Genomic DNA, 286,482 nt, shown 5'->3' on the forward strand with positions numbered 1-286,482 from the left:
AGCAATGCATGGGTGACCAAACAGAACAGAGAAGGTGGGATTCCTGCTTGGTGGTGGCTGGGAAACGCTCAGAAACAGGAGCACCAGATGCTCCACAACACGGAAGAAAATTAAAGCCGAAGTTTTTGCTTTCAGTCAATGTGGTTTTAAATAAAGCACATGGTTTGGGAGGCTCAGCTGGTGTGTTCAGAGTGTTTGAGGTTAGCACTACTGGCAAATCAAGCAGCAGTTTGATACAAAATACTTGTCAAGTTCTTATTTCAGTTTGTTTTGGGGCAAGAGCAGCACAAAGCACCTGCAAAGCATCCTGTCTTGTTGGCATCTCGGGATCAGCTGCTGCCAGGGCACCACAAACAGCTCAGCATGCCCAGGCACAGGCACACAGGTACCCTGGCAATAGAGGGATCATGAGCCTGCCAGAGTCTCCCCCTCTGCAGCCCTCAGATGCTGCAGTACCCACACGAACAATTGACTTCAAGGCTTGTAAGTGTTGCAGCTAATCCCGTATCAGCACGGGAAGTTCTTGTGGTTGTACAAAATTCCATCTTTCCCGTGCTGAAAAGGATTTCACTGACTAGCTTTAAAACAAAACCATAAAATACTTTTAGTTCCTTCTGGTTTTTCTCTGCTGTAAAAAAATCTGAGCCCCTGGACTTCTCTTCCCACAATGATGCTTCACACCCTTATTCATGAGGATGGACATTCAGATAAATAACTCAGCGAGTCCTTGTTTAGGTGCTTCCTCCACGACATCTGAGCATGCAAAGCCCACGAGATGCCCGGGTGTGTGCACGGAGCTCCAGCCCTGCTGCGGAGCATGCCGGGACCTGGCGCTCCCGGGTGCCCTTGCCTGGGTACACCTCACCCCCTGCACACTCCAGCACATCAATCATTTCCTTCCTGTTCAGGCCAGCATTTCCACCAGCCCAAAACGCTGATGCCAGAGGATGCTCAGGAGCTGAACCTGCAGCTGCTGGCAGGAGAATTTATTCCGTTCTGTGCTAGATCTTGCTTTTATTTTCATTTCAGCGGAGCCCAAGGCTGCTGTATCAATCAGAAAAAGCCTGACAGTGCCAAATTCCATCCTCACCAGCGTCCAGCCTGCTCCTCACAGGTTTCAAGCTCTCTAGTTGCCTTGTGCACTCAACACCAGGGCTGCTGGGCTGAAAATGGGGGATTAAGACGCGGAAAGGTCCTTGGGAGTCAGGTGGAGCATGTTTCCGTATTTCTGGTTGGGGGATGAGGGTATGCACAGGTTACAGTGTCTCAGCACGATCCTGTGATACCCTCACCCCTCCCTGCCTCTCATCCCGATCCCGGAGCATATGGCCACAGCCTCCCAAGTCTGCCTGCTCCCTGGGGAGAGCTCAGGGGAGCTAATGCACAGCCCTGCCCTGCACAGCACATTTCCCATGCCAGATGTACACTCGTTAGTCATTGTACACCTCGGTGGCTTTGCTTTTGCCTGCACAAACACTGAAAAACGGGCTCAGCCTCACAAGGAACATTCAGCAGGAGCTGCTCAGCAGCCCCAACATCTCCATTATCTGAGGGATATGCCCATCCTGCGACCCAGAGATCACACATACCCGTGCACCAGTGTCACAGGAAGGTCTCCGTGCAGCTGCACTCCCTCCCTGATCTGATGTGTTTAGGGGGCTGCAGAGACCCCCCCATCCCAGTGGCACCTGTACACCCACTGAATCGGGCAGATGGCTGTTTTCCCTCAGGAGCTGCTCAAGGGAGGGTGCATTCCCCAAAAGAGAATCTTTCTCCATCACTATGACTATCTAGGAACTCCAGCCCGAGTGTCAAGGACCAGGGCTGTCCACGCTGCGCAGGGACACGCAGGGACACACAGGGCTGCCCATCCGTCTGCGCCGGAGGAGAGACAGGATGAGCCTTGGGTAATGTCGTTAGCCAAGAGTTATGCTTTCTCCTTCCCAAAGATAAATATCATTAAAGCTCAGGCTTGAGTATTTTACATCCAGAGCTGCAGTGATGTTCCCCCGGGGTGGGGGTTTACAGCTTTGGGCTATGATTAGGCAGCAGGGTAGTATTAACCCCTCACACTCCCAGAGCATCAGCCTGGGAGCAAGAGCTGCTTCCCTCCTTCAGCTGGCTCAGTCTCCCCATCCCAGGGGCATGGGAAGAAGCTCGAGAGTCCAGGGGGATCAAGGCACGGGATTTAAAGTTGTGGAGGGCAAATCTGGGTAGCCCATGGGGTGCTTTATCCCTGTGCTCCTAGACCCTGCCAGGAGCTGTGGATGCACTCTACCTCACCTTGAGATAGTTCAGATGTGGGGAAAATATCCCATATTCCATTTTGGACTGTTCAGTCAGAACCTGGGATGTTTGCCCTGAGCTGAGTAAACACATCCCTCCAGGTTCTTCCTCCCCAGGAGACACAGAGGGAGCCACACAAAGGAAACAGGCTCCCTCGTGTGGGGTCCGGGCAAGTTTGGGATAAAAAAGGGGAAAGGGACAACACCACCAGCTGTATGCACTGGGACAGCTACGAGAATGGTGGTGCCCGTGGAAAACTTGGAGAAATTAAAAAACCTGTTGATTTTCACCCTCCTTGCCCAGCACATGTGAGGAGGCAGGGTTTTTCCCAGCCAACACAGGGATCTCACAGGGAAAGTGCTGGCACCCTTTCCATCACCAGTGGATACAGCTCTGGCATGAGACACCTTTCCTTTTGCCCACCCACAAACGTGAAACCTAAATACTTGATGGATCTGAGCCGCTTTTCCTGGCTCCAGGAAGGAAATGCCCCACCTTGTGAGCAACCTGGGGCTCTCCAGCAAGGAAGTTTTACCCTGCTCCAGTGCTCCTGGAAGAGCCCCTGGTTAGGGGTGCTGCCAGTCGGCTCTCACCAGAGCCAGGGATTTCCTTGGTGCATCGATCGCTGAGGGGTCTCTGTGCCTGCCAAGCCACAGCCCTGCTTGTCTTGGCAGAGGCCCAGCGATCACTGTGGGCACTGGTAGGGAAAACATGCCCAGTGGGATTTGTGGTTCATGTGGCTCCAAGCAGAGCCAACAGCAGGCACAGGGAAAAGCCCATCCCAGCCCCAGAGGGGAGCTTGGGTGATGCTCAGGGGAGTGGGGAGGACAGACAGAGCAGCAAATTAACTCCTTCCAGCCAAGCATGACCTTTGCACACATATACCGACCACCTCTCCAGGCTCATGGTAACACAAGCTCCGTGGGGGCAAACCCACAGCGAAGAAGTCAGGCTCATCTGCTGACAAGCTTCAGGAGCCATCAGCGAGGAGCAAGGGGTGCAGTGGTGCTACCCCAACCCAAAGCAGCACCCCTAAGCCCCAGCACAGGGCTGGGCTACGACCTCCACTGGAAGGTTTTCTCCCCTCTTTCTTTAGGGAGCAGAGCCCTCTCCAACCTTCCTGGCTGCACAGGAGCCTTTCAAAGTCACATTCTGGCCACAATCAAGACAGCAGTGCCTGCCCAAACCCTGGCACTGGCTGCTCCTGGCCGTTGGCAGAGAAGCCTGGCTCTACTCTCCTTCAGCATAGGTGAGAGGGAGATCAGGGAAGATTGAGACATAACCCCAGTGACCACCCAGCCAGCCCCCAGGAGCCTGTAGGGCTCTGGCTCTCTGTATTCCCACCTTCCCTGCCCATCCTCATGCTCTTGTCATATGTCCTTTTCAGGTAACTGCAAGCCCATGGGCAGACAGAGCTTCAAAACTGCTGTGAACACGCCCAGAAGAGCAAGGATGAGCCGGGCTGGTCCTAGGGCAGCCTCCCTGCAGCGTATGGGCCTGGAAATCCAGGCAGCTACTCATGGGGCATCGGTGGCCAGGACAGGGATGAGCGACAGCAGCTTACCCTCGCACTGCCGAGCCGTGCAGCCCACTTCGTGCGGCCGGCCAGGACGCTGAGCCCCGCTTTCGGGCCCGTTAGCTTCCCTTCCCTTCCCGCAGCCCCCCGCTCCGGCCGCCGAGGAGCCGCATGCGGCAGCAGGGAGGGATGCCCGGCTCCGCACGCAGCCCGGCCACGGCCACACGTGTGCGGAGGAGCGCGGGGAGGGCGGCCCCGGGGCACCCGAATGCGGCTGGAGCAGCGCGTGGGCTGAGGCTGCGGCGCCGGCAGGTTTCCAGGCACCTTCAGTGCCCGGGGAGTGGCTCTTGCCGGGATCCCAGCTCCTCTCCATCCTGCTCCCGAAGCGGCCAGGCCACCAAAATGAGCTGGTCTCACACTTCTTGCAGCCCGTCTCAACGTCTGGAAGTGCTGGGGAGAGCAGTGGGGGCAGCCAGGGCCCCGAAAGCATCCCTGCCTCGCCGGCCCCTGCCCGCTCCAGCGTAGCCCAGACTTGTCCTCATTTCAGGCTGGGCAAACGGCGGCCCGGCCCCGGAGGTAGTGAGATGATGCCAAACCTCCTAATGGAGCTTGACAGCAGTGGGATTAAAAGCACAAGTGAGATCGCAACCCCTCTGCAATCAGCTTCTGCCCTGGAAGAGCTGAATCAGAAGAGAAACCTCCTGGCAGCAGGGAGGGGATGAGGAGCCCGCTCACACGCAGGGTGAGCGCAGCAGGGGCCAGGGGAGCCTCGTCCATCGAGAGCCCTCCCCACTTGCCCTGCCAGCTCACTGTCAGCAGGAAGAAGCCAATCTTCACCTCCTGCGCCAGGGAAGGGTTTCACCAGCAGCAGTCCCAATTCCAACTGGTCCTAAACTTTGGATGCAGAACAGCCCACGCCATCTGCCCCCCTTCTTCTTGCTGCCTGCGAGGTGAAGGCATTCCATAGCATCCACAAGGAGCTCCCTCCTTTCTCCCTCGCCTTCGAACGCTGTGCTTGGAGTGGTGCCACTGATGCTGGAAACAACGCCTGAGCAGCTAGGTCCAAGATGGAGAGAAGACGGGAGAACTCACTGGGATGCAAGGGGTGCTCAGGAGGACACCCACAGCCCCCGTTTCTGTGGGACGGGGCGCGCACAGATCCTTGCAGCCAGCACCAAGCCCCAGAGGACAGCCCTGGTTCAGCTAAAAGGCAGCACTGACCCACTTCCCGCCTGAGGGATGCTCCAGCAGCCTTGCTGCCCCACGTTTCCTTCACATTCCTTCCTGCCAGCAGGAGTACATTGGCATTTCCCCCAAAGTCACCCAAAGGGGCCTTAGCAAAGATGCAGTGGTGGCCAGCTGGCACAAACCATCCCAGGGATGTCCCCCAAAAAGCCAGCAAGGCACAAGCACCATCCTGATCCCTGCTCATCTGAAACCCAGCGGCCAGAGGCTGCTCTCCTGCCTGGCAGTCATTTTCTCCCAGCAAAATGCAAGGCAAAACCAGGGCTTTTTACTGCAAGAAAAAGGGAGCCACTCCAGGGACTGGTGGGCAGAGCTGATGGGTCTTGGCACAGCGCTCAGGCTGAAGAGCTCCAGCTCCAGACCTTGTTTTGCAGTGACCTGTACCAAGATTTGGCTTTTCCCTTTTTCTTGCCAAATGGAAAGAAAAAGAAAGCCTTCCAGGTCAGAGGAAAGAAAAGCATTTACTCATGGGTCAAGGGAAACAATCTGATGCAGGGTTGAGTGCACTCTTATCCTCCCCAAACAAGGAAAAGATTCAATTTCCATCTCAAAAAAAGCCCATCTAAAAATAAAAAAGACAAATGTTTTTAGGGTCAGAAGCACTCAGTTTTGGTTTTCAAGCCCAAATGATTTGCTCAACTGAACCCCATGTTGCAAAGCATGGCTTGACTCAAAAGTGTAGAGGGGTGGGGAGCGATGGGCTGATGCACTGATCTGGAAAATGTCCCCCTTGCTGAGATGGCGCAGCCACAGTGACCACTGCAGGGCCAGCCCAGGCCCACCCGTGTCCCCAGTGACCATCCGTGTCTCCCCAGTGACCACCCGTGTCTCCCCAGTGACCACCCGTGTCCCCAGCTTGCAGCCTGGAAACCCCGAGCTCCGCTCCTGCCTGGCCACAGTGCCAGGAGGGAGGGAGGGAGGGAGGGAGGTGTTTGGCCACCTCTGCAGCACGCTGCTCATCCAGAGTGAGCTGAGCTGTCACTTTCCATCCTCCTCACCAGCCAAATCCTTCCTGACATCCCGTTTAAAACCCAAAGCACCTGATTACCGCCGGGGCCAGGCAGCTGGGAGAAACCCTTCCATAAAGACACCCCCCAGAACAAAATCCCTGCCCAGAGCACTGCTCCTCACCCTTCCCAGACCCACCCACGTGCCAGGGGCACCAGGATCCCTCTCAAGGCAGTCCAGGTGTGGCTCTGCTCTTACGTGTGTGGCCCCAGCCACAGGGACATCACGTTTCCAGCACCTGCTTCCCCCCACCCCAGCAGGGAAGAGGCACCTGCCCCAGCTCCATCCACCTGCCAGGGCTGAGCCCAGACCCCCCACCACCCCCAGTCCATTAGCAAATCCCTGCAGCACAACACATTGCTGGTGTTCTGCTTAACCCCGGCTTTTAGGGAGAGCTGCAGAGCTACAGAACCTTTCAATTTTTAATTTCCTCTAAACATTTTGGTCCTCTCCCCCAGGGACTCCAAGTTGATTGCCTCTGCTGGCAGCAGGGCTGCCCCACAGCTGTGGGGCAGGGGGAAACCAGGGCAAGGGAAGGGAAAGCAGCTCCACGCAAAGCTCCTTTGGAGGAGCAGAACCCCTTTACATGCACAGCCTGGGATGAGGGGCATCCACACTGGGCTCCCCAGTGCCCCATGGAGATGCTCCACAAGGAGGGGGGGGATGACTCCGGACCCCTCTGGGAGGGACATGCCACCTGCAGGGACAGGGCTGTTGCAGAGCAGAGCACCCTCCTCCTTCCATCAGACACATCTGTGGGTCTGGGTTCCCCCAAAATTGACGAGAAGGTTTATCCCAATGCCTGGCACAGCCACCTCTCCTTCCCCACCACCCGGCACTGGCACACAGCAATGCCCCAGAGCAAGGACATGAACACAGCATCACTTTCCAGTCCCTGAGGCATCTTTCTCTTTTTTCCACTGCCTTAGGCAGCAAATGTACAAACAGAGACCTGCTGGGCATGAGGAATGTGAGCTGAGCTGCTCTGGGAAGGGAGATGCCATCACAGAGCCGGGAAGAGTAGCTCAGATCAACCTGGAGCAGGGGAGCAGCTCCAGGCAGGTTTTCCATCCCTCAGGTGCTAGTGGGGGGTCCAGACTCAGGGTAAAGGTTCAGTTCTTCACTTTTTATCTTGATTGAAAGTGCATGGAAAACTAACCAAGCACTTGCACACAACATGTGAACGGCAAAACCTCAAAGAAAAAAGAAATCCTGATCAGTGAAGCACGAGGAAAGGTACATGGGACTGCAGCAGGGCCCTGTAGCCCACCTTCAACAGGTACCCAGGGTGCAAAGAGTGATGTGCCCAGAATACGCTCCCTCCATCCCCAAACTGGCAGATGTGGGAGTTCCCAAAACACAGGGATACTGTTTTAACACTTGCTGGCTCCCTCCCACAGATTTGCTGCTACCCTTCTGCACACATGTAAGCTCCCAGTACCCACACAGCACCTTCCAGACCCCATAGCATCTCCGCATTCCCAATTTCTTGAAACAGCAGTGGGACCCATCCCCGAAGCTCCCAGTCACATGCCCAGGCAGCCTGGGGACCTGCTGCAGCCCAGGCAGGGAGCAGGACAGAGGCAGCTCCTGCTGGGCACAGGGCCTGCCCACTCAGCAGGATGTTCTCCAGCTCCTCACCTGCCCGCCCTCCCAGGCACCCAGAGGAGTTTCAGGCTGCAGGGAGCTGAGCTGCTGAGCGCTGGCCTCGGCTGCCATCTAGCAGTGACCCAGCAGCAGCAGGGACACAATGACAGCTCTTCCAGGCCCAGGCCCCTGCTGCAGCCCAGGGAGGGGTAGAAGAGGATTTGGGGGTCTTCTCAGGACACCCCACCCGCCACCTCCCTGAAACCAAAAACTCTGCAGCAGAGGGTGAGCTCCGAGCAAGCTCAGCCCCGTTGCAGTGATGGATGACAAAAATGTGCAGTGAGTGCCCCAACCCAAACGTGGCACCAGAGAAATCAGGAAACCTCTGAATCTCCCCACAGGGTTGGACAGCCCCTGCTCCTCAGCATTCTCCATCTCCTTCATTAGCTTTCCCAGCAGCTGCTTTCAAACCAGCCACAGATTTTCAGTTTTTAGCTGTTTGACATCCCAAACCACCTTTAAATACTGAAATTAAAAGTGAAATAATCATACAACAGTTTGGGTTGGAAGAAAGCTTTAAAGATCAACTAGTCCAATCAACAAACATCTTATGCTGGGCTTTTACCCATTCCAGTATTACTGCTAATATTACTGAGCTTTTCTTGGTGGTTTGCAATGAAAGATACCTCTGGTGTTGCTGCAGGTGGGCACAGAATGGCCCTTGAAGCCCCTGAAGATCTGAGGAACACTCCAGGCACCAGGATGCCAGCATTCCTAACCAGGACACTTGTTTTCACAGCTTTACTCTGCATTAACACCCATTAGGATCACTTGCCACAGGCAAGAGGCTACATTAACACAGTCAAGCTTCAGGCTCTCTCTCACTGGATTCCTAACAGATTTTATTCCGTATCTTTAAGATGAGATTCCTGACACTTTGTATAGAAGACAAACAAATCACAGCATGTTCTTCTTGGGGAAGGAGGTTTCTTTGGCTCTCCTCACAGCAAGGAGTGGGTAGAGCAGCCACTGCATTAAAAACCAAAATCACATCCCCACATGATGTCAAAACAGCTCATGCACTGAAAGAGGGAGGGACAGGCAGCCAGTTTCCCTCTCCTAAACTTAAAGGATATGTAACACAACATGACACTTGGATGTTCTCCTGAACCATTTTATTGAAGAGAAGTAACTCAGTAACACAACTGGTACAACAAAACCGAACTATTTTCCTGAAAGGAAAACTAACATTTATCACACATGCTGGGCACACCTGAGACGTCACACTCCAGGATTTTTCAAGGGATTAAACATTTCTGAACAAAAAAAACCCTAACAGCATGGTCAAACAGAGTTTGTGCTGCTCCAGACAGCCTTCCTTGGCAGCAGCTCCAGCTTCTCCCCTCTTATCCCACCTTCCTTCTCAGGCTGCGGAGCCACTGGAAGTAGGCATGGGAAGTGGCCAAAAGAGCAGCGCAGGAGGACACATGGCTCCTGAGGTGGCCCTTGGTCACACAGCCCAGAGCACCACAGAGGCCAACCATGAGACTCCCAAGAAGGTCTTGGTCTTCGTATTTTCTTCATCTGCATAAAGAAGGACACAAAAAAGAAAGATCAAATCTACACTGGCAAATCCAAGAGCTCCAGTTTAGATTGAAATCAGTTTTTCCTAGACCTCACCAGGCCATGGAAAGAAGACTTCCTACTGCACACCTATTTGGTAAGTCTGACATGGTATAATGCAAGGACCTCTCTCCCTCTCCTCCACCTCCACTTCCCCAGAGGCAGGGAATCAGATGTGAATTCAGTAGCTCGTGTCTAGGGAACTCCAGGGAGAGGGCTCCAAGGCACAGACAGCCACTGCCTTTGGCAAGTCACTTAATGCACCTTGCACATTGAGCAACTCTTGTATGGGTGTTGTAAATGCTTCCATTGTTTGGAAGATGGAAGACAAGCACCCACACAGGGACCTCATAGGGTTTACAAAATCCTTAGTTCCTTATGGTTGAGAGACTGGGAGACTCAGTATGAAATGAACACTGGAGTGGAGAAACAAATACTTCTGCATGCAAGCAGCAGAAAGGCTAGAAAAGAGAACAAAACCCAACATTGAGAGAACTAACCCTCAATTAATTTCTTCCCATTAAACCATTAGAAATCCATTTCGCTGCACGAAGGTCACCTGATGCATTGCATCCAGCTATTTACTGCTCCAGCCCGCAGAAACACCAGCATGTCCACCTGTTCCAGCAGCACCAGCCCTCAGACACACCCAGGAGGGACTGCACAACTCACAGCACAGTAACACACTGCTCAGCTTTCTGTCAGTCAGTTTTGACTGACAGATCTGTTCACACTGTCAAGGGGGCCCAGCATGAACGGTACTGCCCTGAGTACAGCACTGGGATGTACGGCTTCGCAAAGCTGGGCCTTGCTGGAAAAACTTCCCATCTGATCTGGGCCACCTTGCCTCATTTCTGCTGGTTGCCTGGGGTAAATAAAGGAGGTGTAAAGGTCTTCTGCTGACTTGACTGAGACAGTAGGCACTGAGGACTCTCCCAGAGAATGAGATGTCTGCAAATGTGTGTAAATAAACTGAGAGGGTCCAATTAGTGCACACTTAGCTCATTAGCTGCCCTGATCTTAATTATCTCTCAAAATTTACAAAGAAGTGGAAGGTCAGCAAATTGATAATTAAAAAACCACAACAAGAAGACTACACAACAACAATAATCCCTTAGTGTAGCAGCTTTTCCTGCACAGCAAGCTGGAAAGAGCCATAGATTATTACAAGACACAAGGCACCCTCTCTTAGCAAAGAATTAACAGCTGTCTCATCTCTCAGCAGCCCCACGCAGAACCAGTGATGGCAATGACAGAGGGAATTTCTGCAAGGAGGCAAGAGCTGAGTCAGAGGAAGCCCCTCTGCATTTTTGCTTATGAATTCAAATTAAATTTAGGTTTCAGGGATGTTCACTCATGTCTCAGCCACAGACTAGAGCTGATGTTTGTATTTTTTAACTCAGCACGGAAGAGAAAACTAGTGAAATGACAGACAAGCAGCAATTCAACCACAGCTGTTCAAAAACTGAGTACTTGCTCTCGAAGCTGCTTCTGCTGTCAGGGCACAAGGGGACTGAGGCACCCCTGCAGCAGCAAGGACAGCCACATGGCTGGGCAGCAGGAATTCAGTGCTGACAGGATGCCAAGACAGGCATCACTAGAGCCCAATTAGCCAACTACTCAGCTGGATACCAGCAGCCCACTGAAAGCCTCTGCTTAACATGCAGTAAAAAATACAAGTGCTAGGACAAGAACAAGGTTACAAGGGGATTTTTATCTCTTCTTGCCACCCACGCCATTCTCACTGAGGGACAGGATGCATTTATATTCCTCCAGTCTTCAAATCACCAGCTATGTCTGACATTTATGGATCTTGCTTTAGTCAACTAGGTGAGGAACTCTCCAGATTCCTGCATTTGAAACACAAACTCAGATTTGCAGTCTTCCCCACATTACCTTCTTCCAAATACATACAATAGGATGATAGTTTATGTCTTTCAGTTCATTTGATAAACTGACAGAGCAAGGACATTAATATCCAAGCCACACAGCTCACACAGTTTCTCTAGCACAGAAACCTAAGTTGGATAGACAAAAACCTAGAGAAAATGACTACTTTACAGTGAAGTGACTAGCATTACACTCACTTTGACTCTTATTTCAGAGCAATGTCAGAAACACAGCCCCAGAGCAGGCCCCCTGCTGAGCACTTCAACAGCTGACATTTGCCTGAAAGGTGCTTTGGTCCCTGCAGTAAAACACCTCATGAAAATACAACAACTTAAATCATAGAAAAGGGGAGAGCATCACCTGCAGACAAGTGTTCCTGGTGTTCCTAATGGTACTACCCTAGACTGCACCCAAGACCTGGGGCTTCCTCCCTCCTTAACCTCTCTGTTCAGCAACTAATCAAACTGTTAAATAGCCAAGGGCTTCTCTTTTACCATGCTCTGAAACCCAAGGTGTAAAGCATACACATATGCTCTACATGTACCCTTAAGAGTTATAAACCTGTAGTTGTACACAACCTCATCCCCAGCAACAACCAGGACTGCAAATCACTTCCTTTCTGGTCAGTTTAGGATGAGCAAGACCCTTTAATGCAACTATTCACCACCAGTACTTCTGGTCTTTTCCTGCATTTACAGGCTGCCCCAAGTTATTACACATCCTTTGCCAGACCCAGAGATCTAAGAGGAAAACACACACTTCCTGGCTCCCAGGGGTGCAAAACCATGGAGTGCCAAGTCAAACTCATCACAGGTGAGTTTGCCACACATCTGGCACAGGTCTGAGCTCTCAGAGCGCATTCTCAGACTGAAACATTGTGGTGCACCTACGGGAGGTTGGAGAGACCACAGAGACTCCCTGAAGTTTAAAATGGGATCAGAGGACAGGCAGCTAGGAAGGTATTTATGGTCCACATAAACAATAGTTTTCATATTATGTTTCTGCTCGCTTTTGATGAAAGAAGAAAACCAACTCCACAGAAAATGAGACATCTGCTGAGCCCTGGAACTGATTTCATGGAATGACAGCTGTGCCAAACCCTCACCTGGTCACAGGTTGGCCCCATCCAGCTTCGAGGTTGCTGTTTCACTGTCTGCATCTCGAGATTCCTGCTGGAAGCGAAGGTCTGGCTCCACCACTTCAGCATTCCCCTGCTTTCCACTGGGCTGAATATACAAGGCTAAAGGATTCAGTTCCTCAAATTCCTAGAACAAATAAAAACCACACCAGTATAGTAAAAAACCCCTACACTGTAACTACCACGAAGAATAAAAAGGATTCAGCAAATCTCTAACAGGTTTTGTGAAGGTGTACAACACCCAAGAGTTAGCTCCAAATTCCTGCAGGAACAGCCTTATTATGAAAACCAACTCCTCTTCTGCCAACAGCAAAATTTCTCAGCAATGCCCCTGTCCCCCAAAACTGGGCCTACACATGCAAAAATACCATCATAGGATCTAATCCTGACAAAACATGCAATTCTGCATCTGCTGAGTAAAACAACAGATAGAAGGCCTCCAGGCTGTCAAACTCAGCTTTCTGCCGAAATATAAAATCATGGCAGTACCTTTCCAAGGGTTTGCATAATCCACACAGTTCTTACTGAAACTGAGTTGAGACACACAAATAATGGCACAGGTAAGCTTAAAGCACAAATGCTCTGGCTTTCAACTGGTGTGTCTATCCAAAGACAACAGGCAATCTACCATGGTCATGCCATCCAGCACTGTACATTTCACTGGCAAAGTATAAGAGCTGTTAAACCAAGATCATTTCCATATCAACTTTTAATTCATTGCTAGAAGACAGGCTGAAAGTAGCTTGTTCTACTAAACAGAACATCTCTGTTGTATCATCAGATTCCACCTTAAGGAACAAGCAAGCTCTCACCACAGAGTTAGACGCTCTGGGATGCAGTCACAAAATGACAGGCTACAGGAAAGCAGGGAATACCAGTTTTGCTCTTCACAAAACCACTTGCTTCAAGGGAAGAATCTTCCCATTACAGGCACCCGAACAGGGATCCTTCCCTTCCCCTTCCTTTCAGCAGCACACGCCTCCCTCCTGACCTGGGAAGGAATGTTCTCTCCACAGACATCAGCATATCCCATATCGCTCAAGACGGAGTGGAAGTAGACATCGTCCTTGGTGGATGTGTCACACAGGAAGAGGTACAGAATACCATTCACATATTCATCCACGATGCCCACAAGTTCCTTGAAGCGACAGAGATCCTTGAACAGGAGAATTGCAGCACTGGACCATGTACCCTGAAGAAGAAACAACATAAAGTTACTATAAACAGACCAATATCCACCCACCCAAGACTTTTCCTTCTGGTGGGCCCTTGCCAAAAGCCAGCTGAGCTAGGCCAGGCTAGTGATAAACACAGGAAAGTCAGGCAGACAAGCTTCCCAGCATGAAACTGAACCAAACTACCCCAAAGCCTGCAATTCTCATTACACTCAGAATGCCCTTTCACCCCAAGTACCTACTTCCAAATGTAGTTCAATGGCATCCACCAGTGATTTTATCCCGATTGCCTAAAACACAGCTGTTTGTTGGTTTTGGGTTTTTTTTTAATTCCTGGAATCACAAGACTTTACAAACATCAGAAGTATCAAAAGTTGTTAAGGAAAACTGTGATTAACCCTCAAAACTCAGGGGAAATAACTTTTTAAAAGCAACATCTTTAAAAACACAGAGGCAGCAACTCTGGTCACATGCTTTCCTTCAGAGATTGTACTTCTCAGGCTTCTTTGAGCAAGAGGATTCCCATCACAGAGAAACTTTCTTATGACCTCTGTAACTCTCTCGCTGGGCTAACTGCATCAAACCAACTCACTCAAAGCTCTGTCACAGAAGAATGTTTTGAAACAGAGGGTTGGAGCTACTAATGCTTCAGAAGAACATTGGGGAACTACTGGCAGGGAAAGGAACAAGTTTGCTGCGTTGCTTAACAGCAGTCATCTGTTTTCTGCAAGAATATAAAGCAAGAATGCGCTGATGGTAAGGAAAGCAGTGGAAGGGTGATTGCTTGTAGAGCACAGGCTTACCCAGCACACTCTGCTGAACATAACAGCACCAGTTCTGCTGTAAGTATCAACAGGACCCGACTTCATCCAAATGTCTGCCCTTAGCAGGAGAACAAATCTCTACTTGGTAACTCCTGTGCATATGTCAGTAAACAAAACTGCATGTGGACACATACCTCCACGGGTTTTACCCATGCCAAGGAACACGGGATGGCCTGAGCAGGGAGCTTCGAGTAGCACCACCTAAAACACACAGCAAAGCCATTACAGCAAAAACAGGGATAAATCAGCAGGAGTGCAGAACTTCCTCCTCTTCCAGGCTTTAGGATCAGTTTAGGAATACAGAAGCATACATTGGATCGTGCACTTATGACTAAAACCCAACAGCAGCTTCAGAAAACACTCCATATCCAGAGAATGGGCACAGCAGAAACAGCAGTAAAAACCGGTCCCTTATGCACCCCCTGACCCAAGCACCTTCCCATCAAAACCCCTTGTGCAGACTGAGTTACAGAGAGCCATGGCTTTTGAACCAAAGAATGCCAACGACCAGGCACAAGGAGAGGCAAACAAGAGGGAAGACACAAACATGGAAAATGTGCTGAACTGCAGAGAACAAGCACCTCTGACACTGCAAATACATCCCACTTGGACTGATGTGCCTTCAGGAGAATGTGTATATCCATTCATGCAACCCAGGAAGGAGGAATAGGGAGCTTGCCCCGAGGGGACAGAAAGCAGCAGGAGGACAGACTGAGGAGTGAAGGCAGACACAGGAAAGGATTTAGCAGTGTACCCCAGGGGACAGTGCTGGGTCCAGTATTGTTCAATGTCTTCGTTATCAACCTGGGTGACAGGGGAGAGTCTACCCTCAGTCTGCGGATGACACAAAACTGGCAGGAGTGGCTGATGCCCTAGAGGGTCAGGTTGCCATCCAGATGGATCCTGACAGGATAGAGAAATGGGCAGACAGGAACCTCACAAAATTCAACAAAGTCCTGCACTTGGGGAAGAACAACACCATCCATCAGCACAGTGTGGACAGCTGGAAAGCGTCATTTTTACCAGGAGGGTGACCAAGCACTGGAATGGGTTGCCCAGACAGGTCATGGGATCTTCATCCTTGGAAACATTCAAAAACCATTTCAGCATGGTCCTAGGCAGCCTGTTCTACACAGCCCCACCTATGACAGCAGGGAACTTGGACAGGATGAGCTCCAGAAGCCTAATCCAACCTCGACTGTTCTGCGATTCTGCCGCCCACGTGTAATTTACTTACTTGAGGAATCTCAGCTGAGACTTCTGGACAATTTGGAGCTGTCCATAGTCTGCGCAGAACACCTCTACTTCCTGGTCATTGATCACACGGTGGATGACCACACGGTACCACCACTGGGAGATCATGACGCAGCAGAGCTGCCCAGGCCGCACTGCAGACTCAGGCATGATGTATTTATCAGAAGCAACTTTATATGAGTAAACGTGTCTGTAAAAGATCAGAGTGAGGAACTGCACTCAGTAGGATGCAGGAGATGAACCAGGAGAAATATATGAGACATCAAAAGAATCCTGACTTTTCAAAGTCCCCATGACATGAATTTTCAGGAGTTGTTTTAATAGGCCCTTTATATCTCTGTTCTGCCACACTTAAACTGAAATGGCAATAAAATTGCAAACACAAACTTTTAACATTTGAATGATACTCTTAGGGTCTGACAAAAAGTTAAGTAATGGGGACTGATCAGAGGCTAAACACAATCATCATAATCATTACTTTTTTACCATTACCTTGACATACCAGCATTTCTCATGAACCAGGTTCTGCAGTACTGGCCCAGGTGCAGTGTTGGAGGTGGAAGTAAAAGCATGAACTGAGCCCATTAGCAACAGCTGCACCAGACATGACAAAGGAACCCTTCAAGCTCCTTTCCAGGCTTATGAAGTTCAGAACTGCTAGGACAAACTACAGGAACTGCTGGTGACCACACCTACTGCTTGTTAGTTAAAAGGAACAGATAAGCGTTTTGAGTAGTAAGTGTTTCAGGACAGCACCAGCATCTCTGTACCAAGCAATGAAGCCAGCAGGGGCCATCGCCAAGAGCTGGGTGCCCTGTTCCCTCAGCACACACACACACTGCCCTGCTGTAGCATGCTCCCACCTCATCTCAATCATCATATCCTGCAGTTCATAGGATGGTTCTGCGCGGCAGATGTGGATGTAGAACTGGCTAGGAGAGACGACAAAGTCCACAGCGACTCCCACCAAGGACCTTCTCTTCAGAGGTGGCAAACCACAAAGGCTTTTGTCCTGAACAGCATCTGGAGGGATTGCTGGAGTTGGTGGTAACTGCTTAAAACGTTGAAGCTACAAAGGGTAAGTGGGAGGTCTCGTCATGCACTGAACACACAGAATTGGCCTTTCCATTAATTTAAAAAACAGCTCCGCTTTCCTGGGGACTTGTGAATTACTGAATATCAGAGAACCCCAACAAATTGGATGAACTTGGATGAAAACTCTCCCTGTGAGGGAAACAATCATTTTTACACTTTCTTTCTTCCCTCCAGTGTTAAGAGGGGTTAAGCTACAAAAATACCGTGCTCATATTCCTGCAAGGAATAAAGGAGAGGAATTGAAGTCACATCACATATTTAGACAAAAGTAGTGAATGGCTATTGCCAAAAAAGCAAAACAAAACCAAACCCAACCCACCTCTTTGCTGGATAAGGAATTATTTCTATGTTTCACGACCATGAAAAAGTACATGACTGAACCAGCAAAACTCTCTGAAAATGATTCAGAAATGACAGAAGATGTGAATGCAACCCACCTTCACACTAGAGCTACTTCCCAGAGACAAAACCAGTCAAAATCTACAAATTCTGTTCTTTTCTCACTTAAGACAAATTTGTACAAGTGAGCTGTTAGCACAGCTTTCGGTTTTTCCTTATTCTAACTGCTGAAAATATTATTTCACTAGAAGTGGTACAGACAGGAGACTTAATCAGACATCAGCTACTTTCACTGCCTCAAGAGCTTTCTTTTGTGCCAGCAGACAGCGCTTCTCCAATGATCAGAAATCAGAAATACTTCAGTTTTACTCACTGTGAACACACTGCAAGTTATCACTGCATCACACATCAGGCAAGGTGCGGGCAGCTCATATTCCAGCACACTCCCCATTGCTTATATGGCTAAATTCAACTGCAAACAATGGGGTTTTGCAACAGTGGCTCTCTTAATCCCTTTGTAAAGGTGCAGATCATAGAATCATGGAATATTCTGAGTTTGAAGGCACCCACAAGGATCATCATAGTTCAACTCCTAGACCTGCAAAGGACCACCCCAAGAATCCCACCACGTGCCTGAGAGCACATGTCCAAATGTTTCTTGAATTCTGGCAGGCTTGGTGCTGTGACCACTTCCCTGGTCCCTCTTTCTGCAGACTGAGTAAAGCCAAATGCCCTTCAATTTTTTGGAGCTAAAAATTTTGACTAAAACATTTGAGTTAAATAGTGAGTTAACATTTTTGAGTCTAAAAGCAACTAGTGGAATTCTGGCCTGAGCAGCAGCATCACCTCTACAAAACCCTTACAATTTCACAAATTTCCTCTGTGCAGCGCCTGTGAATGGTGGTGTTTCTGAGGGACAATTTTGCTCTGAGAATGCTCCTCCTATGAGACTGTTAAGGGCACACAATAGCTTTATAGTCTAGCTCACATGTTGTTAGTGACAACAGACACTTCTTTGAAAGACTTACAGGACGTGTACTCGAAAACATGCTCCCAAAATACAACAAAGTTATAAAACAATAAAGCAAGAGAACACAGGGTAAGACCAGGCTTTATAAGAGGTATAGCTTGCAAGAGTGGCTGACTCCTTGCCCCAAGCTGGACTGGCAGCTCCCAAGAGTGGTGTGGGTGACACTTTTCCTTCTGTCAGGGCAGCAAGAAAAAGCTCCTGAGAGCAGCAGCTCTGTATTCTTTCTCCTTCTTGCAACTGGACAGATGGACTCAGCCCTTGTGCCCCATCTGACCCTGAAAACACTTCCAGGATTAGTCTCGGGATACCAGGCAGCAGGGCAGGGATCAGGTTGCATCTTTCCTCTCTACTTGCAGCATCCTGATGAACAAATTGTCCATTGCACATCCAAACTAACAAATTTCAAACTGCTTTCCTCCTCTTTAGAGCATTTTTAAAACAGAACAGCAAACTTGGTGGTTCACGACAAACAGGAGTTGTACAAACATCCTCCAAGTCTTGTCGGGATCTTTAAATGGGTTCCCTCTGCAATTCCTAGGAGCAAAATCTGGGGCTACCTAGACCATATCCCCCCTTTTAGAGCCTTCACACAAGCAGACTTGTGGTTTCACCTAGGGGAATTCCCTGTGGACCTCATCACACCAAAGTAAAATTTCTTTAAAGGAACAGCACAGGCTGCCAAAAATCTCTCAGGGGTATGCTTTATCAAGTGCTACATGAAATCCAACTCGCAGTTCCAGGCTTTCAAGCTCATTAGTAGACAAAACACCGAAGGGTAGAACCCTCGGGATTCTTTCCGTGCCTGTAAGCTCCAGTTGTACAGCTGGGTACAGCCATAAGACAAGCTTGGCAGAGGAAACAACTCTAAGAAGAAGGATTTTCCTGAGACAAAGAAGGCCTAAAGATGCTCAAAAGAAAAAAATAAAGGAGGGACAGATTTCTGAAAGAAAGATTTAGCAGTTCAGAGCTTTTGCACTGCTATTCTCCATCCCTGTCTAAAAATACACTGTTAAACAAAACAAAATAATGATAATTTCCTACCAAATAGCAGACTTGAGACTGCAGGAATCAAGGTCACTGAGGAACATTCCCCAGCTCTGTCAAAATGGTTGACACTGAAGCCCTGTCAACAACAGCAGGGGAAATTTCACACAACTTGTCTCACAACAAAGTTATTAAACTCCAGTTACAACTAACTATAGCAAAAGGTTATCACCACTGCTGTAAGCAAGCACGATAACACTTAACCAGCCTTGGATGATCTGACAGACCTCAAGACCAGAAGGAGACAAGAAAAAGACTGACTTTGGATGTCACATAAAGCTGTACACCAGGTCAGTATGAGTCTGGTCGCCCCCAGAGTCATCTAAAACAGGTACAAAAACGTTTGAAAGCAGCAGTGCGTCAGCAGTGCAAACTCAACAGAAACAAGGATAGTAAAAAGAGTACCACCCCTTGGAATATGACATGAAAATTCTACAGATTGTTTGTCCAGCCACTTACTTTTTTGAGGTAAGCACTCAAAATGGCTGCTTTTGATTGCACTGGCTGCGAATCCATCGGAAGTGCTGCCTGGTAGGAGCTCTCCGTCTCACAGGTGGGTTCCACAGGAGGCATCTCAGCTGCAGATGCTGCTGCAAAGACAATTTAATTTGCCTGTTATTCTTTGTTGGACTGATGCAGTGTTGCATATTAAGCAGTAAGGGAAAACATCAAAAAATGGAAGTCTGAAAGCACTGGTGTTGTTCTCCTCACTACCTGCAGCATTCACAGCCACCACATTCATGAGGATTCACTGCGTCAGTAAGTTAAAACAAAACAAGAATCACCTGCTCTTGTAAGCAAGCTAGAATAATGTTAAAATGAATTTTCCCTGGAAAAGCTATGAATTTGGCAGGAACTCTACGTGATTATCCATCCTCTCCCACAGGTTTTAAGGGAATGCTGAGGGCATCTGCAGTGGAACACTGCAGCCGTGCCTTTCAGGCCAGTGTAAAATCTGCAGTCTCAGAAAGCGTATGGCAAAGGCTTTACCAGCCTGCACAGCAGACATTCAGAAGATCCTTCTAGTTTTTTCACCTGTTGCCTGGAGTGACTGGAAATTCCAGTCCTACACTCACATTCAGCAAGTCCATACTCTGAATGGGCTGATCATCCCTTCTTTCACCTCCCCCCAAAAAAAATGGTGGCAACATGATGAAACCTTCCAGTTAAATTCTCTGCTACCAAGACAACTGCCTTGTGACAGCTGCTCCTGCAGCACACAACAGCCCTTCTGTGCTAAACCCCAGGGGAATCAGGACTTCCACAGCAACTGGAAACGCAGCAACAGACACTTGAAAGCAGTTGCTTGGCCACAGAGCTTGCAAGAGCTTTCAGTTAAACACACCACCTCACCTTGCAGCATCTCTTCTTCCTGTGCTTTATCTTGAGGCATCTCTTCTTCCTCAGCCTCACCTTGCACCATCTCTTCTTCCTGTGCCTTATCTTGCAGCATCTCTTTTTCCTCAGCCTCATCTTGAGGCACCTCTTCCTGTTCGATGTTGCTTGCCAAGTACTTCCTCAGGAGTAGCAAGGAACCCGCCTTTGTCTGCTCAATGGCAATGGAATCAGACACGCTTCTGAGGACCTCAAAGATGGACGAAAATCCGTACTGCCTGTACTGGAACGCCCGGCCAAAGCGCCTGAGGAAGGCCCTGTGGAAATCCCTGAGCAGAAGTGGTGAGGAACTCAGCAGGTCCTGCAGCTCAGCCTTCACCGTTGCTGGCAGGACAGGGGTCCTGGCACTCAGAGCTTGGAAACCCTGTGGACTCTTGGAATTCTTAGTGGGAGAAGTAGCATTCGCCTTCGTAACAGTTTTCTTTGATGCCTTACTATGTGTGTTTACTTTCTGGCTGGCAACCAGCTTGGCAATCCCTCTGGTGGAGTCATCGACAATGGCTACAACAGAAAGAAATAAAACAGACAACCAGAACAATGAACCATTAAAAGCTCTACACTGGCAAAGCTCCTCTTAGTTCCTTTCCTTCCACACCCTTTCCAGAAGCAGTTGTCTCCTCCAAAAGCAACTACACTAAATCATGGCTGATTTCCAGCAACCTCTTCCTTTGCAAACTGGACTGAACTATTTTTAAAAGCCAGCAACCAGTTTCCATCCTCATCCCTAGAAATTCAGACCAGGTAGGAAGGCAGGTCAAATTCTTGGATGCAGGATCACAAACAAAACCCAAGCTGCTGAGAGTTTTGCTGGGAAAGCAGAATCACTGTAAACTCTCATTACAGAGCACCCCCTGCCCAGGAAAGGTCTCCCTGGAGAACAGCTCAGGTCTTTTCCAAGCTTCTAAGCAACTTTTTCTTGTATTACTGCAGCACTCAAAAAGCCCCCAACCATTTCACCGTTCCCAATCAACTCTTTGCAACTGCCATTTGTTTTCACGACTCTTCCCCGTCGCTGTTATTCCGCAGAGAATGGCGAAATCACCACACCAAGTCCACGTTGCAAGGTATGGCCGAAGCCCTCGTTTTATCACCCATAACCTTTATAGCATGGTTTGTAAAAGAGAAATTACACGATTGGCCTATTGGCCCGCCACCTTCAGAGGTGACAGGTTGAGCAGTAAGACTCCCATTTCCAAATATTATTCTCACAAGACTGAAAACAATTCCAGTGTTCTCACAACAACCTGCAGGTGCAGAAATGGTTTACATTCTTACAAACTGCTGTCCATCCAGTTCTCATGGGAACGAAAGCTTTCACAGAGAAGCTGTGAGAAGCTGGATTTCTCTAACTGCTTTCTTATGAGAAGGGAAAGTTTCACAGGAAAATTCCTCTGTCAGTCCCTGCTAGCATCCACACTTCCCCAAAGAAAAAGAAAATGGAAAAGGCTCTTTGATACAGGCTGAACTTCCTATGGGGTCAGGTAGGGAAACCTTCACAGCTTCTCTCGAGAGGCCCTATCCCTGGTTTTGGCTCCTGCTCTAGTCTGCATTTACAGGAAAAGTGATGCTTACCAGTTCTAGCGTACTCATAAGGAAATGCTACCTCAGCTTCTAAACAAAGTGTACAAAAATAATTAGAAGCCTGGGCAACTTTTTCAGGAGGGAAGAGCACAAAGGTGTTAGAAGGCAGATCAAAATACAAGAAGAAATACCAAAGACAGAAACTTAACCAGTCGTATGAAAAACACATGGACAGATATGTGACACACAGCTCTGCACATCTGCAGAACGCTTCACACCAGTATGACGTTCCAAACAACTCCTCCACCCATTTGGAAACAAAACCTCACCTTTGAGGATTACGGTGCCAGTCTTAGAAGAAGAACAGACTCGGACAACGTCAGGCATTTGTGTCACCAGCTCCAAGGTGGACTGGAAGCCCAGCTCGCGCAGAGGGAGAGGTTTGCAGACCATGGCCATGTACTGCTCCTCCAGCTGCTCCGGCGTCAAGCCCGCTTTGGCAGCTATCAGCAGCGCCCTCACCTCCTTCTTCAGCACCTCCATAAGCCGCGCCTGCTTCGACGCCTCTGTACTAAAGGGGAACACGCGCAAGCAGATGACAACTTATACCACAGCTGCTCAGAATCACGTGGAATTTCGACCTTGTCCCGCTTAGCGGCTGAAAGCTGGGAGGGGGAGCTGGCAGCAGCTTCACCAACAACCCCTGTACTCACTTGCCAGCACCCCCGCAGTTTAGTGCACGCCTAAACCTCTGCCCTCTACAACCCCTGGCACTCGGAACACCCTGCGCGTCCCTACCGCTGCCCGAGGACGGCCCACCCAGCCCCGCGGCTCCGTGCTCCTCGCAGAGCCCCAGCGCGGGGGTTCGCCCCTCGGAGCCCGGCAGGGTCACAGGGCGGTAAAGCGGCGCGCAATGGCTGTTCCCTAATGCTGTAAACGAGGCTGAGACTTTTAAAGGAAAAGTCAACTCGTTTATTTGTTCACCGCTGAGAGCGGGAACCCAGGATAAGCCCAGGCTCCGCGCGACAAGCCAGAACAAAACAAAACACAAAAAAAGACAGCGAGACTCACTGGGCGCCGCCTCAGACGCCACGTTCCGCAGGAGCATTTCCCCCGCCCCACCGCGGCTGCAGGTGGCTTTTTAAAGCCGCGGGTGCCACCGGACTGGGGCCCTTTTCAATCCTCGCGCTGATTGGCGCCTTCCCTGTTCGCTGGTTGGTCTGTCCCTCCGTGCATTCCTCACCAATCATTTCCAAACAGGTCCGCTTCATTGGTTGGCTCGGTCTCCAATCCCAGTCCAGGGCCTCGTCCTCATCCCTCGTACACTATGAGGTAACGTACTAGAAAGTTCCTTCCACTAAACCCATTGGGTCCCTGTTACATCCCCATCCAGTGGTCACATTCCACCATTACACCCGTGACAGTCTCGCAATAACAATTAACTCGTTAACTGCATATCCCCCCCCCCCCCCCCCCCAAAAAGAAAACTAAAAAACTTTTGACCATTTATTACACTAAGGGCTCACAGATACCTGCGAACCCCCCTCAACTGCACAGCTGATTTCCACGCAGGAGTACTTTTCGGATTCAAACAGGAGCTGAACCTGTCAATTTTGGGACACCAAAGGTTGCTCTTAAAAAAATCTCGTTCCAAAAGTTGGCAGCCAAACACATCTCCCAGGCGCGGTGGAGTCAGGACCCGCTGGTTGAATAAAACACCAGACAAAACCAGCATATTGCAGGTTTGGAGGTGTTAAATATGTCATGGTGCTTTTGACAAGACACCAACTGGAATCCAAAACCAGACCTGAGCTGCCTTTTGCTGTTGCTGCTTAGAACACCACCTGCTTTTTCAGCAGCTGGGGACCATCTCTGCCAGTCCCATGTTGGCCAAGTGATAAACACCAAGTGGAAAAGGTTTCTGGAGCAGTTCCAAAGAATATACACTAAAAATTTATTCGTTACATCCCTTTTACACCCAGCTTTTCTCTGCCTTTAGCCCTCTCCATCCATCACTTCCCTGGTGAGCGGCTGACAGGGCACCCAGCACAGCAGAGAAAGCAGGCACCTGGTGCTCCTGCCCTCCCTGCCTGCAATATCCTGAGTCTGGGTGGAGCACAAGTCTCCAATAAAACAGGAATCTGTGAAAAAACAAGATCAGCACCTCCCCAGCTGTCTTCCCAGCTCCCTCCAGCCCGTCCTCCGCATCAGGGACTGGAATCCCTGAGCTCAGCCCTGCCCTGCTTTATGTCCCAGCTGTGTCTTGCTGAAGTGCAATTTCTAGCCAGGTGCTGATTTCTTTAATACAGTTGGTGACTTTAAAAGTGTTTCTTCCACAGGTTTTTGCAGATGACAACACAGGCTGAGCAGCATGAGAGAGAAAGCTCCTATGTTTGCTCTGCCATGCTCCTGCTGTGGAAAACTAGGAGGCATTTAGGCACAAACTCTTCTGGCAATTTAGATTCAACAGTTCTAACTCTGTGATAGCTGTCGTATTAACATCCATTCAGGAAAGTTGGGACCCGTTGCTTTCCCTCCTGGCTAAAAGGTGACCCTAGAGAGAAGGGGGTTGCTGCCAATGTTCCTTCACCGTGCCAGTCAAAGGGCTTGTGGGGAGCAGAGCAGTGTGAGATGGTACTCGCCCAGACATTCACCGCAACACCCCCTCCAAACACTCCTGAGTAAGCCACTGGTCTCACCAGCAAAGCTTTTTCACCCTGGTGTCTATTCTGGGCCACTCTCACCTTTTGATATCTTTGGGGCCACATGCCTGACAGCTGCTTTTAGGTTGCTTTTCAACAGCTTTGCAGAAACAATCTACTAAAAATCACTGGAGTGCTTCTGATTGTATTTTATTTCCAAAAGTAGGAAGACGCAAATAGAATATCCTCCCAGGGCCCACCCTGTCCAGGTCTAATTTTCCTTCTCATCTCCACAGCAGTGCATGATGAGAGCAGAGCAGCTGGAAGCAGCTTGCTCACTTCACTGTCCATTATGCCTGACAAGCGTGTGATGAACTTGAAACGAGCCTCCTTGATGTCACACCTCCCCTTCTCTCCTCCCCTGCCTGCTTTTCCTGCCTGCAGCAATAAATTCAAGCACGTACTCATTCTGCTCCCCAGGCAGCTGCGTGCTCCTCGGCACAGATGAGGATGGATAAGAGGTCTCGGAGCTCTTCCAGGGAGTCTCATAGGAGACGCAGAGAGTCCCCGGCTACGCAGAGCAAACGAGAGAAGAGGGATAGCAGCAGAGAAGCTGGCAAAGGAAAGGGAGATATAAAGCAGGAGAAAGCCAAGGAGACCAAGAGCACTGCGGGGACTGATGGTAGGGTGCATACCTCCACGGTGGTGGACGTGGATGATGTGGTGTCTGATGAAGAAATGGAGGCAATGGCATTGCTGGATAGTGAGCAGCAAGAGGAAGGTATGGCTTAAAGATGGGAAGGGGTTGGAAAACTGTGGGCTCTTTGATGCTGCGTGGGTCGCAGTGTGACTGCTCTCTGCATGGTGTCATCACACCCACCTTGCACAAGCGTGGTTATCCTCAAGATAGGATATGGGAGACTCCAGCCAGCCTCCCAGCCAGCTTCTGCAGGCTTATCAGCACCATCCAGCAAAGCAGTGAACCTGGGTACAAGCAGTTACATTCACAGCATCCTTCATGCTTCAGCTTGCTACTCCCCAGTTCTGTTCATGCTCTTCCTTTTCTTGCTTGGCCTCCTTTAGGTGGATGGCATTGGCCTTACTGCCAGTTCCTAGCCCAAAGGACCTCGCTTCAGGGATGAACTGCTCTTGAGGTGCACACTTGCAGCTCACTGGTTTGATGACCTCTAAGAGCAGCTCCTCACCAGGTGTTTATTAGGCACATTCCCAGCCTGCTAGGAGCTGGGAGGAAGGGAGCATCGTGGTCCTTTTGGCAATACACCTGGGCCTGTTTGGACCCAGCACCACCACAGGCATGGCAGATGTGTATTACAAGAGCCAGCACCACTTGTGCCCTTCCATGCTAGCACCTCTGCTGCCCCAGAGTGACACCAAGGTTCAGACTTGCTCCTGACTCTCTGGGAACTAGTTTTTCACAGCTTCCACTTTCTGCCTCCATTACAGGAATTACAGCTGTTGAGCAGTGCTTAGGAGCTCTAGTGACCACACAGGTTCTTGGGATCTGAAGCTCCCTCAGGACCTGGTGGTTCTGCAAAGAATCCCAAAGGCAGAGGGACAGGGATGGAAGGGTTGGAAGGGATTAAAAATGGGAGGGATGCTAAATTCACAGTTGAAAATCATGGTCTACTCTCTGGCTCCATTTATTTTCATGCCATACCTGCTGATTTTTCCCTCAGACAGGAGCACAACAAAGGGCAGCCAAAGCAAGATGACCCACACTCAGTTTGGGGAGATGTAGAAAGTAATATTCATCTGGACTGACTGCCTCAGTCAGCCTCCAGCACCTTGGGGTGACTTCTTAGAACACAGGAAGATTTCACTGGCACCAGAGGCTTCATCCCACTGCATTAGGGAGCTAGGATGCAATTAAAATCCTATTCCAAAACAACCTGAAATACTCTGATAGAGAAGGGCACTTCAGGCTGTGCATGTTTAAAGCTCTCTCTTATTTACAATCTTTGTCTTTAGCTCATCTTTCCAGATAAACTTCAGGGACCCCAGCTCAGCAAAGTTGCCCACTCCAAGCCTTTCAACCCTGCTTGGTAGCCCCAATTCTTCAAGATAAAGTCTGCTCTCTAGTCAAGCAACCATGGAGAGGCATGGCTCAATTTTTGTCAGTAAAGCAGAGACAAAATCTATCCATCCATCCTTGCAGCTCCTGGCAATCTGGAGCAGGGAGTGTTCCTTAACTCACCTCCAGAGAGAGCCAAGTGGTTCAGTTATACTGAGTCCAGGCAAAGCACAACAGTGAAGGCTGTTGTCAGTGCGGGCACTTGTCAGGCTATCAGTATTTTGGGAGCAGTCCTTGACTAACACGTCCTGTTGGGTTCCTCCCTAGGTGTAAAGACTCCTGGCCTGGGTGTCTGTGAGTGGCTTTTGACCATCTTGTCTTTCCTGTTCATCATAATGACCTTCCCCATTTCTGTCTGGTTCTGCATGAAGGTGAGAATAGCCATGGGGCCTCTCAGTATTTGTTGTCTGATCTGGGTGTCACATACTGGTTCACCATGTGCTGGACATGAGCATAAAGCTTTTTTGGTCTAAGGCCGTATTTATACCTCTTCAACTCATCCTTAATTTTGTTTTCTCCTTTATCACATGTTGCTACAGCACAGGGGTCCAACCATTGCCTATCAAATGCTTCTGCTGAAATACCAGCATGCAGAAACTAAGGTTTTTCTTTCTTAAAACAAATTGCAAGTCTGTTCACTTTCAGACACATCCCTCAGCCTACCTAGCCCAGAGATGGCTGCATTACAGCAGCAGGGTAAATAGGCTTTGAATTAAAAAATTTAAGAGAGATTGAGCTCTCAGTTAATAGAAGATTTCCCCTCTTCCTCTCATTTTTATTCAGATTTATAGCATGGCTACATAGAGGCATGTTTTGATTCCCACTTCTCAGGAAATTTCACATTCATATTGTTATCAACAAGAATGCCAGTATTACAGCTCAGCTCTTGGGGTGAGCACGTTTGCCTTGGAGGGAAATGAGCAACATAGAAAATTTTAACTTGGGTTATTTAAGTTTGGCCAGGCTATAAGGAAACAAAATGCTGGGTCATCTTGGGAAACCCTGGGTGGGTCTAACATGGGCTGCTCTCACCAAATCCCTGTCTGTCACAGGGCTCCTCATATACAAGGCTGGCCAGCCATTCTAGGCAAAGGGTACAGTGACTCAGTGACAGGTGATGCCACAACCTGCTGAAATCCTCCCTTTGCAGGGCTTTTCCAGAATAAACTTCCTCCTCTGCCAGCAAGGCTGCTTTTCCCAGTCCTACTTCCTTCACTCCAGCCTAGCTTTTGTTTCCCTCTGCAGGTAGTGCGGGAGTATGAGAGAGCCATCGTTTTCCGACTTGGGCATCTCCTTCCTGGCAGAGCCAAAGGACCTGGTGAGGTGTTTACTGAGCTCCCCCCAGCCACACTGCTCCTCTTCTGCATGCCTTACCAAAGCTCACATGCTGGTGCCCTCCAAGCAGGCATGGCCAGACAGGAGATGGGATGGTTTTTGTTCCCTTCCTTTCAAGGGCCAGTAGTTCCTAATGTCTTTTCCATCACAGAAGCAGCCTGAGAGTTTGAGCCTGTGTATTGCTGTTCTTTTGTAGTTCTGCATGCTAAACCCTTCCTTGTTCTCCAAAACAGAAGAGGTAATTTCTGTAGTTCTGATGATTACCAGCTGTCTCTCGCTTCCTCCCACAGGCCTTTTCTTTTTCCTTCCCTGTTTGGACACCTATCACAAGATAGACCTCCGCCTCAAAACCCTAGAGATCCCCTTCCATCAGGTATGGCTGACACCCCCTCTCTATATTAATTTTGGGATCTATTTAATGTTAAATCTGATGCTTTCTACCTTCATCCTTGCAGAGAAAATTTTAAAAAACCATCTCAAAGTAACCTCTAGTTTGCCCAAGATCCATCAGTAGCAGAGGTGGAAGCTACAAAGACTTGACCATCCAGCTCATCTTCATCATTCTCTCAGTTGTGTGCTTTTCTGTGCTACCTTAGAGTTGCCAGAACCAGCTCCATCTCCCCTAATATCTTCCGCTTAGGTAGTGACCAAAGACATGGTTACTTTGGAGATAGATGCTGTCTGCTACTACCGGTTGGAAAATGCCTCTCTCCTCCTCACCACCCTGACCAGCATCTCCAGTGCCATCCAGCTGCTGGTGCAGACCACCACGAAGCGCCTCCTGGCACATCAAGCCTTCTCTGAGCTTCTGCTGGAGAGGAAGAACATCAGCCAGGAGATAAAGGTGCTTCCATGGGGAGGGAGACAGCAAAGCGAGGGGTGAATTAAGACTCTGCAAAGAAGCCCAGGTGGCCAGTCCCTCAGAGTCACAGACACTGGTTTGAAGAAGGCTTCTGCACTTGGAATAAGTGTAGACTCTAGTTAAGTCACCCTAAACCCCTGGGGTAAACGCAAATGGGAAGGAAGGGCAGTAATTTTATTTCTGAGGGGCCTTGCCCAGTAGCACACTGAACCTGATAAATCTGCCTTACAATCCTGCAGTTAAAGTCCCTGCCCTGTCTTGCTCCCCGTGAGGGGGCTTGGCCAGTGCTGCTGTTCTCCCATGCTCTAAACATATTCCTCTTCATAGGTGGCTTTGGATGCGGTCACAGGCTCCTGGGGGATCAAAGTGGAGAGAATAGAAATGTAGGTAGGAAATGCTGGTAGAAGGGAATTCTCTGTCCCTTTGCAAGGACCTGTCCTGTGCTGCTCGCTGTGGCCTGCTCCTCTTCCTGCTTTGCCTCTGGCCCTCTCCCTGCAGGTGTTCTGCAGAAGGTAGAGCCTTTCACCTTCCTATTTTCTCTGCCCCTTTCAGCCTCTGCCTCATGTAAAATTTCCACCTGTTAGAAGTTCTTTCTCCTGCCCTGACAGCCAGAGCAGGATCCTTGGCTGGGATCTAATCACCATTTCACTGCTGCTGCAGGCAGTTTGCACCCAGTTCTGGTAGCCCAAAAGGCACAGCAGGCACTGAACTCTCCATGTCCTGTTCTGCATCAAAGGCCCTGGGGTCTCAGCACTGGTAGGGGTGGGCTCATCACTCAAGTCTGTGCAGGAAGGTGGGACTCACTCGTCACATAGAGGGACATGGGAGAGAGCCAAGCAGTGAATGAATACAGAACATTCCTGTGCCTGTCTTGAGAGCAGTCTCCTAGGGGAGTCTCTGCTGTCTCACAAAGACTGAGCTTACCCTATAAGCCTCAGAGGCACAAAGAGGTCTCCCTGCTGCCTGGTGATCATGCAAGCCTGGTCACTAGAAAACCAGGCTGAAAGAGAAGGATGGGAATCGAGGTAGAGGACTAAAGTGAGACACGCAAAGAGGGACACCCAGGGGGCGAAGAATATGAATGAGCAGCTCTGCAGAGATCGACTGAGCCCATCCCAAGCCTCAGGCTGAGCATCCAGTGCTGCCAGGAGAGCCAAGAGCCCAGCTAATGCCTGTCTTTACTCCCACAGCAACAACGTGCAGCTGCCTGCTGAACTCCGGCAGTCCCTGGCTGTGGAAGCGGAGGCCCAGAGACAGGCCAAAGTGCGGGTATGCCAACATCTGACTACTCATCTCCTTCCAGAGCATTCCTCCTTCCTTTCCCACCTCTGGTTTGAGGTCTCTGGGACATGCCACACAGGCACACAGCTCTGGGTTGACATGTTTCCTTTAATTCCAGAACAAGAGCTGAGTCTAACAAGGGGAGCTCAGTTGCCGAGCTCTGATGGGCCTAGTAAAAGCATGCTAGCCATGAGCTTCCAAATTTCTGGCAACACCTAGAGGCCTAGTACATGCTGTGATCTTCGAGGAGCAGGAATGTTAGAATCACACTGACCCTGAAAATTTCACCAACCTGCCTCCGTAACAAACAGTCCGTGCCCCCTCACTCCCAGCCTCACAGAACCTTCCTTCTTCCCCTGCTTGGTAGGTGATCGCTGCTGAGGGGGAAAAGGCTGCTTCCGAGTCCCTGCGAATGGCAGCTGAGATCCTGTCCAGTGCTCCAGCTGCCGCTCAGCTCCGTTATCTCCATGCACTGCACTCCCTTACCACAGAGAAACCTGCTGCTTTCATCTTGCCCTTGCCTCTGGATGCCATGAACCTGGTCTCTCCGGCTGCCCACAGCCCTCCCGCTGTGAGCAGCCTCCTCACAGGCACCACAAAGCTGCCAGAAAATCCAAAAGACAAGAAGGACTCCCCCATGCTCTGAGAGAAATGGTTCCCACATTGCTCCTGCTCAGAAAGGAGCAAGAAGGCTGGCCCACCATCAGGTTCTGACCTGGAGGCAGGAGGGAAAGCAGCCCAGGCCTGCAATATAAAGTGGATTGTACATGGAAAAAGCCTCTACTTGTTTTGGAAAGGAAAAAATGTGGAGTACAAGGAGCAGGCCTGGCAGGTGTGTGAGCAGGGGGTTGAGGGAAGTGGGGTGTCACTCCTTCTCCTTCACAGAGCCAGATGCACCTTGACACCTTACAGCCCAGCTCCCAGGGTCTGATCCATCTTGGCCCACGACCTTGGAAGGAAGGACAGACCCTCCTCTATGCCCTTCCATGGCCCCCATCCGCAAACCAAACAGCTGGGCAGGTGGGAGTGGGAGTACGACAATCCGTGGGGGAACAGCAAGGGGCTCGGCACGCAGGCAGGATGGTGGGTGCTGCAGGGAGGGAAAGAGCTGGGTCCTGTGGTGTCCTGGATGTGGGATTTCAGTAACCACCCACATACATCCACACAGCCTAGTTTAGCCCTAGTTCTGAAGCAGGAGGAAAAGGGAGAGGAGGCGAGGGCAGCCTTTAAGGCTTGTGCTTCCCTGCTGAGCACATCTGTGGCGCGGAGGAAAGGCTGTGCTGCTGCCCGCGTCCACAGGGTGGTGAGGCAGGACAACGTCTGAGCTCGGGGGCGCTTAAAAACATCGAGGTGCCCCGTTTAACCAGCGCCTACTGAGCTGACGGGGGGGATCCGGCACCGCTGGCCCAGAGCCTCGGAACAGGAACACTTTCGCCCACCTGCAGCTGCCTTGGTAATTTTCACACTCAGAGAACGAACAGAGTGAGTTCTCAAAAATCCTAGAAGCCACAAGCTCCTATGTATCTTTCCTGCCTACAGCTGTTTGAAATGGCCAGGAACCTACAGGTATTGCAGTCCTTTCCCTTGGTAAAGGTCTGGAGCACTGTCAAAGGAAATATCCCTGCACTCAGATTCTGTGGTCCTGGTGCCCTTTGTGTGGATGTCAGCTCTGCTCCTGCCCTTTTACTTGACCTACAGCATCTCCCCTTGCTTCAAAGCAAGATCTCCCTGCACAGCCATTCCCAGCACCTCTGTTCTGCTGTTGGTGTCCTGTAGAGGTCAAATAGAGGGCACTTTGTGGCCCTTCTCTCAATTGCCCCCACACTGCTGGTCATGATGCCCGTGCCTAGGAGGGGTTGCCCAGCCAGTCTCACTCTTGAATTTTCACTTATTCACAGCTCTTTGCCTGCTGGTAACACTAACTGCTCCCATGATACTCAGTCTACAAGTATTTGCCAGCATCTTTACAGCAAGGACACCTGGCCAACCAGCCCCCTTACAAGTGGCTGGGAAGTGGTAAAAATCCACCTCTGAACTTGCTGGTGACCACACAAGCACCTGAGCTCCAGGTGTAGCCTCCCATCTACATCATTGGCCACTGTAACCTTCCCAGGGGAGGGGGCAGCAGGATCACTGTGGCTCTTGCTGGTGAGCCTGTGATAGATCTCAGCAGTGATCTGCTCATGGAAAACTAGCTCTGGGAAGTTGAACAGCTCTGTCATCTTCCACTGGGGAACGTCAGCTGTGCACTTACTCCTCTAAAGCTGGTTCTGGTTATTTCTCATGCTGCTGGAATAGGCCCTTCTTTCCCAACCTCAAGAGCATAAGGACAAAAGGGCATAATACTACTTAATGAGCTGCAGCTGATTCTTTCTCTGAACATTTCTCTGGCTGCATTTCTAACTCCATGTAAAATGATCCATCCCCACCAAGATTCTTGGCACACAAAGGACCAACAGCTTTACAGATAATGTCTCAAAGGAACAACACTTAGCCCAAGAACTGACTGTCGGGAGACACGCAGCACTACGTCAGGGCACACCCATTTCCCTGTGTGCACTTGTATCTGCAGAAGCCAGGCATAGGTTTTTCAAACACGTAACTTTCTTACAGGAAGGCAAATTATAGCTAAGAGCATCCTCAGCTCCAAAAAGCATGCCTTGTTCCAGCAGGATCTTCTCTCTTTTACATGTACAGAGCCAGGATCTTCTCTCTTTTACATGTACAGAGCCAGCAGAAACTTGCCATTTTACCATCAGGAAATATTATGTTCAAAAGCCTTGCAGAAGGAAAACACAGTTAAGAAATGTACTTAAGGATTAGTGGTAGAAGAAGTTTCCAAGAGAGAATTTACTCTGAAGGAGTGGGCAGGTGTTGTCTGAGCTGATGTAATTCCGGACAGTTTCACTGGCTGCTCTTCCAAGCTGAGAATGGGTCAATTTGCAGAGTCATCCTGATTTTTGTACATTTTCCTCCTAATCAGTCAGACAGCTGGTAGCTGGATCATCTGAAGCTCAGAGGATGAAGAGGGTACCCATTATCAGATACATAACCAGCCCATGCTGGCACTGAGGTAAAAATCTCTTGATATGCGAGGGAAGAGGTGCAAACAACTTGCTTGCATGATCCAATAGGGATGAGGCAGAAGGAAATAAAGCAGCAGGAAGATATCGATGAGTGCGAACAGGAGGGGCACAGGCAAGAGAGATGTGTTGTGCAGAAAGCTGAGGTAGCAGTAGTTTTACAAGGATGACAAAACTGCATACTGATACTAGAACTGTGGGAGGAGGCAGAGGACAAGCAAGACACACGTGGAAGTGGTGGAGGCAGGAAGAAGAACAGCATAAATGCTGAAATGGCACAGAGATTAGGGGTAGTAGGTAAGGAGTAATGACAGCGGATCAGGGGGAAGTGCTGCTGGGAATGGGCACTAAGACGCTACTCAGCCATTGCTGTTATTCAGTGTTTGCTTTTTCTGGATCCCTTGGGCTGGCCAGAGGTAGAAGCTTTGGGAGTTGAGCAGGCCATGGCTTCTGAGATACTTTCTTGGAAAATTTTTCTGAAAGAAAAAACAGCAAGCCAAAGCCATTAAAAATACCACGGAGTTAAAATGTGCCCAAGGTATCATCACGTCCTTAACTAACAAGTTAGCCCCTCCTCCCATTTTGAAGTCAAAGAGATAAGATATGCTGGGAAGAAATTTTAATTCCTATTCTTTTTCCTTCTCCACATTTAAATCTTGTGGATCTAGTTGGGAAAGAGCACAAGGAGAGTCTTTCGTACCCAATAAGCTTATGACCTAAGGAACTCACTGCCACACCATATGGGCAAGAACAGTAGGTAATCCGTGTTCAAATACCTCCTGGAGAAAGCAAGGGCATCCTGTGTTATAAACACAAAAGGTCTGTGGCCTCTGGAACATAATTGCTTTTCTAATCCAAAATCAGTGATCCTAAACAGATCTTCTTGACTGTAACAGGGAGTACTCGCTCACAAGGAACATGATGCCAGTTACAGTGACCTCCTAGATACAGACCCTGTTACATGTCAAAATCAGAATTAGTTTCTCTCAAAACCAGACCATGTTCAGCAGTTTTTTCTGCCCTGATCTAGAATCACGTTAAAAGCCTCTTTGCTTGACCACTGACAGAGTCGAGACAAAACCCCCGGATGTGTCCAGTAGGGGAGGGTTCTGCATTAAACAGGTGAGTGAGGTGTCCTCAAAGACTGCTTCAGTCTCCAAATCTGGAAAAAGGTTCAGAATATTGATTATCCTGACTTTGCCTTTCCTTGTCTGTTGCTTCTTGGATGACTTTCTCATTTTTCTCCAGGTCACATTCTAGCTCTTGATTCCCTGCAGAGCTTCTTCCTGCTTCTCTTCAAGACCTTCAAATCTTTCCTCTACATTCTGAGCACGGCTCTCTGTTTCTTTGAAACACAGAAGCAAAGTTAATGCAAAAACCTGAAATCTAAGGAGCTGCTGGCAGGAGACCCAAGAGAAAGATATAGAGAGCTGAAGAGCCCGGGGGGATTGGCTGACTCTGTAAAACATGCTTATGGTTTCAGAGAAGGGCACTGTTAAAAGATCTACAAAGGATTTCATGGCACATCTATGGAAACGTTGCAAATTTAATTAATTTTAAAATTCAGTGTTTGCTAGCAAAGGGTGAGATGCTGATCTTTGCTGTGAGAGGATAAAAACAGAGCAGAGTCAATTCTGTTAGAAGAGCTAATGAGATGGGGTTTCCCTGGATAATGCAAGCTCTCAGACAAAACAAGTATGAGGGAACATAATTCAGAGTGCCCGAGCCTGCTTAGGCATGGAAGAAGTCACTACCAAACACAAACCTCGGCGTGATTCTGCACGTGGGTGTCCCTTCACTGTGTTCCCCACACTGAGGCACAATATTGTATGGCTGCACCTACCAAGCTTCAGGGGACTGGCAGGCCGTGGAAAAGCTCAGCTGCATTCATACAGCACTCTGCAAGTGCAAACAGGACCTGTAGAAATAGAAGTCTTGCAGAAAACGATCATGAATACCTCTCAAGTGTCCCAAGACATTCTGAATGAAAGGAAACACAAAATTAAGCCATCAGATATTGGATGAAGCAGAACCTTATCAGAGAGCAGAACCAGCACCTGCCTGAAATGAAACCCTGCCCTGCTCAGGCCTCCAGTACAGGACCAGTACTCAGAGCAGCTGCACTTGCAGACATTCCAGTGCTGCCAGAACTTCAAACTCTTCCTGAGAAAAGGGAGGGGAGGACTTGTTGGTGGTCACCTCCCTCTGGTTGGAAAGGGGAAAACCTTTGTTTAAGTGAACATGAAACCAACAATGCCAGATTTCATCAGCAGTGTGGGCCTGGCTTGATTCTGGTGTCTCAGTTCACAGTACCAACCCAGGCAAGAGCTCTGTGTCAGCAAAACATGCAAAACCAGAGGCGAGTTTAGGCACTGAACACATCCTGGCATCAAAAACAGACTGCAGTCCTTTTCTGATGCAGATGTGAAACTCTCACTGGCTCGTAGTCTTGGATTGCTGGTGCAATCACTGGGTTACAGAGGTTGGACATGGCTGTAGCTCGACCAGGAGCGAAAAAACCCCAAAACACACACCAAAATGCTCAGAGAACAGAAAGAAGCAGCTCCTCACAGGGTCCAACAGGCATAAGTCAGCTTTCAACCGTGATTTTTTGGTAAAAGTAACTGTTGAGAGGCTCCTGCTCTAAGCCTTGGAAGGTAATTGTGATTTCCATGGATTTATCTCTGTAAAACAAATCAAAGTCTGTAAAGAAATGCTCCTGCATCTTCCACTGTCACTCAGAACTAGCTGCACACCTCTAAAGCATGAAGGGCAAGGCATGCTAGGAATGCAGTGTGCGTAAGGAGTGGGACTGCCCAGTGACAGTTTGCTAAACATCCACAGTTCCTGTACCTCTTGGCTTCACTCTGGATGACTGACTGGCCAGGGAATGACTGCAAAAGGCAGGCCCTATGGCTTCTGGAGAGTAACTTTATCAAAGAGCACTGTCCTGAAGGCTAATGGACAAAACAAGACCTTAGGAGGCTGCAACAACTTAAGCTTCTGCTTCCCTGTGTTGTGGGATCCCTCTGAACCTCTAAATCCTCTCCAGCTCCTCCCATGTGCTCAGCACCAAACCATTTTCACCCTCCCAGCCTCTGCAGACTACACACATTGCCCATTCCTGGTCCCACGACAGACCTGGTCCCACGACAGTGATGTGTGGGTCAGGAGGACGACTTGCAGCTGTGGTAACTGTGCTAAGATTATTGAAAGTTGCAAGAAGAGAGGAATCAGAGAGAACACCAGCACCTTGCACTGACTGGTGCAGGTCTGACACGAGTGTTAAATGGGGTCTCATAACTGAGTCTGAGTAGACAGATAAAACCCAGCACCAAGGCTCTGCCAACAGGCTAAAACCATCGGTGTGGTGGAGACTCCTACCCCTGTGACCAAAACGACATCTGATTTCAGAGACTTCAGGTCGACGTTGGAGTCATGCCCTGCATATCTGATCATGTCTGCAAAGGCTTTGCTGTCCTCGGTCAGACAATTCATACCAGCACCTGGCTGCTGCTGAGAGAGAAAAGGAAATAGGAGAAAAGGAGAAAAGAAAAGAAGTCGGAGATACCGCTGGCCTAGTGGCATTCATGGCAGCTGTAGGGCCACGTGTCACATCACACACTATGAGTAACAAATAGAAAGGTCCTGCTGGAAAGTGTCACATTGCAGCTACTATAGTCACCTGCATAATAGCAACTTCCTCTTTTACTTCTAATCTTGAGCTCTTCTTGAGTTGAAGGAATTACAGCGTCCTTAAACTTAAGCTTTAGTTGCACTTCCCCTAAGGCACCCTCAGGATCAGGTTACAGATGTGCTCCATTTGTCCATCCAAATAACCTAGGCAAAGCCAGCTGGTCTCTGACTTTCTCTTGCATGTATTTAGACTTAAACTCCAGCCACCTCAGGAGTCCTGAGTAGAGATATTTCTAAACACTAATGAACATGCTAATTACTTAATATTACATCAGCAGCAAAAAAAAGGCAGGATGAGAGCTGCAGCACTGGCTGTATACTGCAGTCATGAACAACATCACTCTGCCTTGGGATTGAGTCAGAACCAATGGGAACAAATTGTCCAAGACAATAAATCCAAATCCATTTCCTTGTCACCTGAATGTAACCTGCTTTTTCATGAAAGCAGGCTAATGCCAGGCCAACCATCTATAAAGTGCATCTCACTGTCACAGGCGGTCTCAAACATCCTCCCACCGAAGGAATTAAATCAGAAGCTCAACCTGATCTTCTGGGCAAGGCAGCCACCAGAACTGTGGCAAAAGTCCAGCTCAGTGGGTGAAGCAAAAGCCATCATGCACCATGGGGAACTGATCTGCCAGGGGGGTAAAACTGAGACACTCACAGGACAAGCAGTTCTGCTGTCACATCCCAGCAAATCCACCAGCCACAGGACCAGTTTTCTGTGCAGCTCAGTCACCTGCACAAAGCATCAGAGCAAACCTAAACCACTAATGAATGAAATGACCGGTCTTGCCAAGTGATCTGAAGTCGGTGTATTTCCCGTAAGTCAGTGTCCCACCTCATCCAATTTGCAAACTGATCTAATGACAGAAATGTTTGTTTTTACCAATTTTTTCTTCTATATTCATTACAAACATATCTTTTCCTACTAGGGATTTATCCTTCTCCCAGTTCTTGTTTAGGATCATATGCTGCTTATCAGCCATGCAGTGCGTTCTCACGTCCAGAATTCAGCAACAAACCAAAAATCACACACCACACTGCAACCCTAGGAGAAAGACTCCCTAGGAATCTACAACCCTAGGAGAAGGAAGTAAAACCACAGAGCCAGCAGGCACAGCTGCTCTCTGAACAGGAAACATCAGTGTTATTTCAGAGGAAATGCTTGCTGAGGGTGAAACAATAAATTTGTGCTCATGCACTGTACTGGAGACCTCGCAGCTATTTTTAGAGGAGTTCTCCTCTGCTCCTTTGGCTGGCAGACAAAAACCACAGCTCAAACAGAAAAGAAAGTATCGAAAGAGAAACAAGTATTCTTCACAACTGTGCTCTGGCCAGAGGGAGACAAAAAGAAAGAGTGGATACTTGATAGAATGCTCTTATCCATAGCAACTGCAGTCTTGCACTTCCTTTTTTGTTAAGAACGTCATTATTGCTGAATCATCTGAAAAAAATCCCTAGGTACCACCGAAGAAAGCCCCAAATCCAGAAGCAAAGTGACCTCTAGAGCACCAGACCCTGAGGATCTCCTGTCTCAAAGGTATCTTTTGCTTCCCAGCTCAAAACCCCCCAGTATATTTAAGAACACCAGATGCTGGAAACCTGACACAGGCTTTTTTGTTAATGCTCTAGTTGTGGGCAAACCTGGCATTCACAGGGAATCTTGCACATGCACATTATCTATCTGTTCTGCAAATGATTTATTTCTTGATGATATTTACTAAAGACAATGGAGCACCATGGAGAGGAATATGCCCCCACATATCTATATGACTCTATATGAATCACTCATTTTGTTTGGTTTTTTTTCAGATGTCAAGATTTCCAAAGCAGGTGGCAGTTCTGAGGGAGATGGGGGTGTTCCAGGAAGGATATTGAAATCTCCAGCTGTATCCACAGGTATTGCCAAACCAAAGCAAATGAAAGGCAGTCACCAATCATTTTAACACTTCAGCTGATCACGTTTATCCCACTGCCACTTTCCTGCACCAGGGTCCCCAGAGAAGGACATTTTTCAAGTGTAGGTTGAAAAGGCCAGTCCGGATCCAGTTAGCTCCTCTGTCCTTACAGGAAGGGTGGTTTATCATCACTCTCAGCTTCATGCAATGGGCTGGAGCCTGTACAGCTCCTCACTGCATCCACCTGGGCCAGTCAGGCAGGAATCTTGTGATGAAATGCTGGGAGCTTGGCTTCGTGCATGCCAGGACCTCACTTCAGCTTTCACACCTTGAGCACTTCTCCCCAGTGCTGTCAAAAACCTAGCTGTGCCTGTGGGGGAAGAAAATATGATTTTTAATTATGATTCCTTCAGCCAACAAAAATAAAGCTGGTTTCTGTGAGGGATGCCAAGAGGGATGAACAGCCTATGTGGGAACAGGCTACACTTAGGATTAAGAATGAGCTGTTTAATAAACACTGAATACAAAGCAAGCTGAAAGAAAATAGGCTTGATGTAAAGCCCTGACGTCTTGGCAGATTTGGCTCCCTCATTGCATAAAGGCTTAATATAATTCTTTTTAAAACAGCTTTGCAGTTATAATCACATTCTTCAAAGATGCAGGTGATACAGTATGAACAGATGTGCAAAATGCCTGGACAAGGCAGTGAATTCCTTGTTCATTCACTTACCTGGCACATGCTGATGGCAATTCCCTGTTCCTTGGGGAATATGCCTGAGATGTAACAATGCTTGCTCTTGATAGTCAGTGTTTAACCTTAGTGAAAATCCTGGGGAGGTCCTGGTCTCCATGACACCTTGCAGCAAAGTTGGCATGTTAAGCACATGGTGGCAATGGCAGTTTTTTTGTATTTCAATGATTTTGATGCATGGCTTGGTTTCCCCACTGCACAGCTGTGGAGTAGGGCTGCTTAACTTCTCTGGTTTGGGAGAAGCACAGTGAAGCAGAGTTGGGATGTGCGGACTGGTGGGAAATGGAGTCATTTACCCTCTGTAGGATGGAACTTTTTAGAATGCACAGTGGGAACTCCACAACCAGGCATTAGTTTTAAACAATCAGGAGGCCAAAGAGAAGCAGCTGGAATGGTAATTGTTTAAGTTTTCCTGCTGTGCAGCATCAGCTTAAGGGGCAAGAAAAGGTGGGTCCCAGGAGGGCATGGGAGGAGGCAGAACAGTCACTTGGGAACACTTCCATGGGGGTTGGCCATATTAGCCCTTACAAGTATTTCGTTGTCCTTACTAAACAGCAGCTTGCTTTGGGAAGGCTGTCTGTGTCATTGCATTGATCTTAAAACTTAACTTGATGCCGTGATGATTTTTTTGCCTTTTCTTTTATAGTCCTGTTACACCTTTTTACAGCTTCTGTATTCTCAGTGCTTTTTGCCTACCTTCTTGGACTTGTTTGTCAAGCTGGAAACTCAACATCTTAGAAGCTTCATAGTTAGGGATCAGTGTGCCCCAGACCCCAAGAACACATTCTGTAAATGAAGATAGAACCATCCAGGGAAAGGTTCCTTGGGGAGGGGGGCTCACTCGTGCCTCTCATTGGGGAAATTTTGATAGATATGCTAATTAGTAAGACCTATGACATACCAGATCTTTTGTGGGGTGTGCATTGTGGTGTGCATTGAGGTGTATTCGACCTGGACGTGTGCACCTGAGGATCCTTAAAATTAATACCAAGGTAAAATCCCTTTTTCCCTTCTAACCGTGTGTGACTCTTGATTTTAAGACCAGGAAAAAGCATCAAACTAAAACCCAACAAAAGAGACACCTAAATGGAGCTCACTGGAGAGGTCACTCTAGTCCCAAGTGCAAATTTCAGAGTAAAGACACACCTTATTCTCACGATGAAGGTACTCTCTGAAGGCTTTAAGAAGTGATTAAGGAAGACTGAATAAAGCTAAGTCCTCAAGCCAAACCTTATTAATTTACAGGAAGTACTTTCTTACAGGAAAAACTGCTTTCCAAAACAATCTCATCTGTCATTGTTCTCTCTCCCTCTCTCATCCTTGTCATCGAAACCTTTGTATTTCTGTCACATGCTGCTTGAGACCAGGTAATTAGGTCATAGAAAATAATAAATACTTCAGGTAACTGAGTGCCCTTGCCTTACAGGACAAAATTACCACGTTCTCAGTATTGTCTCTTACCCATTCTTTATAATCTCTCTCATTTTCACTGTTTCTTACCAAAGAGCCAGTGTAAAGAGAAGGGATACCTTGTGTTTTCTGCTGAAAGGCCATTCATTACATTACAATGCAAAAATGAATCCAAGCCTTGTATGGATCAAGAGAACACCTTTCCCATGGCCCTGTTCCCAAAGTCTTTGTGAAAATGAACTAAGATTGCTTTTCCTGGACTCTGCTGTCTGAAGCAGTTTTGGATCAGATGTCCATGCTGTGCCTGTGCTCAGACCATGGCTAACCATGGAGGCTTCTGACAATCTGCTATTAACCTTTTGCTATGCTGGTGTCTGGCCAATTCTGGCCCCATTCCTTCATCTTGCTTTCCCCTTTCTTAGGACAACTACTTATTTCTTTCCTTTAGCCTTCTCAGCTCCTTTTGTAGGCTGAAATATGGCATGTGGCATAAGACAATGTAGGGAAAAGGACAGGGTAACCCTGAGTGAAAGAATAAGATGGCAGTATGAGAAGCAGCTCAGCAAACCTCAGTAGCATATGTGCAGTTTGGTTTTAGTCTGAATAAAGGAAATAGGATGGTTAAAAAACCAGCAGAGATGAAGAACTTTTGAAATCAGGAACGAGTCAAGGTCTTGCAGAGGCAAAGGTTGAGAAGGTTAGTTGCAAATTACTCAACAATTGTTTGTTATCTCACACAGGAGATGATGATTTTATATCAACAAAGAAAACATTTATTTACATACTTTATTATCAGGATAATTCAGTATCTAGATGAAGATAACTTGGCATTACTGATAAGGTAAAAAAAACTATTACCCTCAGAGAGTGCTATCTGGTTAATGATCTTCAAAGTGATGTTTTACTTTACATTTGAAATATCCATCCTTTCCTTTTATTTTCCTTTCCCTAAATCCTCCCCATAATCACAAACCACCCACTCTCCCACTGAACATATGACTTCCCTGTGTCATATCTGCACTGTGTGTTCTCTGCACTGTATCACACTTAAAATTACAGAAATTCTTTTCACCTGTGACTGCGAGTCAAGTTCCTTGGAGTTTACCCCTTGAATGCTCTTGATTCCCAGCACATATCTGGGGGTCATACTTTAGCTTTGGAAAAGGCCAGTACATGTTATGCCAACATGTCCTTTATTACCTGCTACTTTCCTGACATCCCCAAGTAAAGGCTGAGCTACAAAATGGGTCATTCCTCACCATTCCCCCACTTTTCCTTACGTTGGAATCCCAGTAGAGTTTACACGCCCTTTGGTTTATTTCTTCCAGGGCAGGCTGCCATGGAGACAATGCCTCCCTACTGCTCTAGGTCTGCTTTTAGCACCTGAAAGAGGAGCACAAGCCTGCCGTGCCCCCAAAAGCTGGACCACCCTTTGGCAATGCCAGAAAGGTGATGGAAATCAGGCAAGAGATCTTGTGAGGAATCCACGAGCATAAAGATGCCACAGTGAGTAGGTCACACAATGAATTGAAAATCTACTGGTGACAGTGCTGAGCATTTCTACCAATTAGTGTAATTGATCAGTCACCAGAGCTGTTGATCAGATAGTGCTGACTTTAATGCACTGGCTGAACTATGGCACTGGTCAATCATAAATTCTCATGTGTGGACTCTTGAGCTTCAGCACAAAAGGTTTGAGCTGAAGTGGTTTTGTTCACACTTGTGATGGACTTAGATGCTCCCTAGGGCTCAGCTAACACAGGGTTGTTTGCTGAGCAAACACTGCTCGGTAATACATTCAACCTCCCAAAATCTTGCATTTATCAACTTCTTGATGTCTTGTAGGTCTTCATCATCAGAGAGTAGCTAAAGCAGAGGGAAAGAAGGGATGAGAGCTGAGGAGAATCTCCGTTAGTAGTCAAGGACTCTTCGAGGATGGGGCAGCCACAGCTTCTCTGGGCATCCTGTGCCAGTGCCCCACCACCCTCAGAGGGAAGAATTTCCTTCTAATATCTAACCTGAACCTGCTCTCTTTCAGTTTGAAGCCATTCCCCCTTGTCCTGTCACTACCTGCCCTTGTGAAAACATGAATGATGTGCACATACTCCTGGTTCCATCCCACAGAGGACGCAGGTTTGGCAGCTGGGAGAGGGAAGCTCAGATAATGGCTTTTCATACTGCTTTTACCTTTCCCACTGCATGATTCAGAACCCGACAGAAACAATCTACATCTGAAAGCAGATGGAAACAGCCAACCCTGAATTGTGCTAGGGAAGCTGATGAGTTTTAGGATCAGGGTAGCACAGGGATGCATGTACAAAGATGTCCCTTCTCCCAGCTAGTGATACACCCAGAGAAACAGCTGAGTGACAGCACTCATGTGTGACTTTTTCTGTGCTCAGAAAAAGAGCTTCTGCCAGTCATTGCTTCCTTAGATTCTTGACAAGTCGCAGTGTCACACACTGATAAGAGACACCCTGAAATGGAGGGGAAGATCTTGTTCTCCAACCCACCCCACAGCAGCCCACCACTCCCTCACTGCAGCCTAAACCACACACCAGTCTGTCCTGCTCAGCCTGAGCCTTACAGCCAAGGCTCCCTCCCTTGGGTCAAAAAAGATGGATGAGATCATGGTTTTTAGGCAGATTAAGCTTGCATTGCCTGTGGTTGGCCAAAGACCATTTTTCAGTCTGCTGCCAATGCCCTGTTGCCTCCAAACCAAAACATTCCTCACTGCCGAGCACCGCTAAGCGTTGCTTATGCACAAAGAAGTGTAAAGCTATTCCCTGCTAAGTCTATTAAAGCCAGGAGAGCTTCTTTTCTTAATCATGGATCACAGAGCATCCCTGCCAGCCTGGCATCCTTTGGAAGGATGGTTCTCAGAAGTACTCCCAAAACATCTTTCCCTCAAGTCTCTCAGCTCTCACTCCGACAGGACTGCTGGCCCATTCCTCCAGCCAGACCAGGCAGCACAGCCACCTGCCATAAGAGACCGAGGGAGAGACCTTGCTGTGTGTTCCCAGCTCTATCTTTCCATTGCCCCGGGCTCCTTATCCCTTCTTTGCCTGCCTTCCAGCACCCATCAAACTGACAGGGTGATCTGTCAGGTGTCTGAATTTGCTCCAGCGATTAGGATAATGCCAAAGCCGATCTGGCATTTGCAGGCAGCTCTGCAGACAAGGCACACGTGGCTGTCACTATTGAGCAAGAAACGTGTCAAGGAGTGGGAGAGGTCAGGGTGACCATCTAAACAAGCTCTGTGTTGTTATTTCTTGGGGATAAAGAAACCAGTGCGGGCAAAACAGCCTTGGCAAGGGATTGACACCAGCACCAGGGCGTTTCTGAGCACGTTTGCAGGGACTGGAAGGTGGCACTTCAGATCTGTGTCAAATGGTGTGGCTAGCAAAGTGATGCCATATAGGATAAATTTATCTTAGGAGGTCAGCAAACCTTTTGCCCAGGGAAGAAACACATGCCCTAGAGAAGACTATTCTCCACAGAAAAAGACAGGAACTGGAAATGCTCCCCCAAAGCCCCCTGGGGCTCTGGTGGTTTGTGGGGACTGTAGGTACCCCAGGCTGTGGAGAGAAGCGCTGGCACAGGTCAGGCTTTGGAAACCTCCTCTGGAACAAAACTACTCTCCAGGAAGAACGAAACAGGCCTGGTGTGGTCAAGCAGCCTGGAGGTATCCCTCAGCTCGGGGATCTCTGGAGAACAGCACATCAGAACTACTTCAGCAGCATTTACTCCGCTGGTGAAAGAGAAAGCAAAGCTGAGGATAAAATATGGGCTGAGAAAATCTGTGACAAAATTCCTGGTCCCTTACCCTGAAGCAGGATCTAAACCACAGGAAGCTAATCCTGTGTTTAGTGGTTGTTGGATCTTTGGTGAAGCCTAGGACAAGTTACCTGCTACCTGTAGGAGATAAAGCATGGACACCAAGGGATGCTCTACATCAACTTCTGTCCCTGTGTTCCTGTAAAGCCATTTTCCTTCTGGTGGACTGCTAGCAGTCAGCTTCCTGCAGAGTTGGGAGTGCCCTAAAACACCAGCAGTTGCATAAAGAAAGGCAAAATGTAATGCAGGGAAAGATCCTGGGATTAAAGGGAAGCTGGAAGGATGGAAAGTCAGATGTAGAACCCCACAGCCTCCAGCCCAGACCCACCTGACGAGTCCTGACCAACTGAGCCTTCCCAAGAGGCTCCTCTAAGCTTCCTTCCACTGCCTTTTGGTCCAGGAACAGGCACTCCAATTGTAGGCATGGTGAGTGGGGCTTTTTTAATGCTTCACCAAGAAAATTTGCAGTAATGAATGGTCCAGTAGCAGAATTAAACCCACATTTGTACTGCAGAGGGTTAAAGGGGGTTTTTGCTATTATTTATTGTGGAAAGCCCCTGACACCTGGCAGACACTCTGTGCAGCTGTTCAGGAGCCTCCGGTGCTTTGCTGCACCCTCCAAAGGGGCACTTGGTTTCCACCTACAAACTGCATGAAGCACAGCTGCTTCTTTCACAGATCTGACTGGGCCAGAGATTTAATGGCATTTGTCACCAATTATTAATCTTGCCACTCTTTCTTCTTGGAGGTGTTATCTTCCTAACGAAAAAAATATCTTTCCATTAATCTCGTCATCCCCATGAATTCTCTTCCGAAGCCTTTCTCCCCTACCAACCTTGCCAAATGTGTAATTTTTTATAAATGCTTCTGGTACGAAGACTTTTTGACCTCCTTATCAGCTCTGTCCTTGTACTGTGGGTTTTAATTACAATTACTACATTTCTCTGCCTTCAGATATGTGTTTGTGGGTATAGGTATAATCTGGAGTAACCCTGACAGGCAGTTTCTTGTCTTGCTGCACAAATGGTTGCTTGGAAAGAAAATACAAAAATATTGCTAAAAACTTTTGACAGAAGTTTTGTTTTCCATCTCACACCTCTTAGGCAGTACTTGATATTCCCCCCAGAAAGAGTGAGAAGATTAATGGCCTTGTTCTGTAGCTGTTACAGCTTAAGGACACAGACAGGACTTGGGAACATGTGGTACACAGCTGGAAAAGCATCACATTAAGTTCTTGGCTCACAAACCCTTTTCAGGCCCAAAATAAAGGCAGAAGTCACCAACACGATATACATTTCACAGCTGCTCCAATTGGAGGTGCATTAAATCAGGAGAGGTGAAAAACTCTGGTCTGTTCCACCACCTCCTTCCCTGTGCTCCTGTCCCGCACCTCAAGGATGTCCTTTCCCCTCTCGGGGATACTGTGGCTGATACAAAGCTTAGGGAACCCCAGCTTCCCTTCTCACCTGGTCTTTACCTTGGACATTTCATGCTCCTTTCCAGGACCTAAAGAAGGGCTTGTGTAAAAGTTTCTCCCCACACACCCAGCCAAGATCTCTCCTCTACCATCCCATGATCCTGCCTGGTGCCTCTACGCCAGGGTCTGCCACAGCATGAATGTCTCCATCCCTCTCCCCTCCCTGTCCTTGGAAAATGAGAAGCCACTTGCAGCCCCACAGGAGGCAGCTGTGGGCACAAGCAGCTTCAGGCTTCCCTTCTTCCACAGGGCTCTCTTCCCAACATCTCCCCACAGCAGCCACCTTTCCCAGGAGAGGAACCCCGCATGTCTTACTCCACTCCCAGTCCCATCCTCTGTCCCCCCAAACCAGGAGCCTCAGAGAAAAAACAGGCCAAGGCAATTTGTTTTCCTCCCCTAATAGCAAAATATATTTTAACTGCTGTAATACAGTAGATTATAAACAGCTCCTGTGTGTGACAGGACGTGGACAGGTTGCATTGTGGGATGGCCAGGGCCAGGGCTGGGGTGTCCCCTGCCACAGCCAGGGAAGGGGCACCGCGGCTGGGGGCACCGGGAGAAGGGAGAGCCGAGGCTGGCTCGGGGGTGCCGGGGAGCACCTGAACTCCTGGAACCCGCTGTCCCTCGGGCACAGCTGCAGTCGGGAGCAGGAGCTCCAACAGCTCAGTTTGGGCAGGCCAGGTGCAACCCGGGCCACGTCAGATTGAACAAATCCATCAGGATTTCCCCCAGCTCCCAGCCTGTGCTCGGAGGCTGTCACAGGAGAGCACAGAGCTCACAGACACAGGACTGCTTCACCCCCCAGGCTGGCAGCCACACACCCCAACAGGAAGGATGGATTTGGCATGAGGGTTCCACAGAGCTTTGGTCTTCCCAGGAAGAGATCGTTTTCTGCATGAAAACCAGGATGCGCTTTGCTGTACCAATGGTGATTGTCGTGAGCTTGTCGAGCAAGGAGCTGCAGCTGTACTGGCTGCCATTCCAAAGCTGGAGGATTCCCACCTCACGACTGAGGGAGTTACCATGGAAGCAAGCTGCACAGTTCTTGTGTTGGAAGGAACCATAGAAAACAGGATATATTATATTACATTATATTAAGAGCTCGTAATGGGCAGGTTGGGAACCTTCACATCCTCACCGCTGACCAGAACACCGCACTGCTAGCTCTGGCACTTGCAGTCTAAGGAACTCAAACAAGGTATAATTGACTCTTAATTAAACAAGCAATGTGCAAAAGACTTAGTATTTCCCCCCCAGCACGCTTGAGAAAACTGAAAGTAAGCCCAGGTTCAAAAGCAATTTAAAAAACCCACAAAATGGAAAGTAATCCAAATTGTTAACGCCCTGACAGCACGCTTGCCAGACGCCTTGATCTACAAGGCTGAAAACCTCAACTTGTCAAAAACTAAGGCTAGTTCCAACAGCTGAGCATCCCTTTGTGGTTGCCTTTTGCTTGCCAGATGCTCAAGCCCTCAGGCTTCGAACAGTGATGATGCTGACGTGGTAAATGCTGATATTCCTTTTGGGCATACAACAGTGCCAGGTGTGAGGGAAACACCAAAACAGGGCACAAAGTGCCATCCTTTGGTCTCTTTTTGAAAACACTGAGACTGTATCAAGACCTGCTACAGGTATCAAGATGGCAAACCAAGTCCCTAATCCATCCCACCCTCTCTGAGGGCAGTTAGCTCTGTAAGTGTTTTGAGCACCAAACAAAAAGGAATTGGAGTGAATCTCATCCTATATCAAGGAGGTGACAAAGCTGTTTGGCCAAAGGGTGTTTTTTTGTCTTTTTGTCCGTTTTTTCAGTAAGGAAGCTTAGTTGTTCCAGAACGTCTGTTCTTTCCTCCCACGATAAGTATGATAAAAGATTTCAGATTACTCAAGCTGAATGAGGATAAAGTAATCAATTTAATGCTCAATTTGATTTAATACTGCCAAATTTGAGTATATACATGAACCCCTTCCTCTGAAATTACTTCAACTATTTCATCAAACAGTTTCTAGCAGGAGATGTTTCCAAAAGAGAACCTCACACAGAAACACTATTTGGCAAATTTGACCCGGTACAATGTCTTTTCTCCAGAGCATGATTCCTTCTTACAGAAGACTGAAAACTTGGAAGAGTTAAAGTATTCCCTAGCTTTCATGAACTTACTTCTGACTTAGGTTAGTGAAAACAGAAGCCCAAAGGAGAGTCTGAAGTGGCTTGGGAGACAAGTCCATCAATGGTCCCAATACTGCTGGTATGAAACACCCAGGGCTGTAGGCAGTAAGGAAATGCTGTTCTCTACTGGCAGTTTCTGGCAGCATTTGAGTAATTCTAAAATCTTTGTCACCAAAGGTCTGGATTCTCTGTCAGGTGGCCCTTTTCACCAAAGTTAGGGTATGTCCATCAGGTGGCCCTGTCTCCAGTAACAGGAGCTGCAGTTCCAGTAAAACTGGAGCGATCTGTACCCAGACACACTGGAAGTTCCCTGTTCTGTTTAGCACCTGAGAACAAGGGAACTGAAGGGACTCTGACTGATTGTTCTGGAAACCCCAAACTCACACACAGCCCCTGCCCTTACTGGTGTGTATGGGAGGATGTCCTCCCTCTGCACCAAGAGGACAGTACCCAGGAAGCTGATCTCCACCTGCAGCCCCCTCTGATGCCAGGGCAGACACAGGCAGGTGACAAATCAGCTGTGGGCCAGTCCTCCTTTCCTCAGCAGCATTAGAAGCTGCTCCAACACACATGGGCACACTGGACTGCACGTGGCCATTTCAAACGAGATCATGCTCTGTACCTGTAAAGCTGATCCCATTTTCTTATGGTTGGGTCAGAGTATTTCAAGTTTTTCTTAATAAAGAAACCCTTAGCAACCTGTATACCTTAAAGCACCTGCCAAATTAAAGCAAAAGCTCTTTTACAAGTTTATCATGTTAAAAAATTGATTATCTAGAGCAGGAGAAAGGAAGAGCAAGAAGAAAAAGTATTCCTCAACTCACAAGGGCCTTCAGAGAACAAAAATGGTGTAAGGCAGTTGGGAACTAAATGAATACAGAGAAAACAAACTTTTGGTGTAAAAAGTCATATAAAGCCTGCACACACCACACCCTGCTTCTGAACCTGACTCTGCAATGCAGCCACAAGCACAGTGACAACCCCTCTTCCTCTGCCCATTTTATATCTGTTGGCAGCCAACATACACAGGATACAGTTTGAAGCAGCCAGGAAAACTTTGGCCATCTTCAGAGCAAGGAGGCAAATACCCTGTTGCTCTGCCATCTGTCCACGTCTCAGTGGCAGGCAGGATCATGAAGAACACAAGTTTTGTAGACATCCCATTACAAAAAAGGAGAAAAAAACTGCAAAGGGATGGCTAAGAAAGATGGACGGATACCAACAATGAGCTACCAGCAAATCTGACTAGCTTGCCTCTTGTCCAGAAAAGCAGCAACTTGGGGGGACCCCTGGATGAGTAGGATTCCAGTAGACTCCACCTTCAGCTCAATGTTTTACTGGCATGGAAATGGCTCAAAGTGGGACAGCATGTAATAGATGCTGCCTTTGAAGTCTGTTGCAATCCAGGTCAACTGGTTTGCTCCAGCAATGTTTTAAAAAATTACAGTTTCTCCCCAATAATCAGGAGGCACAACTTCCCTTAGAAAAAGTCTGTAGTGAGTTAGATCATTGGTCCAAATACTTGGAGGACACCTCTGTTTTTCTGTGATGACATGGCCAGAGCACCCCATTTTCACATCTTCATATGACACGACCACGAGCGTGGCTTTAAGTAGTCCAGGAATGTGGGCTGCAAAACATGGAGAGGCAGTAAATTAGTCACATGCCAACAGCACCAGCTGTGCTACGAGCTGCTGAAGTCAAACTTCTCTAACAGGAAAGATCAAACCACATTTCTGCACCCTACAACCCTGTTCTTGCCCTCACTGAACAGTGCCTGGAGGGTGGCTCCAGCCACAAGTTCTGTTACATCAGGTAAACACTGTGCCTAGTAGCCCATTATATCAAGAAGCCAAGTAATTTATGATGGCAAACTCTTAATTGAGGAGAATCGAACTTAAAATAGAGGCTGCCAAAGATACCTTTGGTTAAAACTGAAATCAATTAGGACAGCAGGAAGTTTTATCTAGAACGGAATCTGGTACCAAGAAAACGAGTTCCAGAAAACACCACCAAAACCCCAGACTATCTACAGGTCACCACTTCTCACCACCACCCACTCTAGCCCGGGAGAGGCACAACAGGCGCAGTTTTTGTGGGCCTCCCCCAGAAGTTTCTCCTGACTTCACTGGCCAAGTGCTGCAGTTGCATTGCCACAGCCTAAACGAGGTCTAGCGTATCCTGAGAAATGTGCTAACACCACCCTTGGTTTCAAGTAGTGAAATACCACCAGCACAGAAGGAGCACTGCTGAAAGCACTTCTGTTAGGCAGCCTCTAGGCCAACTCACTCTAAAGGAAGGGATGTAGCACGCTGCCAGAAAGGCTCACGCCATTTAACTTCCACTCTTCCTGCACAGCAAGGCAGGACAGGCACTCCCACAGCAGCTTATCCCACAGGAAGGGCCAGGCACTCACGTTTTCTGTGGGGCAGTACTGGCGGGCATACCACTCCTGGCTGTAGAGGCAGATGATGACACCTTGGCCCAGGAAGAGGGAAGTCCACATGATCACATTCCAGAAGGGCCCTTTCCGACGGTCATTAAGGGTGAAGTTGAAGACCACTGGAAAGAGGTGACATGAGAAGCATTACTCAAAACAAGCTTAAGATTCAAGAATTAAAGATCAACCAATTTTACTGGATCTTCCCCTCCTTTCACTTCATCTCTGGAGCAACAAGGCTACTCCATGAAAATCCAATGATGCTTGGCAATAGAGCAAATACTCTGAGCTGGTTCTGACATTACTTCCAGTAAGCTTGCCAACAAGCTGGCCTGGCTGTGTGCCTCTGGGAATCAACAAAGTAGCACTCTTTGTGCTATTCTGGTCACCAAGGCATGGCAGGAGTGGCCTAGAGTTTATTAGAGCCCTCTAACTCAAAACCCAAAAAGAAATGCAAGAGCTCTGACTTTTAAATGGGCTCTTCCTCACTGCAGTAGTGAAGTAATACTTGCCTTCCACTATGACTTTAAAGAGGAAGACTGACAAGCTGCTGACACACAGTGATTCAACCCCCATCTTGGCAAAGAAGAAGCAGTGCTGTTAAACTCTGTGCAGTGTCACAGGAACAGCAGTATATCGTACTCTCTTCCTCTCCACCAAGCCCCAAGCTTCCAAATCCTCTGTGTATAGATAGGTGTGTGTCGACTGAGCTGCAAAAATCCATTCACAAAGCTTGGACTCATACCCCTTGGACAACACCACTGTGCATTAGTGCTCATGGAACAGCTGGTGTCATTGCCAAAAGCACCAAGCATGCTTCTCTAAAAAAAAGCCACAAACCCCCTCCCATGCTCTCTTCCTTGGAACTTACCTCCAAAGCACGTAAACAAGCAGAAGAGAACCGGATAGAAGAAGCCAAAGCAGATGCTGAGGACGTACTCGTGCACAGCAGCTGACACGGTGAAGACAGACAGCATGGCTGCTGCTCTGAACTTCTTTCCAAAAAACTGGGAGAGAGGAGAATGCCAAGTATTAGGAGCTACTCTGCTGTGGTTTTTGTTTGGTTGTTGCAACGCACTAGATTTTCTTCCCCGAGCTAAGAAGGCTCTCCTCCAGCCGAGAGGCACATGTGAAATGCTAAGTGCCTCCCAGAGCACCTTGGGGTTTAGATGCTTTTGTTCAGGTGTATTTGTGGTTCCCTGCCTAAGTACTTGTGCTGAGCACACTCATTAAATGCCTACCACAGCTCACAGAAACAGTGCACCCTGAGTTCTGACTGCTGAGCCAATCCCTGCACTCCCACATCTCAGGCCCACGTTTTGCACACTTCAAGGACTTGGCACTGAGCACTGGATCTCTCTAAAAGCACAGTGGCTCCCCACAACAGCTGATGTGAAACATTTCTGTGCTTCTAAACAGACGGGGATGCTGCATCTTGACAAATGTACCATTTTGCCCAGTAGTTAAATGTTTAATTACCAAATGAATACATCTGCTTGCTACTCACCCAAAGGAAGTCCCTGTAGGCATAGTAATAGAGCCAGTCATGTACTACCACGTTCCAGGTTCTGTAGTAGTTTGCATAGGACGTGGAATTCCACCAGTCCTGAAAGCACAGTTGAAAGACTATAAATCTAATTAACTATAAAACCTTCTAGAGGGCTTTTCTAGGACACAATAATACCAAGCTAACATAACAATTTGACCAAGCTTTCCATTACGCTTTCAGCATTCCACTTGGTATATTAAGGTTTGGTTTTACCCCAAACTGCAGTGGCTGACGTGATAAAGGAACATGAAGAGGGTAATGGAACTGCCAGGTAGGTCTGGTGGCTGCTTCTGTTTGTGCACAGGGCGTTTCACCTTTAGCAACTCAGACTGCCAAGTAGAAATCAAAGCTGTTCCACAGCACAGCAACAAACTTACGCCTTAACAGCATAAACCAAGCACAATCCCACGGCTGCTTTGTTTGGTAAAACAATCTTCAGTTTCCTCCTCTTTTTTTTTTTCATGATGACAATGACTTTCAGAAGCTTTATGAACTACAGCTCCTGCTTCTTACCTTGTAGAACATCCTGTCTGCGAAGCGCAGCATCTCGGCAAACGCGTTGAGCCAACAGTGAAGGAATGCAAAGAACACCAGGAAGAGAATCAGCACACCTGGGAACAAGGGACATCCACACCAGTTCTGTAGTGTTTTCTCTCAGCCACAAGCCAGAGCACCTAACACAGTCAAAACTGGTCTCACAGACACTGACACAGATGAGCTTTACTGTTTTGTACAGGTAGCACAACAGCATTTCAGTTTCTCACCACGCCAGGCCCTGCTCGCCCCAGAGGGCAACAGCAAGGCTGCCCCAGAGCTGCAACTTGATTGGAAGACAGTTAAATTCAAACCCAGCTTTTATTTTGTATTGCTGATTTTGAAGTTTTACCCCTCAATGCTGACGTCTGCCCACAAGATCTCCTTTGCTGATCTCTGCCTGTCACAAACACATCTCAGATGAAGCACTTCTCCCTTCCACGTCTTGCACCAAGATAAAAGTCACTCGTGGATCTGGGCCCTACCTGGCAGGATGGAGTTGAAGATGCAGAGAACCAGCCCTCGGAGGTTGAAGGTTTCCTGACTGCTGTTGCGAAACTGAGGAATGCAGAGTCGCACAAAGATGTAGTAGGCATAGAAAAGTGAACCAAGCACCTGGAACAAAAATACCCCAAAACCTGACTTCATAACAGAAACACACAATTAAAATATCACCACTTGCCAGCTCTAGGAGAGAACAGCAGCTGCCAACACAAGCCAAAAGAATTTATTTTACACTGCTGCCAATAAACCTCCCTAAGGATCCAGGCAGAAAGCAAGCCACAGCAACCCCTGGAGCATGCTGACAGCCAGCAGCAAAATCAGCTTCTCTTTTCTATTACAGCAGCTGTCAGTTTTTCCCAGTCCTATCAACTCAAAAGTCTTGACACAAAAAATCCATGCCACTGCCAAAGTGGGAAAAGTACCCTTGATATACATCCAGGATAAGGGCAGAAATAATTGAGAAATACTTACTGTAGTTAAATCCAATATTACAGTTTATTTTTCTTTTATCCCAAAGAAGACGTTTACAGGCCAAAGCACCTCAGGCTTTCTCTGGCTCATGAACCCACGTTGTGGATGTTGAGGTCAAAATACAAGTCACTGTTTAAGTACCTTGATGTAAGGCAGGTGTGTGCTCTGTCATCCTCTGCCCAACAGCAAGCAGCCAAAGGCCTGTCCATGCTGCCTTTTTTTAAAAAATTGTTTTGCTCTTTAAACCATAAATGCATTGTGTGACAGTGAAGGTTTCAGTCACACAAATCCATTACTTGGAAACACATCCACAAGAAGCTATGGAGCTCACGGCCACAAATGTGAAGAACCAGTCAACCTTGAACTCAAACGGGCACTGAGGATTTGGACTCCAGGCCTCATTATTTCAGAACTGCTCTGAATATCTGCAGAGAGGAAGCTGTGCCAGAGCACTACAATCAGGGTGAAGAGGGCATGGGTGTTGCTCTACACATAGAGAGGTTTTTCCATCTGGAGGCTCATTTAAGCAAAGATTTTAAATGTTTTAATCTTTGGCACAACCATCAGCGCAGCAAGATCACAGTTTATTTGTTAGTCACTGAAAAGTATTCTTTACTGGTAAGCCCACGCCAAGCAGGGTGATTCAATGCCAAAGAGAGAGCTGTTGAGCAATGCATCTGAGATGATCTCCAAGAGTGTATTCTGCAGAAAGCTGCACTACTCACCTGTGCAAACTTGGTGGCCACATAGCCCCATCTTATCGTGGGATTCCTAGGAAAAAGAACAGGGTATCCCAGCTGAACAGGACCTCAAAGCAGCAAACCCCTCCCTTCCATTACTTGAGGGAATTTACAATTTTACTGACGTATTCTCTGACAAAAAAATGGCTTTTGGATTCCAGAATTCTTAATCTCCTGCCGTCCAAGGGATGTCTGCCCAAATTGCTGGTTCCTCACTTTCAACTGCAGCAATTCCATAAATGGGAAGGCATCTGGAGGGCAGCACTGTGCAGTTCCGCAGGAGGTGGGGAGCTGCCGACAGTCATGTAAAGGACTGCTGACTTCATACTGCCAAAGTGCAACCCAGCCATGGACACAAGAGTTTGGGAGCTCCCACTTTGAAAGGCTTCAGCCTCAAACTCAGGGACAGGGCTACTTATTAGCACCACATAAAACACTTGGGTTCCTATTGCAGGAACTGTCTATCACTACATAATCTGTAGCAAGCTCTTAATTTGTTGAACTTCAAGTGAGTTTCCCAAAGAAATAAAAGCAGAACTCCATGAGCAAGTCTCACCCTTGCCAGCTTAACCACATCTTTATGAAAGCTCTAATGCATAAATTGATCACACCCAGGGGTGCCTAATGTTGGCTTCAGTTTTCAGACTACTTTAATGTTGTGTTGCTGCTCACATTACCTGGGATAGTTGTCTCTGTAGATGAGGGTGGGAGCAAAGAGGAAGTACAGGTACTGAGAAATTCTGGGAATATGTACTGTGCCTGGGAAGAGGGGGAAATAAAAGAACACTCTGCAATCTGTTTACTGACAATTCAGTTTCCCCAGTACCCTTTCACAAAACAGAACCCTTCTCACCTCAGAAACCTCAGTCTGGAACTAAAGGTATGGCATTTGCAGAGAATAAAACAAACTCAACCTTTCAGATGGAATGCATGAAGCACAGTTCACAAGTGAGGGTAACTAACTGTCTGCTAACACCTAACGTTTCCTTTCCTCCTGGGGAAGATAAAGCTGCAAGGCCTGTATCAAAACATCCAGCCAGCTCTAGCATGCCTTGCTTAGAAGGCCTTTTGTTCTGTGATTGCTGTCACTTCATCTAGAGCACTGAGCTGCAGGTGTGCAGGCAGCACCTTTCACTCCTAAAAGCAGAAATAAGGAACCCTGGAGAACAAAGACTTACGATCCAGAGAGGACTTGGACCTGAACAACAGTCTAGCTTGTTGTCTAATACAACTGAATACAAATGAAAAGGTTCAGGCTGAAATTATGATGCAAAACCTTTGACCTCCCCATCCACAGACACCTATTGAAGTCCCACCTCTCCAGCTGATGAGGGCAGCTCAAAGCAATGGGGGGAAAACTAGAGCTGGCTATGCCAAGTGAAGCAGTCACTCACCAGACTTGTCCTTTACCGAGGACAGCACTCTGGGTACGTTCTCCCGGATGAAGGAATGACCCTTCATGACAAGACGAACCTGTAAGGCCAAGAGAAGAGCAGCTTAGTGCTCTCTTTTTCCCAGCTTTCCAGTGAAGACTGGATCAAGCATTTTACAGCAACACCTTCAGCATCTTGGTTTCTTTCCAATTTAGCCCTTCTACAAGGAAAGGGCTGCTTCCTCTGCCCACAAGCCTGTTTAACTGGCACGAATTTCAAACTCTGCAAGGGGAAACATGCAGCAGCAATCACAGCTCAGGAGAGTCAAACACATCTCATCTACACTTGCAGGACCACCACATACACAGGGACTCTGAATAACACCAGCAAGTCACTAATCAGCTAACATTAACTTAAAATTGAAGGGAACCCCTCTCCATTTCAGCAGGCCTGGATGTTTCAAAGTCTAGATGACTCCTTGAAATTACATGTGTTGTACAGCACTTATCACTACCTGTGTATAAGGTGGTGCCCCACATAAAAAGTCCACAGCTGTTGAGCAGGTTTTTAAAAAAAATTTGTTTTAATACTGAAGAACCAAAAGTAGGGCCAGTCCAAAGTTAATTCTTAAAACTACACTCATCCCTGACCATCCTTGTTTTAACCTGATGGTCTGACCAGACCTCCACTCTTGCACTCTTCCCCTGCTCCCTGCCACAAAAACCAGTTCCACTTCCAAATAAGTTCTGACTACAGAGCCAAGAGACTGACTTCTTGGGAACAGAAATGCAAACAGGAACCACTTCTTGACTATGTACTTGCTTTTTTGGGTTTGTTTTTTAAAGAGGAATGTTACAGCTTCCTTGTGCACTGTGGCACAACATGTTCTTAAAATTGGTTTTGAACATTTAGCATCCACAGGACAACCAGAAACAAATGGAATTTCAGCCTTGAAGTAAAAGCCCACAGTAAAATCTTAAATACAGGGTAAAAACCCACAAGTGGTTTCCAGGTCAAAATTAAGTTTATTCTCTACTCTTATTAGATTTGCTGCATGTGACTGTCCTCAAGTCTCAAGAGATACTGCATCCACAGCCCTGGCTTAATTTAATGAATAAAAGTAACATTTGACTCCTTTAGGAAGAAGGACCCTTCCCACTTTTCTTTGAAAAGAAAAGTCAGTGTGTCCTAGGACACAGAGGATACAGGGTAGGGACTCACCTGTTCCAGTATTACAATGAAGCGGGAAGCTGGAGGCAGGGCATAGGACACAGCAACATAGGTTGGTCCAAACCCAAGCCCAGCTATTTGGAAGAGTGTGAACAGCATCCCGTAGAAGAAAGAGTGGATTGCACGATGGGAGGAACTGGAGTAGCCTTGGGCCCACCAGACAAAAAGGTTGTATGGAACAACTACTGTGGCACCGAACATGCACAGCCAAGTACAGAAGACAATGGGGAACTTTCCAAAAACAAAGACCAGGAGATCAAATCCAAGGACCAGCCTAGAAGGCACAAGGAAAGAGACAATTTTCAGTGTCCATTGTTTGATTAGAAATACTTTTGCTCCACTAAGTGGCTACAAAACACAAAGCTCCCAGATCATAGTTGTCTGACAGTCTGGACAGAAGTGACCATGGCAATTTGAGCTCAGAAACAGAGGGCTGTCTGTGGCAGCACCAAGTGGCCACCCTCAAGTATCCCAGAAAATAAGAGAAGGACTGATGCCACGAGTGCTGTCAGGCACAGCTTACCTTCAAATCCCATAGGGCTTAAGCACATCTCTAAGATCAGCATGTGCTTTAAGAGTGGGCTCAAGCTCATCCCTGCTAAGAACAAGCACGTGACTCAACAATCCACTGCCGAACCAGGGTCTGCCAGAGATTTTGGGGAACTCTCCCAGGACACCACCACTACTGCACTGAAACTCAGTTCCTCCCAGGGCTTTAAGCCTAAAGAGGCTTTTTCCCTGCCTCTATAGGCATGGGGTATTTTAACAACCAGCACTCAAACCTAGTTTAATCCTTCTTTGTGGGCATTCCACATGGGCTCAGTTTGGAAGTTCCCCAAAAGGCTCAGGGTCATTAGAAGGTCAGGCCAAATATGACCAACTGGTGTGCACCAGGTACTTTAGTCCATTAATCAAGCTTAAAACATGAGGACATCAACAAAAGGCCGATAAACTTTACTGCCTCTCACACTCATCAGAGCTTACTCTTGCAATAAGCAACTCTTCTAAACTAAGGTCAGAGAAGATGACAGTACAGAGTACACCAGCAGAAGTTTTTTCTTCTCAGGTGGAGGCTCAATTGCAAACTGGATCCAAGTTATCAGATCTGGCTAAAACCACAGATACCATTTTTAAAATTATTTTAAAAGTAACTGGGGAATCCAGCCCTAGTTGACTGTAAGGTAAATACCCATTCTCCCCCAATGTCCATGCACTAGTAAGTTAGGATCAGCTAAAAAACATTCAGCAGCACATGAGCCTGTTCTTATACCCAGACCAAAGGGACAGTGATTATAATCAAGATACAGCTCTGGTTTTGTACACTGAAGAGCCAACAATCAGCAAGATAAACATGTAATCCTACTTGTGTACATGAGATAGAGCTTGCCAAAATACTACTTAAGCAACAAGTCAGTGTGAGGAAAGCAGTCTTTCACAATCTTGTTCACAACTGGCTACCTGCAAAGCACTATCTCAGCAGAGGCTGTGCCAACATCCTTGAGATTTTTCCCCAGGAAAAACAAAGTTCTATTTTTATTTAAGTACAAGTAGAGTGCTTCAGAACTGTCATTTTTAAATAGAGGAAGGACTGCTGAAGTATTTAAAGTTTTTCTAAGCAGAGTCCTTCTTCGAGCAACACAAGCAGCTGAAAGCTACTGTCTCATTGAAGATATTCAACTAAAGTATTCCACATTCCCTTTTGCCAGCCTCGTGATGAACTAAGCACATTGGGCTGAACTCTGCTGGCCACAGTTCTTGTGTAACACATCAGTTAGCAGTGTTTTCCTAATACCCAGCTATCTGATTTGAAATGGTCATAGCCTCTCAACAGGAGTTCCAGCATATATTCTAAGTATGCCAAGTTGAAACCCACACTTCCAACAACATCCCAAGAAGGATTCCCCCTTTCTTCTGCACTGTTCTGCAGTTTCGTGTACATCTGGCACTCTGGAAGAGCTATTCCCAGCCCTTATCCCTGTCTTCCCAAAGCATTCTTACCTTCCTTCATCAATGAAGTCTACTAGAAGTGTACTGAGGATGAAGACAATAAGAAGAGCGATGAACATGTGGTAGATTGTCCTGATGTGACTCACTTCAAACAGCTCACTGAGGGAGAGACCAGAGTTAAGGTACAGTTGGGGTGCCACAGACACAGACACTTCCTCAGCTTATCCTCAGACAAAGGATAATTAGCCATGATCCCAGTGGTACTGAGAGGGCTGTAATTAAGGTTTATATTTGCAAGATGTAGTACAGATATTGTAGAAAGAGAGAAGGTTGAACAGATTAGTCCCTACGGATTTGAACACAAGACCATGGGTAGTGGCAGGAAAAGAACCTCAAAGCAAAGGCTCATTACTTTGCTATCAAGGGCATTCTCAGTCAATTTGATGAAATTAATTTGATGAAGTTACTCACTCCAAGAGAGACCTCCTGGCAGTAAAGATTTTCCCATGTTCTGGAGGGGCCCTCGAATTCCTGCAAAGAAATAAGAGAACATTTGAGACAAAAAAGGAAATAAAGCTTCCAGGAAACATAACCTTGTTATAGCAACAGCTTAAAAGGGACTTACTTGGCTTTGTGCAGTTCCTTCTCGGCACAGGAAGCTGGGAAAAGGGAGGCTGGAGATGAGGAGTCCAGGAGTGCTGATTTTGCCACCAAACTGTTCACAAACTCTGTGAAGTGACTGTCCACCTCCTTCATGAAAGCTGGCTTCAGTTGCTGAGAGAGTAAAAACACAGCAGTAAACTGTTTAACTTGCTGGGTACTTTTTCATGCAATAATTATATTCCTTTTTCTCTGGAGCAGGAAAGAGCAAGGCATCAAGAAAACATTTCTGTACCATCTGCCAACAGTTGGAGCTTACTTGGATAAGACTGAGGTTCACAAGCCCTCAGGCCAGAGGGCTTTGAATAACATTTATCTTCTCCATCAGATTCAACACAGAATCGTTCTGGCCTTTTAGAAGACTTATCAGACTTGTGAGAACTCAGTTCCTTAATGTTTAGCCCTCAAACACCAAATGGGACCAGCCTAGTGATGAAGCGCAGCTGAGAGCCAACCCCCGAGCTCCTGAACAGTCTGCCAGACAGCCATCACCTTCAGCAAAAGGCAAGCTTCAAGAAATTACTTAAAATCTAATTGCATATTTTGCTTTGTTTTCTTTATGCAAGTGTTTACTAGCCATATTCGTCTGACCATCCTTTGCCTGGGTTCCAGTTTGCCTCCAGAGTCGAGGTGCGAGTCTTCCTACGTGATAACTACGTATCATCCTTTCATCTGGTCTTGCTACTGATCAGCTGCTCAAGAAACACATGTTTCCCTGATCACCTCCAGAATTCCCAACTCCTATCTACTGTCTCATCTTGAAGGCTGAAAAGGAAAAAAAGCCTGTTTTCAAGGAGGTTTCTGAAGAAAAGAGGGTTGTGTGGAGACCTCACAGCACCTGCCAGTGTCTGAAGGGGACCTACAGGGAAGTCAGAGAGGGACCTGTCATGAGGAACTGTACTGACAGGACCAGGGGCAATGGCTTCAAACTGGCAGAGGGCAGGTTTAAATCAGATGTTAGGAAAAAATTCCTTCCTGTGAGGGTGGGGAGGCCCTGGTAGAGGCTGCCCCATCCCTAGAAGTGTTCAAGGCCAGCTTGGACAGGGTTCTGAGCAATCTGGTCTAGTGGAAGGTGTCCCTGCCCATGGCAGGGGATGGAAATGGATGATCTTTAAGGTCCTTTCCAACCCAAACTATTCCATGATCCTATGAAATACATGAACAGATGATGTATTCTTACAAAATGCTCCTGTTTAATGTGACAACAGCCAAGCAAGTTTAACTCTCTGGCAGGAAATACAAGACTATCTGAAGTGAGACCACATCCAAGGAGAAGACCCTGAAGTCAAGATGGACCAGAACTCTACATTCCTCCTGTTTTACAGTGGTCATATCCAGAGAGATCTCTTGAAACAAAAGCTGCAGTAGGAAAAGGAGCACATTAATATTTAACTTGAAAAAACATTTCCCCCCCTATTTAGCAGCTTCTAGAATAGACTAAATAAGCTTCCCCAGTGCTTAACAAAGTTCTTAGGATCTGGCTACTCTTAGATTATGCTTTTCTGGGAGGCAGAGGATTGTCTCTGCAAGAGATAGGAACTTGCTCCTTTTAAAACAGGAAAAAAAAATAAACAACAAATATTGACTACTTGTGAACACAACCTGTAACAGAAGACACTGGTGCTCCCTGGTACGGCCTAATTTTACAGCACACATGCACATATCCCTACCAAAAAGTCAAATAGAAATTCCTGTTTCTCTTGGACTGCTCAAATTTCCATGCCAAACAAAGCACTATTCATTCCCGAATTTTTTTTTTTTAAATAGTGTCTTCCCTTTTTTAGCCTAACTCTCCTGAGGCTTAGCAGGTGATATTTCCTTAAAATACCTCTTCCCTTTGGCTGGCACTCTGCTGAGATTGCCTCCTCCTAACACAGCCCTCCAGGGCTGATACCAACACGTGCACATGCTTGGATTGGGAGAGGAGGCCATGAGTTCTTAATAGACTAAATAAAATACAAATCAGAGTACAGACCCTACAGTAATTGTAACTAACTGCAATTACAAACCAAAAACCATTAAAAGAATGCTATGCTGTCAAAAGCAGAAGCTGGCCAATACTAAGAATTGATGACAAGTCAGGGATTGAGGGAAGTGACCCTTCCTTATAAAGTTGCAACAGTTCCCCAGAGCTTTACTCATTCTACCAGATTCGGTAATTTTGGTCACTGACACGTGACAACACCCAGCCCTGACCTAGAGACAGAACACACCATTCTCAGCTCTGCTTAGCATGGACAAAGGACTGCACTTCTAGAGTGCAGGTGCTTGAAGGCCTCCTCTGCATGAGCAACACCCAGCTCCTACAAATCCCATTTACACCTGCAGGAGCTGCCAGTGACCAGGCTTTCCACAAGTCAAGCATCTGCCTAGAATTCAGATACCTATCACAGAAAAGATAAACTGCAGTCCAAGCCTCTGTTCAGGGGTTCCCACAACAAAAGGGCCCAGCACTCCAGAAATTCTCAGGTATTTTGCAGTAGAGTGGTTTTTTTTTTTTCTCAGCCTTGAAGCACCTTAAACAAATCTGCAAGCTGCATGGCTCAGGACTTAGAATCTGAACTCCCTATGTTTTGGGAGAAACTTCAGCAATTAAAACACCAGTGACCTACTGGTTTTCTAGGATTCTCTTTGTGGGTAAGAAATCACTTTGTCTACAAACTGTGTCTCAAAGCTGGTGACCAGGAAAAAAAATAAGGAACAAGAGACACTCCTGAAAAAAAGAAATCCAAGGTCAAGTTGTCCCCTTGCAACCAGCTAGTGCTCCCTGGAACTTCCAAAGCTACTTGTGCTTTTTCTCCTGCAAACACCCACTGCCACCACAGTGATTAACAGTGGCTGTTTTGTCTGCAGAGAAGTTACCAGGCTTGATCTCCTGTTCTCAGCAAGGATAAACAGGATAAGACAACACCCAAAATAAAATTCTGAGCTGGCTATCCTTCTGATGGGCTGAATTTTAGGAGTTTCAGCAAAAAAAAGCAGCACATGCTTTGTGGAAGACATTTAAATACACTTTAGTTATATCTGTTACAAATTACACACCCCCTATAGGGGTGGGGGGGGGAACCAGGAAAATATCTCAAAGGTGCAAGGTATTTTTCTCTGTCTTCTAAGTATCCACTCCCTACTATACATGTCAAGCTGGCACAATTAGATCACTTCAGATTTACCACGGAATTTTCTGCAATAAAATTATGCAAGGGTGCAGGGTGATTCGCCCTGGAGAACACAGGTGCCACAAAACAATGGTTAACAAGGAGGGTGCAGCTCATCCTTAGCCAATTTAATGTAATTTGGGCATAAATCACCTTAATGTGATCTAAGAAAACGGCAGCCCACACAGATGCAGATGATGCCAGAAACACCCAGTGCTATTTTCTCTGAGGATATTGTTCACTGACAGAAAGAATGAGACCAAAGTTCAGGAAGGTCATCTCCTTACTGTGAGCTGTGGGATAGAGGCTCCATGCTGCCCTTTATTCAGTGGACAGCAGGACACAGAGCATTTTAAAGGCTCAATATGCAAGCAGGCTGGCTAATCATGACACTGCCCAAAGTCAGTGGTAAGGCAATTTCCATTTTATTTACAGGTCTCAAAGTTCATTCTTATCTTTGGACTTCAACCTATTGGGGTCGAGTAAGACAGAACCTCATTATATAACACTACCCCTCTTGTGCAAAGTGGGAGAGAGAGAGAGAGGGCTGTGGAAAAGTCACTGCACTCAAGCTAGGACTGAATAGGGCTGTTTGTGTTCCAGGGCTAGTGACTCTCCAGATGACATCCAGGGTCAATTGTCCTGCTCCCCACCACAAGCAAGTATTGTATTTACCTCAGCTTCTGCTATTAGCTGCATTTTCCTCGTTATCACGTGGTCAACATCAACCCAGCCTAAGGAAGGAAAGCAAACATTGAACATTTTTAGTTGCTCATCTGAAAACACAGAAAGCACAGCATACAGTAGCTCAGACAATAATTTTTCAATAGCATTTCTGACTTCTAATAGGTTCCCACTAAACTCAAATCAAAGCTGCAGGAAGTTCATAAACTATGACCACGTATTTTAGGATCACAGCACTGTAAGGCAGTCAACAGCTGATAACATGCTGGATTTTATTTTTCATCAGTAACTCTGCAAATCTTTCCAAGGTCCCTAAACATATTCAGCCTTGAAGCAGCAATCAGAACGACCCTTAGAAGGTCATATCCAAGTGTGCTGGTTTTTTATCAGAGTTTTATCTTACCCAGATGCAAGGTTAGTTTGTCTGGAGGTCTCTCCATTGCCAATAGACAAGGCAGTCAGTACAGCTGTCAGTAAAACACCATGATCAGCTCTAAGACGGGCTGAATGGCAAGCTGGGCAGTTATCCTGTGGTCAGATCTGGCTATTCCCACTCCTTTAATCCCCCAGAAGTGCTAGATATCAGTGTGACTGTATTCCTGTGTGTTTCACAGTTTAAGTAAACAGTCAGGCTAATACGCCATCAATATAATCTGACTTTTGTCATTACTAACACCACTGGCCAATAGGTGAAGCCTGAAATGCCACCTTTCTTCCGCATTAAAAACCACACATCTGAGATGCCTCTTGACATCGAGGGGAACAACACCCACAGGTCAGACACTTCGGACCAGTTGAGTTTTAGGACAAGCACCAGCTGGTGTTTCACTTCTCCAAAAAGAACAGAAGATAAAGTTACTTAAAACACAGAGTCTTGCACATGAAGGAAAATCAAGATTGAAGCAGCAGCAGCATCCACCCCCCTAAAATACTAGTCAGAGTGAAAAGATAGCAACAAACCTTGCCTTCTGCATATCCTTTGGCATTTATAGCTACAGCACCACCTTACACACTGACACACAGCCAGAATTACAACTTGCATGTTTGGTGTCTCAGACAACATTACCACTTTTAGAAAAAGAAGGTACTGAACTGATTCCCTAATAAGATTCCAGGGAAGCATGAGCTAACAGATTTGCTGTAGAGGTGCCAAAGTTGTGCTGCTGTGAGACAAGAAGGCAGACTGATAGCACTACCACGGTGCATAACGTGGCCTCCTTGCATGAGAACAGCCTCCACACAAAATGCAGTTTCGTTTTCAGAGAAGGAAGTGCTTCTGTAATGCTCAGGAGTCTCAGTCAACCTGTTTGAGCAACTGGTTGTAAGTGTTTTAGGTAGCCCTGCTTCAGAGGTGACTCCTGTTCCAGTACTGGAGAAGACTACAACAACACAAGAAACTTTACCTTTGGTGCAGCTATGCTCAGTTGTTAGCATTAATTCCCCTTCCCACCAATCAAGCAGGAATTTTGATTTTTGTCTGTCTGGAGGGATTTTGGTTTTTGCCCACCTGCTACACAGGCTGTAGGATTAAGGACAGACCAGCAACAACTGCCTATTACTTAGCAGACTTCTAATGTTAACAACAAACAAGGAAACTGCTTAACACCATTGATTTTGGCTGCACGCAAAGATCCATTTTTACAAAAATAGAACTCCTGGTTGCTAAGCATCTCACCTCCAAGACAAAAAAAACCACCAACCCCAAACTTCAGTATTTAAGCTCATGGTGCTGTTACATTTGCCGAACAACAGCAGTCTGGGAAACAATTTGAGAAGAATGTAACATACCCTTGACCCATTCAGCTCAGGCACTTTGCTGGTCTCAAACAGACACTCCCCCAATACATTAAAAAAATAAACAAAGTTGTTCCACAAGCAGCAGAACTGTGCCCCTTCATGTATTCTCAGTGGCTCTACTCCCTCACTGTGCCACTCCACAACTGTATTCCCAGCCCCCTCCTTCCATTACTACTCTGGGAAGAACCACCTTGTGCTGACCTGCTAGAAAGCAGAACAGAGGAGCTCAAAGAACAACTAACCTTTCCCTTCAAAAAACTAAGAATTTGTGTCTCTTACCCAGCTGCCAGTCTTCAAGATGATATCAAGTTTGCTTGAAGCCACCCAACACAGCCAAAGAGAACAGGACACATGGGACTTAAGGAATTGCATTATTTCCTTTTTAAGATAAGCTAAAAATAAAATAACCAGTTCTTTGTCCATATATTTCCTGTCAGATCTTGCCTTTGAAGCCTCAGTCATTAAAAACTCACATTAAAAACTACCCAGGAAATAAAACACTCTTTTAGACTACAGGACCTTAAAACTGGGTATAGGTTACATACAGCAAATGTCCAGCTTTAATGGTTGTACAAGAAATGAGGCCAGTCTCTGACCTGCTGATGCTGTAATTGCTAAATTGTATGCAGTGTCCTCCTGTCACTTTATTTGCCCTCATCCTAGTGTGCATGCACAGAAAAGATTAGAAACACAGCATCTTTTAATAGGTTTTAAAATCAACATCTCCGTGGCTTCGGTATAAGCATCTCACATGACAAAGTCAACTCACCTGTGAGCTTGTCTTTTTCAACACAAAACCTTGTGCAGAAGAAAACTCACCCCGAACCAACCCATTCTGCTGGATTGCATCACCCCATAAAGCCAGCTGTGTCACAAGGCAGATAGCAGAGAACAAGCACATCATCTTTAATCATTCATCTTCCCTTGCGCAAGACACCACTTCTGTTCTGTCAAGTCACTGGAGAAGAGATTCAGCACACGATTTTCAGTCTAAAAGGAAACGTGCACTGCCGAGAAGTCCAAATCTTCCCTTTCCTTTCACCCTGCAAATGAAGTCTGCATCCCTCTGTATCACTTTGGGATTGCAACAGTATTATATAAAAATGGACTCAAGGCTGCACTATACAAGCAGGCACATCTTTGCATTTAAAAGAAGTTGAGATTCTGCCTTAAGAAGGCAGAAAATATATTTAAAGTCATGAGAAAGTTGTCTTGAAGACGAATATGAAATAGTGGGCACTTTCAGAGAAGACTTAAGCAGGGCTTGCTTCGGAAAAGCTTTGTTCGTAGGAAGAAGTTTTTACTCAATGGCATTGGGTTCCTTTCCCATCAGCAAGGACATTAACAAGATCTTTAAAGGACCACTTGTCTTGAGCTTGATCCTTTCAGAATGTGACTCCTCTATGCAGACCAAATTCCAAGCAGGCTCAAAAGCCAGAAGAAAAAATGCACGAGCAATTTAATTGTAAGTTTTCTTTCCCTATGAAAACCAAGCTAATAAAAAAATCACCTGAAGATTGAGAAAGCTTCTTAATTGTTGAAAAGTTGAGCAATTCAAGTTTCACAAGATTGACAGCGTACCTTTTCTAAAGGATCTTGTTGTCCCTTTTTCAACCCACTCTTGCACATGTTACAGATAAGTGACATTTGAGATGGGTAGAGAATCACTCATATGATGTTGGTGCTGCAGCTTGGGATCCAAAAAAAACCAGCTTTGTTATTTCTTGATAAGACAACTTCCCATCCAAGAGGTTAAAGCAACACAGGCAGAAGGACTTCATCACTGTCAGTGACCTGGATTTAAAGGCTCCCTCTCCAAAAACACCGAAGATGTTATCAGAAGCAAAGCAATATTAAAGCCAATCTAGTGCAAGGCTACTGTAAAAGAGGGGAGGAGTTCCATATTGCTACAATACAACACACGTTAATAATTTGATGCTAATGAATGTTATTCTTACTCAGGATAATTTATTTGGCCACTCAGCAAATAGAGGCAAGTTATGACTAGACTCAGCTGATCTGTTTAAAGAATTCACAGGCCATAGGTCACTGCACTGCAGCTGGGTGAGTATGTAGCTTAAAAAATCAGTGCTGCAGGGACATGGAACCCAAACAGCGTCTTCACCAGCAGGAAGGAACACCAGCATTCTCCACATTATGCTACCATGTCCGCAGGCTCTTCACAAGAGACTGCTGAGCCTCCACCTAACCCACAGGTTCCAAAACGTGACAGCCCCTAGAATTGCCAGAATCCACCTAGACAAAACAGCTTTTTGATCTATCCCTCAGAAACACATCCCAGATACTCAATTCAAGCAACTTAATCTGCAAGAACAGCCTGTTGAAACCCTGAACACTCACTGCTGTGAGTCACACAGCAAAGGCTAAATCTTTCCAAATTGCTCCCTGCTGGAGAGCTCTCTCCTCCTCCATCTCTCTGTAGGCACACACAGTTTGTGCATCACCATGAACTTCTGCACCAGGGATGATCGATAGTAACCTCTCCACTGGAAGATAACAGCCCCTTTCTAAGATCAGCATTACCAAACAGGCTTACTCACACCAAACAGATATGCCACACAGCTTGTTTGCAGATCAGCCTCCAGAGACACTTCAGGCCTTTCCTGATTTCTGGGGAAACAAGAACAGACTCCAAACCCACCATTTTACTGCTCTGAACGGACTAATCTGAGCATTTTAGAGGCATTCATATGCACACTTATGACCCATGTCCTCTCTAGCCTTTTAAGATCTGTCCATGCAGTTTCTATTACGCTCACTCCAGGTGAGTTTTCTTGCAACCAATACTGTCTAATACCAATATCCCATTAAGCAGAACAGTTTCATATTTCTCTTCGTATCTCCTGCTGAAAACATATAAGACTTATCTTATTAAGGAAGCCTGGCTTTTGACAGGGGATTATTGCCACCTAGATCATCTGCTGACTCTGAGCCAGGACCAAATTAGTTGTTTAATTACAACACTGGAGCCAATTCAAGGAGGAGAAATGATGTGTAAGACTGAAGTTCAGCTACTCTATCAAAGTGAAATTACAGGCTGAATAGTCACAAGATAGAAATAAATCAAGGCACAGAAGATTCCTTCTGGCAATCTCAAAAGTGTATTTCCACACTTCTGTAAAATTGGGTGTACCTGAGTAAAAACTATTTCATCTTAGAAACCAAGCAATGAGACAGTCTTCAGAAGCATTTGAAGAGCCAAGAAAAAAAATAACCTCAACTGTACAAATGGAAGAGTCAGACCTACTGTAGCTCTAAAGCCAATACATGTATTAAAGGTATTCCTCTAAGCAATTTCAGATCAGCCAATGCATCCGAGTTTTAATGAAGAAAGGATTAAGGGCCCAAAAGTTTCTGTAGAAAGTTCACACACTTCTGGAAACAAGTCAGTTGGCCCTGCCACATCAACTCTTACCGCAGAAAGCAGGCTGTGTTTGCCGTCATCAGAGAAGATCAAGGGTGGGTCATCCTCATGGTTTCGTTTTTCTACAGCAATAACTGCCACAAACATGCTACAATATTTACTTCCACACACTCTTGACCTGGCTAGAATCCCTCGACTGCAACAAAACATGCATCTTGTCTGAAACTCTTCACAACACCCAGCATTAAGCTGTTAGAGTACAAAAAGGCTGTTGCCAGACAGCAGATCATTAGCCTCACACTGCCGTTGTTGCACATCAGCACTAATGCCTTAGAAACAGCTATTCAGGAGTGAATAGCCAGGACAAAAGAAAGAAAAAACATCTATGGCTACTTCTTTTGAGAAGTTCTGACACCTCAGCCTTGAAAGCCCTCCCTAGTTACAAAGGCACCCTGGGCTACATGAAGGGGCCGCTCTCTGCAACTCATGAACACTTCAGCTCCATAGATCTTCAACCTTTGGGTCACAGAGCTGCTGATTTAACTCCCCTGTACACAAGAATTCCTGACCAGAGGGATGCATCTTTCTCCCATGCCTCAGGGCATCAGATTCATGCCTCTTACCTCCCTGTGTTATTCCTGTTGTCACCAACACTGAGCTGAGCAAAAGAACACTTTGTGACACCTCTGCTCAATTGGCAGCAACCTTGGCAGGTTAAGATGCACTTAGTCTTGACTAACCAGGATTCCTCCCTGCTGTCCTTCACTGCAGTTTGTACGGGATTAAAACCACACTGCACTGTTCCAAGCCAACACACCAGGCACATAGACACCGTCAAGAGATCTATCCCTGGATGTTTATTTGCTACACACTCACAGTATCCCACCTGCAGTGGTGTTTTGCCACATCTCAGAGGTGTTAAAATGAACGGCCTTTAAAGACACACCCACCCATCAAGTCCTAATTATCACTGCTCGATTTATTACTTACCCTTCACTCATAGCAGTTAAGGAGTTTCCACACATGAAAAGGTTAAAACGGTACAAGTCTACTCCCAAGCCCAGCATCACTGGATTCCAGTAGACACCAACTCCCTGCAATTTCCTAATACAGTCACATCTGATCCAATTAAAATTACTGTGCCACCAACATCTTAAAATCCCAGTTCTCCAAACAGCTTGTGGGATGGCTTTCTCTTCAATGTATTTTATTTTCAATAAGAAATCTGACTTGTCCTAAACTTAAACTTGCTCCAGCTTCCATTTCAGTTGAAAGGAGTACTATGAAATAGTGATGATGTCCAGAAGTGTATCAGTGAGAATTATCTCCTTGAGTCACTGGCACCAGGGTTTAGGATCTTGTACTCACATGGCACCTTGTGATAAAATACTTCAGCTTTTTGCTTAATGTGTCTCACAAAGGGAAAGGAAACAAGCTGCAGTTACATCTCTAACCTTCTTATCACCGGGCTGGAATGTGGTACAGCATAACCAGGAATTACAGAGTCCACAGGCAAAACCACTCATAGTGCCACACAACTGTCCCTGCAATCCAAGGGACAGGGCACGGCAGCAGCGACCCTTCCACAAAGCCAACTCTAGGCCACAAGACTTTTAGGGTGACCACAAAACAAATGCACACAAACACAACTGTTTATTGTTCTGTATTCTGGCAGCCAAGGTTAAGTCTGAATAAAAGGGAGCTGTCCTGACATGAACAGAATCCCAGAGCAGCAGAGAATCATTCTCTGTGGCATCCCACCTCCACCTGTCTGTCAGGTGGATACACCGCCTTAGCCTGGTGTGTTAAAGACCATTTTCTTCCATCTTGACAAGTCACATACTTACAGGTTGTAAAGCAAGTGAGATGAAGTCCCAGAAAAAGCATTTACCAGGATTACTCAAAAGTGTTGCCAAGGAGGCATTTGCACCGTTTACAGCATTGATGCATCTCTTCCTCCTGTGACAATTAATCCCTGTTTTAGACCCCTGCAAGCACTGCAGTACACAGCTCCTGAGGGAAAGCTCTGCAGGACAGCACCTCAAACAACCCACACCTGCTGAAGGGGTGCAGCTGGTACACAGGGAGCTCCACCTTCTTTCCAGAGACAGAAAAACAGAAATGAAAGAGTGAAGAGGCAGAGCCATGAGTAGAAAAGGCACTTCAGAGGAGATCACATGCCAGAGATGCAACCAGTGCCGAGCCAGTGAGTCTCACCATTGCTTGAGTTTTGAAAGGACCTCTCGCTCTCAGGTCTCCTCTGTGTCTCTTCATTCTCAGGGGTCTTGCAGGTTGCAGTGGAGCCAGACTGGCGTTTCCTTACACAGTCATCACCTGCCATGGTTACCTAGCTAGATCAGAAAAGGAGAGCAAATATTTAATGACAAAAACCTCATTTATTTTTCAATAATATATTTACATAGCCTTTTTTACATTGAAGTTAGACTTTTTTCCCTTCATCATGAATTCAGAGCAAGGATAGAGAAAATTCAGCACACAATTGAATTAGTCATTTACTGTTGAACACACTTCCTTTCCCTTCCTACAAGCAGTACAAGAACAAAGTAACCAAGTACATTCCCACAACCAAAACATCTCCCCGCACCTCCCACTTTTCCCTATAGACTTTGTAACTACCTAAAATAACTTAAGCTTTTGCAAAATCTTTACAAGGCCAAAAAGCCCTTGCAAACCTTTCTGACAGACAGGTTGGCATCAAGACTTGTGTTCCACGAGATGTGGCAGGTTTATTTTGCAGAATCACCAGCAGTATTCGGCCTGAGCCAAGCCCCTTCCTTGTCAAGTTCTCAGTTGTTACAGCAGGAACAGCTTCCTCAATGGATCCTTGAGTTCTGCTTGCCAGACAATGGTTGCAGTGCAAACCAAGGAAAAACAGGAAGAGAATCAGGTTTGAACTACACCAGTTCCTGTGACAAAGGTCACTGCTGGGGACAGAGCTGCCAGTAGGGAACACCTGAAGCACCACATACAGGATGAAAACAAAACTCTCAGTTAATGAAAAGCAGATGAGGAGATTCTAACTTGGTCACAAAGTGATATCCCAGAACACTCTCCATGAAATTCAGCCCAAGAATCTCTTGGAGATGTAGCTACAACAATGTGCAGATTTTTTCCAGAAAACCTCACAGGCATGTATGCAACCACGTTTTCAAACCTGATATATTTTTTCATCTCGACACAAACTCTGCAGCAGATGTGTTTAGCTGCTAGTGAACAACATCCGTGCACCAGCACAGATGAGCTGTTACAGGCAGGCCAGGAAAACTCATGCACTGGTGAAAAAACTAGTTAAGGAGAGATTTCCTCAGAATAAGGAGGCTGGCACATCTGCAAAAGGGAAATAAAACTATAACCAGAGGTTTCCAGAACTCAGCTTCCTGTGTTTGTCCCGCTAGTAGGACAGTCTCCTATTCTCATTTCAGGCTTCACAGCATACAGGGGAGAAACACCACCCACCACCAAACAACAAATCACTAACTGGGTGAGTTTTCCAGCTCTAACAGAGAACCACAAGTTTAATTCTTGTCTCAGTACACTTTTCACCTTCCTCAAGAGGTTAAGAAGGCACTCCTTCCTCACCAGTGCAGAGTGGTTATAGTATCTCACTGAAAGGTTAACAGAAAGGAGTTTAAAATAACCAGTCTTGGGATGGGGGAAGGAAAAGTCACGTGTGGGGTGAAATAAAAATGAAAACAATTAACCTAGAGAGTTAATAATTCAGATAGGCTATGTTATCACAGCACAGCCTTTTTCACATGGAAACATGAAGCCTGCTAAAGAAAATCTATGAAAACAAACATTTTCCTAGTCAGGTTCCCATATGAACAGAGGTGCAGCATTACAGTACCTAAGCAATTATCAGCACATCAGAGCCTAAAGAGGGCATCGGCCCTTCCCTCCAACCCCTGCTAGAACCGAATCACTCCTGACACAATGCCAGGATAACTTCAAGATGTTCACCACCCCCTTCACAAGAGGAAATCGCTCCTCACGATTGGTAAACAGTCACTCCTTTCACCCCACTCTGAGGGCATCCACAACTGCAGATGTATGTTTGTAGAGCCACAAACCCATTAACAGATTCGCTAGCAGGAACTCCCTGCTTTCACTGGGACCTGATTTACGGTACTCGGAAAGGGCTCAGAGACCTTGAGCTTCTCCGTCTTCCCTTTCGACACCCTGGTAATTAATTAGAAGATGCCTTGGGAGAAAAGCAACACTTTATAGGAAGTTCATCTCTGCATTTCAAAAGACTCGGTGAAGAACAGCTAAGAATCACGGAATAGTTTAGGCTGGAAGGGACCTTAAAGACCACCTAGTTCCAACCCCCTGCCTGCAACACCAATCACAGTAAATAACAACCTTGCCCCAAAGACTTTCAGCTCTCTAAAGTTTTCCTGCGACTCTCGGCCCTCGGGCATAGCATCACCTCGCGGACCCGGACCCTCAGGATCTGCAGAGCGAACCAGACAGGGACCAAAACAAAGTTAAGGTCACTCCGCAAACCAAAGTTAAGGTCACTCCACAGCCCATCCGCAACGCGCAGAACACTCGCCACGAAAGGTTTTTTTATCCGAACCCTGCGGACGCCGCTAGGAGCTGCCCAAAGCGCTGCCGAGGCTCTGAGCCAGCCCCTGCCCCGCTACCTCCCCGCACACCCCCGCGCCTCCGCCGAGCCCCAGCCCCGAGCGGCGGCGGGAGCCGCTTCCCCGGGGACGGGGCGGGACGGCGCGGACACGTTCCCGCCGCCGGTGCCGCGGCCAGGGCGGCCGCCACCCCGCGGAGCGTCACCTCAGGGGCTGCCGAGCCGCTGCCGCCGCCGCCGCCGCCGCCGCTCCGCTCTGCCCCGCTCCCGCCCGCTGCTCTCCTCGCGCCGCGCGCGCGGCCTCTGCCGGGGCTCGCGCACGTCACGGCGCAGGGGGCGGGGCGAGCGGCGGCACCGCCCATTGGCCGAGGAGGCGGCTCCGCGGGGGCGGGGCGGGGCGCGCGCGCCCGGGGTGGGGGGGGCGGCACGTGAGGCGCACGTGGGGCGCGCCCCCCCCCCCCCGCACCCCCCCTCGCCCCCCCCTCGCCCCCCCCCTCGCCCCCCCCCCTCGCCCCTCAGTTTCCCGCCTCCCCCCGCGGCCCCCCCACACCCCCTCTGCTGCCGCCGCCTCCTCCCGGCGCGCCTGAGGCGGCAAGGCGAGCGAGGGAAGAGAGGCGCCACAAATGTGATGACCCTCCGTTGAGGGTAAGGGAGCACCCAAGGTTGGTAAATGCTCGGAAGTCAGAGGGGCCGCGAGCAATGGAAGGTTTATCAGGAAGTCACATACTCGGCATGGAAATTGGTATGCTGATCTACTGTAAGAACACGGCAGTGGGCTTCGGATAAACGGGTAGGGGGAAAGGAAAGAGAGAGAGAAAGAGATTAATTAAAGAGGGAGAGAGAGAGAAAGAGAAACAGGGAGAGAAAGAGAGGAAAAAAGAAGGAAAAAGAGATCACGAATCCTGGTTCCAGCCTCAATCCAGCTGAGGGAATGTCAGTCCTGGTTCAAGGGTGTCGATCCCAGCTGTGACCACCCAGTCCAAGGTCCGGGTGGGCTCAGTCACCCCTGCGGGCCCTGAGGACCCCCCTCCACATCCCCGGCACAAGGAAATCTTACTTAAAGGAACTGGGAGGGCACCGAATTCAAGGCCCGGAGGGCCCAGCGGCGTTATCTATCTTCGTCCTTCAGTGGGAACACACGGGTTGCTCAACAATGCTTCCCGCGGCACTCAGGCTCAGCACAAATGTGTGTCCTACCCCCTGAGGTTCTTCCAAACGGTAGCCAGGGTAGGTGTTTTTAGGGAAGTAAAAATGGAGCGTCCCCCAACTCGAGTAGTCCCCCAAGAAGTGGTGTTTTGTGTCAAGGGAGTGTTCTCCCTCACAAATGTTACCCTGAGGAGTGGGAGCTCAGATCACCCGTTCGGGGGAGCTGAGAACGGGCCCGGCTGGCGGGCTCTCCTTTTAGTCCCAGCTGTGCTCCACAGGGACAAAAACTGGGACAAAAGCTGCTCCAGAGGGCTGAAGATGGGACAAAGGCTGGGGTTTGTACCTTGCCTTCTCTCTCTCTCCCCAGACAGACACAGGCTCGTGATGGAGGCTGAGTCACAGAACACGTCACCAGCAAACAAACTCTAGTAACCTCCTGTGAGCTGCATTTCACACTGTAAACGGGAAAGGAGAATTTACCCACTAATCTCGTACCGGCAAGTACAGGTCTCTCATCCTCCTCACGACATCAGGGCTGTGCTATGCACAATATGTCCCCAGGTGCAGCTTGGAAGGTCACCCCAAACCAAGGTACAAAGTTACAATGGGGTAATAAAATATTTCTGTCACTTCTCACCTATCAGACCTGTTACTAAAATTTATTTTGACCAACACACACCCCAGACACACATTTAAATTGTAACTGCTGGAACTTTCAGAAGTTGTTTTAAATATCTCTGGGGACTCTGAGCAGAGCCACTGAGTGAAAAAGTCCGAAACGGATTTATTTTGCAATGTGTGTTCACGCTATTATCCCATCACTCATCTTTCGTGATGCTTAATAAAAAACTTGTAAAAATGAAAAGAAAAAATGAAAAGCTTTATCACTGCTGGAATGCAACGGGTGAGAGCAGCAGGAATTTTCACATAAACTTGTCCCTGTTCTTAAGAAGTTGACTTTAACACAGTGCTGCTTAGAGATACTCTCAGGTCAGCCTGTATGTGATCTGTGGTGCCCTCACGCCCAGGGCAGCTATTTACAATGAAGTTGTGGGGCCAGCACTGGCTGGGCGAGCAAGTGTAAAAAAAATAAAAATCAAAAACCAGCAAAATACTCAATGCACAATGTACAAAAATATCCCAAAGTTCAACTTCTTGTTGAAACTGTTTCATCCAATCAGTAAAAGCCCGACTCTGGGTGGTAGGAAAATGAGATTACTCTAATAGAAAGAAAAGTGCAGCTAACCTTCAGAACAAGTTTGCTTTGCTTATTTTGCCCTAAAGAGGCTGCACAGAGGTGCCACCAGATTTTGTTAGCAGCTCTTGACAAATCTCTCAGGCCAAAGCAGCGCAGTGTGACAAGCACTGAGCTCCCTCCCTGGTCTCTGGGTTTTTCCCTGGCAGAGCTTTTTCACAGCCTTCCTTCCCCTTCTCTTTAGAGGCTGTTTACCTGCAGCCCACTGAAAAACAAAGTGGCTGCTCTCATTACCTTCCTTCCCATTATTTACAAGCAACTGGGAGAAGGCACTGCCGCCTCTGCTTCCTGCCACTCACGCCCATTGTCTTTCCCACTCTAAATTGCTGCACTGTTTCATCACCAGCGTCGTTTATCCTGCTTGTCACCACGGTGCTTGTAATCCTGATTTTCTGGAGTGTTGTACATTAATCCTACGGTTGCATTGCTCAATGATTGCCCAACCACAGCTGTTCCTGAGCACTCCTGGCTGAATCACCGCGTGGCCATTCCCATTGTTGACGTGGGAACCTTGGCCCCATACCCAATTTCATGCCTCAGCTTCACTGGCTTTCACCTTCCCAGCGCCAGGCAGCAACTTGACTTTAGCAGCACTGCTTGTTTCCCTCCTTTCTCTTTCTTTCTTTCTTTCTTTGGACAATGCTCTCAGGCACAAGGGGTGGTTTTTGGGGGTCTCCTGTGCATGTCCAGGAGCTGGACTTGATGATTCTTGAGGGTCCCTTCCAACTCAGGACATTCTATGATTCTTTCTTTCCTTCTCTTTATTTCTGTGCTGGGTCCTGTTCCTGCCTGTCATTTTTGGCACTGCTGTAAAATAGATGTGATTAACACTGCCTACTTCTAATTCTGTGTAACTAATTTATTTTCTGTTTTAAGATTTTTGATATCAGGCAGCCTAGGGAATGAGCAGCCGTCGCTCTTTCTGATGCCCACATTTATTGACCAGGATGATTAATTCCTTTAAAACTTCTATCTTAGCTTTAAAGTCAGTCACTTGAGAGCCTCAATGCTTTCACATATGTCAGCAGATCCTACAATTAACTGTTTAAAAGTGTGGTTTAGAATTTCCCTATGTGCAGGCGCAATGGGAACAGTCTGATGGATAAATGAAGGAGCTCCCTCAAGTGGTGAAAAATATTGTTATATGTTCCACGTTAATTTTTCCTCTTAAAAACGTTAAGAAAAGGACAGCAATGTCAGATTTAGAATGTAAAGCAAGTTATAAATGTAGCAGTGAATGAGCTTCCATTTCTGCATAACCAGAAATAATGGCCTGCATGTAAGACTGAGGCCAAAACTCAGTCAGGCAAGTGCTACAGTTAAAAAGGAAATAATTGAAGAAACTGTGGAGGACTTAGGCCTGATCTGATAATGCATGACTGAATTTTGGCAGGAAAGCCAAAAACAGGCTCCAGCAGATATCACATTGTTGAGGATGCCTGAAGTGTTTATAAATCATAAAGTTTGCTTTTTAAAAACTCCGGCTCAAGCTTTCACAGTTTCTGCTATCATCATGTCAAGATTTTGTGCATAAATACCCTTGCTCCTTTTTTACTCTGCATGAGGCATAGAGTTTTCAGAATATTTGGTGTGAGAGACTCAGATCATTAAGCTTTGGAGAAAAGGCAGAAGCAGCAGCAGTTACAGTCCCTTTCTGAGCCGTGAAGCCGCTGGTTTTGCTGGCAGATGAAAGAAATGCCCCCATCCCTCTCGGCAGAGGGCAGTGGTAACCTTACTCAGACATCACATCGCTCTTTGCTACTGAACTGAAATCGTCCTTGAAACAGAAAAGTGAAGCCCTACTGCCAACCAGCGAGTTCCTGGCTTCCTCCCCCAGCTCAGAAACTGTGATGAACTCAGAAAAAGTGATGAACTTCTTGCCACAACGAAGCAGGAGGTGCAACAGCCAATTTAATTGCTGTGATTCCATTGCTGAAAGGGAAACTTGCATTATTTTTTTTGAGGAGTAATTAATTTTGCCTTTCCCTACCATTTTAGGTAATAGAATGGATCTTGCCAGCTGGGATGGTGTAATAGTTGGAGTTTTATTTGTTTAAGTTGAGGAGGTTATTTCTTCAGTATGTTTGAAAAGGAGGAGATCCTTCTAGTCTGGCTAAACATCAAACCAGGAGAGGTATTGAACCTGTACAAATACTGCCTCACCCCACTAAGCTGAACGGTGTTTTCTGAAGCTGTTCTTTACCCTCTCTGACACATCATCTTTCTCTTTCTGTAGGGCTCGGAAACAACTTCACCTGGGTCCCAACCACATTATATAATACCACTGTTCTCCTTGTGACACCAGCTCAAACCAACCTCAGATTTATTCTGCAGCATACTCTGCTGCTTATTAAAAATGCATGAAAATACTGAACTGCCTCAATGAGAGGGTCTCTGAAGTTGTTTCAGCAGGAATACATGGAATTAAATGTGCAGTCAACCCTGGAAGAGTGACTTCAGAGAGATGCCTTCCAGAACAAACAGATCCAATTACCAGTATTGGCTCTCCTGCATATAATGACTTTCCAAATATTTTTGTGGAAACACAGCACTGAACTTGCCAGCATCTCCTTCCCACTCCTACAGTAGCAACTGTACATGTTCCTTGTGACTCCACAGACTGCCAGCTGTGTTACACACCTGGGACCCTTCCTTGTGAAGGTAAGAAACAGCAGGTGGAAGGGCACACATTTTATGCCTAATTTAATGATGGCTCACTCCTCTTGTGGTAATATCTGCCTCTCCCTATTTCAAAAGCATGTGTATCCTTTCTCTTTTTCCTAAATAAATACAAACCAGTTTGCTATTGCTCTCCTCACAGCTGCTGAGGGGGAGAAAACAGTGTATGCCAGTATTTTCTACCAGTTCCTTGTCTCCCATTTATTTGCTACAGTACAGATGTGCTGACTGCCGATGGACATGGAAGAGAATTAGTGCTTATGGAATGACAGATCCAGGATGATTCCCAAGACAGCTGTTTGCAGGTAATCATGCAGTTCTACCTGTTCTGTACTTCGCAAAGTGCAGGTCCTGGGGACTAATAACTTTCTGTGTGCAGTAATCAAGTGGGAAAGATGTGAGAAAAAAACCCCTGAGGTGCTATGGTGAGAACAGATCAGCCTCTTTGGAGAAGTATGAGATCCTTGGGGTCATCAAGGAGAGATCTTGCAGAGAAATGTCCTGTGGGGCATATGGGGAACACCATGGAAAAGTCCAAGAACATTGAAAGGGCAGCTAGAATCAGTATGCCAGAAGTGATTGATGGAAGACCCCAAAAAGTATGAGGACAGGGGGAAAAAATAATCCCCATCAAAACCAGGATATATTTCTCAGAGGAGAACAAATATCTCCATTAAGCCACAAAAGATTGACTCTCTGCTGTAAACTAAGAACGAAAACAGGTTTTTACTCTCAGTGTCAGACATTTCCTCTTTTCCACCTTGTTTTAATCTCTGCAGAAATAGATGACATGTACCAGAAGCCATCCCAAGCCAGAGACATTTCTAAATCTGCCCAGCCAGCTCTTTGGCTGTCTCCATGGCAATGAGGCAGCACATCCTGCTGCTCTCCCTTCTGTGAGCACCTTTCCCAAGTTTGACATGGACTGACAACGACGTTTGTAGCTCCCCTGCCAAAAACTTCCCTTTTCTCTGCTCAAGGCCAGTCCCATCTGTTCCTTCTTGCTTCTCCCTGGTTTTGGAAACACCTGGCCTGACAGGGAATCTATCCATTGCTTCTCTACTGCAATGATTCAGGCCAAGGAGGGACTGCTGCTGGTTGTACAAGTGGAGGGACTGGAGAGGGCAGTGCTTTCCTGTTTGGGAAGGAGTTTTGGATGATGGTAAGGGAGAATACTGCAGGGGCCAGGAGCATAAACAAAGCAGAAAGAAAGAAAATCCAGAGTTCTGTCTAGCCTCCCAAAAGAATCACACTGAAACTTGGCACCACTGGCCATAGCAACAAATAGAGCAGTAAAGAATGTACAGACTTGGTACAATGCAGTGCTTATTGAAGGAGATGGCAAACGTGAAGGAATACTTCCAAACCTCTGAATTCAGATAGATCTGTGTCACAGCTGAGTCTCTGGCAACTCTCAACAGCATTTCACTGAAAGTGGAGAAAATAGAAATCAGAGTTACAAAGCTGAAAGAGGCATTTTTGCTATCAGCTGAGGACTAGCAGAAATGGGAGGTTCTAATGGAACTACACTGGGAGGTGAAGCAATCTGCAGGGTTTGCTGCAGTTGATCTGCCTTGGGCTGAGTTGATGTGGTTACAAAAACATCTTTGTGCTCAGCACTGTTCCGTTGTTGGCCTAGTGCCTTGAGGCTTACATGCTTTGGAAATATGGATGAGGAGATGAAAACTTGAGCTTGTTTAAAGGATTTAAATCTGAAGATGGCAGGCCCAGGAGAGGGATTCTGAGTTCAGGCATGTAGGTCATGCAAGAGAGGTCTTGTCTTCACCAGCAAGTTAATGTGAAATATAGTAAAAGTGTTCCTGCTAGTTCAACCCTTGCCCACACAAAAAAATCCCTCATTGCAAAAAGTGGCTGGAGAAACATAAATTGACAAAGTAACCAGAGAACAAGGTAAACCTTGAGTGAATTCACTGCATCCTTTGCCACTGCTGTTTCTCTACAGTAGGGACCCACACTAGGGACCACCATCAAAACATCCAGCAGTGCTCACTCCACACAGTTTTTCCACTTGTGCTTTCCTTAGTGGCTGCTGATTCTGCTTTCTTTTTGGGAGCTTATTCCCCCAGGTGCAAAAGGCTCCCAATGCCCCCCAACACTAATCACCCATCTTCAGCATGGAAGTCTTGGGTTTATTATTTTGCAACTGTGTCTAGCAAGACCTCAGTTTCCTGTTGCCTGCTGATCAGACACCAAGTTATGGAAGAATCTCTGGCATGATGCTACTGCAGTCTATGATTTTTGGAGGAAGGATCCAGGCTGAAAGCTTTCTGGTGACATTCCAAGTAAGCTGTCATGAGAAGAGAATCCAACACCCAAGACCTCAGTGCTGAGGGAAAATCAGAGGGTTTCATCTGCTCAGAGGAAAAGAGTAGAACTATAAATGCTAACTCAGTAACTCCCCAGGAATGAGCATGTGCCATGCTGAGACTGAATGCATCATTAGCAATTCCCTGGGGCCGGATGTCTATTTCAGACTGCACAGTATAACAGCTCCAGGGAACGTACAACCAGAGGATGCTGATAATTTCACAGTTTCTGCTTCCCTGTGAGGCAGAAAATAGAAGTGCTCTGAGGCTCTTTCCCAGGAACACAGAAGTAACGTTTTCCAAAGCCATCAAAAGCAGAGGAAGATAGGTGTGTTCTCTGCAATCTGGGAGAAAGGGAAACAGAATAATCTGCTGCTGTGGCTGCTAAAGGAGGCTCTGGGTTGATCAGCAAGCTGTGTGGACAGAAGCTATGGAACCTGTCCCTTGCAGGAAAGATTTTGGGGAGACACGTGACATTGGCTCAGGTAGGCGGAAATCCCAGAAGCACGTAGGGTCCGCAGTGGGTTCACACCACACCAGTGCCTCCCCTCACAGCACAGATTAAAATGCTCCTAGTACCTCCACCCTTTATCACAGGCAACCCACGGGAAAAACTCCCAGGACAGATGACTCAAGGTAATTTGGTAGTGTGACTGCATCCTCAGAAAGAGCAGACAAAAAGGGAAAGGCAGACAGCCAGGCGGTCTCTAGCACGCTGAGGTCAAATTCCCCTTTCTGTCACTCTCGGCTACGGGAAAGTTGAGGACGACAGAGAGGTACCAGACACGCTCCCGTGTCTGCTGGCAGAGATGGGCGAGGCACCAGGCAGGCTGAAACACACGCTCGTGTGAGCACAACCACGTAATCTCTGCCATCAGAAAGACCATGCCCGGGTTTCACTCCTGAATGTCTCAACTTCTCTGCATAGTTCGGATTGCACAGTAAATGCCTCGCCTGCATGAGATGTGCTGTTGGCTCTGGGAAGACATTATTTCAGGTTGGCTGCAGCTGGGAGTATGTAGCATGACTTCAGGACTCATTAGATGCACACTTGACAAGTTTTCTGCACTAACATAAAGGGAAGAAAGGTTTTCTTAACAAAACAAGGCTTATACAGTTGTCCTCTGTGTGTGAGGAAGGGAGTGTCTGTGTCTGCCCCAGCTGTCTTTTTTCTCCCAGTAACTTTTGAACCTCTTGGCCAGTTTTATGCAAATCGGATGGAGAGGCGAAGGTTCAAGAAATACTCGGTTCCAATGGCTTTTGTGAAAAATTCAGCCTAGTTAGAGGACAGAGTCTTAATTAATGTCCCGAATGGAGGAAACTTTTTTTGGAATAAGAATTTAAGTTGGCAGCAGTCGCTAGTCCAGTCTCCTGCTGAAAGCACAGCCAGCTTCAAAGTCAGATGAGGCTGCTCAGGACCTCATTTTGAAAACCTCCGAGGTGTCAGGAATCTACTCTGGACCTCAGCTGCACAAAACAAATATACTGAGCGCAACACCTTTGGCTCTGCTGATCAGAGAATTCATTTCCCCCTCTTTTAAAGGAGGTTTAGAAGCGGAAGCCCATGGTAAAGCCTGTGACAATCCCCACACCAGGGAGTCCATAAGGCTCTGCTTATGTTAAATATATTTAACCAGCAGCTAGTTACTTTATTTTGGCATGCTGTGGTAGTTAATGATTCCTAGTACAGAGGTCAGACTCAGAGACACAAGGCTTTGTGTATCCCATTGTTTGATTTACCAGAAGCTACAAGGGAAGGAGTGCTGCTCTGTATGAGTGGGAACTACAAGCTACACATCCAGCCTGACAAGCTAATGAGAACAAGTAATTCATTAACAGGAGACTTGCTGCTAGGCAAACACACACAGCTGGTATGGGAGAAGAATTTGGATGTGAAATGAGACAGTGTAGTTGGGTTTTTTATAAGACATTTCCTATTTCAGCAAGTTTACAGTCTAAATAAAGACCACACAGAACACATTAAGAGCTTGATCAGAGGAAGATTTGGGCTTATGTCTTTTCTGAAAGGTTTGGTAATGAGCAGAGAGGCAGAATTTGCAAAGAGAATGGAAATATTTGCATGTTTAACAGAAGGAACAAGTTTTAAATTTAATTGAGATCTGATTACAAACATACATGCTGCTCTCTTGAGTACCAGTCTATTCTGTACACACACACACAAATGCGTTCACAGGAACATCTTACAAAACTCTGGTGCTCTCTCCTGCTTCAGTTGTACTATTACTTTTTTTTTAGTTTCACACTAGTAAGCATTTTGTACAGGATTAACATTAAAGCTGGAAACTGCAGAGCATGGCTATTTAATAACTGTGTGAGGAAGGAACACAGTGTCATTTGAAGGATAAAGTCAGCATTTAGAATTCTTGCATAATCAAATAAAAAAGCCTGTCAAGGAAGAATCTCTCCAGACTTTGTAGAATGAAACAATAACAATATTTTAGACCAAACTCTGGCTTTTAAAGTGATTTAACTGTTCAGGAACATTTCATAGAGCATGACACCATCCGTGACTGGGGCACAAGTGGTCCAGAGCAAGGCTGGATCCCTACCAGCCTAAACTTTATGTAACATAGAGCAGCAATCCTGCAAGAAGCTGTATCCTCAGGCTTCCTTATGAGATCAAAGATTATATTCAGGAGTGTGTACGACTGAAAACAATACTAGGAGTGCAGTTACTGTGGGATTCATTATTGTAACAAAGGCATCTTCTGAAGACACAGTTTTCAGCATGATTTAGAAAAGGGAAGTGCAGGTGCTGGGGAAGATGGAGGGGAAGGAGATATTAGGGGAGAAACAAGAAGCAAAGAACATGGAGAGGAAGCACTGCTGATTCCAGAGTCTAATGATCTTTTCCAGCCTAAGTAGCCTATGATTCTAATTCCATCTTATTTTAGCTTCACATCTTGTTTTTAATGTAGCTTTATTTTGTTTTGGACTGTCACAGAGGTTGTGCTAATTCACGCACAGCACAGCAGTCATCAGAGGAATCTGCACTGGGACGAGGCTGCTCTCCGAGGCACTGGTGGAGGAACTGCAGTACAGCGTTGTGCTCTGAAGCATTTGCTATCACTTAACTAAATGTCAGCTCTCTGGATACAAATCTCTCAGGGAGAGGAAACAGAAAACACATGAAGAAAAGCTTCCATCTGCAAATTGAGAGAACCCCCTCACTATCCAATGAGCTACTAAGATTTTAAATTAGGAATCATAAAAATTAGGCTCCTAAACATAAATTAAGGCAACCCTGGAACTTTGGTGGCAAAACATTCCTATTGACCCACCTGCAGCTGAATGCCTAAAAGCCTGAATCATCACCAGCACTGTCGAGGGACCTCATATTACCTCAGCAAATGTACTTTATCAGTGATCATTGTGCAAGCTTAGTACTAATTTGCAATTCCCAGCAGATGCAGAGACTTGTCATCATTTTTGTTTGGTAGAGGCAACATTTTCCACAGAAAAAGGCAAACAAACAATATTCTTAATGTTCTTACTAGCATACTGTTCTACAGCCTTTGGTGCCTGGAACAGATGCTTGGGAAGGGTGGTGCAGCTGTAGTACTTAGAAAAATATATTGGACAGGAAAGAAATTCCCAAAGAAGTCCCATAATCTCCTTAATTCCATTTCTCCCCACCTCTGGCTTCACTCGGCTGGAGGCTGTGCAAGGTTATGTGTTATACCCTGATGGGTACAGCTCCTGCAGAACCTCAGCACAGTTAATGTGCTGCTGCTGACAGTTGACAGATATGTGCACAAGCTACACAGCTCTGATCCGTGAGGGTGCTTAGTTACACAGCATACCTAACCCCAAAACACAGGGCCAAATAAGAGAAGAATGGGGATGCCTGAGATGCTGTGGTGAGCTGGCTGTCTCTACACACTCATCTTTTCCACTACAACACTCTGTGCCCAGTCCCTTTTCCCCCATGCATGGAGCCCTTCGTTTGCTGGCTCTCCTGGCTGGCGTCAGTATTTAGACTTGTGGCAGCATCAGGAGAGTGGTTTGGGTGAGGACAATGCTGAAGCAGAAGAAAAGACAGAGCAAAAGGCTGCTTGCACGGAAGAAAAGGATGATTTGGGTGGTGGGATGCAACATTTGTGGGAGTGTGTATGTATAGGATTTTTTTTTATCTATGGTGGAAGACAGAAGAGTTATTGACAGAGGAAATTTCATCTGCCAAGGGCTGCATGTGAATCCTTCTGTGCTGTTGGGCAAAAACTGTTACTTCCCCAGAAAGCTTTTACCTTCATGGACTCTCACTGAACAGGCATGAAAGTACCCCAAGCTATCCTGCATGCACTGTACATGAATTCTAATTTAAATCATAGTAATGATTCAAAATAACTTTTAAGGCAACACTGAACACTACCTATTGTGCCCTGACAGATCCGTGCAGACATTTGAAGAGCTGTCAGTCAGAGATGAAAGGCTCAGCGTTGGAACATGTTACACCAAGAAATAACGTCCTCCTTTGATACGGCTCAGCGCTTAAAAGCTTTCAACATTTTCTGCAGAGTAACTAACCTTGTGTCACAAAGCCTTCCTAAATCTATCTTTTTTTGTTTTAAAGCCTTTCCCAGAACCCCTGGGTGGCTGAACCCCCAAAACCAGGTGGCTGCCTGGTATCAGGCAGGTGCAGCCTGGAGTGGTGGAGGGACACAGCCCCGGGCCATGTGGTGGGCAGTACCCATTGCCTTGCGGACATCCCAGGGGAGCTACAGCTGTCCTGAGCTCCACAACTTGTTCTGGCACTGCGATAAAGGCACAAAAATCCCAACATTCACACAGGTATCCCTCCAAATGCCTCAATCGGGCTTCCGCTGTTCTCCACACTTAGCAAATACCTTAACTAATACATTTGTGTCCTAAATACCAGTCAAATATTTCACAAACATCTGTTTCTCTGTATAGCTTTGGTATACAGAAGGTATATGATCTGGAAGAAGAGCAAAGATTACTGCTAGAATTATTTTTTAAGCTGCCAGCAGCATACTGCTACCTAATTTTTCCTAAATTACAAATAGAAACTGCCCAGTTAACACTCAGGATCAGGAGTCCCCAGCTTGTCCACAGGCTGCTTCTGGCACAGAACCCATACTTCAGGCAGACGACAGTGAGACTGTCATGCACAGTATGACGTAAGACTGCTCAGCCAGCAATTTATTGAGTGTGTGATTTTTGGAGCATGCTGTGGATGGGGAGCAAATTGCCAGTGCTTATAAGAAGCTTCAAGAAATGGATATACCATTAATATTTAAAGTCAGTTCAGAAGTGTTTCTAGAAATATCACATTTCTTGTCAGACACATGACTGTAACCTCAGTGCTGCCTGAGTTCCTTGGTCCTTTTTATCCTTTGCTTGAACAGCCCATGAATGGCAGATTGACTGGAAACGCAAAATCGCCAGGACAGTAAGTGTTACTGATGGCTCATTAACGCACGGTACCAGACTTCTTCACGAGAAATTACCCTTGAGAAACAACCTGTTCCTGATGCTTCATGAGGCTGATAACATCACAGTGACAAAAATAGATAGCATTGGTGCAGGTTTTACCTCTTGGCTTTGCATGGTTAATAACCATGAAGCTCTGTGAAGTAAATACTTACTAGCTTCCATTTTAACAGTATGGAACTGTTAAAGGCTCAGAGCACAGAGTCCTTTTCAGTTTGGGGAGTTTCCTGCTTATATCCCCATTGCTGTTCTAGCAGGGACTCTAGAAGAGCTGTCACCAACAGGGCATCCCCTATTTATATGGCACCAGAAAAATGATGTTGCTGAGGGGACCAGGTGGGGCACAGTCTGAGGGTCTGGCTTGTTTAGTACACAACAAGCAGTGGCTGGGGCTCTGGGTTTGAAGCTTTTTTTACAGAGTACAGCATGATCTTAAAAAACTATTATAGAACAGCAAAAACCCCATGCTGCTGCCCTCTTCTCCTTGAAACAGGCCTTCTTAGAAAGCCCCTGCCTGACCCCATCTCCAGGAAAGATGGTTTTGTGTGTCAGACAAGTTTCCTGCAGTTGGACATTAATGTAACCCACAGTGAGCTGTTCTATGTGCAGAGGTGCTGGGAGAGAAAACGAGAGATTTCATGAGATCTGAGGAATAAGAACAGTGTTTAAATCCAATTCTCCTTGGTGCACTTGCATATAACAGTCTCTTGATACTTGCATCTTCTTTTAAAATACTAATGGCCTTCCTCTGGATAGCTCTTCATGATCAGCAAGTAAAAGGCATTAGGAAAGAAAAATAGTATTTCTGTTGATTTTTAAAGAGTGGCTCTACGCTACGTGGCAACTGCAAATGGCACGAGGGAGTTCTGTGTTTGTTGTCTCTACAGTCTCCAGAGAACATTTATTTTGTTTACAAGGCAAACCATTTATAAATGCCAAATCCTGCAAATTCTAGCTGGAACGAGACCAGGAAATAGCTCCACTGCAGAGTTTACCATGGGCTGGTTCTGCCCGAGACTGTCCATTCTGCAGGAACACCCTCTGCTCACATCCACATAACCATGTCTGTACAAGGTCCCGGACTTGGCACCACGTACCCCATGCTGCACCCTGGATGTTCCCAGCGCTATTTTAAGAACTGTTTTGTTGTGTGTTATTAGCAGGTCTGTTTATAATTTCTGTCTCCCCAATGTTCTTAGTCCATTAATTTAGTGAGTGAAGGCATTTCTGGCTCTGTGTGCTCCTCATTCCCATTTACTCCATCCAGCCTGTGTCAGACTACACATCAGTCCAGTGGGATGAGCCATGCCCATTTTAGGCAGAATTATTATTGCAGTAGGGCACAGTTTGAGTACATGCAGCAGTATGGACAGCACCTTGTGACCCTGGGAAGGTAGAACGTGAGCCTAGAATTCCTGTCACTGAAAGCTGGCTTTCACAAAGCTCTGAGAGGGATGTCTCCTCACCTTCCCACCACAGGACAGCGACACAGAGGTTGGAAGCTGGTTGGCTATGAATGTTACCAAGCCAATTTGTCACTGTCACATCAGTTCTCAGTGGTAAAGGCATCTGAGGGGAGCGGCATTGTGGCTCATCCAGGATGAAGCAGCATTACCAAGACATTGCTGAAATAGTTGCTAGCACGGAGAGAGAAATACTTCCAGCTGCCCAGGTCCTCTAAACTGTGACAAGCACCATTATCTTTCAGGACAAAACCTCCTGCCTTCTGCTTTGAATTGGAGTGCCTTATGCTAATATTACAGAAGGTGAAAGAAAATGGTTTTCTAATTAGTTACAGAATTGAGTGTATGTTCAGCCACCCTACAACAAGATGCTGCTGCCAACCACTCCTGGTGTTATCACACAGCAGTGCTTTCCTCCTCCTCCATGCCCTTGGCCAGGACAACAGGTCCTAGCGGGAGCCCAAGGAGTCAACCTGGAGCCTGGTAACCCACGGAGATCACAGAACCAATTTGGAATTAAAAGATGCCTGAGATGATCGATTTCAACCTGTGACCTGACACCACCATGTCAGACAGACTATGGTGAGTGCCACATCCAGCCTTTCCTTAAACACCTCCAGACAGTGACTCCACTACCTCCATGGGCAGTCCGTTCTGATGTCTAATCATCCTTTCTGTGAAGAAATTCATCCTAATGTCCAACCTAACCTTCCCTTGGCATAGCTTTAAGACTGTGACTTCTCGCCCTGTCCCTGGTTGCTGGGGGGAAGGGGCTGACCCTCACCTGGCTGCAACAACTTCCTTGTGCATGGCTTGGGACAAGCCCACGGCCGCTCCCTTCCACAGCCGGGCACACGGCCCTGGCTTCACCTTCGCACCTGCTCGGGTTTGTAGGAAAACCAGCCCGGCTGTAGCCTACAGGGAGAGTGTTGCTTGGACTGGGGCAGCCTTGAGGCCATGGTCATGGCTTAACAGCGTTCACGAAGTATTTGGAGAGCACTCTCAGGCATACAGTGGGGTTCTCAAGGCTGTCCTGTGCAGGGCCGAGAGATGGACTCGATGGGTCCCTTCCAAGTCAGGATACTCCGTGATTCTCCTGGGCTGCCACTCGTGGCCAAGATGGGAGGCCTCTCCTGGGGCGTGATCTGGTGAGTCACCCGGGTGGGCTCTTGCCCCTCAGCCCATGTCCGTGCGCATTGCCTCGTGTGCCCGTGCCCACTGGTGTGCCCGCGCGTGGCAGTGCCAGCAGGATGGTGCCAGACTCTTTTCTGTGGTGCCCAGAGACAGGAGGAGGAGCAATGGCCATAAACTAAAACACAAGAAATTCGACCCCAGCATGAGTAAGAACTTCTTTACGTTGAGGGTGGCAGAGCACCGGAACAGGCTACCCAGGGAAGCCGTGGAGTGTCCCTCTTTGGAGACATTCCAAACCCGCCTGTACGCGTTCCTGTCACCTGCTCGAGGTGATCCTCCCTTGGGGTGATCCACCCAAACAGCTCTGGGATTCGGCGTGCCCCGGCGGGGCGGCCGCCCGCCCTCCCTCTATCCCAGCCTCCTCCCTCGCTCCCTCCTTTCCTCCCTCGCTCCCTCCCCTCCCTGGGCGGACCGGAGGCGGCTGCGGGAGCCGCTCCGTCCCCGCTCCGCCGGCGCTCTGTGGTTTAAGATGGCGGCGGGGGCTGCGGGGGCGAGCCCGTGAGCCGCAGCCCGGAGCTCCGCGGGAGCCGCCGGGACCGGCCGCGGGAGGGCCGGGACGCGCCTGCCGGGCCGGCAGCGGCGGAGCGGCGGGATGTGAGCGCGGCCCGCCATGGGGCAGCAGGTGGGCCGCGTCGGGGAGCCGGGCGCGGGGCTCCAGCACCAGCCGCCGCCGCAGCAGCAGCAGCCGCGGGGGCTGCGGGGGAGCAGCGCGGCCAGGCCGGCGGGCCGCCGGCGGGAGGCGGCGGGGCGCTCCGCAGAGGGAGGATTCAATGTCTTCACCCAGCACGGTGAGTGGCCGGGGCGAGTGGAAAGGGGCGCGATCGGCCTTCCTCCCCTCCCTCTTTTGTTGTGGTGGGTTTACTGGGGGAGGGGAGGGGCAGACGGGAGGAGCGGGGCGGCCACGGCCCGGGGGATGCTCGCCCCGGCCGCCGCGTCCCGGGGGATGCTCGCCCTCGGAGGAGCTTTTCGCCCCCCGCCCGCTGGAGTTGGGGATCGGGACCGCCCGCCAGCCGCAGCTGGAGCGAGGTGGCACCGCCGGGGATCAGGACTTGCGGGGTTCGGTCGCTGTCACCGCGGCGATTCCGAGCTCTGGTTTTGTTTACAAAGGTAAAGGTAACATGTGCCTTGTCTGACTGCCGAGGCGTTTGTGACTTGCTGTTCTAAATCTGTGAGACTCTGTATAGCTGCTGACAGAGCAAACAATTTGGTTTTGAAGGGGGAATTAGAGCTGCCATCTGATTCTCAGATGAAGTTTTTGCCTGTCCACTTCTATTCTTATTGCTGTAAACCGATACCGGAAATGTTTCACGTACATGTTTCTATAACCTCTCTTAGAAGGACCCCCCACAACTTCAAATCTCCCTTTTGTAACTATGTTTCTTTTTTTTTGTTTTTGTACCTCTTCGTGCATTATGTTAAGATGTTGCCAAGTTTTGGAAGGTAAAATCAACTGAAACGTGTCTGCCTTGACAAGCATGTTGAAAGTAGATGTGCGGATGCATCTCAAATCCTAAAGACCTGAATCAGCTCTGGAGAGCTTGACTGGCTTGGCTTTAGGTGGAGAGAGAGATGACAGTGTTTGTAAAGCCAGGCTGCTTCTGACAATACACATTTTCTTTTGCTCAATAGAATGAGCTCAGGCAAAAAGATTAGGGAACGTGCAACCAGCAGTCTAAAAGCAAATATCACCTGCTGTGATGTGATGCTGACATGTAAGTATCTATCAAAATAAGAGCACAACACTAAATTTGGTTCTTAAAATTCTCAGCATTATCACAGCTTTTGAGTTCAGGGAGAGGTATCAGCTTTAAAACCAAAACAAAACATGCTTGCTGAGTGCCTGACCCAAAATTAAAACTAAGAATTATTTTATTGCACCTTCACGTTTTGCTCTGTATTTTTGTATGTTAAAAGGCACTTTGGCTTAAACATTCCTATCATAGACTGCACATTCACAGTGTTAGGGAGATCTCAGAAGTTATGCACATACCCCACTTCTTTCAGTGGGGTGGGTCTAAGTCTTTAGTAGCAGAGCAAGAATGCTGTAGAGACTGCTACATACACTCCTGCTAATGTCAAAATGTGTTTTCATGTTTTGGTACCAAGATGACTCTTTGGTTCCTGCTCTCACAAGGCAAGGACAGCAAGGACGTTTGTGGGAAGTGCAGTACAGCATGTGGGAATGTGTAGTGACTTCCCAACAACGCAGTTGACACTGACTCAAGTGCTTCTTTTCGTTATTGCTGCATGTTTTGGTAGTAATTTAGTTCAGCATCCTGAACAAATCCTTCTAGCTCCTCCCCCCACCGTACTAAATTTCAGAGATAGAAGGTAGGGAGAATTATTTACATGTCGTGGCAGGGAAATGGAGAGGAAAAGCTTTCTGAAGCATGCATGCAGACCAAGAAGACAAATTCTATGCCCTGCCAGCCCTTCTGCTCTGTCTTCCATAGAACTAGAAACAAGAATGAGCCTGGAAGGCCAACGCACTGAATAAAACTGTTCAGTGCCACATAAAAAGAACATTGCTCTGGGATAAGAGCGATGGTATCTTTCAAAATAATTTCTCTACTGTTTATATTGCTTAGGTTATCTCTTTCAGTGGTAAGGTAATGGATGTAGCTTTACTTAGGGTCTTGTTTCTGTTATTTTCTTTGCAGACTGTAAAGGACGGCGTGTCTTAAAAACAAGATACAGCTTTTTATTGTTAGATTATGTAGAAAGGGCGGGACTTTTTGGCAACCCAGTTTTTGAGAGTTTCAGAGCAGGCTTCAAACTCCTCTTTTGTCTTGGTGAATGCCTCAGCTGTGTTAAATTGTTCCCCAATTCCATTCACATTTTAGTAGGAAAGAGTGAATAAGTCAGTATTAATAATCTGTAGCAAATGCTGGTAAAAGTTGGGTACCTTTTAAAATACTTGTCTTGGGCAAAAACTGAAATGTGTGTAGTGTTCCTGAATCTGGAATTCACTTCCTTTGTCAGAGAAACTGTTTCCTGTGATCCCGACTCTCCTTGTCCAAGGGAATTTTTTACCATCAACTTGTATTCTTATTTTTCATTTAATGACCTTACTCTCCTGTTTTACTTAGCCAGAAGCAAGCCAAGTTTTCTTTAAGTGAGTCATATGCTTCTGCTACTGAGATGCTCTGGTTGCTGGTGGTATTACTTGATCCAGATTCCTCTTTTCTAGTAATTTCTTTCTGAGCTCGACCTTCCATCCTGTTTCTGGGACATGTATTCACAGTGTATGAAAAGTGATGGCAAAAGCACAGGATTGTGGGTTAGCACTCTTGCACTAGTGGCTAAACCAGCCAGTCACAGGATGAGGCTGGATTATCTCCCTTCCTTGGCTTTCCTTGATGCAGTCATGGATGTGAAGAAGACAGCCTGCTGACTGTGTGAGAGCCTTGCAGGTATAAATCCCTACCTCGTGTTGGCAGCTTTCTTACCACATTTTGCCAGCAGCAAACCTTGCTGAGTACTCATGCCAAAGTTAATTTTGAGGGGTTGCTTCTTCTGTATTTTTTATGAAAAGAGTGGAAATAAACAATGTTTTTGGCCTCAGACCCATTTTGCTGCAGGATTTTGAAGAGCAGTTTGAGTCAAATCGATGAAGTGTAAAACCCTTTTCGCTAAGCTACCGGAAATCTGAGACAAACATTTTCACCCAGCTAACTTGAACCATAGATGTCCTTGAAAAATCCAGAGATTGAGTAGAGCCGGTTTGTCCCATGCTTTGTTCGCACAAAAACCAAGTTTCTGTGGCAGAAGCTCTACAGGAGAAGCATTACGTCAGGATGTACTTTTGGAACAAGCAAGGAATTTGAAGATGTTTTCTGTTTTATGGAAAGAACAAGGAGATCTGTATCGTGGGACCCCACTATTCCACCATGAGAGCAGACACCCAGACTGCTGGGGCTTTCAGCTCACTGTGGTATTGAGTTCTGTGAGCACTGCTGTGACGTTGAGCAGAGAAGGCTTAAGCAAGCTGATACACTGGTGTGATCCATTAGTTGTGGAGCAGAGTTCTCCAGGATGCAAAAAGATAATAGCGGAATTTGCAGTCTTCTGCAATTAGCCCTCCAAAACGCCCCGTTGTGAGCATCCCTGGCATGTAGTCAGTGACTTCTAAAAGCAGGCAGTGGATCATAAGCATGTTGGTTGCTGTTAGTGTAGTAGAAAGGACGAGTGTGAACACAAGGATTGTTCAAATGCTGGTGTTCCCACGTGTGCTCCATTGGAATTTGCCAGTACCCCAGGGACAACAACTTGACAGGCAAGAGCTGCAGTGAGCGGTAGTTACAGTCAAATTCTTACGGATCAGTGCAACCAGAAAACACGAGAAGTACTTGGTGCCATTCCAGGATGAGCATTCCCTTCCAGAGGAGGAACAGGGGAGAGAAGAGGGAAGTGGGTTATCTCCTGATCCTTTCAGAGATTTGTTTGAGGAAAGGGGCACAAGCAACAACAACCAAGTTCCAAGTTGCACAAACTCTACTCGGCTCCTTGTATGACCTTTGAACAGAGGCACTTCTAATTTTCTTTCAGAAGAGCACTGATAACAGCCTACTGTACCAAGATACTCTTTGGAATGGTGTTAGCATGCTTTTCATCTCCAAAAAGACTTGCTGAGTGTTGTAGAGCACATACTGCAGGAAAATCAGATTATTTAAATCCTGGCTGGGAAGCCTTTGCAATACCTGTTTGCAATACTGCTACAGTTGCCTTGGTGATATATTTTGGGGTAGTGGAAGGCTCTGCCACACTTGAGCTTTTGATCCAGCAGGCGCAGGACATTTGTTCCCTGTTTTGTTTTCTAGAGGAGGAGTTTAGCAACCTTTTACTATGTGCATCAAGGTCAGGCAAGATAAGCCTATACTTTTAAAAATAAAATTATCATTAAAGCTCCCCTAAGGCAGTCAGAGTGCTATGACACATGATAAAAACATTCTAAAATAGGAAGAAGCATAAATAACACTGTCCCTTTGAAATTCAGTGAAACTGAAGGGCTGGATGCAGGAAAATGGAAAGAAGGAGAGAAAATAGGGTCAGTTTAACAACTGCACTTTGTGGGCTGCCTAAAATGTTCTTTATTTTTCATCCCAGTGAAATGCAGCAAGCTCGGGCCAGAGCTACTTGCCCACAGACTTTCCTGTCAGTAAATGCCCCATGCAGATGGAATATAATCACTGTATTCAGTGCGTGGCTTTTTGTACTGTAAATCAGAAATCTTGTGGGACCACAATGTATAAATAACTCTTAACTAATTATTTGGGGAATAAAGGATAGTTCAGCTGAGTGTCTAGAGGAACATCCCGTGTAGAACATGAATTTATAGGCGTGTTCTCTGTTGCATCCTTTTCCATCATACCTAAATTATTCCTGCAGATTCACTGCATTAAATACTGATTTTTATACCTTGTGTTAAGCTGGGATTTTTGCATAATGAATTTTGCAAATGAGAGGAGACTACCAGCTCGATGGAAGGGACAATATAATACTGACTACTGATCTAATTCTTTTCACATAGTCAGGGAACACAGTCTCAAGAAGGTAAGACTGAAATGAAGTTACTTCAAAAGGTTTTACTCAGAACTGACTTAAAAATCAAATTTCAAAGCCCAGACGTATCTCCAACTTCTCAGTTCTCCCCATGTAGCAGATGGTGTGGTACAAGTTGTTCTAGCAATATTTCACAAACTTGCTATTGCTTGCAAGTGCAATGTTTTGCGAAAAAAAATTGTGGGATTTTTTTTTGGAATTAAGGACATGGCCAAGTGAACAAATCATTGGGAAATGAATGTGGACACACAAGCAAATTGTTACAAGTGGCTTAAACCGTCTTTTTTTAATCTAGCAGGATCAACATAATTAGAGTGGGGAGACCTGGACTATCTCCTGGAGATGCTCTAGCATCTTGGTTGGCTTCAGGAGTGTTTTATGGCTGGTACTGATTACGGATTCTGGGACAGTAAGCTTGAAATCATGTTTTCTCTGGCGTTCAGGAGGAGTGACCTGCTCGGTGACCCACTTCAGCATATATCATGTTTGTTTGTTCCTAAAGCAGGCCAGTCCTTGCTGAAGTCAAACTGTACTTTCTAGATCTTTGTTTTATGGCTAAAGCCAGACGATCGTTAGCATGATTTATTCTAGCTCATTTCTCTTAGTTGTCACAACTTAATGTTTCCAGGATACTTACTATCCATAAACTGCCTTCTAAGTACTGCTGACAGCTGACTAATTTACAGTCTTAAGAAACGATCAAAATCCAGCAAATACAAACCAAGAAACAGCAGTTCGTACTTACTCCAGTGCGGATGCACGTGGAAGTTGTTAAAAGTAATACAGTTGGGTTTTGCTTGGTGACTTGCAGAGCTCGGTTTCACCTGGTTATGTTTCAGAAAGCCAGGCCTGGATGACCACAGACCAAAGCCTCACGTGCATTCTGTTTCCAGCCTGATCTCCCAAATCGCTGTTTGCCAAACCGTTAGCAGTGCTTTTAACAGCGTGTAATTACGAGTGAGGCAAGGCTTGTCATGCATATGGCCCCAGGACTGGCTTTGCAGGTGATTCTGCAGTGTAGTCAGAAAGTTTCCTTCCTAACAGCATTCAGAGCAGTATTTATCGGTAAAGAAATGTTTCTCGTAGTTGTTTGGGCCACTAGCAGCCTCTTTGCGTCCCCACAGCAGGAAGGAAAAGCTTGTGCTGCGGGGTAACAGCATTGACTTGCTGGGTCTGAGGTCATGGTTTTCTCACCGTTACTGCATCCATCATCCTTCACATTTCTCTGGCTTTGTGGTTACGAAATACTTTATTTTAAAGGCTGATCTTGGTATTACCCATAGAGATTATTCTCTCTAGAATAAGCGACACTTACAAAACCATTGAGGCTTCCTGTTGGTAACGCTGTAAACCACAACAACAAAGCTTAGTTGTATTACCCGTATCTGCTTCGGAAGTTGCCTGTGCTTTGAGGGCTCTCTGTAGAGACATGTGCATCTCCCTGTATGATTGCTTGTCTGCAGCTGGGTATAAATGAACTTCTTAATAGGTGGCTTTCAGTACCAGCTAATTCAGCAGAGGAATTAAAAAAAAAAAAGCCATAAAATAACTTCGCCTTTTTTGAGGGGCAGACAAAGATGTACAGAAATACTTCACTAAAAATTAAGTTAGTTTTATTTCAATCTTCTGATGCTCTTTAGAGGTCAGTTAAACATACTTCTTTTAAGACTCACATTTTCAAGAAATTCCCTTCCTCTTCTTTGTCCTTAGGATCTTAATATTACTGAAATACTTCAATTAAAAATAACTACATGTATTAATAAAATTGGAGCTTCACTTACATTAATTTGGAAGTTTTCTATGACAATAGTGATGTAAGAATTGGGACTACAATTATGTAAGAAAAGTAGCCGTTAAATGAAGGAACACTCATTTTTCTATAGGACAGCATGCCTCATCCTTTAATTTATAATGCTGCTGGGTTGGATTTTGGTCTCTTTCCTGGTTTGTTTGGTGTTTTCTTGTTTTTATCATTTACTGTTGAAGTGAAATGGAAGTAGCTTCTTGTTATAAGCTATATATGGCAAAAGCATAGGAACCATCTCCTGCTGCTTTGCGTCAAATTAGCAATTGAATTACAGGATAAGAGGATGAGAACATTCTGGATTTGTGACCCTGTACACTTCCCTGTTCACTTCTCCTTTGTTTCTTTTATGATAATCCCAACAACAAAGCATCAGGCATGTCTTGGCTATTCCTATTTGTTGTCATCTCAGCTAAGATCAGCACCATGGCTAATTTGGCAACAGGTATCAGCATGTTTCTGATTGAAAGAATTGTGTGAATAGTGGCTAAATTATATGAATATTATACATATTGTAGCACGTAGCATAGATCATGAAGTGTTCCTGTTTTTCAGATTCTGTGTTCCATTAGACTCATATTTTTTCCAAAAGTTAGCTGCAGAGAGTAGTGTGCCTCAGTAAACACACCAAAACATACAGGAATTGCAAAGTGAAGAGACATTCCCCCATCACAAATCTGTGTACGCCCCAACATGGCCTGGGGTAGGACCTTGTTTAAATATTGTCATTTCCAAGTAGATTGGTATTACCTCCCACATTAACCCTGAATATCAGGGGTCTAAAAGGTGTCTGTGGAGCACAGATCTGTTTTCTAAGACAAAACCCCAAAATATTTGTACGTTCTAATTTCATAGCCCCTGCATTGTGAAGGTAGCCCTTCAAACCCAAGCTGGAGTGTAAATTGATACAATGAGGCCTTCCTTAGCTTGCAGGGTCAGCTCAGTTTGTCGAGATTATTTCCAAGCCTTTGCTGCTCAGGGTTGGTTTTGCTAACCAGCAGTGTCACAGAGTTAACAAGACTGTTCAGTTCTGCTGCTGCTATTCAAAACCCCGTGGGAGGCTGCAGGGCTGATGAGAATATCAATTTTGTGTTGCTGCTTAGGAAAGCCAAGAGCAGAAGTAGAGACAAGGTACAGCTACACTGGTATTTCTGAAAATTGCTTAATAATAGGAGGAAGCTGGAAAGATTATGTAGATTACCCTTGAAGGGTTTTAAAAAGAAGAAATTTTAAAGTGTTGTTTCCCACCCAGCAATCTGTCAAAACTGGCCAATTAATGAAAGTATAGTGACTGTTTAGCAGTAAAAAAGCCTGTTTATGCAAATCCTTTAAAAACTGATACAAATTGGGTCATCTAGGAAGAAGGAAATGGACTCTAAGAAATCTGAATAACCTTGAAGATGTTCTGAATAGTGACATAGCTTCCTTCCTCCATTAGGTCACTGGGTGCAGCAGAACTCAAGGTTATAACAGGCCTGAGCTGGTTTGCATAAACATAGACTTAATGCTTGTGTTTAATGCAGTTTTTTCTTAAAAGACAGGTTTGAATTGTAAGGCTTTTTCTGTGTTCACCATTCCCTTCAGCACAAGTGAAAAAAAAAACAGCATCCATTGTCTGAGAGCTGATTTGTGGTTCATTTTCTCTTGTAAATTAAGTTTTTTCACCTATAAACTGACAAAAAAATTCAGTCTAATAGGTGGCAGCTCTCAGGCTCAGTTCCTAGATACTAAAGTTAAAATAGCAAGTTTTTAAAACTTGAACTGTAAATTGCTGAGTGTCCTGTGTGTGCTCTTTGGAATACTGTTGATTTTAATAAGTGGGGTTTTGGTAAAGTTGCTCTCACAGTGGCAACCTGATCAAGGCATAAAGGCTGGGGCAGAGGTGAGACCTTGAACAGGTGCTCTGAAAGTGATTTCTTTGATCATTTTGTGATGGTATCACTCAATTTTGGTTTGTTTTGAAGCCTGCTTTTCACTGACTTGGATGGCCATCGAGTACGCCTGATGAGCTTTATCATTTGTGGCAGTAACATATCTAAATAGTGAGAGCCACCTCTCTGCAGGCCCCAGAGGATTCCTGTGCTCTCTCCTGCCTCGGAAGATGAGGGGGGTTTGGGGAGGTTTTGTTATCTCTTTCTGAGGCAGGGAGATGCCTAAGCTTGGGGAGGGATGAACAGAGCTCATGTAATCAATACCAGTGTGAAACCTGTGCTCTGGCCTAATTACTCAGTGAAGCACAGCGAAATACTCTTTCACTAGTCATCAATTGTATGCTCATTGTTTGGGGTTATGTTTGTTGGGTTTACATAATTTTGATTTATGTTGGGTTTTTTGGTTTGTTTTTATTTTTAATCCCAAGAACAAACAGAGAAAGCAGAGGTACTTTATGAGATTAAAAAGGCTTTATCTACAGAAGATCCTTAGAATAAATAGGAAAATGGTAGTGTTTTGTAGTGCTGGTGTTTCAAGTTATATTTAGTCTTTTTTAAAAATTCAAGATCTTAAAAAACCCTGTGGATATAAGGTTTGTAACATAGATGTGGGGAAGGAGCTGATTTTTCATGTTAGAAGAAACTAGGATTTTTTTTTTTTTTTTACTAATCTAATAAATTGGATTCTGATATCAAACTACAGAAGAACATCAAGCCCATTTTTCATATTTTTTTTTCTTACAGAGGTGCATTACATGCCTTGGGATTGATTTGCAAACTCAGTATGTGCACAGATGATGACTGGAGTGGCCTGGCCTGCCATAGCTATCCTGTGAGACAGAAATCTAGCAGGTTTAACCCTTGTTACATCCATTTAGTTAGAGAATGTTCTCACTTCTAGGTCATCACAAATAAGTATATTTGAATTCTTTAGGGGTAAAATATATGTAAAGAAGGCGTTGTCCTCTAAATCAGACTCACTGTTTGTGTAGAAATTCTTGCATTCAGTTAAAAATACAGATGTGCTTTGAAAGGGTGAAATAGGCCACAGGGCTTACATCTGTCAAAGCTGAGGTGGTCTGTAGTCTCGTGCAGAAATTCGAATTCTTATTTTGGTGTGACTATGTCTGTATAGCTTCCATCTACCTTGTTGTCAAAGGGTTAAGCTAAATTTGAACAAGACTCTAGGTAGGTGTCTTTCCATCCACACACAAGCTTGCACCGTGACAGCAGAGGTGCAGTGACTTTTCTGTGTGCCATGTAAGCATTTCTGCTAAATAAAACACCTTTTTCTCATCGAGTGGTTGGTGGCAAAGCCTAGAACTGCTCCTAGGTGCAGCCTGGCTCTGGAATAATGCCCAGCTGGGCTCCCAGTGCCTGCTCCACCCCAGGTGGGGACTCAGCCCTGCGCTTACACTCCCTGTGGGGCTGTGGCACCTGGAATGCTCAAGGCAACATAATAACTGCAGGCTGTGGGGGCTCAGGTGCTGGCCGTGTCCCACCTGAGGGAATGGTGTCCCCAGGTGCTGGTCTGGCCGTGTCCCACCTGAGGGAATGGTGTCCCCAGGTGCTGGCTGTGTCCCACCTGAGGGAATGGTGTCCCCAGGTGCTGGTCTGGCCGTGTCCCACCTGAGGGAATGGTGTCCCCAGGTGCTGGTCTGGCTGTGTCCCACCTGAGGGAATGGTGTCCCCAGGTGCTGGTCTGGCCGTGTCCCACCTGAGGGAATGGTGTCCCCAGGTGCTGGTCTGGCCGTGTCCCACCTGAGGGAATGGTGTCCCCAGGTGCTGGTCTGGCTGTGTCCCACCTGAGGGAATGGTGTCCCCAGGTGCTGGCTGTGTCCCACCTGAGGGAATGGTGTCCCCAGGTGCTGGTCTGGCCGTGTCCCACCTGAGGGAATGGTGTCCCCAGGTGCTGGTCTGGCTGTGTCCCACCTGAGGGAATGGTGTCCCCAGGTGCTGGCCGTGTCCCACCTGAGGGAATGGTGTCCCAGGTGCTGGTCTGGCTGTGTCCCACCTGAGGGAATGGTGTCCCCAGGTGCTGGTCTGGCTGTGTCCCACCTGAGGGAATGGTGTCCCCAGGTGCTGGTCATTGGGCTGCTTTCTACTGTGCATCAGCTGCTTCTCAGCTGCGCTGAGGCTGTGCGTGCCACGAGGGCTTTGTTCCTGAGCAGGGGCAGCCCTTGGCCATGAGGAGCCTCTCTCGGCTGCCTTTCCGCTTCGTGCAGCTGCTGCTCTCCGCACAAAGCCCACCTTGTTCTGCTGGGGAGGCCAGCGGGCTCTGCACCCTGCGTGCCCAGCTGGAGAGGGCACCGGTGCTGCCGTGCCTCCGGAGCCTGGGCACTCACGGCCTTCAGCTCATACTTGTAAATAATTTTCAGCTAACAAGGTAAAAGGATCGATTGCAGCTGCTCATGCCGAACACTTTTTTCCAGCCTGCCGCGAGAGGGTGCTCCAATGCCTTCATTTATCCATTGCTAAAAGGTTTTTCCACTGGGAAAAGTGCCGTGTGTTATTTAACATTACTGTGTTACAGGGCAGTGTTTTAAGTAAGTGTTGGGTTATGAAAGCAGGCAGGAACTACGCAGCAAAAGGCAGATGTGGCTGTATTAAGATGTAACAATAGATGTTTATTTTGCTTTTGCCATTAAGAGCTGGACTGCTTCCTTTTTAGTTGTTTGTTTCTGTTGGGCTCTATCCTAGTTAACTTCATCTGCCAGCAAGGGAAGTTTCCCAACTTGTTTATGTGCAAGTACGCAGACAGCCTTCGTGCATGGAAGGACATTAAATCTGATACTTTTGCTAGGTAATCTGAGCACTCAAATTAAGAGTCACTTCTCATTGCTTCTGTGCACTCCTCATCTGTAAAATTGCAATAGTGCTTGCTTGGTTTATGGAGCTATTTAGATTTGATTTTGGCATAAACAAACACAGGAAAGCTGTCTGCAGGCTAAATTAAATGTTCAGTCATACACTCTTGTCTCATCCTGTAGGCTTTGGAGAAATGTGTTTGTTGTAGCTCTAGCCTGTATTTCAAAACACTTGTGGCATGGTAATAGGTCCAAGGGAAGGGTAATGTTTGTGTTAATTGTTGGACTTGAAAAGGAAGCTCAAAGCACTGCTCTTTGCTCAATGTTATCTCTCAAAAATCCATAAAGAGACTGAAGCTACGGTGAATTAACAACAGAGAGAGAACTGTAGAGTAGTGTCTTTGGCTGTTTAGCAGTAGAGCAATACAAAGGGAATTGCAGTAAGCATTCGTGCACTTGGGCTGTTGTCTGGGAGACAGGATCTCTGCAGAGAGATCCCAAACCTGGTGTTAAGGGCATGTAATTACCAAAAAATAAGATCACCTGACACTCACACAGTGGAGTTAGCCATTGACTGCTGAGCCGTGGGGTAATTGTTACACTAAATTGGGCTGCATTTGTATTTTTCTAAAAGTCACTTATCATTCCCTTATATACAAGCCAGTGAAAGGCCATGTTGAAAGAAACACATTAATCAGTCCTAAAACAGACTCCTAGAAAGGAGATACGAAAACCTGTTTAAAATACAACCAAGGCAGACTTCCTGTCTTGCCTGCTGTCATGCCAAAGCAAAGGGCATGGTGTCTGGTGTGCTGTAGACGTCCTTTTATTCTCCCACAAACTTTCCTGACTTGCTACAGAGTTGAGATCGTAGGTCTCGGCATCTGGTTTGTTACATCCCCCCATCTGTTTCTCCTCTCACAGAAAAACACTCTTCATCACACGGCTACCCCCTGAGCTGCAGGGAGGTGGGCTTGTGATTTTTGAAACCTAATAAAAGTTGTTACACAAACATCATCTCTCTCTGTTTGTTACTAGAGAAGTAGGCTTTAGTACATAGAATTAACTGTTATGGCACTCCAAAGTGAAGGTTGCAACTCCAAGGATTGCTCAGGTGCTTTTAGAAATTAGATAATGGTCCTGTGTGTTGGGAACAATTGTCATTCCGTGGACAATACTGTGTGAAATGAGGGTGTCTGAGGCTTAAGGGGAAACAGAATTGAATGTCAAGGAGTTGGTGCTGGTGACTAAGCAGGAAGAACAATTTCCTTTCCTCAGCTCATTTAGCATTCTCACTCAGCTGGTGTCTTATTTGGAGCCATATCTGTTCTGAAAATGAGACAGGTGATGCACAATGTCTTTCCCGCTGACTGTTTGCTCTTAGTTTGTTCCCAAATTCTTTGCCTTTGCTGACAAAGGATGCCAGCTCTAGAACCAGGAATACAGACATGCAGGAATTGGGGAAAACAGTTTTTCCCTGTGAAGGAACCATCTCACATATATATTTTTATATATATATATATATAGGCATGAGTAAAAATCCCTGCAGTTAGGAAAACTACTATTTTCCATGGTAGTTAGCTATTTAATCTGATTTTTTTTCTGCACTGGCAGAGTAATAAGTTTATAAAAGGAAGACTGTTTTGTCATACAAATAAGTGAGGCATGAGCACACAAGAGGGTTTATGCTACAGGACTCTAGCAGAGCTGTGGATGAAGCACCCTGTCCACAGGCCCATGCTCTCTTTTCCAAGTTGGACTGTAGAGACTTTCTAGTATGCTTTGCCCTATGAGAGGTGGTTTTTGCCTTTTTTGATGCTTGAACTCAAAGCTGTTTATTTTAATCCTACTTCATTAGCGTAAGAGTAGGAATTTTTATTCAGAGAACATCAGTAGTTGGGACAGTAGCTGTTTTCAGAGTCTTGTATGACTTTGATTGAAAGTGTCATTTATTAGATGCCGTGAGAGTTTTGTAATGAAAGCTCTGAGTATTGCGCTTTAGGCAGGATCACTGATCAACACCAGTTTGAGTCCTGTTCTGCCCTAGCTTCCAAATATTTAGGAAATGACTTTTGCTTTTCTTTAGACCTTCTTCATAGCACAAGTTTATCCTACTACTCTGTAGGGCTGTCAAATGAATAAAATACCAAAACTGCAAGACACTCGATACATCAAGTACTACAAAAATATCCTGTGTAGTATCAAGTCATAATATTAGCATGCCCTGACTGAGAATGTTGTGTAGGCTGTGAAATTAATGTGTCTGAGAATAGGCATTTACTGCTGGGTAGAGCATGGTTAGCAGCAGTGAGGGGAGTCACCCACAAGGCAGATACGTCCTCAGCAGAAGTCTGGGATTTGATACGTCCTCTTGCTCTTCCATCCTTTAATTGCTAATAAAAATTGTGGATCTCACTGTTTAGTTACCTGAGCAGGGGAGATGGTTACCTACTAGAGGGCTTAGAAATAAATCTTACTAGAATTCATATCCTCAGTGGAAAAACATCATTGCCTCTTGTCACAGATCTGGAAAGCAATGATCCAGATTTAGGAAGACCTCACAGTTTGGGATGAAATACTCATGCTGCTGTTTCCTGACTGCCTCTTGACGAAAAGAACAGGCACATCACCGGGTGGCATGTGTGCCATCTCAGCTTTGTATGGTAGCTCTCATGCAACTTTGAATCTGAAAAAAATGTGTCTGCACACCTCATTCCAAAGAGGCAGGCTGAGTCCTTGGAGCGTGCCTCCAGAGACAGCTGCACAGTCAGCACGTGTGTCTGCCAGGGTCTGTGATCCCCACAGTGATCCCCACCCCAGAGCTCCAGACAAAAGCAGGAGATGAATCTCAACAGCTGCAGAGGGTTCTGTTTATGAATCTTAACTAGGGTTAGGAGTTGTTGGAGGTGTTTCTTGTCATAATTCTCTAGTGGTGGTTGTAAGGGCTCCATATCCCAGCTCAGGTTCGCAGGGTAATGCTAATGTCTTTATAGGGGAGGAGTTCTGGTGGTCTGAGCCTGTGTGAGTGCCACATCCCACATCCCTCTAAAAATAAGTAATGCTTATATGGACCATAGTGTTTTTCTGTGGCCTACCAGGGTGCTCTTAGTTCTCCTTCCTCTTTTCCCCTGCCCAAGTTACACATGTTTTTGCACACACTGATTTTTCCAGTTGTATTTTTTCTTTGAGAGGAGGGTACCACCCTTACATAATATACTGCTCTTACAACATTGGCAAAGCTCCCACTAAAACTGGTTTGAGACCTCCACACCCCGACCTGATTATTTTTCCTCGCCAGTTTAAAGGAACAACCTGTATTTTATGTATTTGTCTTAGATTACAGCAGCCACCTTCACGCACTAAAAACAAAGCCAAGACTGTCGGTGTCCCTGTTATTCTATTCTACCTGTTGTTATGTAGGATGCCCTACCCTTGTTTTTGAAACAGAATCATTAGACTCCATATATTTTGAGTCATTTAGTTTCAGCCCTGCTTCTGCAGCACATATCTCTTGTGTCTAAAGTGATTTCCCCTCAACGAGGCCAACAGTAGCAATACCAGTGGTATGAAGTCTGTTATAAATAATCTGCCTGCAGTATTCACAATACATAATTTCCAAAAGATTCACCAGGAGTTTTCAAAGTAAGAATAGTAGCTTTTGGTTTTTGTTGGGTTTTTTGGTGGTTTTTTTTGGGTTTTTTTTTTGTTTTTTTTTTTTTTTTTTGTTTTTTTTTTTGTTTTTTTTTTTTGTTTTTTGTTTTTTGTTTTTTTTTTTTTTTTGGTTTTTTTTTGTTTTCCCTGTGATGGGGGACAGTTATAAGTTGATCTAGGAAATACCTGATCTTGAAGTAAGCTTTTAGAGGATATAGCCCACTTGTATCCTGGTCATGTGAATGGCAATGCAATAAGGCTGAAGGGATGGAAATTTGTCAAAAGAGGCCCAAAGAGTCTAGTTCTGCCAGTGAATCTCTTAGTCTGGTTTTTTTAGTAACTAGGAATGAAGTTCTTACCCTGGTAATCTTTCACTGCATTTTCATTAGACCCAGTTCAGATGTAGAAGTTTTACTGAACAGTCACGTTTGATGTTGTCGGGAAGAGGACAGGCCATCCCAGATTAGTCAGTGCTTCTGAGGGCTGATTCCACTTGCTGTGTTTGATCACAACAATCTGATGTTTGCCATTACTCAGTCTCTGGCGTCAGAACCCGAGGTGTGACCCTGCATGTTTAATTTACTGATCTTTTTAATGGAAAAAAAAAAAAAATTAAAATCTTGTTCTATGCAGGTCCCTGCTGGATGTTCTCCAGGCTCTCATTTTTTGCATATCAGTCATTGATTTGGGTGCTGTTCAGAAGTTTTCCCTTTTGGGGCACTATTCATGATGAAGGCATGACCTTAAGGGGTGTTGGTCCCACAACCTCTGCTGATGCATCATGCTGGAACTTCAGCATCCTTGCAGGAGGAACTTAGTGTGCTGGGTGCTTCCAGATTTCAGCTCTTGGGTCAGTTTTTCGGGGACTGACCATACAGGCTTTTAAAAAATTTAACATGGTTATGCATGTGCAGTTTATTTTGGACTTAAAGAGACTTGGGTCTCAAAGCTATAACATGTCCATATTTCCTTGTGTCGCTGTTTTGACAGTTTTGGCACTTGCTCAGTTCTATAACCTATCCAGGAGGTTGTTACTTCTAAGCAGCAGCTCTGGTATATTGACTTTTAAGTGCTTAAAGTAGCTTGAAAGTAGTGAGGAGACTGTTTCTGGCAGTGATTCGGATGAGCAGGAAACATGTCATTAATTCTAAAGACCCTTCAAATAACTTTCAAATATTAATTAGCTCCTGATTCTGTTAAGTCTTTCTAAGCTGAAAACCCATTTGAAACCTCAAGCAGAGCAGCTTTCAGTCAGGAGTTAATGGGATCTGCCTCTGGATGCTCCATGGCTTGCCAAGGAGCAGCTCTTGGGCTGAGGTGTAGTTTGCCTCAAGGGTACTTTTTCCAAAGAAATTTGCAGGTTAACTAACACGTCACAGCAGGATGGAATTCCAAAAGAGAAATGCCCTGAAAGGCAGGTTTAGTTTAGCTTCTCCAGAAGCTGGCAGCAACTGACTGTCTTGTAATAGTGCTAAATAAGAGGTGTCCATAAGGATGGGACAGAGGAGCCCGTGGCTGGAAACAGGATCTACATGGGATGGTAAATGTTCTGCTTTCTAACTTCTCTACTGAGGAGAACTATGGTCATTTAAATGTCTTCAAAATACAGGATTGCCATAGGTGACTGCTGTTAATAGTAGAAATGCAACTGAAAGATCTCCCAAGTTGCCAAAAGCTCTGGAGTGCCTTTAATTTCCAGTACCTTGACAAAAGACAGAGGACAGGATCCCTTTGCTGCAAGAGGCTAAGTCAGAGCTGAGTACAAGATCACCACGAGTTTTGGTTGCTTGGGTAGCTGGAGTAGGTTTGTACTCTGAGAGGCTCAAGAGAGAGTGTTTTGAGAGGAGCATATGGAGGACTGCCTGTTGTCTTGGGATTTCCAACTCCAAGACAGCACCTGGTGTGCTGCTACAGCCCAGTAGTCAGCCCTGATCCCAAAGGAAGCACTTTGTGTGGCTGGTTCCTGCAGGGATACAATACAGCCCTGTGTAATCCAAGCAGTCAGCTGTCTGACAGCCAATATAGGCCAGCAACAACTGGGAATGTTTTTCTGTGGAGTGGGAGGAAGAAGGAATGAGGTGGAACTCTGTCAAATTAGAAAAAATGAAGTATCTTAATTGAACAAGAGAAAGGGACCTTTCTTGCCCTTTCAGACCAGAAGATGTGGGGATGCTGCAAGCTGGCACAGCCAGACTTGGGTCCCAATTTCAGCTCAAAATTCACATTTCATAAAACAGCACTCCTAGATGAAGCAGTCTTACATAGCTCCCTGGAGCCAGCTGTATGGCACAACTGGCAAAAGTCTTGCCATGAAACAGAATGTAGCAATGTCCTTTTGTCAGAGACCTTATTGGCACTGTGCTGTCCCCAGCAAAATCCACACAAAATGATGTTGCATGCAATTTAGGAACTAACCAGTGCTTTCCAGAGCAAGAGGAAACGAACTGCTGAGTGAGCCGCAATGTTACACCTCCCACTGGGAATTTCCAGCCCTTTCCCTCTTCCTTCCTCCCTCAGAATATATATATATAGTAAATACACTAAATTAAGCACTGGGGGAGGTGGCACCCAAAGGCAGAAGCTGTAGCAGAGGCTGAGTGGCCCTAGTTAAAAGCAGCTGACAATACCCTGACCAATCCTCTGAGCATCCCAGTCATGCCACCCGTACTCGCAGCAGGGAGATGTCTCAGACAGCTATGCTGGTATTGAGTGGGAGGAAGGCTCCTTAAATAGCTACCAGTGGGTCCTATTCCCTGAGTGTGTCAACACTGAGTTGTTGTTTTATTCTCTGAACAGGAAAAATTAGTCAAGTAATTGTGTGGCAAGCAAGTGACAGAAATGAAATAATGTTTTTTGCTTTTTCTAGTTGCTGCATCTGTTTTAGCACACAGCAGATACTTCCTTTGCCATTTTGCATTTCTATTCAAAAACCTCCAAGCAGCAGATGAAAACCAGAACAAAAGAGGAATCGATTCGGCTAAAATCAGGGGAGTAGCATTCTACTGAACTTCATCACTGACTACTCCAAAAGAATACTTACCGAGGTTTTGTGTTTGGAGAACCTTCATTTTGAGGGGGTTAAGGCAGCACTGGTCCCTTCCCCATCACTGTTAATCTTTGCATGTGGTTAAATTACAGTTCATAATCCAGTCTTGAAAAGCCTTGCTCTTAATGTACCTTACACTGTCTGCCTCTTCTTATTCCAGGTGAATAGCAGGTGTTGTGGTGCCAAATCAATAAAATAAGATTTCATTTAGTTAGCATTGCCTCACAGCCCTTTATGATCCTAGATAAATCCAAACAACTGTTTTCCTCTTTCATATTTCCCCAGCACAAGGAGGGGATGTTGGCAGTGGTATGGAAAAACAAACCATTAATATTCAGGTTAGCATTGTATATTGGCAACAGATCTCAGCTCTTTTGGGGATTTGTCTTTTGACAAGTAGTTAGATAAATCTGAAATTGTAACTACCTCCCTTATGATGTATGTTTGTCTATAGACCAGATTCTGTCCTTGCTAGTCAGATCTTTCTAGCCAAATTGAAGGTTAGTCTAAGCATTTTCCATGCGATTTCTGCTTTTTGAAATGGCAATCATGAACCCAGGCAAAAGATGTGGCCTAATGTTTCTGGGGAATTAAGTCACTCATTTCCACACTGCTGTACTTTGTTTGCTTTTCTTTACTGCTCTGAAAACAAATTAGTAGAAAAAACATCATCTGCAGGATGTTTTTGCTCTGTTGGCATCCAGGCAAAGTCAAGTTTTCCTTCTCCTGGGTTATTTCTCCCTAGAGCAAATTCTGCTTTCTTTGACCAGTCTTCTAGTTCAGCAGTCTTCTAGTTTCCTTTGCAAGGTAATTTTTGTCTTTAAGTGCTCCTCACCTTAGGATAGCAATATCTGCTGATTTAACCAGACCATACATGACTAACCACTGGTTGTAGTATGTAACTTGTTAGAAGACTTCAATTATTTTTAGTGAATAGGGTCTAGAAATGAAGCAACTCTCAAGCAGGAGTAAAGTTATTTACTCAGCTTTCTAACTTCCCTTCAATTAAACTGTTTGTTTGGGTTTTTTTTTTTTTTAATTAAAAGCAGCTATGACAAATGACGTGAACAAGAAAGCAACTGGCAAGTGGTAAACTTGCTTGCAGGTTGAAGAAGCAGTGCAGGATTCAATGTGAACATGTAGAAGGTGGGACACAGAGGAAAATGGTTCTGCCTTTGCATGTCAGATGTTAAGTTCTGAGCTGCCCCCTGTAACAGTAGGAATCAATCTCTGAGCTGTAATAAGATACATCATGACAACATTTATAGTTACAGTCCAAAAACCAGAGCATTAGGAATAGAAAAATCTGTAGTTCTGCCGCTGTACAAAGCCGTGGTTTGAATCCTGCATGTAATTCTGATCTGCTTGTGGGAAGGGATGTGTGGTAGAGCTGGAAAAACCCAAAGGAGGAATGTTTAAAGGTGCCCAAAGGCAACAACATCAGACCTGAGAGAAACTCTTCAGCTTGGAGGAGAGGTGGCTGAGGTAGAATGAGATAAGGGCTGATAAAAATCACAAGTAGCAGAGAAAGCACCTACAGGTACTGATCATTTGGGATTTGCCCTGTAGGGACTGAGGACCATCAAGTGAAACTAGGAGGTGTCCTGTCCAGAACCAGCCAGAGCCCGCTCTTTGTTCTGCAAGGTGCTGTGAGCTCTTGGTGCCGTGGCAGCAGGATTTTGTTTATGTCTGAGGTTAGTTTGCAATACTTCGGACAGCAACTGGACAAAATAAGGCCTGTCAGGAAGTTTAACTGCAACAACACGAGCTCTGGCTCAGAAACACCTCAAGCTACAATATGTTGGAGGCTTGGACAGTATTCTGGAATAATATGATGACCCTTTCCTCAGGCAGGACGCTGGGCTGTAAGTGACCCAGGACGGTTGTTGTGTGCCTGAAGAATCTCAGTTGTCAGTTGGCTGACTTGCTTTTGACATTCTTAAGTGTTCTGCTAAATCCAAGGGGCAGGACTTGTTTTTCCTATCATACATCCTTTAAATATTCTATAGTTTTGATGTTAGTGATCAAAAAGTACTGTACTTCTAAAAGATAATCCCCAACTTTGCTGTAGATGTAAAGCATCTTTAGCAGCAGACAGATGAAATGCATGTTTGTATCTTAGCTGCATAAAATTCCATCAAGTTTAATACATTGGCTAGTCTTACCTCTCTTCAAGTAATTAAAAAAAAATATGGTTTCTTCTATTATTCTGTCTTAAAATATCTGATCTACTGAATAATATCCATTACAAACCTACTAAATTATATAAACATTTTCAATCCAGCTCAACTTATTCACAATTTGTCCATTCGCTTGCCATTATATTTCTTTGTAACAAAACTGATTTTATTTCTACATCAGCAAGTCAAACAGTGACCCTTTTGTAGCTTTAAGTACTTTTAGGAGTATTGAACATGCTCGGTTTTAAAGTAGCTTCTTTTCCTTCAAAGCTGTATTAATTCTGCCATAACCCAGAAAGGATTTTCCAGAGACATTATTTCAGCGAATACATTCTTGACTTAATACTGAATTCAGACACGCGAGGGCTAAACACTGCAGTTAGATTTGGAAAAGCAAATGTGGTGACACAGCCTGAAAATGCTCCCTCTGGAGAGGCTGGGGCTCGAGTTACCCTGCTCCTGGGCAGCTGTTGGCCGGCGCTGGTGAATGGAGCCCCTTGTCTGCTCACTGGAGCCAATGACAAGGGGCTGCCTTTCGCCAACAGGAAGTGGCTCCGCAGCCGGAGCTAAGTTTAGTGCCATGGATTCGTTCCTCTGACTTCACGTTCCCGCTGCCCCCCAAAGGGAATCAGCCCAGAGGGCTGAGAAGGCATAAGACAACTAAACAGGGCTCAGCTGGATGGCAGGGGCTTTCCACGTTAGGAGTGTTCCCTGGTTCTGAACTTAGCAGCACGGCATGCAATTTTGGGGCAAGTATTCATGCTAAAGCTCGGCTTTTCTTGAAGGAAAGGAAACGCTTGTTTATTTTCTAAGACAAATGTATTTCAAAGGAGGCAAGATCACAAGGGTATTTTAGTCAAATGAAGTAAATATTCTAAAAAGGAGCCCCCTTCTTGAAGAAAATGGCTGTGGATGATGGTTTGAACAGCATATTGGTTGCTGACAAATGAGGTTGACAGTTTTGTGATTTATTTTTAGCTGGAGAATTTTTTTTAAAACAGAAGTACTGTGTAGCCTTGGCAGTTGCTGCATATTCGGTGTGGGTGGATGGAACTGAGAAATCGCGTCTGTGCTAACAAGCGTTTTGGGATTCCATTAAAAAATTAAACTCATGTACTGGAAACTGAAGCTGTATCAGCTCACCTGGGGAGCTCTGCCCTCCGAATATCCTCCACAAGGTAAGCAGTGCTGCCTGTCCAAGGCACTTGCAAAAATGTTTGGGCCTCAAGATGTGACACCAACTCAGATTTGGGCTATTAGATTGACATTTTCTTTCTCTCCTGAGGTTACTAGTCAGTGAGTTAATCTCTACCCTCTCCTTCCATGTCTTCCCTCTAACTAAAAAGGCTAAAAATAAATTTCAAAAAGGCAGCTGAGAAACAGTTCAATGTAGTCATTGATCCAGGTGCTGGGTCTAAGGAGAGTACCTAGTACTGTAAGGCTTCTAAGAAGATGTAATTATGTCACTGGGAAAGCAGCTTGGACATTTGTACCACGTTAGCTCAAAGGTCTGATCAGTTAGTGCTTTACATCTGCAAAATAAACCTCTCTCCAGCTAGACTTCGTGAGTGTGGGCATTTCTGGCTTCTTCAGGGATGGGCTGAGCCATGATTTCTCAAGTAGCCTTTTTGCGGAAGAGCTCTTACTTCAAATGTTTGTGTTAACACTGTGAGTAAATACCTACCCATGTGATTTGCTTAGAAGTAGATAATATCTGGCTTTGATGTGGCCATTAGTAACGACTCCTCCGGAATTCTGTTGAAGTGTAATCCCCATTAAGCAACTTCTCTCCTAAAGTACCGATTTAAAAAAGTGCTAAATGACTTGCTGTAAGCTGTCATGTGTTTGGCCATCCCACCTTTCCTGGAGCAGGACTGGGTGACCTAATCCTCCTCACCCTTCACACTGTGGAGAGGTTTACTGGAACTTGCCAGGACAGAAGAAGAATGTCAAACAGACTTTTGATCTACAGTTTCCCAGTTACCTTCGAAATCTGTGTCCCTTCATAGCCCTCCTTTCCCTAAGGCTGGCATTGTGGGAGTAGTTGCTGTCCACTGTAGGCAGCATTCAGAGGAAGAGAGATTGGAGCTTCAGTACTCGATGGAAAGAGGTATGTGATACAGAGCATTTACAGCTGCTGCTCTCTGCTTGATTCTACACAGTTGCATTTGCAAAGCTGACTGGCTCTGTAGGAGCTGAGCAAATCTTTGGGAATTAAGGGAACAGACTCTTTGATACAGTATTGAGGATTTAGCAAGAGGGTTACATTTGTAATTTTTTTGTTCTAAAAACCTTTTTGTGTTTAATTTTAATTACATTAAAACCTCTCTTCAGGAAAGTGGTTTTTTCCTTATCTGTTGTGCTGTTGGGTTTTGGTTCCTCACCCAGAGGGCACATTTAAAGAAGTCAGACTTGAGCTGTGACTGGTCCTGTGCTTCTGACCATTCCCAGTACATGTGACGAGATACATCTGTTGTACCTTTTAACAGCTCTTGGGTCCAGCTCTGTTGTGCTCACATGGGTTCCTCACCCTAAAGTGTATTTTAAATGCATTTAAAACCCTGCAGCATTTTGCTGCCTGCACTTGCCAGAATTGCCTTCCTGACAGAGTTCTGTGAAAATCTTAGAGGCAATGAGAGCCAGACTGTTAGGTTAACAGTATTGTACTGAACATGATCAATACTTCATCTACTTGGAAATTCTCTCTTAAAACAGCAAATGCTTCTGTAGATGGCTCAGTCACAGTCTACACTTTGATCTATGAAGAGATTTATGCATCTTGCTTTCAAGGAACGAATGAAGATTTTCAAAGGAAGGCTTGGGAGTTTAAGCTTCATTTATTTCAGACTGGATTCACCAGAAATTAGTTGAGGAAGAAATAGAGAAGCACTGCATTATGTTGACAATGGGAGAAATGTGTCACTGACATCTGAGCAAAGAAATGGGCTGAAGGACACCTCTGTTTGATTGCATTAATAACAAAGGGAGGGGACAACTGGTACCAGGGAAACAGAAGACAGGCAATTTGTCTAAAATCTTAGCACAGCTATCTCCTTGTAATGTTCAGGTAGACAGACAATGTCTTGAATTCTTCATACATTGGTGGAACTGAATCAATTGAGATCAATTTGTCTCTCTCCTTTTACCAGTTAGAATTCAGTGACACCAAAACCCCAAACCTTGTCTTCCCTTGGATTTTTATATCGAGCTAGCCAGGAAGCACCTCTTCTAGGCAAAGACCCACCACTTCAACCCCTGTATCATATCAGCACTTAATCTTGTTGCAAAGTGAATCTGTTTGCGAGAGATGAAGTGTGTGGAGAGCTCTTCCTCCATATGTTTCTCACTCTGAAACCAAAGATCACTTTTATCTATGTCCAGTATGTTTTGATAATTGAGGCATGACAGTGCTGCCAGCTTGGCTTGAAGTATCTCCTTTTATGTGATGGGAGCTGTTCATGATGCAATTTTGTCACTGACTGTGAAGTCTCCTCCCTTTTTGTCTCTCCCAGCCTGGTACCATAAATAGAAACCTACTCCTTGCCCATCCCAAGTTCTTGGCTCAGAGCTGTATTTCTTGGCTTTCCTCAGTGGGTTGTTTACAATACTTAAACCTTGCCCCACTCTGTGGGAGGCCCAAGGACTAACTATGGGTCTGTGCTTCTCTCTAGCAAACCACGTTATTAAGAGTCTGGTTGCTTGCAGGAGAGGAACACCTAGGAATGGCATTTAGTTAGTGCCTGCACTTTACCAAAGCCATATGTGAGCTGTCTGACCCCTTTAAACTGGTGCTTTTCATGGCCACATGGATGTCAGCAGAAAGACTAGGTGGTCCATTTAGGTAAAGGCTGCAGTCTGTTACAGGGTAAAGGAAGTTCATAGGTCTGCTTCAATACTGCCACATTATTAGACAGCAGAAACTTGGCCTGTTCACTGGTTGCTTTTTAGTGTGTAGCCTGTCTCGAGTATTTTTGGTTAGCCGGAAGCACTGAGACTTGGCTTCAGAAGCAAAGCTGCTGTAGGACTTGATACTGTTCCAATGGTGTCAGCAAAATAGGAAACCCACTTGCTGCTGTGTTATCAGTTTTGTTTCCTTGTATTCATTAAGGCAGAAATCCTCCCACTAACAAGCCAGTTAGAGATCTGAAGGTCCAGTGGTGTAATATATGTTTTGAAGGTGCAGTGGAAAATACCAATTATACCAGCACTCATTAGGTACTTGATGGTCTACTTTCCATGAGTTAATGACCAATGCCTGTTATTTGTTGGTCTTAAAAGCAAGCAAATAAAATGAGTCTGTCTGTAAAAAAGCGTCATAGTTTAAAGACAGCATATTTAGTTTAATGACTCAAGAGTGAAAATAAAGTGAGATATGTGACATATGCAGGGATCTTGGTGGCCTTGTGTTTTGAGTTGTCTCTATGTGAAAAAATACACACAAGTCTACACCCTGTGGGTTTTGTTGTAAAACACCAATATATCAGATTGAGACTGTATGCAATAACCAGTATTTACCCTCTAAACCTGTCTTTGTCTCTCTCCCTTCCATTGACAAACCAGTCACTTTGGCCTGTGGCCAACAACACCAAATCCATTTCAGGGCTGTATTTTCATTAATACATTATTTTCTTTGATTAAGAGACATTAAGAGGCATTGAAATTCAGAGTAGAGCAAATTTTTTAGAAGCTCCCTGACCTACACGTTACAAAGTAGCATAGTCAGCAAGATTTCCTTTTATTCAACTTTTCCCCACTGCTGGAAGAACTAGAAAAATGCTTCTAAATGGATGACTTAAGTTGTACAGGAAGGGTAACCACTCTCAGGAAACAGCTTTGAAGGCACCACAGGGAATAGGGTAAAGAGCTGGGAAGAACTGCTGTGCCTGAAAGGTGGATTCTTCCACCGAGGAAGCTGAGTGTACCAGAATTAAGATTTTATGTTGTGCACTTACTGTGAAGGGCACAGGAACAGGATGCAGATGTGGTGGATGCAGATGTCAAGGCCTGCAGTGTAAAATAACTGTCTAGGAAAATAAGTTTTAAGAGAGATAATGCTCATCTAGAAGCCAGAAAGATGCTTGATTTTATTCTGCCTGGGTGCATTTGACAGGACCTTATGAACTGCTGTGCACTCTGTGTCCTTCCCACTGGAGAACACCTTCAGGAGGGTGTCTGGAAAGGGTGCAGGCACAGAATTACTCTGTTGCAGGAGACTTACAGCCAAAATGTTTCTCACCCATAGTGCCAGTGCTGGCAACTACATGACTCCCATCAGGAGCTCTTAACACACCAGCCAGCCATTAGGCTTTGGCTACAGACTGCTGACAGAGGCTAAAATTGATGGGGTAAGGAGGGATATGTGCACGATACATTATTAATCCGACTTAACTTTCTGCTAATCCTGTGTTCCAAATACCAATTATTCATCCATTGTACTTTAACTAAGAAGTAAATGTGTTACTGTAGCTGATAATACTGATATATGTAGTAAATATCACAGCTGAGACTAATCTAGCCACAAATCCATACATAGCTTGCCCTTTCCTGGTACCATTTTAGGTAAGGGTGATTGTCAGAAAGCTCATCCAAGTGTGTTTCTGAAGTTGTGCTGTCTTTCACCACAAGTTCTGATTGTTCTTTGTGTATTAACAGATATGCTTAGTACGGAGGGCAGTGTAATTCACAGTACTTAGAGCAAATGCAAGCTGAGAAAACAGTAAACTGCAAGAAGTAAAGAAGGAGGAAAAGAGAGAAAGCCCGGGAGCCCTCAAGTGAAGGTGTCTCAACCTCTGACCACTGGGTAGTATACCGCAGGATTCACTGAGCTTGGTTTTGGAAGAGGAAGAAAAGAGGTCACCCACTTGTCAGAACTTTAAGAACAGCAGTATTCAGGTGTCCTAAGTTAGTTTTCCACAGATGTTAGGTGTTGATCTCAGAGGAAGTAACTCTTGTCAGAAGCCATATGGGAAAGGTGACTCCTCATCATCACAGCATATCCACAGTTCTGTAAACTTTTTGTACATCCACAGCCTTGCAAATCACAAACATTTGGAATAAGCCGGGTTGGCTACCTTCAGTCTGGTTTGAGTCATCATCATCACACAGTGCAGCTGCCCCTCTCAGAATGGTGAAGTTCACAGATTATAGAAGTGCTGCTTTCTTGCCTCACTGGGCTGCAGCAGCTTCTCTCACCCTGCAAAGGCCTTAACCACTGCCTTCCCTTTCCCTGCTCCCTTTTATACCCCTCTGTAGGCCCACCACCCTCCTAGGTGTGAGACTGCCATGGTGAGTGCTGGTTTGTTAACCCTTCCTTGGCCACCTGTCAGGAGGAGCCTGTCCTGTACAAGGCAACTCTACTAGAAAACTAGGGCTTCTAAAGAATTCATCAAACAAATCTGGGGGTTTTGAGAGGTGATTTGATGGGGCCCTTGTGGAAAGCTGTCCTGAGTGTTGCTAAATCAGCAAGTATGCAGCTCAGACTGGGTGCACCGTGCTGGTCTTGCTTTCTGTGTCTTTCTGAATTCCTGACATGTCCAGGAGCGTTCACGTGCTCAGTGTTTGTACCTCTCTGAGATGTGTGTTTTCACTAACATCCTTTCCTGTTGATTCACGTAAGTAGTGCTCCAGCAGTGGTTATGTGGAGTGGAAAAGTGAATCAATCTGGGCGGTCCCCTTAATGGGTGATCTGTTTTGTAATTTGCAGAGGAATTTCTCCAAGGAAACTGTTTGCTTTCTTCCCAAACACTGTGTTACCTAACTCTTAGTGGAACAAAACTCTGTCTCTATAGCTCATCTCAAAGTTGTTTCAACTTGCAGTCCAGTCCCCACATCCTCCGTGTGTTCAGCAGTCCCTGCAAAGCTCCACCCTCCCATCCAGTTAATAACCACGTTAACCCAGGCCCTGATTTTCCCAGTCTCTCCTTCGCCCGCCCAGCAGCGCTTCCTTTCCCCTTGGCCCCCGGCCTCGCGAGCAGCGATTGCTGTGTGTGGAGCCTTTGTGCTCAGCCCAGGACTTGTGGTGCCAAGCAGCCTCTTTGCTTGCTGGAAGCACAGCATGAGTGTGGGGACAGTCCTCTTCCAGTCCAGCAGCTATGGCAAGGAGGGCAAACTGCTCTGCTGCCTCGGCGAGGGCACCTCCGAGCCCGGCACGCACTTCACAGGTAGGATGCTCGGGGGTGTAATCCTGTCCTATCCCTTTCCTGGCTTTCTCCAAGTGCTTCAAGGAGGATGGGGTCCTTTCAAGTCTGTCTTTGTCTTGTGGTATGAGACCAGCCACAGGAAGGTGTGAGATTGCCAGCTTTTATTGGGATTTTAGGATTATTGAAATGCTTCTTTTCTACGAGCAGTTACACAGTATTTCATAAATAGAGACCACTTCAGCACTTAATGTGAGTCTAAAATTTAAAATTTAGCATATTCTACCTCCTGCTCTGAGACCAAAGAGATTGGTAATTGGAGTGTTGGCAGCAAGGGTGAGGGACAAAACACCCCTTGCGTGTTGGCTGGATAGGAAAGCATTCGTATCCGGAGAGAAGCAAATTGTATTGTGGGAATAAAGTAAGGAAGGAGATGGATAAAGCGTAACCTCCTTGTGTGACTGTGTATTACTTGTTCACTAAGTGATGATGTGAGTTTTCCATTGCATAGGAAATGAAAGTGATAATATAAGATTTATGGTTAGCCTTGAGAAGGAACTGATATAAAACATAATTTCCCCGCTCATTTCCTGACTTTTGGTGTGGACAGAGCTTGCAAACTATTCAGCTGGAGGGGCATCATTGGTGACATGCTTTGGCTATCTCTGTGATGATCCTGTTTCACTTACATGATGGTTGGTGTAGATCCCACACCTTATGGAACCGCATGGGCTGTTACGGAAATACAACCTGCAAGAAATACTTTTATATCCTGGTAAAAACCCCTTTAGGTGTTGGGTAACCTTTACAGTTATTTAAGCATTCAAGTCACTCTAACGTGAAAGTGAAGGAAGTTAGTGAGACATGAACTCTTAAAAGCATTTGATTTTTAGGTAATGTGATTTTTAGGTAAGCACTGTAGCTAAGTGATTGAAGCTTCTCATCAAACATTAACTTCTGCTGGCTTTTTTGTACATCAAGTGGGTGTTAAGAACATGTGCCAGCCTCCCAGGCGTTCCCAAGAAAGTGGTAGGAGTCCCACATCTGCTTTGCCAGTCCAGCACAGCCCCACACGTGTTTCCATGTGGGCAGAACTCCTGGTGCTGATCAGGTGGCATTTCTGCTGGCTTTGCCTTGCCTGCAGTGGGCTCAGCTGGGCTCAGTGAGACCCAATAGCTTACACTGTGCTTATTTTGGGGGTTTCTTTTTGGTGGCAGGTGAGAACTGCTTGCTGCAGCAGCTCTGGAGCTGGGCTGGCACTGGGCTGCTTCAGGCTGTCTGTGGGTGCATGGATAAACACTTAACCTTGAGCTGTCTGTGGAGCAGGGCTAGGGTGCTCAGTGCATGAGCTTTTCTGGCTGGAGAAAGAAACTTAAAGGATGTTTTGATTTAGAATAATTGTTATCATTTTGTTTAAAGCCTTTCACTGGTTGGCAGATACATAATTGAAAGTAAGAAGGTAGTGAACATCATTAAGGTATTTTGGAGCTGAGAGGTTGGGTATTTTTTGGAAACTGGCTACCTTTGTGTTTGCTCTCTAGCAGAGATGTGAAAGTCAGGGTTCTTGTACAGCACATTTGACTTTGCTTAAGGCATTGAAACACTCATAACACAAGTCACTGTAGGAGCATAAAGAATGTGTTATTTAATTAAGTATGTATTTTTAGTCCATAAAGAGAGCTGGGTTTAGGAACTGGTGTTCTCTCCTGGAGCTTAACAACCGGACATACGTATGCACACATCCAGCCCTAAGAAAATACAGTGGGATGTTGGCAGTAATGTAGGTGGCTGAGCACTGGGATTTCTTATTTTCCACGATAGCATCCAGTCTGATGGGTTAACATCTTGTAAAACTAATTGCAGTTGAGAGTTAGGAATAAGAAGCGTATGTAAATATTGCATCTGCAGGCAGTGCAATCAAGGAACTGACATTTTGGTGGCTTAGTCTGTAGTCTCTTCTTTTTGTGCTAGGAGAACCTTGACAGAAGGCTACTTTTAGGTTATTAAGTAATAGCAAGATGAACAGGTTATGCAAGCAGTAGAACTCTGAAGTGCAGTCAAAAGCCACTTAGCTACATGTTTAAAATGGAAACAGAACAAACCTCTACTACTTCCTTTCTCATATGCCTACAATACAGTTAAAAATCATGTTATAGGCTGGAAACGCCCCTTAGTTCTCATTTTCCAGGCTTGAGCTCTGTCCTATGACACAGATTTGGCATATTACTGTGCCTGTTACTTGGCACAGGCTTCTTCCTGTTTTGTGTCTCGCTGACTTCCCAGTTTTCCTGTCCTGTGTTTCATTTGAGCTCTTTGTTCCTTTTTCAAGTGCCTTACAGACCACCTCTTACTAATGAGTGTAAATCTCAGGGTCCTGTGGGGAAGAGGGGAGGTGTAGCCACACACATGTTCTCTGGCAGTGTCTGCTTAAAAACATCCCAAGCCTGACTTCTCAGCCCCTGAGAAATGGGCCAAACCAATGACTGTAAAGCAAAGAAAGCCTCAGATTTTTTAGAGAGAACTTTTTATGTTTAGTGCATTTAATGAAATCTCTTTACAGTGTACATTTCCCTAAGTTCAACAAGAGAATTCAGAAATAGATATTGGGACAGAGATGTAGATCTGTGCCATCAGAGAAAAAGTATATACTGTTACACCTTCATATGTTTTTGCTTCCTTGAGCAGCCCCCATGTATGAAACCACACCATTGCTCTTTTTCTTGTCTTAATATTGAAATTTACTCTACTGCATGTTCCTGGAAAACTTCTCTGTGAATTAGAAAGCCAGCGACGGTCTTGACATAGCACTAGCATGAAATGTTCATACAGTTTTGCATCTTACTGCAGTTCTTCCTAAAACCCTATGGATTTAGATTGGTTTTAATCATCACAGGAACTGTAGGGACTTCTTTCTTTTGTTTAGAAAACACATCTGATTCCTCCCCCCACTCCCTTGTAGTGACAAGTTTGCATCAGTTGTCTGTTGGAACAGCAAAACAGAAATGCTGCTGCTAAATACCCAGCATCACCTGTACTACCTTCTGTCCCTGTCAGTTTTTCACCTCTGTTTACACAGTCTTGAAATGTATTACAAATCACTGTCATTCCTGTTAATACTAAACAAGTTACCATCCCAACTTACACGTTTCATAATTCAGTCTCACTGAATTATGTAATGCTGGTTTCAGATCCAGGCTGTCTATGTCCACCACAGAAACCATGAGGACAAAACGTAACATTTTGTGATTGAAAGGTTTCCTTCACTACTTCATGTAATTAAAAAAGTTCTTTAATTTTGCACCTATTTTTTTATCTATGAATGCTTAAATAATTTCAAGTAGAGGTGTAGATAAATAAAAGTATATATAATATAATAAATATTAAATAGAAATTTTATATACATAGCTTGCTACTTGGCGTATAGGTAGTTAATCACCTTCTCCAGGAGTTGCACTCGGTGATCCTTGTGGGTTCCTTCCAACTCAGGATATTCCCTGCCTCTATAATTTACAGCTGTACACAAAGTAATTGCCTCTCCTGTCCTTTCCTCAGAGGCCCTGCACCGCCCCTACGGTTGCGAAGTCGAGCCCCAGGCACTGAACGAAGCCATCAGATGGAGCTCCAAGGAGAACCTGCTTGGAGCCACTGAGAGCGATCCCAATCTCTTTGTTGCACTTTACGATTTTGTAGCAAGTGGTGACAACACACTCAGCATCACCAAAGGTAAGGCTGGGAGTGCAGAGCAGCTGTGAGCTTGAAAACTCAGCAGCAGAAATCAGGAAGTGGAATCCTTCCCCGGACAGGAATGGGAACAGTGTCCTTAGGGAAGGTGATTCCCTGCAGTGATGGTGGGAAGCGGATGGTCCGTCCCTGTGGTGCTGGAGGGACACCTGCCGGGCAGCTCTGCTGGGACAGGCACAGTCCAGCCCACTCCTGTGCCAGGCTCCCCGCAGCACTGGCCCTCTGAGACACCTGCTGTAGGAAGGGCGGAGGGAAATGGGTACATCATAGATGGTAAGAGAACTCGGCAGTTTCAGCCGGGGGCAGAAGCAAGAATTAAGCATGGTACAGACACTTTCTGATTCTGGTCAGTACCTACGTCAGAACTGTTAAATCATGTGCCATTTAAGGCTTCAAGGAAACAAAACTCATCCCTCCAAGAAAATAAAGTCTTCCTAGTCTAATAAACAGGAGTACAAGAAGCTTTTTGAGTTCATCACTCTCACTGCACTAAATCAGTGAACAGTGTCCTAGGTATTCTGTCTGAGCCTTTGCTTCGTAAATACTTTATATGTAGCAGTTTAATTGTAAGATGATTTTAATGTTAAGCTACAAACTCAGGCTCGGCTGATGCTGAGTTTCTCCCTCAGTGAGTCCCAACAGCTTGCACTGTGCTCATTTTGTTTCTTTCTTTCTGGCGACAGGTGAGAAGTTGCGCGTCCTGGGCTACAACCAGAATGGCGAATGGAGCGAGGTACGTTCGAAGAATGGGCAGGGCTGGGTACCAAGCAACTACATCACTCCAGTGAACAGCCTGGAGAAGCACTCGTGGTACCACGGGCCGGTGTCCCGCAGTGCAGCCGAGTACCTGCTGAGCAGCCTCATCAACGGCAGCTTCCTGGTGCGGGAGAGCGAGAGCAGCCCAGGGCAGTTGTCCATCTCGCTCAGGTACGAAGGACGCGTTTACCACTACAGGATCAACACCACCTCGGATGGCAAGGTAAGGACCTCTGGAGAACGCTGTGGGGAGAGGAGGTGAAGATACTCATTAAGAGGTGGTGCAGAATCTCCAGTTGCAGACTGTTAAGGGGGGGGGGGGGTGTGACTAAACAGGTCCAGTATTTATATAAAAGAGCACGTGTGCCAAGGGTTTGGTGGTAACTCCCCAAACAGCACTTTGGAAGAAGTGCAGACAGTTCTTGTCTGGGCTGAAACTAGCTGGGTAGCAAGGCAGCTGTGGTTGGAGGTGGTGATAGCCTTCCACTGATCCCCTTAGAATCAGCAGAGCTTTGGTAAGTCAGCATTTTTAACCAAGATCAAGTAGTGGTATGTTGTGTTGAGAGATGCAGAAACAGGCCTTGTGCTTGACTGAGAATTCCAGTTTCTAGTCCTGTAAAGCACGAGGCAGGAGACAGCAGAGCTCTTAAGTGATGGCTTATATGTAGTTGCCTTCTGCAGGTAAAAATCCCACAGATTAATAGTTATTTGCCCAACAGGAAGAGAACACATATTCTAAAGTCCCTGGGTTTTGATTTTTTAAAAAACCATTAAAGTGTTTGCACTGTATCTGTTTTCCAATGTTACTGAAAACTTCCAGCTGCCTTCATTTAAGCAGATTCCTGTTCCATGCTGAACAGGTCTATGTGACGGCAGAAAGCCGTTTCAGCACCCTGGCAGAGCTCGTGCACCATCACTCGACGGTGGCAGACGGGCTGGTGACAACTCTGCACTACCCAGCACCCAAGTGCAATAAGCCCACGGTGTACGGAGTGTCCCCCATCCACGACAAGTGGGAGATGGAGCGCACCGACATCACCATGAAGCACAAGCTCGGGGGAGGGCAGTATGGAGAGGTCTACGTGGGGGTCTGGAAGAAATACAATCTCACAGTGGCTGTGAAAACGTTAAAGGTGAGGTTTCAGATTGCAGGCACTGTTGGTTTGGTCACCGTTTATGACACGAGTAAGGAAACTGTAACATTCTCAGCTACACCTAGTGACACGAACATCAGAAAATGGAGTGTGCTGATCTGCATAAAACCCGTGCTTGGGAGCAGCCTTGACCCTATCAAACCTACACCAGTGCACGTGGCTTGGAAACAAATTGAAATTTTGGCCCAGCAGGAGCTGCATGTCCAAGCCAGACCAGTAGAAATGGTTACAAACACAACTTCCCTTCCTCCAGACGAGCTGCGGAGGCTTTAAGAAATCAAAGGTCAGAAAAAACCTTCTATAAGCTGTCCTCCACTCCTGGAAAAATTCAGCTTCTCCATTTCTCTTTCTTTTCAAAACCTTGGGTTTGTTTCAGCATTAACAACTGCAATTCTAAGTGTACCCTGAGTAACTTAATTTTTATAGCTATACAGGGGAACTCAGTCAGTGATCCTGAGAGTCTTCCTCTCACCAGCCACAACAGCTACCAAACGAGCAAGCCTGGCACTGCAGATCAGTCCCTGCAGGACATCCAGGCAGCTGTTCAGGGCTGCTACAGTTTGCTTTGGTAAAAGCCAAAACAGCAGAATGGAGACAAAGATGCCATCATTTATATTCAGCCTGGATGTGTGGTGTTAACCAGACCTTGGTCATGAAGATAAATGTTCTCTTCTTTTGCCTCTCTGTCTATCTAGGAAGATACCATGGAGGTGGAGGAGTTCTTGAAAGAAGCAGCTGTGATGAAGGAGATCAAGCACCCCAATCTAGTGCAGTTGTTAGGTCAGTGAAATGCCTTGCTCTTTCTGTTCTTACTTAGTCATCATTTTGGCAGAAACTTGCCTGGTTTAAATGCAGTGGCAGCTTTTCTGTATTTATATAACTTTATGAATCAGGTCAGGTTATGGGGTGGTATTTTTGACAGCTTTATGTAATATTGGAGCTAAGGGACACTAATTTTAAATAAAACATCAAATACAGTCACTTACATTAGTAGACAACATTGCAGTGGAGGCACGACTGTTACATAAGAGTTTGCAATATCATCCTCCTGCTGGTTTGTGTCCTTGGCCTTAGAAATGCTCCAGGGTTCAGTCATCAGGTTCGGATTCCTTCTCTGCTGTGTTAAATTGGATTTACAAAATCATTTTCCATGACTTATTTTTCTGAGAGAACAGAACAAAATTGTAAGAGAATTCTAAGTGAAGGGAAAAAACTGTTGGAAGCACAACAAATACCATTCTCCAAACTTCTGAAATCAGAGACATTTACAGAAAAGGCTGCACTGAAGAGAACAAATTAGCCTATAATTGAGCAGAAGATACCAGATGGCTGCTGCTGTGAGGAGACTCTGTGTATCACCAAATAAGTACATGAGATCAAACAACTCAGGACTGAAAGAAATCCACAGGCTTTACATCTTGGCTCTGCCCTGTTGTCTCACTGGCAGGTGCATGATATGATGATCATTATTAAATAGTTTGCATAGCTGTTAAATCTACAAGCACAAGGATTCTTAAGGAGACACCCTAAACCTTTACTAGTGTTTAATTGCCTCTGGATTTCTGCTGCTTTCAGGAGCAGAGCTGGCAAGCCAAGCCTAGGGTGAAAGAAGAAATGTGAAGAATGTGAAGGCTTTTGCTAATGGCAACTGTTATGTATCCATTTAAAAAAGGGCACAGATAAAAGTGTGTGCCAGCCCTGTCTGGTTCTAGGAGCCCAGACTTAAGAGATTTGTCATCAGAGAGCTGCACTTTTGCTCTTTCTGATGCACAGTGCAGTTGTGCTTTACTCCTGTGTGTGTGTAAGGCCCTCAGCAGAGCTGCAGGGGGGATCCCAGAGCTGTGACAAGAGTATCCTGTTGCTCTCCTCCTCCGCCTTTACATGCTTTGCACAGTGACTGCAGCAAGCAGTCATCCCAGGAATGTGTGAGAATGCTGCTCCAGGAGCAGGTCCCACCGTGCTGATTCCTTACCCAGCACATGGGAGTGCTTCACATGGCTCTGTAGTGACATTTCAGTCTGGAAATCTTGCCAGCTGACAGGTACCTGCTTCCAGTTGGCCACTCTTCAGCTTTATGAAGGCAGGGAGGGGAAGAAAAGCAAATTGTGTGTTCAAAGTTCTCTTCTTTCATTCTGTAACCTTTCAAAGAACAGAACTACTGCTTCATGTATATTATATAGGAACAGTAGTGCTTTCATAGAGGTGTTTCTCTCTACATGAAGTGGATGGACAGAAAAACAGACAAAAGCCCTGAATTTTAAGTTGTACTGCACTGACCTGGGTCTTGTACATGGAAGTCTTCATTTTCCCAGAGAAACACTCACTGGTACAAAATGCACTAAATGGCTGTTAACTCAGGAATGGAGGTGAGAAAGGGAAGCTTTATTCACATGCTGCCTTTTTGCCTGGCAGGTGTGTGCACCCTGGAGCCCCCCTTCTACATTGTGACGGAGTACATGCCCTACGGGAACCTGCTCGACTACCTGCGGGAGTGCAACCGCGAGGAGGTCAGCGCTGTCGTGCTGCTCTACATGGCCACCCAGATCTCCTCTGCCATGGAATACCTGGAGAAGAAGAACTTCATTCACAGGTGGGTGAAGTCATGTGGAGTTGGTACAATTTCAGATTGCAATGATAAACAGGCCACCAGCATGGTGGGCCAGGAATTCCAGCTTTTGGGGAGGTTTCTTCCGGAGTTAGATTCACGCTGGCTTACCCATTGGCTGTGTTGGCTTCAGTACTGTCTTGCAATACCTTCTCCCAAGGACTTTAATAGCAATCTTGTGCCCAACTGCCTGGCAACAGCTGGTGTTGACCTGTACCCCCTGTGTGCAGACAGTGTCCACCCAAAGTCCTGTTTAAATCCAGATAAAGCCGTGCCATAAACCTGTTACCAGTGTGTGATGAGCTGCTGATCCCATCCTCAAGAAACATAAACTTGGTGCTGTAACAGCCATCATTGCTGAAAACTTAATAGAATTTAAAGAGTTAGTCCTAATCCTGATTTACCTCATTGCTCCTAAGAATAAGTCCACTCAGTTTCTGTTCAGGGCAAAGCTCACCTTGCCTTTACCTGCTGCATACAGAGAGCGCTTCCCGGTCCAGGAGAGTGGGGCCCCAAAACTGCATTCAAAAGCCCTGCTCCTGCTGCAGTGGTGTCCTTTTTTCCTGTGTACAGGGACCTGGCAGCACGGAACTGCTTAGTTGGAGAAAACCACGTGGTGAAGGTGGCTGACTTTGGCTTAAGTCGACTCATGACGGGTGATACCTACACAGCCCATGCTGGGGCCAAGTTCCCAATCAAATGGACAGCTCCCGAGAGCCTGGCCTACAACACCTTTTCAATCAAATCAGATGTGTGGGGTAAGAAAACTCACCTTCAGTGTCCTTTTCTTGTTCATTTTGGTTTTTTCTGCCAGTCCACACAGTAACTTGCTTTCTGGCCTGGGCAGAAACCTTTGTGAAGACGGTCCATGCCAGGTCACAGCTTCATGAACCAATAGCATTTCTAGCATGAAACAGACTGGCCTGAAATATCTGCAAGGAAACAATGCTGCCTCAAGCTGCAGTGAAGGCCACAGAGGAATGAACAACACAAGGGCAGACTTATGACAGGAGTTTTGTTTCCCTGCTTTTGCAGCCTTTGGGGTGCTGTTATGGGAAATTGCTACCTATGGGATGTCACCGTACCCAGGCATTGACCTCTCTCAGGTGTATGATCTGCTGGAAAAGGGCTATCGGATGGAGCAGCCAGAGGGGTGTCCTCCCAAGGTGTATGAACTGATGAGGGCATGTGAGTATCTTCTTCCAGTTTCGGGGACAAAGCCTGGGAAGGTGGGAGGAATCTGTGATAAGTGCCCATCAGTCTCCAGCAATACCTGATCCCCAGCACGTCAAAGTCAGGGCGGGCTTCGGTTATGAAACGAAGAAGGTGGGGAATGATGAGGGATATTACTGCTTAAAAAACCTTCAGGAAGCTGACAAAAGCCCAAAAGCTGGGAATTCATGTGATCCTGATGCAAAACAAGCAGACTGCCAGTCACTTTCCAGACCCTGTGGTGATACCAGCAGACAGTGCTTCCAGAATACATTCCTCTAGTGCAGATTTCTAACTACAGAAATTACACTTTCCATCATGATACTCTTCTGTAACTTTCCAAGCTCCATCTAGGATCAAGGCACTCTCCTCCTCTTTCCCCCACAGCGTACACACATCCTTCTTTTGGAAGGGTCTGCCTGAATTTCGGTGTTAAGAGCATGTGAGCAGGATGTTGCCTGGAGCTTTACATGCCCAGTTATCTCTGACTGGGCTAGATGTGTTCAGTCCAAGTAGCCAGGGTAGCAAATAGGGAATTGTCCTTTGCCCAAAAAAATCAGAAAGGGGGATAGGGAGATCAGAAAAAGCTGTAGAGTTGGCAGAGAGTGAGGATTTTCAGAATTGGTTCCTTCTTCTCAAGATTTGTTTGCTAGGATACAGTAGGGTGACTGACTGCTGCCATGAATCAGTACCTGTGAATGATTCTAAAGCCTCTTTAACAGTAGGTCAGAGTCTGACTACTTTCTGTCTCCTTGGACAGCAGAAAAATGAATCTCCTCGTTTCAGGTACTGAGACTTAACTCTGCTTTCTGACATTGCAGGCTGGAAGTGGAACCCACCAGACCGACCTTCCTTTGCTGAGACCCACCAGGCTTTTGAAACCATGTTCCACGACTCGAGCATCTCAGAGGGTGAGAGCTGCTGTTGTTTTGTTCCCGAAACAGCACTGGAGGTTATCCCCAGAGTGCTGTGGCTCATGGATGGGCCCTTAGGGCTCATCTGCTGGCAGTGGGGTTGAGATGGAGCTCCATCCCTTACTTATTCTTTTAGCCATAATTGGGGTAAATACGTTCTCTTACTTGCTGCACAAATACTGAATAAACTTCAGACACATTCCAGTGCAGAGGACAGTGTCATTTCATTCACTAAGATGCCCAAGAGCCGATTTAAAGAATATTGTCTCTTCTGTCAGAGGAAAACTCATGTTTTCCAGGCTGAGGAGTGAGGAATAATGAGTGATGGAGAGAGAGAAAGATGTATGCTTATCACAGTCCCTTGCTGACTGCAGCAATTAGGTCATGAAATATTATTCTACCAGCCTTCACTTTTAAAAAAGCGTGCTTTAATCTCTGGATTTTCTGCTTAGCTCCTTCTAGGAGCAAATCTGTGCAGCTCAAGTCTGAAATATAATCTACCAGGAGGTAAATACTGGTGAGGAATGTGACACTATTCATCAGACAAGCAGAAATGTCAGAGCATTCTGCTCAGTTTTTAAATTAAATATGCAACTGATCCACCAACTTCCCTACTACAGAAAAGACACACCAGATGGAATTTTACCAGTGAGGATCTATAACAGGCACATCCAGCGGCCACACAAATGCCAAGCTGGGTGTGGCCAGGAGCTTGTGGGGTTTTTCTGTGTTTTCTTTTTCCTTCTGGTGACCTATTGTTGACATGCAGTCTTCATTTCTAATAGGGGGACGCAGTACTTTGCATCAAGCAAAGCAGCTTAGATCCAGATAGGAACCAACTTTGGGGGTGCATCAGTAGGAGGCACCTTGATTAAAAACAGGCAAATGCATCCAGTGCTGCCTTTAGCTCTTGAGCAGCCCTTAACAGACCCCCCTGCACAGATCATCCTACCACTAGTTTTTTTTTTTTTTGGCTGAATTTATAAAGATGTAAATGAGTTTGAAATCATTATGAAAAACATCTGACCCTGAATACCTCTAGACTTGAACAAAGACTAAATCCATAAATTATGTATTTCTCAGTCATGGATCTCTTCCTGCCAGTCTGTGTTTGCAGTAAAGACTCAGGTTTTTTTTCCCTCTTCCTTTGCTGGTCTCTGTTCCAACTGTTCCCTTTTTTTCCTTACAGAGGTAGCAGAGGAGCTTGGAAGAACAGCCTCATCCTCATCCATAGTTCCTTACCTGCCCCGCTTACCCATGCTTCCCTCCAAGACGAGAACCCTGAAGAAACAGGCAGAGAACAAGGAGAACATTGAAGGAACACAGGACACTGTGGAGCACTCGGCGTCCAGCTCAGCACCAGGTGTGGGCACTGGGACAGTGGCGGTGCGGCCACGTGCTCTGGGTGTAAATTCCCCGAGAAACAAAGAACAACACGACAGCAGCTTTGTGCTGTTGTGTCATGAGTGCTGTTGGCCCAGTTATTTACTAGCAAATAGAAGACATTTTAGCTTTTTCAATGTTCTTTTAGAAAATCCCATTGTGTTTTTTCTTTCAAATTTGGTTTTGCTGCTCTTTTTTAAACGACAGCTTCAAAACTGAAGTTAACAGTGCAGCAAGAGATTTTCTTCTATGCTTAGGGTATTTGGAAAGGAGCAAAAAATAACAGGAAGGGAGTAATAAACTAAAAGAAAAGAGCAACTCTTTTCTGATCTCTCTCCAAAGTGGCCTCCTCAGTGTAGAAAACAGACAAGAAACGGAAAAAAAGTAGAGAAAAAATAATAAAATACAAGTTCTCTCTGCTTCTCACTCTGTCTCTGCAGCACCTGGGCAGGTAAATACACCAGTGCAGGACAGGGAGGTGGAAATGGAAATGGACTGTGCACATTGACACCTGTTTCTTCCGCCCAGGTTTCATCAGAAGCACACAGCCGACAGGCGGGTCCCCCGCACTGCCCCGCAAGCAGAGGGACAAGTCCCCCAGCAGCCTCCTGGAGGATGCCAAAGAGACCACGTTCACCAGGGACAGGAAAGGGGGCTTCTTCAGCTCCTTTATGAAGAAGAGGAATGCTCCCACGCCTCCCAAGCGCAGCAGTTCCTTCCGGGAGATGGAGAACCAGCCGCACAAGAAATACGAGCTGACGAGTAACTTTTCCTCTGTTGCCTCCTTGCAGCACGTGGACGGGTTCTCCTTTGCTCCCGCGCAGCAGGACACGAGCCTGGCACCCCCCAAGTGCTACGGAGGGGGCTTTGTGCAGAGGACCTTCTACAGCGAGGATGGCACTGGGCCCAGCAGTGCTGGGGGTGTGAGCACTGGCGGAGGGTGGTCGGGCATCACTGGCTTCTTTACGCCACGCTTGATTAAAAAGACACTGGGTTTACGAGCAGGAAAACCCACTGGCAATGAAGAAGCTTCAAAGCCTTTTCCAAGGTCAAACTCTACATCTTCCATGTCCTCAGGGCTTCCAGAGCAGGATAGGATGGCAATGACCCTTCCCAGAAATTCCCAGAGGTCAAAAATTCAGCTGGAACGGACTGTGTCCACCTCCTCTCAGCCCGATGAGAGCACGGCGAGGGCCAGTGACCTGATTCCCAAAAGGTTTGAAGAAGGCCCTGCTTTGACCAGAGAGAGACCAAAAGCAAAACTCTTGCCAAGGGGTGCCACAGCACTCCCTTTCCGAACTCCCTCCGCAGCGGAAGAAAAGGAGGGTCCAGGGCTAGCGGCAGCTCCTAAGGGCAAAGAAAAAAACAGTGGCCCACGACAAGGGGCCCTTGAGGATGGCGAGAGGACAGGGTGGTCATCTCCGGTAAAGGCTGCAGCAATACTTCCAACCACTCATAACCACAAAGTGCCAGTCCTAATCTCACCCACTCTAAAACACACTCCAGCAGACGTGCAGCTCATTGGCACAGACTCTCAGGGTAATAAATTTAAGCTCTTATCTGAGCATCAGGTCACTTCTTCCGGCGACAGGGACCGGCCCAGACGGGTAAAACCAAAGTGTGCTCCACCTCCACCACCAGTGATGCGGCTCCTGCAACAGCCAGCTGCCTGCTCGGATGCAGCAGAAGAGCTGAGCAGCGCGGCGGGAGCGCAGCACGGACTGGAACCGAGCGAAGGGAGTAAGAAGGCAGCAGCAGCAGCAGCACCTGTTGGTGGAAAATCTGGGAGGCCCGTGATGCCTCCGCCTCAAGTGCCTCTGTCATCGTCTTCCACCTCCCCAGTGAAAATGGCCAACGGCACGGCTGGCACCAAGGTAGCGCTGAGAAAGACCAAGCAGGTGGCCGAGAAAATCTCCGCAGACAAGATCAGCAAGGAGGCGCTGCTGGAGTGCGCGGATCTGCTCTCGAGCGCCATCGCCGAGCCCACGCCCAACAGCCAGCTGGTGGACACGGGGCACCAGCTGCTGGATTACTGCTCAGGCTACGTGGACTGCATCCCGCACACGCGCAACAAATTTGCCTTCCGGGAAGCCGTGAGCAAACTGGAACTCAGCCTGCAGGAGCTGCAGGTGTCCTCGACAGCTGCTGGCGTCCCTGGGGCAAACCCCGTCCTTAATAACTTATTGTCATGTGTCCAAGAAATCAGTGATGTGGTGCAAAGGTAGCTACTGTCGATCTGGGTAAGAGAAACACACACGGGGAGGGGGGGGACTGTTTTTCTGTACTGATGCTTTCAAAAGGAAAGACTGATACTTGAGTATGTGAAGTACCTCAGATCACTGAGTTCTCCTCACGTTTACAGGTTCATCTCAAAAAATTGGGGATGGAGAGGGTAGATTAAAGCTGTAAGGCACAGGACATCAAGGATCTGTCCCTACCTAGTCAGGCTGATCTGCTTGGTATGGCAAGGGAAGGAAGTTCCTTCTCATCCCTCGGAGAGGCAGGAGAACCAATGGCAGGTTCTCCCTCTGGGCAGGACGTGGTGGCAGCCGGAGCCCTGGGGTGGCTGCAGCTGCCCGGCTCTACAGACCCTGCCCTGGCTGCACTCACGTGTGCTTTGCTGTCCTGAAGAGGCCGAGGAAAGGCACTGGGGCTCTGCTGGTACCAGCAGCAGAGCAGTTGGAGCCGGAGGGGCTCCGCAGGGGGGTCGTGTGCAGCTAGGGGGGAAGGTCTAATGCACTGACAGTATTCAGAGCTGCTGGAGGTGGATGCACTGGGCTGGATGGCTTAACTTCCATAGCGCTGTTGCTGCTGTAATGAGAACTGCAAGATTAGTTAATATATGGAACTGTCCCTTTTCCCTCCTGTCCACCCCATCTGCCACGTTCTCATCGTCATTGTGTTGGAAGCGTCAGGGATGCTGGGCAGACTGACCACTGGAATTCCCCCTTCCCACCACGCAGCCTTCACTCAGCTGATACCTATTTCTAGTGGTCTAGCACAGGTGCTGCTTGATGGTCATTTTTGAGTAGTTTGGGGCTCTTGCACAACTTGCCAGTGTTGTTGTTGGAGTGGGTGGGTTCTTTCTTTCTTTAAGCTCTAGATGATTGTTTTTAACTTGTTACCAGGTTGACTCCCCAGTTCCGTTTGATCACCGTGAGGACCCATGGTAGGTAAGGCAGAGCCTCCGCCCCCCTGGCTGTTCTCCACATTCCTTTAGCAGTCACAGCACTGCAGGGCCAGCTGGAGAGCCAGAAAGTACAGCCCAGCCTGCCCACCACATGTCCTAACTGCTGCAGGGTTCCCTGGACCTGTCCCTGACCCTTCACACTGCCAGATTCCTGGGATTTGTTCTGGTGCTTACCTGTCTCACAGGCTTCCAGCTTCCCTGCATCCCAAGGTGATAAAGTATGGCAGCACACAGGGAAACACCACAGGCATGCCCATGTACTTATTCCTGTATTTTAAAGGCTAGACCAGAATCCTACGCTGTGGTGGAGGGAATGTGCACATACCCTGTGCACTCCTCTGCCTGAGGCGTGGCAACAAAAGCTGTGGCTCTACCTTGAAGGGCTTCCACTGGGTCTCTGATGCCTTCTAACAATCCCAGAATGAGAGCAGCTGAGTGGTTGACGTTGTCATCCTTGGTCCTGGTGCTGTTTGCAGACTGCTGGGGCCTCAAAAAGCTGGTCTGTGTCTATGTGCAACTCCCCAAGGTGTAAATGTACTGGCGAGTAGGAAGAGCTCAGTTGCTGGTTTGTGAGGAAAGGAAACAGGCCTGAAACCTGGCTCCAAATACACATTACCTGCATGCTGCTGCTCAATTCACACTGCTGGTGATAGAGGATCTCGCTTGCTTTGCACCTTAAATCTTTTATTTTTGGCTAAAACACTTTTAAACCTTGTTTTTCAAGTGTGACTGTGCTGCTTTTAGTCTGAGCATTTAGAGTGGAGCTGTGGCACAGGTGTGACTTCAGAAGCACATGTTGGTGCTTGGAAGCAGGCTGGGGGTGTCAGCAAGTGTTGCTGTTTTTTCCACAGAGCATAGCAAGACAGGCCTGGAAAAATCTTTAGAAATGGGCTGGCGTCTGAGAATCCTCATTTCATTCTGGTCTGAGCTAAGCAAAGTTGTGTCAGGGTGCGTGGAGGCACAGCAGGGAGGTACAAGGGACCAGTGAGCTTCCATGGCCCAGTAAGTGAAAGGGTAGGGGGGAAAAAAGAACGAAGCAGCCCCTTGTGCTGGCAAGTCCTGATCCCCTGCAGCCCTCGGGGCTGTCCCAAGGCTCCTCCCCCCACAGCCACATCAGGCAGAGTACCAACTCCTTATCTGGTAGACTTTACTGAGGGCTTTTGTGGTTTACCTTATCTCTTTCAGTCATCTTTATGGAAGGTGTGCATCCAAACTAACTGCCTTTGGAAAGGTGACCTGCAAAGAGAAGGTGGCTTGTGGCATTGCTTCACATGGCCTGCCAAACAATCAGAAGGGTTTAGAAGGTGGGGGCTCTCTTTTCTTTGGGGCAGAAGGGCAGGTCTTGCTTGCCCTGGCAGACAATCACGTGGTTCCATCCTTGGACTGCTGCTCAGCCTGGGACAAACAGGCTGGAACTGAAGGGATTCCCAGGGGAATTCTAACCACAACATTTTAAAGCTTAGCCCAATTCTGATGAAATTTTGAAAGAAGCCTTTTTTTTTTCTCCCCTGAATGCCAGTCTTCCAGAAAAGCTCCAGCAAAAGTGACAAAATAGCAGTATGGAATTTCTAACTGCTAGAACTCCCCCCTTCCAGCCCTTTCTGAAGAAAGCAGCTGTGTCCCAAAGAACACTGGCCATCCCCACTTCCTTTCAGATGCCCCGTGGTTTCTCCTGGGCCCTGCAGCAGAGATGGGCAGTGGGACAGGACAGAGTCACAGAATGGCTGAGGTTGGAGGGGCCATTGGAGGCCACCTGGTCCAAACGCTTTACCCAAGCAGGGCCACCTAGAGCCACTGCTGAGGATCATGTCCAGGCAGCTTTTGGGCACTGCCAAGCACAGAGACTCTACAACCTCTGTGCCCAACACAGGAGCCCATTTAGTTCTGAGCCCTTCTGTGGTGGAAAAACAAAGGCAGTGGAATTTGGGGATTCGCCTGTTGTCACTCCCATGCAAAGTGTTTTCTCTGCTCTTACCTATCATCTAACATCAGGGAGGGAGATTGTGGCAGAGGTAGTGCTGACTTGACAGGCTTTTTTCCCCCCTAAATTGAAGGCTGCAGAATTGCTGGGACTTCTGCTGCCCTACAGTGTTTTATTCCCAAACTGCAATGGCCCCTGCCCTGTGGCAGGATAGCAAAAGGATGCTATCCAGGAAAGCTGCTTCTGCTGTAAATCACCATCCAGTTGTTCTTCCTTCCACAGCTACTCCTAAAACTTTGACCATTCCCTCTCCCTTTAGCTCGGTCTGGCTTTCTCTTCAGCCTTAAAGGTCTCCACTGTGGCCAATTCTCTGCTTTCAGCCTGGCACCGTATGTGCAAAGGAACATGTATGGGGTGACACCCATTACTTGTCCCAGCGAAGAGCACTTCATGCTCCATGGTTTGGGGCAGGGGACAAGACATAAATCCTGTTCTTTCTGCTCCTCAGCACTGTCAGGCAGCCGTGAGGGCATGGCTGGAGCTGGGCTCTCTCACTTGCACTACTATGGGCCAGAATTTAAAGCATTTAAAGTCATCTTTGCCACGGGGATGGCACCCACGGGCCTGGTAGCGCCAAGCACAAAGCACGTGCTCACAGAGTGAGCTCAGTGGGGCACTTTCTCTTCCTACCACTGTGGGAATTCGCTGACTCACAGGTGCAATTCTCTCTTCTTCCTGCACTGTACACCCTTCTTAACCCCCACGTGGTGCACTCAATTCAGTCACGTTCTTCATTAGTGTGGACAGGGGTGACGCTGAGCTAAGAGTCTGGGTCTTGGGTCTGCACCAAATTTAGCCACTGGGAAAGGGGAATTGAAGGGAGCAGCGTTGCTGATGCAGAACACAGCAGGGAGGGAGGGAGGGAGGGCTGTGCCTGTCCTCCTCAGGCCGTTTCTCCTGGGTGCCACTGGCCTTGTGTCTGAGAGACGGCCAAACACAAGGCTGACATCTGTCAGGGTGCTTTTTTGCAGGAGTTGTGGGGCACAGGGACCCAACCCCCACAGTGGAGACAGAGCAGCCCCCCCAGCAGGCAGAGGTGGGGGGTGGGTTACACTGTGCAGCCACAGAGCAATCCCGACCCTCGTGTGCTACCGCTTACCTGAGGCAGCCTTTTCCTCTGGGCACCCGCAGCGCTGACAGGCACGAGTGACTCCCGAAGGACTCCAGAAGGGGGTGGTTACAAAGCCATCAGGCTGCTGCCTCCTCGGGTAACACACTCAGCTCAGCCCTGCTGCCCATCAGGAGCGGGCAGGGAGACTGAAAGGCAGAGACTGCAGCATGTGTGGAAAGCTCCCAGGGCACTGGCCAGCACTGCTGCGTGCTGGGGTTGTGCTGCAGATCTCTGGATCTGGAACAAAGCCCTCAGCCCATTCTCTGGTGGCAGGTAACGAGAGGTTCTGGGACTCTGCCTTGTTTCTCACACTCAGCAATGTCTGTACCAAAGGAGGTCGTTCTTCCCCATGTCTGTTGTGCACGGGAGGTAGAGCCCGCCCGGCTCACATGGCACTGTTTATTGGTAGTGAACTCGTTGAGGGCAGGAATGGATTGAAATGAAACACGTTAATCACCGATCACTCTTAGCAGTGTTGTCAACTGTTTTTGTTTTTTAATTGTTATTGTAATATATTTTGGTTGTTTTTCTAATTTAATTCTCTCACTATCGTCTGACTGTGAACTGCGAACAGTGTTAAACTTGATGTAAATAAGGCCCTTGGAAGGGCCTCTTTGCCTGTCGTTCCACAAAGTTTTGCCAATTTGCATTTTGTTTTAAATAAAGGTTGCAATATTTTATTGGCAAAAACCACTTGAGTAGGTGCTGCTTTTTTTTTTCTTAATGAATATTTGAAGCTGCTCAGTCCTAACCAGAAGCTCATTCGTTTGGGTAGAAAAACCTGTTATAAACCTGTTTTAAAAAGAGAAATAATTTAGTCCCACCAGGTTGCAAAAAAAAAGCAGTATCTTTATTTATGTGGTATCTGTTTAGAACCAAATTGTTGCCCCAACATGGTCAGAGAGCAGCTCTTGCTGTCGTGGGGCTGATCAAAGCTCACCCCCGTGAGACACACACCCTTGGGACCTGGCAGAGCGCAGCTCTTGCCTCACCGTTGTTGGTGCCACCCCAGCCTGTGTCAGCCTAACCCAAACAGCTCAACACTTTCTTACACTTAGAAAAAAATCCCAGTTTATCCAGGCTTACACACAACCTTCAACAAACAGCTTGCTGAACTTTCTGCCCAGGTGGCCAAACACAACCCGAGTTGTGTCCTGTGGGGCAGCAGCCTCTTCCCCAGCTGCCATCCCTGGGTCCATCGCCCCCGATGTTTCCCAGGCTTCTGACACCCGAGATTAACCATAAACCAAGTCTCAGAAATGCCTGCTCACACAGGCTGGCAGAGCCCGAAGGTCCACCCCACGCAGCAGCCAAGTTGGCTGAGCAGCAGGAAAGCAGCTGGCTCACCTCTGCCCGGGACTATCCGTTAGATAACGGAGCCAGCGTGCCCGCAGGGACTCAAAGCCTGCAGGGCCAGGACGTGTCTGGTCAATCTTTCACAGAGGCCGCTGCTCATCGCTGGCACTGCAAAATGGGTCAAAGCTTAAAATAGATCAAAGGTCCCCTGTGGGGGTGGCCGGGAAGCCAGGCCCTGTCCTTGGCATGTGCTGTTCACCCCTCGCCAGCACAGCCCTGTTGGAAGGGAGTTTTGACCCAGAGGTCACAAAGTCATTCCCGTAACACTGTTGACATTTTTTGGAGCTGCTGTAACACACTTATCACCTGGCGAGTACCCAGACAGCAAACAGCCCCTTGGAATAATAATAATAATGCTGATACCAGCCGAAAAACCACAGCATGAAATGTACTGAGGAGAAAAACAAAAAAAAAAAAAAAGGAAAAAACCAAGCTTTTACTGCATCCATGAAAACTCACATTTACCTGCAGCCTGGTGCTTCAGCCACCATCGTCCTCAGCTGCCCTTTGCCCTTGGCAGAAGGATTCTCTCCCCTTTTTGGTTTTGCAGTGAAGGAAACGGGCTCTTCACCAACCCACTTAGAAAAACAATGGCAGCAGAAGTTCCCCTCACCCCGGCAGCAGCTTCCATACAACGGAAGACTCCAGTGAGAGATGGGCACTCTGAAGTGAGAGCTATGGATCTGGCATCTCCAGAGGAGATTATTCAGTCATTTTCTCCCTGTGCAGACTGTGATCCTGGCCCATGTGTCCCTGAGCAGCAGACACCTTAGAAAGGCATGAGAGCAAGAGGGGAAAAACTCAACTCCAGCAGAACAGTTCTGGGTGATCTTGTAAAGTGACAGAGAAAACTGGGGACGGGGACATGGCTCTGGTCACAGTGTCAACAGGACCAGCCTGCCCAAGGCCTCCCTTCACCACACAGCAACAAACCAAGGACTTGGACATTGCCAGTCCTCGCCCCCATGGAACAGCATCTGTCAGCAGAACCACATCAGGCTACTGCCAGCTCAAAGAAGGGACTTGAAACACCAGACAGACTCCAAACACAGCCAAGCACAGGCTGTCCCCACATCCCAGGAGTAAGGGATGCACCTCCTTCCCTGTAACAGCTCTGGGAGTAACAGGAGGTGCAGTCTCTGTTAAGTCCTTGTGCAAGTGCCTGGCTGGGTCATCTGCTTGCCTGACCCTGAGCAAAGAGAGCAGCTCCCAGAGTGCAGCACCACCTTCAGCACATGTGTGGTCCCACCTGGTGTTCAAGGAAGGAAGTAATTGATGCGCTGGGGCACGGATTTGCAGCCCTGTGCAGAGAAAAGCTTCTCCTCTTTGGGGACAAACACCATCATCTGGGTCACCTCGTCGAGCATTGCCTCGGTGTAGGGAAGCCCGCGGGCCAGGAAGGCGTCGCGCGCGCAGAGCTTCACGTGGTGGTACTCCAGAGGCAGGAAGGGCACCACGAAATCAATGAGGTTCTCCTGGAGGAGGTGGCTGTGGGCATAACTGCTCTCTGGAGAGAAACACAAGGCAAGGCAAACTCAGCAGCTTCCCCTGAGAGCACCGCCCCTCTGCGAGGCCAGGCCTGGCTGCGAGGGGCTTGTCCAGCCGTGTGTGGTGGGACCCACTTGTGCAGAGCTGCTCAGCACTGAGCCCGAGCACAGAGCATCTCCAGGAATCACGCCAAGAGATGCCTGGAGCCCCAGAGAAGCCTCAGTACTGCCCTGTGGCACTGGGCTGCCTCTTGCCCCCGGCCATTTGCAGGGCTGAAGGGGGCCAGAAGGACTCTTGGCTCCCTCCCCACACGCCTTGGCTCACAGGGACCAGGGATGGGGCTCTCATCTTTGACCAGCCCGGCCTGGAGTGGGGTGAAGGCTCATTCCCCCACGCACAGGCCTGCGTGGCACGCAGGGCGAGCTGGTGCAGAGGGGCAGCTTTGCAGGCAGCTGCCCACAGCCCCCCAGGAGCGAGCCCAGCTCTTACCTGCAGCCTCCAGCAGCTCCAGCCGCAGCCGCTGCTCCAGGAGCTCCATGGAGATCTCCTCCCGTGCCCGGCCGGCTCGCCAGAAGTCCAGGGCGACCTCATTGATGGTGTTGCCACCAAGATTGCTGAGGACACAGAGGGAAGTCACTCAAGATTTCCCCCAGAGCTGAGCTGCTGAGAGCTGCCAGCAGCTTCCCTGCAGACACGCCCCAGCAGTTCTGTTGGCAACAGAGGATTTGCTGTCTAGGATCAGCACGTGGAGAGCCAGCCTTCTTCCCAAAGAGCCCCTTTCCATAGGCATTGATCCAGCTGTGTTTGCCATCCTGCCAGCTCAGACACAGAGGCAGCAGATTCCTCCACCTCCCTCAGTCCCCTGTCCTGGCTTGGGAAGCCCTTGACCTCGCAGGTGACACTTGGCTCCACACCACATGCTGAATAAGCCACCACAAAGTCCAAGCTAAAGGGCAGAGCACACAGGAGTCCTACTGGAAGTAAAGGTCCAGGGCAGGGATTCAAGTGGCAGCCCAGCACTTGGCAAAGCATCCTCTGCCCATGGGACAAAGCTGCAGCACAGTTCCCACCTAAGGACTCCTCTGGACACCCACAGTGGTGAGGATTGCAAGGTCCTGGCAGCTGTTGAGGGTCCAAGGACAGCCCTTCACCCTGGAAAAGTAGCCCCCCCAAGTGCTGGTGAGGGGTTTTCCCCCAGCCCTGAATGCCCCAGTGAACTGGGAACCAGCTGGATGCAGAGCTCAGGGTGGGAGGCAGAGAGGCAGTGGGAGACATAGACTTTGCACCCTGTCCCCATGTCAGTGGCTCTGGACCCCAAATGGAAGGCAGCAAAAATTAAAAAGCCACCACTGATTGCCACCACCACCCCACCCGCCCCTTGTTAGGGGAAAACAGCTTGTACTGATCCTGCTCCCAACCCAAACTACGGGACAAGCAGCCCCTTCTGACCCGGGACAGGCAGCCAGCCCCGGCTCCCACACCTGGGCAGAGCTGCACCACCGTGCCCATGTCCCCAGGAGCCCTGGAGCAGAGCTGTCCCTCCTGAAGCAGGTCAGTGTCACACTGCCACCAGCAATGATGAAACCCCTGGGATTACACACTGCTGCAGTTCAAGGCACCCTGCTCCCCTCTGCTTGGTGGCACAAGGTGGGGCAACACGGTGTCCATTGCTGACCTTGCTGGCTTTCCAGGCAGGACACGAGGTCAGCCCAGTGCAGCTGGCAGCACGTCCACCCCGTGCTGAGCAACAGGGCAGGACCTGCCCCTTCTGCCACGGCCCTGCTGGAGGCCCACGCAGGTGGGATCAGACTGTGGTCAGTTCCACAGGCCCTGGGCACACAGACAGGTCCTCCACAGGCAGGGAAACCTCGCTGAGGGAACCACCAAGCTTGGAGGGTACAACACTTGCCTGGATGGTGGGAGGTGGAGGAGGAATGCTCTGCTCACCCCCAACCAGTGGGAACAGCTCCTGCCAGAGCCAAGCTGAAGGCTGCAATTCCTACACTGAAAGGGGCCCAAGGGTCTCTCATTCTTTAGGAGCTACTTCAGACAGGTGCCTGCCTCACATCTTGGTTTTGAGATGTCCCATTTCTCCCTCCAGCTGCATCCCACCCAGAGACAGTGCTGGGGTGCACATGTGCCCATCTCCTGGGAGAGGAACCAACTAAACCGGGCTGTGCTGATGCCGGGATCAGCCTCACAGTGCCTCAGTCTGCAGCCACAGCCAGGCAGTGGAAACTCCCCAGCTCCTAACAGTGCACAGCAACTTCCCACCAAGGCCTTCAGCCCCAGCTTTGCTCCCTGGAGTGTGACATCTGCTCAGCTGGGCAGGGTGACACCACGTTAACTGACTCTGCTTCCTTGCCTCAAAGTCTAGACACTGGCTCAGGTGTCCCACATTAGCTCCTGCAAATGCCCTGTTCCCAGGGAGGATGCCCAGCATCCATAGGTAAAACTGAACAGGGAGGCAACCACCACGAGGGACGGAGGTATCTGTGCCCTCCCCTGCAGCCTGAGCCCCTGGTACCACACACCTCAGGGGATAAATACCATCACCTGGTTCCTCCCCATCCCTTCAGGGGCCCAGAAATCACCTGAGGAAGAGGAAGATGGATCTCTGGTGATCCACCTGGCCCTTGCTGTCGTGGTGAGCCATGAAGGGCCTGATGGCATCCAGAAGGCTGGAATGCAGCTTCTCGGCCTCGTCGAAGATGAACAGGGCCTGCCTGCAGCGCTGCAGGGTCTCGCTGATCTGCCTCTGCAGCTGGGCCTGCAGCAGGGAGGAGCGTCAGGAGCCTGGGGATGCCCTGGGATAACCCAGCCAAGCACCACAGCTCCCACCCAGCAGGACAGGGCAGAGAACAGGGAGAGCAAAGGCAGGAAAACGAGTGAGGCGAGATAAAATAGTTTAATAAGTGAAGGAAAGAGGAAAGAAAGAAATCAAGTGGTGCAAAGGCAGCCACCCACCCTGCCACAAACAGGCTGATGCCCAGCCAGTCTCTGAGCAATGGCTTCCTGCCCCCAAACCCCCTCCCTGCAGCTTTTATTCCCGAGCATGGCAGTAAATGGCACGGAACATCCCTTGGGTCACCAGGGCTCAGCTCTTTGGTGTGTCCCAAACTTCCTGTACACCGCCAGCCTGTGACCTCAGGGGCAGAGTGGGAGAGGGAGGAAGCCTCGAGGCCATGCAAGCCCTGCTCAGCAGTGACCAGGACAGCGCTGTGTGAGCCACAGTGTCACTCATAAACACCAACCACGGCCCCACGTGGGCTGCTGGGAAGGATATGAACTCCAGCCCAGCACACTGCACCATCCCGTGTTGGTGGCTCTCACCTTGTAGGAGTCCATGTAGTTGTGGTGTGGGAAGTGGAGCAGGGAGATGAACACCCGGACACACTCACTCTTCAGCCCGTCCCGGTACAGGTGGCTGGCCACCAGCCGAGCCACAAAGTTCTTCCCCGTGCCGGACCAGCCGTGGAAGGACAGGACCAGCGCCTGCTGGGGCCCTGGGCTCTGCAGAAACCCCTGCAGTGCCCGGACCACCACTTCCTTGGCCAAGTGCTGCCCGTGGAGCTGCCCACTGAGGTCTGCCTCCAGCCCTGCACAGAGAGAGCAGGAGCTCAGCCTTAAACTGCCAGCACAGCTACTGCAGGTGGGAATAAGAGGGAGAAAATGTGGCAGGGCTGCCTGGCCGAGAGGACTCTGAAGTGACATTAAAGCCACAGGCTGCCTGTGCCCTGCCTACATCAGCCTCTGGCTCCAAGAAGACACAAATCTTTCACTGACTCCTTTTTTCCTTTAGGAAGAGGTGGAAGTGTTTGGCAGCTGCAGAGAGCGTGGATGCCCAAAGGCCCTCCCAAGCTGCCAGCACAGGGTTTGCAAACCAGGAGTCTCAGGGACAGCAAAACACAAATACACTGACTCCTGGCTTACACACAGGTCTCAGTGTCCCCTCCCGACCTAGGGCAGGGTCCTGGGCCAGTCTGGATCCCACTGCATGTGCCTGGAAGCTATGAGATGCAGGCAGGGCTCATGGCAGGCTGGAGCAGACATGCTGCGCAGTAAGGAACAAACTCTCCTTGGTCTCAGAACTCCGGCTGGGACACAGGCCTCAGCTCAGCCTCTCTCCCTCCCACAGCTCAGCACCCTGCACAGAAAAGCCCTTTACTCACATCACTTTCTAGAATACACTTTAACAGGAAAAACCCCTTGAAACAAGCCAATAAGCAGCACAGCCCTTACCTGTGATGTTGTTGATTATCCGGCAGTCTCCTGTCTCGCAGCACTTGCCGAAGCTGCAGTACCAGGCAGAGAGGATCTCCAGGTAATCTTGGCCCACCAGAGGAAAGCCCCAGCCTGGAAAGGGCAGCAGTCTGAGCAGAGAGGTTCCAGGAAAGTGGCTTTTTTGCATTCTGAGCAGACGCTCAGCTGATCCCTGTTACGGGCAGCCCTCTCCCAGGTGCACGGACTCAGCCATGCCCCTGCGGGCAGCCCTGCCTGTGGGGAGGGACAGGGAGCTCGGAACTGGCAGCAGCTGCTTCCAGACGGCTCCGAGTGCCCAAGAAGTGCAAGCGCACTGCCCTCGTCCCCGGCTATGCCAAGGAAGGAGGTGCCTGGGGCAGCGACCCTCGGGAAGGGAAGGCAGCTCCAGAGGAGCCGGGAGCACAGCAGCGTGTCCGGCCCTGCTGCTCCTTCCTGGGCAGGCACAGGGACAGAACAGAGCACGGCTCTTACTTGGGATGGGACTGGACTGTCGCTCCTTCTCCTCCTCCTCGCAGCCCTCCTGCCACACCTTGCACGCCACGTACTGCCAATACTGCTTGGAGAGAGCACTCACAGTTCCCAAATGCTTCTTCACGGCTTCGTACCTCGCCCTGCCCCACGGTTTCCCCTCCGGGACGGCTCCCTGCTCCTCTGCCCAGTGCCGCCGGGGCGGTGGCGGTGTCCCGGGGCTGCCCGAGCCCTCCAGGAGCAGCAGCAGCACCAGGACGCAGCAGCCGAGGCCCCGGCGGGCCGGCAGCCTGCCCGGGCCCATGGCGGCGGGGGTCCGGCAGGGCGGCGGGCCCGAGCTGAGCTCACTTCCCGGCGCGACGGGCGTGGCTGGGGGACGGCTGCGGGCGGTGCCGGGCCCGGACAGACGCGGCTTTCCCGTCGCCGGCCCAGCCGCGGGGACACGGCAAAATCCAACCCCGTGCCCGGGCGGAGGCACCCGGCACCCTCCGGCCCCGCCCCGGGCCCGGCCAGCCGTGTCTGGGAGCCGGGGGAGCTGGAGAGATGCCAGGGAGCGCCGTGTTCCCACAGAGCTGCAGCACCAGCGACGAGTGCCCGGGGAAGGCAAATAATCTGTTTTTAAGTAGCCCAGCGGCTCGGCTGAGGTTTTGCAGCCACAAACGCAAGAGGAACTAGCAGCTGTTCCTCAGGGCCCGTTCCCAGGGAGCGGTGCGGGGGTCAGCCCGGGGAGCAGCGCGGCTGTCCCGGCTGTGCGCGGCTCCCAGCTCCGCTGTGCCGTCAGAGCTCCGGCACGCACGGCTGCGCTGCTGGCAGCGGGACAGGCGTGCTGCGCTGGGTGACGCTGCCTGTGCCGTTCCTCAGCGACCCGAGACGGGCATCTCCGCACGCCAGGACATCCAAACACGGGGACACGCAGGGGGGGCTCAAGCAGCCTGCAACAGAAATACCCGGATTGGCCCAGAACCACCCCAAAATCGCCCATGAGAACTGAGGGACAGCTCACTGCCGTCACTTAAGGTCATCACCGACATCCACTTTCTCCAACCAGTTGTAAACCTTGTAAACCCCTGCCAGGACAGGGAAGCAGCAACTGCAGCCCTTAGGGCTGGTTCAGGATCCGAGAATCCCACGCAATCCCTGGCTTTCATGTTGGAAAGGGGTACACACACGCTCGGCTGTAGGGGGGGAAATTTAAAGAGTGGGTAATTCCCATATAACTTGCATTTTACCTTAAGCTGTGCCCACTGGTGGCTTACTGTAAGAGTGTGACACTTTTACAATTACTGAGCAGCAGGACAAGTCCACCCACAGCATATCCTAACTGAGACCAAGGCCAAAACGCTTTGGAAATTGAAAGGATTTCAAGGTTTTTCCACATGCTCAGAAAACAAGAAGGATCATAAATGCAATTAATCCAGCCTGGCAATTCCCTGGTCCAGGTGGATGGGGGGGGGGAATGCAGCCCAGGCACGGAGCAGAGTGCATCACCATCTACAGGTGCCTGCAAATATTACACGGCAGCATTACAAGTACTGGGACTAACAAAACGGCCCCTTCCAGCTACAAAAACAGTGAGGCTGAAACCTGAACACCAGCTGCAACAACTTAAACAGAACTAAAAACAGTGCATCAAAGAAATAAATTAAACATCAAACTTTCTGTAGCCATAGCAAATTAAACTGCTGTCAGCCTTTCTGAAAACTAGTTGAGGCACCTGAAGCATTTATACAGATTTATAAAAACATTAATAGCTGTAACATTCGAACTTCACCCACCTGGGACAACTGCTCTAGCTGAAAACGGCTTATTAAAAGGGACAGGTGCCATAAAAAATAGATGCTTGTGTGTTCCAAAGGAAGAAAATTCTGAAGGATAAACTGACTGTCCAACACTGCACCAGCTCATGGCATAGTTCCTGGGATGCCAGCCCTGCCCAAGTGCAGGCCATGGTAAGAGCCAGAAGGAAAAACAGAACGAGTTCTTCAGGAGGCCCTGGCACAGGGTGCCCAGAGAAGCTGTGGCTGCCCCTGGATCCCTGGAAGTGTCCAAGGCCAGGTTGGATGGGGCTTGGAGCAACCTGGTCTGGTGGAAGGTGTCCCTGAACATGGCAGGGGTTGAAAGAAGATGATTGTTAAGGTCCCTTCCAACCCAAATAATTCTGGGATTCGGTGATGCTAACCCTGTCTGACCTGGCCCTGCAGGTACCAAGGCATTGGAGTGCTGCGAGTGCAGGAATTACCTTCCTTGAGTAATTCAATTCCCTGTGTGGGCCCTCAGGGAGGAAATTACCCTCATGATTAGAAGGGAACCTGCAGGGGACTGGAAGAGATCCCAGTGCATTATGCTGAGTAGACCTCGCTCATACCTGCCGTGGGTTAGGAAGCACATGGGTTTTTTCCTTCCTCTGCTGAAGCCCTGACTACAGTTTGCTAATCTTGAGGTGAGTCTGGCAGCAGAGGCAGCTGCAGGGACCTGCACAGCCCCCGAGATGATGGGAGGATGCTCAGCTTGCCACTCATGGCTGCTTACTCCAAACAGTCAGTCCTGGTGTGCAGCAACCACCTGGTTAAAAGTCCACCACCTCAGCTCAGCTGCTGTCTGAAGAAAAAACAGCACCACAAGAAACGGTTATGCCTGGCTTATTCCACACCCCAATGCAGCTCGGGACAAGCAAACACTCAGAGGGAACCTCACAACCCAGAATTTCATTTACAGGCTGTCCAGGGAAATGCCACGCACCCATCTTTTAGTTTTTATCCCCATTTCCATACAGCAATTCCTTCTGCACATCCATCCCTGCACTCTGACAGAAGGCAGGGGGAGAACAGCCTCTCTCCAGAGCTCAGTATAATACAGCTATGGATTAGATCACCAAATAAAAGAAAGATCTAGAATAAAGGGTAAGAGAGAAGTCCTGTCCCCTCCTTCCTTCATTTTTTTCCCCGCAAAGTCCTATCTATCCCCAGTCTCTTGAAAATATTGAGATTCTACAAAGAACAAATCACCAGTCCCACACTTGGGATATATGAACTAAGGACTTATTTTCATCTCTCAGTTTTAGATTCAGTAAAAAAATTGTAGGGAAAGGATTGGAGGACTTTAGGGGAAGTGCTTATTTCCCACCCCTTTTGGTTCTCCATTGGCTCAAAGTTGTGTTCATTCTCTTGTAAAAGTACATTCATTACATAATCAGAAACACTAAAATCTCCCAGTTATACGAATTCTCACTCTGTTACTATGGCCAACCACTCCAAAAATACACAGCAGCAGCACAACAAAGTGCTTGGAACAGCTCTCCAAACTGCCACCTTCTGCCTGTCAGAATCTGTAGCTCTTGAACTGCTCATACACAAGCAGGAATCCTGTCCCACTACCTGAGCAAATTGGCACCTCAAAAATAGAGATGGAGGAAAGAAAAAGTTACTGTCACTACACAGTGCTAGGAAACAAAAAAACCCCAGAACGTCCTCCCCCACAAACCCCTCAAAATAACCCCCAGAAAGCAGTTCTTACAGAATTCAACAACGTTGAAACCCAAAGTTTCAAGTGAGAAACTCTAGCTTGAAGCACCAGCTGATGCTACAGAGCAGGTCAAAGATCCCTGAATTCAGAACTGCTTCACCTCCTGCCTCTGAAACACTCACTGCTGGGGCATCAAGAAAAACACTGCTACAGCCTGAGTAAAGCTCTGCTCTCAGGGGGAGCAGAGTGACCTGTCCCATCTCAGGAAAAGCTTAGCAAAGGCAGCCACAAACACCTGGCAGCTCTACAGACACCTCCTGCAACCCGGTACCCATCCCTCGCTCCTGGGAACCGGCTCCGGGGACACTGCCAAGGGCTCAGCCCATGCAGGGCCGTGGGGTGCACAGGCAGGAGCCCACTTCAGTCTGGGTGTGTTTTATTTCTGTATCCCTTTGGGACACTCTCCTTTCCTTACCAACAAGGCTCTTGCAAACCAGCTGCACGTTTGACCCCGTTTTTGGATATACACGAGTGGAGTAAATGCCACTGACAACCATTAGCAGAGGAGTGACTGGGAGACAGCAGCAGCAGAAAAACACTTCACACGTTCAGCCCACCACATGTTGGAACTCGAGAGAGACAGACAAGGGAGGGAGAGAGAGACTTAAGCAATCCATCAATGCTGCTTTATTAAAATCTTTATTCACACAATGTTGCTTTATGTGGGATCTGACCCCGGGGGATAGGAGTAGAAAGTCATGATTGCATTCTGTTTGCTTATTAGCAACTCCATTTGTGCAGCAGCTCCCAGGGGCCTCCTCTGGCAGATCCTAGAGGGGGAGTCTGTTCCCAGCATCTTGCTCCAGCTGCTGCTGTAAATAAATTACCTTCTTAATAAATTAGTACTTCTGAGTTGAAGTTTGTTTGGCAAGACACACTCCAGTTCATCAGCTGCTGGAAGGGGAGCTGATTCGAGTGTCTCCTCCCCCCGATGGCTGACTCAGGCAGGAGGAGGTAAATAGCAGATGGCTGATGAGGCTCTCTTTAACTAGTTCTTGACTTCTGTGCTTCCAGCGCTCTGATCTCACTGATGACCTCGACACCACCAGTGTGTAACATCTGGGGCCAGCGGGTGACACGTGCACAGTGAACAAGGATCAGAAGGTGTCACAAAAGCCTCCTCGACAGAGCATCTGCCTTGCAAACAGTGTTATTTTTCAGAGGTTCAAGCAGACCCTGTTGGCACGTGAATGCTGCTCCTCATTTCCTTTGCAATGGTTACAATTTAAAATCTCTCGCGGTTCTGTATTCAAGCAAAACAACCATCACTGCCAAAAGGGCAGAAATTGTCACAAGGCCAAAACCAGATCTTCCTTATTTTGGTTTAAGAGAGGAATTTATTTTGCTTTCCTGCTGCAGAACACCAACCTCCAGTAATGTTTACAGCAACCAGAAGCATCAATATCACAAATAAAAAACCAACTCCAAAAAATGACCATTTCTTGCTTCCTTGAACTGATAATGCTGGACTTCATGCCCTTTGACCACAAGTAAACCAAAATAAACCAATACCCTGCTTTATATCTTTGACCTTTATACTGGGGAAAAACTTATCCCCAGGTCCCATCTGACAGCAAAAGCTTTAACTTAGAGCAACACGTAAGTCCTCAACACTAATTTAGTTTCAAAGACTGAAGGACCTTTTTTTGAACTCATTATTAAATCAACTGTAAATACCAAGAGCAATCATACAGAAATCAAAAATTAAATTTTGGTAGATCCCTCCCAAAATATTGAGAGCTCATGATTAAGCTCAGAGAAGAGTATGCTTTTAGAAATGCTACAAGCCACCACCATGTGCTTCACCATCTCCCCTTTGGGTAAATCATCTGAAATTTCCTGGGAAACAGTTTAAACCAGCACTTGCTCCTGCCCCACAGGCACCACCCACAGCTTCTAAAGCATGTTCTGTTATCAAGTGATAGAAGCACGAGCTCCACAGTGTCCTCAAAGCTGCCTGTGTGTCACCATCCTGACTAGGAACTCCAGCAAGTAACTCCAGATCCCATCACCTCATTGCTCTGGGGCGCATCTGTGACGTGGCCAAGTCCAGAAGAGAGCAAGAGTAACATAAAATTCAGTCTCAGGTAAACAGCCACATTCTACTTTCAAGATACTCTGCTCATGCAATGAGAAAAAGACTTCACCAAAATAAACCAATACCTGCATTTTTCAGATAAACTCTCTCCCTGACACCTCCTGGATCAGGTGTGGCCAAGGTGCAAAAACAGCTTTACCTGCCTGCCACACTGCAGTTAGAGAAATCCTGACAGGAAAACCAAGGCAAAAGGCTCAAACTGACATTTTGGTGCTCTTGCTCTGAAGTCCAGTAACCTGTAATCACTTTGGGAAGGGAGCTCTTTCCTTACATTAGGGACCATGCCGGCTGAACGCTGATGCAAAGCTGTTCAATTTGGAAATAGTCATGAAGCTGCTTCTCTTCTGGAGACACAAACTGAGACCTGCCCCAAGGTGATCAGTTTTATGACACAAGCTCATTGGCAGCACAGGCTGCAGTGCTGAAGGACAACAGGACTAGCACAAGATGAGCGCTGCAAGCCTGCCCTGAAAAGCCAACTCTTCTCTATCCATGGCAAAAGCATTAGTGAGGAGCCCAGGATGACCATCCCAGGCAGAACACCGCTGTGGTGGTTGCAGGAAGCAGCTGGGGAAGGCAGAAAACCTCCTGGAAGTGGGCACAACTTCTGAGCTCAGCCACAGCCAGACCAGGTGAACGTGGGACCCAAACACCGGTGTTCCAAGAGCAGCAGTGCTGAGCTGTGGGCACGGGGAGCAGCAGGAAGCTCAGGTGAGATGAAGAAGACAGACCACAGCTCAGGGTTGTCTGCACACGTCAGGTTACTGCTGGTAACTGGGGAAGTCCAGCAAACACCTCTTCCCCCAGTCCCACGTGCCCAGAGGCTCCACAGCACTTAAGGCTCACAGTAAGGCAGCCTGACCTCGCTACACAGAACTGCTTCCAAGGACACAGCCTGTCCTCCTCAGCTACAAGACAATGAAAATTTGGTTATAATGGACACAGGACTGCAAGGGTATTTTCTCTACTCAGACCTTGCCAGATTCCTTAAGAAACAAGTGACAAGACACATGGAAACTTACTATAACCCCTTAATTATCAAGTGCTGTATAACCACCCTGTCCTCTCCTAAATCTCCAACCCTGTGGATAAATCTTTGATAGGACTTCAGCAAAAACACTGAAGCATTATCACACACGAGGCAACCCCCTTTCCTGGCCTTTTATCAAGGAAAAGCCAAGTGAGCAGCAGAGGTCCCCTCTCCCACCCCTCAGACAACCAGAAGAACATCCCAGCCCGGGGGGTGGTGGCACAACTCTTCAGTCTAATGGTTATTTTATTCGCCCCTTGCTCGTTCTCTAGAGAAGCAATAAAATGCCCAACCAGCTCAGAGCTGATTGTGTACAACCCTGAATCAGACAAACTCGCCAGAGTGCAGGGGGAAGAGAAGGGGAGAGGACTGTCCTGTTCATCTGTGTGTCCCCTCCGGATTCAGTCCCCAGAGGAGCGTGTGTGCCGCGCACGGCCGCACCAGCACCGGCAGCCGCTTGTATCCAGCGCGATGCCCACTGCCGGCAACGGACACGCCACAGCGGCCACCATCCACTGCGGGCTCAGCCATCCGAGGCCCTTCCCACCTCTCACTGTGCCAGCCCGAGGAAAAAGCCAGTGTCACCTCCCTTCCTCTGGCTCGGGAGCTTTCCTGTTCATGTCAGTCCATCTTGGCCACAGCCCTTCTGAACTGATTGTGCTGTTTTTCTATCGCTTTTTTGTTTGTTTGTTTTTAAAAAAAGGAGTTTCATCTCGTGTTCCGCTACAATTACAAGTGAGACAGAGTCATCCTGTCTTCCACCAGCACAGCATCTGGCCCAAACTGGTCTGTGCACTGCTTCACTGTAGCCAGGATGCTGAGGAGCCGCTGGTCCAGGGCGTCCAGGTGAGGGTCGGAGAGCACGGGTGAGATGGGGTCATGCGACATGGCAGTTTTTAAGGCAGACTTCAGGACTCCGTTCTTCAGGTAATTCAGCCTGTTCCAGGTAGAAACCCGGATGCTGCAAAAGAAACAAACACACGTCACCATCCCACGGTCCTGCTGCATCCCACTGGGAATACCAGAGCCAGCCTCCTGAGGGAGCCTGGCACATCAAGAATGGAGACTCATTGCAGAGTTTGGGATGGCAGGGTCCAGGTGAAACTGCATCACAGACAGGATCTAATGAAACTTGAAAACCAAAGGTGATGAAGAATCAATCCGGTGTGACGTAACTCCTGTTACACAGGAACACTTCCAGCTGCGAGCACAGAAGGTCTTCAGTCCTGAGGCCTCCCAGACACAGTTTGGAAAGGAAAGAAAAGGAAGGAAAATCAACAAATTCAAAGAAAACTCAGGTCACCTCAGGAAGAGCATCACTGACCAATAATGAATCACAGAGGACAAAAGGCTGACCAAACTTCCATGAAAGAGAACACAGCAGTGACCTTTCCTCTTCACTGGCCACTGAACTTATTTGTGTCAGCCCATCTCAACTCTCATGTTCTGTGAAGTCTCTTGGGATTCTCCCTCAAATCTTTCAGGGCCAAATCTTTAGCACCCCTGGTCTAAACTCTTGGGTTTGATGGCCTCTAATAAAACCAGCAAAATAAGCAAGTGTTGTAACAAACTTACAGTTAAAACAATTATGCATATGAATTCTTATGTGGCATTTGATCGGTGCCAGAAAGAAGGGATATCTGAAAAGCACGAAGTTGGAAAGTCTCTTACAGAGAGAAACTTCTCCTCTGGTTGCATTTGGGAGAATCTAGATGACAAAGACTCCCAAAAAATCCCAGTAAAGCAGAAAACTAAATATATATTTTAAATTAATGTAGGAAAACTAAAGAATTTGAACATTCTTTAACTCTTCTCCATATGACTTTCAAAAGGATCTTGCAGAACATAGGCCAGGTGTACTGCAGCATGCAGGGAGCTGTGCTTAGTGCAAGCAGGATGAGAGCTTAGGCTTTCTGCAAAGTTCCCAGTTTTCAAAGGTCCCACGGATTTTGGAAGATAGAACCTTTCAAGGACAAGCTTCAAGGACAAGCTCCATTTGGAAGGCTTCAAGGAGTTAATGTTGAAATGGATACATCAGTATTTTTCTTTCTGGAAATTTTCATAGAATCCCAGAATGGCTTGGACTGGAAGGGACCTTAAAGAACATCTCATTCCACCCCCCTGCCATGGGCAGGGACACCTTCCACTATCCCAGGTTGTTCCAAGCCCCGTCCAGCCTGGCCTTGGACACTTCCAGGGATCCAGGGGCAGCCACAGCTTCTCTGGGCACCCTGTGCCAGGGCCTGCCCACCCTCACAGGGAACAATTCCTTCCCAATATCCCATCCAATCCTGCCCTCTATCCGTGGGAAGCCATTCCCCCTGTATTGTCACTGCAGGCCCTTGTCCCAAGTCCCTCTCCAGCTCTCTTTGAGCCACTTCAGGCACTGGAAGGGGCTCTGAGCTCTCCCCAGGGCCTTCTTTTCTCCAGGTTGAACACCTCCAGCTCTCTCAGGCTGTTCCCAGAGGAGGAGTGCTCCAGCCCTTGGAGCACCTATTTCCTAATGAGAAGTAGCAATGGCCTGGTAAGAGAGTGGACACAGAACAGAAATCAAAAAGTCACAGCCTCTGAAAATAAAACCACAGCTTACAGGCCAAAGCAGAAGTGAGCAGCAGTGGTCCCCTCTCCCACCCCTCAGACAGCCAGAAGAACATCCCAGCCTGGGGGGGGTGGCACAACTCTTCAGTCTAATTGTTATTTTATTCGCCCCTGCAATCGTTATTTTCTTCTTCTCTGCAAAGAAACTACAAACTTCACTTGAGAGAAGCCCCCTGAGCAGGGCTGCAGTTTTCTTCAGAAACCATCTCTGAAACTATTAAATGCCAGACACATTGGATCCTTCACTTCTGTCAGGGAGAACTCAAGCTGGGATGTGGACTTTGATTTGTCAAGAGCTGGATGGGGACAGCTGCAGATGCAAAGTGCCTGTCACTGACTATGGACAGATCTGAACCAGTGACCCGGAGGCGAGCCCACTTTCTGCAGCTAAGCCTCATGTACTGCCTTCATGAAAATGGATTCCTCAGCTTCTTGGGCACTGACAATCCATCAAGCAGACAATATCTCAAAAAAGTACAGCACTGTGGACCCCAGCAAACATTTTCAGGTTGCCAGAAGGCTCCCAAGTTAATGATATTGCGAACCAAAGGACAGCAGTTACAGAGGCAAAGTGAACAGCACCCCTGTGTTTCACTTACATGCAGCACTGATAGAGAGGAGCCAAGATGCTTCTTTCATCCAGGGCAGGGTTTCCAAAGCTGAAAAGCAAAATTAAAACCAAGTGAACCAGCTGAACTCCTATGGTTGTTCTCGACATAAAGAGCTTCGCAAAGAATTCAAAGAAATCAATACTAGGCAATTTCATGCTCCAAGAGATCAAATCATTTAAATTAAAATATAAACAAGCCATGACCAATCACAGATATAACTCTCCACAGCATCAGCTAAGCAGGTAGACAGAAGCAGGACCAGCATACCCAGTTCTTTATCAGACCAAGGCACCTTAGAAAGGCATTTCAGAGGAGTTTAGGACTGATGCAGGGGTAAGGAATAACTGGTATTCTGGGCATGGAGGATGGGAGCTTTTTCTGACACAGCTGAGCAGGGAAGGAACCAAACAGCACCAACCATTAGAGCAACAGTTCACTAACAAGGTGATCAACTTAAACATTTAATGCCTACACTTCCTGAGGAAGCCAGAAGGTTTCCACAGTATTTCACGCTTTATCTAAACACATGCTGGATTTATTTTTCATAGTTTCACCTTCCTCATAATACAGTTTTCAACAAAGAACTTTCCCCCCAACAAAGATAAGTTGCTGTAGGGGCCTGGCATTATGCTGCCCAAATAATTCTGTTATTAGTAGCTTTAAAACTGGAATAAGCTCCCAGGGAAGTGGTCATGGCACCAAGGAGCACCTGCTCTTATGTATATGGTTTAGTTTTAGGTAGTCCTGTAAGAAACAAGGAGTTGGGGTTGATGATCCTTATGGGTCCCTTCCAAATCGCGATCTACCATGGTTCTATGAAAAACTGTCCCTTACCCATTATTTCAAAGGAGCTGAAAGAAATTTTAAATTTTATTAAGTGATTAAATAAATCACATTTTCAAGGAAACAATTTACTGTGAGCCTGCAAAGCCTCACCAAAAATATTTTCATAATGTTATAGGAGCATATCATAACAAAGGGACTTGACCTTCAAACCCTGTATTCACTTTCAGTGACTGATCCATTACCTTCCTTCCTCCTAGCACACTGCCAGTGAGGAACAGAATGAGCATTTTTGCCAAATTCACCTAAAGCAGCAGTGATGAAGCAGTCCCGAGGTGGAATGCATCCTGCTGTCATACTGGAGTATTACTGAACAGGCTGATGACAGCAAGGAAGGACGGATGGAATCCACTACATGACAGATAAATGGGAAAAGGAAGGTAACCCCAAGCCTTCCAAGGATCTCCAAGGTCTCAGGTGCTGGGTACACTTGGTACAAGTGGTGTGCAAAGGCAGAGCACAGCTGCCACAGGAACTGCTGGTCCTTCACAGAAGGGGAAAATCACTGCCACTGCACATGGGAGTGCTCACCAGATAAAGAAATAATCCTGAATTGCTGGACGAAATAATGAGAAAGACAAGTAGATGATCTTTATGTTTTTAAGAAAAATTAATCAAATTCTTATGATTTAAACAAGGCTGTGTCTTCAATACAATTTTTAACCTAAACTATAGCGCACAACATACAAAGAAACTATAGCAAAGACAGAAGAACTCACATTCTGAACACATTTAGGAAACATTTTTTCCAGGTAAGAGTTAATGTCCACATTTAGAACATCACCATATTTCGCTTTTGGTACCACTTCTACCTCCATTTTATACTTTTAACCTTTCAAAGCCAGAGTAGGCATATTCAGAAGGCAGGGAATGCCAAATTATTCAGAAACACATTTTGAAAAGATCTGCTTTTATTACAGCACTCACTAATACTGACTGGTGATTAATAAAAAAAGCGCAAATTTTCAATCTTCCACTAATTAAAAGCCTAAAAGGAAAGGGCTTTCCAGGGGATAGGAGAGACTTGAGCAAACCTTTGGAAGCTGCTTTGGGAAATACTGTGTTAATTGGGGAGTTTCTGTAGATTGAGTAAGACTTTGCCAAGACAGAAGAGTATCTAGAGCACAGAGTGGAATCATGGAGTCCTAGAGTGGTTTGGTTTGGAGGAGTTGGGTTTAAGCTCATCTTGTTCCACTGCCCTGCCATGGGCAGGGACACCTTCCACTAGACCAGGGTGCTCCAAGCCCCATCCAACCTGGCAGCCTTGGACACTTCCAGGGATGGGGCAGCCACAGCTTCTCTGGGCACCCTGTGCCAGGGTCTCAGCACCCACACATGGAAGAAATGCTTCCTAATACCTGATCTAAACCCACTTTCTTTCACCTTGAATCCATTCCCCCTTGTCCTGTCAGCACCACAGCTTTTGAAAGACCCTAAGATTTGGTGAGCAATGTCTGCTAAAAAGGAAAAGACATTACAAAAGACATTAAAGAATACATTCGTGAGAGAGAGAAAAGAGAGCGAGACAGAGCAGGTAAGTGTGTGCCCTTGTGCTTGCCACTGCCAGGCCAAAAGGGCCCTCCCCAGGCTCACCTTTTGGCATTGTCCAGCAGGATGAGCATACTGGCTCCCTCATCGTCCTGGAAGCTCTCGTAGTGGTGCCGGTCGGCGTTGCCGATCAAGTAGTCGAAGATGGCCGTGTCGATGATGTCGAGCAGGCGCGGGCCCGAGTCGTACGGGGACGTTTTCTTCACGGCGTCGCAGTAGCTCTCGTCATACTCCCACCTGCAGCCACAGAGGAACAGCAGCCCTTCAGGGAACCACCACTGCACAGCAACAGCAGTGACAGCTGCCCTTCAGTCACCTTCGAGTGCGCCGAGAAAAGGGGAGCAGCCCAGGCTAGGTAAAGAAGGAAGGGCTTGCCAACAGTGTTTCATGGAAAGAGGAACCACGAACATCCTGCATTAACATCTCAGCGTATGGAGCAACCTGTAGCTTCAGTTCAAAGACACACAAAGATCATCCTCCTATGGAAAACAAAGTCAGAGTTTGCTTCCTCACAACTCCACAATGGCTGGGCTGCCTTATGGGAAGACTACTGCCATGCCTTGCCTCCCTCAGCTTCCCAAGGAACAACTTCACTACTGTGTCTGTTTCCATCTGGCTTTCCAGCCATCCTCTTTTTCCTTTCCAGGGCAAATATCCTCATTGTGGTTACTAGTGAGCCCCTCTGTCCTCAGGAGAAGGGCTTCTCTGTGTTCATTCTCCTTTACTCCCAGCTGTCTCTTTCCTCCCCACTTCCTCTGCAGAGTATCTCACCACCTTCTCCACTGACAAGATTTCAAGCTTCCCTCTTACCTCCTTCTCCTTCTACACGTAACCTTGTAACACGGATGTCATGTCTCAATTCTCCAAAGCTAGGATTTTAAACTTTCCCATTTTCTTCTTTACAGCTTTCAAAGCTATTCAACACCACGACCAAAACAGCCAAATCTCTGGTGTATATCCTTTCCATCTGTCAACCTAAATAACAAGGACATCTTCCACGTAAGGACTAAATTCTTCACAAAACAGCAATTAAATTGGAAATGCCCTAAACCATCTGTGATTTGGAAACAGAGATGGAGGAAACGCACGCTGGAGAGACTTGCTGACATGCTCAAAACTGCAGATAATCATGGAAGTACGAAGGTCAGAATTTAATTACTGTAACTGCCACATATCCCACTTCATCTTCTAGTGGTCTGGAGCCAGAGGTCCCAATATCCCATCTTTCCTCCAGGTATCCAAATCAGAGAGGTTAAAAATTTATCTTCTCAATGTTTTTGATAACAGGTCACACACGTTCCTCAAACGCTGTGCCTAAATCCCCCTAGGAAGAGGGATCTTTGCACCAAGGCCCAGCTCACATTCAGCTTGTAGCACAAATCCACACAGCAACAGTCTCAGAACCTCTTCTCCTTGTGCTGGATAAATTTCTTATGCTGCATCCCACTCTCCCCCTCAAGTGTTTCTTTTCCTCTCACTTTCCTTCAGAGTGGTACTCAATCTCCTTGCCCCAATTTTTCAGATATACTATGCTCTCTCTCCTCATTTTCCATGCAGTCTTTCAAGAGAAGCTTTTATCCAACACTCATTTCTGATCATTTATATTGTATTACCACAGGCCTTGGAAGGTCAGGGATTTTATCTATTACACCTCCATTAAAAATTATGTACACTAATGTGCCTGTGTGAATTATGTTCCAAAGGCCAACTCAGAACAGCAGCTAGAGCAGGAAAAAATTCTTACAGTTATTTTTCCACAATTACCAGGCACAGAAAAAGGAGGGCATGACACCAAGAATGTTTAATTCTGATCTCTCAAAGTGAAATGTGCAGCATGACAAGGTGAAAACCACCAGAACCTTGTAACCTCATCTAAAGGAGGCAAGCATGAGTTTAAATACACCAAATATCAAATCAGCACAGGAATCAAGGTAAACCCCTGTGTAAGTAGGCAGGGCATGATGAAAAGCAGCCTCTCAATAGGAGGAACACCTCCATGAAATTCATCCCGTTCATTACTGCAATGTACCATGTACTGAACACAGCTGATTTTGACCTGCTGGGAAAGAGAAAACATCTGCTGCTCAAAATTCAATCTGTGCATTTTATACTCAAACAATTCAAGAGCGCCTTTGGATGAGATTCTTTCTGAGAACAATCACATCACTGGAAATCAATGGATACTTTAGATCAAGGACTAAAAGACTCTTCTAATCACTTTCAAGTTCAAGACAGATTTGGAAAAATTTACTAAGCTCAAACCCATTTGTTCTGGTCATGGCAAAAACATCCCCAACTCAGGAACTCAGATGTGTTCCACCTATTGTAGAATGCTGCTTAAAGAAGGACAAATGTGGGATTTAGCATTCTTTACACCCTGAGCATGGTCACCAACTACTGATGGCATTCAAAGTAAAGGACTTCCCAGGACTAGCTTAAGTTAAACCAGTTCCACAACTCTGGAAACAAACTACAAGGACCATGAAATTAGGTCTGGCACAGTGGTACCACATTTCAGGGGCCACAGAGGGGCACAGCATCGACAGGAGGTCCAGTGGCACAAGAAAAGAGTCTTCGTTTGCCCACAGACAAGATTTTCAGAGCTTGGAGTGACTGCAATGTGGAGTTCTGTTCCAGCCAAGAGGCAGGAAAAGGACGGTGCTTAATATTGAGGAAAACAACAAAGATTTTTTTTCTTCCTCATTTAAATTTAAATTTTATTCTGGACTTCTTGCCTTCTACTGTTGCACTAAGAAAGCTGTCGGCACAACTGTAGGTTATGAAAGCCCTTAGTGCTCTTTAACTAACCACTGTATTTGCAAGAGTCAGTGCAAATGATCATCTCTGAAGAACAACCGTGCCCTGCTCTCGTACCTGGCGAGTTTGCCCTCCCGGTACGTCCTGCCCCAGGGGTGCCGGTGCTTCTGCAGGGGCCAAACGTCCGGCAGCCACAGGGTCACTGAGCCCTCCATGACGTCCCCATCTGCACAGGCTGGCTCTGTTTCCCGACAATAGTAGCACTTCCCATAGAAGCAAGTGTTATTGCCTTAAAAAGAAAAAACAAAGAGGTATCAAAACAGCAGAACTTAATCCAAGGAATCCAACTGAAATTCAGGAGCGTGTTGTTGCAGCAGTCTTCCCCACAACGGGATTTCACTGCACTTGTCTTCATGCTTCCCGTCTCTGAGAGGGAGAGGCTCAAAGGAGATTACACAGACATCCATTCATTCAGAGCAATTAACAACTAATACAAAAAGGAGAGAGCAATTATATTTTCTAATGACTTTATCACTCTGAGAATTAATACAACACTGCACAACCAACAAGTTTTGTGATCCTTTCTTAGTCCCTAGGACCTTGACTTTGCAATGCTAACACTGCTTGTTTTTCACATTTCATACTTCATGTGTCAGATCTCCCACTTATTTGAAAAAGCGTGCAAGAAGAGGTTAAGTGAAAAGAGACACAGCAGAACCCAAAGGGATTTGGTGCCCTGGGACCTGGCACACATCTCAGCTGCTTGAGCTGACTTAGCAGAGGAGACAGAAACAAGTATCATTCTCACATGATCTAGGAATGCAGATCTGTCAAAGCTTCATCAGTGCCTTCTGACAGGAGAGGAGCAACAAAACCCTGCAGCCTTCAGTCCACTAACGCCGATGCATGCTGTATCATCGAGTAATCTGGAGCAGCCCGCAGTAATACTGTTCGTTTACCCTTTTCTATTTTCCCCTTCTTAACCCGCCTTCGCTTGATCCTCGCCAAGCTAAATCCAGTTCTGTGCTCACAGATGTTCTTCCAAAATACTCAACTATGTCTCACTTGGTTGTGATTACTCTCTGTCCTGCCTCCCTTTGGTTCTACATCCAATATCCTCCCCAGACCAGGCCCAGCTCTCCAAAAGCCGTGTTTTTCCCTCTCCATCCTTACACATCCCTGCCTCTCAGCCAGCACTCCTCTGGAGCCCTCCATGAAGCCCCTGTGCTCCCAGTATCCCATCAGACAACCTGAGGATGTCAGAGATCATTACCAACACAGAGCTTGCAGACCAGATCTCTTATTTGGAACGCCTGCAAGATCTCTCTTCCCATCCAGGGCCTGCAGCAGGTCTAGCAAGAGACAGAATTCTCTGAGATTCTAGCTGCAACTCCAGCAAACCCACACTGAATACGCACAAATTCTCTCTTCTTCAAAGCTTTATGAACTTGGTCAAGTTTGGCCTGACAAAAGACCCTAACCTCCTCCACAGATCCACCCATTTCTTTAGTTCCTGCTTTGCAGAACAGCAGTTCCAAGGAATCTAAGGAGGAGCAATGAAAATTTCTGGAGCTGTACTTCTCAAGTCAGCACTGGAGCTAGAAAACAGCTTAGTTATCTTGGCTGAAATTGGAAAATGTAAAGCCTGCCTGAGGCAAGCACCCCCTGTGAATGCCAGGGGAGCCTGGTGAGGCTGAGCTGAAACTTTCATCTGAAAGTTCCACCTTGTAAGTGGCAGTGTCGGGCAGCAGGGGAGACTGCCAGCAGTGCTGCTAACAGGAACGGTACCAGCTGTAAGGAACAATCATCTCTGGAGCCTTCTGATTAGAAAATGAAACAAACAGAAGAGTAGTAATTGGATGGTTTATGAAAGCCTGAAGGAGTTAAGTCTACAGCATAAGTAATTTCTTGGTGCTTAATGACCAGCTGGTAGGAGTTCACATTAATAGCTTCTATTATGTGCCCTTCACAGCATTATTACTGTAAACAACACAGGGAAGTTCTGCTGTGTTTGGTTGTAAATGCTCTGCAGGCTCTGATGCAGCACAAACAACATCTAATACCAAACAGTGTGTCAGCTCTATAAATTATCCCAAATCACCACTCTCTTCATATTAAATACAATTTTAATTTTTTTCTTTTCAGGTCTAATCACAGACTTTTCTAACCATCCCTGACAGCAAAGAGAAAATTCTTAACTCAAAAAATAAAAATCCCATCTGAAACAGCAGCATGAGGGAACACAGAGCAGTTACAGAGGGAAAACTACTTGAAGAAAACCAAGTCCTCCTCCCCTGCCAAACGGGGTTATCCAAGATCTGTCCTGGCACAGAGCGAGCTTCCTGCATCATGGTTAACTGTTCTGTAGCTGTGTCAGGTTCCCACGGCTCTTTTTTCCCACTAAGCATTTTTCCTTTCCTGGGCAGCACAGTCCACAGAATCCACTTACCCACAGTCATGAAGGTGCCCAGGAGCTGCTCCGTGGCCACTGGTTTGATCTCTGTGCGCAGATTCACAAACCTGCCAACCACCAGCGGGGCTCGGTGGAAACCCAGGATTCTGATGGGGGGTGAAAAAACACGACCTGAGAATTTGCAACATAGGCAGCAGTTCAAAATGAAAACAAAAAAAAAACCCAATCTCTGTCAGAGATGACAGAGACCAAAGAGTAAAGTTGAAGCCCTGCAGAAACCTCCTTTCTTCTCCAAGGCAAAGTAAGGAAACTCATTTTTCGTATGTGCCTGGATGTTAAACTTGCTTTATGGGCCATCAGTGACACTCCTTTATTAAAGCATTTGCAGCAGAGCAACAGAGGATGCACCATGCTCCAACTCTCAGAACTCAGACCTCACACCAGAAATATCCATCATGTGTCTGAAGCAGGCTGAAGCAGTAAAACCAGATGGCCCGTGGGCTGGTCACCTGGAAAGATCATTTATGATTTGTGGGAACCACTATCTATTAAAATGTTATGCTTAAGCCCAGTTCAATTACACTTGAAAGCAACCAATCCAAGACTTGTTTTGTTTGGCATGAGGAAGGAGAAGGGAATAGAAAAGGTAGAACAAAAGTGAATGCCTGAGAAGTGCCTGGAAAAAACAGAGGTGGGAAGAACAACCATAAAACTTGCAGTTAGAAGATCCAGGTTCCACTCCCATGCCTGCCACAGCCTTTGCTCTTTGACCACAAATGACTCGGGTATTTGTAGTGGAATTTTAGAAGTGCTTAAAGAAGTACAAAGATCAAAAGAGTGTCAGCCCCAACTCTCCTAATGCACTTTTGACACCCTTTTGATAGGCTTTGCATGTCAGAAAAAAAGCCTGAAAAGGCTCTTCTGGAAAAGGGACAACTGACATTCTGCAGAGGTATTGGGAGAGTCACTCCGATAACTGAAAAGGGTTTGTTTTAGATATTCAATGAGTAAATCCCCGTTGCAAGTACAAAATAACTCTAAGAAAGGGCAGCACAAGACGTCTGTCTGAACAAGTCATGTCCATAAGGATGAAATTCACAGCCAATCCTGAGCTACGCACAGCCTGAGCAAAAGCAGGTGTTCCAAGAAAAGAAGCACAGAGCTTAGATGTGGAAAACCTGCCCCTGTATTTTCAGAGCCACAGCTGAGAGGCCATGATCCTGGAAGGCACAGCCTCGCCATCAGTGGTAAACACACCAAACGATCCAGGATCCTTCTTGAAACAATGACATCCTAGGACAAAATACGGAACTGTCACCATTCAACACAAAGGTACAGATCAAAGTTCTGTGCCAGGCAGGTTCTGCAAGGTAGTCCTGAAGAATAAAGACGTGCAGAGCCCCAGAGAAAGGCCAGAGAAAAAAGCACAAAATCATGACCAAAAGGACAACAAAGAAGAGTTAAGTGGGATTTGGACACTGGAAAGAGGCTTTGATTGAATGTTCAATGACTTCTTTTACAGGGAAACTGAAGCCTGTATGCTTCCTGAAAGCACAAATGGACTGACATCTGGCTACATTATCTTTTTTTGGTCTCAATATGCCCTGATTTTGGCCCACCAGCACAAGCTGGCTGTAGCAGCAATGGGTGTTACTCAGCTAGTTATCATCAGCCCTTCCTAGAACTACTGATTTCCACTGCCTGTGCAATGAGTTCCACAGGTGAATCAGGACTAACAGACATCTCTGTCACCATCTATGAGTTTAGTCACAGTGATAAGGCTCTTATTTACGTACTGAGAAACCTCAGTTTAAATTCAACCATTCTGTCCTTTGTTTTATTTGTCCCTCCTTATTCCTTTTCCCAAGATTTTCTCTTCACCTCCAGATCTTCCTATAAAGAGGCAACAGAAACTGTGCTCATTTACTCTGTGTGAAATTGCAGCCCTAGCAGCATTTCATAACTATTGACATTCAGTGTCTGGTGTTTTCTGTCCCATTCTTTGTACATCCTGTAACTTTTGGTTTTTCCTGTAATTGCACCTCCAGCACAGGTCCACAAAACCACCTGGGTACCCCAAGCACAATTAGTATATGAATAGCTGGTTTTCCTCTAGGATGCACTGATTCATATTTAATTTAGACTGAACTGTTAGTCTAGACATTAGTCTTGACTTTTTAGTGAACTGGACATGAACTTAGCACACGCATTTAATGTTTCAGACTCTTCCATGGCATCTGGCTAAGCTCTTTCTCCCCTATAATATTAACTGGAGTGGTTTTAGGGCTCATTCTCCTTTTGAAACTTTTCACAAATATCTAAAATGTTACACTCTTGAACAGATCTTAGAAATGAAGTTTCACAGAATAAGCTAATTCTTATTTTGGCTTCAATGTGGTATATTGGCAGGCTAGAGGTAGCTCACATCTGAGGTGTATTCTTCAAAGAACTCCATTTTTTTTTCTGGTATTTTCCAAAGACAGTAAAACCAACTAAAGCAATAATTCCATACCTATCCAAGTGAAAGGCTGCCACCTCTGCGTTGTGTCTGTCGTAGCCAGCATAGGGTTCTCCTTCCACTATATAATCCCTGGCATATCTGTAATTGAAATAAGTCAAATGAAGTGAGTCTGTGCAGGATTCCCGTCAATTCTGCTGTTCAGAGTAACAATTTAATAACAGTGCTACGTTAAAAAGTCTCTGGGTCACTTTCCAAGTGATTGCCTGTGGGACAGGGGAAAAACATCAATGAGATTAAAGTGTCCAGACTGTTGAAGTGGTAAATAAGGAGGAAAGGTCAGTGATGTACAGTGCTCTCCAGAGCTTGGGAAACAGTTCACATTCCAACTAATAAATTTTAATCCTACCATATGCCGAGTCACATCTTAGAACAAAGAGCACAGACCCTGCTATGGAACAGGGGTCTATTTATACTGGGAAGCAGCAATCCCACAGACGATTTTAGGGTTAGAAAGGATTGTACATTAACATGAAAACACAATCTTATGTTGTGGAAGAGATGGCAAATGCAATCTTTAGTAGATAGAAAATCAGCAAGCGTGAACCTGAGGACAATACTGGGTATAAACAGAGCCTTTATTCTGGCAGAGAAAAGACATAATGAACAGCAAAAAATAGAAATTAGGCACTCATTGCAACAACAGTGGTGTATTTTGGTGAAGTGGAAGGCTTTTTGCTCCCTTTTTTATCTTTTAATAGATGTTACTTAGTCAAGGCAAACACTGATTTCTCCGTTTCCCGACATTCGGATCAGTGTAGCTACTGCTTTAGCACCATGCTGCAGCTGAGTGTGAAATACCACAATCAACACCGAGCAAATGGGTGAAATGCAACACGTTTTCAAATCAAATAAGGCCAAATTAGGTTACCTATTTTCTCATTTCCATCTATGTATCAAATTGTGTAGACTGGATTATTTCAGCAGAATTTGTGTTCAAGCAGTAGCAACAGTGTAAGAAAAGGCACAGAGCTCTACTTTGATGTTTTAGCCTTGCTCAGGGAGGATGTGGGGCAAGATGACAGTCCACTTCCCCAGCCTGAGCACATGCTTCAGCTTCTCTGCAAGGCAGCTCAAAAGAGAATTCACTAGTGCAGGATTCCTGCCAAATGGGAACTTTCACCAAAACACCATCTTATATCACATATACCATCAGATGTGATGATAGCAACTACTATTTGTTAGTAAATTAGGCTGAATTTCAAGTAATTTTGCAGTGAGACAGCTAATCCTCAGAACATGTCCTTGAAGGCAGGTCTTTGGTATGTACTTAGAGCAGGCTTCTGGAAGCATGGTCACATCTTGAAAGCTGCAGAGCTAAAATTTATTAGTAAATCCCAACCAAACTCTTTGTTTCCATGCACAGTAGGCATCTAGTCCTTTCCGGAGCAAAAGTAATGAGGGAATTCCTTCTTCCCCAGCCGGCCAGTTTGCTCAGAGCTGTTTTTAGCAGTAACTTTGACAGAGCATTCAGGTCCAAAGCTGGTTAAATAGACTCCCTTGCAGTGCCAGAACAGGGCTCTGCCCACAAGCCTGGCTATTCAGCAGTCACGACCAGAACCAGGATGGCCAAGGCCATCCTCTCTAGTGCTCCTACAAGCATTCCCAGCTGCACGTGTCCTTGCTGGAGCACAGTGCCTGTGTCTGCCTGCACAGACAGGGCTTTACAGGCTGCAATTTAACGCTTGGTGGAATGCCCTGACCGCACTCACTGACACAGAAGGCACTGTGGGAATGCTGCGCCTCCTCGGTGCCTTCATCGCAGGAGATGCCTGCCGTACCACCAGGAGTTCCATGTGCAAGGCCCACACTGCCTGGGCCCACAGGGCAGGAATTGGCTGGACTGTGAGCTCAAGTGCAGGGCAGACTTTTTCTCACTCTCTAATCACAGAATCACAGACTCGTTTGGGTTGGAAGAACATTTCATTCCAATTCTGCTGCCATGGGCAGGGACACCTTCCACCAGACCAGGCTGTTCCAAGCCCTGTCCAGCCTGGCCTTTGAACACTTCCAGGGATCCAGGGGCAGCCACAGCTTCTCTGGACAACCTGTGCCAGGGCCTCCCCACCCTCATAGGGAAGAATTCCTTCCCAATATCCCATCTGTCCCCACCCTCTGTAAGTGTGAAGCCACTCCCCTTGGTCCTGTCACTGCAGGCCCTTGTCCCAGGTCCCTCTCCATCTCTCTTGAGTCCCTTTGGGCACAGGAAGGGGCTCTAAAGTCTCTCTGGAGCCTTCTCTTTTCCAGGTGAACACCCCCAGCTCTCTCAGCCTGTTTCCAAGCAGAGGTGCTCCAGCCCTCAGAGCATCTTTGTGGTCTCTGTGCTCACTCATGGACAGGACAGGAAACCTTAATGCCTGCTTAAGCCAAAATGTTTTTCTGGGATGACACCTCTCATTTGCAGTGAAATCTCCTGCCTTACTTTTTAACCTCTTCCTTCTCCTTTTCCCCAAAGACAAACAGTTCAAAAAGCTTTACAGCCAAGACTCTTCAGAAACTTTTGATCATGTTAAATTTTTCTGAGGATCACTGTAAAGCGAGGCCATACCAAGGAAGCATCACAACCCTCCCATTCTCACATTGCTCCTCCAGTACTCACCGTTGGCAGACAGAAGGCCCAGGGGCTCTCACTCTGACCTACCCAAACCATTTTTACAGCCTACATTCAACTACACCAGACACACAGATTTACTTTTAAGACCACTGCCAACTTTCCTGCCTTCCCTGTTCTTGAACTGCACCCTCTCCTGGCAGTCTGACACGACAAGGAAGCAAAGCTTGTCTCCAAACTGCCAGAAGCTGCACTTCCACAGTCAGGAAGGCACGGCTCAGAAACATGAGGTGTAACCAGCATTCCCTGAGGACTGAACACAGTGATTACTCTTTTAATCTAAAGACCGGCTGTACCGAGCATCAAGGCTGCACAACCTGAGACAGCTGGCACAGCAACCTAACGTTACTAGAGCACCAGCAAGCCTCTATCCTGTCTGTCTCAAAAATAACAAGATGGCCTTTCCATCCACAGAAAAATTCGTAACTTAAACATTAATGTGGACAACATGGAGAAAAAAGTTTATATAAATAAAGCGGTTATTAATGCAGTCATTGAAAGCAGTATTTACCTCTTGGGTTTGAAGACAACCTTCTGTCCTCCTTCAAGTATCAGCAAAGCTTTCAGCTGTGTCCCTTTGTACCCCACGTCAGCTTTGATGATCTTCTTGGTAGTCATGGCGTGCATGACAGCCCCCAGCTCGGGGGTGTCCTCGGGGTACACCTCGCGGGGCACCACCCACTGCGCCGCGATCTCCCAGGGCGACTGCAGCGTGTGCTCCAGGCGCGGGTCCAGCGCCACGCGCAGCCCCGCCAGCATCCGCTGGAAGGCGCGCTGGTCCTCCCGGTTGGCAGCAGAGGTGTCCAGGTTGTCGATGAGGAAAACCTTGGTGAAAATGAAGATGACGAGGAGGATGGCCAACAGCACAACTCGCTGCTTCAGCTTCATGGTGCCCTTCAGCCCTTCTCCCCTGACCCTTTCTTCCAAGCGTTACAGGAAGTCTGTTGGAGATCAGGGTGAGGAAGGGGATGTTAGTTGATGAATTTCATGCCTAACTTGCATTGTAAAAGATGTCTCACCACTGAAGCATCTCCTGGTACCCCTAAAAATAAACAAAACACAAACTTACAATCCTGCAGATCCCACCAAACTCAAAATCACGTTTATGCTTGGAATACAAGCCTGCATTCCTGGAAGCTTGTATCCTTAAAGCCTGAACGCTTCTGTTAAAACACACTGGGTTTGCTGCCTTCCTGCAGCCTTTCTGTGATCTGCACGGAAGGGGAAATTGCAAGACAGCATCTCTGCACAGCTGAAATCATAGCAGCTGCAACCACCACGGGCAAGGCTTTTGCAGAGAACTGTAGTTTAATGTGATTGCTCCAATTTCACACACACTTTTCCACTAGTACGAGACCCCATGATTGCTGGTGTCCTAAAGACCTGTCCCTCCAGAGAAGCCCCCAGGTAGATTTTAAGACAGCTCACAACAGTGAGAACAGCTGCACAGCCTCCTTTCCTGAAGGTACAAGACATAAGGACAGAACAGACTTAATTGTTTATTGCCTTTCATTTGCCGCCACTATAATTTACTCAGCTTTTTTTCCATTCTTAAAAACAAATGAGCTGGGGTGGGGGATGACATCTTTACTTCCCTGCGGTTAACTAAGTACCTTCCGCACTCAACTGTAAAACCCATAACCACAGAAAATATACAAAGTGACTGCAATCTCAACCAAATTAACTAGAAAAAACATCCCAGACCACTAACCCTTGCCTGTTCTCCGTAGCCTCACCTACAAGAGGTAAAGCCACATCCGTTTCTATATTTATAGTGGGCTGCAAGACATATCTGGCCCCTCAATAAGCCTTGGCCAAGGCACTGTTCGCACGTAAGGACCAGCACCATCAACTGTATTCAGTTATGAGGACTGAAATCACCTTCCTAGTATTAGCTGAATGTAGTCAAAAGCCAAATGGAAAGGGGACATGAGGCACACCTCTGAGGAGAGCTGGGAGCCAGCAGGAATTTCTCTCTGCACCAGCCACGCTGATCAGGCAAACCCTGAACCAGCACCCTGAGCTGGGGGAGGACTGACACAGAAAAGCCTTCTCATGCGATTTAACAATAAGTGTATAAACCAGCCATTATTAATCATGTCACTGGAAAAAACAAGCTGCACAGGCTCATTTACCAGCAGCAAGCCATCAGCCAGGCCATGCCTGGCGAGGCACACACAGGTCACAGCCATCTTCAGAGCAAGCCATCAGCGCAGAATCAGGCTGGCACAGCGCAAGAGCATTACTATAAAAGGACATGCAAACCCACAGAGGACTCCACAGCACCTTCAACAAATTTACATGAGGTCCTGAGCAGACACATCCAGCTACACGGCTCTCCCATGTCCCTGCTAGCACTCACAGCAGGACAGAGGCCCCAGGAAGCGCAGAGCATCCTCAGGGATGCTTCAAACTAGGACCGTGGTAAAATCAGTATCACTGATTACACAGTAAACTGTGTAATACTGATTTTAATCTATTGGAAAATAGGCACTTGTGCTCATACTGAAAGAGAACAAATCAGATGTTTATATGGAAATTAGAATGTATTATTACTCTTCATCTAGTTCTGTTTTGGCAGCCTGTTCTTCTCCAGACAGCACTGCCACCTGCACATTACCCACTGCAAGCATGAGAATGAGAAGCACAGACAAGGAAGATGCACCTGACCCAAAAGCTCTCTTTCCTGCAGATACAGGCTCACCCAGGAAGAGACCCTTAAATAATAATCATATTATTCTTAAACTTAAGCAGATAAGCAAAGCACATCGGCTGCACCTGTACCCTCTCATTGTAACTGCATAATTCACCTCTTTAAAACTAACAATTCTGAATCATTTTGAGCACTGCTGTTATCAAAATGTGCTTCCATTCATTTTTAAAATCTGTTAGCATTTGGAAGGAGTTAGGCAGAAGAACACAGGTAACTTCAGAGCAGTTACTCCTCGCTATGAGATACGTGTATGTGTACACATACATTTAAAGAAAGCCTTGCAGCCCAGCCATGGCTGACTAAAGCACAGGGCAGGATGTTCCACACGTCTGGAGCTCAACATGAGCACTCACTTTTCTAGACTGATTTCCAGGAATGCTGAGTTTCTCTAGGGATATTCTTCTTGGGAATGGAGAGGAGAATACAACTATAGTCACTTAAATTAAAGGTCATTTACTTAGTTTATCTTTTGGGACGGCTTTGAAACTAATTTTGGCTGTAACCCTCCAAGGAGGCAAACAGAATTTACAAAAATAAATAAAATTAAATATTTAACTATTTGCTGGTGAGTTGGCTCTCACTTCTTAGTGACATCTGAGGACATGAGTCATCGGCTGCTTTCCTCCAACAAACGCCAAAGCACCCCAAGGTTGCCATGCCATCAATTTCCCAGTGCTCCATGCACAGCCTGCACTTTGCTCCTTGGTGCCAACATTACAGTCGCTGCTCTACAAGCCAAGGGAATTGAATCCTTTTATGAACAAGTTTACTATGGACAGCCAGAACTTGAGTTTACTGTTTTAAATTGAAGATGGCAAGGGTGACAGCATTGAGGCGATGTAAGAAAACATTTATGCAGTTTTGGAAGAAAGTAACTTGAAAAAGCCAAGTCTTTGGCAAAGTCCTGGATTGGAAAGGAAGATTATGAGAACTCCAGAAGTGTCAAGCTGGTCCTGGAATGAGGTCAGAGATGAGAAAAGTGAAATAATAATACACCACCAAAATTTTAAAAAGGAAAAAATAAGGTGAGCTGTGAGCAGAACTCAGTGGAACAAAGGGCAAAAGGGTCTTGGACAATAACAAAAGTAAATGCAGCTAAAAAGAGAAAACAGCCAGAAATAAACAGCCCTACCAGCTTTTCAATGCTGTAGTCAACTGCAAGGTTTGCATAAGAAACGCTTCTTGTTTTTCACTGCCTCTTTGGGGTACTTCCCGATCAATTCTTTCTCTTATTACCACCAGGTCTGTATTCTCAGCAAGTGTGAGTCTTCCAACTCAATATACAAACAATAGCATCTCCTCAGTATTGTGGTGGGGTCACTGTGCACCCAAACACATGAACTAAAGCATGTCTTCTGGCATTAAATACCAACATTAGACCACTCCCAGTTCAAAAATCAGCATGTAATTTGCCTGTTACAAAAATCACAGCTACTATAAGCAGCCTACAAACTTAGCAGAAAAATCCCATAAGACATTTTTTACTGGCATCACAAAATCAATGACGTGCCTCATATCACAATCTTATTTTTATATCATAAAGCCTTTTAGATGCTATCTCAAAAATACTTGTGTGTACAATTTGCCAGGATTTCATTATGCTCCAAGTCACAAATCAGGTCCGGGGGCAGGCAAAGGTTTAGTTTGGCAGCACAAGTACACAAAAATCATAGCTCAAACAGACACTGATCTGAAATGGATATGGTGGAAGCAGACACTAACTCCTGTTTAATGCATGGGGCTTTTCTTATATACACTATACCTTTTGGGATCACCTATCAAAAGGCCTTTAGAAGTCCTCCAGTAAATCCTGGAAAACGCCTTGAAGAAACATCGTACACAGTCGGGACATTTTCCTCTTCCCAAAACGTACTTCAGTCTCACCAGATCAATCTTCCTTCCCATCCTCCCCTCTCTGGCCAGCTCCTTGGTGGCTCATGCCTCCCCTCTCTGTGTGAGCCTTGTTATTCCTGTTTCCGCAGGCAGGCCCCCACAGACCTTTCCTTGGATTTCTCAGGCTCATTCTGTCACTTCTACTCTCTGCGTGCTGCCTGCCTTGTGTACGAGTTTAGTCATCTAGTGCTCAAGGCTTCCCACATATTTACTTGTCTGCCGTTTCTCCATCTCCTTTCCTGTTAAAACCCTCATTATCTACAGGCAAAATCTGTGACAGTCTACACTCAAACTTTCCACAAACACAACTGCAGCCCCGGTTGAGAGCTACAATACAGATAAATATGAAAGACCACAAGCATTTTAACCACTGCAATATCACTGCCTGCAGCTGCAACAATCAGTAACTGCCTGAAATATTCTCACACAGCTCTGGAAAGAAACAAAACGATTTTGTCCATCTGTCTGCCCACCTGGGCCCGTTATATCCCTTAGTAACTTTAGAATCTGTCACCTGCATTTTTGCTAAATTTGTCAGAGAGCTTTGTACGAGCTTTACAAAAACCACAGGCCAGACAGAGGACAGAAGCCTTGAGAAGCCAATGACAACTGGGTAAATATCCTGAATCTTTCCCAGCTGCTGGCACAGCAAACACAAACACCTGACTCAGCTGGCTGCACAAATAAGGATAGGGCAGATTGGGATACAGGCAGCACCTGGGTGCAGCCCTGGGGAAGGAGAAGCTACCAGGCACTGAGGCTGGTAGGAGCCAGGCAGGAGCTGCTGGGGTAGGATGTGGCAAACAACTCCTCAGGAAACCAGGCTGCATTAATCCTCCTCGCAGAATGACTTTCCACTGAGCACCGTTTCCTATGGAAACAAAGTTTATATAATCACACTTTTCACTTGGACCCACCAGCTAATTCCAAACACATCTGACAGAACAGTAGATGTTTTGAAGACAGGGTTTACGCGTTTATTGGAAGCTGGCAGACAGGGGTGCTGCAGGAAGGGCCGGGGTGTTGGCTCAACAGTTGTCTGCTTGCCTTGGCCATGTGGGCAACCCACGGGCGTACAGCTGAGACTGGCATGGAGCTGGGAATGCCATGTGGGCAGGGAGGGATTGGGAGCACTGAAATGGAGAATGGCACAGGACAGGGGCAGGAGGAGCCAAGGGCACTGATACAGAGGGGGCTGGGACCTGGTCAGAAGACAGCCGGAACAACTCGCCCTTGTCCCTATCCCAGTTACTGACATTCCACCTGACCACTGCAGGTCAATAAAGCCAGTTGGAAATGCTTTAGGGAGCCTTGTTCCACTTGCAAATGAAGCCAAGGCAGTGAGAAAATTCGGCAGTTTCCCTTCTCCACTTGACATTCTTATGTTTATTCAGCTCCTATGTAAGACCGGTACTAAAAATTTAATGAGGGTCCATGTACCCATCTGGCTTTTAGCAGCAAGGAGCCTGTCTCTGCTGTAGGAAGGTGCCAATCAGCCTCCCCCACTCCCGAGGAGAGGCAGTGGCATTCTGGTCTCAGAACCAAGCTGACAACTTTGTACCACAAACGGAGGCAAGTCTTGTGCTGACTGTGCAGGTCAGACTTAAGGACACAAGGGGTGCATGGAGTTATTTTCAAAGGAAAACAAGACACAAGAATATCTGTTCTGTAGTGAGTACCAGGTGGGATCCACTCACAATGAATCCACTGCAAGCCTAGGATCTACATTCTACAGTTTACGCTGTTTGTTCAGCCCCTAGAGCACTATGTATGTTGTAGTGCCACAGAAGGTACAACGAAAGAGCCGCAGTGCTTATGCACATCTGTATCCAGAAAGGATCCAAAGACAGATATCCTTTAAAAAGGGTTAAACCCATGGCTCTGACAACCACAGTCAGCGCTTCTATGAACACACGTCATATTTTGCCACCAGTGGACAATGACCTTCGCCAAGCTGCGACTGGCACTCGGCGAGAGCCCAGGGCGCAGACGGCTGTTCCCAAGGGTTAAGAGATAGCCAGAGAGGCTTCACAGCTGTACGGGGCTCCGTCCCCAGCTCAAAGCGAGCATCCCGAAGAGGAATGAACCGCAGGAGTGCAGATGAAAATTCCCATCTGCCAGAGCTGCGTCCGTGCAGCTCCCGCCGACCACGGGCGAAGCCGGGGGGTGTCCGGGGGCCGGACCCGTCGGGACGGACGTGGAGGTGCTGGAGCGAGTCCAGAGAAGGGAACAGCGCTGGGGAAGGGTCTGGAGCACAGGTCTGGTGAGGAGAGGCTGAGAGAGCTGAGGAGGCTCAGCCTGGAGAAAGGGAGACTCGGGGGGACCTTCTCGCTCTCCTCAACTCCCTGACAGGAGATTGTGGCCAGGTGAGGCTGTGCTCTTCTCTCAGGTAAAAACCGATAGGACAAGAGTACGGAGCCTCAAGCTGCGCCAGTGGAGGTTCGGGTTGGATATAGGGAGGAATTTTTTCACGACAAAGGGTGATTATGTATTGGAATGGGCTGCCCAGGGAGGCGACGGAGTCACCGTCCCTGGAGGTGTTCAAGGAAAGCCTGGACGTGGCACTTGGTGCCGTGGTCCGGCTGACAGGGTGCTGCTGGGTCACCGCTTGGACTCGACGATCTCGGAGGTCTTTTCCAACCTAATTCCCTGATCCTGTGATTCTCCCGCCGCCGGTCCGGCCGCAGGGGCCCCTCCAGCGCTCTGAGGGGCGCAACCGCCCCTCCGCCCCCTCCCTCCCGCCGCCAGGCCCGGGGCGCCCCTGCTGTACCCGCCCCAGGCCGCAGCGGCCCCGCGTCCCGTCCCATCCCATCCCATCCCGTCCCGTCCCGCTCCCGTCCCTCGGGCGCCGCCGGCCCGGCCCGGCCCCGCTGCCCGCGCCCGCCGCACTCACCGCGCCCGCCGCCCGCCCGCCATGGCCCAGCCGCCGCCGGCCCCCGCCACCACCACAACATGGTGCCGCCCAGCGCCCCGCGCCCGCCCCCCAGCCAATGGGCGCCCGCCCCGCCCGCCGCGCGCCTCCCGCCCGCCAATCAGCCGCCAGAGCTGCCCGGGCCGAGGGGACGCGGCCGGGCGCCTCCAATGGGAGCGGCGGGGGGGCGCCCGCCAATGGGGCGGCGGCGGCAGCGGCGGCGTTAACCCCGGCCCGCCCGCCGCCGGTGCCGCTCCAGGGCTGCGGGGAAGAGCCCTGGCTACAGGGGGAAAGCAAGGGAATACACACTTGTCATACACATTTTTCAAATGCATATGGAAAATACTTAGCTGTGGCTGCGCTCCGCGGGAGCAGGATGTTGTGGCAACGGGTCCTGTAACAACACGCACCGCCGTCAGAGGCACTTGGCTCCTCTGACTTTAGAATGATGGAAGTATAATTTAGAGTTACAACCCTCTTAAACAGTATTATTATACTATACAGCCCTATTATACTGCATATTGTGACTATATGCAGTCCTGAGCAATCCACCTCCTTTTATCATCTAGCACCAATAAATTGGATGCTATTCAACCATAACATCAATAGAATTTTATCTCTCCCCGTGCTACTACAAATAACATCTTAATTTAATTTTTTTTCCCCCTTATGTTCACACACTCCCAATTTAACGCTCCAGTGTCAATTCCATCTCGCAGGCAGCGCTGGAAGTTTGGCAGGGAATGCGCAGCTGGCGCAATGCCAGCCTGGCTCAGCAGGAGCCACCCCCCCGCAGCCCCGAAACGCGCCCGCAAAAACACCGCGGCAGGAAAAGCAGGGGGTGACAGATATCCCAGTCCGCAGCTACAGCCTGTGCATCCCCTTCCTCCACGGCTCCTCACTACCCGGAGCATCTTCTCCATTGTTTCTGCTCCACTTGCTGCTCCTCATCTTTTTTAGTCCCTCTTCACAGAATCATTTAGGTTGGAAAAGACCTCTGAGATCACTGAGTCCAGCACAGCTGACTGCAGTACCTTGGGCCACTTTAAGACTGCAACAAATACTGCACTTGCAGACTGGCCTGAAGTGGAAAATAAGTATATTTCTTTCCGGGAATTTTCCTTTTTCCTCCTCCACTTTTAGGACTTGGAACGAAAACTTTTAATGGGACTTTTAAAAACCCCTTCGAAGAAGAAAAAAAAAAACCGTCATACCTAGTGCTTTATGACCTCCTGCTGCAAGGTTCCAAGTGCTTCAAGCAAACATCTTTGCAGACATCCACACACAGCACAGGCAACATCTCTTATTGCTAGAGGGAAAGATACTTAAAAATATATATATATATAAATAGCACAGTTTATTGTTATGGACTGCTCCTCTGCTAGCTCCTCACCCAATAAAGTTTTAACCCTAACTACAATCTCGGCTTTCATTATTAATTAGCACGTTAATATTTAAGTGCCGAGCAATTGTCTACAGCTACAGAAACATTAAGAGCTAAGAAGAGGCCAAGTGCATCAGGGTACAGACAAGCCATGGAGCTGGGGATGCTGGATGGCTGGGGGACCAGCAGGACACAGGGTGGTCATGAAGGGCCATCATCTTCCAAAGCTGACAGGCAGAAGAGCTTTGTTATCCCTTGCCAAGGGTGCAGCAGACCCCAGGAAGATCAAGAGAAAGAGCTGACGGAGCTGGGGCTGCCTCTAAAAATCTGCAGGTCGTGGGAATAAGGACTGTCTCAGACTGGGGAAGAACAGCAACAAAGAGCCATCTCAAAAGCTGGGGCTGGTGTGGCAAGGAAGCCATAGAGGCTGTTAAATAATTCTGTCTGCTCCAGGAAAACCTCTGCATGCTCAAAAGGAGAAAGCTTTGGATCAACATACATGCTGTCACCAGATGCTGCACAGATCTTCCTATTGAAAGAGCTGTGTGATCCTGGCAACAGGCTGAAATCAGATTTGTACAATATGAAAGAAATTGCTGAGTCGAGGATGCCACTTAGACCTAGAAAAGCATGTTAAGCATTGCTTTGCAGAAGATACATATATAAAAAAATATATCTTTATATACAGACATATAAAATATATATAATGTTTTATATTATGTATAATATAATGATATAATATAGTGATATAATGTAATATAATATTATACTACCACATGTCTTTAAGCTGAAGGTACAGAAATAATTTGAGGCAGGGTGCCTCTGAGGTCAGGTGTCAAGCACTGACTCTTGGATGGAAACTCTTCAGCTAAAGAGGTGCCACCCCCAACTCTCTGCCTCTCTGCCAGGCAGTGGAGAGACAAACAGGGATCGTTGCCTTGACTTAGCCACGAAGAGGAGTTCTTGGATACCATGAAATGGGAACAGTGAAAGAACATAAGAGACGTGAGACAGAGACTAGGGAAGGACAGGGCAGGTGAGCTGAGGAACACTTAATGTGCACAAAGACTTCTCACACCAGTGGTGGTGAACTCAGCTTAGAACTCAGCTTAGTGCCCACCACCCCATGCCTACCCTGCAGTGTGACCTGCAGGGAAAAGGAAGGGCCACAAGGTTCAGTGGAAAGGTGCCACAAGAAGGCTTTCACTGGGACTACAGAGTGGCAAAGGGGTCCCTCAGAATACGGTCCAAAAGGACAGATCCTTAGTACTGGGGTTAGATGGATGGAACCCAGGTCTGGACAATGTGTAAAGCCTCAGGAGTCTCCCAAGCACAAAACCCCGAGTGTGGCATGTGACAGCTCAGTCCAGGTGACCTCGTAATCAGCTGACAGCAGGGCTGCTGGCACCCAGGAGCACTCAGGCCAGGGAGGCCTGGCTCCTCTCTCCTGGACCTGTCCAGAGGGAAGGACAGCAACAGACTTCCCTTTGCACATCCAGCCCTAGACACGACACCCTCCAGCTGCTGGTCACCACCAGCACATGGAGTCACTAGTGCCAAATGTCTGCTGCTGAAAAGTTCTGCCTCATAACTCCTTAATCTGTTTCAGGGAAAAATCAACAGGGTTAGTTTGTATAGGTGCTTTGAGCTACCTGGGTGATTTTGCCTGGAGTAGATTAGGAAATGCATACCCCAGCTGCTCCCAGACAATGCTGGATACAGGCATTACAGTAAGAAACTACATGGGTCAGTATTTTAATGGAGCACCACACCCTGAACATGAAGTTAAAGCAGATATGCAAGGGATTAAAAATCCTTTTATAGCACTGTCAGGCTTATTTATACAGTTGTACGTGTGTAATTAAATATTTGGGATATTTTTTCCTCCAAAACTGTGTTTAACTGGAAAGACAAAACCACACATTTAACATTTAAACTTCCTTAATTGCTTTTAAATGTCACCACAAATTAAACCGTGTTTATTCTCAGTCTAATTGACAGCAGCACGAAGACGCCACCTCTCCACCTGAGCACAAAGGCTGCAAGGGAACAGCAACACACATTTGCGTTGCACAAGCTGATTTTATTCTCCTTGCCTCCTCGTGTGTACCTTTGATGGCCCTGTGCCTGCTCCTGCCTGTTTTCCTGCATGAGCTCCTGGTGGAGCAGCCACCAGCTCACTACAGACCAAATCTCCTCATGGAGAGGGGGAGGAGTCCTGGTCCCTTGGGAGAAGAAAACCAAGAGCAATTAAACAAAGCCCAGATGTCTGTTGGGGTCCCATGGAGGACAACTTCTACCCTCTGCATCCTTTCACCAGAGGCTGTGCCAGGAGGAGACAGAGAACGTGGGGATCATTATAACATCTCATCAGAGCTGCACACACTGGAAACCTGACAAGCGCACTGGAGTGGCCATTTCAAACTGACTGAGATTGGGTAAAATAATAAATAAATATGAAAATCTCATTTTTAAATTCAGAGTAATTTTCAGTTGAACTTCAAGTCTGGTTTGGCAATTTCATGAAGCATCAGTGCCCAAAATCAACTTTTGGAAGGTAGAATCCCTGCCCATGGCAAGGGGTTGGAACTAGAGGATCCTTTAGGTCCTTTTCCTACTGAAACTATTCAGCGATTCTATAGATAAAAGCAGTGGGCATTGTTCTGAGCCTTCTCTAAAATATTAGGGTTCAGCACAGCATTAGGAAAAGAAAGGGAGAAGAGAGGCTGCCTTGCTGGGAAAACAAACTCCACAGGGACAGATGGTGCCAAGGAAAAGGGGCAGTACCTACAGTACCAAGATTGTACCTTTCTCTCTAGAAATAATAGAGGTGTTGGAGATACCGGATTAAAGCAATTCTCAAACTTCTCACGACAAACCAAGCTCTGTTCAGCTGAGGGGTTGAAGCAAGTCACACTGTGCTGTGACAACACTCCAGCCAGGCTGTTGTGCACCTTCTCTTGTACATGTGTATTAGCCCAAAATAACTCAAGATACTTAAATCACAACTAGCTGACTTTAGAGCAAACCAAGCAAGTTGTGCAGAGACTCTTACGGTTCTTCCTGTCACTTTCTCAGGCTGTCACCAGATCATGGGGATTTTTTTTTAAATGTGTGACCTTTATCAGATTCCTGGTATGAAAATCCTTCCTTCTTCACGTGAGCCTTGTGAAGGAGAGAGGTCACAGCAAGGATCCTAAGCGCAGCCTTGAGAACTGACCTGGAGAACTTTTAAATAATTTAACCTTGACCCCGACTTGGCTGCTTATGCAACAGCTACAGAATGAGAACTGCTTTCGTGGAAAAGGCTTCTAATTCCTCTTCTGGTGATTCAAGACATCACTCAAATTTACCCAACCTTACTAAAGGAGCAATTGGTGCTGAGTGTCCTCTGTGGCTACCAGCTGACAGTTCCTTACAGATAACCCCCATGATGGTTTCCCTTCAGGCCTGTAGGCAACTGCTGCAGAATGCAGGGTGAATTTCCCTTTTGTTCAGAGGGTGGTGGCGTCATTCAATGGCACTAAATTCCAGAGACAACCGAAAGGAAATGCCCTTCTGTGAAGAGCAATCCTCAGGATCCCAGCTGGTTTGGCAAAGGGGCAGCCCGTGTGACCCCCATCCACAGCTGGCAAAGCTGGGGATATTGCATCTGGAGCACAGCCAGGAGAGGTTTCAGTGGGGTAAGGACAAGGAGAGAGCAAGCCCAGTCTTTGCAGGGCTGAACTATTCACATGTCAAGTCTAATTCTATCTCCATGAACATCTCCTGTCTTGGAAGCTGAATCTGTCCCTAAGAAATTTTTAAGTGTCTGTAAATACTTTTAATCTCAAAGGCTTTTATGAATGGACACACTGGCTCTGTGCAGAAATCCCTTCCTTGTTCACGGGGATGGGCTCACGCCTGGAAACGAGGGCCAGCTCACTGCTCCTGGGGCAGCAGCTCTGCTCACTGATCTCAGCAGGATGAAAGCACAGAGCTTGAGGGAAGGGTGACATGGCTGGTTTGTGAAGGAAAACCTTACCACAGTCTGGCCACAGCCCTGGAATAGCCGTGGTTTTGAGATGGGAGATGGTATCTCTATAGTCATTGATACACTGGAACTCGAACTTCCTCTGGGTCTAGCACTGAGGCTGATCAACCAGCACCATTCCTGCAGTGGAAAAATGATTCCTGAACTGTAAGACCAATGATACCCAACCTTGCTCACCCACAAAGATCAACAACTCCAGCTCTCACAAACTGAGTTTATATGACAACTCATTTCTGCTGCATATTCTGGCTCTGCTCAGCCCAGTTCATCTGTTTCCCCTTCTGCAGACAGTGTAAACATCTGAGAATTAAACATCCTATCACCCTTGGAGGAAATCAATGAGACCAGGCAACTCTCAAGGTGAATACTGCACTCCCAGCGCTCAGGTGTTCCAGGCAGCACGGGAGGAACGGGACAGCTCCCAGTCTGCCGTGCCCTCCCCTGCAGTGCCTGGCTGCACTCACAGCACAGGAGCCTCCTCAGTAACCTCCTTCTTCCTTCTGATCTTTAATCCTGCACACAAAAGGGATCCTGTGCTCCAACTGGAGTGCAAAGGGAAACTGATCCCTTTTTAACCGGGCTGTCTCTGCCCAGAGTCAATCCAGAACACAAGCACGGTAAAGCACGCAGGACACGCTCCAAAGGGCCAGGCCATCCTCTGAGTGACTTGCAGCAAGAACAAACACAAAGCTGCTGCTCTGCATATTCACAGCGCACATTTGCCATTAAACCTTTCAGCTCTTACATTTTTAAACAAGAGTCCAGACTGGAAAGGAAATGATTAGCATCCTGACTTCACCTTGGCATGGAGCAGCTCCCTCCAATGCTTCCAGCTGTGCAGAAGAAAGTCCTTCAAGAAACTCAACCCATTGCAGGCACATTCTTCAGATCTTGTAGGATATTCCTCATCATCCTCTTTTTGGTGAATGAACTTCTGTGGTTTAGCTACAGGATTAAAAAAATATTTCTAATAGAAAAGATACAAAGGATTTTTGTTTTTTAATCTGACTTTGAAGACAACAAAACCTTCATAGGAAAAAAGAAAAGTTTTGCTAAAATATGACATGAACTAACCTAATCACTGGCCTGTAGGATCAGAAACAAGGATCAGCAAGGTCCCTCCAAACATCTCCACAGGGTGTCAGTGTTATTTCAAATTTGGGTCATTTTACACTGGAATCAGCATAAATTTTCTCACCACATTATTTTTATGAGTCAGTTCCTCAGAGAGCAGCTGCCACCACAGAGTTGTGCCCGTATTTTTCATTCAAATTAAATTAAATTCATTTAATTAAAACAAAATGTCTTAAAATCTTAAAATGGGGAGATGGAAACACAGAGTCACGGGGGTTTGGGGACAATGGGAGATTTCAGAGGCATCTGCAATGGGGTTTGCTCCCAGTTTGCTGGTGGGATCCTCAGTTGCTGCTGGGCAATGATCTTCCAGCAGGGGATCCAGAGCCCTTCCACAGGCACCCACCCTGTGGAAGGGCTCCATGTCCTTTCTCTGACAGGTACGTGGCCACCACGAGCATGTCTGGCACTTTGAGAGTCTGCCACGACCCGCTCAGTGCTTGAGAGCTGTTTGAGAGCTGACTCTGAGGCAGAACAAAGCTGTTTAAGTCGACCCTTGCCAAAAATTATTTTCCAGACACGTTACTACCATGGCTGTGCTGAAACAAGGTCCCACTGTGCTCTGGCAGCCGTGGCAGATGTGTGCTGTGACACACAATATCCCCACCGGCGTGGGCGCCCCGAGTGACTGCGTGAGCCAGCTCCAGTTCCTCTGCAGGGCTCTGCTGGGATGCCCTCTGATCCAACAGTCCTCTTCCCAGCAGCTTCCTTCAGCTTCCAGTGCTCCAGCCTTCTGCAATACTCATGTAACAGCTCCCCTTCTAACCCGTAATTATGAGAGTTATTGGATGGTTGGATGTCCAGCAGGGATGAATCCTGAGCGAGGAAGTTTCTACCACTCTTAACTACTCAGCATTTCAGTTCTTTATCATATTATCCTAAAATGTGCCATTTCTTATCAGCGCTAAGGACATCATCCTGAAGAACTTCTCCTGAAAGCAACGCTCAAGAGCGTGCCCATAAGAGGCAGCAAACAGGCAGCACATGGTGTTAGCCCTGCACAGAACACGTTCTGCCTCAGGTACCAGGCAGCAGTTTGACAAAGGGGGGTGTTTTTCAGCAGGACTATCAATTTAAGTTGCCCCTGCCATACTCCTTGCCATTTATCCTCCCTCCCCTCTGCCAGCCCTTCAGATGTGCCAACACCATGGCCTGCGAGGCTGGGCAATACGCTGAATTGCAGAACCAACCTAAATTTAAAATAGTCTGGCATCAAAGTAAGCCAGTATCTATTTAATCCAGATTAATGATCCCATCTAAATCACCAACTGCCCAGTAGTTGTGCCACCAGGACCAAGTGTGGGAGGAGCACTGGGTGGGAAGGAGGTGCTGGATGTTTAAATCAGATCTCCAAAATTGCCTAAGAATTCAACTTCCCATAGACCACAAAATGGTTTGGGTTGGAAGGGACCTTAAAGATCCTCCCATTCCACCCCTCTGCCATGGACAGGGACACCTTCCACAAGACCAGGTTGCTCCAAGCGCCTTGGACACTGCCAGGGATCCAGGGGCAGCCACAGCTTCTCTGGGCACCCTGTGCCAGGGCCTGCCCACCCTCACAGGGAGGAATTTCTTCCCAGACTTCAGGATTTTCATGTTCTAACATTTTCATGTTTATGTCCTGCATAAGCAAAGAAGGGCAATGAACAGCAACATGTCCAGAGAAGGGCAACAGAGCTGGGGAAAGGGCTGGAGCAAAAGGGAGTTGGGGCTGGTGAGTCTGGAGAAAAGGAGGCTCAGAGGAGACCCTATTACTCTCTACCAGCACCTGACAGGCGGTTGCAGCCATGGGGGAGTCCAGCTCTTCTCACAGGTAATAAGTGATGGGACAAGAAGAACGGCCTCAAGTTGCCTAGGGGAGGCCACTTTCTTCATGGAAAGGGTTCTCAAGCCATGGACCAGGCTGCCCAGGGAAGTGATGGAACCACCATCCCTGAAACTGTTCAAAAAACCATGTGTACGTGGCACTTGAGGACACAGCTCAGAGGTGAACACTGTGGTGGTGCCGGGGGAACGGTTGGACTTGATGATCTCAGAGGTCTTTTCCAACCTTAGCAATTCCATGATTCTAAGACAGCTGCTTCTTTCTGCCTTCCCCCACCACAGAGGACAGGGCACCAGGCAGGGGACCAGCCTCACAGCAAGCCCAGCTCCTGCTCAAAGCTGCCTGGTGGTCTGCAGAACATAAAAATATTTTGGAACAGCTGCACTGGATGATGGCAGAGAAGGAATATTGACTGGGACCGCTGCGGCTATTTCTTAAGTCTTTAAAAACGAAACATCATGGCAGCTATTTAGTATGGTTTTTGAAAATTCAAATATTGACAGAAGGAAGTTTTCCAAAGGATGCCAGCAGCTTTTGCAGCAACCCCGGTAGTCGAAACACTGCGGTGTCAGATGTGGGCAGCAGCACAGACCAAGCCCACAAGCTCCACACAGCACTTTGCCCTCTGCCAGGCATGTACTGGAGCTGGGGGTGGCGAGGGCTGCCGGGTGGAAGGGAGATGCTAAAATGCCCCGAGGAACTACAATCACACGTGCCAAATCCTGCATTTTACTGGGAAAGGGAGAGAGTGACTTCACTCTTTACCTCCCCTTTCCCACTTCCCCTGCCCCAAAATGGACAGATGTGGCTTTGCAAGAAATTAATTACAGATGGAGGCAAAGAAAAAAAAAAAGGGAAACCTCCCCCCCCCCCGCCCAACCACAAGGCTTTTTCCTCTGCAGACTTGAGGATGGATGGGGCGACCTGGGAAAACTGGCAGATGGAAAACCCATTACAGATGTGAGGTTTGGAGAATAAGGCTGAAGGACAATTTGAGAGTTGTAAATTTTAACTTTGGGGGTTTAAATGCATTGCTTAGCAACACAAAACAAATAGGAAACAAGAAGCCTCACGAGAGAGACGCTTAAATATTTTAAAATCCCTATTTGAGCTGAAGACTACATTACCAGAGATCTGAGGGGCTGCTATTCTCAACAGCTACAGTCAAGTCAAAAAGAAAATGAGGACTGTAATCTCAGTTCCACACCAAAATGTACATGATTTATTTTGGTCAAGGAAAATAGTTATTTGTTTGTTCCCGTTCCTGTTTTGCACGCTGCAAGATCAGAATGCACAATGAATTTTTAAGCATTTTGCTCCCCAGGAAAGATTGCCATAACATGTTCAAATATGGGCAGGGAAGCTGCTTTACTGGGCATGTATATATTGTATATGATCATTGCTACCATATGTCTGACCCCTGCTACATGCTCCAATGCCATTTTATGCTGCTGCATAAATCATCTCCTAAAATTCCTGACATCTCCAAGGATGGCAGGGGCCTCCATCTCCAGGGAGAGAAGGAGAAGGATGAGAAAGAACAGATCACCTGGAAACAAATGCTGAATGTTTTACACTATTTCTTCACCATGAAAAGGGTAAGAGGGAAGGAAAAACAACAACAAAAAGACATTACCAGATTTGAAAGGTCAAATATTAGTTTTGGCCTTTTTTTTTTATCTGCTGAAACAGTAGAAATACCAAGTGAAGCAAAGTATGAAGCTTCTGAACAAGCCTGTGGCCAAAGCCTCACCTTCTGCAGCAAAACACGAAGGAAACTTGTTAAAGATTAAAAAAAAAAATCCCAAGGAACCAAAACTCCTTTCAAAAATCCTCTTCTTCTCAGAGCCTGTAAAAGCAGTTCTTCAAATGCATACATACATTTTTATATACCAAAAAAGCAAACATCAGGTAGTTCTTTGCCTTATTCTGGGGCACCAGCCCATGGTGTTACCTCTGGGGTGCGCTGAGCTGGATGGAGCATGCACTGATCCTCTCCTGAACTGCTGAGCATGACATCACCCTGCTGCTTTCTTGAAGGAGGGCCATGTTAGTGGAGTTCAGAAATAACCCAGACATTCCCAATTGGTTTTGCTGCTTGAGCAAAAAGGGATATGGCAGGCCCACAGTTTTGGAGGTTTTTTCCTTTTCTTATCTGAAAAAAGCCAAGCACAGAAGCCCAACCATAAATAACCTGAAATAACTAATGCTTGCAAGAGTTAAAACCAGTAGGAAAGCTCCTCAGCAGCTTAGAACTCCAGGCCAATAAAACCAGCTGTTCATATAAATACTTAACCTTCAAAATCAATGAAAAAAATAGAAGCTTAAGGGACACATCTTGCTTAATCTAATGGCCAGAAATATGGAGAGCAAAGAGAAAAGGCATTCTGACATAGAATCACAGAGTGGTTTGGATTGGAAGGGAGCTTAAAGATCTAATCTAAGCCATCCCAATCCTAGTGGACACCTCCCACTATCCCAGGTTCCATCCAACCTGGCCTTGAACACTTCCAGGGATGGGGCAGCCACAGCTTCTATGGGCAACCTGTGCAAGGGCTTCCCCACCCTCACAGGGAAGAATTTATTCCTAATATCCAGTTTACTCTCTGTCAGTTTGAGTCCGTTCCCCATTGTCCTGTCACTCCACACCCTTGTAAACAGTCTCTCCCCATCTTTCCTGTAAGTTCCCTTCAGGTACTGAAAATCCACAATTAGGTCACCCCAAAGCCTTCTCTTTTCCAGGCCGAACGTTCCCATCTCTCCCAGCCTTTCCTCCCAGCAGAGCTGCTCCATCCCTCTGCTCATCCTGGTGCCTCCTCTGGACTCGCTCCAGCAGGTCCATGTCCCCCCTGAGCTGGGACCCCGGAGCTGGAGGCAGCTCTGCAGGTGGGGAAGTATTTCTGTACAGACCCTCAGCAGTTCAGAGGCAGCACTACATCAGCTGCAATGACCAGATGTAAATACCACGGAGAAGACTCAAAGATCCAACTCCAGCTGTGGTTCATCTCCTGGCAGCCAGAGGTGTTCAACATGCAACTAAATCCTGTTTTGTGGCCGTTCCACGATGATGGTGTAAATCAGCAGTGTCTGCTGCCTGTGCACCTGCCTGAAAGCCAACACTGAGCCATGCCTGGAACAGCTTGGTCTTGGGCCAAAAGAGGCATGGATGAAAATCTCCTCCAGGGAGGATTTCAGATGGATACTTTTAGCTTGGCCAGGGACAGGAGCAGAGACCACAAGCAGGCTGATGGTAGAAACATAGTGTGTGTGGTGGGTAAGCGTTCCCTTTTCTCGTGTTCCCTTTTCCCATCTCCCTATTCAAACCCAGGACCATCAAGACTTCTTCCCTCCACTGTCCTTGCAAGGCTTTTTTTTTTCCTTTGCTTTGCAGATCGAAAAAGTGAAGGGGCACCTTTCCAGTCCCTGAATTATATACTAGTTTATTAAATCACCCACAGACCTCATTTACCAGATTCAATTTGAGAAAATACCTATTGCAAAAATCACTTGGTAGACTGCACCAGCAGATGACCTTAAACAAGGCCCCAGCAGCTCCTAGGAGGTTTTTCTATGATCAGTTAAAACTATTTGTCAAGATGGTAAATACGTGCCAGAAACGGATGGTCTCACCTAAGCACAGGCTCCCCACTGCTGCTGGTAGCACCCCTCACCTGGGGTAACACTGGCTGAAAAGTTTTCCAAGATTCTCTTGGATTGCTAAGGGCCTAGTTTTCCAGATTAAAAAGGCAAGGAAGCCTGGCATCTTACACCGTAAAAAAAGCCCTTATTATTTCCTTTATTCTGCTCTCTGCAAAATGCTCATGGGTCTTCGATGCACAATACAGGAAGCAAAATAAAACACAAATTCATTATTTCCCCTTTGCCAGCTGCTTTTCCTTGCAATGAAACTTCTTTCCCCATCATGTTTCCATCACGGCTGTGCTGTGAGACTGGCCTGCTGCAGCACCGCTGCCCAGCCTGGCTTGCATTTTTCTGGAAGAGAGTGGCATAGAGAAGGCATAGTGAAAAGTGAGCCTCGCTTTGCTGGATTCCTTCCTGGATAAAGGCAGGAGTTCCTACCAAACCCCACGTTTGTGGCCAGAAGGTTCCCCCAGCCAAGGATGTGAGACCAGGTCACTTGACACAGGGAGCTGAACAAAGGGAAAAAGCCCTCAGTTTACTCGTGCTCTTGGCTGAAAACAGGCTGCTAAAAACTGCACTCAAATTAAAGGGCATTATAGTGTGGAGACTGAAATCTCATCAGATATTCCAGTGGAAAACAGAAGGAGCTGCTTCTCCAAGCGCGAGACAGTGCTGCTGCTCCTGGAACGCGGGAGGGAGCGAGCAGCCACGGGGCTGGGCAGGCCTGCTGGCTGAACAAGACTCACTTTGCTGGATGCTGCTGAAACTTGCCACTGTTGGTGAAACCCTGGCTTTGACATGAGCTTCAGGCAGAGGAGATAGATGTGGGGCAGGAGAGATGACGGGGAAAAAGAGCACGGAGAGAGATAGGAGGGGAAAGGGGCTGCTCTGTTCCCAAACCGCTGCCTGCCCCATCCCTCGTGAAAAGGCCCCTTCAGCCAGACCTATCTGTCAGCCTCTGACCTGCCTTTCAACATCATGATGCTCTTTGATTTTATTCATTCCTGCTGGAGGCTTTGCTTAAATATAAACAGCAGAGCATTTCAGCCGGAATTAAAAAAATACAAATAAAAGAAATGAGAAATTCCCCAAGCCTCCAGGCACATTTTAAAACACATGAAAAAGGATAGGACAGTACCAGCTTCATACATACCACAGCTGCAGTGATTCGCAGCAAAAGTCAGGAAGGTTGAATGTGCTAGTGTTTTGTTTTAAAACACGGGCTTCACATTCAGAGAAATCTCTTCAACACCGAAACCTGAAGGAGAGAGTGAGAAACTCAGTGATTCCCACCTTTTCCACCTTGATATTTCTGCTTCTCCATGTGCAGGGCAGGCTGGACTCCGGGAGAGCAGAAGCTTTTGTGAGGTCCCCAGGACTCCGGGAAACACAGGCAGCTTTACACTAGGATTTACAACCAGTAGGTAAAGAACAACTCCAAAGGTGTTTTATTACTTGTGATGAGGGACTATCAAAGAAGCCACAGGCTACTTTGCCAACTGTTTGGTGTTACTCCTTTAGTTCTTATTGGCAACCCTCTAGGCTATTGCTCTATTTTTCTTTCCTCCTCCCATTCGCTTACCTTTCATCTTCCAGTCTCCAATACGAACTCAGTTTCATGTTGGAAATTAATCCGCACAAATGCGTAAGAAATTCAGCTGCTAAAAAAGAAAAATAGAAAAGAAAAAAGGCAGCAGGTCGTGTTCCTGATACACACAGAGGCCAGGATGCTACTCCAGCACTTTATCACAACACTGGTTGGGCAAACAGAAGATGAGTTCTGGAGTTCTTTTAAATGAGCCACCAGTAAAGGCAGAAAGCTTTTTTGCACCGATTTTGACGTTCCTATTTTCTGGTTTGAAACATGGCCAAAGGATGAACATGGATGATTCTCCTTTGGTAAGCACAGGGCTTTAATGCCACGTCCCACCTTGTGATTAACACTAATATCTTGGTTTCTTGATTCTTCTGACACGAAGACCAAACAGAGTTGGAAATGATGTATATTTACCATATCCTCCCGCTTTTAGCATTTTTCAAACACTGCCCAAAATAGAAGTTCAGACTTGCACTGTGATTGGCACGCGTACAGTCACTGTGGGAGACAAAAGATTAAGAAATGTAAGTGAATATTGACTGGCACTTGTTTGCCCTGTGTGAAAATAGAGAGGCCCAGGCCAGGGCAGTTACGTGTTACAGCATCAGTAGAGATGGACTGGCTGCCTGTGTAACTTAAACAAAAATGGGGAGAGAGAGGTGGTCTATGCTGTTCATCTGTGCTGGAGGATTTAGAGGCAAATAAAGCTCTATTAATCTTTTCTGGCTTGTATACACAGATGTTTTACTTTTTGTAACACTATTTCAAGTTAAATCCAGATGGTGTAAATCAAGCTGTAATGCTCATTAAATGCATTTTCAATAAAAGCATTTATTCCATCCCTTCAGCATTCCAGCAGGGCAGAGCACTCACCCTGAGCAGGGATTGCACATGGCATGCCTGACCCTGGCAAGGAAACACAGTCCCAGCAGTGGCTCTCTGCAAATGGCCCATCCAGCCAAGACTGAGGCTCCCAGACCAGTGTCTCTCTGCCACGGGAGGCACTGGTGCGTGTCAAATGCACCCAGTTCCTAAGATGACAACAGCTACAAGTACTGCACCATAAAGATACATCTTTTTAGAACCAAATACTTTTTTTTTTCCTCTCAACAGAGAGTTACAGGGCATTTTGGGAACCAAAATGGAATTTTTAAAGTACTAACCATTTTTCTTCTTTTTTCCTTCTTTTTGTAAATGGTACCTTCACCAAGAATTCTTCATGTTTATAAAACTGCCTGTACATCTTTTCCATGGATTACACTGTTTACAGTGACCATTAAATTCTACACAGACCCCTATGTAAATGACCGGCTAAGCCCAAGCAAACATCCACCTTGTTTTTCCAATCCCACCATCACTTTTGCATTTACTCCTGTTTATCTGCTGTCTTGCAATGCCTTTTCTTGGCCTTACAACCACATTAACTTGCCCCTGCAACCCTTTCTATAAGCAAATTGTTTAAAAGAAATACCTATGTTTTTATGTAATAAAATGCGAAAAAGCAAAACCCCAAAGATGCAGTCCAGTGTAAATCATGATGGAACACTGATAATAAACGAACCTTATTCATGCCAGATAAAGCAACAAATCCTAATTTAACACACCAAATAATTTATCCTTAGCCAGAAAGACACTCAGACATTCAAACAGCCGTCTTTGTACATACGGAGAAGCTGCCAAGTCTCCGTACTTGAATGATCTCATAGACTCTGGAAAAAAAAAAAAGAAAAACAAAACATTTTACCATACTAGCTGAATACACAGGGGCAGAAAAGGACCAAAATGAAAGCATTTTAGTGGTCTGGGTCCTAGTACAGATCTGTAGACAAGTGTGGGGAAAAATTACGACCACAAAGTCACAGAGAAAAAACAGACCTAAGCAAAACTTTCTTTAGGTTTTTTGGTCTGTAATGGTGCTATTGATGAAGCAATGAGGAATAACCACCCCTAAATATCTACTGCTGTCGTTCTCTCCCCAGCTCACATCAAGCTTAACTCATACTCCTTTCTGAAACAAGGAGAAGAGGGACTATTTACAAGAGCATGGAGTGACAGGACCAAGGGAGAATGGCTTCACACTGCCAGAGGGCAGGTTTAGATTAGGTATCAGGAAGAAATCCTTCCCTGTGAGGGTGGGGAGGCCCTGGCACAGGGTGCCCAGAGAAGCTGTGGCTGCCCCATCCCTGGAAATGTTGGATGGGGCTTAGAGCAACCTGGGATAGCGGAAGGCATCCCTGCCGATGGCAGGGGGTGGAAGGAGATGAGTTCTAAGGCCCTTCCAACCCAAACCATTCTGGAATTCTGTGCAAATCCCAAAAAGGTCTGCAGCAAACGATGACCACTGTTGGAGAACTTAACGTGTAAAGGCAGTAAAGTTTTCCTCTGAATCATCAGGAAAAGGTGATCAGTTTTCACCTTCAATGCCTTTTCCTTTCGGTGTGAGCATTGCTGAGTTAGAAGGGTCAGGAGAGCACGGATACAAGTAAACAAGAGGACATTGATCCATGTGCTGCTACCTGGGAGAAATATCTGTGTGCAGCCCAGCTGGCTTGGGCTGAGGACTGAGCACAGATCGTTACTGAGCTCAGCTTGGTGCCCAGCTGCGTACACCGGACCTGATCCTCCACTTGGGTAAACTTCCAGCTCAATTAGGCTGTGGACGATGACAATTTTACCAGCTGGAGACTGGCTGCATTCGGGGTTCCCAGAAACACTGTGGTGCCTTTTATCAGGCAGCTGCACACGTGAAACCAGCTCTGAGAGATCACACGAGGTACACCTTACCCTGCTCAGATGAGACACAGGCAAGCAGAAACCCCAGGTTTAAACAGCAACTGATGGCTCTGGGTTTCGACTTTGTCAGTTGTTAGGTCAGAATGGGCTGGAATTCCAAATGTGCCACATACTCAAACTCCCCATTGACAAGAGAGACTCAAGCAGTCCATTACAGCACTGAAAATGCGAATTTTCTTGAAGCCTCACGTGCTGTTATCTACCTGTAACTCAGTATTTCCCTACACTGCTGTTCATAAACACGGAGAGCGACCTCAGACGGGAGAACCAACCGTGCCTCAGCACCTCTCACCCCGCCTCAGCCCTTCCAGGCTGCTCCCAGCAGCGAGGCCTCCAGCATTCCCCAGCACTGGCCCAGAGGAGCGGGATGGCCCGGGCCCTGCCGTGTTTGTGTGCCTGAGGCGCAGGGCACAGGCCCAGCTCTGCGTCCGTGTGGGAACGGGCAGCACGGCCGAGCCCAGGCGGCCAGCGCCGCCCCACCGCACACCTGCAGGGACTCCACACTCAGCCCTGCAGTCTCTCTCCCCAGTCCTCTCTGCATAAATCAAGCAGCAGGGAGGCTCAGAAACATGACGAATACGTTGGCTAGAATATCTCCTGCTGTAAAGACACAGGAGGAAGGGGGATACTAAACTAACCTTGCCTTGGATGGAAAAGCAGCTGGAATTTAATGTTCTTGGAAGCCAGCCCTGGCTGTTCAGACATGGATCTGCCAGGGAAGTCCCCAGCGGAGGCATCACTCATTCTCCAAAACTAAAACGTCAAGAGAAGGCCCTGGAAATCATTAAGCACTCTGTTCAACATTTCTTGAACAATCTCAGGCAGGAGAGAGGGGGAAGAAAAAGGTCTCTCAACCACTAACAAAACAGATATATTCTCATATTCTCAGTGCTAATATAAAACAGAGGGGGGGATCACCAGCAATCTGAAGTGGAATTTTGCTTAATTGTGTCAATCTGAAATGATACAACATCAAACCAGCCTCAAAAAAACAACAAGAAGGAAAAGAGCAGGAAGAAAACTCGGAGAAGATAACAGAACAGAAGCGTGTTCGGCCTGGGCTTTCAGGGTCTTCACTACCACAGCCCACCCTGGGCAACTGCCCTGCCCCAGCTACACCCCCCACACGTGGCAGACTGTGCTTGGCCACCAGGAACTCCCAGTGGGAGAGAAATGGTGCTCAAACAGAAGGCAGAAAGAAAACCTTCCCTGGAGAAGAGCTAGCAGATCCCACAGAAGCTGTGCCTCGCTGGCACAAGCCCCACTTGGAACTATGTCACTGCTTTTTCCTAGGGTTCAAATTAAAAAGAAAGGAGGTAATTTTGCCATCTGCCACAGAAGCACAGCTCTAGAAAATGCGTGTGTGAGTTTTAATCCTACACCAATTTAGACACACACCCCAAGTGGCTTCTATGAAAATACAGTTCTGGAGTTCGTTCTTTCCAGCCCTTCCAGAGTGAGGGAAGATTTTCTCACAGATGTCCTTCTTCTCCAAACACTCTGCTAGCGAGGTGCCTTCTAAATCACTGACACAGAGTCAGGGTGGAAATGCACACCACGGGCACCACCACCTTCCACTAGAAGCACAAATGATTAAGTCATGCCCATTGAAATAACTAAAAACCCACTGGCCATTTGTGGAAGAAGAGAAGCAAACTTGGTAAGCAGCAGGTTAAACTGGATAGGGTTTTTTGTTTGATGTTGTCCTAAGAAAATAAGGTTCTGTATTTTATGACTTGGGTAAACCGGTTGCTTATTGTTGGCTGATCCAGTAGGTGCCAGAAACAATTTCTCTTTTTTTTTCTGTGTGATCCAGACAGCATTTGGCAATCTCTTTTGGATGAAAGGTGTATCAAGGAAAAAAAAAAAATCATTATGTAGTCAAGTGTCAGACTCTCAGCAGTCTGAGAGCGCTAACTGAGATCAACTAAGTGCTCCACATTAGCTAAACTTGATTTTTTTTCCCCAGTTAGAATCAGTAACATTTCTTACAATGCTGGAAAACACAGGTAACAATGGTGCTCCTGAGGACTGCTGCAGGCTGATGAAGCAGTTAATTCTCGTGGCAACAGCAAAATAGACTTTATTCTGTTCCCTGGATGTCTGAACAGGTTCTGCCTAAAAAGCTGCTATGGAGCAGATGGAAAGGACAGGTTTTGAAGCAGGCTGGAAGACAACAACCAGAAGGATGCCCAAAAGCAGCCCTGAGGGAATCCTGGCACAGCCAGGTGGCTTCCTTGAGGGCTGGGGAAGGAAAGAGAGAAGCACAAGTCTGAGGTACTAGTGAGGATTTCCCAAATTTGTTTATGCACATGTATTATTGGACACATTTCAGCAGGAAAGATGGATATTGCTTTAAAAAAACAACAAAATGAGAAACAGCCTTTGTGCATTGGGATGAGACACCTCTTCCTAGCCCAGGCTTCCAAGCAGAAACAAGCCACATTTATTCCCATATCTAGCAGCATACACTGGATTTAAGTTGACAGAAATAGAGAAGTTTTATCCTCCCACAAGTTGACTGGTATAGCAATTTTCATCTAAAGCAGCAGCACATCAGCAGGACAAACATATTCACAGGGATTTCCAGTCAAAAGTCATTCTAATATAAGCATATTTTAGTGGCAGAAGGAAAAAAAGCTCACTAGTCACACCAGCAAAATACCATTTCCATTTAAAATGAAGAGCGTGGCAGCTTCAGCTTAATGGAAATTAAAGTGTGTTGGCACTGTCAACTAACTGTAAACCACTTGAAAGCTTTGTTTAATTTTTAATTTAAAAAATAATACAGGGACAGGACATACTGTCAATACTTTTACAGATCCAATCCCATTTTCCATGTGCGCTAATGGAACCCTTACAGTTCTCGATTCACATGACTTCAATTTGGGTTACCACAAGAACTGTGTTATGACTTCAAATCTTCAGCCTGATCTTTTAGGGAAAACTAAAAGAACATTTTTCTGTAGCTTGTAACTAATTATATGAAGTTAATAGTACAAAATATCTGTTTTCCATTGTCCTGATTAATCTTTAATACCAACAAAGGAACCAGAGTCCAGCTCTGGAGAAACTCCATCAGTTAAACTTGTATTTTCAGAGTAGCTGAGACCCCCATGATTTAAATCAGGACAAACAAAGGCTCAGAGGTATTTGAAACCTCAGATTCTTTGATGTTCAGACATCGCAATGTGAATTCTCATCCTGCAAACTCAGATTCTGAAACTCTGGGCTACTCTCAGTAAGCAGCAGGTTTCAGAGTTGCACCATTTTGGCCCTGCAGTACAACTGGAGTCAGTATTTTGTACTGCTGAAAAACTCACACTAATACACTATTTTTAAAAGTACCTTTAGAAGATTGATTTTGCTTCAATATTTAAGAGTGTGAGGCTGTTCAGAAGAGCCCACGGCCCAGCTGAGCCTTCTCACATTGCCAGGCTGTGCCTCGTGGTGCTGCAGACACTTAACTAGCAGTGGCATTTCTTTCATGGCCTGACTGAGCCCCACAAAAACCCCCACGCTTATGGGTTTGCTCCCCACTGTTCCTTTGAGGAGCTGTAACAGAAACTGGCCCTCCTTGATGGTGTGAGACCTTTCATCTACAGCCACATTGTACACATTTACTCATGTGACAGTATTCTCTTATTTTAGATGTTTCTTTTCCATTTCTTGCGTTCCAGGATATGCGTAAAGAGCAGCTTCAAGTTTCACAATGTGGGAATAATACATTTTTGAAATACTAAAGTGAATTGGGAAGTAGATTTAAAACAGTAACATAACCTTAAAATATGAAGTGTGGTGTGTCTAAATTGCTCTTTTTAAAGAACCATGAGAAATTAAAATTCATCTAGTTACCAACATTCAAAACAGCATTGACTTAATCCAATTTGTTATTTCCTTGCCAGCAGCATATTTTTACTTTACTCAAACTGCCTATTATGTTTTCATTGCATATCCTTGACACTGAAGGAACAAATGCTGGGTTGATATTATCAGAGCATTCAATGTCATTGTCTAACTAGAAGTGACAGTCAGAACAATGTATTAAAGAACCCTTGCTTAACTGAAGGACTGGATGAGCTCAAGGTGAACCAGTCTGATGCACCCCAAAAGCCTCCTTTGGAAGTTCTTCCTACACGCACGGCAGGAGGGAAAAAACCCCACTGCATCTGCTCATTTACCTTCAGCGCTGAAAAAGCAGCACTTCAGGGATCAAATGGCAACACAAAGCACTGAGTTTGAGAAAATAATAAATGTGTAAGCCTTGCAGGATTTGTGACCTCCTTTTACTCTTGGAAAGCACCAGAATATGGGGCTGAATTAAGAGAGTCGCATACTTTCCCTTTTATACTTGGACCTAATAAATAATTTTTCCCTACTGTTTTATTTGAATAAACTGTTTTATCTTCCCTGGCCACTTTTATGCAGACAAGATGGCAAGAGGGACACAGGGCTAGTCCCCTTCAGAGACTGGCAGAAGACTGAGGAGGAGCAGTGGGCTCAGTCACCCAAATGTATTGTTAACCTTCACAGACCACTTCTTGGGAGCTGTCTTGGGGTGACTTCATGATGTGTATCCCATATCGCTGCCCTCTGCCCAGAAATTAATTTTTGTGCCTTTCTATGCCTTTAAACTGAACCTGAGAGGGGGGAGGAAAAAACTGAGCAAACTACTGATGAGCTACCAGAAACCCTTCAGCTCAGTGAGCTCCGTCTAGAGACTTGTTTTCATTTTTGACACTATAAGCTTCTTTGAGTGCAAGAGATGGTTCTGTCTGTACGGAGCCCCAAGAAATCCCTGAGGTTCCACGTCCACAGACACCCACCTACAGCCCTGGCACTACCAGGATTTAAATGATTTACCTTGCTCCGAATTTTTCTTGGGCTGACTGAGACACGCAGCAAGGTCACTGATGGGCTCTACCTCCACACATCATCAGTGTCAAAAAGGGATTTAAATCAGGAGAACTGATGGATTTTGGCCAGAAACACCAGAGCAGATGTGCTCTGACAAGTTCTTCCTTGATTATTTTATGCATTGATGACCCACTGGAAAGTGCACTGGATATAATTCTCCAGCCTAGCACTATTGGTGCTGGACACTGAACACAACATTTACTCCTTCTGTGCTGTGCCTCAGTTTCTCCATCCGCAGCACAACGACAGGATGAGACCAGCTCCCTCTCTGGAAGGCACTCAGACTGATGGATGAATCCCACGGAAGAGCAAACACATGAACTGCTGGCTGGTGTTCTGAACTGGGCACTAAGGCATCACCACACTCCTGAGGAACAGCCTCCCCTGGAATCTTATAGCCAACAAGGTTCTGGATTTGACAGCTCTCACTTGGACAAATGTGACTGGAAGAAGAGCAGCACAACAGAGAGGATTTAAGCAAGATGTTGTTTAGTTAATATTAATTAGATACCAGAGTAGCAAGCATGACAGAGGTATGTATAATGGCTGGGAGGTAGACAACCAAAATGGCCATCTATCCTGAAACAGCTTCCTCATCCCAGCTGAGGTCTCTGGAGGAACCTCACAAGTGTCCTTCCAGTATCTGCAGGGAGCCCACAAGACAGAGGGAGAGAGACTATTTACAAGGGTGTGGAGTGACAGGACAAGGGAGAATGGCTTCAAACTGATAGAGAGCACGGTTAGATGGGATATTGGGAAGAAATTCTTCCCTGTGAGGGTGGGCAGGCCCTGGCACAGGGTGCCCAGAGAAGCTGTGGCTGCTCTGTCCCTGGAAGGATCCAAGGCCAGGCTGGACAGGGCTTGGAGCAGCCTGGGATAGTGGGAGATGTCCCTGCCCACGGCAGGGGGTGGAATGAGATTTAAGGTCCCTTCCAATCCAAACCATTCTGTGATTCTATGAAATTAAATGCAAAGTTGTGTGCAAAGAACCCTATGTGTTGACATTACCTGAACTGTTTTAACTCCTAAAAGTAGCAATATACAGATGTCTCTGACAAGACACAAACCAAGATCTAACATGAAGTCTGGGGTACATTTCACATTGGCTCTGTGCCAGCATGCTCATACCACATTCGTTCTGCTCTTTATCATCTTACAGCTTCTTTTCAAAGAAATGAAAAGATTAGCAAAAACATTTTCACTATTAAGCCATTACCATATTGAATGAAATTGAGAAAATGGCACTGTAAAGCTTTTAACACATAGAAGTCGTCAGGAATCAGAAATTACTTACCTGGCTAGAAGTTCACTCACTGTATGTTTACTCTTTCCTCTGAAGCCTCTGGTACAGGTGTCAGAGACAGGGAATTACAACAAAGGCAGCACTGGTGCAACATCATAGAATTTAATACTGATGGGGACCTGATGACTGAGGTGAGAGTGACTCAGGTTTAGTAACTCCAATACACAGTATTTTGGGTATGTAATTCTAATTGGAATTTCATAAAATGCTTGCCAACACCAAGTATCCCCAAATAAGGAAATTATAACAGATCACAATTATCTCATTTTGACTGTCTTGCTTTGAGTAAGTCTTAGATTCATGTTTATACTCATTAAAGAGAATCCTGCTGTTCCAGCACCAAGAACTCAGGGTTTGCATTTGCTTTTACCAGTTCTACCATGACACATTACTGAGCTACTCACACCACCATCAATTGGTCTCTGAGTCACGGCTTTGGGACTGCTCCTGTCTGAGGGAATGGCTCCCTCTTCTCACGAGCTGTTTCAGTATTCCAGTCACAATCTGGAACAGATCTGCAGAGTCAGGCAGTGAGAAACACAGGCCACAAGTTTACCCTTGGCTGTCTCATGCATCTCCAACAAGCAACGCTCAAGTTAAATGTTTTGCTGCTGTATTATTTGACCTTAGAACGTTTCAGCTCCTTATCCCTTTTCCACAATGAAAGCAAAACATTTTCTTGCCTGAAAAGAAGATGAAAGATAGATTAGCACTCTGCTGCTGCCTCTATTCTTGTACAAGGTCTCCCTTTAGCTTAATAAATGCCTTGGGCCCACTTTGTGTTTTGTTACACATAAACCCCACACTTTTTTAACCTAAAAAAAAATATGCTTTTATTTTGCCCTTTGCAGATCTCCTTTGAGCAGGCCCTTTTCAATGTTTCAGAATTAAAACAGTATCATCTTACACACCGGAATTATTCATCAGGTGCTTGACATGCTTTATCACGCTATACACACTGCAGAAAAAACACTTCTTTTACAGAGCATGATAAAGACATTCAGTAAAGGCAAGTTTTGCACAGCAGCAACTAACAGTCCCTTGTACCAGCTCAGGGAGACAAGCAGAAGGTTTTCTTTTGGATCTGCATTTTGTCCCTAAGTACTGAATTGAACTAAAAATGGGGAACTGAAGGAGGCAAAGGTAAGTATTACCCACGTAAGGATGTATGTCTCAGTAGTAATGCTCAATTAAAGCAAAAAACGAATAAAACTAATTACAACATTACATGTTAGAAGCATGGATTCAATCTTCTGTATTCAATTTATTTGTTGTTATAAAAACCATAACCCTGCTCTGTTCTGTCACAGCATGTAGGTTATGCCAAAACAGTATCATCTGTTTACGTCTGGCTGTCGTCTGCTCACATTTTTGTTACCCAACAGTCTCACTTACAAAAACTAACATAAAAAAAGGGGGAAAGATCATCTCCTTTCGCCGGGGTTATTTCATACATCCGTGGTCTGGTTTCTCTGTTTTTCCCGCAGATGTGAATCCCTCCCCCTGCACTATGGTTTCTTCCCATGCAAAGGGAAAAAAATAAAACCAAACTAAAGGTGAGGTTACAAAACCAAGGCAATTTCAATTCTTTCAAATCTTACAATTTCCAGAGGAACACTGAGTTGATGGACTCAGCATACACATCTGGAGAAAGATAGCACAAGTATATCCAGAATGAAAATCGTTCCAGCTGGGAAGCAAGGAAGGATCAGGCGCCTTTTGCCCAGCTCTCTTCTCACTCTGTGGATTTGGAGGCCATCTCCTGTGAACAGCAGCCTGAGAGACAAGAACATGAGGAAAGGGGCAAAAGGAGTCCTTGACATGTTCCTTGACTTGGAGAAAAGATAAAATTAAAAAAATATGTCAAAGAACTCTCACTCCAGCCACTTCTCTCAGGCCCTGCAGAGATGCTACAGCCTTTCAGTATCTAAAGGCAAGGAAGAAGCTGACTGACAGAAGTCGAAGATAAACAATGAAGCTAACAGAGCCAGACTTGGAATCTGTGCTGTGGACAGAGATGAGTGCAAACACGGGAGAGAAAGGCTTTTCCAAGAAGGGTCTGAACCAAGAATCCCTTTGCTCTCTCTGTGCCCCCCACTTTGCAGAGTGTGGAGTCAGCTTTCGAGTTAATAAAGCAGCTTATCTGAAAACGTTTGCCACAAAAAGAGCTTTCAAACGGAACAAAAAGAAAAAATCACCAGCTCATTAATTCTGTGTTTCTTTTCACACTATCGAGCACAAAGCGTTTCTCAAACTCAGTAATCTGGAAATAAGAAAAAAGGAGGGGTTACAAAAATCTACTTTATTCCTTCTTTGTAAATACATTTGAAATGAATAGTTCCATTAAGGAGAAAAGGTGAAGGAGCCCAAGGCTCACACTCTGACAAGCATTTCACAACCTGACCCCACAGCATTTCCCCCAGGCTGTATGACCAGTAAGGCTTCACAGCGTTACAAAGGCACAGAGTAGGGAAGCAACACCAGACAAAGAGCTAAGGAAATACAAGGCTTTGCATGCTGTTCATTCATTCTTCATTTTCAGTTTGTCTTCCATGGAGTTGCTCCTTAAGAGCCAATCTGCCTGATGACTGCTTTCAGTGAGTTTAAATTTACCACAGCTTTAAGTATAGAGACAACAGGAAAAAAAAATCTGATAAACTACCAAGGAGAGAAAAACCACATCATTTAACAGAACGATCTCTGAGACCAGACACAAATCTCTTCAATGAACTGTATTTCCCTGCTAGTCTTTGGATTTCTTTTGCACCAGCAGACAACTTTACATGCTTCATTTCAGAGGTACATTGAAAAACGCCACTAAAATTCCAGCTGATCTCAGCTCCATTCCAAAAGGCAGTCAAATTCCACGTTGCAAAACCTAGCTGTGGAGTTTCAATGCAGGTTTTTAACTGAGAAATTAAAACCTCAGACACAGGCCATCTTTTAAATAATTTATTTCAGTAGGAAAGATTTTTGAAACCTGTTCTTAAATTCATTTCAACTAGCTTATGCAAACACACGATTTTCACACGCACACACAGAACAAAGTATTATAAAAGGTGAAGGAAGAGGCTCGAGGACAGCCAAACTGCACATCACTCAGCGAGATCATAGTGCAATCCCTCCATCCCTGGAACGCCTCACGCCAGCAGGGAACATTACAAATGGCTTGTGTTCTACTGCATGACACCTTGATCCCCCTCCCAGCGATGGTTGGCCCCCACAGGATTATTATAAAACACATCTGTGTTTCCTGGTGCTTTTCCCACTGCAGAGCAGTGGTGTTTGAATGGATGCACTCCTGCACACACGGAGCCACAAGTGCCAGTAAAGCAGGCACCCCAGAACCCTTTATTTCAACGTTTAATTGCTTTATAGTGCTTGTCTGCTTTGCAGTTTCAGCTGTGAACAGCTTTGGAATGGTAAGAAATTCCTTCAGCAAACACACCCGAAGGCCAGAACCCACCCGAATAAAGAGAAACAATAATAATGATCAAGCACACAAAGGAAACGGAGTATTTACGGTGTTTTTAGCCCCTCAAGAGCAAGACCAGGCCACCAGGCAGGACCATGCCATGATCTGCAGGAACTTGCATTTCATTACATTTCATACACCTTCTTTTCCTCAGCAAGGTAGCTTGGAGAAAACTTGTCAGCTCAGTTCTGCAACAGCCAGAGCTACACCACGTAATTTGTATTTTCTCCTTTGACCTTTCTGCTCTCTCTGAATATTCTTAGAAAGCGTAAGATTAATTTTCAAATTACCCTTCCAGCATCTGAATTTATAAAAAGACTATAGTAAAACTGCTGTGTTTTTATAAGGATGTATTCCAGGAAAACAAATATTTACTTGCTTAAGAACAACACATTCTTTCTTTCATTTCCCCTTCCAAAGCTTCTGAAGCCTTTGCTGCTAAAAGTCTCTAGCAGTTGTTTCAGTGAAGGACAGTGCTCCCTACACAGTGTTGGCACGAGAAATACAATATACAAAACCTTCTGGGATATTAAGACTAAGATTTATCCAAGCCTCCTCTTTCCCCAAACAGTTTTTTTCTGCGGTATTTATTTTACATTAACAAAAAGCTTGCAAGATAAATCATTGCCTAAGAATGCTCCTCAGTGTTTACATCAAAGTGGGACAGACAAAAGCAAGCTCCTTTCTAATAATGTGAGCTCCTGAGCTCATGTGGTCTAGACCATGACTTGGACTATACTCTTCATTCCCCCCACTCCCCCGTACTAAATCTACTCAAGAGACATACCAAAATAAATATAAGTTAATTTTTAAGAGGTCTGAGCTACTTCTGATAAAAGCTGAACAAGCCCAAGCTACCAAAAACCTCTGCATTTTTCCTAAAAAGAGGCTATTCAAACACAGAAAAAAAATAATACTAAAGCAACTCAAGCCACAGCTATTTTACACTGACCAAAACAACTGACTGCTGCAGAAATGCAAAGGCTGCCAGGAATGTCACCCCCTGGTACATCGAGGCCACAGCCTGCAAGTCCACCACTGAAATAAAGGAATTGGTCTTCAAGTTAATAATAAGGCACTGACAAAAAGTCCTCATCAAATCCAAGCATTCACCCTCTTCAGGCACTACAAATTAGAATGATGGTTTTTAAAAGAAGGGATAAGCCCTAGGAAAGAATTCCATGTTCACTTGTACAGATCCTTTTAATGACAACTTTCCCAAGCCCAACCACCTTATGCACAAGCTGCTTTTAGAGAAAAATGAAAGAAAAAGGCTAATATTAAAGAATAATAACAAAACTTTCACAGCTGTCTCCTTGTAGCACTGATGTGATTTAGTACTGGGGTCTTGATGCTGCAACAGGCAGCACAAAGAGCTGGCCACGAATAAGACTGGAACGACTAGAGCTGGTGAGTTAGAGTACCAAGAAACTAAAAAGGACATGCAATGAAGAAAAAGGCCATTGACAGAGCCAGAAGAAAAAGCAACCCACGTTTTATCTTGATTTGGACAAGATTTGTTACAGCTAATCAAAACCATAAGATCAACTTGCCTTTTGTCAAAGGGGACCTCTGCTTCTCGTGTGCATCAGCAGCACAGAAACCTGCAACTGCTTCTGCTGGGAGGGAGAGGATTTGCTGTCACCATGTGTTATGTCTGACACTAACAGAGGAGGACTAGTGTTGAAAATATGTAAATGCAAATACAGGAGGCTGATGTTGCAAGAAACATTAAATTATATGAATTTACTTCTAGTGAGGAGTAGATAACTGATGAAACCCTGCTGTGTTTTTTTATGCTTCCTTTTGCTCCCAATACGTTTTCCAATGTGCGTACTTCTCTAAACACAATTTTAAAGCTGGGTGCTAAAGCTCATTCATTAAGTATTTATGTGACTTCCTTTAGTATTTGTAGTTTTAATGCCTGTAACTTGCACTTAAATACTTAATGAATCATAATAGCTCGAGTAATACTCCTCTGGCATGAAACAGACATTTGAAAATGAAGACGTGTCTGGGATGAGCTATGTTTATTCAAACTACCAGAATTTTTTAAAAACAAAAGTTTTAAAAGTGATTTGCTTTCTAAGGACACTGGAATAGAAGTCAGGTTTGAAAATCCTAGCCAAAAGTAGCACTGATTAAATGAGATAAAAGTTAGCAGTAAGCGGTGCAGTGTTATGTATTTTTAATGCAGTGCACCAATTTCATAAACCAGACATTCCCTTTTGCTTAATCTTTCCCAAAAATTTTAGTTTAGCTAAAAAGATGGTTATCAGTCAGCAGACAATTAATATTCATATTTGAAGTCTTGCTAGAAGTAAGCTAGAAGAGCTACTCGAAATCATTTTTGCTCAAATGCAGCCAAAATGAGGGATTTCAAGGGGCATCTTTAGTTTCAAAATCCAAACATTAAGGGATAAAGTGACAAATATCAGCTGAAGTGTTTCAGCAGTTACTGACAAGATAAACAATTAGAGCAACACATTAAAAATGAGAATCAAAAGAGAAACTGCCAACTGTCTGAAGCAGTCTGGATGCCAGTCTTACCTGAATACCACGAGCTCGCTGCTCTCCTTGTTTGCTCAGCAAGAGTTTCAGTTAGCTAACTTACTTTAACTCCTTTTTTTTAAAACCAAGAGCATTAGTACATTCTTTACAGTGTATTTGACTTGTGTGAGTCTTTCCAAGGCTCAGCTGAGGCAGCTCTCCCTGAGGGAACACACCCACCACCTCTTTTATCTCCAGCCATGTAAGTGCCAGCGTTCCTGTGCTGCCCTGCAGGCCTGCGTGGCCAAAGAGGACAAAAACAACGGGCAAGTCCTGAACTACTCACTGTAACAAGTGCCAGAAGTACTTCCTGCGTTGTCATTACTCACTCCAATTATTCTGGCTACACATTTTAAGGAACTCCTCCCACAATATTCAATCTTTCTCACAAAAACCCAGCGTACCTGAGGGCAGAAAACAAGGAAGAGTAGGAGGCCTAAGGACAATGAAAGCTGGTAACAGCAACAATTCATTAAAGGATGATTTGTGAATTGTTTTCCCCAGCATCCTCCTAACCATAAAGACCTAACTCAAACCAGCTGGAAAAATGCAAAAATCCAGTAATAAATGACACGTGCTGACCTGGCTCTGTCCTTAGCAAAGCTGTGGGCTGTCAGGCTGTGGCTGCCAGTTGCATGTTTCCTTTCACTAACAAAAGAACAGATACAGTTATGCTGCAACGAACCTAGAATAGCTTATTTAAAAATTCAAAATCCACAGGCTATTATCCACAATGCTTAAAAAAAGGACACACATTGTTAAAAAAAACCCAAACAAACACTTAAGTCATTGAGAAGAAACACATATTTAAGTAAGTTTTAAAACGGAAAAAAAACCTAACTCAAGTTGTGCAAAGTCTACTAAGTAACACTGCTGGCTGTGAGGACGTTGTCTTTACTCTACACCCGACATGGCTAAACGTGGGAGATGTGTCAATTGCAGAGGGATTCAGCACAAACAACCCCTTCCCAAAATTCACGACTTCAGAACAGACTATTCATTCCCCACGTAAAAAACAGCAACAGAAGAGTTGCAAGGGGAGCCAAATTCTCGTGGTCCTTGTGGTGTGATTCTGACAGAAGCATCCTTCTACTGTTTTCTTTCTACCAAGAGCCAATTCAGAATAATTCTGGAAAGACAAACCAGCCTATTACCCTTTACATCACAAAGTGGTTGGGGTTTTTGTGTTTTGTTTACTGCTAGACTGGATTATCCTTCTTTCTGCCCGCCAGAAATCAAAAATTAATCCTTTCCATTACGCGATTAATTTGACTCTGGGGAAAAAAAATCTCACAAGTGAATTTACAGGCTTCTACTCAGATGCAATAAACAAACTATACATGTTCAAAATAACAACTACGAGTAGAAACCTTTATTAGATAGTCAGAGAACTCTGAAACAGACTGGTAGGTAGCTCGTTTCTGTTTAAAAAGGAGAATTCATGGTGGAATCTGCTAGCATATTTACGGCCACTAAACCACAATGTCAATGGAACAGTTACTACTTTTTCACAGACTTCAAAGTTCCAATATCAGAGTCATATTTTGGACAATGTTTCCTTGCTTTACAAAGATCATATTTTTGAAGATTAAAGAAAGACTAATCATCCAGGAAACCAGGTGATGTCAAGGAAACCCCAATAAAGCAAGAATCAAAGTCTTAAGCATCAAACACACACATAAAGCACAGCTCCCTTTTTACAACCATTATGTTTTTCTCTGTGAGTAATTTCAGTGACCAAGAATGATTCCTGTCAAGGATGGAATTTTGATGGCCCCACACCTTTTCTCTCTTTAGGTTATCCTACCTTCTAATAAATTAGTTAATTGTCTGAAGATCAAAAGAGCTTCTGTATGTAAGGTCTGCTTTAGGCCATGTTATCAACACCACACAACGTCAACTACTTTGACCAAGACAGATACTAAAATCAGTTATTGCCAAATGAGAACATGAAAGCTTGAAGTTGTGCCTCTATCTTTTTAAAATGTCCATCTGAAGTGCTATTATGAAACACCACACACTAGCAGTGGTCCCTAACTGATAATTAGCAGATACCCAAAGTCAAACGTCTCAGTGAGCTGTACCCAGGTGTTGGTGCTTTGTCATTCAGCTTTTCTGTGTAGGAGAGTCACAGGTGTGGAAACAAACGGGATGAAAACACTCAGTTCTGACCCAACAGTGCTTTCAGTTTTGTCTTGTACACATCCCCCCCCCCCCCAACTGCCCAAAACACGTGTTTTTAACCAGGAATTAGGTCAAAACGTACCAAACTGATTTTTGGCTCAGCCTCTGTGCCACTGTTGGAGTCTGGCTCCCATAACAGGTCCAAGGTTTGCAAGCTCAGTGCTGCTCTAAACTCGCAGCTGTGCTCCATTTCTTATACTTGCAGGTCTGAGAGAAATCACACTGCTCCAGGCTAAGTGTGCCTGCGACAAGCTCCCCTCCAGGACTCCTGGTATAGTCTAAAGAACATCTCCAGAACAAGGAGTACCTTTCACCCAGTTCATACACAGCTTTTGATACAACTCTTAAATACCAGCTTACCTGCTTTCTTAAGAATGCCTAAAAAGGTGAGTTATTTTCAAAATTAGTATAAAGTTAAAAGAAACTCAAAACTAGCTACAATCTATTTAACTCAAGCACAGCACCGCCAGAAGTTTCACACACACTATTTGGTGTTTCATGTTGTTTCTCCTTTCACTCTTTAAGGCAGTGGTTTCCACAGGTCAGTTCTGAGAACATAACGAAGCATGGTCCATGGCAATTCATGTTGCAAATCCATTTTTAATTTGGGGGACTCCTCTCCCCAACCATTAGTGGTTTTGTTCAGGGCTCCAGAGTTCAGAGATCGAGTTGACAGGTTCTGTTCTGGCACAGAATACAGCTGGCACGTTTTTCATCAGGACCTTGCTCTCAAATATGAGATGGTTCAAATTGTCCTTTTTTTTATTGTTTTGAATTTGCCTGTTATTCAAAGGTCATCAAGTTGGCAGGAACCTGAAAACAAAAATAAAAATGATAAAAGAATTTACTTCCGATAGTAGCTACTTGCATTCAACTATTTCACAGACTAGACATCTGTTGAAATGCCCATCATTCTGTCTTCAAAAATGGGAGAAGGAATGCAACTATCACCTAGCAGTAAAAATACACTTAGAGCTGTAGAAAACCCAGTAATAATATAATCAAAATATTAAACTGCTGTAAGGTTCATCAAATGATAAACCTTATATGGCCATAGAACTTCCTAATTTTAAGGACATTTAGGATTTAAATTGTCAGCAGCACAACCTTAACATGATAAATCTCAGCTCTGCTAGACAAGGAGAACCCTCTCACCTGAGCCACAGCTAGAAAATTCTTGGCACACAGATCAGTGATTGATGTAGGCCCCTTAGTCTGTTTTTAAGAGTAATTTAAAAAATGAGGCACAAACAGCTGTTTGGGCTTTTCCCCTAGGAAACCCGAATGCCTGCTGCAGTATCACTCCCTTTCATGAAGATTAAAGCTCGTTTGCAATACATTAGTTTATATTCCCATTTTCTCTCCATCAGGAATCTGTCTGACAGCAACATCTCTTGTTTAGTCAGGTAATTAAAGAGGCACCACATTCCTGCTGACTGTCAATGAACAGTCGGCATGGTCAGATCTGAATCCAGCATTTCTTGCCTTGCATGTATACCATTTACCTGTAGATGCAAGAATGCTCAGCTGGGCTAAAGCTGCACCATTAAAATCAAAAATAGTATCTATTAAAATAGTTCTTAGTATTGTTCAGCTGACTAGGTGCTTATACTCTATTGAAAACACATTTAAACATCCAATTTTTCTAAGGCAGTTGCACCGTTAACAGTAATAAACAGCATTGTTAACCCTTACTGAACCAAAGCTGTTTTCAGAGGCATTTTTCACCACTTACTTGCAAACTCTTGGCCACTAATTGCTACCATCCCCACTTTCTCCAGCCAGGACCACGATTTCTCTCCTTTGCACTGTCTCAAATACCTTCACAGGAGCTACTGCAACCCTCCTTACTTCTTAAGATCTCTCTCCGAGGCAGAATTGAACAAGAAAGCACAAAAGGATCTGGAAAAGCCTTTTTGTTTCCCCTTGAAATTCAGTAGGATTTCTGCTCTGAGAACTCCATAAACAAATGTGCAAAGAGAAGGAAGAGTTCAGGGAGACAAACTAACTTAAAAAGGATTTTGCTGATGAAGAAGGTCAGTAAGAATTTATACCAGAACACCATTTAATAGGGTTGGAGCAGTCTTGTCTTCCTTTTTGATTCATGGAAAATGCTACTTTTGCTTTCGAAGACTGGAAAATGTACCAAGGGCTAAACTACTTTGTATACATTTTAGGAATACAAAATACACGAACAGCAGAAAACACCCATGTCCATGACCTGAAAAAAGGCACTTCAGGAGAGTTATCTGGAATTGATATTGAATGCTGCAGTTTACAGCTTTTTATGTAGCTGTACAATAGCCTTTTTCAAATGGGCAATACAGAAATACTGCCACTCAGGTATTTTAGGGCATTCCTTGCATTTCCCTAGCTGCTTTAAATTAGCCCCCAGGTAGCCCCAAATCTTCCTTCATTACCCCAGAAGCTCTGAGGACTTGTTTGCAAAGGGAGAAACAGAAAAGCCAAGGCAAATCACTCAGCACGTGAGATGGGCGTAGAGGCTGCTCAGGGAACACACAAAGCCCTCAGTGACAGCTTGGGCAGCTCGAAGGTCCATCAGTTCTGAGCTCCTAAAAGCTCATTCCTTTTCACTGCCTTGCTCTCACCTGTTGTCTGTTGCTTTGGCAGGCAGCACTCAGGTGTTTAAACCAGAGCATTGCGTTCATTCTGTTTCCAGCTTGAAATTTGTATGAATTTCCTAAGGAAGAGGAAAAAAAACACAGATGAAGGAACACAAACAATGCTGTACACTTAAATCCTACCCATATTCAAGTACCTCTAAATTTATAACAGAAGGTTCATCTAACTTTACACTTTGTCTGGAATAGGTGCAATTGCTTGACCTATTGAAGAGAAGTTTCAGCTTGCCTGTCTTCCTTTCCAGCATTCTACATTTCAACTAATGTCTGCATCAACTAGGAAAGAACAAAACATCCCTCAAAACAAAAATGTTTTTGTTCAATGCCATCATTGCAATATGTTTATATCATCACGATTTTTTGATGAAGTGCAAGATACCACTGAAATGCACCCTGGAAAGCTGCATTTGAAAATATGTGAAAATCACTCCTAAACGTATTGATCCATTTCAGACCAGTATTTTCAGTGGCTGGAGTTACACAGTGCTTGTTTGGGTTCAGGAAGGTCAAGTGTTACAAAAACATTTCAGATTGCTGTTGCAGACTTTAAGCTGACAAGCACTCACAATTTATACCTCCTATCAGTGGTGCTAGAAGAGATGCTTGGAAATAAAATGTACTAAGACGTGAAGCAGACAAAGCATTAAATAATTTTAAGCTCCTTTATCAGAACTTTTAATCATGTTCTTTCTGCACAATTTGAAGTGCCATGGAAAAGTAACATTTTCTTCAGAGTTTTAGCTGAAAGCAGGCACTGTGTTGGAGTAATGGAAATCCACAGGCTTCTCCACATAACAGACAAGATCTCTGAGGGGTTTTCCCTGGTAATAGCACTACATTTGGACAGATGGTTTGGGTTTTGGTTTGCCTTTGGAGAGAAGGGACTGCTCAAGCACCTAGTGTTAGCTGAATGGGGTTTTTTTTATCGTTACTTACATTTTCACACATGTGAAAATGCCTCAAAGGGTTCTACATATAGCTGTAATGAATGCAGATGAATACTTCCAATTAAAATCACATCTGGGGTTGTTAAGAGTTTGGAGAGCTCTTAGAACTCAGTGAAGACTAAGGATTCTCCATGGGTTACTGTTCCCATAGCATTCTAAAGGCAAAGACAACATGTTGGAGAGCAGCTGAAGCTGCGAGGATGTCACCTTTCACTTGCTCGTTTACTTGCTGACAAATGACCTCAGCAAAGCCAGTGCTTATTTTGGGAATCAGTGCACTGCTTACCCTTCTCAGAATCAGTCAATAAGAAGAGATCTGGATGCTCAGGGTCATCTGCCATCATCACCATCCAGCCCACCACTGAGACGCTCTTACTTGGCGTGGATTTGAACTGGAAACGCAAACGGAGATGGAAATGGGGTTAGAACAAGAGGCCAGATCTGCACAGAACAAGTACCCAGAAGGGCAGCTCCTCTCAGGGACACTGCTAGAGACTGGGTAACATCAGACAAAGCCGAGCACTTCACAAGATTAAGAAAATTAACAGAGTTTGTATGAAATCAGTGAAAAAAGAACTTAATACAATGAATGATATTCGAAACAAATTAAAAGGAGTATCACCATCTGCAAAAGCTTGTTACACATCTGATCTGCACTGCATGATTACTACAGCATTCCTCACCCCATTAGTGCACATTTGAACATACAGTATAGTTCAAAAGTGCATTAATAAATGCAAACCTATTCCCCCCACGGCTCACAAACAGAAGAATTAAACTTGCTGTAACTATTCACAGTTAGCATGCACTAATTATTACAGTAGTCTGTAATTACACATAACATGAATCCCGGGGACAAGATAACACAACTGTGTAATTAAATATTATGATCTGAAGAAATAAATGGATCAAGTGAGGATGTAAATTCAATAAATAAGTGCCCAGAAATGGGCAGTCGTGCTCATTTATTGACAAGATGTTCAAAATGATGGGGTTTTCCTGTTCCAGGTGTTATACATGCATTGACAGGTAACTTAGGCCTAAGCACAACACTTGTCTTTGCTACACTAGTCCCTCTCCTGACAGCTCCTTGATCCCACTGTTTTTCATTCACTTGGTCACAGTATTATTTTCTCCTTCTCACGCTTCCCTCAGTTCCAGGCTTTACTCACCTATTAAATCCAACTTATTTCCAAACCATAAGCTTCCTTCTCCCTGGCCTCCTTTTTCACCTATTAGTAGACCCTCCCAATTCACTTCTCCTTGCTTGCTCAGGCAGTCCCATCCATGCCCCAACCCCCAACTCATTCAGTTTCTCTCATGTCTTCAGCTGCCAGGTCTCCTCATCCCATGTTCTTGGGTCCAAGAGAGACTTTCCATCAGTCCCTGCCCTCTCACCCTCTGCAGTGCTTCACCTCACTTCTCTGCCCAGAAGGTCTAACTCTGGTAGCTCTAATGCTCGTCCTCACCAGATGCATCTTCCTCCTATCTTGTGAATCTCCATTCCAACCTCTTTATTAGCACAGTCATTTTGATCTCTCCTTAATTACCTTATTAGAAACAATAAAACATCCTTCAGATTCTTTCAGCTTTGAGTCATTAATCTGTAAGTTCTAAAATACTTTTATTCTTCATGCTAGTGCCACAAGGCAGATGCAAAACATTAAGCATCTTTTGTTTCATTTTAGAACTATTGCTTTAGAATTACAAACCTGGAACTCTGGTTCAAGCAAGGAAAGAGTTACTGGTAATAAGTTGGAAGGCACCATGAGCAAAGTAAGAGTTTATAAGAATGTTCTCTGCATGCAAATACGGTTACTTTATAAATAAAATTCCATTGCAAGTCTAATGTCAGTTACTCTAATCTATGCCACAGATACTGAACTGAAGACCTGGAAGGTCACAGAATCATCACGGAATCATGGCTCCAAGCCCCATCCAGTCTGGCTTTGAACACTTCCAGAGATGGAGCAGCCACAGCTTCTCTGGGCACCCTGTGCCAGGGCTTTACCACTCTCACAGGGAGGAATTTCTCCCTAACATCCAGTCTAACCCTGCCTTTTGTCAGTTTGAAGCCATTGTCCAGGTAAGTTTATCTGCCTGGGACTTGCACAACCGGCTCCATTTTAAACCTTAGTTTAAAATCCATTAGAACTTGGAATGAACAGCAGTTGAAAGAAAAAGCATTTTAACCAAGTTTAAAATAGTTTAAGAGTCCAGGTTCTTTGTATATACACACTAAAATTAAGTAACTCACAGCCTTTGGGAGGTGGATGGATGTGGTAATGCCTCAAAAGAGGAGGAGATAAATGATAAAGCTCTATCAGACAAGATTTCATTACAGTGAGGGCTGTAACTCCTTTTCAAACAGAAACTGAAAGTTCTTTGAGGAGGCAGTAAGTAATGTCAGTCTGTAGTGAACATTAAGGCATTTTATCTGAAAGAAGGAATAAAGACAAGGAAAGGGAATAAAGGTAAGGATACAGCTCATGAGTTCTTTAAAAAAAGGGAAGTGTATAGAAGGGATTTGTTATGGACCCACTGACGACACAGCCTCAAAAAGTAAGACGGCACAAATTAACACTTAAAAGGGACCTGCAAAATGCAAACTTCCAAGTAGCCCTAAAGCATTAATAGGTCCTTTTCACAGAGATGGAAATTTGAGTCACAAAGCAGTTTTAATGGATTACACATCAAAACGTACCTCTTGAACAACACTTATTTCTAGAGTTTCATGGAAACAACACGTTGGGCTTTCCTGTCTCAGTTACATATCCCAACAGGTATCCACTATGTGACACTGCTAGAGCTCCTCGCTTTTCATTTCACTCAAAACAATCAGTTAATCATGGTGCTTCTCCATAAAATGAAAAGCTCCACACAAGCAAAGTGTTTCCTGCCAGCCTCAATCCGTCACCGCTTGAAACACGTGTCAGCTTTCCATCCCTGTGCTCGGCTGGATTTGTATTCCATGTTTACACAGTCCCCCAGGGCAGCTCACCCTCTGCTGATGCACAGAGCCTTGCTAACAGCAAGTCTGCTTTGTTAACATGAAGGGAATGAAAGCTTCATTGTAATTTAATGTTCCTGGTTCCTATTTGCTTTTTGTAACACAGGCCACCGGAATGACTCTTACTATACACATGGAAAACTGCACAGCCCTGGCATGAGGCTTCACATAATTGATTTTTGCTGTTGTTGCTGTTCTGAACTCAAAGGCTTTTGTAAGTAAATTTTTGAATCAAAAACTCTGAAATAATTTGTGAACAGACTTTCCACTCCAACATTTTGGCACCTACAAGTCTCCTCCTCCACATCTCCTGTTGAGATTCTACAGCTTTCTAATATTCAAGTCATTTTCTTGGTGGCTGAACATCCTTCCCAGAATTACAGCATTCTTCATCAGGGTATTTCAGTGAAAGTGCCTGAGCCACAACTACCAAGTTTTCTAGACTGCAAATAAATAGACCTAATTTTGATTATAGCATGCAATGGACGGCTTGGAACAACAAGGGCTTGTGCTCAAGCATGAAGCCTTAAAAAGTCTCTGTTGCTTTCCAAGTACCTACAAACATGGAAAAATCTCTCATGCATGCTACATTGTCACAGAAATTGGCAAGACTCTCAGTCTGATCACTATAAACAGTTATTTTACAGGTGTATTCACATTTTTCAGGGTGCTTATTTAAAGTCTAAGTTCAAGTGGCTATTCTTAGTATTGCCCTTTTCTAAAGGTGCACAAGTGCTACAGGTTTTCACAGAGGCTTCTCTGTGAGTACCACTTCAGCATACAAGAGACAACCACTGTCCACACACTCCTCTTAGATTGTGCTGTACTACATCTCTGGGCCCTGAAGTTCACGTGCTCACTTATAGACAATTCTCTGTTACTGTAGTAATAACTGAAACCTGTTCACTATCTAAAATCAATGCTAATTTTATGCTGTTACTCTTAGGAGATGCAGCACACAATACTGGATGCACTCCTTGGCCTTTGACCACAGGCAGGAGAAGAGCTGGCTTATCCGTGTCTAAAAGGGAGGGGATTTCTTGCCCCTTTTGCTGAAATTGCACTGGGATTTTTATGAGGTAATTTTCCAAAGAGGTTGGCTATTATAAGCCTGGAAGAGCTCTGAGTGTCGATGCATTCCAAGCTGCCTGGAGCAATTGCAGCAGCAGAGTGGTCAAAAGCATGCCTGTAATCAAGACACGTTTACCATGAGAGCTCCAGCCAGGAAACTTTATATAGCAGACTGACTCTTTTGTTGCCAGCGTTCCTTTCCATGTCACAGAGGCCTTGAGAAAGGAGGCAGAAAAGACAGATGTTTAAATGGCTCCAGAAGATGCTTGGAATATTTTGCTGAGGGAAATCTCCAATGTATCAATCTTTGAAAAAGAAAGCTGCTTCAAAGCAGACGGCATCATCCTTTTTATCTGGGAAGTAAAAAACCCCAAAGCCTAAATCTAGCCTTGGATCTCTTCATTTTGCAGAGCAAACCTCTTAGGAATCTCACTGGACAGTATCTGGAGCATTTACTCATGCTCTAGCTATCTAGGGATGATTGGCCATCTGCAGTTCATTCTCTCCTGATTAACTTTGCCTGAAAATGCAACCAAATGTGAGCTGAAGCGTGACCCTTGACAAGTCATCTCCACAGACTCCAAAGCTGAGGCTTTGTACAATAACTCTGTAGTGAAATGGATGGAAACCTAAGGCATCAATAGCCAGGCTTGAAGGCCAACACAGGCAGAGCAGCTGAACAAGTTACTGACCACCTATTATTGGCCTGTTCAATAAACTAGAGCCTCTTCCCCAGTCCCTCAACCTCAGCAGCAGTAACCAGGTGATTTTCCACTTTAATTTCAACATAAAGGTCATGCTCTGAGTTACAACAACCTCTGCAGCAGAGGTTTACTGTGAACACTCGTTGCAAACTATTTGTTTCAATAAAAGACAACCCAAACTGTAACAAATAGTTATTACAATATGTTAGCCTTGACTGCACCTGGGAAACCAAATCAGAGACTGAGCTCCACAACAGGCTTCGCATCCACAAACAGAACAGAGCATGTTTGCTGCCCTAAAAAGCTCAAAGCAAGACATGAGCTGTGTACAGCCAAATCCAAGGTTGTGCTGGACAGTTCAGTCCAACTTCATAGAGCCAACTATTAAAAAGAAATTCATGTTCTCCAGCAGTCACTGCTTTTAACTACCACTCCTCTTCCTCCTTTTCCTGGGAATCGCCTTGCTCAAATGCCTCTCAGTATTTGCAAGAACGAGGCTGTGGGCTCCTAATGGGAAATCCTGCCCACCCTGGACTCAAATGTGTCCTTGCCCCTCTCTGCAAACTTCCTTATTGGTCTGCTGAACATCCTTGGACAAAGAAACATGAGCACACACACATGTGAGACAGATTTTGGCTTCTTAAGCCTCTGTTCACCAGCAGTTTAGATGTTGTAGCTGTCACAACATATCAGTGACCTGGGGAATATTAGAAGTCAATTCAAGAGGTTTAGAAAACAACCTCTGAAAGAGCTTCTAAATGGATGTGGCTGTATTTCAAGGCAAAGTAAAGGCTTTTGCAGCAACAGAGTGTCAGAAGGATCAGGTACCAGACTTTTCACCTTTTTCCTTTATTTACTTTTTCTATAGAAAGGGCAAGACTATTTAAATGACTGAAATTGTTATTCTGAAGGAAATGTGTAAGCAGTGAGAATGCAATGTACTTAATTTCCAAACAACGTAATTCCTTGCTAAGCAATTTTTTCAAGTTCTCTAAACCCGCATGCTATTTAGATTGTTTTAAAATGCTAATACACTAGAGTGAAAAAGCTTCTGAATGAATAGATACAAGTCTGGTAAAGCCCTCCATAATTTTGTAAAGAACAGTGAACCAGAGAGACTTACAACTACATACTCCATTCCTAAAAGAAAACAAAATGCAATTTTGGCACAAAGCCTGAAGGAATCACAGCAGTAACAGGAACACAAAGTCTGACCTTACCACAAAAATTTCTTTTCCATTTCTCAAAGTTTCCAGAAAAAACAAGCAACTAGCTGTGAGTGACATAATGCCAGCACAAGCTCTCTCCTGGTTCCTCTTTTTTTTTTTAATACTTTGCATTTCTACTCATAATAGCTTACAAGTCTGCTCTTTCCTTTTAATGAGGTGGAATCCTTCCCCGAAGTTTTCACTGAAGCCAGGGACAAATGCATCCAAACACACACACTTTTCCCAAGACACCCAGAAGACAGGAGGATTGGCTAATGAACCTTTATCCCGGGCTAGGCAAATTGAGTTTTGATCTTACCTAAGCAAAGCTAGTAGGGATGGATGGCCAAGAAACCATGCAAATATTTCTAAAAGTAATTAGCTTTTATTAAGCTACTTTGAGTATTAGAATACTGTTTCCTAAGGAACTTTCAATAAAAGTGGGAAATAATCTCTTAGATTAAGAGACCTTTACACACAGTTTCCACAAAGCAACTTCAAATATCCAGGAGCCTGCTAACCAGAAATACTGAGCTTCAAATCTCTACCCTCTGCACATAAAAACGTTAGGATAAGAAAACAGTAATTTGTACCAAAGAGAAAGAAAGTCCCCTTTACGAGAATTCCAAAAGCACAACTCAGTTCGCAAAATCCCATAAGCTTTATGCAAAGCAAATGCTCTACAGTGACAGTTGTCATAAATTAACCTGAAACACTGGCCAAGGCAACTAAGTAATGATTCTGAGTAGTGAATGAACTCAGGCTCAAGTATCTCCAGTTTTGCCCAGTTCCTTAAGAGAATCATTATAATTAATCAGGGACCTCAAACAGGAACAATGCACATCCAAACATCCGTGGGACAGGTACAGAAAATCCTCTTGCTCCCTCCCCACATAAGCCAAGCATTTTGAGCTTATTTCAAATCAAGCTGCAGCAAATAAAAGGAACGCCAGCATCATCTGACACCGCAGCTCTCTGCTGAGCAGATGAGGTGTTTTGTGCTCCACTGCAGTTAATGGATTACAGGACTACACAGAGAAACCAAATGGTCTAATTTTACCACATATAGGAAATTAGTACATGTTTAATTGTTGTATCTTGTGACTGCTCCATTTTCCCTCATCAGTGCTTGTCTGGATTTCAAACTGCAACAAGCTGCTGCAAGACTCAAATCATCAGAAGACAGACCTTCTGCCTTTGAAAATGGACAGACACAGTTCCTTTCCTAAAAGACCAGCAACGTCAGAGACACATGGCAGATGCAAAGCAGATGTTCTTGGTGTAGCATGTAAATGTAAATGGTATTTCCCTGGGGTATTTCCATATGAGGTGACTGTCTCACCATATGAGGTGACTGACAGGATAGTGCTGACTGGAAATCAGGCAAGGCCCGAGCTACTCTCAGTGTTTACATCAGGAAATCACATTTTAGCTTGGCAGGTGATACTGGAATATGCCTGGTTTACATACATGTTTTCTCTCTGTAGCCTTCAGGGATTTTGCAGCGTAGTAGAAGAGTTGGGTTCCACACAGTGCTACCCAGTATTTCGTCCAAGATGCTACCTGGAGAAAAAATAAAAAAAACAAACCCAGAAGTGCAATGGCTAAGTGAAATGTTTCATATCACTGAGCTGTAAAAGAGGAGGCACCATCCTGCAAGAACATGAGGGCACTGACTGTCCAGCCAAGCATCAGCCATGTTTCCAAAGCTGCTGTTTGTTATTCATGCAGGCCTACGAAGGCATGAAGACTCCAGAAAGCAGAAAGAACACGTGCCTTTCCTCTCTAATCTGAGAAAAATGTTCTGCATCTTACTCTATGCTTCCTGCAGTCCCTACTGAACCCTTCAGGGAGTCAGAGCACGTCTGTCCCTTTCCTTTTCCATCCTGGGTACTGCCATAAGGTATTCCCCGTTGTCACGAATACGTATTTTGATTTATAATTTATCATCAACTGCTTGCAATGCAAATGCTAAGGGTTATTATCTATTGATAAATTGCTGGGATTTACCTACTGTTAAGGGAGACAAAACAGGAGTCTCTCTATTTTGAAGTTGTCAGCAATTGTAGAAAACTTTATGCAGCATTCTCTTCTCCTCTGCTCCCTGGATTATGTGTATAGCCTTACCAAGTGAATAAATGCACCAAACAGAGGAACGAAAACTCTGGCAGTGACCCTAAACCTTAATCAGCAAGGCAGAGGAGATCTCAGACATTTGAACTAGTTGCCCAATGGCCACTTTACTGTATTCATAACTGGGCAAAGGAAGAAGGTGAGAAAATTGATTTATTAAAAAAAAAAAATCTTACTGTAGGTTTTTTGCCTTCTTTCAACAAAGTCTTCCTCCTGAGAACACCTTGAATAGTAACTGCTCCTGGATACAAATGAACAGCCAAATCTTCAGATTCTAGGGAGCTGAAAGGAGCATTTGAAGAGTTGTGTGAAAAAATATTTTTCCTAAAGTAATTTTCCAACCATTACCAAAAACTAATGCAAATACCTTTATTGTAATTTGAAAATGTCAACTTTCTATTTATTTGACTCATTGTGGAAAAAGACTTTGGCTGTTAAAAGGAATTGCTGTTGTGAAATTAACACTCGCAAGCAAAAGTGATCAGAAAAATTTAATTAGCCAAGCAGGTAATCCTTAATTAAAAAATTAAAACTCAAAACACAACTGAAAGACAAGAACAATTAATTTCAAAAAGCAAATGTCTGAAGTACATTGGGCAGTTGCTGTACATGTTAAACCTCTCCTTCAGCCCTTGCAGGAAAGATTTGACTGGTTTTTGGTTAGAAACACCAGAACCGTTAGCACATCAAAAACAAAGCACAGCTCAAACATGCACAGTCTTTAAAATATCTGAAAGCAAGGAGAGTGGGCAGGAGCAGGAAGGAATAAAGAGTAGAAACCCAAACCACAGCTTTAAGGTGTTTTAGTGCAACTGGTGCTCTACTGATCGTCTGCCCTGCGAAGGACCGGAGAGCAAGGGGCTGGAACAAAGGCCAGGTACAGCACTGAGGAAAGAAAACTGGGCTTGACCAAAATTACAGAGCTGACTGGCTTCAGAAACATTTTCAATCAGAGGAAAGTTACACCAGGAATCATTTCAGTAAATGTCAATCAGTGCATGTAACTAAGGCACTGAACCCAGCAGCTTTCTAGAAAAGCCAAGAGAATGAACAGCACCCGAAAATCATTCTGAAGTAAGCCAGGATTTGCTGTTTCATCCATCCTAACAGTCATGACTGTCCAAAGTAAACTGGAGATGTGGGAAACACTTTCACTGCAGCACCTACTGAGGATGATGATATGGAGACAATTTTGGACACTGACAGATGTGAACATGGGTTTAACTCAGTGAGACAATGCTTGCTTCTTAACATGACAGAGGTTTCACAGTCAATGGCCATTTTTTTCCCAACTACAGTGACACAGCTGGAGACAGAATCTGTATCCATGCAGAATCAGAACCATCAGTTATGTTACTCTGTCATCTTGCAAATATTACATCTATTAAATTGGGGGCAATTTGTGTTACTCATTTTAGGCATCTCTCTGATTTCAGGGAAGAGGCGCAAAGAAATTCAGTACAGAACTGCCAGCAAAGAAAACATCTGGAATGCCATCCATTAGCACCAGAAGCAGCTTTGTTTTCCCCATGAGAACTACCTGCACTGCTCCACAGTGGCAGGCAGCTCAAAAGCTACCCCAGCAAAACATCTTTAAGCCTTGGCAGAAAGATCCAATGGTTCAGAATTTGGATTGGCAGACTGGAATGAACAGTCCTTATGCTGATATAGAGAAAGTCATTGAAGGGGAAAGTTTTAAGACTGAAGAAAAAAGGTCTCTACCTTTATTTTGACATGTAAGTTAGAAAGGTAACATCAGAAAACACCCACTTAATTATTAAATCAAACCAAATCACCAACAGCAGAGGGAAGGTTTGACACCTCTGTGTGCAGTGGGAGTGTACCTGCTGGCCTTCATGTGGCCTCGATGGCCATTTCGTGACACTCTTGTCCCCGGACCGAGAGAATGGTACAACCTGTTCCTGTTGGATTCCATTATAAATTGTATGTATTACATATACTTGCATTCACACAAACAGCACGACTGCTAAAACAGCACAGAACTTTTTTGTGTGCATATCACAAAGCCACTTCTTCCATGTAAGAAAAAAGCAAATAATTTTATTTAGAAAAATGCATGCAGAAGTAAATAGTATGGTTTTTCATTTCATCGGATGTTCTCTTTGTCAGAACTCACAATACTGAAGTGTTTTACTGGCACTGAAGAATAACACATTTTGAGAGCAAAATCTGCATTTAGCTTAGACTAAATAAATGTAAAGGAACCATACTGATAAAACTTATCATGAAATCTGACTTCAGATGTTACTACAAAAATGGTTTCAACTTCTACGACTATGAACACACACAAGCTGTTGGGCTGAAAGGAACTGCAAGCTCTGTCAAAAATACACCTGACACTGTTTAAAATCCTGTTGTGCTCAGCAATATTTCCATTTTCCTGTTCCTCTAAGCTGTACACTCTACCTGTAGGCTTCACCTTTTAAAATCATTTACCTGGTCCATACTGAGGAATTGTGCCTCAGACCTGCCTTTTGAACACTGCTTTGCTTCACTGAACCTTGTTTTTCTGGATCAGATTCCCTCAATCGACTGAACTCCATTTAAGTCAACATAAGCACTGTTGAGGCACTTTGTCCTCACCTCCTAGTTTTTATCCATTTTTCTAGTTGCTGGTATCCTGTTGGAAGACTGAAAATCAGCAGTTCTGTGGAAGCAGGCCGTTAAGTACAAGCCTAGGGGAACCTTACAGGCAAAGTCTCCAATACAGCACAAATCTGTCTGTCACCTGTGACAGGGCTTTACACGAGCTGGGAAGCTGCTTGTGCTTGGACAGTGTTTCAGGATGGGAGACCTAAACCAGCAGCATGGCCATGCTTCACCCTGAACTCAGGACAGCAGGCAAAACACACTTAAAGAAGGGCTACAGGAAAGGGCAGCAGCATTAAACAAAGAGAATCAGGTTTTTCTGTCATTTTGGTTTTTTAAACCAGCCCAAACTATTGCTCTTGCTGTAAGAAGAATTATCAAAAACATATTAATGAATCACCATCTACAAATCTGTTCCAGAATTTGCCATCATTTCTTTCTCAACATAACAGGTATCTTTGAACTTATGAATTGTTTTTTAGAACACACTCAAGACACAGGCAAATAAAACAATAAAGGAAAAAAAAAGTAATATGAGCTGTTTATTTTTGTATACATCCATTTGGCATGCAAATTAAGTATGTTTTTTCCTTACCTTTAAGCTTGGGGGTTTTTTTGCATAACAAGGAGGCTATCACTCTTGCAATCCTGCTATTTCAGGGAAATCTATTCAGAGACACTCAGGATGACAACCAGTGAGACTGAAGTGTCACTTAATACACTGCCCTTAACAGGATGTAACTTATCAGGACTTGGAATTTTAGTTCTTCCAGTAATTTTGATTGGCCTGAAGGGACACCCCAACACTGAAAACTTTCTCAAGTTTCAAACTAAGGTTCTGTTGCACCTAAAAACAATCAGTGGCTCTAGTTCTCATCCCTTCTGCATTCCCCAGCTACAAGCAGAAAGGCCAGGAAAAACAAGAATACACTCTACAATTCCTTCTGTTACTTTGGGAACCTGTGTGTGCAGGAACTGTTTCCTTCCTCTTAAGGCACATGATGAAGATTTAAGCCTTCCTACCCAAAGATACTGTTCCTAAATCATTGAGAAATACTGAAGTCCTACTTGCACTGCATATAAAATAGTAATCAACACTGGATGTACCCCAATTTTGCCGGAGTTGGTAACTCCAGGCAGCTAATGCCTCTCCCTCACTTAAATGTCTTTATGAAGAATGGAAACCACTGTCCTTCACTGTACAGACCAAAACCAGAGAGAGACCCTCCCTAGTTATCTCAAATTTTGCCACTTGCATGTCAGTGTATTACCTACTAAAATTTAAAACATGCCTCATCATCTTAAAAACCAAGGAGCAGACTCAAGGTTGCTGCAGAGCTCCAGGAATTTCACACATGGTGTCTGGAATCCTATCCTCTCCCTGGAAGCAGGCAAGAGAACTCACCCTGAAACACATGAAACCCCCACCAGGGTTCTCAGAGAGCTCTCCCAGGAGAGAGGGAAGTACAGAAGGCAAGTGGAATTTGGAGGAGGAATCTTCTGTTTGATATGGAGCAAACCTTGTACTGGGGGAGCCTGGGGCTGCCAGTTCTCATTAGCACAGGGATGAAAAACCCCTGCTTTGCCTCAGAAGTCCACACAACAATTCTGAAGAGTGTTCCCCTAAGTTTAAACCTGAGGCTTACTAAAATTTTTAAGTTTCTTATGCTGCTCTGGGTAAAACACTCAGCTCAGCATTTTGTCCAACTTATGACTTTTTATCTTTGAGAAATAACTTGGTATCAAGACACAATTCTGTAAGGCAGCAGGGAAGGAAAAGAAAGCAAACCTTCTGAATGTTGCATGTGCTCTGTGATGCAACCTGCAAGTTGAGAGATTTCCTTTCTGACCCCATTTGCATTCTCTGCTCATGTGGGATGTTACCTAATGAAACCATTAAGGGCCTTTCCTCATGTATGGATTCATATTTAGGGCATGAAGTACCCAGGAGTTCACCTTTGGCACAGAGAGATTTTCAAAGACCTCTTCCAAAACTAACACAGAACTGTAACTGCTTCAGTGAGCTCAAGCAGAATATACATTTGTGGTAACAGTTCCCAACTATAAAGAAAGTGTTTTGACAAAAATTCCTACAAAAAATGCCAAAGTGTGGTAGAAAAAGTCATCCATGGCAACTCTGAAGCTGATGGATTACCTGAAATTGTGTTACAGAAGCAAGCAATGCACCGTATTGTGCATCTTCCTCAGCTGTGGGAAGGTGAATATTGCACCTTTGTCTGTGTTAAACTACAGCTGTTTGTCTTTTTCCACATTCTCAAATGCTACATGAGAAGGGGCTGAAGTGGGCAATGCCCCCTGAGCACCTGCAGGTGCTGGATGAGGAGCAACTCAGTAATTCTGCACCACAAAGTCAGACACGAGCAAGGGGCACTGTTGAGTCTTCCCATGTCACACAGGGGCAGGTAACAGTGAAGGGAAAAGAGGATGAGAGACAAAAAGAGATGCCAATGTCAATGACAAGGGAGCAATGGGACCATGAACAGATGAAGGGTCTCAGGGAAAGTGAAAATGAAAATGGGACAGGTCTCGAACAGCACATATGAAATCCACATCTATAAAACCTTTGGGGTCTTTGGGTTCTCTGGCTGAGCTCCTTAAAGAACGTGTGCACTGAGTAAGCACCCCATCAGATAAAAGCCCTATCAACTATTAGTGAGCAGAAGGTGTTTCTCTGCTGCTTTAACAGACCCAGTGAACTAACTACAGCTTTTTAGTGTACATATGGAAGTTTTAGTTTACATATGGAAGATCTCTAGCTCAGTAAAAACAAGCAGCATTTTCAGGACCCAGAGAGAGACTGTAAGTAATGATGTGAATAGAGAAAACCAGGTTTTCCTTACCTTTCAAATGCTGGCCAGGAAGTCTCTTCACTGAGTTCAGAACCATCACTGCTACCTAGAGAAACATAAGAACAAACGATACTTTATTTCATCATCTACAAGCCATCTCTGCCAATTGTATCTGAAAGAATCAGAATATTTAAGATTCTGAATATCAGAATATTTCAGATGATATGCACAAAAATACTTCAGTAAAATACTACAAGGAAAACACTTTGTGATTTGCTTCAGGAACTTCACATAAACTGAGATGGAGATTGAAGGGACAGGGTCTAGTTCCACATTAAGAAATTGAAGAAAAGGAGCACTAATAAATGGGAACCGTATTTTCAAAATATAAAGAACACCCTAAACACAGATATGTCTGCATTTAGAAGAACAGGTCACTTATTTAAATAATTTCTTATCAAGTCATACACAGTCATGACACAAAGGTGAAAATTCATTCCTGAATTTGATTTGGGAAGCCTTAAACAACTTTTTAAAGCTGTCTCCCACTTACTCTATCAGATCACAACAGTATTATTTCCTTCTGTGCTTTGCAGACTAATCCAATGTTACCACAATTGTTTTATTTTAAACACTGAAAATAGAGGAAAATCCCAAAACCCAGATGTCTGATGCATCCACTCATGGCAGTCCCATAAATAAGACAGTAACTTTACAATTCCAGTAAATCCCATCAGTCTGAAAATGAGCATTTAAATACAGATACAAGGTGGGTGTTACCCGTAATGGTAAAAACCAGTAAATGATTATCAGTATAGAGATGCTGTTAACAGAACTCAGTAGCTTCTATACACAATTCCAAGCTGTTGCCTTGCTGCTCCTCACCCTTCAGACCAGCCCAGCTGCCCACATGAGCTATTACCCTTGTTCAACACACTTCAAACTAACATTTTTGGCTCCAGATCATCCCAATGCCTAAATTTCAGTGCAATTCAATGTCAGTCAATGCTTGAAGCCACCTTTTGGCACACGAACTTGCCATCTTGTTTGCTCTGCTGCCTGAACACCCATGAAGAATTTATTCAGAATTATTTAGGAACAAACCAGAAAACAGCCAACGAATCTGAATCAGTGCTCCTTACTCAAGAGTTCCCTCAGAGAAATAGCAGCTGAAAATGGGAACCAGTTCCCTGTAATTTTACACAGGAAATCAGCAGGGAAAAGTGGTGCCCTGAAAAATAATGTGTACAAAGTAAGTCTGGATATTCACTGAGTAAACATGGAGTAAAGATGGAGGCAATAAAGATTTACACACAGCAGGGGTAACTCCAGCCAAGAGCCATGAAACTCTCAGCATGGGCTGAAGCTCCCTCTGTGCAAAATTGAAGAGAAAATACATGCCTTTATCTACCAGCCAATTCAGCTGAGATGCCTCTTTTGCAAACATTAGCTCAACATCCACATATTAACATGATCTCTATGGGATACTAGATAATTTGGTCTCAGCTTGTTCTGAATTTTTCCTAAAGGAAAGTCCTAACCTGGTTCACACCAGCACTACAGTAAGAGCCATTTGTGCAGTGGAAGGAGCTAAGAGACACACAAGTGATGTTCCAGTGGAGGCATGAAGGGCTGCAAGCAGGGAGGTAAAATATTCAACAGGTAACTCGCATTACTTTCTACAAGTGCCCTAAAGTTTTTAGTACTTCCATTTGCAGATCACTGACCCTTCAGCATCCAGCTGCTGGAAGGGGTACAGCAGCAGGTAGCTCTGTCCACAGAGGAGTAGTCCAGCTACTCCTTCTCCTAGGACTCACACTTCCTCTGTGGCTGGGAGGGCAAGTGACCAAAGAGACCCAGCTACTACCTCAAGTTGCTCGCATCTCAAGTGACTCTCAGACTCAATCTATCAGCAAACATCCAGGTGCCACAGGGCAGGTGAGCAAAGAAGTGACTATAAAAATAACCTGGAGTTCTGCTCAGCACAGAGAATATGTGGATTGAAGTCCACATTATTCCAGGCAATTCCATACAGAAAGACTACCAGATAAATCATGAATTACTCCAGGAAAAAAAGGAGCAACCAGTTGGAGTAACCTATCCAGGTGGAGCCTGCTCATCATTTCCTGGAAGAAACAACTGTCACTCAGTACTTTCAGGAAATTCCACAATCCACATCACAGTGAAAAGCTCAGTGCTTTATTTCATCCTAACGAAAGCACAGCTGCATTCTCTGTAAGGCAATACATGAAGCTTCTTCAAATAAATAAGTAACACGGTTTGGGGATGAGGAGACAGAATCAGATGTAACAATTCAGAGAGAACTTTAAGCAGGCACTTTGGGTAAGACCTCCCAGCTGACTGTCTTTGAAGAAGGCTCTTTGTGGTAGAATCTCTTACAGCAAGTAAGACCTTAAGGTGCTGAAATCCCTTTAGCAGGTGGAATGACAGCAGGGATGGTAGGTTTCAACCTCAACCCGAAAGAAGTTTTCCTGGCATGTAATTGAAGCTTTCCTTCTGGCTACTTGGGGGAATCTGTCCTGCAAAATAGTGCAGCAATTCCTGTCAAGTCATTCAGCCAGCACTGAAAGCATTAGGGACATGTAGAACCTTATTTATTTTCTTACTGCTGCTTAGATTTAGCTTTGTATTAACAAGAAGTGCAGATCTCATATGACTAGAGCTCTGCTTAACTGAGACCTGTGTGATAAATCCACGCAAGTAAAACCCCCTAATAATACAGCATCATGAAGCAATTCTTTATATTTAAAGCAGGCTGATACATTAAAATTCTACCCGAAATGACATTTTGATGGCAACTGTAGCAGCTTTGCTAATAAAGTTATAATTCAATTGCTGTAGTAAGTACCCTACAGATTTAAAAGCTAGTGTTGCTTTGTAAAAATGCAAAACAAACTAGAGCAAGAGCTGAAATGTCACCTGTCACAAAGAGACAATCCTTGGTACAGTACCAATACAGTGAGAAAACCTACAGGAATTTGGGGGGCTTTGTAAACAAAAAGTTCCACTTAAAAAGTTAAATCTATACAGAAACTGCCAATCACACTTAAAAGGAACATCAATTTGTAAAAGAATTGGGCAAAACATCACAGCTGTTGATTTAACAATTACATTGATGCCTATAGGAGTTGTAAAAATTGTAACAAGAACCTGGAGAAGGTTGAATTTTAGCATTTGACCATTCCTCTAACATCCATATAAAAAAAACATCTTCAACAGGATTTTTTAGATTCTAAAAACCTCTAGGAGATATTCTGCATGACACAGGTTCTGATACTAAAAACACCCCTTTCCTGAAAAGCAAAAGAAAATACCTTACATCTCTCCTTCCAAAACAAAACAGAGGTAAAAGGGACTGTTTTTAACTTAATAAAAGTTAGATGTCTAGCCAAGTTCTGTTTAAACATTAAGTGCACTATTTGAGTGTCACCTCAACTGGAAATATTTCATTCATTCAGTACTCTGAAAATATATCACCTTCTTAAATTCTTCTCAAGTATGTACTCAATATTTGAGTTTTTCCAACAACCTCCAGCAAGTCTTCAGGTTAAACTTAATAACAAATCCTAGGCAGTATAAGCCCTTTCTGTTAGTTAATGCTCTAAACAAATTTTGGCTTTATGTAAGAAGCCACCGAACACAAGACACTATCTTCCTACTTTTCTTCATTGCTAATAAATTTCTTGTGCAGGACTGAAAAAAAATAAAATCTTTATGAAGGTTGTTTCCTATCTTAGGAATAGCAGCCCTTGGCAAGATGGCTTTTCTGCTAACTGTGCCGGGGATTATCTGAGAAGGCTCAGGATTGCCTCCACTGCCCCAGCACCGCAGCTCCATTCAGATGTGAACTTTCTGCTCCCATCTGCAGATGTGCACACACAGATGTCTGTGAGATGTCTGTGCTCCAGCCACACAAACAGCGTGGGGTTCCCAGTTCTGGGATGGCGAATGCCTGCGCTACCCCCTACCCATTCTCCGGGTCACGGCACCCACTCACTGCCCCGGCTCTGGGGATACTGAACACTTAACACAGACTTCCTTTATCCAGAAGTTAGTCCCCAAAGTTAAACAGGTGTTAATATAAACAAACCAACCCCAAAGAGTTTAAAAAGTCTTCAGACTAAAAATTCTTTCCCCTTCCCAAATCTGTCATCGACACTCTCTTGGCTCCGGTTACACCGTGTTTCCAGAGCTGGTGATGGACCCGACAGAGCTGGAAATTCTACTGTGGAAACACACAAAACTGCTCAAGAGGCCTGAACATCACTGGCTGCAGCACAGCACAGCCCAGATAACACCACGGAGATGGGCTCCCTGCCCTGAAAGCTCTGTTCTGCTTTGGTGAGTCCACAGATGGACTGAAAATCCTCAGATATAGTTCATGACCATTTAACTATTGTAAAGCTTAAGCAGCTCAACTCTGGCTCCCCAGTTAACCAAATACAGATGGCAGGAACTCTGACAGAGGACTCCAGCAATATCATGCCAGAGAATTGATACAAACTTGTAATACCATCACTGAGTTTCATCGTGAAAAATCAGCAAAAGCAAATAACCAAATGGATAAAGATGGGGCAGAAACAGGGGGTCTGTACAACTACACTGATTGCAACACACCCAGAGCATGAGCCTTGGACCAAACGGTACCAGGAAGGATTGGGGAAGAACTGGGGTGCTAGAATAGATCTTCTCCTCTCAAATCCAGGCACCTACATGTGCATTTGTAACCTCTACTGTTATACAGATTTTTTATTTATCCTATCACTAAAGGAATAGTAGTTCACAATAGCAAAGCAGGGTATCCACATTTAGGGCAAGGGACAGGCATCTAGAAACTGATATGAAGGAAATAGATAAATAAACCCGACATATTTCTCCTGCCCGAAACCCTACCTGAAATCTGATCTGATGACTCAGAGTCCTACACACCTGAACAGCACAGTACAGGCTAAAGAATCAAACAAACACTGGCTGTGTAAAGGTCTTCCCTACAGCACAGGCTGCCAAGACCCCTGAAAGTAAACGCATACACTGTATACCTACACCTATACTTCATTTATTTAAAGAGAAATATAATCCCTTGTAGAATTCAATAACTTCGAGGTGGTGACTTAATAGAGGAATTCATTAAAATGCTGATATTCTCATATGCATTTCATGCCAGTTTAGGTTTGGAAATGTACTGCTCTTACAGAGGCACTTTCTTACATCAATTCACACCAATTTAAAATACCTTTCTTTGACTCTGCAGCATTAGTTCCTCCAATTGCATTAGAACAAAGGCTAAAGTTATTCTCCATTGATTGCAACACACAAACAAAGGCAAATGTTCAAGAGTTCTAGTTTTTCCAGAGCTTTCATCCATATCATTGTAGATTAGGAAAAATAAGGGGGAAAAAAATAGCTTGAGAAAGGACTTGCAGCCAACACTGCTACAAGCACAATCCATAACTGTTTCCTTTGAATTTTTAAACAGCTCAAGTTACAATCTCAATTTCAGCAGTGCTTCTGTGTTCATACCTTGACATCTGTTTTTAAGTGGTATACCTGAGACAGCACTCTCAAAGCATAACTTCCTTAGCAAAATGACTTTGCATCCTGTAGGTTAGGTGCTCTAAGAGGAGAAAAGCCACACAGAATCAATATATGAAAAGAGGCCTATTTTGCACTGTCCCTTTACTACTTAAGAATTATCTGAACATTTTGCCACTGTAAACAAACTCAGCTTAAGAAATTCAGTAATGTAGCAGAGCCAAATTGTAAGAAATGGTGGAAATCCAAAGCTTCTGAGAACATTAATGAAACAAGCTGAACATTGCTGCAAAGATACTTAAGCGCACACTTAAGCAATAAATATTTTAAAAGTGTAAGAAAGCTGGGAATTAATAGAGAACCACGTATTCTTTAAAAAAATACCTTATGAATTAAAGGAAGTCTCATGCTATTTCTGAGTGGAACCAGGACCTAGTAAAATCATCTTAATTTATCCTACTTTTAGGTGTGGAGGTGACAGGAGGCAAATACAGGCAAGAGAACAGGTGGTACCAGTGTGCAGGTGGTTCCTCGAACCCAGCCAAGAGCAATGCTCACACCTCAGGAGGGCAGAGTGTACACACTGACCTCACCAAAACAGTGACCTCATCCAAACACAGCCCTGGAGAACAAAACCACCTTGTAGCTTTAGGCCTGGCTGATAGCAGTGAGTGGGGGTTCTCAGTGAACTTCCACCGCAAGGTAAAAGCATCTGTCCCCATTTACTGAAAGCAGGTATCTGGATTGTCTGCACAAAACAGACATTTTCAGCACTATTCACCTGTCTGTATTTTCAGGTGTTGTCTCTCAAAAGTCTCTGCAACCAACAGAAATACAGTGGGGTTTTAAGGACTCGAGTCACATAACCTCTTTTTAGCCACCCACCTAAGAATGAGGCGAATCATATCCTTGAGGATTTTAATTCTCTGTGTGATTATAAAGAGCTCCAATTGCAACCATCTACATTATGAATGCCTAAAACTTACAAGAGACTATTTCCTCTTGTTATTACATTCCTGAATTCAAGAGAACATTTCCCATCTGACACTGTATATGGGACTGGACAAATGTTTCTTCCTTCTTATTAGGATAGCCCTGGCACTGCTGGAAAGAGATTTCTCACTTTTTAAGATCTCCTGTCCCGATAACAAGCACCTGTTTGTAATTAGGAGGATGGCAACAGAACCAGATGTACAGCTCCCAGATGCCAGCACAGCACACGACCATCAGCTATGGAACACCGTCCCACAGTGCTAGGAGCAAGAACTGCTTTGACACAAGCACAAGAAATTAATATAAAAGGCTATCTTCAACATTCTTGAGTTTGTTTGTTTTCAGAATGAGCTGAATGTACACAGCCTCCAATCCCTGAACTTAAGGTTTAAGTCTCTGACCATGGCTGCACATCACAGATCGGCCTGTTCTGAGCAAACCCCATACTTGTCTCACCTTCTGCTTTGCTGCTGCTTTAGGAATCATTCATTGCCATGACAGACACCCAGTTAGTATATTCTTCATATGGGAAAGGTTAATTACATTGATGTAGAAATTGTGGCATGCTCTGCACCATTCCCAGAAGGGACTGTCAGCCTCTCCCAGCACGGAATAACCAAAATGTCCATCATCACTTCAATGTGTGGTTTAGGTTAGAGACTGGCTGATGGATTCCTATGGACAGTGTTGTTCCATTGGCGGGGTTTTGATATTTAACAGAGGCAGATCCTACCAGATCCTCCAATATGAAAGGCCTGGAAAGGTCTCAACACCTCTGAGCCCTCAAAACACAGGAGTGATTTAAAGCAGCATTACAGTTGTCTTTAAAGGCCCATTCAAGGTGCTGACATAGCAGAACTCTGTCCGTGTTTTGAAGAAGGATCATTTACCCAAAAAGTTAAGTCCTATATAGGTTTATATGTAAAAAAGGTAGTCCTGTTTCTAGAGCAACAGGTTTAAATCCACGTTTATGGGCAAGGTGAGGAATAACACTCCTTTCAGTACACACATTCAGGAGACATTTTCCTGACCGTCTTTTGAAGCTGTGTTGTAGAATACCATAAACCTCCTCTCTGCTGCAGTGACTGTACTAATTCCAAGTCCTGAGTAAACAGACTACTTCAAACATGATGGAGGAACTCAGCAGCTTCAATCAACTTCCTTAAATCCTGCTGAGGCAGCAGCACAGAATGCCAGACAACTTACATTTCCAAGCATTCTGCAGTAATAGATACTGCAAACCTCCAGAACTTACCCTCTTCCTCCATACCTATTTCTAGCACCTCTATCAACCTTTTGTGTCATTGAAATTTTCACCATCAAGAAGCAGCAAAAATAACAACACTGTTGGACTGTCAAAACAGTGATAAAACTGATTCATCTGAGTATGGGGAGGCTGGAGGTGAAAGAGTGGGAGAGGGGAATTTCTAAACACAAACGCTGATCTTGCACAAAATGCCTAAGGTTCCTGTTTTGCAAGTCATTTATACAAGTCTTCTAAAGGGGCAATTTTGTTCCAGTTTGTCAGGTCATGCTTGAGCTACAGAACAGAACTGAAAAATTCAGAGAGGAGACAAAGCAGGACGATCCTATATTCTCCAAAATATCTAAATGGTGACTGGTTCTCAACTGTACCACATGAAAAACCACCTGTCAGCACTGGCAAACCTTCCCTGCTAGGCTCTAATGGAGGTACAGGAATAATTTACCCTGGAACAAAAGGATTGACTGCAGAGAATTTCTTAGGTATTTAGATAGAAAACATCTGTAAAACACTGCCCTGAGAAAAGGACAATGCTACATCTCGGCAATGGTGACACAAACTTGGTTTCCCTGCACCGTGCAAGCCCTGGGAGTGGGAGCTGCCTGGATGCTGAGGAGAAGCACCATTCCCAATGGATGACTTTGAAATGGCAAACTTTGCCATAGCAGAGAACCTGCAGGGAACAGCGGCAATGCACATTCAAGAGTGGAAGCTGCCTGATATGGACAGGTTCACTTAGACTAACTGCTTTGGTCTCGTTCCATACGCCTTCTCCTCAAGAAAATATACGTACAGCTCCCGAAAGCAGTGCAGTCTGACAATCTGCGACCTTGTTTCTCTCCACAAAGGCTAAAAAGCAAACCAGCTGCTTTTAAAATGCAGTTATCCAAAGAAATGTGAAGCACTACAAGGCTCTTTCATTACTATCAATGTATAAAAATTGAACACCATTGAACTCTATCAAACAAATAATTCTGAGAAAAAGGACTGCAGTGAGAGGTTCCATTGTCAGCCCTGGCTGCAAACAGGTGGACTTGAGAGGCACTTGTGTCCTGTCCTCCCTTCACTTAAAGGAGCTGTGTGTAACAGGAAAAAAGAGCAACTCTTGTCACAGAAGAGACTCAGGAAGCGGAAGTTCTCGAAAAAAAAGAGTATCACCCCAAATATACAAAGATAAATAATTTATCAAAATTAAGTAGATTCTGACATTTTGAGATATCTGAAAGTTAGATTTCCATCTTCTGTCAAAGGCAGAAGTATTTAGAAATTATGCTCTTAAAACTGTCAGCAATTTACACTGTCAAGTTGTCATAGGTTAGCAAGCATAGTCTCGGAAGGGATGTCCTTGCTAAGGGGTGCTGACAGTTTCCTGTAAGTTGGTGCCTGCTTTGCGTTTCTCCTAATTCTTATCTCACAGAAGATAAACAGTAATGAGTATTTTGGACCAAACCACTACACAAGTCAATATGGCATTTTAAATAGAAATCCCACTATAAAACTTTTCAAACTTGAATTGATTTAGGGGGGAAAAAAAGATAATAGAAAACCATGCCCTGCACTTCCTTCCACTTCCATCAAGGAATAGGAGTATCAGAAGCTGTACCACTAACAGGGACAGAAAAAGAAATAACCTTTTCCATCATTTCTCAGTTCACGCTGTAGAAATGACATCACCCTCCTTCCCCCACCCTTCTGAGATTTGTTCTGAACAAAGCAGCATTTCAGAGCGGCGCTGCTGCAGGCACAGTCAGCACCCACCGGAGCTGAAATCCCATGAAAAGCCCCGGCAGCCACGGGCGCGGCCGCAGCCGGTACCTATGGAAATGCCGCTGGAAAGGGTGGAGCTCTCGGCCTGCCCTCGGGACGGCACGTGGGGCTCCATGACGCTGTCATCCAGCAGGTGCCGGGGTCCTGCGTTCGGGAACGTCGCGCTTTTGAATTCAGCCGTGTTCATCTTGTGTATGAAACTGGAAACGAACAGACACAACTGTTACAGCCTTGCCTTGATACGTCTCAGGAGCTGCTTCAACATCCTGAAGGATTGCATGCACTGTGCTCCTAAAGCCAAACTAACTCATGGCCAAGCCGGAAGCAACTGTGCACAAATAAATTACCTGCAGGAAGTGCCAGCTTTAGAACTGCACAGAACTCGTGTAACAAACAGGAAGTCAGGAGTACATTAATAATTACTTTCAATATCTTATGCTACTTTTGTCTGCTGTAACACATAACTGAACTGTAGAACTGCATTCTAGCTCATTAAAGGTGAACTTACACAATAGAAGTTATTAATTACTGGGGAGCTACAATCTTGCATTTTGAAGAGATGACAAGGGAAATGATCAGATAATGATCAAGATATTATTAGAAGTACACTTCTATGGAAAAAGCCTGAAGCCATTACTAAACAGAGTTACACGAAAGTCTACAGAGGAGGTCTCTCTGTAAAAATGCCAATAAAGCAGTTATATAATTTTGAAATTGAAATAATTACACTGGCATTGAGTTACTAAAAGTGATAGTTTTGTCATTCAGAAAGAGCCATTCTGGTTAACTCAGTGACTAGTCTTATCATCATAATTTCAGCCTTCCTATTTTGATTAATTCTCTTGGGCTGGGATACCACCATTACAGTTCTGAGCTTGCTCCCTGGCCACAAATTGCTCTGTAAGTGAAGTACTGTGTACAAGTCACGCTATTTTTTACAAGCAAAGCTTTTGTATTGAAAGATGATACGTCACTTAAAAAAAAAAGCTTAGGATTTTTAGGTTAAGCAAAATGCTGACTTGTATCCCAGACTGTGACATTTCCTGTGTCCGTGGGGTATCAGGTTCCGAGGTGAAGGGGGCGTTGGTGGTAGCAAGGCTCCTTCAGCTGCCACATTTTTCCGTCCACTTTGTGGAGATGCTCCGACTTCAGAGCCTGGGAAGAAAAAAGACATTACTGCCAAGTCACTTCAGAATTACTGTCAGGGTCACTTCTTAGAACACCATGGAAAAGTTGCACAAAACTTCCTGAACTCCCTTTTTAAGAGATAGCTGCAATGAAACTCATTGATCTACTGATAATTAAACCCCCTGCACTTCAGGGCTTTTGCACAGGATCAAAACCAAACACAGCTCAAACAGACCATCCAGTGAAAGTATTTTGCAAGCCCTGAAGGTGGCTGCATTCACTACACCAGCACTGGACACATCCCACTGATTCTACGTTTTCAAACTCCTGCCTTCAACCACTTTTGGCATTGACCAAGAAGAATGTTCATTTTTGGAAGCATATTATGCCATGAAAAGTTTAGATGAAGGCCCTTCTGTCTAGACACAACAAAGAATGAATATTTAATAGCTCTTCACCCCAAATGACATTAACAACTTAGTGCCACAATACATACCTAAAGAACCTAAAAAAAAGGACTCAATTCCTTCTTTACAGATCACCTTTAGACTTTTTACTACAAACATGCAGTGTTTAAACTTCACACTTCTTTACAGCCTCAGGCAAATATTTTCCACGTTTGCAATTCTAAAATAATGCACATGACAACCTCAAGTCTTCTCACATTTATTAAGCATTTACCTACTAAATCTTCTCTGGAAGCAGCAGAGTGGGGGGTGCTGGTCCCTGGTTCTATCTTTAATGAAAGTCTGCATTAAAGAAACATTAAAAATTACTTTATCAGGAAATAAAAGTATAAGTTTGTGAAGAAGTATTTTTTAAATTTATGATGGCAAGCTGATTCTACGATTGCAAGAAATACTATGAAGGTAATACAAACAGTGCAGAGTTATCTTTAGCACAGGCTATTTCCAAACTTGATTTTTCCTGCCTAGAGCTTTGGTTCATACAGACCACCAAGACCTCCAGTGCCCTGGGATGGCTGGCACCCACATGAAACTGCTACTCCAGCTAAAACCTGGGAAAAATAAAAATAATATACAACTTCTCCCCCCACCTTGGCTAAAATATTTATTCGTGGAACACTTCATATTTTAAGTTTTTATATAAAGTGCACTAGTCTGCCAAGTGCCAAGGCTTTAGTCTTTACTGGTTCAAAAGCCAAAATCATCTTCTGTGTTTTGGAAAATACATGATCAACTTGATTTCAGCCATAATTCAAGCTTTTTCTGCAGCTTTTTAATGCCATTTCCAGCAGTCCCACACAGAAGGCAGACTACAGGAGCAGGTAACTCCAGGAAAATAAAGTGTATCTTGTCCACACGGTTTGAAGGACTAAAATCTTTGAAACTACTAACACTGAAAAAGCATCTCTTTAACTCTGGGGAGAAGAAGTTTGAAGTTTGACAGCTCCCCTCCCTTCCATTCCCAGACAGTTTAGCAACGATTCATTACGATTTTAATTTAATCTTTTCAAATAAAATCTTTTCGGAAAAAACCCCACGCATTCAAGTCACAGTCACTGTTCTCTCAACCTTTTTGCTGACAGACACCTTAGTAAGGGGATGAAAAGTAGAAGAGCCACTTCAAGTAAGAACAACTCTTCAAATGCACTCCTCAGCCCTAAAAGCATTCAGTTTGGAGATGTACAAAACCCATCAGTGCAAAACCAGGCGTTGTGAACAGCAGCCATGCTTCTGATTTATGTGCCACTGTCTCCAGTCACTGCCCTGCTATCAAAACATGGATGGCACTGGATGCAGAGACTGCAGCTCCTTCAGCAATAAAATTCCCACAGGTAGTGAGTCCTACCCAGGGAAGGTGGAGGAGGCTGGAGTGTGGGATTCATGAATACAATGCTACTGAGGAGACACTGCAGGTAAGAAACTTGGGTTTGGGTTGGCTTTTTTTTTTTTCCTTCCTTCAAATGTTTGACCACAGAGCTTTACTCTCAGTGATAGACAAGTGACACTTCCCAAATGAGGCTGCAGAACATCCCAGGAAAAGGGTAAAGCTGGATGCTTCCACATGGACTGCAGAGAACAACTTAACAGGCCTCAGAAGAGAAGCCAAGGGTCTGCGTCCTCGTTATCTGTGCTCTGACATAAACCGAAGGGTCCCCATTTGCTGCCTTTCACTAAATCCAAGTTAGGGCTGTTAAATGGCAAAGCACAGCTGTTCCTACAGTGTGCATCCCCCTCCTGCCATTCCAAGGGAGCTGCACAAGCAACCAATTCAACCCCTCTGAGGTGACAAACTTCCCAGGCGGGCAGGATGGGAATGGGTGGGGAACCTCCTTGAGCACATCAGCCAATGAACAAAAACTTCCTTCATAGGCAACAGATTTGCCTTAGGGTGTTTCCTATCCTCAGTTCCTGTCTCTTGCCAGAGATTTCACTCCCCCAGTTTTGCTGGATGTCAAATCACCTAATACAGTAATAATCTTTTAATTAAGGACGTAGAAACCTTGGATGGGAGGCTGGGAGGAAGAGGCAGAGAGGAACAGGAACTTGCCTCTCAAAAATCAAGTGCTTACATTTTACTCACACTTTATAACCTAACCAAAGGAAAAAGTATAAAATGAAGTATATCTGAAAGTGAAAGCTTTAAGTCACCCTCAGTAAGAACTTGGGACTAGGTGCACAGATGGTTTTTTTTCTGATGAAGAATGACTTAAGCCATCTCCAACCACAGGATTCCTCTTGCTGACTGAACAGTGTTACAGGTGAGCCACGTGTACAAAGTCTTTCTCAACAGACCAAACCAACCTGAAGTGAGGGCTTGGTGCAGTCTGGCACAGAAAAGGGAGCAGATATGCCATCCAGCATGTGGGAAAGTGCCTTGGGCACGGGATCCTGCTGGAACCACAGCTGCTTGCAACTGGTGTGTCTGAGGTGCATAATCACAGAACCACAGAATCGTGTGGCTCAGAAGGGACCCTAAATCTCATCTAGTTCCAAGCCCCTGCCATGGGCAGGGACACCCACATAATATAATACAATTCCCCACCCCAAGTGCAGTCTCACAAGTGACAAGCTTCGTGTTCTAGAAGCTGTTTTGCAATAAGTTATGGTCAGTTTGTAGCATTTTGTACTTACTTGTAATTGTCATCTTCTACAAACTTTTGTAGCTCTTCTATGTACTGAACTGAATTTAGGTATTTTTGGACATGAGGCAACATAGGAATATCTGGAAAACAGACAGCATTCATTAACACTGTGCCACTCATTGGTAAGCCAAGTATTTTCCAGAAGCTATTTGAACAGATTCTGGTCTCTTGCCTTTTTATGTGAGATGGAGCACAAACTACAGGCCCTAAGGACACTGAAATTTTAGAACTTCACAGCAATTCTCATGCACTGACCTGACACCCCCCACACACAAACCGTAGAGGTGCTCATCAGAGCACATGTAAGGGAGAAGTAAGACAACATCCTTGGCCAAACTGAAGGCCCAGAACTGGAACATGGAGGGCTGCCTGAGGACTCCTTCACAGCCCACATTCTCTTCATACTGAGCTCTCAGGGAAGCCACGATCCTGTGCTGATTCACAGTCCAGCACCACAAACACAGCCTTATGACTTTACTAGAATGGGAAGATGACTGTGAGGGAAACCATCTTTGAAGAAAACACATTATCTGATCTGTGCACAGAACTACAAATGTCCGAAAGACAAGCTGAATGTATTTTATTATCTCCTGTTGGGGTTTTAAGAGGTCTAGTTTTTTTCCTGTTAAAGGAATTTTCCCCCATTCTCTTACTAAGACAATAAATCGCTGGGTGCTTGAGAGCAAACAAAAGACCCGGCTACCCTTTTGTTTCACCTGGGTGCGGGGTCAGTTTGCTCTCAGCGTCCAGAGAGAGAAGCTGCAAAGAAAGGAGCTGCTGGTTCCTTTTTTTCGGCCGTTTTTCTTTCTGCTGGAAACAACACTGGGATCCCAAAGCCGCTTTCCCTGCCCTGCTGGAGACCGAGCTGTGGCTGCCCTGCCCCGCTGCTGCTTCGAGCTTTCGCTGCGCTGTAGCCCTGCTCGCCCTGCCTGCCTGGGCCTCCGGGGGGTTCTCCCATCTGCGTACATCTCGTCTGCCACCCGGGATTTGTGCTCGTCCCTGCCGCTCCAGCCTGCCGTTCCAGCCTGCCGTTCCAGCCTGCCGTTCCAGCCTGCCGTTCCCGAGGGTCCAGCCGGACACCGGGATCAGCTGCCCAGGGGTTTGTGAAGCCTTTGTTCCATCCCTTCCCGGGATCCCGGGGCACCGGTGCCGCGTGCTCCCCCAGCTCGCTCCGGAGCGCCCCCTGCAGCCGCGGGGGAACCATCGCACCTGCCCTGCTCACCGGGAGCCACCAGCGCCCCTGCCGGCTGCGAGCGGAACTGCACCCGAGGGGAAAGGGCCTGACAGCCGAGAAGGCTGGCACTGGGTTTGTGTTTGCTGTTACTGCCAGAGTTGTTGTTGTTTTGTTTGACTGGTTATATACATATAGATATATAATAGTAAAGAACTGTTATTCCTATTTCCCACATCTTTGCCTAAAGGCCCTTGATTTTCAAAATTATAATAACTCGGAGGGAATGGGGTTACATCTGCCATTTCAAGGGAGGCTTCTGCCTTCCTTAGCAGACACCTGTCTTTCAAAACCAAGACATCTCCAGTAAAAGTACAACTCCAAAAACAATCCTACTTTTAGAATTCAGTCATAAAATTATGAAACACAGGGTACAAGCTTCTAAATACCAGTAAAACTACTATTGAGTATGATGTACTACTACACATTTATCATCAGAAAATATATCCTGTAGTTTGCTCGATGTAAGAGAAAGGCAATTTTATTCTGTCTCCTCACCTTGATGCTCTGTCTTAACCAACAATGCTAGAATAAACCTAGACTTCAGGGCTGAGAGGATGAGGGAGGGTGTTAATGGCATTCACGTGGATCCAGCAGACAAATAAAGCTTTTAAATTCTTCTCTTTAACACTCTGATATTTACACATTAGCTTACCATATTCACACGACTGCTGCAAATCTGAGATAATTCGAAGAATGTTGTTCATTAAATTTGTTCTTTGCTCACTTTCCAGAATGCTTGCTGTTGAGGGGTAGGCAGAGTCAATATATGTCAAGTCTGACAGATAAATACCTGAAATGAGATTAGAATGAAAAGTTTCTTTGTTTAGTGTCTTTGATGTAGCAGGAAAAAAACCCTCACCAAGAACATTGTGAAGAATTTTCGCTTTCACTAACATTAAAGCAGGTTGACAAAAGCATTGTCTCAGAACAGCATTTTGGATTTAAATGTGAAATAATTTTAGAAATCTAAAAGTAATTACAAGGACATGTACAACTACTCATAAACCTCATCTTCTCCACAGCACCAATTTACTACTTCTTTGACAAATCTGAAGCATACTAACTGCATAGTCCTAAAATACACAATCAAAATTAATTGTTTAGCAAGTCTACTACTTCATTCCTCCAATTCAGCAATTAAAAAAACAATAGAAAAATAAATCACACCCACAACTCTTCAAGATAAATAAAAACTCAAACTCAACTTGCAGCAACTTGGGAAAGATTAACTAGGGAAAATGGGCACCCAGACTGAAATGAATGAATCCTGCAGTTTGTAATAATCACAGCTCCACAGATCCAGCAGCCTTCCAGGTAAGTCACATCAAATCTCCTACCTGCCTTCTTCCCCTGCACTGCTTGCAACCTCACTGCTCCTTCAAGCCCCTGATCACATAGAGAGGAAAATCCTCCTCCTTACACAGTAATGCTGTAGATGAAATGTTTATTTTATTTCTAAACACAACTCCATTTCTTGAACTTCATCCATTTGTCTCAACTAAGAGAAGCATATCCTGACCAACTCTGCTGTTCAAAGGAATTGCTCTGCATCCCTTGCATCTTTCACAGATATCTCAATTAAAACACTACACAAACTTAAATAACATTATTTAAGAAACTTGTTTCAGTAACAAGGAAATTTTAAAATTATATTTTACTTCACCTCTCAGCCTTGTATAACCAAAATCATAACAAGGACTTTGGCTTTACAGGTGGAAGACTATTAATACAACCTCACAAGAACAGCAGTTGTATTTGTACAGCACCTAAGCAGTACAGTCCTCAAATGTGAGCTGGGAAACTCTGGGCATCCCTCCAAAACCAACACACACACGCACACGCACACACGTGTGTGCGCACACACAGAAACAAATTAAAATACTTGTGGTTGAAAGGTGACATATAAAAAAGTGAATAAAAAGATATTACACATGACCTGATATACTACTAAATCTCTCAATTTTCTGTTCTGCTAGAAACAGTTTGCTAAAAACCAGAAAAGATAATCAGAAACACCAGGTAGTCGCATTTAATTGCCAAGCTACCTAGAGTGCATAAGCTGTCCTGAACCTGAATTTACTAACCCATGTCCAAACAAGCCTTAAAAAACCCAAACCTGCTCAGTCTTCCACAGAAGGACGTAAATCATACTTATTAACTGTATTTAAGGAAACTCCCTGTAACAGGCACCTGCACTATTATGCAGGATTTTATAAACCACTGTATTTGTAGAATTACCTCTGAATGACTTGCACTGATCTTTTCTTTTAGCGAAATCAACAAGTCTTCTGTAAAGAGCAGTTCTCCAAACCTACTGGATGCATTTCTGTGAAATCTAAAATAATCTTGAAAGCATACAAGGGCAATTCTCTTTCAAATGTAATGGCACTGCCTTTGTGAAGAAAGCAGAAAGATCAATGGCAATAAAGTGAATGCACTCGAGTGCTGGCTGAGTACGGACAGAACCAAAGCCAGATCCCGTATTTCTTGTAGAGCGTAATCTCTGTGGCTTTTGCTACTTCTAACACCAGTCAGATGTTACCAAATATTCTGATACCTACCCAAAACCATCACACACAGAGTTTTAACTTTTTCCACGTGTGTTGGAGAATTCATGCCTTGAACAACTGGAACTGTTTCTTATTAAGTGAACGTCAAGAATTGAATGCGACATTCTGCTGAACATTCTTCTAGACTACAAATGGTTCATTTTTCCTGTTGTATCCAGCCAGGCTGCCCCTTTTATTCCCAGCAACACAAATCGAGTTTTATCAGCCTGAAAGAATCTTTCTTCTCAATGAAGCCCAGTACTGTAATAACTTGAAAGGCATCTTTAGGCAGCGTAGTAAAAATGTTTGATTTGCAATTGCCTGCTGAACTCTTGCACAGTCCGTTGCCATACGGTACCTCCCTTCTACTGGCAAACAATCTTTCCTTGTTCCTAACTTCGCAGCCTCCCTACCCCCTCCCTTTCTGGAGGGTATGGATAGGAAATCCGAAGGAGGAGTTTCTCCTGCTCTCCCAGTGCTCGCGGTGACATCATAGGTGGGCTGAACGGCTGAGCCGAGTGTGTGTTTGTTTAAAAAAACACGGTCCAAAAGTGATGTATATGGAATCTGGGTCAGCTGTAGCTGGTTAGAGCACTTCTGCATGTGAGAATTAAACACTGCAGTTTCAAAAAACACTTCTCTCTCTCTCCTGGAATAACGCATACTGGAGCATTACTTCTTTTTCTTTTTTTAACTGATTAGTTAGCTTGGTTATCGTATGGAGAAACCCAACTCCTCAATACAGCTTGGATCTAACAGAGAAAGACAAAAGCAGTTTTCAGCTCCAGCTGCAGATTAACACTCCGCACCATCGGGTAATATAGGAAGCAAAAGCAACTTGGCCTCTGGATTTTCCATCTGCCACAGAAGCAAACCAGCTGGAAGACTTTATTTCTTGGTAAGTTTTAAAGTTATTCTTACTTACAAGTTTAATTTTGAGCTATTTCTGAATGCTACATACGTCTCCCTCAACATACAATTTTGAAGAAACAAATCCCTCTCAGCCTGAGAAAAATTTGACAACTAACATTAAGGCTCATTTTTGTGGCATTTGGTAGACTTTGGAAAGAATTAAAAAAGGCACTGCATAAGAGCACAGACTAACTTGTTCCAGTTGTAGGGATGAACAAGTTTCAGTTGTTTAGCTGTATTGTTATCTACAGTTACAGAAAATTATCACCACCAGATTCTTTGCTAAGCTTGTCATTTGGGTACTGTGAACATACTCATGTGAAATTCTGATCCCACCAGAAGGCAAAAGCCAAAAATCCTATCGATTTCAGGGAAGCTGGATTTCACCCAACACCAGAGCATAGACCTAGCATTACTAGAACTAGAAAATGGATACCTCAATAAAACCACTGTGAAAAGTCCCAGGCAAATCAATGCACATCTGTAAGTAGCAATCATTGCATATCAAGTACGTTCTTATTTCTGGTACTTCTGAGGAGTAGAAGTTGCCTGAGTCCTAGAGCCAACCAAGAAACCATAGGCATACACTGATTCAGAACATAATCAAGTTTGTAGCACAATCAATTGTGCAGCTGAAAAGCCAAAGACATTGCTGCAACAGGCACTACTCCCTTCCTTCGGCAATTTCTGGGAAGTTAATTGTACTTCAGATGAACTGCAGTTTGTTTCTAAATACAGATCCATTTGATAAACATGAAATGCAGTGTACAAAGCAACACTACATTAAGTGGAAAATTGAGGGGTTTGTTACAGTTCATTAGGGGAAGGAAGGGAGAAGAATGCTGCTGCAAGTCAATTATTAAAACAAGAAAGTTGTTTACAAACAGAAGACAAAAGTACAGATGAAAACCAAAAAATACTTGCTAATACATAGGAAAACTTTCTTCATGCTGACTTGGAAATTAAAACACAGCAAATAATCCAGAACAATGCAAATAAATTTAAGTGATGCATTTGCATTAACAAACTCAGAGATGCCTGACACAGTGAGAGAGAATGAAGGGGCTGATGCTAAAAGGAGAGACAAAGTGTTACAGAAGGCAAACTTAATTAAGATTTAGTAGCTACCAGAGGAAAGAAGTCTGAAGCAGCCTTGATAAACAAGAAAGATGGATCCTTTCCAAGTTCTTGAGCCCTTTTCCTTACTATCCCTTTGTGCTGATTTACAGAAGGAGGAGAATCATCTAAACAACACCACCACAACCCCCTTTGAAGCACTTAATGTGCTTTGGACACCAGGCTCCATTCATTCATCATCAGCCAAGGGTTTGATTTACGCTGCTTAGAACAATTCCTAAATCTCCCACAAATGAAAACAGCTGAGTCAATAATTTTAATGCAATAAACTGGCTGCATACAAGGTTTTAACTCTCTCTCCTTTGCTGCCTTCCAACTTCAGAGCTCAAATTTTGAAATGTTTATTTTAAAACAAATAATGCAATGTTAATATGACGCTGCTGCTGCCAAAAGAATGATCTGAAGTACAGTGAAAAAAAATACACTATTTGAAGCTTTAAAGGAACTTACTAAAAAGAATGGAAATTCTGAACCTTCAAACTTTTGCAGTAACTACATGGCTCTATCAGGTCTTAATTATTGTTTTATTGGGCTTGGTTTTTTGTAATGTGTCCTATTGGTTTGGTCCTTAAAATTCATACACCAATGAATGAAGTACAATTTCCTACAGCAAGCATAACTAGATGCTTAATATCTTCAGTATCTGTTCTAAGCAGAACTCTGGAGCCCCCAAATCACACATTTCCAAACACAAAATGCACCACTGCATTGTACCTGCCTGCTCAAACAGTGCAAACACACATAGCAGCTGCCAACAAAGGAACCCCCACGCTAAAAAAAACTTCACCAAAAAATCTGGAAATGCCATGAAATTTTGCTGTGCTTTCAGAATATCTACTATGACAAAATTAACAAAGATCTTCTGTGGAGAACATCTAAGAATTTATCATTTTTTAAAAGGGACATGCTTTCAATGACAAGCTCAAAACCCCCGAAGATTTTTAGATTGACTTTCCTAAAAGGAATCAGGTTCATGGCAATCTCTGAGAAGCAGAATTCTGTGACTCAGTACCTCACGAATCTGACGAACAAAACCCAAGAACATATTATTCCTGGATCCCAGTCAACACAATTGAAAGTAATCCTGTTATTGCAGCAGAGGCAGAGGGACTTGCTGGAAAAGCACTTGTTTATATAGGGAGAAGTAACTTCCTTCAATATAGAGATATACTGAAATCCATGTGAACATTTCTCCTACAGCAAGAGTATTTTCCCCACATTAGTATTACTTCTTATGTCATGGACCCAGTTTTAAGCTAAAAAAATCCACAAAAATCCTCACTTAGCCTGTGCAGACGTAGGGGAACACAGCTGGGTTTATTGATTTCAGCTGCTCAGGCAAAGCTCAACAGAAAATGAAGTACCTGTAACATGAATAGCAGAGCTCCCTGATTAGCTGGTATCATGTTCAGAGCATCTTTAGTCTCAGTATTGTAATTTACTTTCTCAAAGAACCCAGTCTGTTTCTCTTCCTGTTACATGTAAGAGGGCACTGCTGGCATTTATCTCTTGACCATATTCTTTTAATAAATACTTGGAATAGAGCTAAGTCCTGATACTGCATTTTCCATACAAAGGGAATCCTATATTCACATTTACCTGCAACAGCTTCGTTACATTCACCCATATCAGCCTACACTGCCCAGGGAGAAGGAGCCTTCGTCAGCGCTGGAGGAACAGATTCCAATTTGTGTTGTGGGTTTCCAAATTTTACATCCTGCTGAACATGAGTCACAGCAGTACAACAAAGAACAAACAGTTTGTTGTGCAGAGAGCTAAAAAATGCCAAATATATACCAGCTTCCCCACATCCTGATCCATGCAACTCTCTATTCGTGATTACAGTATTTTGGCGGGGGGTAACACAGTCTGTGTTACAGCAGTTAAAAATAGTAGTTCCTGGCTTGTGGTGCTCTTTTAAATTGGAACTTTGTACCTTTAAATACTTTTTAAAGTAATAAATCAAAAACTAATTTTGAAAGCAAGTTGGGTTTTTCTTTGCACAGGGATCACTCTGGAAAAAGAAAGAAACCAGAAGAAATGGCATTAAAAATAAAATGGTATCGAAGCCCTGTCCACAGCTCTGAGTGTTTCTGACAAGCTGATGAAGAAGCTTGTGTTGCTGTGAATAATTGCACATTTTCTTCTGCAGAAGTTGTAAAACATCAGCAGGCCAGAACTTACGTAATGAAACCTCCACAGAAATCTGAGACCCAAAACTGGGTGGCACAGAAACACGCCAGAAGCAGCTGAAGTGACAGTTTATTCTAATCCAGAAAGCGTGACATCTACTGAAGAGCTAAATAATGTATTTTAAAGCAATGGGATCTGTAATCACAAACTGCCTTGCTTCACTCCCAAGGTCTGCACCAGGTACCCCAGCAGCCCCCCCCAGTACAGGCGACCCCAAGCCTGCAGGGAGGGTTGGAGGCCGTGGTTCTGAACTGATTCCTGAGCCTCAGCTATCTCCTAACAGTTATGCCACCGCCTAAACATCCAAACCTGGGAATCCGGGACAAAATGTGTCTGATCTAAAAACCCTAAAACTATTTCCCAACTCGAATTTTAATTTGTCATTTAGCTCTTGCATATGAGGCTATCATTCTGCGATACTCTGGATAAACAGCTCCTATTTTTTTAAGCTGCTTGCCCAGAACATCAGGAAATTTCTGAAACAGTATTTTCATTTCCTTCTAAGCTGATTAAAACTCCAGGTAAATATCTTGCTCAGAACCTATTCTTGTATAACAAGTTAGGCATTAAGCTGCTCAAACTTGACAAGCAACATTTTAAGACATTTAATTTTTTCAACATCAGCATTTCCATGGAAGCATATACATTCCCTACCACGGAGATTCTCAGAAGGAACTCATCCTGCTTATCTGAATGTCTCAGATTACTACAAGACATTTGAATCACTTCAAATTCTAGGGCATAATCTTATGCAGCAGCTGGATTTAGCTATGCTGTATTTGACCCTTTAATTCATTTCCTGGTCTGACAGCACACGTATAGACACAGAGCTTGACACTTTAAAATATGAGGGTAAAAGTTCAAAATGAACACATTCAATATTAAAAGAAATGCAGAAAGACTGCAGTAGAATACATGGCTAGAACGTGGATTGTCTTGCAAAGTGCTTGGTTTTAAAAGGTTCATTTAAATTCTATGAATTTTGGGAGAAAATGTGCTGCTCCGGGGAAAAATCCCCAGCCATTCATTATTTCAGTAACTCTTTAAAAGTCTTTAAAAGCTACCAAGAACTAAAATGTTATTCACTTTCTCGGACCATGAAGTACCATTACACATTGAAAACAGTAAAATACTGGACTTGTACTATGGCTTCATCCTCAGCCATATGCCATGAAGTTCCTTTCCCTCAGTCTGCAAATAGTAAATGCAAAAGTACTGAAAAATAATTTAGGAGATGCAAAGAGGTTTTAAACTTCAGACTATTAATTTGGCTCATCCGTGTCAAGTTAGAAACCACACAAACACCAGTTTCCCATGTGCTTCCCATGATTCATGTGAACATTTAACCTAATCAACTACCAAATCTGAGCAGTGTCCAAGTGATTAATATTTTAAATGTCTGAAATTACCAAAGAAAAACACACAACCAGCTCTGGAGAAAAGTGATACCTCTTCCTAACTTTTTTTTTTTTCCCTTTAAACAAAAGTTACAGTTTCAGCAGAGAAATATTAACAAAACTTTTAACTTTTGGTTTTGATAAAAATATTTACTAGTAGACACAGAAATACCTATTGCTACAAACAAAGAGAAATACGTTTTTAAAAATAAACTTCCTCAAACTTATGTGCTCCCTCTATTTATACAGGGTAAGAAAGGATTTTTAGTATGTGTTGAATGTGTTTTCTTCCCCTCCCAGAAGCAGGGCTTGCAAGACAACCATCAGATGAACAAAAAGTTATCAAACATTTAAGCAGAGTTTGTAGCTCTAATTCCTGATTGCATGTACATCATGGCTTGAAGCTTGTAACCACTGCTCTCAGTGAAGCCAAAAAACAAAGACTTGACAGGTTTCCTGAGGCTGAGCAGACACCATCTGTTGCAATAATATTAAAGCCAGTAACAGACCTGGGAAAAGTGACCTGACCCACAAGTCACCTTATCATTTGTAATGTGAGTGCAAAGGCAGCAGCACAGCCCTGCTTCTCCTTTGGGATCACTGTGTCAGGACTGCCAAATGCACTTAAACTTGGACTTAGCAGGAACAGCAGGATAATTAACTTCCCCTGCTCTCACTGTATTTCTCTTTGTAATTATCCAAAGGCCACTGTACAAAGGCTATCCAGAGGTTTGCAGAAGGAGTCTGGAAAGGAAAGCCAGATCAACAGCTGAGATAAGAAGAATGATCTACTTCACAAAGCAAACGAACCACAAAAAGTGAAGGGTTTTTTCCTTATTTAAGTGCTACCTTTGTTTATCATCTCAAATATTTAAAGCTAAAAAACAGCTCTCAAGAACATTTGTGGAGCTTTATCACTGCAGTTTAATTCTTTAGAGTTAAAAGAAATTCCTAATTTTCTTTAAAAGATGAATGAAATGCTTCAGTATGGTATTTATAATGATAACACACCTGATACTTCTGCATTATTTGGATAAAGATGTTCTCAAAGATACAAAAATAGTGTGACAACAATTCCAAACATTCATCTCGAGGCAACTAAATAGGAACACATATGCAGAGCAAACAGTGTTCTAAGCTTTCCTTACAAATTCCAAGTCACTTGAATAAGTAATTTTCAATGTTTGAAACAGTATCTAATCTCCTGCCTAACACTCATGTCCTAAAATAGTCTTAAAGATGCATTTTTCAAGTCTACTAAAACTGTGTATATATAAATATGAAACATGGGTGTGTATATGAATAAGTACGTATATACTATTTAACAAAAGATACATCTATATATAAAGCTAAAAGAGGACCAGAAAGGCTTATATAATCCAAAATCCAACATTTATATAAATAATTTCATCTCTCTACTTCCTTCCAGGAAGGTATTCTGCAAGCACGCTATGTTCCGTAACCCCGTGCAGTAATTGCAGTGAGCACGACCTGAGCAGTCGAACCGATAATGGAAGTGTAACACAGAATCTAAGCACACCCTTGTTTCTGAAAACTGCCCCACTGCAACAACTCCTCTGCCAAACCCTGTATCTAAATTTTAGTGTTCGCTGCCCAAAACAAACAGCCAATCCAATGGAATCTAACCCCAAGTAAGAGATTCCAAAGGCTTGGCTACACACGTGCAAGCATGGCAAACCCATCCATTTAGGCAGTTCAACAGTCCAGGAGCCTTAGCTGCGCCTCTGATTTAATGACTTCATCTTTTATCTGTTCAACAGGCTCCTGACAGCCGTCACACTCGCTTTGAAATGAAGGTATTGAAGTGGACTTTGGGTGTCCTGCTGTTCCTGCTGTTGTCCATCGGGCGCTGCACGGAACAATCCACGCCGAGCAAGACACCCCAGCAGAGGCAGCCCCGTTCAGCAGATGGGGCAGAGGAAGGGAAGAAATGTGGTTACACCTTCCTGGTGCCAGAACAAAAAATCACAGGGCCAATCTGCGTGAACACGAATGGCCCGGGCGCTGGGAACAGGAAAGACGAAGTCACCAGGATGGACATCGAGAACCTGAAGGATGTGCTGGCCAAGCAGAAGCGGGAGATCGACATTCTGCAGCTGGTAGTGGATGTGGACGGAAACATTGTGAACGAAGTCAAGTTACTGAGGAAAGAAAGTCGAAACATGAACTCTCGTGTGACCCAACTGTACATGCAACTCCTGCATGAGATAATTCGAAAGCGCGACAACTCACTCGAGCTTTCCCAGCTGGAAAACAAAGTCCTTAATGTTACAACAGAAATGCTGAAGATGGCAACGAAATACAAGGAGCTGGAAGTGAAATACGCGGCACTGACCGACCTGGTGAACAACCAGTCCGCGACTATCTCGCTGCTGGAGGAGCAGTGCCTGAGAATCTTCTCGCGCCAGGACAGCCACGGCTCCCCGCCCCTGGTGCAGGTCGTGCCGCAGCACATTCCCAACAGCCAGCCCTACAGCCCCGTCCTGCTGGGAGGCAACGAGATACAGCGAGACCCGGGCTACCCCCGGGACAGAGATGTAAGGCCACCGCCTGACCCAGCCACTTCTCCTACAAAGAGTCCTTTCAGAGTACCACCTCTGGCCCTGATTAACGAGGGTAAGTTACCTGCCACTATTTACCTAACCTGAGATTTCTCCATTTCTGAGGGACACTGTCCCGACCATAGAAACACAAGGAAGAACTGAAAGTACTTGGTTACAGCTTGCTCTTGCCCCTGATTTTCTTTCTCCCTTCCACCTCCCAGGGAAAGCTTTAGTTTGCCAAATAGCCTAAATCCCTGTCAGATGAATTTGTTGAAATGGCTGATACTCAGAAATTCAATCTGAACAATTTTCGCCTTCAAGTCACAAAGCATTGGAAGTTCTCTCTGCAGCTGGGTTTGAGTTACAAAAACATGAAAATTCAGTATTAGCATAAACTTTCTAATATTTACCCATTTCTTCGATGCTGCCTGCTAGCTACACGTTACAGTAGCTAGCAAGGGTGAATAAGACAAACTAATTCATCATAAACAAATTAAGTAATTTTAAGTTTCTGTCCTTTAGACTTACATGTACACATTCGCCAGAAGAAAATTCTACTAGAAGAATTTTCATCCTTCTATTCTGACCTGCTTTAAAATGAACATCTAAATCCACCAACACATTAATGCAATGAGCCTCTAAGTGCTCAGTTGAAATACTCAAGAGTGGTAAGTTTGAAAGGATAATTGAATCAAGGCTGGATCCAATTGGAGGCACTCAGCTTTGAAAATTTAAAATCAGTAACTACATTCCCAGTAACCTGATGCCAGTAGGGGACAGCAAGTTAAACTAAAACCATAAATACTATGAAAACACATTCAGGAGACTGCATCCGATCTTCACCTACTACACTCTTCAGGTCATTAGATAAATGCATGCATCACTAGGAATCAGAATTAGTGACAAGACAATTAACAACCTCTGAGCTGCCCTGAACTCGATAATGTTTCTCACTTTATTAAAATTTTGAACTGCAATTTAAAAAATTCAGGGATTCAGAAAACCAAGTTTTCCTCCGACATCCCTTTGAGTGCTTGCTCTTGGCTTCTGTTAGCACAGCAAAAGGGTTTGGTGGGGGGTTTTGCATTTAGGTGGCAGTTCTGTTTCTGTTTCTTTCAAATTGCTTTTAGTCACAGTTAAAAGTTCAACTTGGTTCCTAAGATGAAGCCAAACCTTTAGTTGCAACTGTTCTGCAGAATTACAACCAATCAGCTGCTGATGTAAAGAACAACTATTTTTATTCAAGGTCTGCAGAAAATTCAGGCATGAGCCCAAGCAAAATGCCAGATGTCATGTGAATTTCAGTGGCACATCATGACAGAAAGGAAACAGTTCATATCAAAGCACTGCGTTGATGTCTGGTCAGGCAGCACAAGTACAATTCTAAAAAAAGCCACGACTTCTCGCTTCCCAGCGAACCCTCGCTTCCAGGTTCTGTTCTGAATGCATCTTTTTCTCCACACACGCCTGCTGCACACACAAAACGAGGCAACAGCACTAAGTATTATCCTCTGAATTATCTACCCAGGTGTTCACTAACCCCTCTACCCCTAAAAGTTCAGAGTTGGAATTCATTTCTGGAAGGGAACACAAAGAAATCGTAGGAAGCTTATTGTAACATTATTCACCATCCTTTAATACTGGATTCATGAGTTGGAAGTTTAAGTGTTTCTTGCAGTGCTTGGGAAAAGCAGGGTTGAGAACTGCTACAGCTGGTAGAGCATTGGTCAGCACAACCAAAACTTGTACATTCCAACACAGTGCCCAGTTACTACCCCTGATTTTTAAAATTAAGGTAAACAGATTTAATGGTGCACAGAATCAAAACTATGTCATAGAAGAAAGAACTTTACAGTTCAAAGATTATTTGTAATATATAAATATGTCAAAAAAAGATCAATGAAAAGAAAACAATCCCAATTAGAAATAGGCCTGTTAAAGACTTATGTCAGAGGAAATACCTGGACCTCCTAACAAGTACTTGACATGCAGCAGATGGGTCAGAAAGGTCAAGGTGCATCTTCATCTTGTGGGTGGAGAGTAAAATGCAAAATATATGGCAAACAAAAGGGTGAAGTTCTATTTTCTGAGTATGGTGGTTAATTTGTACAAAAATTGCTCTAAAAATTGAGCAAGATTAACGTATCTGTGAATTGTAGTTGCCACAATTACCTTAACATTTGGAATAATAACCAGTGACCCCCAAAATTACTGCCACTGTTTTTGCAAAAAGTAGTTTCAGTCAGTGAAGTACTTGAAAATCCAACACACCTTGCCCCCTGTTTCTAATACCTCTTGGTTAACAATATAGCTTCTTTTTTTTTAATATATGTCCAATTTTAGTTTGGACTTTTCCTCTACTGATGCCCCCCAAAATCCTCTCTATGAACCTCACACAAGCACAACTTCTGTATCATCTGTTCACAATAACGTTTGGCATCTCAAAATGGGATTCAGCCATCAAGTTATCAAGCTTTTAACTTAAAATATTTAATCCCTTTCCTTCTCTACTTCATTTAATTTAGCACAGAATATGATCTGCACTGATTCATACATCTAAGCCACAATTTTAGAAGTGAAAGATTTAACAGATCATCTTCTCAGAGTATTTCTGACTTATAACTGTCTCAGTGACTTAGTGTACACAGACTGTTACAAAAGACTAGATGTGCACAAGATACTTATTTCTTACACAAACTATATCACTATACTATATCACAAACTATAAACTAAATCTTAAATGTAAGATTTAAAACAGAAATTCGTGCTTTTTTCATCAGTCAGACCTCCACCCACACCAGCACTGTGGGGAGTCTCTCAGTCTCACAAACCTCAGTATTTCCACTGAACAAGATCAGTTCTTAGAACGTGAACTTGAAACAATTATACATAACAAAGAATTTACTTCACTAAAAGGATTCAAGGCCATATACCAAAAATTCTGGGATATTTCCTTACACTCAGAGCAGAAGTCTATTACCTCTACCACAACATTAACTTATGTATATACACGCAGTCAAAGCTGAGCATCAAAGCAGACAAGTTGCATCCTGTGAACTTACAGCCAGCTGAACTCCAGAAGTGATCCAAGTCTTACATAAACAGACTGGTGCAATTCTGTCTGCCTTAAAAACTACTTAAAATGACCCCAAGCATCTGCTTGGGTCTCTCATGGAAAAACGAGTGCTCAATTCCTCCTCCAGTGATAATCACGTGGGATAACACCCACATAACAGCAGATCTGATTAAGTTATTCCTAATGTTCAATTAACACTACAAAAGATAAGGCTTCTTTGTTTATACTTTTCCTAAAGCAATAACTGTTTTACAAAAATACTTCTGGAACAACATCCCTGTCAATTATAGAGCACCCAAATTGACTTCAGACAGTTCAAGGAATGGGAATGAGACCCAGCTTAGCCCAGGAAATTACCTAACCCCTGGACAAACTCTGCAAGAGTCACAATTCACATGGAAATTTTAATTGTGAACAAGAAAGGGGGGGAAAAAAGCACTGGTATACCAAAGCTACAGGATTTATTTCCTACGGTGCCACTGCCTGCACTGGAAGAATGACAAAGCCATCACAGTCCTGACAGTGCAGCAGTACCTACAGCAAGGGCTCAGGGTCTGGCACATTCCTGTCACAGCCAGAAGCTCCTCATTAGATACACAAGCTTCATGCACTCTAATTAATATGCAATGCTTTATGGATTTCTTGCTGATTACATACTTGTCCAACTGGCAACTGCCACCTGAAAATCTAAGAAAATCAGCCTGCTTTTGTCACACAAGCTTAGTCTGCTGTGAAGGTCCCTTTCCCTCAGCCTCAACTTTTGATTAAAGAAAAACCCAACAAGTATCTTCTATGCTGCTTTGTACATGAGCTGTTTCTGTGACTGATGAGTTCTCTCTGAATTTCCAAGCAGATTTGAGAAAATAAGCCCTCTGGAAGGAGAGGAAAGCTGTAGCTAATTTATTTTCAGATGTACTGAGTTTTCAAATACATTTAGGGCATCCAACACTAGCTAGTCATTAGAACAGACTTTGCTTTTCATTAGTAAATTACAGTTTCTCTAAACCAACTGAAGCAATGACACACAAACAAATTTTTGTCTAAAAAGCAGAAAATAAAAACATTACCAAAAACCAAAAGGCAAACTAGGCAAGGTTATCAGAGACATGTAAGCTGCATCCTTCTCAGAGAATGACCAGATGGTCTTCTCTAAGTATTATTTGTAAAATCACTGTTCACATGGACTAAAACAGAGCTTTCAAGCAGCAGTCACAAACAACAGCAATTTTGTGCAACCACAGCCCTGAAAACAAACACAGGAGTCCTTTTAGCTCAAAAATCCTTCTCCATTGCTTGCTTATTTCCTTCATCAGTATCCATCTACACACATCACACCAGGATGACACATGAAACTTAAAAAGATTCCTATCCACAGATAACAGCCTAATCCTCAACCTGGGTAAGTGAACAATGGCAGAAGAAATGCAGCGTAAGAATTCTCTTTGACTAAATTCCAGGTCTATAGACTCTGGCAGTAAATTTCTTACAGCAGCTCTCAAACTACTTTTATATTCACAAATATGGAGGGCTGGTTGGGTATCCTGAGTTTGTTTTGGTTTTCACTTCCACCAGTTTCAAATTGGTACACCAGAAAATGAAGTAAATTGATGTCTGCCTTTTGTAAAAAAGACGAAAATAATTAATGAAAAAAAAATCATAATGCTCTTCAGTATCAAAATCCAGAGTACAAATCTTTGCCACAGCAGATAAAAAAACCTGGGTGTTGCTAACCAAAGACTATTATTTGTTTAGCAAAATGAAGTTTTTGTTCAAAATATATGGAGAGAGGATATTAACATGTTTATTTACAGATAAAATTAATCGCAGACAGTAGCTTCTGCAGTATTTTCCACTGTAGGTTTATACCTTAATTGAATTACTGACTTCCTGTTACAAAATATTCCTGGACAATGGGCACTGCACAGCCAATCTTGAAGGTTTACAGTATTTCTTTCCCAAAAGGTCCATTCAAAGACTGCCAACAAGCCAGGGATGCTGGGCATGCCAGCAGCGGGATTTACATGATCAAACCCGAAAACAGCAACGAGCCCATGCAGCTCTGGTGTGAGAACAGCCTGGACCCTGGAGGATGGGCAGTCATCCAGAAGAGGACAGATGGATCTGTCAACTTTTTCAGGAACTGGGACAGTTACAAGGTGAATTCTAGAATGCAGAAAAATCAGTGGGCAAAGAAAGAGAATTGGAAAGAGTGATCATCCCCAGGGGCAAACACATTTCAGGGGGAATGTCCTGTTTCCCTCAATGCCCAGTTAACTTTGGGTGAACCTGCCTGTCTGAAGCAGCCTGGGTTTGTAATGCACAACACAACTGGGACACGTGTGATTCTAGACAGTGGCTGGGAAGTCATTTATTACAAAGTTCTCACTGAACACATGACTTTTATTAACACACTGAGAACTACAGTGAGTACTTGTAAAGCTTCATTGTCTCCCTTATGAATAAGCAAACTCAGCCAGTGGAATTATTTATTTAAACACGCTAATAGATTTGCTGGATCGGGGACTCAAAAACAGTCCTAATAATGAATTAAAGGAAATAATTTCCACCTGTTAATTTAGGGTAGCAATCTAAAGATGTCCAGCTGGTGAAGGGAAACACATTGCTGTGTGTTACTGTGATATTATGCACTAGCAGGCAGAATGTCTAGGATGACAAGATGCTGCTGCTTTGGAGTAATTACATGCTGAACAGGAAACTTGAAGATCATTTGGCTGAGGTAATAATAATAACAACAACGACATCATCATATAGGGCACAAATTAATGTGAGGATTTTTGCTTTTTGCATTCTTGGAATTTAGTGATTCAAATATGAATCCCTAAATCAGTAACAACTAAAACAATTATCCAATAAATAAACAAACAGATCAAATAAATATGCAAAGTCTTTACTGCTCAGAGCAGTGCATAGTTGGCTTTGGAGTTGTTAAATGTTATAAAATGTTTTAAGGCAGTTATGGAGCGCCATAACAGCAGCCATAAACATTTTGAACATAACGCAACACTGAACTACACTGGTTTACTGGGGAAAGGAGACAGCAGATAGGAAATACCACTTCACAGCTACTGTGCTGGTAGTCTGTGATTTGAAAGAAAAGATGTCTTTATATTTCATTTCTAGTAAATCCTGTAAAGAACACAGAGGAACTGTGTCATTAAATTCACAGTAAAAACCAGCACTAGTTGCAATACAAAAGCAACAGGAAGTTACTTGCCTTGAGCATTGAGACTGGTGATCCATAAATACCTTTTCCAACCTGGAAATACAACCTAAAATTCCATTATTCACCCATTATTACAAATCCCCTTAGCTTTGTCAAGAAATACGTTGTTTCAGTTTCCCTACTCTCCCTCCCTTTATCTTAAAAAGGGGAGGACAGCAAGAACACAGATGTTTTGCCCCCATCACCGGTTCTGGCAGCATCTCATGCAACTTAGCAGTCCCACTGCAGCAAAATAAAGCACTTAAATGCACGGGTTGAAGTCATTCAGAAGTTCAGAGGCTTTCAGGACCCAAGCTCCACTGGTTTATAACCCTCCTGCTGCCAAGTGTTTTAACAAACACACAAAACCAAGCTAACAGCACCTTCTGATCTTCTTTTGCACAGAAAGGATTTGGGAACATTGATGGAGAATACTGGCTGGGCCTAGAAAATATCTACATGCTCACCAATCAGGATAATTACAGACTGTTGATTGAGCTGGAGGACTGGAGCAACAAGAAGGTCTACGCGGAGTACAGCAGCTTCCGCCTGGAGCCCGAGAGCGAATTCTACCGGCTGCGCCTGGGCACGTACCAGGGCAACGCGGGCGACTCCATGATATGGCACAACGGGAAGCACTTCACCACGCTGGACAGGGACAGGGACATGTATTCAGGTAAGGAAAGCAGCACGGCTGCCAAAAGTGCGTCCTGGATATCCCATCAGTGACACCGCCTCAGAAAGTACGGCTCAGAACAGAAAGTATGCAAATTCTGATAAAATGACCCTATTGGAAGGGGCTCCAAATCAATGATGATAAAACCCACGTTGGCAGGGCCCTCTTAGAGCCCCTGCACCTGTCAGAAATTCAAAGTCTGTTACCCTCACTGACAACACACTGCAGCAATTCTCCGTTTAGCTCATCACTTGCACGTGGCTCTGCAGTCACAATATCTGTCCAGGGGCTCTCTGAGTAGGGCTGCTGCCACATAATCACCAAGAACTAAAGCCTCTGAGGAGCATGAAAGGAACTGCGAGTGTGCAGAGGTTTAGTTATGCACCAGTACTTAAGAAAGGGGCACATCACTTGGTTTGTGTACTCTGCTCACTTTTTTTTCCCTTTCCTCCAGTTTTTCCCTTGCAGTAAAAGAAAGGCTGGGGAGCGCAGTACCTCAACTGCTTTTCCTCAGCTGTCAATAACCATAAAGCTGGACAAATCCTGCAAACTCGTAGACAAGCCTGTAACAGTAAAAACACAAGTTACAAGCAACTCTTTGTGGAACCGTGGCCCCGTGTGCTGCTCGGGGCTGTATCAACTCGCATTGCTTCCACTCAAGTATTTCTAAACAGCACATAACCCGAGTTCCTTGGGTGTTAGCTCATGGAGAAGCAGTGCTGGCAGGCTGAGAAGAGTTCCCTCCTTCATTTTCAGCTGCCACATTAAAGACCATGTCAATAACCCCCCCCTCCAGCAAAGGCTGCTGTTAAAGAGAACTTATAGCTTAGGAAGAACAGCAAGATGTGGCCACAACAGGCTGCGAAGCACTTCCAAGCTGCCTCTGAGAATAAGGCCCAATATGAAAACATTTAATAATCTCCATCTCTCCTGCCTAAAGCTGAAATTCACCCCTGTCCTTCCATTCCCCAGGAAACTGCGCTCACTTCCACAAGGGCGGCTGGTGGTACAACGCGTGTGCCCACTCCAACCTCAACGGGGTCTGGTACCGAGGAGGCCACTACCGGAGCAAGTACCAGGACGGAATATTTTGGGCTGAGTACCGGGGAGGTTCCTACTCCTTGAAAGCAGTTCAGATGATGATCAGACCTATAGACTGAGGAGGAAAATCCCACAGCGCTCCCATAAAAACTTCTCAGTGTTTTGAGTTCAAGAAAAATAAAACAGTACTTTTTAATCATTATTTTGCACAATCTGCCCCTGCAAAAAGCAGGTCTACAGTTTTCCTGTCTTCTTCCCCCTGTCATATTCCCCTCTCCATTTTTAGGACCCTTCTCTACTGTGACAGACGGTGTTTTTTTTTTAAACACACATTCACAAAAGCAGATGTTTTGTGCTTGCAAAGCATATTTATCTTTTGTTCAAGATCAACATACTTTATGTAAACAGTCAAAGCTGGTAAAAAATTCCAGATCTTTGACAAGATATAAGCTTTTCCAGTTCAAAAAGCTTATGCTTTTTCAGGTTAGCTCAACCCTTAAATGTAAATATGTGAAATGACGTTGTCTTGCTTTAATGTGAAATTTGATTAGTTATTTAACAATTTATTTAAAAATGTTGGTATTACTTTCAATGAAAAATCTGACTTCACATTACTGTTTGATATGTACTCCAAGAACCTACAGAAAAAATTGGAGACATTTTAGCTTTGCCAGCAGAGAAAGATTTTTGCAACAAATAATTATTTCAAAGTGAAGAGGCAAATTAAACACAAAATACAGAAATTCTTAAGGAATTCTCTACACTACTAAGATCTGCAAGTCCTACCTTCTGTAAAAATTGAGGCAAAATGTTCCTTGTGTCAGAAAATTAATTGTATGAAATTACTGATAAACTTAAGACAATCAAATTACTTGGTACATTTTTACTTTCAATCTCCATATTCAAGCTTCCTAATTAAACTCTGAAGTTAAATGGCAAAACTAAAAGTCCTGATATTAAAATCATGGCTTGACACTTCTGTGCTCCACTTAGGAGTGATGAGGGCTGACCAAGCATTCACACATAGTAATTGAGAGAAGACTCTGAATATTAAAGTTTTCCTCCACCACAGCTTTCTGCTCCCACAGTAAAACAAAGGTTAGAAATCAGCTCTGGGTGTGTTCTCCCTGGCATCCCAAACTTGGGCTGCTCTTACGACACACACACTTCCCTCACACCTACACAACCTTTGATACAGCCTATACTACATTTTATCTTCTAGATACCAGATTTCCACTGGAATGAATATGTAATTTAAGAAATCAATTAGAAAATACTTTCCCAACATTTAACAAAAGCTACACCGCACACTGATTCAAAGTGAGATACTCCCAAAATCAGACAGAACAAAACACTCGCTTTAGGTACCAGAACCTCAGAATGAAAGCTTTCTTCCTGTTACACACAATTGTTTAATAACTGCACTCACAGGCACACAGGTTGCCTAATTTAATTTTGTATTACATAAAACTGAATACGCTGTTCTGAATTGTAACCAATGTGTTTGTTTAGCACCTCGTATGTGCCTTCAGGCTTTTAAGGAACTTTGTCCCTATTTAAAATAAGAAACCATAATAGCTAAAAGAATAATCTAGTATTATTGTTATGTTAAATTAGTCAATATCAATTATGCAAAGCCTCGTATGTAATGCAGAGGAGAAAAAACAGCATTCTGCTTTCAGAACATACTCTCTGGAGTAGATAAAGCTTCATTGATTATCTATGGCTGCAAGGCTTGTAGTTAAATCTTTGGTCAGAGATCAAAGCCAACCAGTTCCACCAATATTTAATTGGGGTTGGCAGCGGTGGGGAATCAGTCCCAGCATATTCCATTCCCAAATTCCAAGAATTTTAACTGACACAAATGTTTACAATTACAATTCTGACATTGTTCTTCATATAAGGAATATTTGTTTGTTACAAATATCATACAGACCTCATTGACTGAGTGTCCTGCAAAACGGTTTTTTAATTGCAAATGCTTCAAATTCAGACTCTCTGTAGTCTGCTCTTTTTTCTCTATGGTAGCTGGATAGAAGAGCAGTTCAGGTAAACTTAAAAAGGGAAAATGCCTTCCAAAACATCCCTTTAATGATCACTTTTGACAGCTTTTAGTTCATTCAACCAGCAGATTTCCTCTCCTTGGCAGAGAGCGTATTTTACCCCAAGAATCTCTTGCCTGCTGCAAAAACAGTGTTTGTTTATTCAGTGCACTCAGTGAAAGGTGTACTTTGCAGAAACCCCAAAGTAAAATTAGGTTGCACTCAGCCTTTTAATTAAATCTTATATATTAGACATCTAAAAAGTGAGCCTTCCCCAATTTAAAGCTGCAGGATGACATTGACTAAACATTATTACAAAATCCACCCAGAAACCTCGGACTGTATAAATGCTGTGCTCTGAAAGGAAAGACTTAATTAAGTTGCCAATTTAAGATTACGAGGAAGGAAAGCATAGCATGTCTTTTTCAGGTTGGTTTGTACTCTGTACAATAATTCACTTTCAATGCTGGTAACTCTATCAGTTTGTAGCTTTGGGGCTGAATTTCTAAGCAGGGCGAATGACTTTAAAAGTTCAGTGTTTTCTCACACTTCTTCTTTTGAGAGATTTTCAAAAGAGGCTGTAGCATCCCTCACGCCTCTTGCCCTGGGCATTCAGAAGCAGTCTGTCTGGGAGGGGTAAAGCCTTCACCATTCCTCCACCATCAGCCCAAATTTAACCAGGCAGACCTCAAGAAAGTTCAACTTACAACGGAAACACGGTTTTCACATCTATTTCCAACATCTGTTGCAAGCGCTATCACTGAAGCGGCTGAATATTCCTCAGATGAATCTTAATAACCTGTTTTCAGCTTTTCTGTTTCTGGATATAACTCCTCAAAGACAGCTATAAGAAAAATATCTCACAAGGTAGTACTGCTTAGTTAAATAAAAATCTTACTTCTCAAGATACGGCTCAGTTGTTTCATTGTGCAACCTCAAACTGATCAGAGCTCTGGAATAGGACTCCCGTGGAGAATGGGGTTTTATTCTAAGGTGAAATATAACATCACATACACTGCTCCCATTTGTTGGCTGCTTTAGTTGCCTGGGTCATGCAGCACTGATGACATATCCCACGCTGTGCATCAAGGGCCCGGTGCTGAACACCTTTCTTGGTGTTGCACAGCTTTTCACACTCACATTAAAGTAGGTGAGTCCACACTGATGATGTGCTGCTCCCACCTGCATTTCTAGAATTCTGGAATCACATCACAATCATTGCTGCAAGAAGCTGAGAAACATATTTCCCCCTCCCAGTTAAATGTGGAAGGACACCATTATCTTGTGCACAGAGCTGTGAAAATAAGACAACAATCTGTACTTCTGTGGCTCTGCTCCTATTGCAAAATCTACACCACTGAAGCTTTCTCTTACAATGCCATGATGGCCATGAAAAAAAATCTACACCCACATCTGGTATTTGGCTGCATAAGGGCAAAAGAGTCATCCTTGAAATTGCAGCTGGAATTCCTTTATATGCTCATTTTCCCTATGACCTTCCAAAGAGGGTTCTCCACAACCAGTGCCAATGTTTCTCTAGAGGGGATTTGCAATGGCAAATTTAATTTAATTGCAGTGGCAAGTCTGAAGCTCTGCACTCTTCCAAAGAGCATTTGGGGGGAGCATGGCAGCTGCTGGATCTCCCCACCAAGAGTGAAGAAACCCCCACTCCTCCACGAGAGGGAATGATCCTCCTGAGGAACCCCTTCCTGGCACTTGCCATGATCACCATTTCCATCTGCAGGCTTCTAGGTAGGCTCGTCCATGTGCTTTAAACCAGGAGCAGCACTACTCCCTTACAGAACCTTACAGCAGAAGTACTCCTTTTGGGAATTGTAACCTATCACTGGTAACCTTAAAGCAGGAAGTTAAACAAGCAATTTAGGTTCCTTCTGTTTCATATGACTCTTACATCAGTAAAAATGCCTTGGGAAGGAGACTGAAGAAATAACAAATCTATCCAGGTCTTAGCAGAGATTAAAGCTTTCATCAAATGAGAAAACTTGGACTCAACTATCAATCCTCCAGAGTGGATCCAGATTTATCATGACTGTATGTTCAAGGTAATTTTGCTCTTTTTGCCACTTTTTTAAACTGCACAAGAATTAATTTTAGAGGGAGTGCACCAGTGGGAATTTGCTACTCCTTTGGAGAATTAAAAAAGGCTTGAGGACATCCCTCATGTCACTAATAAGAACTGGTACCACATGAAACCAGGTCACAACACAATGCTTTAACTACAGCAGGTCACAGTAAAGAGCATTTCTTTCTAAACAGAAGAGAATTATACATTTCATTTCAAACTATCAAGTCAAGACCAAATGTTATTCTAATGCAAACATTAGACAAGAAGCTGCTACTTACTGGGGAAAACATCTGCAACTGAACAAAACTTAAAAACTGTTTCCCAACATTTGGCTTGGGATTTTTACAATCAGCAAGAAAACAATTTGATGCCAGCTTCATGTTTCAAAAATCATGGCATAGGGGTAAAAAGCATCAGCACAGGAAGCATTTCAGAACTGTGTATCATGTCTCTATATCGTCCATATCCCCAAGGTGGGAAAGCTACGTGGTTCATCACATCACGTAATGCTTGGCTTCTTTTCTGCGCCTTCCAATTCAGGCCCTGAATGACAAACACTACAGGGCATTAAAATCTGGTCCCCCCCACAGTGAAGTACTTTTTTCTATTCCTGTATCAAGCATGTAAAATTCAACCAATTAATCCTGAAGAAGTTAACAGCCCGGCTGAGTAAAGGAAGCACTAAACTTCAGGAACAAAGAGAGGACAGCTTAACAGGCCTTAATGACCACAAGAGCTCATCTTGAATTCAGGTGTAAGAGCAACTTCTTGTCTGCAAAAATACAAGAACTTGGATATGCAGTTCCTTAATTTTATGTGATTACCAACATCTAATGAAACAAAAGCTACATTAAAAACAGCACATTAATCACTTTAATGTCTGTTCAGTTTAAGTAACACTAAATTAGCTTGACAACAAAACCAACATGTATTAAATGCATTCATCTTGGGTTTAGATACACAGGAATACAATTTACTAAGAATTATTCCATGCTGAGTCAGTTACAACAACCCAGTTTCTCTTGTCACACTGGTGTCTATTAAATGCAGCAATATCTCCAGACTTTCCCATGTTCCAAACTCTAAGTTCTAAATTTATTCCTCTCAGATCCTGGTGATTTACGGCTTCTCATAAATTAAAAGCCACCATTATTAGAACAGTCATGTATTTAGTATTTAGGAGGGCTAGCAGGCATAACAATTGAAGTACTTCTCCAGAAGTCAGCGTATCTGTACAACACGTGGCAAAATAGTTTCCTAGAAAACTGATACTGTGTGTAAAAGCTGCAGTGTTTGTGAGGTTTAAGAGGTATTTTTTTTCTGAGGTTCTGTCCTGCCACACAGTGTCCAGAAATCACCTTGGGTTGTAGATTCTTCACTGAAGTACTGAAAGAGTTTCACAAATGCTTAGAAGACGGTCTTTAGCTTGTGTAATTACTGCAGAAACAGGCTACAACTTACCTAAATAGGGAATACAAGGGGTCATCTTCAAGCTGCTGATATAATCTCTAAGCCTTTTGTAATTATCTTCTTTACTCATAACATATTCCAGCTTGTCAAAGGTGGCTTTATCCTTCCGACTCAATAACTAGGGAAAGAAAACAGAGGGCAAAACCAGGTGAGTTTAAGTTTGATCATTATGATTTCTCTTTTCCTCTTACAAGCACAGATTTCCACTTTCCCATTATTGTTGCTGTTACTGGTGTGCGGGTTTTTTCTGGTTTGGTAAGTTATCAAAAGACTAATCTAGCTAACACAACTTCATGTGCTGTCCACATCAGCAGTACCCATGCCAGTAACCTTTTCACTCTGATCATCCATAAGTGTCTTGGCTTGGGATGGGATGGAGTCAATTCTCTTCACAGTAGCTAGTGTGGGCTACACCTTGGATTTGTGCTGAAAACAGTGCTGCTAACGCAGACACGTTTCTATTATTGCTGAGCAGTGCCTAGACAGAATCAGGGCCCTTCCTGCTCCACACACCACACCATGGCATATGTTACCATTTCTTTGTCAGGTACCCCGAGAAATTTTACACTAAACCAGATTCACAAAAAAACAATTTCCAAAATACCCTCTCTTATTCCTGAATTGAGATCCATCTTAAATAACAATTTTCCAAACAAACCAATGCTATTAAGATCTGATAAATAGCTTTACCTAAACGACAATTTCAAAAATAATGAATGCAGATATACACACATCCATGTACTTGAAGGTCTGGAAAAGAGTAAGGATTTTACCTATGGTTTTTTACAGAAGGCTCATGGACTTGTATTCTTCTGCCAACTGGCAATTTTACTGGCTCTTAACATTACAGAAACATCCACTTTGAACAGAAAACTTATAAGTCATGTTTCTCCTTCATTATGCATTATTCCCCCTGCCTCCAGTCCCTTCCTTTGATAGAAGTAACAGCAACCAGGCTCTCTTTGTAAGATTGGGAAGTAAGTTAAGGTATTTTCAAAAGACCTTGCTGAACTGCTGCTGCAAAACTGCCTCAAAGTCTTCATTTCAACTCAGAGTCAGAATTTAACCAAGGGGGAAAGATTTTCCCACCGAACATTTTGGCAGGAGATTCAGTGTTCCAAGTCCCAGTCACCATTTTTGCCCTACAATGCAATCACAAGGGTCAGATCACTAAATTTCTATGCATGTTCCCTTTTCACTTCAGTTAAAGATCAACCTAGGTGATCCTGACAGAAGTGAAGTCTCCCTTCTGTAAATTCACCTCTGAAATATATTATTTTTACTTACATTTCTTATATCCAACTCTTCATGAGGACAGACAAACTAAACACTGGCTTTCAGGAGAAAGCCACTTGTTGAAACTGAATTGTTTCCCAAGACATACTGATCACTGACATTCCAGCAATTAATTGGCATCTTTAATTTAGGTTTGGTTCCAACACTCAAACGAACAGCATCTCCCATTCATTAGAACTACAAACTCTTTCAGGAGAAGGAAGCAGCAGACTGGCAGTACTCCTTTCTAACCACCTAAACATGACATTTATCTTCTGAAGTTCATCTCCTCAGAGCTGGTTCCAGTTTTATCAGCCTGGACTAGCTTGCTTTTATAATATCCTAAAATATTCTGCCATCATTTCATGTCTGGAAGGTTTTTGTAGTTTTGCAGACTGAAAGGTAAGACAAGACCAACAGATATAATAATGGCCTGACTTCAAACTTGAATGAATTTTATTTTCCTCAAAACATGCTGATTTGCTCACTCCTATTCAAGTCTGATGTATCTTTTCAGGCTCTTTGGATCATCTCGTAACAAGCTGATCCTGCATCACTTCCCCTGGTGCTCACGGGCCAACTCCTGCCATGCCTCCACTTCCTGCACTAAGGGAGAAAAGTACAGAGAAGCCAAGCACATTAGAAATGTTTCTGTGAGGGCCAAGTAAGGACCAATTTCTTAGTCCTTCAGTTTTGAAGCCGCTTCTTTTTTAAATAATGTTTCTTCTTCTGTTTCTTAGATGAAAAGAACAGTGAAGAGCTGTACATATGCAGAGACAATAAAAACTAAGGCTGACTCTTTACAGCAGCAGGGAAGGATTTGGAGCCTTCTAAATTGCTCTTGGCTTTCTAGCTCTGGCGTGCCAGCCCTGAATACAACCTTTTTGAAATGCCAGCAAGAAGAGATGAGGTCTCAGGATGCTGGCTCACCCCACTCCAGTTATTTAATGATTATTTGCTTACACTGCCCAAATCCTCACTGGTTGTCTAGAATTCCTTTACACTAAATGGAGAGAAGCTGAATATTCTGTTCTGTGAACCTTCTTGGAAAGGCTCATAAAATTCTTTTCAAGCTTTGAATGGGGCAAATCACACATTAAAAGCAGCACTTATTATTCTCCAGAGTTCAGAGTGTGTGCAGGCAATGAGCGAGACAAATTTCAGACTAATTCAGACATACCGTCAGAAGACATGAATTTCATCTTTTTTAGGAACATTAGATTACCAAGCAAGTATTTAATGGCTCCCTTCAACTCTAGATTCCAACCATATAAGGTGGCTTTATTTTTTAGGGAATGAATATACTTGCAGCTATTTTTCTGACTTTGTAAGTCGAGTTGATTGAGGGTTGCTACAAACCATCTCAGAAATGGAGAAGAAATCCTTCCTTGTTGAAGGTTTTGGAGGGTTACTGTAGAACTTTCCCAAACACCTGGGTGACTCAAATAAAGGCTTGGTGCGCCTCTTCTTGCTTTTAATATACACAAAGCCAAAGGCTTAGAATTACTTGCAGAATTTATAAGCTGAACTTCCAAGAGAAGGACAACTAAATCAGTTTGCAGTGCACACTGCTGGGAGCTATCCTGCAACTTGAATTTACAAAGGTTTATGTAAGATGATGAAAAGCACAGACTCACTTGGGATTGTATGAGGAATCAAACACCTGCAGAAATGTGGGAGACATTACTGGAATTCCAGAGGTTGGAAGAGGGGTGAACTTTAAAGACTGATACATATGTCAAGAGCACACAAATAAACCTTTTAAGTGCAAACTAATGCATAACCAAGCATCAAAAGCAACTGGGAACTCCCAGTTCTGAATGGCATCACCATGGTAGTAACTAATGTGGTTATTATTAATATTTGGTGATAGTTACATTTGATTTGCGTCGTGTACAAAAAGAGATTTAAAAATCAACTTGGCCTCACAGTTATATAAAACTGTCCAGGCATCAATTCCTCAACATAAAACCTGAAAACCAGGAGTTCTCCTCAAGATCATTTTGAAGTGTTAATTACACTAAGATCTCCTCAGAGGGATTTTTGGTATTTGGAAGCAATGTCTAACTTAATTGTGCATTTGCAAAATGTGACCAGAATTCTAGATGAGTATCTTAGCAGGAGTGAATTATCTTCCGTTTTGGTAATATTTATCAACTGAACAACATTTTCACGCAGTTATCAGACAAATAAACACTTTTTGCAACATCCAAGGATGCAATGATGTGTGTTCAGTCAAAGTTTTCAGCTTTTTTTAGTGATCTATTTATATGTATCCCTTGCACAGGAGCATTTCAGTCACCTGATTATTTCTGTCACACTGAATGTCACATTCATCTGAAACAGCTGGAAAACTACACAATATACCCCTAAATAAGGACTGTTTTCTATGCTCTGAGGTATCAATGAGCAAAAGTAATTCCTTATATTCGCCTTATCAAGGATACAATGATAAAACAATATTAATGCCAGTCAAAAAACAGATGACAAATGATTCCAAAGAATACTGTTCTTTCACAACTGTACAAAGGCAGAACTACAAATATACTGCCTAATGGAGCTGAAACTATGAAATACTAAAGAAAAGTGCTAGGGTTAGTTATCAGTCAGAGAAACAACAAATCTCGTTATGGAAACTGAATCCAGAGTTTCTGAACATCTGCTCTCTACAGCAAAAGAAAAATTCCAACAGTATAAACTCCTAAATGATTAAAGTATGACCCACTTTGGCATTCAGAATTTTCCAGCAACTAAATACAAAATAGCTTCTGGCCAAATGAGAAGCCTCTGCATTTAGCAGAACCTGCAGGGAACGATTTTTCAGAGGAAAGTATTTCTACACCAGAACGGAAAAAAAAATTCAAGAGGAAACCATAGACTTCAGAGGAACTAGAAGCATTATGTAGGCAACAGAATAAAATTAAAGCTCTCTGTAGTAACTGCTGCATCCTTGAAAACAAGCTTCAGAACGTTCTGTTTACCAAAGCACTGATGAACCCCAGCCCAGGGTCCTGCTGCTCACTTACCGCCCACGTTTTGGTCAGCCTGAAGATCGGAGCGCTCTGGAGGCCTGACACCACTGCCATGAGAGCATGGAGATTGTTCAGCTCATACAGCTTCTGAGGGGGAAAAAAATAAATCATAACAATAAGCAGCATTCCAAGTGCTGCCAGCAGTGAATGCAGAATAAATAACAACACAAAGACGCAGAAATCTGCACGGTCTGAAATGAGGTGTTACAGCGCACTGCTGTGCGCCCAGACCGCTTTTATGGCACCTCCTGATTTTTCACTACTGCATCTCTATGGTTTTGGATTACACTAACTAGCTGTTTCCTAGCCCAGAGAGAACCCTTAAAAATATCTATACAGACACACATCTTGGGGAAAACATTAGAAGTGCCAGAAATTTTCTGACATTCAAACCCAACAAATTCCTTTCATAGCATTGAATAGTATTTTAAAACAACATGCCAGAAAGGACAACTCAATGGTGAATGATGTAATCTTGTCAGTACCTAAATTTAGGCCAACTACCAAGGCTATATCAGAGCACCCAAAAAATGAAATCAAGGAGGTGAATTTCAATAGCCACATACCTGGAGTACTCCTATCACTGAAAGGCCATTTTTGGGGTATGACAACTAACTAGTGGAAAGCAACAACCCAATCAAAACTGAACAGAGAAAACATTAGGGTAAAAGAATTTTCTCAAAACCTCTCTACAAAACACTGTGTTTATCTGCATTTTCTTACACATTTGGAATTTCCCTCCCTTTTCTTTTTCCTTTCCCTCTGTCTCCAAAACTATCCACTGCCTTGGCCAAGTAACTACTGGTACTACTCTCATGAAAGCTTAAAAACAGTCTGGAAGAAAATTCCTGAATCTCTTCTGCAACTTCAATTGTTCTGATAGCTGTGAGCACCCAGAGATCCAAAGTACATTCATTTTTGGTGCAGTGCACCCAAACTGAGGGTTTTACCCCTAACTTTGCTGAAGAGAAACGATAATCACAGTACTGCAAATCCTGTTTAATCCATTTGGAATATTCACCAAGGTAGGTCAGGATTCCAGCAAGAAAAAATAAGGAACCCTTCCTATTCAAAAAATGGTGGGAATCCTTTTTCCTGCTTGAAACTCAGCTTACTTCTTGCTTAGGAAGCCTTTCATGAGGCAAAAGGACAAAAAACTAGACCAAAGTAATACTGACTAAATGCTGAACATCAAAGGAGACCTTCTATTTGGAAGGATGAAAGCGCTACTGCAAGGATGGCTTTCTGGCTAACAGTTTTGGAACAGGACAAACGATTCTCTCTCCACTTAACACACTGCCAGGAAACTTACAGCCTTTTATGGAACAAAGTCTTCACAGGCACGAGTTAGAAATGCCGCTTTCAATGGCACCCCAGTTGCATTTCCAGTCTGGGTGCTCAGACTCCCACGATTCCAGCATGTCCTGCTGACAGTGGGAGTTTGCCCACACTTTCTGATGAAGTCCTTCCCTCTCCTCATCCTCTTTTGGGAGGATTCCTTAGTAATCAAGTGTAAAGGGCAATCAGTGTTTTGTGGGGCAAGGTGGAAGGGGTTGGATGTTTGTCATATAGCACAGTCCTATTATCTTTCCAAGCAGTCCTGCTGAGGTTTGTCCCTCCACTTACACAATAACCCTTTTTCCTTGCACACACATCCCAAACAAGGTAATAAAGTTCGCTGTCCCAAAGGACAGTGTAGCTGATAAGAAAGGAAAAGAAGGGCTTTCCCAGCTGCTGCCAGCATTGAAGCAGAAGCCATCACCAACCAGGACAGTCCAGGAACTTCAGGAGAATGCAACTATTAGGTCTAATTGCTTCAGGCATTAAGCAGTAGAGATGAGATACCATTTAAGGACTTTGAGCTATACCACAGGTTGCCAGCACAAGGAATTCACTGCAGAACGGATTTACAGCCTCTCTGAAGAAAAGGTAATCAGTGTGGTGTCACCCTTGGCACCAAGGTGCTTTGATAATAGCTTTGGTGTAAACAGAAACTCCTTCCAACAGCCCCCACTGCAGTCACTGCATGTCAGCAGCCACATGTAAGCAAAGCCAAGGTAACAAGCACAGAAATACATTAACTGATTAAAAAAAACACCCCAAAGTTTCTTGCTTTTTGTAACCGATTTTTACAACTGACAGGTAAGCAAAGCTCAATTATCTGATTGTTAGAGCACATAACTGCCTCCAAGGCAGCAGCATTCCAGCAGACACTGCAACCTGCAGTGCACTGGTGAGGTCAGGCGTGCTCAGGGTGCTGTGCCCAGAGGGAGCCCACAACACCCAGCACTGGCCAGTCCCATCCCAGTATGAACCAAACCTGAGCCCACCTGGCTGCACACATCTGTTCTGCACTATGGCCACACAGAGTTCAACCTCTCCCTCCTATGGACGGACATGGATCAGGAAGACAATTTTTGTATGTTTTGTTTCAAACAAAACCACAAGAATTGAGTTTTAAAAACACATGAGATGGAAGATACATTAACTCACCAGACATCAGAGGATGCTTAACAGAGATCATTAACAGTTTATGACCACAGCATGATTATTGAGCAAAGCCTGTGTACAAAATTAGCTCTTGCTTTGCCCAAAGTTGAGAGTTAAATCCCATAGGAGGAAAATATTGCTTCATTAAAAAAGGCCTTGTCAAGACGGGGAATGCATTTGAAAACAGAATTAATTAATTAACTAACAAATATTTTACATCTTTTTTTGCAGGTAACCCAGAGTGGTCACAGCAGTCAGCTGTAGTAAAAGGCAGCCACCATCTGACAGCAAACACTTGAAAAACATCCCCTTCTTCTCACTACTGTGAAGAAGTTTCACTCTGTTAGAACTCCCGATCTGCTGCCCCTTTTCTTACGAGTGTCAGTCCAAAAGGCTTTAGGAAAGATTGAGAGCTCCAAAATGTTTTCTGAATTCAAATCTATTTTTCAAACCGTATTTGTTAAGTTGGTATTATTGGAGTAAAAGATCCTTTCCTTCCAAAAGCAAACAAACCATTTCTGTTCTGACTGATGCTGTTTAAACTGACTGTACACTTCGTGACACACAAAAACCCCAAACAGTTACTGATGTCAGCAGACACAACCACAGCTAAGTCAGGTATCAGACCAATATTTCCCCATGTGTACTTTTGAACGGACCAAATTAGATATCAAACCTTTGATCACAGTGAATCCCACACCCCCTTCACAATATAAATTCTTACCTTTGCAGTTTTAATGTAGTGGCTCAAAACCTCAGCTCGTATTTTTAAAGTCTGTGCATGCAGAATCTCTCTAACAACCCAGAAGCTTACCTAAAAAGTAGAAAAAAATCCTCTTAAAAAATACAGAATTTCAATGCTACACCTGTAAAAGCTTTATTTATTTTTATGAAAGTATGATCTATGGAAACACACTTGAGTTCAGGGTAAGCTTGAGGATGAGATCACACACAAAGCAAATGGCAGACCACTCAAACTTTGAACAATGCTCTCCCAAGAAAATAAAATAATGAAGAAATGTTATGAAAAGCCTACAAAAGGAGGGGATATAAACACTAGCATTGAATCATATCCATTGGTTTGCTTTTCCACAGCATCAAAGCTGCGTTACTCAACTATTACAGGAACTGAACAGCTTCAACTACAGTTCACTGACACTCCCAACACCTCAAAAAACAATTAATCCTGCACCAAACTGGAACAGAAGGTAGGAGGCTCTGCCATAACCCAGCTCACAGCTTGTAGTCTTCTTTCTGGCTCTGCCAATTACCTGCTAATATCCAGCACAGTATCAGTCTGAGTTAAGCTTCCCAGCACTGACTTCACTGCTGTGCAAGATCGCTGCTACGTTCAGTATAAAGGATGGTTGCTGCATTTCATACTTGCCCAAACCTCTCATAAAGGCTATACTCTGGAAATGTTTGGTAATGTGTCTAAACTCTACTGCTTTCTCTTCTCTGCTCCTCTGCCCTCACAAAGAATGATAAAAAATTAACACTTCTGTAACTGCGATAGAGCAGTAGCAAAGAATTAGCAAAGGGTAATAAATACTGCAGCTTTTATTCATGTATTCACTGAGAGTTAGGAAAAAAATTAATTATCATCAAGGTAGAGCATGACTGGTATTTACAAAACTACTGAAAATGGTGCATGAAGAAATGTACATTCTCATACATAAAAGCCTTTCAACATGTCATGTTGCTCTGACTTTTAAGTGATGCTGAACTACTTCGTGTAAACTAACATTGTGTATGTATTCAGGTTCCTGCCCAAAGTCTCAATTAAAAAAGGAAATACCCTGTTCCACTTTGTTCAGTATGACAGCTCCTTAGACAGAAGAGCACAAGAAGATCCACACCTCCAAAATTATTACATTTACAGTGAAGCTACAGAGATCTGACGAAAACTGGGATGTTAAATCATGACAGCTCTTTGGAACTGAGAAATGGAAGAATGACAAGAAAACCCACAAAAAATCCCCACAAACATCCTTTATAAGAACCACTTTCCCCTTTGGTCTGTTTGTCTGAGATTGTATTAGCCAGGAAAGAATTAACCATGGAGCTCAGGTTTCTGTTTCCTTTCATTTTTCTTCATTTTCTTTCCTCTTTTTCTTTTTTGTAAAGCAAAATATCTGCTGACAAACTGTGTTATCCTCACAAACAAAAAATGGTTCCATGTGATTAAAAGAAAAATCTCAGCATGCTGCCATGCTCAAAAATGGCAGATGCTTTGAAACCACAGTTTAAAGTTAAAAGGAGAAAATACGGAAAATTGTCTCAATTTTAATAGTACATCATCAAATTGTAATAACCTGAAAATGACAGTGACAGTACCTGTATTTAAATGACAGAGATTGCCCATTCCCTTTGTTTAGTTATATAGAACAATTTTCCTTTAAGGACGGGGCTCCAACTGCTGAGACAATGTCAGCAGTAGTGAGAGAAAAAGAGAATTGAAAACTCTTGCAGCTTCTTTACTGCTTAGAAAAGGAAAATATGTAGATTGTTGCCAGCTCTGCTCCAGTATTTTCTTTAAATAAATATTCTGAAGGTGTCCTTACTGAGTCCTGCCAGGAGCAGGGAGTTGCACTCAATGATCCTCATGGGCCCCTTCCAACTTGAGATATTCTACGATTCTGTCAAATACAGAAGTACTGAATACACAAAATATTTGCCAGTACTTCAAAATGTTGTCATAAAAAGCTTGACCTCAGTTTGGTGCTCTGCTGTAGTTACACAGCTTGAGAAAAAGAACTTTTTTCCCGAGACTGATCAATGAGTTTTTAAGGAGATGCTTTCCCACTGATGATCAAAGGAATTTAAATTTTTAACATAGATTTCTGTATCATAAAGAATCAGGTAAGGACAACACACGCAGCACTGCGCCTTAAGACCCCAAATCTCTTTGATTTGAAGTGAACAGAGTGCTGCTGTAACAGGAGAATGCCTGGGGTAGGCCAGACTGTGACACACTTGCTCGGAACACAGAGCAACGCTCAAGCACTTTCATCAGGATAAAACTGCCCCAGTTTCCTCTGCTGGTCCCGACTTCTGTGAAGTCCACTGGCATCACAGAGACACAAACACTGTGACACACAAATGCTCCTGTTCACCCAAGGAAGCCTGGTTTCTGACCCAGTGCCAGCCAGACCTCACCTCAACGCTTCCAAGCTCTTGCAGGAAAAAAAAAACCCCAAACAAACCAGAACAAAACTTCCTTCGAAGCTTAGAGCCCTGCAGTGCCTTCAGTGACAGAGCAGGCAGGAGATACAGAACTAAACACACTTAATCACTTCCACTTCAACCACTTCCAGTCTTCTTTGATGTGTTTTTACTGACATAAACACTGGGTTTTGGCTGCTCTTGTCTATTAACTGGTATCTCTAGACAGCACCATAACCTAATATATTCCACATATTGAAAAAGCAATAATTTCAATAAATACTTTTGTTCATTCTTTACATAAAGAATACATATTTGTTCCACATATTCCTCTCTTGCTGCATTTAAATGTTGTTATACCAACATCAATCAGCTAGATGACTCAAAGCCTTTGGGTATCAATGCCTTTGATACCAGTTCAAGGCAGCATTTAAGCCTTGACATATGAGTGCATATTTATATTCTTCCTTATTAAGGTTCAACTGAGAATAACAGGCTTAACTTTGAACACATCTGTTCTTAGATCACATCTTAAGATTTTTAAATTATCTGAAATACTAATTCTGTTATGCTGGTGCTTTTAAGTTCACAGTCACAGCTTCCAAAACTCATTGTACTTTCTGTGCTAATCAAAAGACACAGAAATTCAAGAAAATCTCTTTGATAGTTTCTGGATTTTTCTTTCAGGTATCTTCCATGCATACTAATCACTCCATTCCTTACTTTCCAATAATCCCAGTTAAACTCACTGCAATTCAGCAACACTACAATATTCAAGACAAAGCTCTACATATAATGTTTGCATTTGGGTTAAAAAAGCATGTAAAAAAAAAAATCAAACTAAAAAGCCCCATAAACACAGAGCCAGTAAAACATAAAATCTTTCTTTTGCAAGTGGGATCTCTTCCTTTGAAATTGTTCCAATGTACTGAATCTAGTTGACAAGTTTCACTAATATTTTAAGCTCTGTGGCAGCACAGTTCCACTCCCATTTAAATAAAAACCTCAAGAAAGAGGTTTTCAGTTGAGGGACTCTGATAATCAAGAGAGCAAGAGTTACCTTTACATAAAGAGTTACCTTAAAAGAACTGTGTTTGTTTGAAACATATGATGAAAGTTTATTTTTAAAAGGTAGGACAATGATCCAGTAAGTGACCTTGGCAACTGTGCACTCTGACAGGTTTACCACTAACAGCAGCAGCAAGTATAAAACCCACTTTCAGAGGAAAGCTGAAAAATGAGAGATCAGAGTTTAAAAAAAAAAGTGAAGAAGTTACATATCTTTAAACAATTTTTAATATTAGATATGTAGATCTATATGGAGTAGCAGGTAACAATGAATTCTCCAAAAATAGAGAGTACTGGCAAGGAAGGATTCAACTGATTTCTCTTCCCTGAACTTGATCTGTTTTTACAGGCACCACATACAATCATCCCATAACTAATGCTGGAACTGCCCCACTTCATCCTCAGTGGAATGTAATCAACTGCACAGAATCATCACTGTTTCCAAAATGCTATCTGCACATCAATTTGCTGAGAAGCAGCTGTTAGTAATTCAATATTCTCTTGACTTAAAAAGTGAGAGCTGCTCATGGTTTTCCTTTGGCAAGCTGGGGCCAAAAAGGAAAGAGACAGATGCACAATGCTTAACTGAAACCCAGTCACATTTCAAAGGTTACCAAAATTTTGATGACATGTATTCCTGCCTGAGAAGGCCAGAAGTCCTGATGACTTTCCCAATTACTTATTTAAGGACTAAGCACTAGAACCCCCCAGGTAAGTGGAGCAGAAACAATCCTTGTCCTTTTCCCTCTCCACTCCTATACAGCAGTAAGACTGATGGCTTTCCTTGATGCCAGAACAAAGGCTGATGTAAACTTCATGGAAGTCTTGCTCCTGTGATAAGGTTTCTCCTCCTTCCTCCTGGCTACTGAGCATATTTTACCAATTCTTTAGTATGTCTGAAGCTGACTTCAGGCAGTTCCTGCAGTTCTGCAGTACAGCACACTGAGAAGTGAACACAGAACAACTGAGAAGTGAGCTCCTTGATGAGTTACACTGCCTAACGTGGCTCTTACTGCAAAAACATTCCACAACATTCAGCAGAACTAAACATTTCTCTGAAGAGTCAGCCTCCATGAATAAGCAAGGCAGCAAATGTTGGAATCAGTGACCTATCAATGAGATTAGTGTCAAAACCTTTCGTGTTTTTATACTAGCCTATACGTTCTAACAGGAGCAACTTCAGAAGCTAGACCAGGAAAATTTCAGCTAAATGCAGAACAGCAACAACAACAAAAAAACCAAACAAAAAACCCCAACAAAAACAAACAAACAAACAAACCCCCCCCAAAACCCCAAACCAAACAACCCCCCCCCCCAGAAAACGAACAAACAAACAACCTAAAAAAAACTACCAAAAAAATCCCAGGGGGGGGAAAAAAAACAAACAACAAAAAAACACCACAAAAAACCCCCCCAAAAAACCCAAAACCAAAAAAAAACCCCCAAATTCTTGACCAAATCCCCCAGATCTCAGCAGATGGTACACTCACAAAAAGTTTGCAGTGTAACATTTCCTCTTTGGTCCAGTGCCCAAAACCCAAAACCCAGACAAGCATTTCAGTCAGTAGGTTAAGAAATATTCTTAGTGTTGTCAGTGAAAAGTAATAGGATTTGATCATATCCTCAATGAGAGCAAAATGAGAAAGTATGCAAGAATTAACAGAAAAAAACCCCTGAAAATTGCAGAGGTTTGGTCTGAGTTTCAGATGATTAACAAGGATCTCTGTAAGTCTGAGACCAGGTACAGAGGTTAAGTCTGGAGGACAGCTTGTAAGCTTGAGACATCATTAAACATTTACAAGAGGAGAGATGAGAATAAGAGAAGTACTTCATCTGAAAGAGAAAATATGGCATCACTTAAAAGAAGCATCACAGTTTTGAGAGATGACTGGGTAACTACATAGCTGGACTCCTCCAGCTTTAATTGTGGAGGAAGGGAGACTTCCGTTCTTCTTTTAGCAGCTGATTTTATACAGAGACATTGTTATGTAAGAAAACCATAAGCCTCAAATATACTACCTAAAAATGATGCCAAATAGAGAGTTAAAGAACAAATTTCGTACAGAACAATTGTTTGGAATTTTTAAAAGTTTGCCTAGAATCACCTTCAAAAGGTTACCATGCTGACAAGAGGCTTCTATTTCTAGGGACAAAACCATCTATGTGAAGCATAAGACACTCAACTAACACAGAAGGAAATTACATCTAATTACTAGTCCAGAAATCCTGTATGGCAAGCCTCTAAGCTGTAATTACGATCCTGTCTTTACGTAAAAGACAGCCAGCAGTTATGGGGAAAATATGCACTTGTCATCAATTACTGCTATTTAAAACAGAGTCACAGCCATTTCTTCAACACTGGTTTGGTCTTTCTGCGTATCCTGTAGATGGAGTATCTGCTAAAAGGAGTTCCTTAAGTTGTCAAGTAATCAGCTACGATCCAAAATAAAAGTGATGTGCCAGAACACTTAATCCCACAGACTTTCTGAAATGTGTACATGTCATAATGCTGGAAAAAAATAACTCACATGATTGAATCTTCTGGTGAAAGCAACAGCATTCGGTGCAGAACTGTATTTCTCTTTTTTATTCCAGCCACAGCTTGCCAGCTCCTGGGAGAACAAGGATGAAAATTCACTTCCTTAATTTAGTGCATAACTCATGTTCAGAGCCAAAGGCATAGAGAGACACAAATCTTGTAAGTTCTGAAATAACTTAAGAGAGCAACAATACACTGAAGTCATACAGTTACACTTGCTCTGATTCCTTCTGCAAACTGAGATTCTGCAAGTGTCATTTCTGAACTGCGTTGAGTTATTGGATTATTACAATTCATCTTTGGCTGAATTAGGGCTTCCCTAATTTTGGTACCACAGAAAATCCTGCTTCAAACGTGAATCTGAGCTAGAGAGCAAAATGTCCTTTTGTTTTTAATCACCTTCTGAAGATATTTAAAGAGATGATACACCTTGTTAACTCAATCTAAGACATGTCCCATATTTTTAACTTGGCACGTTGCATTAAAGAAATGCCAAAAAAGTCATTTTTGCAGTAACAATAAAAGAAACACTATTTTCAGTTTTCCCTTCCAAAGGAGCCTATTTTGGGAAACTACATCATCTTGTTATTTACCATCACTTAATTTCAACAAAGCAATTTTCATTAAAATCATAAATAACTAAATGTACCAAAATGAGCTCTTCCATTTGCATACAAGAGCATATGAACAGATGCAAAGACATACAGCATTCAGCACACAACCTGTTCCACAGTGCTACCAAGAAAAAGAATCAATACAGACACAGCTTAATTATTCAAGTGGTATAATAACGAAGTACAGCCCTTCATTTTCACTTACTCATGTCTTCCTTCCAGATCATCCACTCTGAAGTGCTCTCAGTTTTATCACCACACTGAGAACTACTCACTGAAGCCAGACTCACACTACACATCCAGCTGCCATATGACTTAGGTAAGGAGACTCAACATGTAACCAATAATTGTGCCCTTTAAGACACAGTTCAAAAGAATTTGGTATTGGATAGTCTAAGCTCTAATTTTTTTGACTTTTTAAAATCAAGAAGTTCTTAACATCTTTCCAACCAATGTCCCAAAACTACTACAGAATCTCATGGCAGTTAAGAGGGACCCTGAATTCTTCTACTTTGGAAGTTTGTGGTGTGCTGGTATTGGTTAGAGAAAACTCTGAGATTCCTGGCCAGGCACTGGGAAGAATGTGGAATTTCTGGCTTTGTATCTAGGGCCATTCCTTCAAATTTCACTAGGAAGTTGTGCCACCCAAGCCCATCCTGGAAAACGTGGCATGTTCAGCACAGGAATGCATGTGCCCATGTCCTTACACCTGCTCTTCAATGACTATGCATGAGACAACCACACAGCCCTGAATTACTCCAGTTCCAAAGGACAGCCAGCTACTGGAGAAGGGAGCCACTCAAGAGACACTGGAATCACAGCTCTGCACTCAGAGGAGCACAAGGGAATTCATCCACTGGCATCTGATAATCCTTCCTTAACAGCAGGAAAAAATTAGTTGCCACCTCAGGTTTAGGGAAAACATGGCAATTTCTTACAAATTCAGGCCATGTCTTTCAAGTTCAATTCTCATCACTGAGTAAAAAACTCATAAGGATTCTGGGCAGAAGCTCCCCATTGCCCTGGCCCTGTACATCTAAGGGCCCACAGGGTACAGGCATCAGTGGCAACAGATTTGAGAACACTGCAAAACAGAAGATCCTGCTCCTGACTGGAAAGACACGCATCCAAATGCTTTTCCAGAGGTGCTGAGGCACAGTCACACAGGCACTCAGGACCTGTGCCATCAGTTCTGATTCTTCAGCAGCTTAGGGCAACATCCACTCCACTGTTCAGGGACAGACACAGGAGAGGCACAGAGCTTCCAGAGTTCCAAAAGCATTTTCCCCCTCCCTTTATGAAGCATAGGAAACGCTTCCCCATCTCACTTGCAAGACCCATCTCCCCTGGGCAGCCAACTGGTTTTTTCTCTGGTCTAGAAACTTAAAGGAAAGCAGTTTCCCTTTGCCTGTCAGGTTTCCCAGCACGACCACCTGAGCACTCTGCCTCACTCTGCCTCAGGGGACCCCTGCTCAGAACCCCCCTGCCCCTCCCTAGAACTTGCTTGTGTGAACTCGCTGCCCTTGGCACTGCCCATCCCACTGCTCTAAGATGCCATCAGCAGAGGAGCAGCCACCAAGGTTTTTGCCTTCCCTGGATTTCCATACAGTCCCAACAAGGACAGATCTGACTGCACTCACAAGGGCAATAAAACACACTCATACACTACGCTGGAATTCAGAAACCACTCTTAGGCTTCTATAAAAATATTCACTTCTCTGCTAAACAGGCTGTGCTGCCTATTCCATTACTCTATTTCTTGATCTTCCTCTAGGATTCCACTTTTTCCACTAGAAGTTTCAAACCTGAAGTATTCCCCAGGATTATTTTCCTTAGTCTGCCAGTCAGCTCAGGCACAGGAGCTACATCACTACAACCACCAACTTCTTATTTAATGTGGTACATTTAAACTGATGTGAAAAACTGAAAGACTTGGCATCAAGAATACAAAAACCGAACTTTCTCTGTAACTCATTTTGGTTTTCATTCCCTTTTGAATAGGTAGAATTTTATTGTCCTTAACAAAATACTGTGGGAGTGTTTAAATTATAACCTGTACTACATGGCAGAGAGCAAGATAATTTAGAACCTTTATCTAGGCCAAAGGGAAAGTTTCAAAAAGAGGAGAGAAGAAGCAAGGATTAAGAGTGGAACCATTCTACAACTTCAAAGTAGAGATTAAGAATAGTGAGTAAGTGAATTTTTTCTTCACTGCTTAGGCTGGTGAAGCAGAAGGGATGAAGAGGTTAAAGACAATAACCCAACAGAGATTTTCAATATGAGTACATATGGGCAAATAATTTTGGATGATGTACTAAAACATGTAAAATAAGTAATCAGATTTTCCAAAAAAAAAAATCAAGCTGATGTGTTCTGCAAGGGGTCATGTGGCTGTTATTTAATGTTAACACAACTACCAGCAGCACAGCCGAGCAAATCTAAGACTCCTTCCTGCTTTACAGTCACTGCTCTCTAGAAAGCCAAAACCACTACAAGAAAGAGAGATCAAAAACCAACACACCACTTGCCATTCCCGGGGAACAGAAGGAAATCTTATCACTAACTGGGGGAACGCAGTAGTTTTTTTTCCCAAAAAATTAAAATGCAAACTGGCTGCCTTCATACAAATAGACGTTTATGTCAGAAAGGTCTGTTCTTTATAATCTTTCTTTCTTACACTGCAGCCCACTAACTATTAATTACCAACAAAACAGTATTTCCTTCTCCTTTCTTTTCTCAGAAGTCACTTGCAGGCGTTGTTAATGAAGAAGGAAGGTGGTTTCCAGAATCCAGGAGTGACAGAGCCTGCTTACAGCTCAGGCAGAGGATCATGTCACCATCGAGTATCTAACCATGAAAATGGTTCAAGTCCCTGCTTCTGGCTCACCCCAAATGCAAAGGGATCTACTGCTTTCCTTAATCCCAAATTCTGTGGGCAACACTAAGCTCCCAGTCTGTTTGCTCACCAAGCAGGAGACGGTGAGTTGTAGTGGGCAGCGTGCAGGAACTTGAGCACGCATGGGAACCCACAATATTGCTAAGAAATTTGAATATAAACAGAAATAATTTCATTTACTTGCTACAGACAGAGGCAAAAGGCTACCGAAGTATGTAAGTGTGCTGTGAACATGTTCTTTGACTTTGATGCTGAAAGAAAAATTACTGCATATTGCTTTGAAAAGTGTTATACAGCTCTGGTTTTTTCAAGATAACCAAGATGAAGTTCTGGTGTTGCTTTTTATTAAAAAAAAAACCAAGCCACCTGTAATAATTAAAAAAATATTTTAACACAATGAGGAAGATGCACCACAATAGTTCAAAAGATATTTAAAGAATATGGCTCACACAGCCTAAAGAGGATGAAAATTCATCTCCAGCAATTTTAAAAATTAGGAACTTTGAGTACATCTTTCAGAAATCTTATTGGAGAAAATAAACAAACACACATTAAAGGCTAATAACTTTCATTTAGATACCATTCTGCGGTTTGGGAAGCAAAGGAGATTCACAACCCGCATAACAAAATTTGCTGGTGAATTACAGATTGCAATAAACATCCTGTTTTCAAACCACAGCACACTGGGAAAAACGTTGCTCATCATCTCCCACCGTGCATACAGATGAGAGCTGTGAAATTTGGTATCAGTACTTAGAATGAAAAAACCCAATTCTATCAATGCCTTTCAGCCGCTCATTGAAGACTCAGTTTAGGAGCCCTTTTCTACAGGTGAAATCTGCTCAGTCGTGTTTTGTTTTCTAATTGCAAACTCCACAATGCCTGAGCGTACATGCCAAGGCATGGATACAGATTTACAACTTGAATCAAGACACGGGTGTGGCGCAGCGCGGTAGAAGCCTGAAGGAAACTCCGAAATCTACACCACTTCATTAACCTGCTGTCAAGACGCCTTGAGCTAAACCAAGTCTTCCACGTCTGATATTCCCTTCTGCAAACCAGGAGAAAAGCAATTTCATTGTGTTTAGCCTTTTCTGATGTGAGAGCTGATCTTTACAGCCCTTCTCCTCAGGGGATTAACACAGTTTAGAGACACATCAGATGCCAGCCCCCCGCCCCGTGCGCTGCGAGGGAGCGCTGATGGACAGGTAATACCTGCACGCGGTCAGAGCCTTCACCTGCCTGTGTGTGAGCACCCACAGGAGTCAAACAGCCACCCTTCCTCGTGGGTATTTTCCAGTGAAGGCATCACACCAGGTTTTCTTACACAATACACAGAGATTTCTTATACATAATTACTTTCTGGATATATTCACCTACACGCTCATACTTTTTCTGAATAGCCTTGGAGTGCTTTTAGCTGGCAGAGTACGTTTACCCTGATCTTCTAGTAGGATCTCTCTTTCTTTTACAGCTCTTCTCCAAAGCTTTAAAGCATTTTACCCTTTTATCTCTTTTAAATGTTTTCCTCATATGTGTGTCTGTGTACTACTTTTGCTAATGTTAAGTACTGCTGTGATGTAGGTTCAAATCAGATCAAATGGAAAGCCCTCTGAAGGATTAAACCAACAAAAACCCCCAAAACCCCAAATCAACAAACTAAAAAATGAACCAAAAACCCACACAGATCCACAAGGGCTGGGAAATCCCTTCTGAAATCCTAAGAAAGCTGAGTCATGACATCTTGACGTACAGATCAAACAGCAGCCTTCAAAAAAATTCCAGGTAACAGAAATGATGAAATCAATAATCACAGCCAAGAGACTGAGCAGGTTTCTCCACATAACACAAAACATTTTTCAGCGTGTCACAAGAGCGACATGACAAACCTGCTGCCAGTGAAATAGTCTGTGATGGACTGAAGTGACTGATAACCTGAGAAAAACTTTCACAGCGCTGATAAAATGGACAATAAACTGAAAAATAAACCCTAAAAACTGCAAAACAATGCCCACAGGAAAATGCTAATGGTACAGAAATAAGGAGAAACTAATTCATCATTTATTATAGTCACTGTGAAGATGCTGAAATGAGCTCAAGTCAGCTAAAATCTGAAAGGAATATGGCATTACATAAAAACAAATGAGAGAACACAAATCATCAGTGTATTCTCCCAACGTATCCACAGATCACACACATCTTGAATGCCATTACAACCAATTTCATTTTCCAAAGGAGATGTGAAGCAGTTATGGCAACACGGGACAGGATGAAGGATTAAAACAGGTATCAGTAGCTGAAACCTAAAACATTATGATCAGAATAATCAAATCAAGATGTTTGTCATTCAGAAACACTAAATCCCAGATGCTTCATCTCCAGCACAAGCTGAACTAAATATCAATACTAGTCCCCAAACAAACTATTATTTCCAGATACTTTTCTGTTAAAAAATCATCTGCTTCAGAGCTCCATTAAGTGGGACAAAAATTAAGATTTATAGACACATACTTTGCAATTCCAGAATTTATACTACGGCATCACTTTTTTCATTTAAACTGGAAAACAAAGCCAATGAAATACTTACCTCTGGCTGAATTGCTTTAAATACAGGCACATCCATTAGTGTTATTTGACCCTGGAATAAAAATTTCAAAAAAATATAAGTTAAGATCAAAATTAACCTTTCATTCCATTTAGGTGCTGTGCTGCTTAAGAACTGCATTTGTCCTGTTTCCTTTTTTTTATTTGGCTTTCATTTTGTACCTAATTTCAGAGGTTGCAGCTTCTACCACAGGGCCATCCTGCAAAACCAAAGAATCAAGTGCTCCCAGCTTTACATACACAAATAATAAATCATGAGAAATTATTCTCAGGAGCATAATCCTGCAGTTAGTTACACAGGCAAGTAAGAGCCTGAACTCAGAAACACGATCTAAGAGCCTCCCCAGGAAGAGAAGGAACCAACTGCACTTGCTCCAGGGTAGCTTCTCTTCAAAATCTGGATGTTAGTCCAGCTACACAATTCTATTGAAACGTCCCTACAACTTTTCAATCAATACTTGAATCATATTCAAGTAACCAAGCAAAGCAATTGCTCAGTTGCTCAGCAAGTTAAAATTCAACACAGCCACCTCTCTTCCAGCAAGGCAATCAGTAAGTGCATTTTCATTCTGGGATGTCTGTTCAGCTTTGAAAAGAGTAAAGTCAAAGACCAGGTTTTGCATTTTGAAATATATTCATAGAGTCTTATTTTATTAATCCTGCACAATTTAGGATTGCTGACAGCCTATGTATCCAAAAAAAAGACCATTTCTTTCGAAGGTAGCCCAGAAATACCAGTGCCATCCGAGTTAGATACCACAAATTTTCTTTTAATAATGAATCCAGGGACCTTGTTCTGTTCCCCCAGCTGTCAGCTGCACAGCTTTATTCCCATTTCCTTGAAAACAGCAGTGTCCCATATATACACTCCAAGGTACACACTGACAGGTTTGTGACTCCCACAAATTGTACCTGCCACTGGATGCCACTGTGGATGGTGGAACAGCTCCTCAGAGAAGCCAGCCTTGCAGGAGAATTTTAACTGGGATGCTCTGGTTGAAAGTCAGCAAATACAGAGATGTACCTGCTCTAATGAGGCAGGATGCGTTTTGCAAAGACAACCCAATCTATACTTGGTAGCACATCTTGACCTCTAAATGCATTTTGAGATGGGAATTCTGACAACCAGTGACAAGCATAAAAAAATTCGATCTCTCATTTGTCTGTAACCAGCTGGACACAATCATCTGGTACTTTGCATATGCACCAGAGAAGTAACAAGCCCTTTATGTGTTTCACTTTCACACACTCTCTGTCCCGGGCTCTGCTTTAGTCGGCTGCTCTTTCCCCCACACACCACCAAGTGGGGCTGGAATGTCGATGTGCTGGCAGGCAGGAAGCCTCTGCAGATGGATCTGGACAGGCTGGATCGATGGCCAGTGGCATGAGGTCCAACCAGGCCAAGTGCTGGGTCCTGCCCCCGGATCACAACAACCCCAGGAAGAGCTACAGCCTGTGGGGAGAGTGGCTGGAAAGACACATAAGGGAAGGCTTAAACTCTTCCTTTTGATTTCCACTGTGAGAAACCCAGTCCTGGAACACCAGCCACAGAACTCCGTCTCCAGTCTCCCATTTGTGTGCTTAAGTCTATCAAGCTTCCTCAGAAATGTGTTCTTTTTGATTAATACGTGACTGACTGGGTGCATCATTATGCTTCCCAGTAAAGCAAATTAATAGGGAAATTGGTTGGGCTTGGGAAGGTGAAATGAAAAGAAAGGGCACTTCAATAAAATTCAAATAGAAGGTACATTAAGAGATCCTTACGAAAGACACAGGCATTTCAATAGTTATTGATGTTTCACTGCAAATCCTCCTCACTGAAACAAGATTATAATAACAGCACAATAAGAATGAGGCAGGAAACTGATTCTTTGTTCACACTGAAGAGGGAAGACTTAAAAAGAAACGTTGTCTTTCTTGCCAGCCCTCCAGAATCCATCCTCTTCATCAGCCTGAACTGCCTTAGCTGAATCTGACTTGCTTCAGTAGTGACTCCTAAACAAATTATTACTTTAAGACAGGATCAATACAAAATATTTATGAAACAAAAAGTATTATTAGAAATTCACAAAAGAATTCATATATCAAAATAAATGCATGTATTTTAAACGGGGATATTAAAAAGGACATTTTAACATTGAAAAAACACTCAAGTGTCAAGGTTCAGAATTAATGTTCATTACTAAAAATATTTGAAATTGCTATTAAGTATATTACAGTATTTTAGAAAGTCTGACAACTAAAAAACCTCGGGAAGTTTTAACAGAGAAACCTCTTTCTTCTAGTATCACGTTGATACTAGGCTGATGCAGTTTTTTTCCTTCATTGGTTGACACATTTGTGCTTTTATTAAAATCTTAAGTAACACTGTATCACATTAGCACTTGTTCAAGAAACATCCCTTCCTGCAGTTCCTTTCTTACAGAGCATGACATTTCCATTGCAACTTCCAAGGGCTTAGCAAACTGCTCCTAATTCAAAGGAATCCAGGCACTGAGAGCTGAATATGGACGATTGCTAAAAAGCCACTTGAGTTTGTAGATATGACAGCGTAAGTCACGTCAGTCTAAAACTACATTTAACACAACAGACTTTGTGAAACATTAACGTGCTCAGATTTAAAAGTCTGCATTTGTAAGTCTAACAACTGAATTTTTATTCTTTTAAAACAGGCTCGCTCACTGCTAAGTAAGTAAATAAAGCAGACTTAAAGGCTGGCAGTCTAATTAACAGCACTTCAAAGTTTCAAAAAAAATCGATGAGTTTTATGCTATGTGCCACTGCTCAACTCTAACAGCAACAAAAAAGTTCTGCGTTGACCATCTCCAGGGGAATTTAAACCCCAATAAACAAAGCCCCTAGTTTGGTTTCTGCAAGTGAGAGAGATACAACGCACTAACTTTTCTCACTCCAGCTCCTTAACCCAGCCAATACAAATTCTTGGAGAGCTTCCCTCTCCTCCCAAAATGTGGTTTAATGCTTTAATATTCAAACCAAAAATTATAAGTGTTCAAATCAACTTGTTACATGAAGCACGCCAACCATAACTTCTCTGGTTTTGGAGCTGCCAGCTGCACAGATTTTAAAAAAATAAAAATAATCACATGTGTAATACAAAACTGGGAACTTGTCCTTACTTATCATTTAAATAAGCATTCTGATTATGCAAAGATAGGGAAACTTGGTATTTTCTCTCTTTCCAGAAGTGATTATGTCTACCAAGTTCATTTATATAATAAAGTATTTCATCACTGCACAGGCACAGGGTGAGCCAAATGGAGGTTTTGTTTCTGTTTGCCCTAGATCCCAGATAACAGCTCCAGAACATGATTAGGAAAGGTATGATTTTAATATATCACAACAATATTTCCCAATTCTCAGCCACTTGAAGAGCTGTACAAGAGAAAACCGCCTTTCAAAAGTGGCGCATGATCATCTTCCAATCACCGCACTGGAATGGCAGCTGGAAGATCCTTCCCCACCCCTACACAGCCACAGGAGTTTTGCATGTGCAGAAGACCTTGCCTGGGGAGCCTCCAACAGCCAAGTTTAAAAGTATTTTAGCTCTCGTGGGTGTTGAGAAGTTGGACTCGTTAACAATTCAGTACTTCAAAATACTAAAATTATTACCACGCAGCTTCATATAAAGAGGCTTTACCCCTCTCTCGGGGAGGTCTGCCAGGTCAGAAATTTAACATTCAAACAAATTTTACATTTCTGTGTGCTGCTTCTTTGAGGACTATGGAGAAGCTTAATGAAATAAAAATTTTAAATATTTCCTGATTCTTTCTCTTTTCCATGAGGACACATGGATTACCCTCCTTCCATAAAAACTTGTAACATAAGAACTTCTGGTTCCAGTTAAGACCACTGCATTAAGCTCCTCTCCACATTCCTGTATGAAAGTTCTCACTGGACCTGGGCTAGATTCCCACCTTTCTAGTCTCTAGTCCTTCTCAAGCATGAACTCTTTCTATCAGGCCACTTGCTGTTTGCACTACAAGTTTTCCTGCCATGCACCTACCCTGAGGACAGGCCACTTCCCACACAGCTCCCTCCCAGACAGAAACCCTCAGTGTAAAAAGAAACTCAGTTTCTGTTTGAGATGAAAAAAGTCAAATGTCTGCATTCTGGTCATTGAAGACTACTGCCATCACCTGATTTTCCTTGAAGCCATGTTGGTTCAAGCAGCACTTTATAAATTGTTCCTTAATCTGAATTTCTAGAAGGAATTATATTTAAGCCTTCCAACTTGGCTTAGCGCTGTCTCTCTGGGCTGCCAGGATACTGAAAATATAGCTAAGCCTCTGTTAAGCACAGCATCAGTAGGAGAATAATTCTGCAGCCCAGAACAAACACCAGGGGATTCAAGTTCCTGTGTTGAAGCTCTACTTGTTTTCTCACAAAGTCCACTCCAAAACTTTTATCATTAATAGTTCCTCCACACGCTATAATTGAGTTGCTTCTTCTTGCTCTTATTGGGAATATATTTACTCTAACATTCTTCTGAGAAGTAAAGCTAACAGGATGTAGATAACCTGATATTTCACTGTCATAAGAACATCTCTGAGAACTCCTCCTTGTTTCATCTAAACCGTTTATAAATAAACTCTATTTGCACATTGTTTCCAAAATAAGCAGGATTTCCTTCCAACAACCATTTGACAAAGCTTCATCGGAATTAAAAAGAAGGAAATACACATAGATCTTAGGATAAGCTTACTCCATAGCACTTCCAGAGACCAGGGCAAAGAATAAAGAATCCTTCTTAGATAACTAGGTGGCAAAAAAAGCAATGGATTCATACAGCTGCGCTTCCCTTAATTCTACCTCAAATATTTACACCACGGTGGCTAAGTTGAAGTATAAAATGGAGAAGTGAGTCAAAAAGTAATAAACGGTCTAATAATTAAACAGTAGCTGTCTAAGGAATAAGAATTTACTGTAAAGCAAAAAATAAATATTTCTTCAACTTGAGGTTGGCCGGCACCTTAATTTGGAGCTCATGTTCCCAAGCATTCTCCTTCTTTCCTTCAGCCTCACCAGCCTCCCCGCTCCACTGCCACTGCACCACCGACAGATCCCTCCCCCACAAATTGTGCCCTGTGTGCTCAAAACCACACTTCTCCCTTGGATGAAAAGGGGCAGCATTCACTGCGACCACGCCAACCCTGGACACACAACGGCCCCCCCAGCAGGGCCAGACACCACGGGGCAATCCTGGCACCAGCCTGGCTGTGGCTTCCAGCCCGGGAATAAAGAACTGAGCAGTGACCAGCCTAAAAGCAGGTCTTTCAATCAGAGATGGTCTCCTTACTAGTTACATCCACAAAGCTGTCTATTGAACCCTTGAACGTGTCCTACTTCATACTCATTGAATGGGATTCTTCTTCCCCAAAATCTATGCAACACGCAGGTATTCAATACATCCCCTGGAAACTTTCTGGAAGCTGCAAGGTGATAAAGCAAACTAGAAATTTGCAACAGCAGCTGCAGGGCCTGAAGATCTCACCCGTTTCTGTGACTTGGCCCTTTCTAAAGCAGCCTTCAACCTTCGGAAGAATTAAAACCACCCAGTTGGTAACAAGGTTATAACTGACTATTACGCCTCTATTACAACAAGAATTTCCATTACTGTTCAAACTGGCCCCCTTGAAGGGCTGGCAGACTTTTGCTTATGAGACAAAGGACCATTACATGCAACAGGACTCCTCCTGTGTGCTCAGGACAGTGTTAGATGACTGCCAAAGGGGAGAATATGGAAATGAAATCACCAAAAATATCTGCACTTGGGTTTCTCTTTGGCTTGGTAGCAGCTTCTTGAAAATACAGGATTACAAGTGATACCTTTTGTTGTCCAACTTGTCTCTTACCCACTAAACGACTAAACAGATGGAGTTTTGAAATAACAATGATGTCTCTGAGGCAGTGGGAACTGAAAATACATCTGTGTCTCTCATTGCTACTGAAATCACTAGCATGGATCTTATTTCCAGCATATCTCAAACTTCATTATCTTTGAGATGTGTGTTCTTCCTCCTCCGGCATAGCTGTACTTCTCCCATCTGTGCACGGTGACCCGTTCTGATCAGAACACACCAGATCACACGAGGTACAGGACGGGGCCTCACGATGTTTATGGTGACTTCATCAGTTAACTCTCACCTTTGCACTACCTACGTACTGGAACTCTTTTCCACTGGAGCCAAGGTTTCCTAATCGTTATTGAGACAGTTGTCTAACTGCCTCTTGTGCGGCAACTCGCTTTTATTGCTCTTTTACTGGCTTTTTCACATTATCTTCCCTCTCAATCAATAAGGTACTTAGGCAACCCACAAATTATTCCATCAGTTTACCACTTCAAAATCAATGATTTTTTTTTAACAGTATTCATTCAGCTGTCACAGAGACATGTCTGCAGCCTGCACTGTATCCATTTTCTAAGAGCTTTCTCATACTTTGAAAAAGCAACTGGCAGCATATCCATGTC

The 286,482-nt window shown here is 44.9% G+C and overlaps 8 protein-coding genes and 2 long non-coding RNA genes across 22 annotated transcripts in view; 3 read left to right on the top strand and 7 right to left on the bottom strand.

Moving 5' to 3' along the window:
• Window positions 1-8,800: 8,800 nt before the first annotated feature.
• TDRD5 (tudor domain containing 5) lies at window positions 8,801-23,241 on the bottom strand. Its single transcript, XM_048312918.1, has 10 exons — window positions 23,093-23,241; window positions 22,300-22,541; window positions 20,408-20,950; window positions 19,514-19,644; window positions 16,410-16,615; window positions 15,530-15,736; window positions 14,427-14,493; window positions 13,285-13,485; window positions 12,261-12,420; window positions 8,801-9,226 (listed from the first exon to the last, which is right to left on the bottom strand). Exons 1-9 carry the CDS (start codon window positions 23,239-23,241, stop codon window positions 12,265-12,267), a joined length of 1,902 nt encoding a protein of 633 aa, XP_048168875.1. The 3' UTR covers window positions 8,801-9,226; window positions 12,261-12,264.
• Window positions 23,242-25,111: 1,870 nt separating this feature from the next.
• NPHS2 (NPHS2 stomatin family member, podocin) lies at window positions 25,112-30,933 on the top strand. Its single transcript, XM_048313656.1, has 8 exons — window positions 25,112-25,393; window positions 26,972-27,075; window positions 27,950-28,022; window positions 28,330-28,412; window positions 28,680-28,883; window positions 29,229-29,284; window positions 30,092-30,170; window positions 30,550-30,933. Exons 1-8 carry the CDS (start codon window positions 25,117-25,119, stop codon window positions 30,826-30,828), a joined length of 1,155 nt encoding a protein of 384 aa, XP_048169613.1. The 5' UTR covers window positions 25,112-25,116; the 3' UTR covers window positions 30,829-30,933.
• Window positions 30,934-38,647: 7,714 nt separating this feature from the next.
• LOC125330296 lies at window positions 38,648-40,272 on the bottom strand. Its single transcript, XR_007205449.1, has 2 exons — window positions 39,593-40,272; window positions 38,648-39,232 (listed from the first exon to the last, which is right to left on the bottom strand). It is a non-coding gene; the product is annotated as an uncharacterized LOC125330296 (long non-coding RNA).
• Window positions 40,273-48,229: 7,957 nt separating this feature from the next.
• SOAT1 (sterol O-acyltransferase 1) lies at window positions 48,230-73,836 on the bottom strand. Of its 2 annotated transcripts, none has more exons than XM_048312955.1 (16): window positions 73,786-73,836; window positions 71,191-71,324; window positions 63,783-63,841; window positions 59,918-60,066; window positions 59,764-59,823; window positions 59,344-59,451; window positions 57,337-57,619; window positions 56,137-56,215; window positions 55,420-55,501; window positions 54,728-54,773; window positions 53,513-53,642; window positions 53,007-53,104; window positions 52,452-52,550; window positions 51,816-51,951; window positions 50,921-51,066; window positions 48,230-50,134 (listed from the first exon to the last, which is right to left on the bottom strand). In XM_048312955.1, exons 2-16 carry the CDS (start codon window positions 71,312-71,314, stop codon window positions 50,078-50,080), a joined length of 1,656 nt encoding a protein of 551 aa, XP_048168912.1. In that variant the 5' UTR covers window positions 71,315-71,324; window positions 73,786-73,836; the 3' UTR covers window positions 48,230-50,077. The 2 variants fall into 2 exon arrangements, with proteins under 2 accessions (XP_048168912.1, XP_048168913.1); XM_048312956.1 differs by having other exon boundaries at window positions 71,191-71,320; window positions 73,786-73,810.
• A 15,877-nt stretch (window positions 73,837-89,713) lies between these two features.
• Window positions 89,714-135,975, top strand: ABL2 (ABL proto-oncogene 2, non-receptor tyrosine kinase). 4 transcript variants are annotated; one of them, XM_048312607.1, is made up of 11 exons: window positions 89,714-89,906; window positions 120,788-120,958; window positions 121,660-121,955; window positions 122,593-122,865; window positions 123,582-123,666; window positions 125,299-125,476; window positions 126,065-126,249; window positions 126,527-126,679; window positions 127,525-127,614; window positions 128,807-128,980; window positions 129,529-135,975. In XM_048312607.1, the coding sequence occupies exons 1-11, from the start codon at window positions 89,729-89,731 to the stop codon at window positions 131,223-131,225; spliced, it is 3,480 nt and encodes a 1,159-aa protein (XP_048168564.1). In that variant the 5' UTR covers window positions 89,714-89,728; the 3' UTR covers window positions 131,226-135,975. The 4 variants fall into 4 exon arrangements, with proteins under 4 accessions (XP_048168564.1, XP_048168566.1, XP_048168567.1 ...); XM_048312609.1 differs by lacking the exon at window positions 89,714-89,906 and adding an exon at window positions 111,157-111,277; XM_048312610.1 differs by lacking the exon at window positions 89,714-89,906 and adding an exon at window positions 112,081-112,209.
• Window positions 135,976-136,110: 135 nt separating this feature from the next.
• Window positions 136,111-143,182, bottom strand: TOR3A (torsin family 3 member A). Its single transcript, XM_048312612.1, has 6 exons — window positions 142,861-143,182; window positions 142,369-142,482; window positions 141,460-141,725; window positions 140,721-140,896; window positions 138,616-138,740; window positions 136,111-138,145 (listed from the first exon to the last, which is right to left on the bottom strand). Exons 1-6 carry the CDS (start codon window positions 143,159-143,161, stop codon window positions 137,895-137,897), a joined length of 1,233 nt encoding a protein of 410 aa, XP_048168569.1. The 5' UTR covers window positions 143,162-143,182; the 3' UTR covers window positions 136,111-137,894.
• A 3,801-nt stretch (window positions 143,183-146,983) lies between these two features.
• On the bottom strand, window positions 146,984-172,970 carry FAM20B (FAM20B glycosaminoglycan xylosylkinase). Its single transcript, XM_048313003.1, has 8 exons — window positions 172,906-172,970; window positions 165,918-166,448; window positions 162,790-162,876; window positions 160,314-160,423; window positions 157,982-158,153; window positions 155,153-155,344; window positions 152,705-152,764; window positions 146,984-150,468 (listed from the first exon to the last, which is right to left on the bottom strand). The coding sequence occupies exons 2-8, from the start codon at window positions 166,292-166,294 to the stop codon at window positions 150,237-150,239; spliced, it is 1,230 nt and encodes a 409-aa protein (XP_048168960.1). The 5' UTR covers window positions 166,295-166,448; window positions 172,906-172,970; the 3' UTR covers window positions 146,984-150,236.
• Window positions 172,971-178,233: 5,263 nt separating this feature from the next.
• LOC125330170 lies at window positions 178,234-189,607 on the bottom strand. The gene is made up of 8 exons (XR_007205405.1): window positions 189,323-189,607; window positions 188,143-188,247; window positions 186,953-187,036; window positions 186,524-186,602; window positions 186,095-186,199; window positions 183,254-183,454; window positions 179,140-179,285; window positions 178,234-178,460 (listed from the first exon to the last, which is right to left on the bottom strand). It is a non-coding gene; the product is annotated as an uncharacterized LOC125330170 (long non-coding RNA).
• An 8,881-nt stretch (window positions 189,608-198,488) lies between these two features.
• Window positions 198,489-286,482, bottom strand: part of RALGPS2 (Ral GEF with PH domain and SH3 binding motif 2) — a 115,678-nt gene continuing 27,684 nt past the window's right edge. For 6 of the 9 annotated variants that reach the window (XM_048312443.1, XM_048312445.1, XM_048312444.1 and 3 more), the window contains 17 exons: window positions 279,976-280,026; window positions 273,868-273,951; window positions 267,831-267,920; window positions 264,611-264,703; window positions 260,301-260,427; window positions 236,596-236,733; window positions 234,699-234,789; window positions 232,282-232,349; window positions 231,492-231,627; window positions 230,521-230,672; window positions 220,947-221,001; window positions 217,320-217,397; window positions 215,652-215,757; window positions 214,813-214,905; window positions 207,636-207,741; window positions 206,370-206,461; window positions 198,489-204,573 (listed from right to left, as the gene is read on the bottom strand). In XM_048312443.1, coding sequence (XP_048168400.1) covers window positions 204,544-204,573; window positions 206,370-206,461; window positions 207,636-207,741; window positions 214,813-214,905; window positions 215,652-215,757; window positions 217,320-217,397; window positions 220,947-221,001; window positions 230,521-230,672; window positions 231,492-231,627; window positions 232,282-232,349; window positions 234,699-234,789; window positions 236,596-236,733; window positions 260,301-260,427; window positions 264,611-264,703; window positions 267,831-267,920; window positions 273,868-273,951; window positions 279,976-280,026 — 1,590 coding nt within the window. In that variant the 3' untranslated portion in view covers window positions 198,489-204,543. Of the gene's footprint in view, window positions 204,574-206,369; window positions 206,462-207,635; window positions 207,742-214,812; window positions 214,906-215,651; window positions 215,758-217,319; window positions 217,398-220,946; window positions 221,002-230,520; window positions 230,673-231,491; window positions 231,628-232,281; window positions 232,350-234,698; window positions 234,790-236,595; window positions 236,734-260,300; window positions 260,428-264,610; window positions 264,704-267,830; window positions 267,921-273,867; window positions 273,952-279,975; window positions 280,027-280,154; window positions 280,247-286,482 lie in introns of those variants that run through there. The other 3 variants (XM_048312442.1, XM_048312440.1, XM_048312448.1) reach the window with 2 other exon arrangements.
• ANGPTL1 (angiopoietin like 1) lies at window positions 238,974-257,658 on the top strand. Its single transcript, XM_048312449.1, has 5 exons — window positions 238,974-239,390; window positions 245,913-246,768; window positions 251,734-251,927; window positions 253,400-253,670; window positions 254,643-257,658. Exons 2-5 carry the CDS (start codon window positions 245,943-245,945, stop codon window positions 254,828-254,830), a joined length of 1,479 nt encoding a protein of 492 aa, XP_048168406.1. The 5' UTR covers window positions 238,974-239,390; window positions 245,913-245,942; the 3' UTR covers window positions 254,831-257,658.

The sequence above is a fragment of the Corvus hawaiiensis genome, chromosome 9, assembly GCF_020740725.1.
Source record: "Corvus hawaiiensis isolate bCorHaw1 chromosome 9, bCorHaw1.pri.cur, whole genome shotgun sequence".
NCBI classification, from domain to species: domain Eukaryota; kingdom Metazoa; phylum Chordata; class Aves; order Passeriformes; family Corvidae; genus Corvus; species Corvus hawaiiensis.

Excerpts from the sequence above, each read along its gene's own strand:
- TDRD5 (XM_048312918.1), bottom strand. The coding sequence starts at position 23,241 with ATGAAGCGGACCTGTTTGGAAATGATTGGTGAGGAATGCACGGAGGGA. Across the intron at positions 15,737-16,409 it reads GATATGATGATTGAGATGAG|ACACGTTTACTCATATAAAG; the intron begins GTGGGAGCATGC and ends GATCTTTTACAG. Across the intron at positions 14,494-15,529 it reads TCTCAGCTGAGATTCCTCAA|GTGGTGCTACTCGAAGCTCC; the intron begins GTAAGTAAATTA and ends TGTGTGTTTTAG.
- NPHS2 (XM_048313656.1), top strand. The coding sequence starts at position 25,117 with ATGAGGATGGATAAGAGGTCTCGGAGCTCTTCCAGGGAGTCTCATAGG. Across the intron at positions 25,394-26,971 it reads TAGTGAGCAGCAAGAGGAAG|GTGTAAAGACTCCTGGCCTG; the intron begins GTATGGCTTAAA and ends GTTCCTCCCTAG. Across the intron at positions 27,076-27,949 it reads CTGTCTGGTTCTGCATGAAG|GTAGTGCGGGAGTATGAGAG; the intron begins GTGAGAATAGCC and ends TTCCCTCTGCAG.
- SOAT1 (XM_048312955.1), bottom strand. The coding sequence starts at position 71,314 with ATGGCAGGTGATGACTGTGTAAGGAAACGCCAGTCTGGCTCCACTGCA. Across the intron at positions 63,842-71,190 it reads CTTTCAAAACTCAAGCAATG|GCTGGGTTGATGTTGACCAC; the intron begins GTGAGACTCACT and ends TTCCTTCCTTAG. Across the intron at positions 59,824-59,917 it reads AAGGAACTGCACAAAGCCAA|GAATTCGAGGGCCCCTCCAG; the intron begins GTAAGTCCCTTT and ends ATTTCTTTGCAG.
- ABL2 (XM_048312607.1), top strand. The coding sequence starts at position 89,729 with ATGGGGCAGCAGGTGGGCCGCGTCGGGGAGCCGGGCGCGGGGCTCCAG. Across the intron at positions 125,477-126,064 it reads AAGAAGAACTTCATTCACAG|GGACCTGGCAGCACGGAACT; the intron begins GTGGGTGAAGTC and ends TCCTGTGTACAG. Across the intron at positions 126,680-127,524 it reads GTATGAACTGATGAGGGCAT|GCTGGAAGTGGAACCCACCA; the intron begins GTGAGTATCTTC and ends CTGACATTGCAG.
- TOR3A (XM_048312612.1), bottom strand. The coding sequence starts at position 143,161 with ATGGGCCCGGGCAGGCTGCCGGCCCGCCGGGGCCTCGGCTGCTGCGTC. Across the intron at positions 142,483-142,860 it reads ACAGTCCAGTCCCATCCCAA|GCTGGGGCTTTCCTCTGGTG; the intron begins GTAAGAGCCGTG and ends TGCCCTTTCCAG. Across the intron at positions 138,741-140,720 it reads TCCATCTTCCTCTTCCTCAG|CAATCTTGGTGGCAACACCA; the intron begins GTGATTTCTGGG and ends CTGTGTCCTCAG.
- FAM20B (XM_048313003.1), bottom strand. The coding sequence starts at position 166,294 with ATGAAGCTGAAGCAGCGAGTTGTGCTGTTGGCCATCCTCCTCGTCATC. Across the intron at positions 160,424-162,789 it reads GCAGCCTTTCACTTGGATAG|AATCCTGGGTTTCCACCGAG; the intron begins GTATGGAATTAT and ends ACCCCCCATCAG. Across the intron at positions 155,345-157,981 it reads CGGGAGGGCAAACTCGCCAG|GTGGGAGTATGACGAGAGCT; the intron begins GTACGAGAGCAG and ends CTGTGGCTGCAG.
- ANGPTL1 (XM_048312449.1), top strand. The coding sequence starts at position 245,943 with ATGAAGGTATTGAAGTGGACTTTGGGTGTCCTGCTGTTCCTGCTGTTG. Across the intron at positions 246,769-251,733 it reads TCTGGCCCTGATTAACGAGG|GTCCATTCAAAGACTGCCAA; the intron begins GTAAGTTACCTG and ends CTTTCCCAAAAG. Across the intron at positions 251,928-253,399 it reads GGAACTGGGACAGTTACAAG|AAAGGATTTGGGAACATTGA; the intron begins GTGAATTCTAGA and ends TCTTTTGCACAG.